This window comes from Tenrec ecaudatus, chromosome 9 (genome assembly GCF_050624435.1).
Source record: "Tenrec ecaudatus isolate mTenEca1 chromosome 9, mTenEca1.hap1, whole genome shotgun sequence".
Lineage (NCBI taxonomy): Eukaryota > Metazoa > Chordata > Mammalia > Afrosoricida > Tenrecidae > Tenrec > Tenrec ecaudatus.
Genome location: NC_134538.1, coordinates 29855112 through 30143469, shown reverse-complemented (window position 1 = coordinate 30143469; position 288358 = coordinate 29855112). Strand labels below are relative to the sequence as shown.

Below are 288358 nucleotides of genomic sequence, written 5' to 3'. Positions count from 1 at the left end.
TTTGTTCACAACTCTAATTTGTTCTCCTATTCACAGACCTATTAGTGACCAAAATCATGACATTTCCATCAAATCCAGAAGTTACTAAAAGTCCTTGTATTACTATCACATTCGATGTCCTTCACCCTGCTAGTGTGACGTGTAAAATGCAATACTTTGATGTGTAGTTTTCTCAGATCCCATAGGACTATGGTAATGTCAGAGCAGGGAGCAAACAGTCGGTTATCAAGAAATCGGATGTTATTTACACAGTCTTCATGAACTTCCGAAAGTGCTTTTCTGTGCTTTGAAGATGGAGGGTTGAAAAATAGAACTTCAGTTTGTTCACAAGCAACTGTCAGCACTGAGCCATTGGGGTAGTATTTGAGGTTGAATATTGCACCGTGGATGCTGGTGCTGAGGTCCAGTGGGTCTGGCGCGTGGATGAAGCCATAGAAGTTCGTCATGGTAAGGAAATTGTCCCGCGCCGGGTCCTCGGACAGTCTGTGGCCCAGGCTGCACTCTCTCAGCCACCAGAACATCCCGGTGCTCTACCTGCCTTGAAGCCTGGCGCTCCCTGGCCCTGGCCCTGCTTCTGGCCAGAGTTGCTGGCTCAGCAGAGAGCGTGGTGAGGCTCCTCTAGGCCAGAGCAGCTGAGGGCTCCGGAACACCCGGTAGCCTGCTGCCTTCTTTAGAGTTTATAACTGTCTTTGGCAGAACAGTGTCAGATAGCTGTATTTCAGATAGTTGAACCGTAACTGATTGAACTTGACTGTGCTGAAATTCTAGGGAAAAGGGAAGTCTTTGTCTAGATTTGAAGCACATCTAGGTGTTTCCAGCTGAATATTAGTCTCCTGGACAAAGACACAGCGCAGCGGCTCCCTAAAGATTCCCTTTACAAATTCAAACCCAGAAACAGTTTACCTATCTTGACTGGAGTAATCTACAGACCCTAATTTTACCCAAACCTTGACATTGTTTCCCTTTTTATTAATAGAGATTCCTTGGTTGAAATTATAGGGAAATGGCATATGGTGCTATATATTTTATTTTCATGAAATACATTTTTCATCTACTTATCCCATAAATACTTATTTAGTTTCTATGGTGGAGTTTATTAGATCCTAGGAATTCATAGGTAAATAAGAGATCATTTCTAGTTTCAGAGAATTCACAATCTGACCAGAAAGGCTGATTTGTAAGTCCAAGATGATCACATGTTTTGAATTATAGTATACACATCTGCACAAAATGCTGTAGTATTTATAGAAGGAAACAAAAAAGCAAACCATCGACTTCCAAGTAAGGTGACTTGGGGTGGTTAAAATGAGCAGCAACAGCTGCAAACACCTATTAATAATCAGAAAGTTTAATAAATAAAGTATAAATCTATGAAAAGTGTAAATTGTCAAGAATGAAATAGAACACTTGAAGATAGATATTCCAGGCATTAGTTAGCTGAAATGGGCTGGTAGTTACAGTTTTTCAGTTATATATTCATATGATCTAGTCTGTCAAGAATGATAAATTGATGAATAACACCATTAAATTCATTGTCAAAAAAAAATCTGAAGATGTTTCTTGAAGTACAATTCTGTTAGCGATCCAAACTTCTACCAGGAAATCCAGTTGATATGTCTATTATTCAAATTTATAAATCAAACACTAATACTGAAAAAGAGACCAAACATTTTTCCAATTTTTGCAGTCTGACATGCAATCAAGAAACATGAGTCATTGACTAGTAAGAAGGTGAATGCTGAAGACAAGGTTCTAAAATGTGTTCTTGGAGATAGAAGCAACATGGGAGATTTCATGACAGAATTTTGCAATATTTATAACCTCCTCATTAGAAATACCTTTTTTCAACAATATGGAAGGGGAACATGTGGAACTCTCCAGATGGAATACACAGTAACCAAATAGATTACCTCTGTGGAAAGAGACCATGGAAAGGCGTATTTGATTAGCTAACACAAGGTCAGGGTAACACTGTGGAGCAGACCATAAATTGGTCACTTTTTGTTCAGATTGAAGCTGAAGGAAATGAAAACAAGTCCACAAGTCAAATGCTGACCTTGCATATATTCCTCTTGAATTCAGAGAACATCTGGAGAATCAATTAACTGAATTAAACGCTAATTCCCAACGACTAGACAAGTTATGGTGTAGCACCAATGCCATTACACATGAAGAAAGGAAGATTATAAAAATAGAACAGACACAAAAATGTATGTTGGTACAGACTATAAATTTTCTCTTGACTGTAGAGAAACTAAAGCAAATGGAAAAATAATAAAGTCAAAGAGCTAACCAGCAGACTTCAGACATCAGCTCAAAGAGACCAATGAAAAGTGCACAGATCTATAGCCAAGAACACAACTGGGAGGAAAATGCTCAGAATTTCTCAAGTTTTAACTGAGAAACAACAAAACAGTGGTAAAAAATGAAAGACTTGAGTTGTAATGTTGAAGAATTCTATAGGTGAATAATATTCAGCAACGAAGGAAGTAGCAAAAGAAAATGGAAGGAATATTATTATACCAAAGAAAATATTTGGACAGTCAACTATTTAAGGTGGTAGTTAATAATAAGAGCAAAAAGTACTAGAGGAAGAAGTCCAAGCTCACCAAAAGCTTTGGTATAAAACTAGCTTCCAGGAATTGATGGAATGTCAATAGAGATACTTTCAATTAAAGTATCCAGTACTGAAAGTGTTCAACTAGTCTTTGCCAAGGTATTTGTTGGAAAAGCAGTCCTGGTCCGGGCCCAAACTGGAGGATATTAATATTTTACACCTCTAAAGAAAGGTAATCCAACAGATTCTATACACTGTTGAATTTATCAATAATATCACATGCTAGTAAGATTTTGTTGATGACAAGTCAAAAGCATTTTTAGAAGTACAGTGATTACCAATATCTAGAGAATTCTACAGCAGCTCAATCAGAAAATAAATGACCCAACTGATAAGTGACAAAAATCATGAACAGACAGATCACCAAAAATGGCACTCAACTGGGTAACAAGCACATGAAAAAATACAAGTGAGCCATTCAGGAGATGCAAATTAAAACTACAATGAAATACCACAATAATAGCCAATTAAAAAAATAGAAAACAACAGATGCCAGAAAGGAAATAGAGAGAATGGAACACTGTTGGTGGGCTTGTAAAACCTAACCACTATGGAAAGTGATCGGTGCTACCTAAAATACCTGGGAATGGAAACCTGTCAGGGGAAGCCAGCCCCTAACACATCATTACGGGTCCGGTAGGCGCAATTGTACAACGATAATAGGTAAAGATCATAGTAAAGTTATAGAGAGCAGGAGAGATAGAAGTATTGAAATAAATGGAGTCATATACAATTCATGGTAGTATGCTCACCTCAGCCCCACTCGATGGTCCACGTGGAGGGAGAGAGTCTCATCTTTAATGTTAGCCCAAGCTTTTTATATTCTCCGGGGACGTGCAAGCCCCCTAATTACAGGTGAGGACATACATCACAGGGAGGGGTTGTGCCATAGGTAATACAGTAATGAGAGGTGGTGGTCTAGGGACATACATGCAATACATGTGATAAGATGGGCGGATAATTTAACTTTGGATGTCACAGAGTCAGTTTGGCCTGTTCCCTGACTCAGTTGATAGAGCTCATTATTGGTAGGGTGAGAACGTTTGGTCACAGGCCTGAAGGAGGAATAGTTTATTGTCCCCAGTAGCAGGGAGTGAGGCCTGCCATATAGTATGGTTGACTAACTGCCCTAGAGGCCTACCCTGTAGTCTGGTGACTAACTACCCTGGGGAGGATGTCTGTAAGTGTTTGACCTCTCCCCACAGAAACCCCATATGATTTAGCTATACCGCCATTGGGCATATACCCCAAAGAAATAAGAGACCAAACATGAGTGGATGTATGCTCTCCTATGTTTATTGCAGCACAGATCACAATAACAAGAAACTGAAAGGAACCAAACTGCGTAACAGTAGAATCATGGATAAAGAAATTATGGCACATTCAGTACATATGGTACACAATGGAATATTATACATTCCTAAAAACAGTGATGAGAACATGAAACACCACATGCCATGAAAGGACCTAGAAACTATTGTGCTGAGTGAAGTTGATCAGTCACAAAAGGAGAACTATAACATGAGCCCTTACTATAAGGAACAAGATCAAATAAATAAATATTAGAGAACAATTCTCAAACAAAAGGGAAGAGTGCCTGGCTACCATACATCAGTTCCTTCTCAAAAGCACACCTTAAGAAGCATGTTGAAAGAAAAGACCTCATATCAGATAGCATCACTCTTTCAAGAAGGGGGGAAAAGGGAGAAGCAAGCTACTTGATCCCAAACAACACAGAGATGAGGTCTCAACAAGTCACCAGACACCCTACAGGACTGCGAAGGCAATCTCACTGGAACATCAGGTCAAGGCCAGGAGGGAAGAGGATCTAGGTCTCAGAGGAGGCGTTCACACTTCGGTGGGGGAGTAAACGAGCAGGAGCAGCCTCCCATCAGGAAGGGACACTCAACAATAATTAGAGAGAACTCAAGGGGAGAATAAGCCTACAAATATGTTCCTGGTTAGACACTTGAACTAATTTCTACCCAGCCCTCGTTTCTACCCACACCATGTTCTGAATACTCCGATGACCTAGTCTCTGTTTTTTCGGGGAACATAGCATTCCTCATTGGCTTGAAGTGGAAACCCCACTACGTGAACTGGGCTGTACCTCGAAATGACTTGTAGCCCTTGGATATAAGACCGAAATCTTCCGTGAGAAGGAACAAATGATGGCAACCCGCAAACCGTGGAATTGGTTGTCCTGGGGCATTGGCTTTTTGGGTGTCCAGTGAAAGGTGGCTCAGTACCATTGCATGCTTGCTATTTTATCCCTCACTGTAATATGATATTTGTTCATCTGATAGACAAGGATCTGCCCTTGTAAATCAATGTTATTGGAAATTTTCCCTTAGCACCAACCCCCATGGTCAATGTAAACAGAGTTCAATTATTTAAGAATTCTAGCTACATAAATCAACAACTCATAGATTGTATTTTACAGTGGATTATACGTGTTTAACCACTTTTTCTCAACAGTATGTTAAAGTCGGTGCCATTCGATATACTAATGACTATCAATGGCCTTATGTCCCAGGGGGATGATTGATAATGTTCTTTGCCATTGAATGGTAATGAAATCTCTAAAGAGAACCAAGTTGTATATAATCCACAGATTCTGGCCTCCCACTTAATTCTAGCCCCAATCCATTTATTTCTTATGAACCTACTCAATACCCACCCTCATGAAGTAATCACTGAAGATATGTGTAGTGAAGAAAGCAGACAGTGCTAGTCTAGCAAAAGGAATAGCATCCGAGGTCTTAAACTCTTGTGTTCAGACAAGCAGCTGTCTCAATGAGGAGTCGACTAAGTCTACATGGAAGAAACAGACCACCAGCCTGACTGAGTCAATGGCGACAACAAAATCCAAATATAAAGGAAGGAAAGATACCTGAATTTAAAATATCAACACCCAATTTGTAGAAGGCTATCGATGACAGTGAAAACCCAGAATCGATCTGCAAGGTACCTCCATGGATTACTCCTCTGACCACAGTAGCAGACATGAATTACCTTGCTATCAGAGTCTATTGTAAGTTTGATCGCGGTGAATGGAACTGTGGTATAATATTATACCTGGTCATTGGATCTCCCTCTTGACCCAGACTGGAGTTATTCTGGTTTAAATATATCTTGTTTTTTTTCTCAACAGAGATTTTTTCCCCTCTAGTTTATTTTAATATTGCCAGTGTCTTTCATATATATATTTACTGTTTTCATTTTTTTATATCCACCAGTTTATGAAGCACAGGGGGCCAGATGTACAGAGACAATAATTGATGTAATGACTTATCAGAGATAGGGTGTGGGGGAGGCTTAAGGGAATTGGGGAACAAATAATAAGTACAGGAGGGTGGGCGATGAACTAAAACTGATTGTGGTGATATATATATACTAGTCCTTTTAAATATGTCTAAACTATGGAAGTGCATGACATGAATTGTATCTCCATTTAATTTTTTTTAATCTTTTTAAAAACATTTTATAAGGGACTCATACAATTCTTATCACAATCCATACATACATAAATTGTATAAAGCATCTGTACATTCTTTGCCTTCATCATTTTCAAAGCATTTGCTCTCCACTTAAGCCCTTTGCATCAAGTCCTCTTTTTTCCCCTCCCTCCCTGCTCCCCACTCCCTCATGAGCTCTTAATAATTTATAAATTATTATTTTGTCCGGCATCTCCCTTCACCCCCTTTTCTGTTGTCTGTCCCCAAGTGAGGAGGTCACATGTAGATCCTTGTAATCAGTTCCCTGTTTCCTACTCACTCACCCTCTACCCTCCCAGTATCACGACTCACACCCCTGGTCCTGAAAGTATCACCCACCCTGGATTCCCTGTGCCTCCAGCTCCTATCTGCACCAGTGTACATCCTCTGCTCTATCCAGACTTGCAAGGTAGAACTCGGATCATGGTAGTTGGTGGGCAGGGGGGAAGCATTTAGGAACTGGAGGAAAGCTGTATTCTTCATTGGTGCTACATTCAGTTATGGAAATAAGGAAATCAGCGTCCAGAGGACTCCTCCTTTCTAAAATTGAGTGATGGGGGCAAGTGCTCACTAAACAGAGTGCTTTGGAGAGAGGAGGATAAAAGATCAAAGGCATAGATCTGACCTGAACAGTTAAAACTATGGCAGTAGATCCCCCCTATGACGGACCCCCCTATGAACTGGCTTCCAAATTTTTCCGTATTTTTGGTTTGTATTATATTCCTCGGTTTTTGTTTGTTCATATTAGAATGTATCTCAGAGGTATTATGTCAATGGAGGTTACCCCCTTGAAGTTGTTTTATATGCTTTTCCATTTGTTTTAGTGTATGAGACCCAGGGCTGAGGGATATGCTGCCTCCAAAATCCAAAGAGGTCCAATTTGAATTGTGTTTCATATTTTCCATGGGAGGGGCCAGATAAAATAATGTATCCTTCATTTTAGTAGGAATATCTTGATATGCCCACACCACACACAGATTTCACTGAAGTGGAAGATGCTAAATTTTTGTCTGGTTGATTTTCCTCCCCATGTGTGCAGATGCTATACCAGTAAGTCCAAAGTCATTGAGATTTCATCCTTACTAGATCCAATCAGCATAATGCCATCAATGTAATGGTCCATAGGTGACATGTTGTGTAAGGCAAAGGCAATCATTGTACCTGTGAACTAAACAATGGCGTACTGCTGAAGAGGTGTTATAATGGAGAGGGAACACAGTGAAAGTATATTGTTTCCTTTCTTCTGACCACAAACTGCGACAGGTGGTCTTTGAAACTGGATCTGAGAAAAGGGCATTGGACAAGTCAATAGCTGCATACCAGGTACCAGAAGTATTCATTTGTCCACACAATGAAACCAAATATGGAAGAACAGTTGTGAATTCACGATCTGGTAAAGTTTGTTATAATTCACTGCCACTTCTCAGATCCATCTCCCGCCGCCTCCATAGGCCAAATAGGCAAGTTAAAGATGGAATCCATCACCTCTCTGTATCCATTAATCTTTAATCCTCTAGACATATGATGTTGCTTGTTTACTATTTTCATAGACAGAGGCAGTTCTAATGGATTCTAATTAGCTTTTCACACCACAGTGTCCCTTATTTCACATGTTGTCACAGTGGGGTTTTTTGGGCCAACATGGCAGCTATAAGAAGATAAATGGCTCTCTGGAGACTGCCCTCCCTGCCCCCCCCTTCACCTTCTTGTTGACGAGCCATGCTGAGACTTGTGTGAGCCTGTGATGCGGCCACTGCCAGTGGATCCACACAACTCTGCCCCCACCAGCCTGTGATCTTCCTGCACTCTGCATCATTGCATGTGGCTGCGTGAGTCTGAAGAGGGACTTATAGACGAGTACCGGAGGTTTGATTTGGCCTAGATTGGGATGTTTGCTTGTTTTGTAATTACTTCTTAATAGAAAGCTCTCGTTTACACATACATGAGTGTCACTGGATTGGTTTTGCTAGTCAACCCAGCCAAGCAGACATGTCAAGCATACAATGTAGAATTTCTGCCAGTTGCTGAGTATGTCTATTTCAATTATGCATTCTGTAACTAGAGCAATAACTTCAATCTTAGCCAGTTTGGGGACCCACTGAATCTACTGTGAGACGAACCTGACCTCTGCTAAAAACTTGACCTCCATATCCCACCACCAAGGCTGGTGGGCCCTCAGAGGTTTGGGGTCTCCTGGACTGTTCAGGTGTCAATTTAATCGGGTGTCAATTTAAAGATTAAGAGTGTTGGGGTGGAGTATAGGCTGTCAATCTGGAGATAGCCAATGAGACTTCTGTGAGCATGGCCTTCTCCTGAGAATTCTAGGAAATCTGGTACTTCCTCCTTGGAGGTGGAAGACATCCCTCTCTCTCTCTCCCTGCTACTCCCTGGGAGTCACTGTAGAAGACAAGCCACGTGGATGCAACCAGACCTTGGAAGCTAGAGAAGCCACAGAGAGACCCCTGCCAGCACTGAGATGTTTCCAATGACACTGGATCCAAAGACTTTCTACCTACCCACTGGCCTGTGATCTTCTGCATTCAGTGTCATTGCATGTGTTTCGTGAGTCTGGAGGGGACTTTATAGATTGATATCAGAGGCTAATATTGGACTTATGGACTTTATCTGGACTGGGCTGGGATGTTTTCTCAATGCTCATTTGCTCTTGTACATAAATCTCTTTCATATACACATATGTGTGTCCATGGATTTGTTTCTGCATTCTACCCAGACTAACATAGTATCTTTTAATGCCCCAAAAGTCTGACTACTTCCTTTTTCTCCAATTAGCAACCACTTTTGGAAAAGGCTGCAGACCCCTTTGGGCAAGGCTGAAGAAAAGCTGACCAGCATAATATGTAGACATAATAGTGGGGCCCTTCCTCAAAGGGATCCACCCTCCTCTTATTCTGGTGATTCAAATTAGACTTTCATTCAACTGATCTGGAATTCTTCCACTTGTACAGGTCATAAATATTTTGTAGTTTTCCTATCTATTTCACTGCTAGGGATCCCCTGCCTCAGTAATCAATACCACAAGTCCAAATGAGTCAGATGGTTATTATTACTTTGACTCTGTTGTCCATTGTGGGAACCACACTCACCTTGTCTTTGGTCATTAAGTATTGCCCCTTAGCCACTACTCCTGTGTGGCAAATCAGCCCTTTGTAGTTATGCATTACAATTCAATTAGTCAAATTACCCTGGTCAAACCTGACGCATATAGCAGCAATCACAGCAGTCTCCAGAGATGTTGGGGCTTCTTTCACAAATTCAATGCTCAATGTTTGGATAAGAAGTGCATCCTCTGTGCAGACCATTGGTGGGTCTATGGGTGTATCCTGATAAATGCACTCTAACATGCCTACTTCCCTAAGCCTTTCCATACCTTCTTCCATAGCATATTAATGTAGGTGTGGCACCGGGAGCACTGTCGCACAGAAATGTAAGACAGCAGTTAGAAAACATGAGCTGCTCCAAGGGGGAAAGAGGAGTCTGTCTGCTACCATAAAGACCTTTCAGAAAACCCACATGGCAGTCATTCTCTACCCCATGGAGGTGTTGTGAGTCAGTATGTCCCTGGCAGCGCGGGATCTTAGGCCATCTCTAAATGCTACAGCAGGTGAACCAAACGAAATATTTGGATCTTTTTAAATTGGCTCCAGCTTTAAAAATACTATTACTTTCTTTTTGTATTGAGGTTTTTCTCTGCTTTATTTGGTCATTGTTGTTGGGTTTTGGTTTTGTTTTTGCTTTTTGTTTCTGTTTTGTATGTTTTCTTGTATGTGAAATCCAGGATAGGTAAATCTTATAGGGACAATAATGGGATTAATAGTTTCCTAGGGGACTGGCAAGGGTGGTTGGGAGGAAACGGAGAACTAACAATGAGAACAAGACAGAAGAAAATGCTCTTTTTTTTAAATCATTTTATTGGGGCTCATACAACTCTTATCTCAATCCACGCATACATCAATTGTATAAAGCACGCTTATATATTCGTTGCCCTCATCATTCTCAAAACCCTCGCTTTCTGCTTGGGCTCCTGGAATCAGCTCCTCATTTCTCTTCCCCCCGTTCCCTCCCCACTTCCCCTCCCTCATGAACCCTTGATAATTTATAAATTATTATTTTATCATATCTTACACTGCCCAACGTCTCCCTTCACCCACTTTTCTGTTGCCCATACCCCATGGAGGAGATTATATGTAGATTCTTGTAATCGTTTCCCTCTTTCTAACCTTCCCTTCCCTCTTCCCTCCCAGTATTGCCACTCTCACCACTGGTCCTGATGGGTTCATCTGTCCTGGATTCCCTGTGTTTCCAGTTCCCATCTGCACCGCTGTGCACCCTCTGGTCTAACCAGGTTTACAAGGTAGAATTGGGATCATGATAGTTAGAGGGAAAGAAGCATTTAAGAACTAGAGGAAGGTTGTGAGTTTCATTAGTGCTACACTGCACCATGAGTGACCCATCTCCTCCCCGCTACTCCTCCACAAGGGATGTCCAGTTGTTTATAGATGGGCATTGGGTCCCCATCACATGCTCCCCTCATTCATGATGATCTGATTCCCGCCCTCCCCCTCCTTTGGTGCTTGATATCTGGTCCCCTAGACTCTTCGTGATCACACAGGCTAGTGTGCTTCTTCCATGTGAACTTTGTTGCTTCTGGGCTAGATGGCCGCTTGTTTACTTTCAAGCCTTTAAGACCCCAGACGCTATATCTCTTGATAGCCAGGCACCATCAGCCTTCTTCAACACACTTACTTATACACATATTCATCTTCAGCATTTATATGGGGAAGGTGATCACACGATGATGGTTTTTGTTCTTTGGTGTCTGCTACCTGATCCCTTCAACTTCTCATGTTAGAAGGAAAGCATAGGAAATAGAAGAAAGGAGTAGGAGGCAAAGGGTCTACAAAGAGGCCTAAATACAGACATGTACATATGTGAATATATTTATGTTTATGGAGGAAATAGACCTATGTGCATATATTTGTAGGTTTAGGAGTAGGGTAGCAGGTGAACATTGGGCCCCCTTTCATGCATTCCCTTAATACAAGAGCACTTTGCTCAGCTAAATGGTTATTCTGTGATACCCACCTTCCCAACATGATCGCTGAAGACAAACGTGTGCATAAGCACACGTGGTGAAGAAAGCTGATGGTGCCTGGCTATCAAAAGAGATAGTGTCTGGGGTCTTAAAGGCTTGAAGGTGAACAAGCGACCATCTAGCTCAGAAGGAACAAAGCCCACAGGGAAGACGCACACCAGCCTGTGCGATCACGAGGCACAACTCCTTTTTTTTAAGCATTTTATTAGGGCTCATACAACTCTTATCACAATCCATACACACATCAGTTGTGTAAAGCCCATCTGTTCATTCTTTGAGGCACAACTCCTTTGAACATGATTGAATTATTTGGTATGTGAATTTTATGTCATGGAAATTGCAAAAAAGTAAATAAATAAGATCCTCTCCTAACCTAGCCTAATCTCTTGAGCTGAAACATTGACTGAAGACTCTGGGTGTAGTGGACCCAGAGCAACATATCAGACTGATCCAAGTTTGTTTCCTTGCCTCATCGCTCCACACCCTTAATAACCATTCCCTTAGCCGTTCTCCAAGTACTTACCGCATATAGTCGAGTATAAGTCGAGTTTTTCAGCACATTTTTATGCAGTTTTTATGGTAAAATTAGGTGCCTCAGCTGATATTCGGGTCGGCATATACTCGAGTATGTATGATATTTGAAAACACTAGTAGTTCTTTAGGAGCATAGTGCCTCTCTTCCTTGATCTACATTTGTACTTGGGTCAGGCACACCTAGAGTATCACTTCTCACCAACGCTTCATCAATTGGTGATAATATTTTGGGTGTTTACACTGCTACCTCATGCAATGGATAAACATCACCCTCTTTACTAACAATAGAAAACTTATCTGTACTAGTGGGCAAGGTGCATGCCTGTGAGTTTGTAATACTGTCATGCTTGTGTGTAGTGATCCTGGAAGATATTTCACTGCTATTTCAAATACCAACAAGGACACCCCATGTGAACAGGTTTTAGCACAGATTTCAACAGTCTATAGAGAACATTTTCACTTCTGAGGACTATGAAGAGCATTAGACTATTATCAGATATGGAAAACTTTATGAATAGTAGTAGAACTTAATCAGATCTAGAACAAGAAAATCAGCCCCTCCAATTAGAAGAGACTGTGAAAGATCTGTTTGCTCAGTATAGAGTGGACCACAATGACATGGATGGAGTAAAGGTTTTGAGACTTTCATTTGCTGATGAAACACGATTCAGAATGAGAAGAAACAGCTGGAAAATCTATTAGTAATTGGATCTTGAATGTACTAAGTATGAATCTAGCAAAATGAAGTTGTAAAAATGTATGTTTGATTTTTTTAGCATTTTATTAGGATAAGAATTATAGGTAAACTGATTGACTGGTACTATTTACAATAGACAATTTGATTTTAAAAAGTAAGAGATGATCTTTGGGCTTCAGAGGCACAGTGTTGCATAAAAGACCTCAAAGTTTACACTTGTGCCATGAGAGAATGCTTTATTTCTTAAAATATTCTATATTAAAGGGCTGATTGCTAAAAAACTAAGCCCAGAATTTTATCACAAAAGTAGCTGAATTACAATGCCAACTGAATTTTCAACTCAGAATGCTGTCTGGTGCTAACGTGAGAACATTTATTGAGAAGAAATATGACCCTGAACCTTGGGGTGGTGATATCCTAGTGAATAATAAGGAATATGAGGCCACGGGGCTCCACATTCCATTGATCCACTTCAACCAACAGCACCACACTTCCCATTTGAAGGGAAGATTCCACCTTTGCTGGCTAATCAGTATAACTATTATGTCCTCCACCCACATTTGAAGAGATTAACATGCATACTGAGGTGGCACTTGGAGCTGTTGACGGAGCATTGCCTGAGGCAGATGCTTTATAAGACCAAACTCATTGCCATCAATTCCATTCCAACTCTTGAGACCCTAGTGGACAGGGTAGAACTACACCTGTGGGTTTCCAAGACAGTGACTCTTTACAGGAGTAGAAAGCCTTGTCTTTCTCCGGAGGAGCAGCTGTGGAGTCAAACTGCTGAATGTGATTAGCAGCCCAATGCATACCTACCATGCCTGGAGAGCTCCTGAAGGTAAGTCCCAGTAAGGTCACAGAATGTAAAGAGGAAACGGTATTTCCAATGAAGAAGTAATTGGTCTCAAAAAAGTCTCTCATGCAATCTCTAGCTTCATTTTTTCTATCACCAAGACAATATTTTCCAACTACTGTTCTTACTTCTTTGTTTCCAAGTTTTGCATTCCAATCACCAATGTTTATCCATGAATCTTGTGTGCATGTTTTATGAATTTCAGATCGAAGACTTGGGTAAAATTCTTTCATTTCTTTAGTGGTTGGTACATAAATCTGAATAATAGTGGTATGAATAATTTATTTGTATGTCCTGTCACAGACAGTGGTGTATTTCAAGATTGATCTTGAAATGTCCTTTTTGACGATGAATGCAATGTGCCCTGCCTCCTGAATTTATCAGCAGTAGCTCAGTAAACCATGCTATTCTGATTCAGCTTACTGATGCCTACAATAACAATCAATTTACATTTAATTTTTGCGTATAAATTGTTGAGTGGAAAACTCGTCTGTAAATCATTGCCTAATTCAAATTTTAAGAGATAAGAAAGAATAATAAAACTAAAAACTCCACCAGCCTCTGCAAATTAATATATTCCAAAACTATTTCCTCACTTTAGGTCTCTTCTAGCACCAAATTCGATCAAATGCTCTTTCAGCATTTTTGCAGCATGCACGCCACTACATGGGGGAAAATGGACAAAAAAGTGGGGACCACAGGCATAGAGGTTGGGATTTATAATACATAGTTTTTGAGGGACATAATTTAATCAATAACACCATAGAAACCCTACTTATGCTGTTTTCTTCTTTCATCTTTTTTTTAGGATGAGAAGAACCAAGTTTTAACCACAAACATTTGGCTACAAATGGTAAGTTAACACAGTGGCAATCCCCTCTCCCTTCTTTCACCATCCAGTCTTGCCCACAGACACTTGTACTTGGTTTGTAAAGAGGACCGAGGGTCCATGACAAGATCAACCTATTACCCCGATTCTACTTATGGCAACAGTGAGATTGAGAGTTCTGCTTTTCAGTGTGAGACTGAATGCTGCAGTGCTGGGCGTAGACTTGTATTTGACAACATAGCGATTTGGCAAAATTCCAAAAATAATTCCTGTAATGCAATGCGAATTGTGCTCCTCAAAAAATATGCGTTATTGTCCTGGTTTCTATATCTGTAGTTGTATTCCTGTTTGGAAATAGCATATTTCTTTGGTTATCTTAATGAGGTTATATAGAGTAGGGCAGATTCTAAACCTAATCCTTTCTAAATTATAGAAATAGCAGAATGGACAGAGACTCAGGGGAAATACTCAGGAGGAAGACACAACAAGGAAGGTCCAGGAATGACAAAAAATTTCAGGGAAAGCTTCAGGCTATTAACAAGGAAGAAGGAAGACCCAAGTCCTGATTTCTTACTTAGAACTGAGAGACAATTAATTCTTGTTTTATAAAGCCAACACACATGGCACAGGACTGCACTAGATCCCCAGTGTTCTGAGTACCAGCCCTCCCCTGTGCTTTCCACAGGAATTCACGAGAATCCGATGGGACTTGCCCAAGCCAGAGCTCTTTATGCTTCCTGTTCTACAAACACCTACATGAATTTTGAAAGGCTATATTACATTCACAGACTTTTATTTGGACATATAAAATTCTAACTTTTTAATTTTAACCTTTAAAAACAGAACATTTACTCTGTATTTTAAGCAGAATTCAATTCCACAATTTAATATCCATAAAATTTATTTTAAAATATATGAACAACCCCTCTCTATCATTGGAAATTTCACGGAGCTCCTTTTCTTCATTGTGCATGTATTTCTATATTGCTTTCTTGCAGAATTTCATATTTGTAGGTAATTAGTCACTCTGATTATCACAAACTCAAACATTTACATAAAGTTATTCCCTCAGATCATAACTTCTTGTTCCTTACAACTCCAAATGAGAGAAAAGTGCCGAAGTCACATGGGAACAGGTTAACAGCACACTTGATCCCTAGGAAGTGGGTTATAAATGGCAAGTGTGGTGGGGTTCACTAAGTTGCATGGGATTCCTAGTGTCTGGACATTTTCAATATCCAATAAGAAGAGGCTGTTGGAAGGTGTTAGGCATCTGGGATCCTCTGGCAATTGGGTATCTGTGATATAGCCCAGGGCTATTAGAGCCTGATAAAAGAAGTAGTTGGAATATGGCTAAGCAAACTGCTTATGATTTGGAATTGAACATTTTTTATCAAGAATTCAAAACTGGATATATATAAATTATATATCCCATCTCCAACTGAGAAATATGCACCAGGAGTGCAGAACTCTGGTAGGATTTGCTCTCACTGTCTAGCCACTTTCTCACCACTGTTGTGCTTTGGTGCCATGGGGTTGGTTCTGGTCAACTCTGTACAACAAAAGGGACACTGCCCACTTCTGCACCACCCTCACAATTGTTCCTATGCTCGATCGAGCCCATTACTGCAGCCACTGCAGCAGTCCATCTTGTTGACTGGCTATCTCTTTTTCACTAGCAAACACTGAAGGGGGGAAAAAAGCATTTGTGAGATAAATGAATAAAACAAGCACTCAAGGTGAATCTAGGAAGGACTAAGATATATGATACAAAATGAAGCCAATTTCCAAGTAACATAGGAACACTAGTGTCAGGTACAAGTCTGGGAACTTGGGAGTAATGGAAAAGATTATTATTATTATTATTATTATTATTATTTAACTTAAAACTGGCTATTTCCCATGCTCCTTATGTTTGGAGGTATTGTTGATATATTTTCCTACAGAAAGAGAAAAATGTCAGTTAACTCTGTATCCCTGTTGCCCAGATTCCCTAGCCCTCTGTGAAGGATTGGTCCTCAGCAATGTTTGGCCATGCTGAGTTTAAAAGGTCATTGGCGTCTATGTAATACATATTAGATCATTGAGTTTGTATGGTCTATAAGTAAAAGTCCTTGCTCTGGAGGATGTTACCAGAGACCTCCGAAGTTCTTTCAAATGCAACTTAATTCTAATTAAAACTTTCATTTTCAGAATTATCAGCAACTTTGTTTTAAAGCTCACATATTATCTCTTTAACTTTTTATTTTGAGCACCTAACATGGGGACAATGTGGAACTAGAACCTGTAAGAGACCACAAGGAGTACGGTTCTACTTTTCAGCCGTTTACAGTCACTGTGTCATTAACACACCAAGAAAAAAATTAAAATAGTATGGGCAAGTAACTCAAGTGGAGATGGGTGGAGGCAGACTGGTGGAACCCATAAGTGGTGCAATGTCTGCATTTGGAATCTAGCACATGCCTTTGTCAAGGACAGCCACGCATTTATCTGGGAAGTAGCATCTGTAGTTCATAAAATTAATAACTCTATCTCCCAACTGAATTTTTAAGGAATCACAAAAACTTGGGTTTAGACATACCATATATCCTTGAGTATAAGCCAACCTGAATAACAGCCAAGGCACCTAATTTTACCACAGAAACTGCATTAAAAATGTGCCGAAAAACTCGGCATTTATACAAGTGTATACGGTACCTTAAAAGTTAAGGTGATGACCCGGAGCTCCAAGAAGTGAATGCAACATGCTGGCATAAAGCTGGGAACCAACAGAGAGCTCTGAGGAGCCGGCCCCAATCCCAGGTATGTGGATAGCCCCCCTCCCTGCAGAAGAATTCACTTCAGAGGACAGCACTGAAGCTACAGCTCAGGGAGAAGGACATGTCTGATCAGAGCACACAGGAGCAAATGAAGGGAGAGGAAGAGAGAGTGTAACACATTCTGGCCCACCAAGCCCTGAGATGATAGTCCCACTCAGAGCAGCCAAAGTACAGAGAGGACCAGAAGGCCGGCCCCACTATGAGACACAACATCTTTCACTGACCCATAGCCCTAGGGGGGACAACACTGGAGACAGTGGGGGAATTGTGCCCTATCTGACCCCACCACACTGAAGTGAAACACTAGGAGTGTGCAACAGAACAACAGCAAGGGGAACAGAGCAACGAAATTTCCAGGGAATACCAAAAATAGACTTTGGGGTCAGGGCGTGGCACCCCATCAGACTCAACTGGAAAACACTCCTAAAGGTCAACAAACAGAACTTGAGCGATTTACAGGCTTTTCTTTCTTTGTTGTTGTTTTCTTTCATTGCTTTGTTTTGCTCTGTCTTGTTTTTTGTGGATATTATTGTCTCTGAAAGTCTATCTAGATAAGATAGGTGGGATAAACAATCTGGAGGAGAAAATAACAGGACTAACAGTTCCAGGGGAACACAGGAGAGGGGGAGGTTGGGGGGAAAGAAGTGGGTGTTAACAAACCCAGGAACAGGGGAACAAGTAATCTCTAATCAATGGTGAGGAGGGTATAGGAGACCTGGTAGGGCTTGATCAATGGCAATGTAACTGAGAGGAATTACTGAAACCCAAATGAAGGCTAAGCATGATAGTTGGGACAAGAGGAAAGTAAAAGGAAATAGAGGAAAGAGCTAGGAGGCCAAGGGTATTTATAGAGATCTAAATGCAGACATGTACATATGTAAATATATTTATATATGAAGATGGAGAAACAGATCTATGTGCATATGTTTATAGGTTTCGTATTAAGTTAGCAGATGGACATTAGGCCTCCACTTAAGTACTCCCTCAATGCAAGTACACTTTGTTCTATTAAACTGGAATTCCATGATGCTCACCTTCCCAAAATGATTGCTGAAGACAAGGCAGGTGCATGGACAGGTGTGATGAGGAGGGCTGGTTGTGCCTGGCTATCAAAAGATAAAGCATCTGGGGTCTTAAAGGTTTAAAGATAAACAAGTGGCCATCTATCTGAGAAGCACACCAGCCTGTGTGATCATGAGGTGTTGATAGGATCAGGTATAAGTCATCAAAGAACAAAAAATCATATTGTGAATGAGGAGAGGTGCAGAGTGGAGACCCAAAGCCCATCTGTAGGCAACTGGACATCCCCTTACAGAAGGGCCGTGGGGAGTTGATGAGCCAGTCAGGGTATATAGTGTAACACCGATGAAACATATAACTTTCCTCTAGTTCTTTAATGCATCCTTCTCCCCCCCCCCCCAACCACTATCATGATCCCAATTCTACCTTACAAATCTGGCTAGACCAGAAGATGTACACTGGTACAGATAGGAACTGGAAACACAGGGAATCTAGGACAGATGATCCCCTCAGGACCAATAATGAGAGTAGAGATACCAGGAGGATAGGGGGAAAGTAGGGGAGGAATGGGAAACCGGTCACAATGATCTACATATAACCCCCTCCGTGGGGGATGGACAACAGAAAAGTGGGTGAAGGGAGACATCGGCCAGTGTAAGACATGAAATAATAATAATAATTTATAAATTATCAAGGGTTCATGAAGGAAGGAGGTTTGGGGAAGGAGGGGGGAAAATGAGGAGCCAATACAAAGGGTTCAAATAGAAAGCAAGTGTTTTGAAAATGATGAGGGCAACAAATGTACAAATGTGCCTGACACAATGGATGGATGTATGGATTGTGAAAAGAGTTGTATGAGCCCCCAATAAAATGATTTCTAAAACAACAAATTAAGGTGATGGAAATTCTGGCAACAGATGATGGTGATGGTTGCATACCAGGATTGGGATCCTTGGGGAATGGTCCATGTGCACAATGTTAATTTGAAAAATATGGACTGATCTGTATTTTTTTCAACAACAAAAAGTTATCTAATCAAAATTTGTGCACTCTGGTGGACAAGATGTTACCATTAACAGGTCTGGAGAGCTTTCCTAGGCCATTGATAAACTTGCATTTCACTGACTAGTACTTTCTGTGTGTTGGCTCATGACCAGCTGGCCTAACCCTAGCCTGCATGATGGACACACCAACAAAATGCAGCCCAATGTTGTGGGCTACTAGCCATAGTTAAGAGAGCAAACAAATATGTGGACAGGAATTTGAGAGAGAGCTAAGAAAATTACTCTCAAAGTTGTTTTCTTCTTTCTCCTAGAGTTTTGTGTTGCTAAATTCTTGTTGTGAAAAACCTATAAATCTATGTGATTTTTTTCTTCAGGGTCATATTCACTGAACAGGATAGGTTTGTCGTGCATTCCAGGCATGTGCAAGTATAGAAACGCCTGCTCGTAGAAGCAGGAGTCACGAGATCCAACAACACATTGCATTGGGTAGATTGCTGCACAAGCTCTCATCAAAATATTGCAAAGCAGGGTATTTTCAGTTCCTATGCATATGAAAGTTAGACATTGTATAAGGAAGATGGAAGAAGAATCAGTGTGTTTGAATTATGATGCTGGTGGATACTATGGAAAGTACCATGTACTAACAGAAGAACAAACCAATCCGTCTTGGAAGAAGTGTAGCCCTCAGAGGCCAGGGTGGCAAGACTTGGTCTCACATGTAATCAGGAGAGACCAGACCCTGGAAGACACTGTGCTTGGTAAATTGAAAGGGCAGAGAAAAAAAGAAGGCTCTTGATAACCTGGATGGAAACAGTAACCGCAACAGAGGGCTCCAACCTAAGAACAATTGGGAGGATGGTGCAGGAGCAGGCGGGGCTCCATTCTGTTTTACATATGGTCACTGAGTCAGAACTGACCTTACAGCACGATCCACAACATGTAATTCTTTCTTCAGAGTCAAATGCACTGCACAGTGTAGATTTTCCATGCATTTAGAACAGTGGTTCTCAACCCGTGGGTCGCGACCCCTTTGGCAGTCAACTGATCCTTTCACAGGAGTTGCCCAATTCATAGCAGTAACAAAATTAGTTATGAAGTAGCAACGAAAATAATTTCATGGTTGGGGGGTCACCACATGAGGAACTGTATTAAAGGGTGGTGGCATTAGGAAGGTTGAGAACCACTGATTTAGAATAAAAAGAAAGAGGAATAAAAATATTAATAATAAAAATTTCCCTTGACATACAATTTGTTGAATTTGCTTTCCTTTTTCTCTTCTTGCTTTGGCTTTATAGGACTTTACAGATAAACTGGATAAGGGAAACAGGCATATCTTATCTTATTGTGCTTCAGTTTATCGTATGTACTGTGTTTTTCACAAATAGTAGGCTTGTGGCAAACTTCCCAGCATGTGTTCACCTTATGTCTCATATTGTGGTAATTGGCTTATCTCTTTGTCTTCCTCTTCATATTCTTAGGAGAAACAGTCGATGTGTTTTCTCTTTAGCTTCTGTGTTAGACAGGGTTCTCTAGAGAGACAAAACCAAATTGTGAATAATTTCATACAGATAGATATATAACACAAGAAATGAACAGTTAAATTATAAAGCACTACAAATGGCTCAGTGCAACTCACTCCCATGAGAGAGTTGTGAGACACTGGCAGGCTGGCACAATAAACTAACTACCTCAGCTTCCCTTTATATTTGGGCAGGCCTATCAGACATATTCTGATTGAATCCATAAAGAAGCAATGACAGAAGCCATTTCATTTTCTAAAGAGAAAATTGAGCTATCCAAAGACTAATGTATGTTTTGAAAACAGCTCTGTGCTTTTCATTAGAATCTTGACCATTTGTCTCATTTTAAATTTTCCAACCTTCCTCTGCATATTTTCTAATTTGTGTGCCCTGATGTTAATTATGGGGTGCTCGGCTAAGGCGGGCCCCTGTTTTGGCAGTGGCTGTGAATTGGGTTGCTAAGGACAAGGTCACAGGTAACACCCACCGATGGCTGCAAGTGGAAGACGGGCCTTCTGCTTCTGTAGAGGTGCTGACTGATGGCCTCTGGCCTCCAACACCTAGTGGGGCGACTCTGCCTGTCCTTTCCGGTTGCTCTGAGTCAGCATTTACTCATTGCAGCGTGGCTGGTTGCTTTTGCCTGGTGAAGCAGATCATGCACTCAGTGGCCAGCTGTAAAGGTCAGAGTTGGAGTCCACTGAGAAGCCCCTCAGATGGCGATCCACTTCTGAAAAGTCATCAGGTGAAAACCCTGCAGAGCACGCTCTTTTTTCTTCTTCTTTTTAATTTTAATTTTTTAAAAATTTTTATTGAGAGAGTAAGAAAGTGACTGAGTGAGTTAGTGAGTAACTGAGTGACTGAGTGAGTGAAAGAGTGAATGAGTGAGTGAGTGTGTGAGAGTGAGTGAGTGAGAGAGTAAGAGAGTGAGTGAGTGAGTGAGTGAAAGTGAGTGAATGAGTGAGTGAGTGAATGAGTGAGTAAATGAGTGAGTGAGTGAGAGTGAGTGAGACAGTGAGTGAGTGAGTGAGTGAGTGAGTGAGAGTGAGTGAGAGTGAGTGAGTGAGTGAGTGAGAAAGTGAGTGAGTGAGAGAGAGTGAGTGAGTGAAAGTGAGTGAATGAGTGAGTGAGTGAATGAGTGAGTAAATGAGTGAGTGAGTGAGAGTGAGTGAGTGAGTGAGTGAGACAGTGAGTGAGTGAGTGAGTGAGTGAGTGAGTGAGTGAGTGAGTGAGAGAGAGTGAGTGAGAGTGAGTGAGTGAGTGAGTGAGTGAGAGAGTGAGTGAGAAAGTGAGTGAGTGAGAGAGTGAGTGAGAGAGAGTAAGTGAGTGAGAGAGTGAGTGAGAGAGAAGGAGAGTGAGTGAGAGAGTGAGTGAGAAAGTGAGTGGGTGAGAGAGTAAGCGAATGAGAGAGTAAGCGAGTAAGTGAGAGAGTGAGTGAGAGAGTGAGTGAGAGAGTGAGTGAGTCTCTTTTATTTTTTAAGAAAACACTTCATAGGACAGTATGAATCTCAAGGCAGTGGTGTGTACAACACAACAGACTGGTTAATGCTCTTTACCCTCATCCTCTCCATCTGCACTATCTGCTCCAGCCTCCTCATAATTCTTATCCAGGGCAGCCATGTCCTCACAGGCCTCAGAGAACTCTCCTTCCTCCATCCCCGCACACCACAGGCTTCATGTACGTCAGTTCATACTCATGGTCCAGGTGGACCTGGGCCTCAGCCACGGCTGTAGTGTTGCTCAGGATGCACACCACTCGCTGCATCTTGACCAGGTCTCTACCAGGGACCCAGTGGGAGGTTGGTAATTAATGCCAACCTTGAAACCAATAAAACACCAATCCACAGACTGGATGCTGAACTTGGTCTTGATGGCGGCAGTGGGAGCATTGACATCTTTGGGAACCATATCACCACTGTACAACAGGCAACAAGGGCAACAGACCCTGTATTTACCATGTGAGGGCCACATTCCACCAGCTGGTTCGATGGCTCAAAGCAAGCATTGGTGATCTCTGCTGTAGTAAGCTGTTCATGGTAAGCTTTCTCAGCAGAGATGACAGGGAGTGGATGTGGGGGTAGGGCTCCAAATTGGTTTGGAAATCTGTCAGATCTATATTCAGGGCACCTTATTTGAGGGAAACAGTGAGGGAGGACGCAATCTGGCTAATTAGGCGGTTAAGGTTGATACAGGTTGGGCACTCAATATCGAGGTTCCTGCGACAGATGTCATAGATGGTCTCATTGTCTACCATGAAGGCATTAGCCAAGTGGTCCAGGGTGGTGTGAGTGGTGAGGATGGGGTGTCCGGGCTCAACTACAGCTGTGGGCAGCTGAGGGGCGGGGTAGATGGAGAACTCCAGCTCGGACTTCTTGCCATAATCAACAAAGCCATAATCACCAGCAGGAATGTGAACCGGGAACCGGAGCCCCCGCGGAAGCTGTGGAAAACCAAGAAGCCCTGGAGGCCTGTGCACTGGTCGACCAGCTTTTGGATTCTGTCCAGGACGAGGTCCATGATCCCCGTGCCCATGGTGTAGTGCCCACGGTCATAGTTCTTGGCAGCATCCGCCTTGCCCGTGATGAGCTGCTCAGGGTGGAAGAGCTGGCAGTAGGTGCTATTGCAAACTTCATCAATGACCGGGGGTTCCAGGTCTACAAACACTGCCCTGGGCACATGCTTGCCAGTGCCTGTCTCACTGAAGAAGGTGTTGAAGGAGTCATTACCCTCCCCCACTGGCCATGGGGCAGGTTGCCACGTTCCAGACCGCAGAGCTCCCAGCAGGCATTGCCAATCTGACACCGGCCTGGCTGACGTGGATGGAGATACGCGCATGCACATTGAGGCTCACTAGGGCTTTGTGGGGCTAAAGAAAAAGAAAAGATGGCGACAGGAACCTCCCGCTGACAGACTACGGAGGAGTGTGGGGGAGAACAGTCCACAGTAGTTCTTTGGCACACATGGTTGGAGTCTAATTGACTGCAACTAATTCTTGAAAGTTTCAACAATGGAAGTAGTAGTATTCGCATCACAATTATTGGAATACAAACCACACGGAATTTTTTAGTATGGATTAGCCAGGAGGTTTGCATTTCAGACTACCAACTCGACAAATGGTACTTTGGTTAGTGAATGACTCCAAGCTCAAAGTTTCTACTAGAACAGCAAAATTCAAAAAAAAAAAATCCTGTTTGGTGTTCACAACATCGCTCAGCAATCAAATCAAAAATCGGACTTGAAAAAATGTGTACAGGCCAAGAGTCCCTCTCATGTCATGTCTGGTGGCGACACAAAGAGGTGGTGCCTCAGTTTAAGCTCCCCTCTCGCTAACACAACATACAGTGCTGTCTTAGTGCCTTAAAATACTCGTCATTGTGATTCTTATGCCTCCTTTGTGTAAAATAGCATAACCACGGCCCCAAAGAAAGTTCATGATACCCTGTCATCAAGTAAAGGATGACTCATAGAAGCCCCCGCGGGGTTTGGAGACTGTTTACTGGAGTAGAAAGCCTAGTCTTTCTCCTGTGGAGCTGCTGGGGGATTCAAACTGCCAACCATGCGATCACAGCCCAGTGGATGATCAATACACCAACAGGACTCCTGGGAGGAAAGCTAAGAGGAAAACTGTGAGAACCACAAGAGAGTTAAAGAAATCCTCATGAAATCTGAATCTGATTGCTGCTTGTCTGATTTGGCAGCCAAACACAGCACAGCAAGGTCGACGTGACAGAGCCCTGGTGGTGGAGCTGTGGGGGCTGGACTGCCTTCGGCATGGTAGGCAGGTCCAAACCACTAGCAGGTCGGTGAGGGAAAGACTGGGCCTTCTACAGGTACCCTATGACGTGTTAACATTACCTGTTAACAGGTAAAATCTCAAACCCGTTACCATTGAGTCGATTCGGACTCATAGCAACCACAAAGACAGTAGAACTGGTCTGTAGCCTTTCCTAGGCTGCCAGTCTTTAAATGGGTAGACTGCCTAGTTTTTCTCCACACAGCAACCAGTTGGTTTGAACGTCTGAAATTTAGGCTGGCAGCCCAACATGTAACCTGATGTGCTTTCTAGGAAAGGTATGTGGGTGCGCATGCCAGCATATGCACGCACGCTGATATTAAGTTGATCCTGACTCACAGTGACCCTACATAGAGTTTCCAAGGCTTTAAATCTTTATGGGGACAGCCTTACTTTTCTCCTGAGGGCTGGCTGGTGAGGTTGGAGCCTACGACCTTATGGTTCACACTCAATGCTTATCCAACAGTGTAAGCAGGAAAAGGTGCAGAGGGTGATCGCGAAGCGCTGGCACTTCTCTGTACCTGAACATAAATGCGCATGGGTTCAGGTGCCTGAACACACTAAGTTCTCTCTGTGCAGAGTCTGCCCGGTGCCTCGGTGCAAGGGGCCTGTGGTCACACAGAGAAGCAAGTTCTCTGAGAGGATAGTCCATTGTTCCTAGTCCTTGATTTTTTTATGGATAATTTTCCTTAGTTGCTTTTAGGAAACCTTGCTGAATCCTGTGCAGAGGGTGGGGGGGTGGGGGTGGGGCAGGGAGCTCTATGAGATCTTTGCTTCAGAGAGCCTTGCCCAGGTTCAGGCCACACACCCAGCCCACTCAGCAGTGCGAGATTCCGCCATCTGCCCTGGCTTCCCCACTGTGTGTGGCTCTCTCCACCTTGGGCTTTTATAAAATGGAGGATCCCTGTTTCACAGACAACCATCATTCTCCGAATACCTCGAAAGATCGTGTTTATTTGAGCAACCGCTAACACATGATTTCATTTCATTCCTACAACAGTGGTTTTCTTTCCACTCCCCCCCCCCTTTTTTTTAAGGTTGAGGGTCTCTTTTTTAATCATCTTATTAGGGGCTCATAAAACTCTTCTCACAATCCATACATCCATCAATTGTGTAAAGCACATTTGTACATTTGTTGCCATCATCATTCTCAAAACATTTGTTTTCTACTTGAGCCCCTGCCATCAGCTCCTCATTTTCCCCTCCCTCCCTGCTCCCCCTCCCACATGAACTCTTGATAATTATAAATTATTATTTTGTCATATCTTACACTGTCTGACATCTCCCTTCACACACTTTTCTATTGTACTTCCCCCAGGGAGGAGGTAATATGTAGATCCCTGTAATCAGTTCCCCCACCCTCCCTCCCATTATCGCCACTCTTACCATTGGTCCTGAAGGGATCATCCACCCTGGATTCCCTGTGTTTCCAGTTCCTATCTGTACCAGTGTACGTTTGCTGTTCTAGCCAGATTTGTAAGCTAGAATTGGGATCATGATGGGGGGGGGGGGAGTAGAGGGGAGGAAGCATTTAGGAACTAGAGGAAAGTTGTATGTTTCACCGTTACTACACTGCACCCTGACTGGCTCACCTTCTCCTGCGACCCTTCCCTAGGGGATGTTCAATTGCCTGCAGATGGGCTTTGAGTCTCCACTTCGCACTCCCCCTCATTCATAATGATATGATTTTTTTGTTCTGATGATGCCTGATACCTGATCCCTTCGACACCTCATGATCACACAGTGCTTCTGCCATGTGGGCTTTGTTGCTTCTGAGTTAGATGTCTGCTTGTTTACCTTCAAGCCTTTAAGATCCTAGATGCTATATCTTTTGATAGCCGGGTACCATCAGCTTTTTCTGCCACACTTGCTTATTCATCCATTTGTCTTCAGTGATCATATCAGAGAGGTGAGCACACAATGATAAGGTTTTTTGTTCTTTGATGCCTGATAAATGATCCCTTCAGCACCTCATGATCACACAGGCTGGTGTGCTTCCTCCTTATGGACTTCGTTGCTTCTGAGTTAGATGTCCACTTGTTTACCTTCCATCCTTTAAGACCCCAGATGCTTTATCTTTTGATAGCTGTGCTCCATCAGCTTTCATCCCCACATTTGTTTATCTTCAGCAATTGTGTCAGGAAGGTGAGCATCATGGAATGCCAGTTTAATAGAACAAAGTATTCTTGCATTACTTGAGGGAATACTTGAGTGGGGGCCCAATGCCCATCTGCTACCTTAATACTAAACCTATAAATATATGCACATAGACCTATGTCTCCATCCTCATATATAAATATATTTACATATGTACATGCTTTTATTTCGACCTCTATAAATGCCCTTTGCCTCCTAGCTCTTTCCTCTATTTCCTTTGACTTTCCTCTTGTCTCACTACCATGCTCAGCCTTCATTTGTGTTTCAGTAATTCCTCTTGGTTACATTACCTTTGATCATGCCCTACCAGGCCTCCTACACCCTCCTCACCTCCGATTTGGATCACTTGTTCCCTTGTCCCAGGCTTTGTTAACACTACTTCCTTTCCCCCCACCTCCCCCTCTCCCATGTCCCCCAAGAACTGTCAGTCCTGTTATTTTCCTCTCCAGATTGTTCATACAGCCTATTTTATTTAGACAGACCTGCAGAATAATAACATGCACAAAAACAAGATAGCATAAAACCAAACAGCGAAAGAAAAGAAAATAACAACAACAACAAAAGCCAATGACAAAAAAACAAAACAAAACCAACAACAACAAAAAAGAAAAGCCCGTAGTTAGTTCAAGGACTGTTTGTTGGCCTTTAGGAGTGTTTTCCGGTCAAGTCTAATGGGGTGCCAAGACCCGGCCCCAGAGTCTATTTTTGGTATTCCCTGGGGACTTCATTGCTCTGTTCCCCTTACTGTTCTATTGCACGCCCTTAGTGTTTTGCCTCGGTGTGGTAGCATCAGATCGAGCCCAATTCCCACATTGTGTCTCCAGTATTGTCCCCTGTAGGGGTATGGGTCAGTGAGGGGTGTCGTGTCTCATAATGGGGCTGGCCATATGGCCTTCTCTGTGAATTGGCTGCTCTGCATGGGAATATCGTCCTCAAGGTGATGTGCTCCATTCTTTTTCCCTCCCGCTTCATTTTCTCCAGTGTGCTCTAATCAGACATGTCCCTCTCCCTGAGCTACAGCTTCCATGCTGTCCTCGGAAATAAACTCTTCTAGGGGGAGGGGCAGGTGTCCATGTGGTTGGGATTGGGGTTGGCCCCTTAGACCTCTCCACTGGCTCCCTACTCCATGCTGATATGCTGGCATGTTGCATTTACATCTTGGAGCCCTGGGGTGAAGTCTGGTTCCTCGTTCCCTGTGGAGATATAAACAATACCCTCCCCTTGGGTGGGTTAATGCCCTGTTCCCCCTCTACACATTTCTTTCCCACCCCCTCCTTTTTAGTTGTCTACATATGTATCACTGGATTTGGTCTGGCCCCTGCCATACTACCTGGTCCTCACCCCAGGAATGTTTGTATACAGTAGCTTTTTCCTTAGGCCCCTTTTGCATTTTTTTAAGCTTACCTCAGAGGACCCACTTGTCCTTTTGTGCTTGCCTTACTTCACTTAGCATGATTTCCTCCAGTTCTTCTCATGCAGTGATGTGCTTCATACGTTCATCACTGATTTTTTGTGATGCGTAGTACTCCATTGTATGTATGTACCACAGTTTTTTAATCCACTCATCAGTTGATGGAAATTTGGGTTGTTTCCAACTCCTTGCAATTGTGAACTGTGCTGCAATGAACATTGGAGCACAGATGTCTGGTTTTGGTTTGTTTCTTGCCTCTTCTGGGTATGTGCCCAGTAAAGGGACCACTGGGTCGTATGGTGACTCAATTTCCATCTGTTTTAGATATCGCCAGATCGATTTCCATAGTGACTGTACATACCTACAGGTTCACCAGCAGTGGATGAGAATTCCTGTCTCCCCACAGCCCCTCCAACACTTGTTGCTTTCTGATTTTTTTTGAATCTTTGAGGGTGTTCGGTGGTATCTCGTTGTTTTAATTTGCATTTCTCTTATGGCTAAAGATTGGGAACATTTTCTCATATGTTTACTGGCCATTCAGATTTCTGCCCCTGTGAAACTTCTGTTTGGGTCCTTTGCCCACCTCCTCAGTGGGCAATTAGTTTTTTTTTTCTTTTTGGAAGCTAGCTGAGTATTGTAGATTTTAGTAATCAGACCATTGTCTGATGTGTCATTGCTAAAAGTGTTTTCTCAGTGCGTGGACTCTCTTATTATTCTCTTGGTGAATTCTTTTGATGTACACAGGTGTTTTATCTTCAGTATATCCCACTTGTCAATTTGTGCCTCCTCTGTGCTTGTGTCCTGGAAGGTCCATTTTGATTACATTGAGTTCCCTTTGCATGGTATCTTTACCTCAAGATCCTTAACTTAACCACATCTACAAAGTTCCTATTTTCAAACAAGAGCATGTTTACAAATATCAGGGCTTAGGGTTTCAGCACAGCTTCGTAGGGGTTAGGGATAATTTTACATATAACACTGAACTTATTCAATGCCTGTAGTACTTGCCACATGGCTCCCACAGCTGAGGATAAGCATGAATCATAAAACAGAATGAGATGCAATTTTACTGGGGAAGCATCACACAGTTCTGCTCAACCACGGCCCTGCTGGTGCCTTCTCTCTTTCCTCCCTGTCATCTCAGCAGGCAGAGGGAGGCAGCTTTTGCTGCCATGCCCACCTTCATGGGCAGTTCTGAATGATAGCAAAGGGGGAATTGACAGGCTCAGCTACTTGAACCAGAGAAATAGCCAGGGTGATTTAAGATCCTGTTCAAGTTGGCATGGAAGGGCATTCTAGCCAGCACTCAGGAGTGATGGGGCAGGGAGACTAGCAAACCATGCACAGCGAGTAGGCTGAACCAAACACATCTGGCTGGTCCCATGCCTTCCTTGACAACAGACTTTGAGTTAGACTGATTTTTCCTTGGTGCTGTCACCCAATGCCCTGGCCTCACCAGGTAAGAACTCAATTCCAGATGCCCAGCGATAGTTCACCACATTATATATTAACACTCTCTCACTATTAGAGGACTATGGCCTTAAAATTATGTTAATCACCCAAAGAGCCTTCTTGTCGATGTCAGATATTCCCAGGACAGCCTCTTTGAAAGGTACTCGTTTGCCTAAGAGAACTGTTATGTGGGATCCAGCCCCACAGCCGGATGGGTCCTAAGGGATGCTTGTGTAATTGAAGGGAAAAAATTAAAAAGACAGACAAGAGTTTTGGGTGCTACCTCTGAAGTGGCATCAGGGGAACCAGGTCTGAGCAGAGTGAAAGAATGTATTCTTACATCAACTTTTACAATCTCGGGCATGCAAGCCATGGTAGGCAAATACACAATAGGAAGGGGTTGGATTAGAGGCATGCATGTAACAGGAGGGGGATGCAAGAGGGTTATGGGCCCAATAGAAAGGGGAGGTACATGTGACAGAAAGATACATACACAAGGTGGGCGGGCTCTAGAGTTAAGATGGCTACCTAACCTTAGTCATCTCTGAGCTGCCTTGACCTTGAGTGTCTCAAGGGGAATAATCTATGATCCTTTATCAGAAGGGGGTGGGCCCAACTAAGGATGAGACAGGCAATAGGGTGTGATTGCTCTCAACCTTCAGGCAAGTATCCTTCAAGCAGTTGACCTTCAAGAGTACATAGTAGCAACCATGTGCTTACAAGCACCTTAAGATTGGCATTAGTGGAGGGGGGGAGGGCGGGTACAAAAAATTGGCATTAGTATGGGGGACATAATGGGGAATAACTTTTACTTAGGCGAATGTGACTGGAACGCATCTCCAACCTAGAAACACGAAGGTCTCCCTCTCCAGGGGGCTTGGACTCACACAGACTTTACCATATGAGTGTAGAGAATTTGTCTGCATCCACTCTCTCCCCGGTCTATTTCCCACACTACTACATGCCAGTGACATGTCCTTTGACCTCTGGTTTCCAGTTTCACTAGCCCTAGGCCCATTACCAGAAAGCTACAATTCTTAAATCTATAGATCTCTGAAAATTAAAGTTTTTGTCTTTTTCTAATCACCTTTATTGTTGCCTCTGTACTTTTATCTCAAACTTCTTCGATGTAATGTCACACTGTTATTGGTGTGTAATGGGTATTTGAGGCATACATTTGTCTCAGTTAGCATACATATGCATGTTCTCCTGCAGAGACTCACAAAACCCATAGCAGTTGTTCCACCCTGTCAAATAGGGTCATTTCGAGTCGGAATCAACTGGATGGTAGAATGTGGCTTCTTGAGTTTGGCCTGTGGACCAGTGGAAATGGTGCATTACACACCTTTCCACAGCTGAGAAATGTTTAGTTCCAGTGCACAGGTGAAACCTGGGGAGACAGAATGCATGTCCCTGAGTCGTGCATGCCTTTGGTGCACTGACTTATTAACAAGTAATCACCAAGTGAATACTGACTCCTGGTGATCCCTGTGCGTCAGAGTAGGACTGTACTTCAGTGTTTTCAATGGATCACTTTTGGGAAGTAGACCACTGGGCCTTTCTTTTCAGGCCCCTCTTGGTAGATGCATATACTCAGCCTTTGGTTTAGAAGCTGAGTGCTTTAGCTAGTTCCTTTACCTCTTCCATTCACGCTGAATTGTAGGAGCTATGAAGTGCAAGCCTCAAAACCCGGAGGACGTTGCTGGGCAATACCAGTAATACACAGCTGAGAGTCCGGTTGCCTTCTGAACTGTCTCAGCAGATATGTCAGCCAGGCAAAGGCTAGTGAGCGTGGTCCTGTGAGGGAGGACTGGAGCATGAGTATTTAGCTGATACGGTTTGTTCCAAAGAGATGCATTTGCACTTGTGGTTCTATGCTTATGTGATTGTTAATGTTACTCACAAGCATAGATGTATTATAACTCCCAGTTTCCTTCTGTTTTATAGAAAACAGCTCAAGTATGTAAATAAATGTCTGAAATTCTTTGGAGTTTGGATTTAACTAATAATATCTTTAAATAAATATTAAAGGCAAGGAAATAAAGCTCCACTAACACTTTTGTCCGTATGTGTCAGTCTTGGACAGATTACTATTTGCAATGGAATATGTCAGAGTATCCAGGTGTGAAGACTGTCCGTTTCCCAGATGGTCAAATTTGGAAACCAGATATTCTTCTCTATAATAGGTAAGCACATTGAACAAAAAGAAAAGTAATTTCAGATGTGTGTGTGTTTAGCAATCAAGAGCATTTGAGTGTTTTCCTGACATGTTAGGTAAGTTATCCATTAATTGACACTATTGTTCCTGTGAGGTTTTCTAAATAGTCAGGTCTTTGAGAAGCAGTGAAATAGAGCTTATTCTACAGCAGTGGTTCTCAACCCCCCTAATGCTGCGACCCTTTAATACGGGTCTTCATGTTGTGGTGACCCTCAACCATAAAATTATTTTTGCTGCTGTTCATAACTGTAATTTTGCTATTGTTATGAATCAGATGACCCCTCTGAAAGGGTCATTTGACCCCCAAGGGGTTGGGATCCACAGGTTGAGAACCGCTGCTCTACAGTGTTTTCCATCCCAGATGTGGGCTTTTCCCACCTGCTTTGCTGCCTGCGACTGCCACATCTGCAATGTGTGTACTGAGTGCATGTCGCTATTTCTACTTACATTGACACTGGAACTGTACCTGAATGGGGCAGGGGTGCACACCCTGAATGTAAGCTAGTAAGATCAACAGCAGGAGTAGTTGCTGGCCATTGAGGTGTTCTGCTGGAGTCTTCTGTGGGGCCAGTGACTCATTTGATTCAGAGCCTTGTGTCTGGGTAGAGTTCTGCAGTGAAGACAGACGAGTGAGGATTGCCTTCCTCAGCTGCACGTGCAAGTTTGTAATGCAGATTGTCTACTTGACAGAAGGAAGGTAGATATTCGGACAATTCTTCTTTTGAAGTAAAAGAATAAGATATTAATCATGAGGCCAAGGCAATCTAATATGCAGGCAAGAGACCTAAAAGGCAGTTAGCCAGGCAAAGTAGGTTTCTAAAAACGGTGAGTATCTTTAGTAAACTCTGTGTGTCAAATATGGGAATTCAGAACATCTCCTCTCAATGAGGTCTAAAATATAATAAACCAGTCGCTGGCGAGTCAACTCTAACTCAGGAATTTCCTGTGTGCTTATATCAAAGTAGAAACATGCTCCATTGTTTTTAATGGCTGATTATCTCAGTATTTTGTAGATACCAACTTGCCAGAAACTTCTTCTGCGTTGCCTCTGGGTACACTAATCTTTTGACTAAGAGTCAGTGAATTAATTATTGACACAACCCAAGAACTCCATGAAATATAATAATGAACATACAAAAGAAAGTTATTTTCTAATGGTGATTGTCTTTGGCTCACCCAGAGGAGAGAAATACGCCTTCCTGGTTCATGAAACAGTGTTATAGGCCTTACAGTGGTTACCGCTGGACGACTCGATACCTTTGCCCTACACTGGCTAATTCCAGAAGGCTGGGTAATTTAATTTCTTGTACTGACTCCTAGCTCTTTGCTCCTGGTGGTCATATTTCTCTTGAATAATTTGTCCTCTCTCCAGAAGGATTTTATTTTTAAAATTTTTGCCACTCATCCTTAAATTACATCACACAACCAACTTTTGAGAAATGATGGCTAAACTGAAAGTGAGAGGTTTCAGAGTGGGCATGAAGAGGAGTTGGTGTAATGAGTCATCGAGTTTGTTCTGACTATGAGACATCTTCTATACGTCAGAGCAAAACCCTGTCTGGTACTGTGCCAGCCTCCCAGTTGATATGGTGGTAGACCCCATTTGTTACAAGCACTGAGCCAGTCCATCATGCCTTCTGCTTCATTTGCTGCCCTTCTACTTTACCAAGCACGATGTTCTTTTTCGGGAATTGGTCTCTCTTGATAACATGCTCAAAATACATAACACAAAGTCTCGCCGTTCTTGCTTCTAAGAAACATTTTGGCTGTACTTCTCCCAAGACAATACTATCTTGAAGTACAATACTGGCTGTGATAGAATAGTATCTATATGAATATGAGAAAATTTTGTTAATATAAGTATTATTCAAATTTATGCACAAACCACTAACGTTAGTGTTGCAGAAATTGAAGAATTTTATCAACATCTTCAGTCTTATATTGATCAAATGTGCAATCAAGATGCATCTAAATATGTTTCTTCTTTTGACATCCCATGGTATTTTCGATATTCTTCTCCAGCACCAAAATTCAAATGCATTGATTCTTCTTCTGTTTTCCTTATTCAATATCCAATTTTCACATGCATATGAGGTGACTGACTGAAAATCCCCTGGTTTGGGTCAGGTCCACCGTAACCCTCAAAGTCACATCCTTGCTTTCACCACTGTAAAGAAGCCCCATGCAACAGACTTACCCACTGTGATGAGTCATTCGACTTCTTGACTGCTGCTTCCACCGGCATTGATTGCAGACCCAAGCAAGATAAAAGCCTTGACCACTTTGATATTTTCTGTTTATCGTGATGTTACCTATTGGTCCAGTTGTGAGGACTTTTGTTTGATTTACATTGAGTTTCAATTCAGACTGAAGGCTATGATCCTTGATCGTTATCAGTAAGGGCATCCAGTAGTCTTCGCTTTCTGTAAGCAAGATTGTGTAAGCAATGTTGCGTATGGAACATTGTTAAAAAACCTTCCTCTGATCCTGATGTCATGTTCATCACAGATACTGACAGAGATGGAATAAGTCACATAGTAATCATTCATCAGCCACTCGGTTGTGGTTGTGGTGGTTACATGTCATTTCAACTTGAAGATAAATAAAAGCGTAGGGGTGGTATTCCACCTGTCAGTCAGGTCACAGCCTGGGTGTGGCCTTCTCATAAAGAAAGCCCTGGGGACCTCCCCTCTCTCTCTGCCTTCACTTTCCTGCTGGCTGACCCTGACAGCTGCCAGAGCCCTCTGATGCACCCACCGCCATTGGGCCCAAATGACTGCACCCACCAGCCAGCTTGTGATCTTCCTGCATTCTGCATCATTGCTTATTACTGTGTAAGTCTGAAGAGGGCCTTATGGACTAGTATTGGACTTATGAACTTGAGTTGGACTGGGGTGGGTAGAATACTTGATATATAATTACTTCTTTTTTTAATTACTTCTTGATATCAAGCTTTCTTACACATATATGAGTGTCACTAGATTTGGTTCTCTCGTCACCCTGGCCTAGTACATGGTGACTAGCATTTTGCTGTGATGTTGGAAGGTATGTCACTGATATTTCAAATACCAGCAGAGTCACCAGGATGAGCAGGTTTCAGCAGACCTTGCAGGCTGAGAACAAATTACCATGAAGGAATGGTCTATCCACTTCAGAGGAATTATCCACAGAAAACTTCATTGTCAGACATAGTGCCAGAAGATGAGCTCCTCTATTGGAAGGCACTCAAAAATGAGACTGGGGAAGAACTGCTTCATTGCAATAGAGTTGATCTTAACAAAATAGATGGGGGAATCTTCATTTGTTTACAAAGTACAATTCAAAATAACAAAGAAACAGCTGAAAACATCAATTAATAATTGGAAAACATAGGATGACCCAAACATGGGTATAGAAAAATTGGAGTTGATCACAAATGACCATATAAAGATCAATATCTCATCCATTAGTGAACTGAAATGGGCTTGCATTAGCCATTTTAACTCAGATAATCATATGGCTTACTTTGATGTGAAGGACAAATTTAAGAGAAACATTTGATTATCTCTCTTGAAATACAATGCTGCATGTAATAAGTTAATATTTATAGTTTATAAGGAAGTTCAGTTAATACAACTATTATTCAAATTCACACACCAACCACTAAAGCTATTGATAAAGAAGTTGAAGAATTCTATTAAGTTCTTCACTCTAGAATTGATCAAACAAGCACTCAAGATGAACTGATAATTATTGGTGATTGGAATAAGAAAGTTGGAAACAAGAAGGAACAGATTTGGGGAATACTGTCATAAAAATGAAGCTGGAGATCGCATGATAGAATTTTGCAATACCATCAAGTCTTCATCAAGAGTCCTTTTTTCAACAACATAAAAGGTGACTGTATGTGTGGGCTTTCCAGATACAGCACACATACAGAAATGACATTGACTACAGCATCAGACGAATCACAACTGTGGGAGAGATCGTCAAGTGCCCATAAACAAGTTCAAGTTGAAGCTTAAGAAAATTAAAACGAGTCCTCAGGAGTCCGAATACATACTTTACTATGTCCTACTTATATTTAGAGAACATTTCAAGTACAGATTTGACACACTGAACAGTAGTGACAAAAGACCTGATAAGCTGTGGGACGACATCATGAACATCATACATGAAAAAACAAACACTTATTAGAAAGGCAAGAAATTAAAAAGCCCCGAATGGACATATATTGGAGTTTAAAGTTCTGAGCACTAAGTTTGCAAAAGGTATGGTTCACAGTGGAAGCCCTTAATGAATCTCCACATGAATTCAGCCTCCATTGAATTCCTTCTGACTACTAACCAGCAGAGCGAGTAGCTCTGCCTTCAGACAGAAGGGATCTCTATCGCTCCTCCAGCAGGTCGAGGGAGAGAGAGCATGGCCCTTAATGGGAACTAGGGTGCTGGGGTCACATGATCATAAGTCACACCCTCACTGCCGTGGTTGAGGGTCTTGTACCAATCTTGTAAGCTCTTCTGTCACAGACCCAATCCTGTTCTATAGTCCCACCTATAACTATTGTATTGTACTGATCTGCCTCCTATCATACTTTTGTGACAGTTTTCCTTTGCCTCCAATGGCATTTGTAAGTCTCCAAATCTCCACAGTTTTTTTGGATGCAATCGTGACCCCGTGCTAATGGAGTCCCAGCAACCATACAGGACAGAGTAAGAGCTTCCCCATCGATTTTACAAGGCTGTGGTCTTTATAGAAGCAGATTGCTACATATTTCCCCCAGGTAGCAGTTGGTGGGTTTAAACCACCAAGCTTTCTTTTAACAGTTGTGTGCATAACAATAAATATTGGTATAGTGGTGAAGTAGAGGAAAAAGGCAAATTCAGAAATTATAAAGGATGGGTCAGTGTAGCATAGCTCTTTTTAAAATAATACAAGACATACATTGTATTGGTGACATTGAACGTATCGGTTAATCTGTGATTGTGTAAAAAAATCAACATGGGAAGTAACAAAACTGGGTTTCAATTCAATAAAATGCTGATCTCAAGATTATTGGACATTTTGGGAGATAATGAATTTTCGTAACTTCTGGGTACTCAAAGTACTCAAAATATTTCATTTTAGTAGGTTCACTTGCACATTAATGCAGGGAAGATTTCCCTTTGTTATTGTTAGGGGTCACGAAGTTGATTATGATCAATCGCACAACAGAATGAAGCACTGCCAGGCCCTGTGCCATCCTCACCATTGTTTCTATGCCTGAACCCCTTGTTGCAGCCAATCGATCTCATTGAGGGTCTTCCTCTTTTTCCTGTCTCTCTACTTTACCAAGCAGGATGTCCTCTTCCTTTAAAAGAAAAAATATCGACATTGAATGGAAGTCATGGCTTTAGACCAAGGCTTAGCTTGATTTGGGTAAAGCATCATGAAGGTGTCTACCATCTTTCTTGTTCTGTGCCTGGTTGATATTTTCAGGAGTCCATGTGTGAGTCACTAATGGGTTTTAAGATGTGATGTATTTTTTGTGCTTTGAAAAGGCCAGATCCTTACAAATAGCCATCCCACATCATTTGTGGGATGGATTGCTTTATTTCCTTGATGAATGGTGAGCAAATGATGGTATTGTGGGCCAGCTGGCAGATTTGCTTGGAGGAGAGGATGGGCACTGTGACAGGATCCATGCCATAGTGCTGATACCAGCGGTTTGCCAGCTGCATTGTTCTGCTCTCTCAAAATCTGCTGTTCAACGATTTGTCTGAGCATAACCCTGCTCAAAGTGAGTAACAATTATAGATGGCTTGTCATGATGGTCCCTTTGGGGAGAATTAAAGAACCTGCTGGTATCAGCAGTCTGATCACAAAGGGAGAGTGTAAGCCCTTGCTCTGTAGCTGTTGTCCCTGTGCTGGGTAGGCACAGGCAAGTGTCTTGGCCTCTCTAGACCTCTCCATATTTGATCTATTTCATCAGAAGGCCAGTAGCAATAATAGAATCATTTTTGTCTGAATATATTTGAGAAAGTTTTTACCGGTTTTACATGTGTATAATTGTGTGAGGCGTCAATCAGAAGGTCTCCTTGGAGATATACTGGTTTATAAATGGCTCTGAAAGGGCATTTCTGCACTAGCACAATTACTTTCGCATGTGTTCATTACTTTGTGGTCAGTGGCAGAGTTTGGAGGGATGGGCAATGTATGCATGACATGTTCAGGTGGATTATGATCCTGCTTTCAGGTATCCTGATTGTATTCATCAATGACATGTCAATAAAGTGTCATTTACTCCCTCACTGGCAGCAAGTGAATCAAAACTCGGAGCCACACTCTAGAACAAACTAGAACTGCCCCTTTGGGTTTCCAAGGCTGTAAATCATTATGGGAATATACAGCATCTTATTTCTCCCATAGAGCTGCTGGTGAGCCTAAGCTGCTGACCATGCAGTTAACGAGCCAATGAATGAGTAAGATACTATACCACTCACTGCCATTGAGTTGATTCTGACTTATAGCGACCCTATAGGGCAGAGTAGAAACTGCCCCTGTCAGTTTCTGAGGCTATAAATCTTTAGAGACAGAAAGCTCATCTTCCTCCCACAGAGTGGTTGGTGGGTTTGAACTTGTGTCCCCGCTGTTAGCAGCTCAGTTGGTAATCTACTAAGTCACCTAGTGCATTAGTCCTGGCTGATTAGAGAACCAAATCCAGAAACACTCATTTGTGTGTAAGAGAGAGCTTTCTATCAAAGAAGAATTGTATATTGAGAAAACATTCCAGCCCAATTCAGGTCAAGTCCATAATTCCTATATTAGCCCATATGTCCAATGTTAGTCCAGAAATTCCTCTTTAGACTAAAGCTGCACCTGAAATGATGCCAAATGCAGGAAGATCACAGGCCGGTGGGTGGAAAGTCCTGTAGATCCAATGGTGGTAAAAGGATCTCCAAGGGCTATGGCTGCCATTTGCATGGTTCCATGTGTCTTGTCAACAGGAGGGTGAAACAGAGAGAGAGAGTGGTCCACCTCTTCTGAATGCAGAATCAAGAGAAAGGAAGTTCCCAGAATCCTCACGAGAAGGCCACACCCACAAGGAGGGATCATCAGGCTGTGACCTGATTGACAGACTAGACTCTGCCCCTTCATTCTTTCATCAAGTTGACATGAAATTTTTTAACTACCTCACCTGGTTTATGCAAATAATGAGTCTCCCAGCACATGTCAGAGATGATACTGGGAGATGCCCTTGGGGAAGAGAGGGCAGTTCGTATGGTAGGTGTTCTACTCATAGCGGCTCCGGGTACCACAGAATGAAACGCTGCCCAATGCGGTGCCGCCCTATGATCGTTATGTCTGAACCCATGTTGCAGGCACTGTATCAATCCTTCTAGTTAGGACTTTCCTCTCTTTTGCTGAACTTCTACTTTACCAAGCATAATGTTCTTTTCCAGGGACCAGTCTCTCTTGAGACCATATTCAAAGCATATGAGATAAAGTCTCACCATCCTCGCTTTAAAGGAGTATGCTGACTTCTCCCAAGACAGAGTTGTTTGTACTTCTGGTAGTCTGTGGTACTTTTAATATTTCCTCACCAGCACTGCAATTCACACTGATCAGTATATCTCAGGTCTACCTTATTCAATTCCCAGCTTTCAAAGGCACATTGAAAATATGGCTTGGAGGGATATGTCTTGATATAGCTCAAAGTGACTTCCTATTTCGTCAACAATTAAAGAGGTCTTGCGCAGCAAATTTTCCCAATGCTATAATAGGTCATTTGATTTCTTGATTGCTTCTTCCACAAGCAAGGATTGTAAATCCAAGTAGATTGTCACTTCAATCTTTTCTCTATTTATAGTGGTGCTGTCTTTTGGTTCAGTTTTGAGGATTTTCATATTCTTTACATTTATTTGCCATCCACACTAAAGGCTTCAATATGTGATTTTCATTACCAAGTGCTTTCAGCAGACAAATATGTCATCTGCTATCACAGGTTGTTAATAAGCTGTCCCCCAGTCCTGAAGCCGAGTTCCTTTTCATATAGGGCAGTGTCTCAGATTACTTCCTTGCACACACAATCCTTATGTTTCCCCCTATGTGATTTTAAGCCATGCCATATTCCCTTGTTCTGTTTGTACAACTGCCTCTTAGTTTATGTACAGGTCTTGTATACATGCAATGAAGTTTTCTGGAATTCCCCTTCCGCTCAATGTGATCCAGCTCCCTCACTGCCATCGAGCCAATGCTGACTCACAGTTACACCCCTCCCCACCCCCGTGGGTGTCTGAGACGGTAACTGTTTATGGGAGTAGAAAGCCAAGTCTTTCTCCCGCAGAACCGCTGGTGATTTTAAGCTGCTGCCAAGCAGGTCACATCCAAATGCAAAACCATTACACTGCCAATGCTCCTAGTCGTTAATTATAATCCACACAATTGCATGCATTTTATAGTAAATAAAACATAAACAAACATCTTTGTTGTGTTCTTGGATTTGGGCCAAGATCTATTTGATATTAGCAATGATCTCCTTTGTATGTCTTCGGAACCTGGCTTGGGTTTCTGGCAGTTTTCTGTCAATACACTGCTGCAACTATTTTAAATTATCACAAGCAAATTTTACTTATCTGTGATATTAATTATATTGTTCAATAATTTTTGCATTTTCTTGGGTCAGCTTTCTTTGGAATGGCACAAATGTGTGTCTCTCTGGGAGTCCTTGCTGGTTTGTGTGTGAAATTTTCCATGCCCAGTGTTCCTGACTTGGAAACGCCATTCTCGCAGGCTCAGCTATCCATCAGTACTCATAACAGGGAACACATTCGATATGCAACAGACATTTTTGCTGTGCTTTGCTTTCATTTAACTTGTGGAAAGAAACAGCCCGTGCAAGGAATATTCTGGCATCCTTAAACAAGCCATAGACACAATGCAGATGAATATAAACCAGCTGACCTCAATACCTGCCAATCTCTGCCAGCTTTGTTTGCTGGCAAAGACTTTAAACCTGATCTTCTGCATCATGACGTGAACATGACGGATATCTACAACGAGAATGGAACCTGAGATGCAAAGCACTTCCTATGTTACTATTATTAGGGCAGCATGATATATACTGGGCTGAATAACTTTGAAAGAGTGCTCTGCTTTAAAGAGCAGGCTATAACTACTCCTGCCACGGTAGTCAGTCATATCATGTTGGAGTCGTATAAAAAGTATATTTTAGTTTCTCTAATACTTCTTGGGAAATTTCAAACAGCTACTGAAATATACATCTCAAATTGTGGACAGATTCATTAAATCTTAGCAATGCATACTGTGAATTAGCGTAAGTATATTTAACCAATAATTGTTCAGAACTCAGAACTCTGGTGAACAAGTACAGTGAAACTTTCAATCATGATAAGAACATGGGACTGGTGGCGCAGTGTTTATTGTCACTTTATAAGAAGAATATTCAGAGGCTACATTGTCATTAGAAGATATGGCAAGTCATGTGCATTTATCTGGACCTCAAGCCCTACCCCCCAAAAAATGTTCTACACATGATAGAGAATAGTGAGATTTTTTGCAAGTATTAATCAGTTGTCATGATAACCCTGAAAAATATAATAAACCAGCCGTGCTTCATAACATTGATCAGGAGATACTGAAATGTATAGCTTGATGAGCAGCTGAAAGCCATGTATCAAGAGATTACAGTGAAATCCTCAATTCATGCAAAAGAGTATGGGGTAACAAGACGATTCGGGCAACAAACTATCCAGCTACTCTTGAAACTAGCAACCTTCCAGAATTAAAAAAAACTATCACCATGCCCAGTGGCAAATGTGAAGAAGGACCAGAGAGACTGTTTCACCTGGGCATTAAGATATTAAATTTTGTTTTGAATCTTGAGACCGGTATGCTTTCAGAAAACCATTCTCTCTGCAAAGAAGATGGGGGGGGGGTGAGTGGGAGATGGGTGGGGAGGGGGCAGGGCAGAGATAATATAAAAAAAATTTTTTTGGACAATCTCAAAATTTAAGCCTGTCGTGAATTTATTTATCCTCAGGTTAATGTTGCTATTGCATTAAGTCGACATTTTTGTTCCAATTTAAAAAGAAACAAAAATAATTATTTCAGCATATGACTACTGCCAGAAAACAAGCCTGGGAAGATCTGCTCAGAAACCACCACAGCATTTCTACCAGGAGGGTACCCTGCAGTTCCTCATAGTGAGAAAGTCAATGTAAAACTACATAGACAAGCATTTCTTAGTGTAGGAGAGCAGCAACACCTGTTCGCTGATTTCCCTTAGCCACTGAGTAGAGGCAGGTGCCACTTCTGTGACTTTCCCAGCTAAGCGAATTTTTCTCGAGTCCTCAGGCAACCCAGTTAGCCAAACATCTTACCAAAAATAAACAGTTCAACAATAATAATTGGAGACCTCAACACACAACTCTTAAGAAAAAACATCATCAGGAAAGAAACGTAATAAGGAAACAGAGGGGATAAACACACCAACCAGATAGAATGCAGTTATCCAGATAGACCTTCTAGACATATACAGAACACTTCACCCAACTACGACCCGTATCCATTCTTCTCCAGCCCACACGGGACATCTTGTCGAATATATCACAATAGGCCTCAACACAAACCTCAACAAATTAAAAAAACTTTGAGATTCTACAATCAATGTTCTCAGATCAACAGTAGAAATAACAGGAACATAAAGGCAAACCATGGAGACTGGGAAACATATGACTTTAGAAGGCTGGATAATAGATTAAATAGGGAGGAAATTAAGAATTTTCTTGAAATGGACAACAATGGTAACATAAGATATAAAAACCTTTGGGACACAATATATGCAACTAGTTATTAGAGTTCATTTATAGCAATTAACACAGATGAACAAGAGGATAAATTCAAAATCCATACCTTAACTCAATACCTTCAGAAATTAAAAGAAGAGCAATAACTTAAAGCTCAAGAGACCAAGAAAAGAAATCATAACCTTTAGAGCAGAAACAAACTGGCAAACAGAAAAACAAAGTGTGTAAGTCCTCTCAGACCCACAAACCACATGCAATGATGCCGAATGCAGGACAATCACAGGCCAGTGGGTGGGAAGTCTTGTGAATCCAGTGATGTTGTACACATCTCAGTGCTGGCAGGGGTCTCCACATGGCTTCTCCAACTTCCAGGGCTGCACCAGGGTATGTGCATGTGGCTTCTCCTCCGGGACGTCTCCTCAGAAAGTAAGACGTGTCAGTAGGGTGTCATCCCCCGGGAGTGAAGAGAGAGAGAGAAGTGTCTCCCATCTCCAAGGAGGAAAACACAGCAGTTCCCAGAATTCTCAGGAGAAGGCCATGCCCACACAGAGGCCTCATTGGCTATAATCCGATCAATAGACTAGACTCCACCCCTTCATTCATAATCCTCTCAAATTGACATCAGATTGGGTAATTACCACATAAGGGGAAAAATTAGAAAGACAAGAAGTTGGTTCTTGGGAAGGATGAACAGAATTGAAAACCTGCTGGCAAACTTAACAAAGGAAAAGAAACAGAAGATGCAAGTATATAGGATTTGAGTTGAAAAGAGAAACCTCTGATCACATCTAAATAATAATAAAAAGAATAAAACACCACTGTGAAAAACTATACTCCCAAAAGTTTGTTAATATAGAAAAAATGAAGAAATACCTAGAAATACTACCCAAGTTAATGCAGGTGCATGTACAAAACCTGACTATACCCACAACAAAAGAAGAAATACGGAAGGAGTCCTAAAACTTCCATCCCTTAAGTCACTTTTTAAAAAGTGACATATACATTATCACAGTCAGTTCTAGTACACCCTCCCCCATCATGTATTCATTAGTTGCTCCGCAATTCCCCTCAACCTCCCTCACCCCCAACATCTCCAATGAGCTATTACATCAGTTATTGCCTCTGTACTTCCACCCCGTCTGTGCTTCATAAACAGAAACATATCAAAACACACACACACACCAGGGGGGGGGAGGAAGAAAGATGACCACTGCAATATGAAAATAAGCCACAGAGAAAACTTCTGTCAAGGAAAAAGAGGGAAATATTTAAACCGAGAGCAAATTCAGGATGAATCAAGATCAACTGACGAGGTTTCATATTACACCACAGCTCCATCGCCACAATCAAATTTACAGTAAGCACTGTCTAGTGGTAAGACTATCTGTGTACTTTGTGGCTAGAAGGCATCTGCCAGAGGCTTAACCAAATAGCTACTTTTCATATGGATTTGGGGCTCCCACTGTCCTCATAGCCTTCTACAAATAGGATGTTCACAATTTAAGCTCTGATTGACACCTGTTCCTCCATAGTATTTGGATTTTGTTATTTGTCATCTTTGTATCACACAAGCTGATGTGCATCTTCCATGTAGATGTATTTGACACCTCACTTAGATGGCTGCTTGTTTGAATACAAGCTATTAAGACCCCAGATACTATTCCAATTGATAGCCAGGCACCATCTACTGTATTCACCCACTTTGCTGTGTCACCCTGTATTAGTCTGGGTACTTTAGAGAAACAAATCCACAGAAACTCACGTATAAGAGAGAGTTTTATATAAAGGTTAAGTGCACATCAAGAAAACATCCCAACCCAGTGCTGCCCAAACCCACAAGTCAAACATTAATCCAGATGTCTGACATCAATCTACACAGTCCTCCTCTATCTCATAAAACACACTCTATGACACCGACTGCAGGAGGCAAGCCAAATCAGTGAATGTATAAGCATCTCAGCGCTGGCAGGGGTCTCCACATGGCTGCTCCAGCACCCAGGGCTGCACTGGAGTAGGTCCATGCACCTTCTCCTCGGGGATGTCTTGCAGGAAGTGAGTCTTGCCAACTAGAGCAAGGAACTGGCTAAGGCAACTGCACCCTGGTCTGACCATCACAAAATAAGAGACCCGAGAACTAGAAAGGTAAGGCTCACTTAGTCATTTATCCCTCAGCCCTTCAAGTAACCCCACACGTGTTCATTGGCCAGGTTGGCACAATAAACTAACTCACACCCATATCTTCAGATCACTTCGTGAAGGTCAGTATCTAGCAGTACCAGGTCATAAAAACTAAGTGTTCTTCGACTGGGGCTAGAATTAAATGGGAGACCAGAATCCATCCATTTCTCATGAATCATGTCCAACTCTGGTTTACTTTAGTGGTCATAATATTATTTTATGACCAAGAATATATATACTTTTAATCATTGTATTGGGGGCTCATACAACTATTATCACAATCCATACATACATTAATCCATACATTCAACAAATGTGTACATTCATTGCCCTCACCATTATCAAAACATTTGCTCTCCACCCAAGCCCCTGGCATCAATTCCTCATTTTCCCCTCCCTCCCCTGCCCTCCCACCCTTGTGAATCCTTGATCAATTGTATATTATTATTGTTATTTCATGTCTTTCACTGTCCATTCTCTCCCTTCACCCACCTGTCTGTTGTTCTTCCTCCTGGGGGGGAGGCTATATATCCAATCTTGTGATGGGTTCCCCCTTCCTCCCCTCGCCCCCGCCATTCCCACCATCCCCCTACTCTCATGATATCTCTACTCCATTACTCTTTCTGAGGGCTTTATCTGTTCTGAACTCAATGTATCGAGCGCTCTTATCTATACCAATGTGTGTACTCCAGTCCAGCCAGATTTGTAAAGTAGAATTGAGTCATGGTAGTGGGTGGGAGGAAGCAATTGAGGAACCAGGAGATTGTTGTGTGCTTCATCGGTGCTATACAGCACCCTGATTGAATCACCCCTTCCTTGTAACCCTTCTGCGGAGGGATGTCCAATCGTCTACAGATGGGCTTTGGGTCACCATGGAAAAGCATTTTAGATGTAACATGGTATCTCATTGTAGTTCTCATTTGCATCTCTTGGATGACTTGTGGTCATGTGCATGTTTTCCATGTGTTTGTTAGTCAGTTATATGTTATTTTTGGTGAACTGTCATATCTTTTGCTTACTTTTTTAAAAAATCATTTTGCTGGGGACTCATACAGCTCATCACAATCCATCCATCCATCCATTGTGTCAAGTACATTTGTACATTTGTTACCATCATCATTCTCAAAATATTTGCTTTCTACTTGAGTCCTTGGTATCAGCTCCTCATTTTGCCCCTCCTTCCCTGCTTTCTCCTCACTCATGAATCCTTGATAAGTGATAAATTATTATTATTTTGTCATCTTACACTTCCTACGTCTTACACTGTTGTCCGTCCTCCAGGGAGGAGGTTATATGTAGATCCTTGTAATTGGTTCCCCCTTTCTACCCTACCCTCCTTCAACCCTCCCAGTATTGCCACTCTCAGCCCTGGTCCTGAAGGGATCATCTGTCCTGGATTCCCTATGTTTCCAGTTCCTATATGTACCAGTGTACATCCTCTGGTATAGCCATATTTGTAAGGTAGAATTGGGATCATGATAGTGGGGGGGTGGGAGGGGGAACCATTTAAGAACTAGAGGAAAGTTGTATGATTCATCGTTGCTGCATCACATCTGAACTGGCTTGTCTCCTCCTGGCGACCCTTCTGTAAGGGAATGTCCAGTTGCCTACAGATGGGTTGTGGGTCCACAATCTGCACTCCCCCTCATTCACAATGATTTGATTTTTTGTTCTTTGATGCCTGATACCTGATCCCTTCAACACCTTTTGATCACACAGGCTGGTATGCTTCTTCCATATGGACTTTGTTGCTTCTGAGCTAGATGACCACTTGTTTACCTTCAAGCCTTTAAGACCCCAGATACTGTATCTTTTGATAGCCCAGCTCCATCAGCTTTCTACACCAGTTTTGCTTATGCATGCATTTCTCTTCAGCAATTGTGTGGAGAAGGTGTTTTGCTCACTTCTTAACTGGTTGGTTGCTACTCTCTTATTAAGCTGTTGTAGCTATCAGTGGATTTGGATAATTAGACTCTTGTCCCTTTTGTCTTAGGCAAAAAAATTTTTCTCAATCTGTGGGCTTTCGTTTCACTCTTTTGAAAAAGTATTTTGTTGCGCATAAACGTTTATTTTCAACAGGTCCTGGTTATCTATTTTGTCTTCTGCTGTGTGCACTTCCTTTATTATACTTAGTAGTCTATGCATGTCCTGCATTCAGGCTCTTAAAGTTTGTACGAATTTTCTCTTCGGTGATCCTGATCGTTCTGGGGTCTACATTTAAATCTTTAATCCATCTTCAGCTCATTTTTGTGTATAGAAAGAAATATGAGACTTGCTTCATTCTTCTGCATATGGATATCCAATTTATCCGACACTATTTGTTAAAGAGGCTGTCGTTGCCCATTTGACAGTGTGGGGTTCTTTGTTGAAGATTAGTAGCCTGTAGGTTGATGTATTTACATCTAGTTTTCTGTTCTGTTCCATTGGGCTTTGTATCTCTTATTGTACCAGTACCAAGCTGTTTTGACTATTGTGGCTATGTATGTAGTAGGTTTTTAGGTGAGGCAGTTCAAGGCCTCCCACTTGGTTCTTCTTTTTAAGAGGTTCTTTACATATCCTGGGTATTTGCCTTTCAATATGAAGGTAATTAGTTTTTCCATTTCTTTAAATAATCTTTTTTTGGATTGAGATTGGGATTACATCATATCTTTAGATTGCTTTAGATAATATTGACATTTTCACAATATTGTCTGCCTGTCCATGAACATGGGGTATTCTTCCATTTGTGTAGATCTTTTTTGTTTTCTTGTAGTAATATTCTGTATCTTTCTCTGCTTAAGTCTTCAGTTTCTTTGGTTAGATTTATTCCTAAATATTTCATCTTTGTGGTTATCATGAATGACATTGTTTTCCTAATGTCTTTTGAATAATTCTCTTCCCTGGTATAAAGGCATCCAATTGATTTCTGGCTGTTACTCTTGTATTTCACTACTTTACTGAATCCCTTGACAATTTACAAGCTTTTTGTGGAGACTTTTGGATTCTCTCTCTGTAGGATCATACTGTCTACAAATAGCAAGAGTTTCACTTGTTCGTTGCCTATTTGTATTCCTTTAATTCTTTTTGTTGTCTGATGATAATAAGATTTCTAGTATAATGTTGAATAAGAATAGTGACTGGACCTTGCCACTCCATTCCCTTGTTGTTCCGCTGCACTCCCCCAGTGCTTTGCCTCAATGTGGTGGGATCAGGTCAGGTGCAATTCCCACACTGTGTCTCCGGTGCTGTCCCCTATATCGCCCTTAGCTACTGAGGGGCATCATGTCTCATAGTAGGGCCAGCCATGTTGTTCTCTCTGTGGACTGGCTGCTCTACTCAGGAACATCATCATCACGGCCTGGTGGGCCAGGCTGTGCTCCACTCTCTCCTCCTGCCCCTTCATCTGCTCCCGTGTGCTCTGATCAGATATGTCCATCTCCCGGAGCTGCAGAGTCAATGTCGTCCTTTGGAACACATTCTTTTCGGGGAAGGGCAGGAATCCACTTAATTTATGCTGCTGGGGCCAGCCTCCCAGACCTCTCCACTGGTTCCCTCCTCCACGCCGGGATATTGCATTCACACCTTGCGACACTGGGTTGAAGTCTGGTCCCACTTTCCCTGTGGAGATATAAACAATACCTTCCCATTGGGTGGATTAATGCCCCATGACCCCACTACCCTTTTCTTCCTTGTATTCATCCTTTTGTTTTCCTTTCTCCACCTCCTCCACCATTGTCTACCATGTACATCCCTGGTTTTGGTCTGGTCTCTTCCATACTACACCGTCTTCACCCCTAAAATGTTTGTATACAGTAGCTTTTTTTCCCTATGCCACTTTTGCTTTTTAAAAAAAAGGTCCCCAGGGAATGCTGAAAGTGGACCTTGGGGCCAGGGCGTGGTGCCCCAACAGACTGGACTCGAAAACGCTCCTAAGGGCCAGCAAACAATCCCTGAACTAACTACAAGCTTTTCTCTTGTGAACTGTTTTGTTCTGTTCTTTGTCAGTGGTTTGTTTTTGTTGTTTTGTTGTCTGGTTGTATACTGTTGCTTTGTTTTCCTCTGTCTTGTTTTCGTGCATGTTAGTGACTCCACAGGTCTGTCTGAATAGGACAGGCTGGATGAACTATCTGGAGGAAAAACAACGGGACCGACAGTTCCGGGGGGACTTGGGGTGGGGGGGTAGGGGGGGTAAGGAAGTGGTGTTAACAAACCCAGGGACAAGGGAAAAACATGGGACCCCAAATGGTAGAGAAGGGGGAGTGGCAGGCATGGTGGGAAATGATCAAGGGTAAGGTTGCTTAGAGAAGAGGTATACTCTAGCCCAGGTGACAATGAACCATGGTAGTAGGGCAGGAGGAAAGTCAAGGGAGATGGAGGAAAGAGCTAGGAGTCAAAGGGCATTCATGGAGATCTAGACAAAGACATGTACATGCAAATATATATAGGAAGATGGGGAAATAGATCTATGTGTCTATATTTATAGGTCAAGTATTAAGGTGGCGGAAGGACCTTGGGCCTCTACTCAAACACTCCCTCAATGCATGAATACCTTCTTTTATTAAATTGGAACTCTATGATGCTCACTCTCCCGACACAACGGCTGGAGCCAAAGTGGGTGAACAAGTAAATGTGGTGAAGAAAGCTGATGGTGCCCGGCTATCAAAAGAGATAGTGACTGGGGTCTTAAAGGCTTGAAGATAAACAAGCGGCCATCTAGCTCAGAAGCAACAAAGTCCACATGGAAGAACACACCAGCCTGTGTGATCGAGTGGTCCCAAAGGGATCAGTTACCAGGCATCAAAGAACAAAAAATCATATCATTGACTGTACACCTCCATGATAGGATCGCTGAAGACAAATGGGTGCATAAGCAAATGTGGTGAAGAAAGCTGATGGTGCCCGGCTATCAAAAGAGATAGTGTCTGGGGTCTTAAAGGCTTGAAGGTGAACAAGCGGCCATCTAGCTCAGAAGCAAAAAAGCCCACATGGAAGAAGCACACCGGCCAGTGCAATCACGAGGTGCCAAGGGACCAGGTATAAGGCATCATGCAAAAAAAACAACAACGATATAAGTGTGTGTGTGTATATATGTGTATATGTATATATATACCATATTAAATGAAGGGGGAAGTGCAGAGTGGAGACCCAAGGCCCAAGTGTCGGCCAATGGAGATCCCCTCATAGAGGGGTTTAGGAGAGGAGATGGGTTAATTAGGGTGCGAGGTAGTACCGATGAAGAACACAGCTTTCCCCCAGATCCTGGATGCTTCCTCCCCCCAACTACCATGATCCGAATTCTACCTTGCAGGACTGGATAGGGCAGAGGCTGTACACAGGTACATATGAGGGCTGGTGGTACAGGGAATCCAGGGTGGATGATACCTTCAGGACCAAGGGTGTGAGGGGCGATGCTGGGAGAGTGGAGGGTGAGTAGGTTGGAAGGGGGGAACTGATTACAAGGATCCACATGTGACCTCTTCCCTGGGAGAGGGACAGCAGAGAAGGGGGGAAGGGAGACTCCGGATAGGGCAAGATATGACAAAATAACGAGGTATAAATTACCAAGGGCACATGAGGGAGGGGGGAAAGGAGAGGGAGGGGGGAAAAAAGAGGACCTGATGCAAGGGGCTTAAGTGGAGAGCAAATGCTTTGAGAATGATTGGGGCAGGGAATGTATGGATGTGCTTTATACAATTGATGTATGTATATGTATGGATGGTGATAAGAGTTGTATGGGTCCCTAATAAAATGTAAAAAAAGAAAAAAAAGAGTTCAATCTTAATAGATTGTACAGTGTAGTATATGACAAAATAATAAGTTATGAATGATGAAGGGTTCATGAGGGTACGAGCCCCCAATAAAATGATTTAAAAAAAAAAGAATAGTGACTGGAGACATCTTTGTCCAGTTCCCATTTTCAGGGAAAATGTTTCTAGTTTTTCTTCAATGAGCATAATGTTGCCTGTTGGGTTTTGGGTGGGGTGGCTATGGTTTTTATTATATTGAAGAAATTCTCTTCTGTTCCTTTTTTATTGAGTGGCTTTTTTTAAATTAAAAAATTGATATTAACTGGATATTGTTACGTGCTTTTTCAGCATCTGTTGACATGATCATGTGGCTTTCATCCTTTTTCTTATTTATGTGGTGGATTACATTGATTCTTTTTTAATGCTGAACCATCCCTGCATCCCTAGAATGAATCCCACTTGGTCATGGTGAATTTTTTTAATGATATTGTATTCTATTGGCCAGAATTTTGTTGAGGATTTTAGCATTTGTGATCATGAGGGATGCATTAGTCTGGGTTGACTAGAGAAACAAATCCAGGACACTCGTATACATGGGAAAGAGAGCTTTTATATCAAAGAGTAATTGTATATTGAGAAAACATCCCAGCCCAGTCCAGGTCAAGTCCATAAGTCTGATGCTAGTCCCTTTGTCTGATACTAATCTATAAATTCCTCTTCAGATTCACATAACACATACAATGACACTGAATGCAGGAAGCTCACAGGCCAATGGGTGGAAAGTATTGTGACGCCAGTGACTAGGGAAGCAACTCATTTCAGCACTGTTGTAGGTTTCCACATGACTCCTTCAGCTCCAAGGCTCTGGCTCCATCAGGGTAGTTCCATGTGTTTTGTCAACAGCAATGTCTCACTCAGAGACTGTGTGTCCCACCACCAGAGAGCTATTTATCTCTATAGCACCTCCAGGTGAGGTCATCAGGCTGCAACCTGATTGACAGATTGAACTCCATCCCTTCACTCTTAGTAATCCCAAATTGACACCCGATTATATAACTACCACAAGGGATATTGGTCTATGATTTTCTATTTGTGTGGGGTCTTTGTTTGGGTAACAGGGCTATGCTACTTTCATAGAATGAGTTTGGGAGTTTGCTGTCTTTTTCAATATTCTTTACCAGTTGGTGTAGTATTGGTGACAGGTGTTCCCTGAATACAAGATGAAATTCTTCTGGGCTTTTCTTGGTTAGAAGTTTCTCAATGACCATCTATTTCTTCTTTTGTTATAGGTCTATTGAGTTTTTCAACATCTGTCTGCATTAATTTGAGTGGATGATGTAGTTCTAGGTACCTGGTTATTTCTTTTAGAGTATCAAATTTCTTTGAATACTGTTTTTCATAGTACTGTATTATTATTTTTTATTTTATTTGAATCTGTTATGATGTCACCCTTTTCATCCCTTATTCCATGTTTTTCTATCTTTTCTTTTGTTAAAGTTTCCAGAGGTCTATCTACTTTGCTAATCCTTTTAAAGACCAACTTCTTGTCTTATTGATTTTTTTCCATCTTTTCCCTCAGATAATTTCTTTCAGCAACTGATCCTTATGGTTTCTTTTTTCTTTTATTGTTGGGTTTATGTTTTTGTCCTTATTCCAGGTCTTGAAGATGTTGTTTCATGGTGTTAATTTTGTACTTCTTTTTTCATTGTACATTGATACTGATAAATTGACCTCTACTGCTTTTATTGTGTCCCAAAGGTTTTGTTATGTTGTTATTCTTGTTCATTGCAAATAATTATTTTTATTTTATCCCTTATTTGCTTTATTATGCAATTATATTTTAGTATTATGGTGTTCGATTTCCATGTGTTTGTCTTTATGTTTCTGTTCATTTTATTGATTTCTAGTTTTATAGCATTGAGAAGATAGGTTGTAGAATCTCAATTTGTTAAGGTTATTTTTGTCAAGGTGCCTATATTCTTTTTCAGTTCTGGGAGAATTTGATTGGTGTATTTCAAGGGTCTTCTGTTGTGTGCATATATGTTCAGTATGGTCATGTCTTTTTAGACTATGGTTCCCTTGATCATTATGGAGTGTCTGTTCTTGTATTACATTTCTTGCCTTGAAGTCTATTTTTTCAGAGATTTATATTGCTACACCTGTTTTCTTTGAGTTGTCATTTGCTTGGTATACTTTTATGTAACCTTTAATTTTTAGTCTGTCTGTGTTTCTGATGTTTGTTTCCTGTATGAAGCATATTGATGGATTTGGATTTCATATCCATTCTGTTATGCTCTGTTTCTCTAATGATATTGTTAGCATCTCCAGTGCTGGCAGGCATCTCCACCTGGCTTCTCTATCACTGGCCTGTGATCTTCCTGCATTTGGCATCATTGCATGTGTTTCATGAATCTAAATAGGACTTTATAGTTTGGTATTAGACATATGAGCTAATATCAGACTTATGAACTTGATATAAACTGGGCTGGGATGTATTCTCGATGTTCAATTGCTTTTGGTTATAAAGATCTTTCTTTTTTTAAAACATTTTATTAGGGGCTTATACAACTCTTATCACAATCCATAGATATACATACATCAATTGTATAAAGCACATCTGTACATTCTTTTCCCTAATCATTTTCTTTTTTTTACATTTTATTAGGGGCTCATACAACTCTTATCACAATCCATACATATACATACATCAATTTTATAAAGCACATCCGTACATTCTTTGCCCTCATCATTTTCAAAGCATTTGCTCTCCACTTAAGCCCTTTGCATCAGGTATAAAGCTCTTTCTTATACACATATGAGGGTCTATGAATTTGTTTCTCTAGGGAACCCAGACTAACACAGCAGGGATCAATACTTTTAATTGGTAAGTTATAAGAAAGAAAATTAGAGAATTTTTTGTAATGATGGAGGAAAAGTTAATAATAATTGAAAAAACAGGAAAAAACAGTAGTGTCAGCTTTTGTTTTTATGGGGATGAAAAGGAAAGAAAAATATTGAGAAGAAATAAGAAAGATAGGTAAAGAAAACTATAAGATAGTAACGAAAGCTATGAAATAAGTTTAAACATTAAAATTAAAGAAGGACATTGAAAGAGATAAAATAGAAAGCAATGCTACTAGAGTAAGAATGTAAAGAATCTTGCTTTCGTGAAGGGTAGCATATCCCTCTCTGTGTCCCTCTTGCTATGGTTTCTGTGGAGCCACTCCCTTGGTTGCTATTTGGCAGCCATCTTCTTCACCCTTTCAACATTAAGCAATTTTCAACCAAGAAACATGCAGAACCAGATAACTTCATATGTCAATTCTACCAAATATTCAAGCAATAGCTGTCACTAATTCTACACAGACTATTCCATAGTATAGAAAAAGAAAGTAAACTCCCACACTAATTCTATGAAGCATATATAATCCTGACACCAAAACCAGACAAAGACACCAAACTACAGACCAGTATCCCTCATGAATTTAGATGCAGAAATTCTCAACAAAAAATTCTGGCCAATGGAATCCAACAACCTATCAAAAACAATAGTTCATTATGACCAAGTGGGATTCATAACAGGGATATAAAGATGATTCAGTGTTCTAAAAGGAATCTGTATTATCTACCAGGAAAACAAGACAAAGAATAAGAACCACATAATCATATTAATAGATGCATAGAAAGCACTGTACAATATCCAACTGTCATTTCTGATAAAATCACTCCATGAAATAGAAATAGAAGGGACATTTTCCAACATTATAAAGGTCATATACAAAAATCCAATGACTAATATCACATTCAATGGGGGAAAATCTAAAACATTTCCCTTGAGCACCAGAGGTAGGCAAGGATATCTCTTTTCGCCATTCTTATTCAACATCATGCTGGAAATCTTGGCCAGAACCATTAGACAACAGAAAGAAATCAAGGGAATACAATTGGGCAAAGAAGAAGTGAAGTGCTCACTATTTGCAGACAGTATGATTTTAGAGAGAGGACTCCACAAAATATTGTTAGGGGAAAAAATTGAGGGATATGGTAAAGTAGCAGTAACAAGCAGAAATGAATTGGATTCCTACATACCAGGGAAGAGAGCTCTGAAAAAGACATCAAGAAAGCAACCCATTTAAAATAGCAACTGAGAAGATGAAATACTTAGGAATAATCTTAACTAAAGAAACAAGACTAGAAAAACAACAAAAACAAACTACAGAACACTATTCTAAGAAACCAAAAGAGACCTACACAACCACAAGAATATCCAGTGCTCATGGATAGGAAGACAATATTGAGATCATGTAAATTTCTATCCAAATCCCAACCTCATGCTTTAAAGTAATGGAAAAACAAATTACTAACTTGTGTGTTAGTCTGGGTAGACTAGAGAAACAAATCCACAGAAACTCATCTGTATATAAGAGAGAGTTTTATTTAAAGGGTGAGTGTACATTAAGAAAGCATCCCAACCCAGTGCTGTCCAAGCCCATAAGTCTAACACCAATCTACAAAGTCCACCTCCATCTCACAAAACATACACAATGATACCTACTTCAGGAGGAAAGCCTAATCAGTGAGCATGTAAGCGTGTCAGCACTGGCAGGGGTCTCCACACAGCTGCTCCAGCACCCAGGGCTGCCTCAGGGTAGGTCCATGTGGCTTCTCCTCAGGAATGTCTCACAGGAAGTAAGCAGCCTTGCCAGCTGAATCAGGGAACTGGCTAAGGCAGCCACACCGTGGTTCAACCATCAGAGAACAAGAGACCTGAGAACTAGAAAAGCAAGGCTTACTGAGTCACTTATCTCTCCACCCCTCAATTAATCCCACATGTGTTTATTGGCCAAGTTGGCACAATAAACCTTAACTATCTCACTTTGTATAGAGAGGAAATAGGCCCAGGATAAGTAAAGAACTTCTCAACTAAAAGAACTAACCAAGCTCAAAACTTATTACACAGCCAATGGAACAAGACTTAAAAAATCCATTAAAAAAAACCATCCACTTAGAAGAAACTAATGTTTTACAAAGGACCAAAAAAAATTAAATAAGAAGAAAACAGCCTTTCAACAAATGGTGCTTTGAAAATTGGATCTCCATTTGTGGACTAAAACAGGACCCATACCTCTCTTCATGTACAACAATGAACTAAAAAGGGATTAACACCCAGAGCTAAAAGGATCATCAATGAGAAAATTGGGACAAAATTAAGGCCCATATTGCAGGGCATATACAGATTACCAAACATAATAAAGAATCCAGACACTATGAGAGACAAAAACTGATAACTGGAACCTAATAAAAACCCAAAATCTTATGCATATTAAATGACAAATGAGACCCCACTTACTGGAGAAACATCTTTAGCAATGACACAATGAACAAGGAACTATATGTTAGGCCAGGTTGACTAGAGAAACAAATCCAGTGACACTCATATGTATAAGGAAGAGTTTTATATCAAGAAGTAATTGTATAACAGAAAAACATCCCAGCCTAGTCCAACTCAAGTGCATAGGTTTGGTACAAGTTCATAAATCTATCTTCAGACTCACGAATTCACATACAATGATACAGAATATAGAAATACCAACCATAGACTGATGGGCGCAAAGTTGTGTGGATACAATGACAATGACTCTGGCAGCTCTCTGAGTGACTCAACAGCAGGTAGGTGAAGGCAGAGATAGAAAGCGGGTGGTTGCCAGGGCCCTCCTTATGAGAAGGCCAGGCCCACAGGGAGGTATCAGGCCGTGCCCTGATTGACAGGCTAGACTCCACCCCTACACTTTATAGATCAAATTGACATGAAACTATGTAACTACCAAAAGCTAATTACTAAAATCCATAGAACTCTGCAACACCTCGTTAAGAAAAAACAAATAATCAAATGAAAAGGTGATCAAAAGACACAAATACATAATTCACCAGTGATCCAATGACTATAAATAATAAAATCCAAATCTGAAGTAGGGAAGGGTATCAGAGCTTAAACTCTGAATACCCAATTTTTAGATGGCTATAAATGACAGTGAAATCCCAAAATCCAATTATAGGTTCCTCATATGGAGCAAGGCTCCAGCAAATCTCCTCCGACTATGGACCTGGTATGTCAGTGACTTTGTTGTCAGAGTGTACTGTAGGGTCAATTACTGCAGAAAGTTAACTTAAAACATGATGTCTTACCATTTGATGTCCCCTTTGAACCGTTTTAAAGTTGTTTCCTTTTTTTTCATGTAATCTATTCACTTTGTGCCTTTATTATCCCATTTTATTTTATTTTTTCAGCAGTTTTATTGGCACCTAATCCACATATCATACAATTCAGTAGTTCAATGGTTCGTTCATATCAAAAAGAATTATACAATCATTACAATCAATTTTTGAACATTCCCCTTCTCCCCCTGGTTAAGCCACCTTTAAAATGAGTTGTGTAATCACAATCAGTTCTAGTATTTCCTCCCATATCCCGCCTTCATTGTTTACTCCTGAAATCACCTTACTCTCCCTACCACCTACCCCCAGCCATAAATTCCCTATAAACCTTTACATCAGTTATTACCACTATGCATACACTCCTTCTTTGCTTCACACATTGGGAACTAAACTAAACCAGCCAAATGGTGGTATTGCTGGATTATATGAGACTTCAATTTCCAATTGCTTTAAGTATCATTCCAATTGCCATATCATTTTCCACAGTGGCTGTACATATTTATAAGTCCAACAGCAGTGGATACGAGTTCCAATCCTCTCCATCATTTGATGTTCTGAACTGACCTAGCATTGTGTGTTTAAAGTGGTATCTCATTGTGGTTTTAATTTGTATCCCCCTAATGACTAGTGATCATCAGCATTTTTTCATGTTTGTTAGCCTTTTGTACTTCGTTTTTGGTGAAATGTATTTTCATATCTTTTTCCCATTTCTTAATTGGGGTTTTGCTATTTTATTATTGAGCTGTTGTAAATTCTATATATTTTGGTAGTTAGCCCTTTGTCCAATGTGTCATTGGTGGGGAAAAAGCAACATTTCCAAATCTGTGGGTTCTCACTTTACTCCTTTGATGAAGTCTTTTTATGTGCACAGGTGATGTAATTTCAGCATGTCCCCGTCATCTCTTTTGTCTTCTGCTGTGTGTGCTTCCTTCATTATACTTGGAAGTCTATCTATCCCCTGCAATAGGGCCCGAAAACTTGTTCCAGTTTTCTCATTGGTGGTCCTGATAGCTTTGGGGTTTACATTTAGGTTTTTATCCACTTTGAGTTTACTTTTGTGCATGAGGTGAGATATGGGTCTTGTTTCATTCTTCTGCAAATGGAAATGCAGTTTGTCCAACACCATTTATTGACAAGGCCATCTTTCTATCATTGGATATGTCCAGATCCTTTGTCAAAGATTAGATGCATTTATGTTTGGGTTTCCTGTTCAAATTCATTGGTCTATGTAGTTCTTATTGTACCAGTACCAGGCTGTTTTGCCTACTGTGACTATGAAGTAGGTTTTTAGGTCAGGCAGTGCTAGGCCTCCTACTTGGTTCTTTTAAGGAAGTTCTTTGCTTATCCTGGGTCTTTTGCCTGCCCATATGAAATTGGTAATTAGTCTTTCCATTTCTTTAAAAAATTTATTTGAGATTTGAATTAGAATTACATTGTATCTGTAGGTTGTTTTAGGTAGTATTGTCCTTTTAACAATATTAAATCTGCTTTCCATGAAAATGAGATTTTCATCTATTTATGTAGGTCTTTTTTAGTTTCTTGTAGTAATGTTCTGTAGTTTTCCCTGTATAGTTCATTTGGTACTTTATTAGGTTCATTCAGTAGTATTTCATCTTTTGGGTGGTTGTTGTAAATGGACTGCTATCTAAATGTCTTTTTTCACAGGAATCCAATTGACTTCTTGTGATTAACTTTGTATCCTGCTACCTTGCCAAATTCCTTGATTGTTTAAGGAGACTTTGGGGTTTCTGTATGTAGGATCATATCATCTGCAGATAAGGAGAGTTTCACTTCTTTGCCTATTTGTATTCCTTTGATTTCTTTTTATTGTCTGATGGCTGTAGCTAAAACTTCCAGCACAATGTTGAGTAAGAGTCATGATAGGAGTCATCCTTGCCTGGCTCAGTTCTTAATATTTTCTGCTTTCTTTTCAATTGAGGTTTTACTCTGTTTTGTTCTGCCATTGTTACCGGTTGTTCTTTGTTTTAACAAACATACAAACACACCTTCTAAACAAAAAGCAAACCTTTGTGTTTTGTATGATTTTTACATATGAAATCCAGAATAGGGACCCCCACTTACTTCTAGTCCAATCCAAGAACAGTTAATTCTTATAACATGTCCCTGCTTGACATTCACCTTCATGAAGAGAACACTGAGGGTAAGAGTGCTACAGCAAAATGTAGTGAAGAAAATAGATGGTACCCAGCTATCAACTGGAATAGTGCCTGAGGCCTTAAAAGCTTGTAATCAAACAAGCAGCCATCTAACTGAGGCATCAACTAGGTCCACACAGAAGAAGCACACAAGCCTGTGTGATCCAAAGATGACAATAACAAAATCCAAATATGAAGAGAAGGGTAGCAGAACTTAAATTGTGAACCCCCAATTTATAGAAGGCTAAGGGGGACAGTGGGGACCCAAAATATATCTGCAGAGTATCTAGTCTTATCAGCCTCTAGCAAATCCCATCTGTAAACTTGATTATGGGAATCGAATCATGGTTTAATATGATACTTGGCCAGTTGACCTCCCACTTGACCTAACCTAAATTTGCTTTCGGCTTAAATATTTCCCACTTGTTCCCCAACAGAATTTTCTTTTCTGGCTTTTAAAATATTGTCAATGGTCTTTAATTTCTTACCCTTTGTTTTTTATTTATATTATCATTTTCTTTTTTCTGTTTTATTTATATCGTTTCTATTGGGTTTCTCGGTTTATGAAACACAGTAGGAGTGAATGCATAGAGAGACTAACCAATATAATGCTTCATTGAGGACACAGACACAGGAAAGTGAGGGGAATTGGGGAGCCAACAACGAGTGCAGGAGGGGAAGGGAGCACTAGAACTAATTGTGATGCTGTATTTACAAACCCTTTTTAAAAGTGACCTAATAAAGGAAGTGTATGATATGTGAAGTTTATAGCAAGAAAAGCACTTTAAAAAAAAGAAACCTAGGTTGATCTATGGTTACTATGGGTGAAAGAGGAAGAGTTTTTGCTTAGGGGACATTGAGTTTATGTTAATGATGGTGGAATAATTTGGAAAAAGAAATCAATAATGGTTGCATAACAGGATAACAATGGCACTTTAGAAATATAGAAGCTGTTGAATTGGAGAATGTTTTGTTGTGTTTATTTTTGCCACAGTTAAAAAAATAATTACACTAACAATGAGTACAAGGAAGAAGAAAATGTTCAAAGACTGATTTTTGGTAATGACTTCACAACTCTTCTTGATGTGACTGAGCTATTAAATTGTATGATATGTGGAAGAAGTGCCAATAAAACTGGGAAAAAAACCCAGAAAATTATCTTGAACAGAGCATAGTAGCTATTCAATAAACACAATAAATAGTTAATAAATCCTTTTTTTTGAAGCACCCGCTTCTAATAAATCCTTTTTAATAAAAAATTAATACTAGAAAAACAAATCCAAGATAGATAAACCTATAAAGACAGTAATGAGATTAATAACTACGTAGGGGCACGGCAAGGGAGACTGGGGTGAAATGGGTCCCTAACAACAATAAGCATAAGAGGGAAATGTTCTGAAATCGTTTGTGATAATGATTGCATCTCTCTTCTTACTGTTATCGAATGACTAAATTGAATGTGGATTGCTTTTAATCATTTATTGAGAGCTCTTCCAGCTCTTATGCAATCCATACATCAGTTGGATCAGTCACATTTGTGCATATGTTGTCATCATCATTTTCAAGGCATTTTAAATTGAATGTGAATTATATGCCAATAAAAACATTTTTAAAGAAACAAGTCAATGAATACAAAAGCACGATTTGTTTGTTGTGATAGGCAGGGTTCTCTAGAGAAGCAAGATTGGAACACTTATGGTTGTATGTATGTAAGAGGATAAGTTTATATAGCAGCTCAGAGAGCTCAGTCCAACTCACTTTCGTGGGACAGCTAACACACTGAAGGCCCTTCCAACTCACGCAGCCAAGGAAGCGGACAGTGGGAAGATGAAGTGGTGAGGTGTGGCAGAGGCCAGTAGCACAGTGGAGCGAAGCAGGTCACAGCAGAGCCTCACGAGGTAGCAGTGCAAAGTGGCTGATGGGCGGTGCAGCATCTGCAGTGGTGGCAAGAGGAGGGAAGTCTGCCCACAGACAGGCAAGGTGGGCTGGCACCCCAGCATGGCCCAGCAACAGTCTACCGTGATCCATGGGTTGGGTCAGCCCACAGGTATCACAGCACACATGCTGAAGCAGGGCAGCTAACTCAGGCAGCTTGCTGGTCCAACCACCGGGGAGAGAGAGAAGGGGACCGGCCTCCGGTGAGCCATTTATCTGTCACACCTCCAGAGGAAGGATTCAAGCTGCTACCTGATTGCCAGGCTAACTCCATTCATATCTCCTTATGGGTGCCATGTCTGCAAAAAAACCAACAATTCACATCCATATAGGAAGGAATTCAAATAATCGCTAAATTATAGTTCAGCACAAGTTCAGCAGTTCAAAACCACCAGCTCAACAGTTTGAAATCAGCAGCTGCCCCTCGAAAGAAAGATGAGACTGTCTACTCCAATTAAGATGTAGCGTCTCAGACACCGACAGGGGCAGTTCTACTCTGTTCTTGTGAGTCAAACTTGGCTCAAGAGTAGTGAGTTGAGTATTAACTACCTACACCTTACTAGAATTTCAAAATAGTTCAAAAATAAGCAATCAGGCTAGAAGAAGAACTCTCAAACAGCACACTCGTGGGAAGTGAGATTACTTATGACTCACTCATGTTTTTGAAATTTCCACCAAATGAGGGAATAAGACCAAGCCAGTAAGATGTGAGAATCCCCAAAGAGGTGACTGATCAGTTTCTACATTCCTTTGGGAATAAGAAAGACATTGCCAAAGCAGGAACAGAAAATCTTACAATCATAAAGAACGAAGAGTCACCAATGGAGTATGTGTGATCTCCCTGTCTGAAGGCTCTTGAAGCCCCAGAAGCTGCACAGCACTGAGACTATGAAACAGAGCAGAGAAGCAGTACCAATCTCTGGCCCATGGACCAAGATAGAAGCCAAGGGATCACATGGCTTTGGGCAAAAGATTGTATCCTGAATGTTTCCTTATCCTAACTTGTAGCAACCTGTTAACTTCCCTAACAAACCCCCATAACTGTGAGCATTGTCTGTCAATTCTGTGTAGCAATTGCAGATCATTATTGATCCCATCAGAGAAGGAGAGTGCTGTGTGGGGGACAGTTGGTGTCAGAGTCGGGTAAAAAAGAATGTCTGACGTCTGCCTTGTGACAATCAGTCTGGGAGTTGAATTCTCCTTTTCCAGACTGAAGCTAGAGGAGGCCAGATGGGAGCTTTAGGCCACTTTTCAGCTCTATACAGGATACATAGGTTTCCTTACAAACATTCTCCACACCCTTACAGATACCATATTCCCAAAGAATAGCTGAGATTTTAATAATGTTGGTCATAAGTACAAATTATCTGATTCAAGAGCTACAACACATTTTATGAGTAAATAGCAAGGAAAGGAAAAAGGTTACTAACAAAGTTAGGACAATTCAATTGTCTTTTGACTCTTTAAAGGCAACAATCGAAGCCAGAAACAACATAGTAATAATTTCTAAATATTTAAAGAAAGTAATTGTTAGCCTAGAAATCCGTCCTCAATTAAACTACAGTTTACATGGGAGTGAAATGACAACATTTTCAGGAAAATAAGACTAAAAGTGTTTACCATAAACATGTACAAGTTACACTGCTAATAACTAATATAGGTTTTTTTAGGAACACGGTACAAGGGGGAATAGAAAGCAAAAGAACTGGTAAATAAATTTCAGGGAAATATAAACAGGTTTTAAATGCTTAGTTTTTGGAATAATAAAAACAAGGTTGAATTGAAATACTGGAGCATAAAGCTTGAAACATGATGCCTGGGTTTAAAACTTTAAATTGTACATTGCTCTAGGAAAGCGTAAAGAGACTGGCTTTTTGTATGGAGTACATGATTTAAAAATGTAGGAGTAACCACGAGAAGCATAAACCTTAACTTAAAAGTAGGTAATGGAGTGAGTGGATAGGGGATATGGGAAGCCTAGAGAAAAGGCATTGCTGTCAGATGAGGACATGATCAAAGGCAAAAAATAGTTAGTAAAAATAAAACCCAAAATTTCACTAAAGAAGAGAAAAGTAAATAAATTAAACAGATAGTTTAGATAAAGGTTTCTCAAATATTATATTTTTAATCTAGCTATTGGTTGTTTAGATGCAACTAAACCTACACACAAATGATGAAAGATGAGGGAGAGAAGGAACCTGAGAGACAAGAACTAAAGTCAATGGAGAGTGGCTGTGCTTCCAAGAAACAAGCACTGTCCCCCGCCTTGCTCTTTCTCTATCTGTGTACCACATCTATCTCTGTACGTACACACACACACACACATCTACCTAATTTATATCGGCCTAATCCCTATCTATCTATCTATCTATTGATCTATCTATCTATCATCTTATATCTGTCTATAGAGAGCCCAGATTTCATAGAAATTAAGCTTGCTGTCCCCTAGGTCGATGATTCAAGCCCACCCACCACTTCAAGGGAGAAAGATGAGGCTGTCTGCTCTCATAAAGGTTTACAACTTCAGCAGCCCAAGGGAGCGCTTTCACTCTGCCCTATAGGTCACTGTGAATTTCAGTTGACTCAATGTTAGTGAAATTAGTTTTGTGTAAAGGTAAATTAAAAACACAACAAAAGAATTCATTACCATAGAGTCAATTCTGACTCAGCAATCCTGTAGGACGCGGTCAAACTGCCCAGGTGAGTTTATGAGACTATTCAGGAGAATGCAAAGCCCCGTCTTTCTCCTGCGGAATGGTTGGTGGTTTTGAACTGAGGGCCTTGCTGATGGCACCCAATGCATAACCACTACACAGCAAGGGCCCATAGAGAGATAAGAGACATATATGGGCCCATATAGAGACATATATGGAAAGTAAAGTTGAGATAGATTTTGAGGCATTGACTCACAAGATTGTGGGTAGTAGCAAGTCCAACATCCATAAATCAGGAAACCGTTTCTGAATTACATGGGTCCTCCACTTTCCTTTAGTAATTTTAGTCTTTCCTCTTCAAGTCCCTCAAGAATATGTAAGCAGAGAAGAAAGAGAACAGCTCTCACATGAAACCTTATTAATTAATATTTGTTAATTTGTCATGTTTAGTTGGTTGATCCCGCCTCTTGGGGCTGGAGTTGCCGGGCTCTGGTGATAGTAGTCTTTTCTCTCAGGGCGCTCACAGAGGAGTTGCTTAGTCAGGTGATTTATCTCTAAATGACACAATTATTTCCCACTTTCCTGGCTGAGAATTAAATTCCTTATACTCAGCAGTGGGCATCAGCACCATAAAGGGAGCTGAGTCGGGAAGCAGTAGAGTGTAAGGCTGGGATTAGAGCTCCAGTCCTAAGACCAGGAGCGCTTTCAGGGAGGAGCTAGGCATTGTGTGGGACCCTGAGGAATACTGAGGGTGAAGTCTCAACCCAAACCCACGGGGTCACATGGTCGACAGAGCTTTCTCAGTTCCACCGCTGATGTCTGAAAACAGTTTAGAATGGAGCACCTCATCCTACTGCCTCATTAGCAAGGATGGAATGCCTAAACTTACATGCACTTCTTCCCCACAATTTGCTCCTAGGTTCCATTTATACTTACTGCTTGGTACAACATAACACTCGCCACATGGTCCAGGCAAAATGAGCCATTCCTGAAACCTTCAGTCCACCTCCAAGTGTGTACACCAACCGTGCCCTCTTTGTTCCTCCCTGCAGCACTTTGCTCACCTTTAGATCCTGACAACATGCTCGGTCCTCTGCTTCCACTAAGGAACCCAGGACCTACTCTCCGTCCACAGTCAATCTGTAGTGGCCATGGCCCTAGACCAGGGTCAGAAGCTTCAGTTTGTGAGCATCTGTGGCTCTGAAGTAAAACGGAAAAAATTTAAAGAACATTATTCAGATGATGGTGATTTCTTTTCTTTGTAAAAAATATGTATTTGTGGCTCTGAAATAACTTTTAGATTGTGTTGAGGAGCAGGATTGGCTCTTCCATCTGTAAAGTGTATCTTCCTCTGCCCTAGACCTTTACCTTTGTCACCTGTCTGCGATAAGGCGGGGCAAGCCTCTTCCAAAGCTCTTTTCACACAGTCATCCCTGATCATCCCACTTATCCTTAGAAGCCCGAGGGAATCCTTGGCTAGAGGAAAAGAGAAGAAACCAGGCGCTCTTAAAGGGAAAAGGCCTCACATAGTAGGATCATTCTGAGGATGTACTTTACCACCACCACCACAACTCATATCATGCTGGATGAAATTAGCCAGTGAAAAAAGGACAAATATCATATGAGACTACTAATATAAGGGGGAGAAATAAAACAAGAAAAAGACTTTGATACCAAAGGAAACAGACTTTGGAGACTTCCAAGGGGGGGTGGGGGGGGAGGGAAGTTAAAGCAATGGATTGGACTGTTAATATGTGTTCCTGGGTAAAAGTAATATAGACGTCCACAAGAGGGAGGAGAGAAATCAAGGAATGAATAGAGGGTAAACTATTGAGGCCTTTGATTTGTAGTTTAAACTATTGGATACAAAGTTGATGATCTGAAATGCAAATCCTCACCTAATATAAAATTAAATATTGATTGAAGAAAGTTACATGACCAAAAAATGCTTGAAGGCATTATTCTAGACCTACCTTTAATAAACAAATACCTAAGATACAGTTGGTAGTATTCCCCTAAAAACACTCTCAAGACACTACATAATTTTTAACATTTAATAATCAATTTCTAAATTTATATTTTGATAGAAGTTACAGTGTTAAAATCCCAACTAGTTCAATATTTATTTTTGTTGAAAATGTCACACAGGTAGTCAGTTGCTATTGGTAACATTTAAAATTTTATTTTTATCCATTTGCTTTGCAGTACCAAGAGTCTATTCAATCAGTTAAATTGTTCCAAATACTAAGAGAAAGAGGTCAGGTGTCTTTTGTTTTGTTTCCAGAGATGAATCACTGATTTAACAGATATTCATAAAGTCACTATTATAAATGTGAAACAGACAAGAAGGAACCCAAACTTAAACAAAATTATATATCTTATAACTTGCCTCTGGTCAGGTGGTCAGTTTCTTCTAATGCTGGCGCCATAATGATGGGCACACGTTCAGAGTCTGGGGTAGACCCTCTGTGCTGTAATTGTAGGGGGAAACTTGAGTTTTAAAAGAGAATGCAAAAGATAGTCTTATTTGGTGACTCATTTACAAGAGGTTCAAATGCATGTACATAAATGTCAAGAGGAGTCTTAATTTAACTTCTGCCCTAAAAAGAATTAATCAGGGCACATAAATTAATACGTTGCCTGCAGGACAGTGCAGTGTTCCCTTCCACTGTAAATGGAGCCAACATGAATTAGGGTCCGTCCACTGGTTGGCAGCAAACAGCCACAACAGTCTCTGTGGAGTTAAAATTTTGTAAACAGACATTTGAATGTGGTTTTGACTTTGTGACCGCTTCAAAATAAAGAAGTACTTTGGAATCAAACACTTTCAGAAATGCTGAAGTCCCTCCATAGACTATTAGGACGCCACAGAAACTTGTTTGAAAATCAAGGGAATATGTTTAGTGAACTTGAAAGGAAAGGTCTTTTTTTTTTAAGCTATTTTGAACTGATCATAGAATGGGACTCATTAGAACAAGCAGATAGAGAGTGCAGTTAATCAGAGAATATTTACTCTCGCTTTCCCTGTATGTGGTTGGAAGTAAAAGTCATGGTTATGCCCCTTTTAACCCAAATGACTGCTCTTAACTGCTCCCTTCGCTGTACTCCTCCCTCCTGCCATGTCTTTCTTCCGCCCTCTTTCTTCCCTTCCTCCCCCTCCCTCCCTTCTTTTCTCCTGTTCTTCCTTCTTCCATTCCAGTTTCATCACAATATATTTGAACATTACATTTCATCTATGACTTTCTTGAACCCAGGATCCCCCAATTACAGTTCTCCTTATTATTAATACAGATTTTTAAATGTTTTCTTCGTATAATTTTTTAAATACTTGCTATTTTTCCTCTCTGTTGCTCTGAATCAATAGAATTCTCTTCCCAGAGACTACTAAGATCATGTTCTAATTTGGACTCTTTGTTTCTACACTCACTGCCTATTTCTTATCTTGGACATCTCACTTATTGGACCAGAAAAATTAGGAAAAAACAAAGAAATAAAATATAAATTATTGAACTAAACCCATTTTGTATTAAATACTTTTATTCATTGCTCATACAGCTCTTATCACAATCCATACACCATCCATTGTGTCAGCACATTTGTATATACGTTGCAATCATCATTTTCATGAACCCTTGATAGGTTGTAGATGATTATTTTCATATCTTACATCATCCTCTGTCACCCTTCACCGACTTTTCTATTGTTCGTCCCCCTGAGAGGGGGTGGTGTGTAGATCATTATGATTGATTCCCCCTTTTCCCACCACACCAACCTTCCTCTATTCTCTTTTTTAAAAAATCATTTTATTAGGGGTTCGCACTACTCTTATCACAATCCATACGTACATCAATTGTGTAAAGCACATCTGTACATTCATTGCCCTCATCATTCTCAAAACATTTGCTCCCCACTTAAGTCCTTGGCATCAAGTCCTCATTTTTCCCCTGCCTCCCCGCTCCCCCCTCTCTAATGAGCCCTTTATAATTTATAAATTATTATTTTGTCATATCTTACCCTGTCTGACGTCTCCCTTCACCCACTTTTCTGTTGTCCGTCCCCCAGGGAGGAAGGTCATATGTAGATCCTTGTAATCGGTTCCCTCTTTCCAACCCACTCTCCCTCCACCCTGCCAGTATCGCCACTCATACCGCTGGTCCTGAAGGGATCATCTGCCCTGGATTCCTTGTGTTTCCAGTTTCTATCTGTACCAGTGTACATCCTCTGGTCTAGACAGACTTTCAAGGTAGAATTCGTATCATGATAGTGGGAGGGTGGGGGGAGAGGGCAGAGGAAGAAGCATTTAGGAACTAGAGGAAGGTTGTATTTTTCCTTGATGCTACATCACACCTTGATTGGCTCATGTCCTCCCTTATGCCCCTCTGCAAGGGGATCTCCAGTGGCCAAGAAATGGTCTTTGGTCCTCCACTCTGCATTCCCTTCCCCCCCATTCACTATGGTAAGATTTTTTTTGTTTTGATGATGCCTTATACCTGATCCATTCGACACCTCGTGATCACACAGGTTGGTGTGCTTCTTCCATGTAGACTTCGTTACTTCTGAGCTAGATGGCCGCTTGTTTACCTTCAAGCCTTGAAGACCCCAGATGCTATACCTTTTGATAGCCAGGCACCATAAGCTTTCTTCACCACATTTGCTTATGCAACCATTTTGTCTTCAGCAATCATGTCGGGAAGGTGAGCATCACAGAGTACCGGATTATTAAAACAAAGTGTTCTTGTGTTGAGGAAGTACTTGAGTCGAGGCCCAATGTCCATCTGCTACCTTAATTCTTAACATACAGCTATAAGTACGTAGATCTACTTCCCTCTGGTTATATATAAATAAATTTACATATGTACATGCCTGTATTCAGATCTCTATAATTGCCCTTTGCCTCTTGGTTCTTTCCTCTATTTCCTTTTACTTTCCTCTTGTTCCACCATCATGTTCCACCTTCATTCAGGGTTTAGTAATTCCTCACTGTTAAATTGCCCTTGATTAAGCCCCACTAGGCATCCTACACCCTTCTCTCCATCAATTTTAGCTCATTTGTTCCCTTGTCCCTGAAACTCATTTCTTCTTTTTTTTGTTTTAGACCTCTACAAGTCCGTGCTTATGAAAATGTATATGGGGAACAAACTATCTGACACCTGATCCTAAGATTCTGGTGCCTTGTATTCTTTGCCATCATTTTCCAGTGGTTCTTATTAGCTCTTGAACCTTATTTATTTGGTGATTTTCTCCCTATCAATATTGTTTATTGATATAAATTCTTTTAGCTGAGATCTGTTAGCCTTGTCTTCTCTCTTACATGTCATTTCAATACTCTGGATTAAACCATTCATTTTTATCAGCCATACCTCCCACGTATTAAAAAATGTCTTCTACAAGTAATTTTCCTATGTTCATGATGCTGTTGATGTTCTTCTGAGACTATTAGAGATAAATTTTCAAAACATATTTAGTCATACTTTTGTGCTTTTTGGATACTTATTTTGTATCTACTCTTAATTGTGTCCTTCATTCTGCATGTTGTTCTCAAGCATCTCTAGATTTTGTGTTTTCTTATAGGGGACCTCAGGAATAGAAACCACCTATCAGTTTGTCGTACTGTGGAGGATTGTGTGTTGCTGTGATGCTGGAACCTATACCACTGGTATCTCGGATACAAAAAGGATCAGTTATGTGGACCAGTTTAAATGGAGTTCTTATACTAAGGTAGACTAGGAAAGACCTAGAGATCTACTCCCTTAAATCAGTCAATATAAACTCTATAGATCACAACAGAATAAATACTAGAAGATAAACCCCATAGGTTATAAGGCATTCAAAGTTTATAATACTAGATTAAACCATGCTCAAAGATAAATGATGTTTTGTTATGCTGTGTGTGGAGACAACTATGAGTCAAAGGAGACTTAATAACAACTAACAGCAACAGAAATAGGAATGATTATGGAAGTGTGGAAATGAGCAGAAATGCTAGTTTAGGGTAAGTGGGACTCAGGTAAACCTTACAAAGGGGTCCCAGAGTTACCAGAATAAGAAACAATTTATTCTAGGTTGTAGTGCCTTGATTTATTGCCTGTTTTCTTGAGACCATTTAGTTTTATGTAAATGTAGGACTATTTGTTTCGCTCCTTGTGTTGTTTCATTTTTTCTATCTTTCCTTCTCCGGGGTAGAGTAGGTTCTGTAGATGAGAAGGGACTAGGTGAGAGGGAGAGGGGCTTAGGTGCACTTGTCTGAAATGTTTACTTCTTCTCTTCAACAAGCCTTTGTCATATCCTCCAAACATGGCCCTGGACCTCTGTGCTCTGCTTCACTCAGATCCCTCCTGCACTGTGCACCTTCCATTTTTCAAGCTGGACTCAGTCCCACCCTGGGACTAGAGCCAGGAACTGAGGGTGTTAAAAGCTATGCTCTGTATAACTAGTTAGATGACCATGTCCGACTTTTCTACACTGGTTGTTGTTAACTACGTTGAGTCCATCTAGTCAGGATTGGTTACAGGTTGTGCCACTGTGACCTACAGGGTTTTCATGGACTGATTTCTGAAGTAGATGGCCAAGACTGTCAATCCAGATGACCTAACTCTGAAAGTTCTACTGAAACCCACTCACCATCACAGTGTTTTAGAATGTAAAGGATAGCCCACAACTCAGATATAATTTAAAGAGAACATTTATGACGTCTTTAATAAGAAAAGACAAAGAATATCATCTGCATGAAGGAGAACATTAGCAGGGGGGTCTTAATGGTGCCCAACAATTTACAGAGATTCAGAAGCTTAGAAAGAACCTGAGAGGGTGAAGGGAACATTCATAGAAGCATGGTAGGTGGCAGATCAATATATCACAGTTACAGCTGTGCAGATGCGGAAATGGGACCACGACTGGGACACATACATTATTTTAGAGGGAAAATTACGCAAGATTGACTGAGTGCCCTCCTACCAAGGCAGTCAGGATGTGCCTCAAATTCCATTCAGGCACACCCGGGAAAATCCCTAAGGGCTATACTGCTTCTCTCTGGATGACAGTAATCCACTCTCTAATGCATTCTCCCTGAAGGCAAAACTATTCCCTGCTGCTGGTTGAATAGAAAGAATTCAGTGGAGGGTGAATTTATGTGGAGACCTATAAATGGATTTAGAGCTTCCACTGTGAAATGTAGCCCTTTGAAAGAGATTTAAACTCTAATACAATACAGCACACATACCTGCTGTGGTAGTTACATAATTTTCATGTCAACTTGAAGTGTAATGGTGGAGTCTAGACTGTCAATCAGTTCACAGACTGATGGTGCCTCCTAGTGGGGTGACTTCCTCATAAGGAGGGTCCTGGGAACCTTCCCCCCTCTCTGCTTCAACTTTTGCTATTGAGTTACTCAGAGAGCTGTCAGAAACACCACCTGTCTGCACCCACCAGCCTGGGCTCTCCCTGCATTCGGCATCATTGCATGTGGCTGCATGAGTCCAAAGTGGGATTTATGGACTAGTATCGGATTTGTGGACTTGTTCTGGACTGGGCTGGGATGTTTGCTTGATATATAATTACCTCTTGATATAAAGCTCTCTCTTGCACATTATATGAGTGTCACTGAATTTGTTCCTCTAGTCAACCCAGCCTAACACACGTGCCCTAATATATTGGCTGTAATCAAACCAGTGTTTTTCTGATGGAAGGCAAGAATTCTACCAATAGAATCACCTCTTCCCTTAATCTGCCATTTCTTATCTCCCCAAATACATTGACATTTCTTATCTTCTTAATTCCTAATGCATTTGTTAGCATTATTTTGTTAGCATTATTTTTATATGCACATTTTCTTTTTCTCTTTTTATATTTTATTAGGGGCTCATACAACTCTTATCACAATCCATACATATACATACATCAATTGTATAAATCACATCCGTACATTCTTTGCCCTAATCATTTTCAAAGCATTTGCTCTCCACTTAAGCCCTTTGCATCAGGTCCTCTTTTTTTTTCCCCTCCCTCCCCGCTACCCCCTCCCTCATGAGCCCTTGATAATTTATAGATTGTTATCTTGTCTTATCTTGCCCTATCTGGTGTCTCCCTTCACCGCCTTCTCTGCTGTCTATCTCCCAGGGAGGAGGTCACATGTGGATCCTTGTAACCGGTTCCCCCTTTCCAACCCACCCTCCCTCTACTCTCCCAGTATCACCCCTCACACTCCTGGTCCTGAAGGTATCATCCACCCTGGATTCCCTGTGCCTCCAGCTCCTATATGCACCAGTGTATGACCTCTTCCCTATCCAGTCCTGCAAGGTAGAATTTGGATCATGGTAGTTGGGGGGAGGAAGCATCCAGGATCTGGGGGAAAGCTGTGTTCTTCATCGGTACTACATCACACCCTGACTGACCCATCTCCTCTCCTAAACCCCTCTGTGAGGTGATCTCCAGTGGCTGGCAAATGGACTTTGGGCCTCCACTCTGCACTTACCCCTTCATTCACTATGATATATACATATATATATACATATATATATTATTTTTTTGGATGATGCCTTATACCTGGTCCCTTTGGCACCTTGTGATCGCACAGGCTGGTGTGCTTCTTCCATGTGGGCTTTGTTGCTTCTGAGCTAGATGGTCACTTGTTCATCTTCAAGCCTTTAAGACCCCAGACACTATCTCTTTTGATAGCCAGGCACCATCAGCTTTTTTTTGCCACATTTGCTTATGCACCCATTTGTCTTTGGCGATCATATCATGGAGGTGTGCAGCCAATGATATGATTTTTTTGCTCTTTGATGCCTGATAACTGATCCCTTCGGGACCACGTGATCACACAGGCTGGTGTGTTCTTCCATATGGGCTTTGTTGCTTCTGAGCTAGATGGCCGCTTGTTTATCTTCAAGCCTTTAAGACCCCAAACACTATCTCTTTTGATAACTGGGCACCATCAGCTTTCTTCATCACATTTACTTGTTCACCCACTTTGGCTTCAGCAGTTGTGTCAGCAGTTGTATCTACATTTTCAAAAGCACAATTTATATGAATAGGAAGTGTGCATGTATAGGAAATTAGTCCCTTCCAAGATGTTCTTTAAGAAACTCTCCCTATATATGAATATGGAGAAATAGATATATGGGCATTTATTTATAGGTTTAGTATCAAGGTAGCAGATGGACATTGGGCCTCCACTCAAGCACTTCCTCAATTCAAGAATACTTTGTTCTATTATCTGGCATTCTATGATGCTCACCTTCCCGACACAATCACTTAAGACAAAGCAGGTGAACATGCAAATATGGTGAAGAAAGGTCATGGTGCCCGGCTATCAAAAGATATAGCATCTGGGGGCTTAAAGACTTGAAGGTAAACAAGTAGCCATCTAGCTCAGAAGCAACAAATCCCACATGGAAGAAGCACACCAGCCTGTATGACCACAAGGTGTCAGAGGCATTAGATAACAAGCATCATCAGAACAAGAAAGCATATCATAGTGAATGAGGGGGGAGTGCAGGGTGGAAACCCAAAGTCCATTTGTAGGCCACTGGAGATCCCCTTACTGAAGGGTCTCAGGGAGGAGACAGCCAGTCAGGGTGCAATGTAGCAACAATGAAACATACAACTTTCCTCTAGTTCCTAAATGCTTCCCCACTCCCTACTATCATGATCCCAATTCTACCTTACAAATCTGACTAGACCAGAGGATGTACACTGGTACAGATAGGAACTGGAAACACAAGGAATCCAGGGCGGATAATCCTTTCAGGACCAGTGGTGTGAGTGGCGATACTGGGAGAGTAGAGGGAGGGTGGGTTGGAAAATGGGAACTGATTACAAGGATCTACATGTAACCTCCTCCATGGGTGACGGACAACAGAAAAGTGAGTGAAGGGAGACATCCAACAGTGCAAAATATGACAATAATAATTTATAAATTACCAAGGGTTCATGAGGAAGTGGGGAGCCAGGGGGGGGAACGAGGAGCTGATGCCAAGGGCTTAAGTGGAGAGCAAATGTTTTGAGAGTGTTGAGGGCAGCAAATGTATAAATGTGCTTGACACAATTGGTGTATGTATGGATTGTGATAAGAGTTGTATGAGCCCTAAATGATAAAGAAAGAAAGAAAGAAAGAAAGAAAGAAAGAAAGAAAGAAAGAAAGAAAGAAAGAAACTCTCCCACAGCCAGACAGGAGCCCTTATGGGCACATAGGCTGCTTGTCTCATATGAACAAGAGTCCCTGCCAGAGCTGCTCCTTTTGCCATGACTGCTCAGTCATAACCAAGCACTCAGAAACCTTCTGCTTGGTAATATTGTCTCATTAAATGCTTTTACCGTTTCTAGTGCTGATGAACGATTTGATGCCACGTTCCACACCAACATCTTAGTTAATTCCTCTGGGCATTGTCAATACCTCCCTCCAGGTAAGACTGTTTCCTCTTGTCCTGCCTCCATTAATAATGTGTGAGTTTAGGTGTCAGCTCTAGTGTGAACGAGCTCTGTGCACTTTCTGCCTTTCTCACTCTCACTGCTGTGGAGTGGATGCCGACTCACAGCCGCCCTATGGGACAGGGTAGAACCGTCCCGGTGGGTTTCTGAAGCTGTAACTCTTTACTAGACTGGGGAGTCTCATCTCCCCCTGAAACCAAGCAGCTGACTCATGGTTAGTCACCCAACGCATAACCCACTACACCAGCAGGGTCTTGCTCAATCCCCATTTTTCCTCTGTCCTTCTTCTTCCCCTCCATTCTTCCCTCATATATTGCCCAACTGGTTTGTCTTACAATTATTGCTCAAGCCATCTTTGGCAACAAGTATCATGTATTTTTATTAGCTTTGGTGTGTTCTTTAAAGAATTTAAGGGAGTTTTCCTTGTTCAATAATTCTTAATTGTCCTTACAACCTGTCAGCCTAAGACACGTGTTATTTTTCTATTTCAGAATTTGTGTTTTTTCTCAATTCAAGGACTGTAGTGATGCTGTTGAGAAAGTGTTGGAATGGTCTCTTACTGAGAATTCTTAATGACCATTTAGGATATTGGATCCAACATCAAATTCTTCCAGAAGAGAACTGATTGATTATTTGTTCCTGAATGAGTTTTTTTCTCGTTTTATTTTTCTACACAAACTATTGTTGCCCTGTTTTCAAGGATTGATTCTTTTTCCAGGATTTTTTTGGTCAGATTCACTGGGATAAAAAAAAAAAATCAACCATTAGATGGAAAGGTCACTGGGATTTTATAGCTTTGAGGTACCTTTATAATAAGCTTTTACATGTGTATATTCATAAGGTTCTCCTTCACAGGATAGGTTTTTCCCAGGTTATCTACCCTGCTATACTACCCTGATTTATGAATGAGGCCTGATTAACTGTTTGCTTTAATTCCCTGAATCCTTTCTTACACACACACACACACACACACACACACACACACACACACAGGTGTACACATTCCCTAACCCATTAGCCCACTTCGCAGTGGTTTTACCTGCTAATTCACCTCACCCCCCCACCCCAAAAAAAAACAAAAGCAAAAATCATGAATGATGCATTGTCATAAGATTTGTAAGAGCCCCCAATAAATGGTTAATTTTTTTTTAAATCACTGCCGTGGAGTTGATTCTGACTCATGGAAGAGGATAGAACTGCCCTGGGGGTCTGAAGCAGTAACTCTTTCAGAAGTATAAAGCCCCCTTTCCCCAAGATTCACCTCACAACATACAACAGAGCTGTCTTTGCATTCAGATTTATGGGGCGGGGGGCAAACTCTCCCTCTTTGGCAAAGAATCTGGTTTTCTCACCTCAGGATGCACCACTTTGAAAACCTGAGAATTATCCGGGATGGATGCTCCATAATCAATATATGAATGTGTGATTAACTCAGTGAGTGGTAGATAACCAAGAACCAAAGCCAGACTGCCCAGTGGAACTGCTCTGTGGGGTTTCCATGTCTCAGAATCTTATGGAAGCAGATTGCCTCATCATTCTCCCTCAGTATGGCTGGTAGGTTCAAACCACCAACCTTTCAGTCAATAGACCAATGCTTACTCCATGACACTGCCATAGCTCCTCAATGGCAGATAGCTCGCACTTGAATATTTATATGGAAGCCCTTCAGCTCCCCAGTGCTCTCCCAAACACATATTGCAGACTGAAGCTGTGGACTGAGTCTTTCATACGCTTTGTATTCCGTTTCCCAGACCTGTGTATTGCAGCTTCTGTTATGAGAGTTCTTTTAGAAAACGAGGCCGGGTAGTCATCGATGTAGAGGAATAGTGTGCTCAAGATGGTTCTGAGGTCTTAGGCCATTTCCAACCATCTGCAGCCATGACACATTTTTAAATGTAAATTAAGAGCCCTGGTGGTATAGTGGTTCCACATTGGACTGTGATCCACTTTGTCGGCAGTTCGAAACCACCAGCCACTCTGAGGGAGGAAGACTGGGCTTTCTGCTCCCGTAAACCATTACAGACTCGGAAAGCCACAGGAGGTCGCTGTGAGTCCACATGGACTCGATGGCAGTGAGTAAACAATATGGTTTCAGGGTAAACGTATTAGTTCTTGTTCTGCTCGTGATCAGAATATACGTAGGTAGTTAAAATTACTTCCAGGTGTATTTCTAAAGAGCCATGTATTTTGTCTATTTTTAACCTAAAGAACTGCTAGGCCACCTTGACAAATATACACACATATATAGCCCCTCCATTGTTTTATTTTCTGCTTTGAAATTTCCTATAGTTTTTAGTTTTGCCCCATCATTTAGCATTCAATTATGCACATAATAATCAGAAAATTACACGGAAAACCCCTAAAACAGTCTTCTTCCATGGAGCGTGTCAGTACTGTGCTTGGATTTTGAGAGAGTGAAGCTTTAACTGAGCTGTTTCTCTAGAGAGTTTCAAGAAGGGTCAAATTTGTTTATTCTCTAGAGGCTTCGCTGCAGTTTGGAGACAAAAAAATTGGCCTGAAACCCCGTGGGTGGCATCAGACCAGAGGTGCCTCTAACAGGGCGTCCACTTAAGCCGCATCCACGGGGCAACTATCCTGGGGCACTCACCCAAGCACACTTCATGTAAAAAGAGTTTCACAATGGCTGTGACCTGTAGGTAGTTCTGCAGCCTCCTTAGCAACCTAAGTCATGCAGAAGAGGCATTACATTGCATGTAACGGGCAGTGTGTGATTATGGAGGCCGGGAATGTCCTACATTTCAGACAGCATCTCCATCGGCTTGTGGTGGGTTTTACCATCTTCATTGCCCTCTCAGGCATATTCAAGAGCTCCTGCTACATCGATGTGCGCTGGTTCCCCTTCGACCTGCAGCAGTGCAAGCTCAAGTTTGGATCCTGGTCCTACGGAGGGTGGTCCCTGGATTTGCAGATGCAGGAGGCAGACATCAGTGGCTACATTCCCAATGGAGAGTGGGATCTTGTGGGTAAGTGCCTTGGGCACAAATCAAGAGAAGGCTTGCGAACAAACACACACACTGGCAAATAGCTTGGGAGGAAGTTGCCTTAGACTTGTTTTCTCCTTAAAAGTTTGGAATTTGCCCCTTTACTTTTCAGTGTGACTGCTTATTGAGCCCTGTAGTATACTCCATCATTTGCTGAGAATGGTGAGATAGAAAATGTGAAGTAGGTAGACAGCCCGATGATACTTTCTGTGAGGAACAGGCAGTTACGGTGAGGACTGCATTTAAACAAGCCATTGTCGGTATAAAACATAGTAGGAAAACATTGGTCATAAAGTAGACTCTGATTCTTGAGACTATGAACTCAGGTGTGTCATAGTACAACGATGCTGGAGCAGACATCAGTGCTCAAAAAAGTGTTTAATAGCTGATTTTCCCACGGAGTCTCTGGGAGGACTCTACACGCCAGCCTTTTCGTTGGCAGCCAAGCTGGTTGCCCACCTGTACTGCCCGGGGACTCCAGTACTCGTTTTGAAACTGCCATGGAGTAGATACCGACTCAGAGGGGCCCAGGGCTTCTAAGATGGTAAGTCTCTATGGAGCACACCACCTCCTTTTTCGTCCGAGTTGGAAGTGCCCATCTTTTGGTTTGCAGCCCAAAGCCTAACCCTCAACACTACCAGGGCTCCTGTGTTAGTATAAACCAAAGCAAGCAAACTCACTTCCGTCAAGTCAAGGCCGAATTACAGAGACCCGACAGGATAGGGCTGAACTTCCCCCTGTGAGTTGCTGAGTCTAAAAAAACCCTTCTTTCACCTGCAGAGCGGCTAGTGGTTTTGAACTGCTGATCCATCAGTTAGTAGCTGACCGAGTAATCACGATGCCCCCGGGGCTCCTGTAAGAATCTCTGTATTATTCCAATCCTCCTATATTCCTAAGATCAGATGGGATAACAAACGTCCCTTTGTGAGTTATATTTAGTATTGACAACAGAAAAAAAATTAAATTCGTAAGGATGTAACATTTATACATGTATAATAAAATCTTTCATTTTAATAATATATTTCAACCCATCAAAAATATTTATCACTTTTCTCTAACGTCATCTTAAATAACTCATATTACAGGGAAGGTCTGCTAAGCACTAACTAGATACCCTTTTAGTCCTTAACGAGCTACGCGAGTGTGTTTGTGTTTGACGTGTGGTTGTATTCAAGTGCCGACTCCTTCTGCTCCTCTCCGTGAAGGAATCCCAGGCAGAAGGAGCGAGAAGTTCTATGAGTGCTGCAAGGAGCCCTACCCAGATGTCACGTTCACGGTCACCATGCGGCGCAGGACCCTCTATTACGGCCTCAACCTGCTCATCCCCTGTGTGCTCATCTCTGCTCTGGCCCTGTTGGTGTTCCTGCTGCCCGCAGACTCTGGCGAGAAAATCTCCCTGGGTAAGTGCTTAGGGCTTGGCAGGCCTCACGCAGGAAGGAGTTTCCATGAGACTGAGTCACGGGATTGGCTCAGTGGGGCTCTCTATGGACATTGGTTCAGATGACCCAACGGCCCATTTGGATCATCTGACAGTAGCATCCTGGCCTCAAGTGTGTGTGTAGAGACTGTCTCCTTGACAGTGGTGGGCACCCCCTCTGGCAGCTGCCTGTAGGTACCAGTTGTGGGAAGTAGGGAGACCCAGGGAGGGAATAATTTGATTCAACTGCGAGCAGTCTTTAATTGGCTACAGTGATTGTGGACATCAAGCAGTTTAATCTAGTATCAGTGTCATATACAATGTAATTGCATATGGCATTGTCAATACGGAGAAAAAAATTTTCTGCTATAGAAACTACCTCTTAATAATAATGTCACAGAGAAAATGGGCTATGTGTGCTCAATTAAACTATTTTGGGGGGATTGATTCTTCTAACGTCTGGCTCCAGCAGGGGCCACTGTGCTCCTCCAGGGAAGGGCATGGGCTGTCCCCAGAAAGAGCCATGTGCCATCAGCACAGGTGCCATGCCTAGAGTGTCAGGAATTTCCCTGCCTCCAGCTCCTGCCTCCTGTGATTCTCAGCTTGAGAGCCTTGTCATCAGTTACCTAAGGAACCTTTCTGTGCCTCTCCTAGGGATCACAGTCTTACTGTCTCTCACCGTCTTCATGCTGCTTGTGGCTGAGATCATGCCTGCGACATCTGATTCTGTGCCACTGATCGGTGAGGCGCGCCCTAAAGCCCCGGGGCAAAAGTGTGCTGGGGTTTCCTAGCAGGTGGACAGAGAAGTACACTGCCTGTGTTCGTTTTCTGCTTGGGGGAAATGGCTTCTTCATCCAGGCAGAACGACCCAGACTCTGCTGCCCTGCCATGGGTCGTGTCATAGAAGCTCTCCCTCTGGGTCTCACCCTCTGTCTGTTCTCTCTGCAGCCCAGTATTTTGCCAGCACCATGATCATCGTCGGTCTTTCTGTTGTTGTGACAGTGATCGTGCTGCAGTACCATCACCATGACCCTGATGGGGGCAAGATGCCTAAGTGGGTATGTCCCTGTCCTACCCACAGGCTGCATCAGAATCGACTCCCAGGCTCTGCAGACTGGACCACTGCCAAACCTTTGAACAGTGCAGACTGTAGGCAGATGAAAATGGGATTGTAGTCACAGGATGTTAGCTTGTTTCCATTGTGGATTTTAAAAAGAGGGCATGATAAATGAATGGCATGAATAATCTGGTTTAAAGATCACCTCTAAAACTGCCATTTCTAAATAATAGCTTTATTTTTATGTGAATCCATCAATCTTTGAAGGGAGTACATATTTAGGAAGCATGTGCCTTAGGATCGAAAATTAAGCATACTGAGGCACATTTGTTTATTTTTATCTACTATCACAGAGACAGTTTCTCACACTGACTGCTTTATACATTATGCTAGCAAGTAAATTATTTTCAGCTGTTCTGTGAACCACACCACAGACTGCTGGCAACATGGTTGCATCTTCAAAACATAAAAATCAGAGATAGTAAGTTATAGGATGACTAATCAAAACAGTCTGTAGAATAAATGTCACTGAAGGGGGGATGGAATGGGAGAAAAGGAAGTGAATGGGTGAATACCTAGCAATGAATATTTTACAAATTGAATCTACTTATGACCGTCAAGTCTGTCAATGTCCTTCAACCTTCTAAGCACCTTTGGAGCTGTCTAGTGACCCTTAGCTAGCTACATGATGTGTACCTCGGAGGTCTCTACCCGAGCTCGCCTTACCACAGTGTCCTCTTGAACGGCCAGAAGATGCTGATTCAAGCCTAGCTAATGGCTACACTTCCTCACCTTCCTTGACAAAGCATGCTGCCAGGGGAAAGTGGATCCACACAGACAGTGGTTGTTGTTGGTGTTAAGTGCCATGGAGTCAGTTCCGTAGCGGCCCCGTGCCCAACAGTATGAAACACTACCCGGTCCCCTGCCAGCCTCACAGTTGATCTTGTGTTTCAGCCTAGTGTCGCAGCCCTTGTGTCATCCGTCTTCCTGAGGGGCTTCCACTTTGTTGCTGCCCCTCTGCTTTACCAAGCAGGATGTCCTTCTCCAGAGACTGGTCTCTCCTGACATGTCCAACATATGTAAGATAACGTCTAGCCGACCTTGCCGCTAAGGAGCATTCAGGTTGTACTTTTTCCAAGACAGACTTGTTTGTCCTTTGGGAAGTCCCTGGTACTTTCAATGTTCTTCCCTAGCAACTCAATTCAAATGCATCGATTCTTCTTCCGTTGTACTTATTCAGTGTCCAACTCCACATGCATATGAAGCAATTGAAAATACCCTGGCCCGAGTCAGGCGCACCTTAGTCTGCAGAGTCAGATCCTTGCTCTTCAACACTGTGACACGGTGGATGGTTGTATGGATGGTGATAAGAGCTGTAAGAGCCCCCAATAAAATGATTTTTTTAAAGTTTTTGTACAACAGATTTACCTAATGTACTGAACCTTTTGATTGCTTCGATGAGTTTTTACTGTGGATCCAAACAAGACAAAATCCTTGAAAACTTCTCTCTTTTCTCCACTTATCATGATGTTGCCTCTTGCTTCATTCATCTTCATTTTGGTCTTCCTGACATGGATTTGTGATCCTTATTTAAAGCTGACGTTCTTGATCATCAATTGCAAGGTCTAAAATCCTCTTCTCTTTCCGAAGCAAGGTTGTGATGGCTGCGTATTGCAGGTTAATAAATGGGCATCCTGATGCCAATTCTTCTTCCTATAATCCAACTTCTCTGATGATTGGCTCAGCACACAGATTGGATAAGTATCATGAGAGAATACAACCCTGACGTGCCCTTTCCTGATTTTAAACCATGCAGTTTAAATCTTGCCCTGTTCACACAACTGCCTCGTGATCCATGTACAAGTTCTGCAAGTCCACAGTAAAGCGCTCTGAATTTCCCATGTCTCAGGACTATCTTCACACAACCAAATGTTTGGAACAGTCAGTAAAACACACGTAAACATCCTTCTAGAATTCTCTGCTTCAGTCAAGATCCAGCTGACATCAGCAGTCATATTCCTTGTTTCGGGTCCTCTTCTGCATCTGGCTGGAACTTCTGGCAGCTACCAAAATACTGCCGCAACTATTGGATGATCTACATCAAAATCTTACTTCGTGTACTATCAATGACCTCATTCTATAATTTTAGCGTTCTCAAATTGGTTACTCTTCTTTTGAGTGGATACAAATATGGACCTCTTCTGGACAGTTGACCAGGCGCCTGGCTTCCAAATTTCCTAGCATAGATGAGTAAGTGTTTCCAGTGCTTCATCAGCTTGTCGAAACATCTCGACTGGTTCAGTCAATTCCTGAAGCCTTGCTTTGGGCTAATACTTTCAATGCAGCTTCTACTTGTTCCTTCAGTACCATTGAGTCTCGCTCATATGTTCCCTCCTGAAATGTTGGGATGTATACTACTCCTTTTTGGTACAGGGACTCAATGTATTCTTTCGATCTTCTTTTGAGAATTCCCTTATCTATCAATATTTTGCCCATAGAATCATTCAATATTGTAAATCTCGGGGGGGGGGTATTTTTTTCTGGAATTCTTTCCGTTTAAGATACGCTGAGCGTGTTCCTTTTTGGTTTTCTAACTGTAGATCATGGCATATTTCATTATATTTTACTGACGTCATTGGTAGAATTTCTTCATCACTAGCTTTCCGGATAGGTGCATAAGTTTGGATGATAGTCATGGGTTTAGATTTCCCTGATGGCAGACAGCTATAACCCTATCACAGCCAGCAAGATGAAGTGCCAGAGTCTCTTCTGACATCCACACTGATCTTTTCTCTCTTTCCCTAATTCTGAAGGAAATGTCCCTTTCTCCATGAATGATGTTCCTGGCCTTCCGCCACTAGTGTTCAATGCAGCCATTCGTTTCTTAAGCTTTTGTTTCTTAAGCTATTCTCAAAACACAGGTCAAACAGACTCACGATAGAATGTTGGCTCTTGTGGATTTATTTGCATTTTCTTCAGCTTTAATCTGAACTTACCTCTGAGCAATTAGTCTGACCCACAATGGGCCCCTGGCCTGGTTGTCGGTGCTAATACTGAGATTCTCTGTGGTCTTTTCCCACAGATGTAGTCCATTTACTTTCTGTGTATTCCGTCTGGAGAAGTCGAAGTGTAGAGTTCCCATCCGTGTTGTTGAAAAAAGGTATTTGCAGCCTACACTTCTTCAAGCTCCTTTTCTTTTCCCAATTGTTTTTTAAATGCGTTGCCATTGGTTAAATCAATGACTAAGTCCGGATTGGAGGAAGGCTTATTTACAGCCTGCCGTTTGCAGATGACACAACTTTACTTGCTGAAAGTGAGGAGGAATTGAAGCGCTTGCCGATAAAAATCAAGGATTGTGGCCTTCAGTGTGGGTTATAACTCAATGTAAGAAAACCAAAATTCTTACAACTTAACCAATCGGTAACATCATGATAAATGGAGGAAAGTTTAAAGTTGCCGAGCACTTTGTCTTGCTTTAATCTGTGATCTTTGCTCATGCGTGAAGAGATGAAAAGGCGTATTGCATTAAGGAACTCTGCTGCGCAAGACTTCTTTAGGGAATTGAAGGGTAAGGGTGCGACTTTGAGGACTAAGGTGCGCCTGACCTGAGCCATGGCGTTCCCCCTTACCTCGTATACAGGTGAAAGTCAGACACTGAATAAAGAAGACCAAAGGAGAATCGATGCATTTGGATGGTGGCGCTGGAGAAGAATGTTGAAAGTCCCACGGACTGCTCAAAGGACACACCAGTCTGCGCTGGAAGAAGTGAGCCCAGCGTGCTCCTTAGAGGCGAGGATGGCCAGACTCGGTCTTACGTACTTTGGATGCTTTGTCAGGAGATATGAGTCCCTGGAGAAGAACATCATGTTTGGTAAAATGGCAGGGCAGCAAAAAAGAGGAAGGCCGACAATGTGATGGACGGACACAGTGGCTGCATCAATGGGCTCAGGCAGTGGAACAATGTGCAGATGGCACAGGACTGTGCAGAGTTTCCGTGTACTGTGCATAAAGTTGCACATGTCAAATGTCTTCCATCTCAAGGGGCCTATCTTTGGCACTAGCTCTGACAATGTTCTACTTCCATCCATTATCTGACAATGTTTCCGTGCTGTGCCGAAGGTTTTCTTTGGCTCCTTCCTTCCTCATTGCCTGTTCTTAATTTGGGAGTTCCACTGAATCTTGGTCACTTTGGGTGATCCTGCTGGCATTTGAAATACCAGTTACATAGCTTCCTGCATCGCAGCAACACACAAGCCACCACAGAAAGCAAACTGACAGACAAGTGGTAGACACACCCTTACAAATCTTCCCAATTCTATCCAGAGTATATGATTTAAAGATGGCTGTGAACTTAAAAAAAAAGCCTCATGTACCGTAAAACAATTTTTACACCTGCATTCAAGTTCATAAGAATATTAGGAATTGCTCAATACAGCTGTGAGATACATTTATTACATCCAAATCCAGGGAATTTCAGGACCGCTAAGATATTTACCTTGGAACAAAGTAAAGTACCTAAAAAATTAAATAAGGAAAAGTGATTTTTTTCCTTTTTTAAAAATCATTTTACTGGGGCTCATACAACTCTTTTTTTTTAATTTTAACAATTTATTAAGGGCTCATACAATTCTTATCACAGTTCATACATATACATACATCAATTGTATAAAGCACATCTGTACAGTCTTTGCCCTAATCATTTTTTCTCCTCTTTTCTTTTTTTACATTTTATTAGGGACCTATACTACTCTTATCACCATCCATACTTATACATACATCAATTGTATAAAGCACATCCATACATTCCCTGCCCCAATCATTCTCAAGGCATTTGCTCTCCACTTAAGCCCCTTGCATCAGGTCCTCTTTTTTTTTCCCCTTCCTCCCCTTTCCCCCCTCCCTCATGTGCCCTTGGTAATTTATACATCGTTATTTTGTCATATCTTGCCCTATCCGGAGTCTCCCTTCCCCCCTTCTCTGCTGTCCCTCTCCCAGAGAAGAGGTCACATGTGGATCCTTGTAATCAGTTCCCCCTTTCCAACCCACTCACCCTCCACTCTCCCAGCATCGTCCCTCACACCCTTGGTCCTGAAGGTATCATCTACCCTGAATTCCCTGTACCTCCAGCCCTCATATGTACCAGTGTACAGCCTCTGTGCTATCCAGGCCTGCAAGGTAGAATTCGGATCATGGTAGTTGGGGGGGAGGAAGCATCCAGGATCTGGGGGAAAGCTGTGTTCTTCATTGGTACTACCTCGCACCCTAATTAACCCATCTCCTCTCCTAAACGCCTCTATGAGGGGATCTCCATTGGCCGACACTTGGGCCTTGGGTCTCCACTCTGCACTTCCCCCTTCATTTAATATGGTATATATATACATATACATATACACATATATACACACACTTATACGTTGTTGTTTTTTTTTGCATGATGCCTTATACCTGGTCCCTTGGCACCTCGTGATCGCACTGGCCGGTGTGCTTCTTCCATGTGGGCTTTTTTGCTTCTGAGCTAGATGGCCGCTTGTTCACCTTCAAGCCTTTAAGACCCCAGACACTATCTCTTTTGATAGCCGGGCACCATCAGCTTTCTTCACCACATTTGCTTATGCACCCATTTGTCTTCAGCGATCCTATCATGGAGGTGTGCAGTCAATGATATGATTTTTTGTTCTTTGATGCCTGGTAACTGATCCCTTTGGGACCACTCAATCACACAGGCTGGTGTGTTCTTCCATGTGGACTTTGTTGCTTCTGAGCTAGATGGCCGCTTGTTTATCTTCAAGCCTTTAAGACTCCAGTCACTGTCTCTTTTGCTCATACAACTCTTATCACAATCCATACATACATCAGTTGTATAAAGCACATTTGTACAGTCGCTACCCTCAACACTCTCAAAGCATTTGTTTTCCACTTAAGCCCTTGGCACCAGCTCCTCATTTATCCCCCTCCTTCCCCCCACTCTCCCCTTCCTCATGAACCCTTGATATTTTATCAATTATTTGTCATATCTTACACTGTCTGACGTCTCCCTTCACCCACTTTTCTGTTGCCCGTCCCCCAGGGAGGAGGTTATATGTAGATCCTTGTAATCAGTTCCCCCTTTCTCTCCCACCCTCCCTCTACCCTCCTGGTATTGCCACTCTCACCACTGGTCCTGAGGGGTTCATCTGTCCTGGATTCCCAGTGTTTCCAGTTCCTATCTGTACCAGTGTACATCTTCTGGACTAGCCAGATTTGTAAGGTAGAATTGGGATCTTGATAATGGTGGGGGGAAGAGAGAAGCATTTAGGGAAAAGTGATTTTATACAAATCTTGTTTTCAAAAATGGTCATTTAGTCCCTTCTTGGCAGCTTCCACTCAAGGTGACTGTGGCCCTGTTTATTGGTGTGTCTTTTGGTCTATGAGGAGCCACGAGGGTTACCAGCTGGGCTGGTAGGCAAACAGTCAGCCACTGGAGACCGCCGGCCGCTCTGGGAGCAAGGCGAGGCTTTGTAGGCTGGTCAAGGGGTGACCGCCTCCAAAACCTTCCGAGTTCTTCCTGCCCTGTCAAATGTTCATGAGTCACAATTGACTCGATGGCAGGGAGTTTTTGTTTTATCACCAGGGCATGGATTAGTCTCCTATGGTGTGTACCAGAAATTATATTTCTTAATTATAGTTTATATTACTTAAATGTGTTGTCTTGCTGTTCTGGAGTACAAATTCAGAGTGTCTGGTTGGATTCTTCTAGAGCCAGGGAACTGTGTTCTATGCTTCTATCTTAGCTGGTGACCATTGTCTTGTAGATGCATTTTCACATGGTTTTCTATGTCTATGGCTCTCCTCCTGTTCTTTTTGTTTTGTTTTGATTCCAACTCATAGCAACCTTATTGGACAGAGTAGAACTGTCCCATGTGTTTCCAGCCTACTCTAATATATTAATATAATCAATCAATTCTGGAAAGACCCTATTTCCAAACAAGATCACCTTCACAGGTACAGGGGTTGGGATCTCAATAATCTTTAGAAGGACACAATTGAATCCACAACACTATCCATCTATCTGTTTAAATCTGTTTTCAGATTTTAATTATGCAAATACAAAAATATATAAACAAATATGCTTATTTCTGCTAAATACTTTGGCTGATTTAATGATAATGCAAATAAGACATGAAGACTCAAAACTATTTTTAAATCGGCAAACCTGGTAAGCTTTACCAATCCAGAAAACTCTGAATGAAGAACATATGCTAATTAGTCACCTCAACATAAGAGATTGAAATTGATGGCTGTAAGTGAAATAAGAACTTGTATATCTTCTTTATTGTAAATATCACGGTTGGTTTTTTTTTCTTTCCATGTGTACTTGAAGCATAAACAGCTTCCAAGGGACTTTTATTATGATCTATTGTTGTGAAGAAGGTATTGTTAGATGTAATGTTGTTATATGACATTTGTACAAACTATCACCTAACGGAAGAGGTCATGAACAGAGAGGATAATTTCAAGATGTATGTTCTAGCCTTGAATGCTACAAATCCAGGCCATTGGATTCAAAATAGTCTTGATAGTATATTTCATGTTAACTTGTGACACGTTCCATATAGACTCCACGTGGAAGCATCAAGTCCTTCCTTGGCTTGCTTCGGCTCAACTTTTCTGTGTTCCCTCCCACTCGGTGCTGGGGTGTGCTCCCTCAGTGACCCTCATGTGCAAATCAAGGTTCTCCCGAGCCATCTGAATGGGTTGTTAGGTGCCATCAAGTCAGTGTGGCTCCATAGCGACCATAAGCACAGCAGAATGGAGCATAGCCCAATCCTATGGCATCCTCCCAACTGCCCTGTGCTTCAGCTCTTTGTTGCAACCCCTGAGTCAATTCAACTTGTTAAAGCTTTTACCTATTTGATGTGCCCTTCTACTCTTCCAAGCAGGATGGCCCTCTCGGGGACTGGTCTCTCCCGACAACATGTCCAAAGCATGTGAAACAAAGTTTCCCCATCCTTGCTCTAAGGAGCAATTTGGATGTACTTCTTCCAAGACGAATTTGTCTCTCCTTTGGCAGCCCATAGTAATTTCAATACTCTTGGCCTGCCCCCAGTTCTAATGCATTGATTCTTCTTCAGTCATGGTTATTTAATGTCTAACTTTCATATGCATATGAGGCAACTGAAAATTCCCTACTTCAGTCAGGTGCACTTTACTGCTCAAACAAACATCCTTACTTTTCAACACTCTACAAAATCTTGTGTAACAGAAGTATCCAATGCAAGGCATCTTTGATCTCTGCACTGCTGCTTCTGTGAGTAAATGACCAAATCATTGACAATTCAATGACCAAATCATTGACAATTCAATATGTTCTCCACTTATCATGATGTTACCCATTTGTTCCACTATGAGGATGTTGGTCTTCTTTACATGGATTTGTAATTCGTACTGAAAGCTAAAATCCTTTATCCACAACTACCAAGGTTCCTGTCCTTACTTTCAGCAGCAAGGCTGTCATCTGCATATTGCAAGTTGTTCATAAGCCTTCCTCCAATCCTGATGCCACGTTCTTCTTCATCTAATCCAGCTTCTCTGATGACTTGCTCAGCATACAGATTGAGCGGGTATAGTGAAGACTTACAATCCTGATGCACACCTTTCCTAATTTAAAACCATTCAGTATTTCCTTATTCTGATGACACACTGCCTTCTGACTCATGTACACATTCTGCATGAGCACGATGAAGTATTCTGGAATTCCCATTCTTCTTGGAGTCATCCGTGGTCTGTTATGATCCACACAACCAAATATTTGGAATAGTCAATAAAACCCAAGTAAACATCTTTCTAGTATTCTCTGCTTTCAGCCAAGATCCATCTGTCATCAGTCATGATAGCCCTTGTTCCACATCCTCTTCTGAATCTGTCCTGAACCTCTGGCAGTTCCCTGTCCAATGTACTGGTACAGCCATAGTTGGATGATCTTCATCAAAAATTTGATTTGCATGTGATATCAATGATGTTTGAGAATACATATCTTCCTCAGTCACATGTTGAGTGTTTTCTGACCCAAGGGGCCCATCCTGAAGCTCTGTGTCCTCCAGGGTTCTGCTCCCACTCATTAGGCATTTGCTGTCTGACAATATTTCCATGCTATACCTAAGGTTGTCAGTGGCCATTTCCTCCAAAGTGAAGAGCTGGTTCCTGCTTCGTAGTCTGTTCTTAGTCTGGACATTCAGCTGAAACTTGTTCACTTTAGATGACTCTCCTGACATTTGAAACACCAGTGACATAGCTTCCCACATCACGCCAACACACAGCTACCGCAGGATGACAAACTGACAATCAAGTGGTTGAATGATCGAATTGGGTCTCCCAAATATGTGTTGAAATCCTGGCCACTGTGTCTGTGAATGTGGTTCTGTTTGGTAGCTTAGACTCACCTTCACTGCTCATGGAAGCAGCAGTCAAGAGACCAAAAGATGCATTTCGTTGGGTAAATCTTTTACACAAGAGCTCTTTAGAGTGTTGAAAATCAAGGATGCTACTTTGAGGACTAAAACGAGCTTGATTCAAGCCCTGGTATTTTTCAGTTACCTCATATACATGTGAAAGTTGTACATTGACTAAAGAAGACTGAAGAAGAATTGACGCTTTTGAATTAGGGTGCTGGTGAGGTACCTTGAACTGAAAGTACCTTGGACTGCCAAAAGGACAAGCATTTCTGGAGAAGGACATCATGCTTGGTAAACTAGAAGGGCAGCCACAGAGAGGAAGGTCTTCTGAAGGATGGATTGCCAAGGTGGCTGCAGCGATGCGCTCAGGCATAAGATCAGTTGTGAGCATGGATCAGTGAGTATCTCTTCTGTTGTACACAAGGTCGCTGTGGGTCGGAACTGACTTGACAGCACCTAACAACAACCACAGCAATTCAGTCCTTTACCTTTAACCTCTTTGAGCCTCTTTGTCTACAAAATGAGAAAATGACATGCTCTTCACAGAGCTTTTATGAATGGGCTGCAGGGCCCTATCACATGGCCAAGGTGTGTGAGAAAAAGTCTCATCATCCTTATCTCTAAACATCCTATGGCTGTACTTCCGCTAGGACAGTTTTGGTTCTTCTTCCTTTTGCAGTCCAGGGTCCTTTCAATATTCTTCAACACCACCACAAATCAACTGCATCAACGCTTCACAGATCTTCCTTATTCATTGCCCAACTTTTGCATGCATATGACGTCACTGAAAATACCAAGGCCGGGTCTTACTCCTCAAAGTGACATCTGTGCTTTTAATACTTTATAAAACATGTGCAGCAGATTCGTCTAATATAGTACACCATCTGATTTGGTTTACTCCTGCTAAGCACTGATTATAAAGCCAAGCAAACTTAAACCCTTTCCTATATCCACAATGCAAATTAAATTCATTTCTGTATAATTTCAAAGAAAGGGCCAATTTTCAAGTCCATGTCTATAGGTTATAGAGTACAAGAATATTTTTCACTTAGCTTACTGCCTAAGATTTCTACTTCTTTCCATTAGAGGCAGGTTTCTTCCATGCATGCTGGCATTTTGTGTTTAAATAACCCAGCAGACAACAATTTATAGTTCTTTGGTCAAATGCAGGCTACTAATTAATTTCATAATTAAGGTGTCATTGGAACACAATGCCACCTGTGTGGCTGCTTTAGCACTGCAACCGCAGTGCCGAGTAGTCGCACCTGCTTAGGACCCACAACGCGCTTACTGTCTTACTGTCTAATCTTTTGCAAGACGACCTACCCCTATTTCAGACATGTCAGCATAGTTCCCTGGACAGCATTTATTCAATGTTAAGTCACAACTTCATGATTCAGGTCCTATAATATCTTGGGTTAGGGCACTGCTAGGGTTGTAGGGATTTTTCTTCAAGAACTCCTAGGTCCAAAGGAAAAAAAAAACATGTATTAAGAAGGTCAAAGAAACATAATAAGTTGCTAACTACTTATTGACTTCTGGGCACAGCACAGCCTCTCAAATTTTGAAATATATTTTAAGAACCTACACCTGTGGACTTTTTTTGTTCCACATGCATTTTCTTATTTCTCTCTATAAGGACTATTATAAAAACCGGCTTTGCAAAGATTGGAGGGTGCAATCTGGAATTGAATGGACGTAGTGTCCAATGGATGTCACAAGATTCCTTGGAAATTCAAACTACCTCAGAGTTCCCTCACATGGGAACCAGGAGCTAGGTAGTATCAGACACTCAGCACTCGGGACAGGAAGAATCGAACAGGGAAAGGGCCTTCCTTGTTCACACAGTACTCGTTCGAGAGCGACTTCTCTGAGATTACAGGTGCCTGTTGCTACTGACTGCGATCATAGAGAAACGTTCCATTCACTTCCAGGGTGATTTTTTTTCACTGCATTTATTTTCAGTTCATATTTGAATCAAAGTTTCGGTCGGTTGGCATTGCTTGCTATGTGCTATTGCTCAGGGACTGTGCTAAATGAAATCGATGATGCAGTTCCTTATGTTGATCTCCTAGTGCTGCTGTAACAGAAATCCCAGAAGTTGTTATTAGGTGCCAGCAAGTCAGTTCCGACTTGCCATGGCCCAACACACAACAGGACGAAACATCGCCCAGCTGTACGCCATCCTCACAATTGTCATAGCTGAGCCCATTTTTACAACCCCTGTGTCAGTCTGTCTCATCGAGGGTCCTCTTCTGTTTAGCTGTGCGTCTGCTTTACGAAGCCTGATGTCTTCCAGGGCCTGCTCTCTCCTGATACATGTCCAAGGACGAGAGAAGGAGGCTGACCAGTCTTGCTTTCAAGGAGCAGCCCGGGTGTACTTCTGGATGCCAGAAGTGGGGGGTTTTAAAGAATTAACATGTATTTATACCTAGGTCTAGAGGCTAGAAGTCCAAATCAGGCTCTCAGTCGATTCCTTCATTTGTTTGCTTGGTTGTCTGTAGATGCTCCTCATTGGGCATTAATTGGTCTTCACTGTTTGGGCCCCAAACTATGTTCAACCTGCATGTTTTTAGAACTTAGAATCAATTGGGCTTAGGACACACTGTAAACTAACATGACCACATGAACATAATAAAGCTAGCCCTGTTTCTAAACGGGGTCCCGTCTAAGATGTATGGGTTAAGATTCCAGCACATGCTGTGGGGCACGCACATCAATCCCTCACATCCCTACTGGAAGTGTGCTTCCCTTACGTGACTATTGGGATCACTAATGCCCACTTCTGTCCCTAACTGTTGGTTGTTTCTGCAGACCAGAGTCATCCTCCTGAACTGGTGTGCCTGGTTCTTACGCATGAAAAGGCCAGGGGAGGACAAGGTGCGTCCCGCTTGCCAGCATAAGCAGCGCCGCTGCAGCCTGGCCAGTGTGGAAATGAATGCCATGGCAGCGGCGGCACCCACCAGCAATGGGAATCTGCTCTACCTTGGATTCCGAGGTCTGGATGCCATGCACTGCGCACCAACACCTGACTCTGGCGTTGTGTGTGGCCGCATGGCTTGCTCACCCATGCATGATGAGCATCTCCTGCACAGTGACCAACCTTCTGAAAGTGACTCCGACCTGGCCAAAATTTTAGAGGAAGTCCGTTACATTGCCAACCGCTTCCGCTGCCAGGATGAGAATGATGCCATCTGCAGTGAGTGGAAGTTCGCAGCCTGCGTGGTCGACCGCCTGTGTCTCATGGCCTTTTCTGTCTTCACTATCATCTGCACCATCGGCATCCTGATGTCTGCCCCCAACTTTGTCGAGGCCGTGTCCAAAGATTTTGCTTAGCTGGCTCTGTATACAGACAGGAATTTTGTTGGGTTTCAAGGAATATAGGATGGTGTCATACTGGATCACTAAAATGTACCTTTTTTTTTAACTTGTAATCTACATTTATTTCAGGAGTTTCTCAGTCATGTTAGTTACATTTTGTTGTTATGGTTAGTAATCTCAGAAAAGTTTTCTTCTGTCTTCTCAGACTAATGATTCCCTTGAAGCCACCTGGGACCACTGAAAGGTCTTTTGTCCATTCCCTAACTTTGGGTGGGCCTTTCAGAGGGTCCCTTTGAGGGAGGCCTGAAACTTGGTTTTGCATGCCTGCATGTCACTTGTCACAGAAGCCTATATGGGAATTCAACATATGCTTTTACCTATGTACAAAGCTAGAGAAGAAACAATAATAACAACAAGCAACAAAAACTCATTAAATCCATTCATGTAATTGGTGAAAGAAAAACAAATTACAACATAAAACCCTAAAACTAAACATCTATCTTCTGCTTTTTTCTGAAATTTCACATTTTCCTCCTACCCAAAATAATTTGTAGGGAGAAATAGTTTTACACTGTTTATACATTAAACACTAACCAAAATTCATAGCTCAATTTGTCTTATAAGCAATGTTTTTACCAAGTTGACTCATTTCTGAAAACCTACCCATCAAGGGGAGGGATACAGGTTCGTGCTGATTTCCCTGAATCAGCTTCTGTGGGTCCCAGATGAATCTGTGTTTTTCTTTGTGTGTGTGTTGTTCTAGGATACTGGGCAGTAGAATAAATTCTGCAAAACTCAAAGCAGAAGTAAATAAAAAGTATTTATCCAACAACAGCCAAAGCTTGTGTGTGTGTGTGTGTGTGTGTTTAATAAAACAGTAAGAAAATGCTTCAAATGTGTTGGTGTTGATTAGTCTTAGAAATACAAATACACATCAGAAAGTAAGAGTATTCTTTACCATTTTCTCCCTGTAGCAAAACAGAATGTGCATGTACTTCTCTGGCTTCCTTTATGGCATTAACTGGGACACCGCCGGATGGACAGCCCGTGGCTTTCCCAAATAATGATCCGTAGAACGGTCAGCAAGCTCCCACTGGCTGCCCAGCCAGGTACCTGGGGTTCTGTCTTTGGGGCTATGCCTCCACATACAGCCCACCCAAGGTCATTCAGTGAGTGTAGGGTAATTGGGAAGGAGTGTTTTAAAACAAAGGGAATATTCATTATGAACTTCAGTGAGAATACAATCATTAGCCTAGGTCATCTTGCTGACAATAGTTATTCTGCCTCTTTCTGTTCTTTAAGAAGTACAGAGTAATTCATCAAGGAAAGCTCTTCTGTTCTATTGTTTCATCAGCAGCTGCTCAGAGCTCAAAGTAGCAGAAAGCTTCTGAATGCCTAAGGATCTTTCATTTGTTTTAACACCTGAGGTGAGTACATCAGGAGAGATTTGACTCAGAACAGGTGGGGGACCAACCTCCACAACCAACTGGGTCCAAGGGGGCAGTTGCCTAATTGAGGGGTAAATTAAAGACACTTGAGATAAGGCATGCAAGGGCCCCCCTCCATAATGGCTTCAGGAACCAGGCCTGAGCAGAGAGCGCATGTAATGTAGTCTCGCGAGTGTATAGAGTCTCGGGCATGCAAACTAAGTAAGCACATGTCTAACAGGAAGGGGTTGGACTAGCGCCATACACTTCACATGAGGGGACGACCTAGGGGTACGTGTGCAGTCGGAAGGGGAGGCACTAGAGGTGCGCACTTGTGACAGGAAGGTACATGTGTAACCAGAGGGGTGGGCTCGAGAGTCAAGGTGGCAGCCTAACCTTGGTCATTCCTGAGCTGGCTTGACCTTAGATGTCTTTGAGCTCTTCTCCGCAAGAACAATCTATGATCCTTATCAGAAGGGAGTGGGCCCTACTTCGGGTGGGACAGACAATAGGGTCTTACTGCTTTTGATGGCAGACACCCTTCAGGCTTTCAAGCAATTGACCTTCAAGCCTATAGTAAGCAACCATATGTTTAAGCAAATAGCACCTTAAACTTGGCATTGCTATGGGGGACTCTGGGGGGAATAACTTACTTAAGAGAATGTGAGTGGGATGCATCTCCAACCCACAAACGGAAAGGATCCCCCCACGGGAGCCCCAGCCTCCCTGATTCTTTTACATACAAATGTCGTTTGTCCACATCTACGTATGCTCTTCTCAGTCCAGTTTCCCACAAGATCAGAAGAAATCGTGTATTTCTGTAATTCCACATGAATTTATTGTTAGTGGTATGTATATGTGTGTATGTGAGACATAAAATAGAAGACTCTGGAAAAGTTTATTTACAAGGTTGATAAAATCAGAACATTTCAACCACCAAGCCTTTTGGTTCAGGTCAGCCTAATAGGTCACTCAATCTACATGATTTGGAGGATGGATGCACAATATTTTCGTGTGTTTTCTATTATAATATCTTTAGAATACAAGTAGAACTATTTTAATGTATAAAGAAAATGCTTATTATTATCTAAAAGATGATCCCTAATAGTGAAAGCATTGTTCTGCCTTCCCAACTTGCTTCCTTCCTTACCCTTTTCACTTGACCAGGTAGAGCAGTGGTTCTCAACCTTAATGCCGCGATCACTGTTATGAATCGGGTAATCCCTGTGAAAGGGTCATGACCCACAGGTTGAGAACTGCTGAGATAGAGCTAAGCAAGAGGTGGCTAATCTTCTGATTAACTGTAATTCTCTGGAAGATCTTTATTTAGTTTACTATATGATATTTAAAGTGTTTTACCATGAATTTTCACTGTCTTTGTATTTGCACATACTTAATTTTTTATAATATTATTGAGTAATTCTTTTGAAGTTTATATTAGATATGCCCTTGCATTTTCAACATAATTGCCATATGTAATTCATTATTTTCTTAAATAATAATTCCATAATTAACATTCCTCTTGTATCCTACATTGTTAGTTTCTTTGTCTTCATTTTTATGAACAATTCCTTTTGTGTGAAAACTTTATTTTTGTGTATGCCTTAATTATGTAAGTAATTTGATGTAATATAATTGTACTTGTGTTTCATAATTTATCAGCCTGGCAGAATCTATCAATTCTCAAATTTTCATCTTAAGCCACAAAATGTTTTTAGTTATATTTTTATTTTTACTCCCCTGCTAAATTTCTAATATAGCTTTAAACAATACGCTTTCCTACTTATTCATTTATAAATTCCTAATAGTGCCTGTTGACCATGATTGAGGCAAATTGAGCAATGCTGAGAAATATAGTAAAATTAACTTATTTCGCATGTAATCTCTGTGTCTTTATTTTATATAGTTGCTTTGATAACTCTGAGAGTTTAACTTAACTTGGGTAGCTCTTTCTAGACCTTCTATTTCTTGTGAAAGTAAACACTTTTGACCTTCTGCCCCCCAAATCTGCTTATTCTCCCCTTAAATCACCAATGGATGTGAGATACGCTCACTCCTGAAGCTGGGAAGAGTGGAGCTCTTGGATGGAGGAATGGGCACTCATATTATTCTCCTCCTGCTACTGCTGCTGGTCCATTAAGTACTCTATACCATCTGTGGTGTTGGCCCTGGGAAGAGATAGGCATTGTTACATATTTCTCAAATTCAGCATGAAATCAGAGAGGTTCGCATTTCGTTACTTAGATCTCCATTTTAGCCATAACTCTAGCGCCTTATTTCCCAACCTCTCTTCAGAAACTCATTAGTCAAAAGACAGAAAAGGTCAAAATATCCATGAATCTGGCTTCTCCAGGTTACGGTTTGTGGGATGGGGCACCTGACGTTGGGCTCTCACTGTTCCTTGCTGCGGTTATGATCACACCCCCCTGCTGTCTGCCGATCGCTGAAAGTTGCTATGAAGAGTCCTGGGCCTCTCTGTCTCAGGGACATCCTCTGGTGACAGGTAGGGACTGCTCAGGACATTTCTAAAATTTTGTCCTCTCCCAGTGACAACTTCTTCATCAGTGCCACCCCTCAATCAATGCCACCCTACCTTGGTGGCAGTGGAGTGAGGAGAGAGTGGGTCCCACTGAAGGAGGGCGTCTTCTCTTGGCTGGAACATTTAGAGAATTGTTGCCCAAGTCTGGTAGGATTCTTTCTCTTCTCTCACTGCGGCTGTGGAGTATGTCACCGTTTGGAACTGAGGGCCTCTCCGGCCGGGCCCGCTTCACTCGCAGCCTTTCTTAAATGTCTTGAGTGTATGCCGAGAAAACGACCAACGATGGAAAGAAAGCATTACAGACCAGTGGTGATTTATGTTCTCAATAACTTAGAATCATTAAGCAGACATTTTAAATTTTATGTTGAAACTATTGATTCTTATGTTGACCTTTGTATTCAAGGATTTTATGTCATTATGGAATGTAGTAGTTATATTAAACCCCAATATTTGCCCTATTCTTGCTTTTGTGTTGAATGAAAGTTGTCTGTATCTTGATATAGAATTTCTTTTTTAAAAATATTGGTTGCATATTTGTTTTTAAGACATGCTACCCTGAATTGTCCTCTAAGATCAGAATAACCCTTGCAAACTAAATGCTTTAGAACTGAAACTAGTGTCATGTTTGACCTTGTATATTTTCCTAACTACTATAAAATATACTTTTTAAGTAATAAGGCTCAAAAGATTAGCATCCACTTACAATGGCAGATTACTGTAGTCCTGCACAGGCTCCCGATGTGCTGGCCACCCTTGGCTTCCTGGTTCCTATGTCCTGGAGTCCTTTGGCTAAATTCTTTGATCTACTAAGTATTTTGTATGATTTGCCAAAGAAAATATGGTTCTGCATGTGACAAAGCCATATTGCCACAGATGTTTTGTGGGAGGAAATGAGTTCAATATATTTATTTACACTCCAAATCTCCACAATCTGCATAAATTTAGAGCTCATCTTTTCAAACGGTCTTTAAACTTAAAACAACAAACAAGCAAACAGAAACTTTTAGTCAAGCAGGGGTGTTAAATATATCTATCACAGAGTGGATTGCAAAAGAATACTGTCAGATCTGGTCTCGGAAGATGAATCCCTTGGTGGGAGGGCACTGAAAATACACGATGCACGTAACAATGGACTTAGTGCTGTCTTAAACGGTGTTGTTGTTGTCATTGTTAGGTGCCAGCAAGTTCACTGTTCTGATGCAAACATCATAACCTCTGTTCAGCAGAACTGCACCCTCTCCAGGCCTGCTCCACCCTCATGATTGTTACGTTTGATCCCTTGGTTACACTCACCTTGCTAATTCCTGTCTTTTTCAATGCCCTTCGACTTTAACAAATATGGTATCTTCTTCCAGGGATTGGTCTCTTGATAACACATCCAAAATACCGGAGAGGAAATCTCACCATCCTGGATTCTAAGGAATAGTTCCCTGTACTTCTTCTAAGACAGATTTGTTTGGCCTTCTGGCAGTTTATGGTCCTTTCAGCATTCTTCATCAGCACAACAATTCAAATGCATCAGCTCTTCTCTCTTCCTTATTCATTGTCCAGTTTTCACATGTATGTGAGGCAACTGAAAATACCGTGGCTTGGCTCAGTCAAACCTTAATCCTAAAAGAGACGCCCTTGCTTTTCCACACTTTAAAGAGGTCTTGTGCAGAAGATTTGCCCAATGTAATACATATGATTGTAAAATTAATTTTGCTTTTTATTCTTTTTATCCCAACAGTTTCATTTGCACAGAATGTACGTATCATATGATTGAATCGTTCTTTTTTTCAATACAATCACTACCACATCTATTTTAGAGCATGCCCACCCCCATCCCAATGGTTCAATCGTCTTTAAAATGAGTTGTACCATCAGGATCAGTTCTAGCGCTCCCTCCCTCCCGCCTTCCCCCTTCATTATTTTCTCCTGAAATCCCCTCTCCCTCCCCACCACCACCCCTGCATTCCCTTTAATACTTTGTATCATCGCTCCTCCTGTGCTTCACATCCGGGAAACCCGACAGAAAACAATGAAAGACCAATCGCAGTAAGGTGGTCAGGATAAGATCATATTAATATAAAGACAAAAATACAAATAATGTGTCAGAGGGAGAAGATCCCTAGCAACATTCAAAAAGCCAGGGAAGGAATTTCTGTCATGGAACACCTAAGAGACACTTGCACCCAGTACAAATTAAGGTCATGTCTATAGGGGGGTCAACTGACCAAGTAATGAATTTGATGCAGCATAATCCAGATTACAATGATCTTTGCCTGATAGTAAGGCTGTTCATGACTCTTGCTACTTAAGTGAGATCATGCAGTATGTTTTCAAGGTTCGTCCATGCTGTGGCATGAGCCAGGATTTAATTTTCATCGTGGCTGAGTAATATTTTATTGTATGTATGCATCAAATTTTGTTTACTTATTCAACTGTTGGTGGACATTTCAAGAATGTTACACTTTGACTCACTAAAAGAAATGCATTTTATCTAATGATTCAATACATACACACACACACACACACACACACAAAATCATATATGCCAGTAAAGGATTTGCAGTTGAGTTGACTCCAAGAGAGAATTGTAGAAGTTCCATAGAGGTCGTTTTTGGTTTTTGTCGTTTTAGTTTTTATTGTTAGATAATTCACGCACCATACAACTCAGTGGTTTAACTATATTAAAAGAGGTTGAGGAATCACTACACTCGATTTTAGAACATTTTCTTAATTCTTCTACCCAGTTATTAGCTCCCCACCCCCAATATGCCCTGCCATAGCACTAAGGAACAATTGATCCATTTACTGTCTCGATGGCTCACCTATCCTGGATTTAGTATGTTAAAAAAAGCAAACAAACAGAAACAAAATAAAACACAGAAAGCCCTCAAACCAAATAAAGCAGAAGAAAATAGAAACAAGAACAAATTTTAAATAGTCCAAAAGGGAAAACAGATGGCATTGTGATTACATATTGGGTGGCAAGCTACAAAGTCAGTAGTTCAAAACCACCAGCCGTTCTTCCAAGGGAGAAAGACAGGAATTTCCACTTCCATCAAGAGACACGTGTCTCGGAGACTACCCTGTCTTATAGGGTTGCTATGATTCAATATCGACTCCATGGCAGTGGGTTTGTTTTATTTTATTTTACTTCTGTGTGGGTGTGTCTGCATTCATCCACTTTCCAATACACTCTGCCTGACAGCAAGGTTATTCACAGCCCCAGGCAGTGGTCGAAGGGAGTCCAATGGAGACCCTGCAAAAGGGCATTTGCTGTCATCATAGCCTTCTGCAAACTGGGTATTTAGTATTTAAGCTCTAATACAATATAATTTCCTCCGCTGGTCTTGGAATTTATTCTTTACAATCTTTGAGTCACATGGCCAGGTGTGCTCCTTCTATGTAAACTCAATTGACACCTCACTTAGATGGCTGCTTGTTTGAAGACAAACCTCAAAGACCCAGATGCTATTTTTTCCATTACCCAAGCACTATCCGATTTCTTCATTACACTTTGCAATAGCACCCATATCAGCTATCACTTCATGAGAGCAAGTATTGAGCAGAGCCAGATATTAAGATTGAATTATTCTTACATTATGGCTTACAGTTAAGTGAGAGCTCAAAATCTATTTGTGAAAACATGAAAGGAGACAGCAAATGGTATAAAATAGGAAAATAAAAATAATTTATAAATTATCAAGGGTTCATGAGGGTGGGAGGGTAAAGAGGTAGGGGGGAAGAGAAGCTGATACCAAGGGCTCAAGTAGAAAGAAAATGGTTTGGAAATGATGATGGCAACATATGTATAAATGTGCTTGATACAATTGATATATGGATTGTTATAAGAGTTGTAAGAACCCCCAGTAAAATTGTTTATTAAAATTTTAAAATCCATTTGTAAATTATATATATGGTCCACTTTGGGGAAAAGACAGGCATTTCTACTCTTATAATGAGTTACAGTCTTAGAAACCCACAGGGGCCTTTCTACCCTGTCCTATAGGGTCACTCAGAGTTGTCATTGACTCAATACCAGAGAGTTTGGTATTTTGGTTTGGTCCACATCAGAGGCAGCATTATCAGCCTGAGAAATACTTGAAATAATCTTTATGAGATATTTGGTCATTCTAATAATAGTATCATTATTCTAGCCAGTGGTTTAGATTTTAAAGTTCAATTGAGAAAAGAAAAACCTAAAGGAACACTTTTTAAACTAAAATACGTAGGATGTTCACTTACACAGGATAAACATTTTTAAATGTTTAAGAACGCCATGAAGGTTAATCATACTCATTGACTATGGCAAAACTATATCTACAGTATTAAGACATGTAAAATATTTAAAGAAAGTATGAAAACAGCAAATATAAGATGTCAATTATTGGGCAACCTCAAAATCAAGAGATTGAAACCAAAGTCCACTCGCTTCAGCTTTTTAAGTCCAAAGGAATATTTCAATTCTTTAATCCGTGTGTTAGTCTGGGTATTTTAGAGAAACAAATCCACAGAAACTCATGTATAAAAGAGAGTTTTATATAAAGGTTAAGTTCACATCAGGAAAATACCCAACCCAGTACTGCCCAAGCCCACAGTCCAACATTAACCCATATGTCTGACACCAATCCACAAAATCCTCCTCTATCTCAGAAAACATACGCTATGAGGCCAACTGCAGGAGCAAAGTCGAATCAGTGAGTATGTAAGTATCTCAGAGCTGGTAGGGGTCTCCACACGGCTGCTCCAGTACCCAGGGCAGCATCAGGGCAGGTCCATGTGGCTTCTCCCTGGGGATGTCTTGCAGGAAGTGAGCCTTGCCAGCGGAAGCAGGAAACTGGCTAAGGCAGCTGCACCCTGGTCCGACCATCACAAAGCAAGAGACTGGAGAACTAGAAAGGTAAGGCTCACCAAGCCATTTATCTCTCTGCCCTTCAATGAACCCCACATGTGTTTATTGGCCAGGTTGACATAATGAACTTTAACTACAATCTGCAATGGGTTTATTTAAGATAAAATCTGGTCCCCTTAAGAGGTTTCCAAATCACACAATTCTTAGGAGGTTTATGAAGTGTGCTATCTATATACTTCAAAAAGACATAATCAAAAACTCAAGTGAATCGTAAAAGAAACTTGGTCAAAATGCATGATTAGCACAATAATGCTGAGTGGATTCTCTCGTATCAAGCATTTTTCCCAAGGACAGGATGCCTCCCTGGTTTATCAGCTAACACAATGAGATCACCTTCTCAAAGACAGACATATCCTCTCTCTCTGCAGGTCATGAATTTCCATTGAAATTCATTGGCTACTATTACATAAGCTTCTATTAACTTGAGATGACCATGGGACAATGCCATTCAGCAGCATCTATTTGGTCCTAGTCTCTCCACCCTAAATTAAAAACTAGCCCCACTTGAGGTGAGGCCTTCTCAGAAGAAGTGATTTTTAATATGTATAAGTAACTGATGAAGGGATCATAAGCATTAGACAGACACACAACCACATTGTTTTGAGAGATCAGATTTAAAGATTACATGACCTGGGAACAAAGTCTGTGTTTGGCTTGGTATTTGTACTTACAGTAATGGTCTTTGTGTTAGTCTGGGTAGACTAGAGAAACAAATCCATAAAAACACATATGTGTATAAGAGAAACTTTTATATACAAGGGCAATTGAACATTGAGAAACATCCCAGCCCAGTCCAGATCAAGTTCATAAGTCCGATGTTAGCCCGTACATCTGATAGTAATCTATAAAGTCCTCTTCAGATTTATGAAACACATGCAATGATGCTGAATGCAGGAAGATCACAGGCCAGTGGGTTGGAAATCTTACAGGTCCAGTGACAGTAGAGGCATCTCAGCACTAGCAGGGCATTCCACGTGGCTTCTCCAGCTCCAGAGGTCTGGCTCCATCAGCCTTGTACCATGTGTCTTCTCCACAGGGATGTCTCACAGGGAGTCAGTATTGTCAGTAGAGAGTTTCAAAGGGAGTGAGCTGAGAGAGAAAGAGTGGGGGGGCGGACATTAAAGAATTAGAGGAAAGTTGCATTTCGTCAGCCCTGGCCCATCTCTTTCTTGTGACCCTTCTGTAGGAGGATATCCAATTGTCTACAGATAAGCTTTGGGGCTCCACTCCACCTCCCCCCTCATTCACATCAATATGAATTTTTTTTTTGTTTTGGGTCTTTGATGCCTGATACCTGATCCCATTGACACCTCATGATCACACAGGCTGATGTGCTTCTTCCATGTGGACTTTGTTGCTTCTCAGATAGATAACCGCTTGTTTATCTTCAAGCCTTTAAGACCCCAGACGCTGTATCTTTTGATAGCCGGGCACCATCAGCTTTCTTCCCCACACTTGCTTATGCACCCACTTTGTCTTCAGCGATCCTGTCAGGGAAAGTGAGCATCACAGAATGCCAGGTTATTAGAACAAAGTGTTCTTGTGTTGAGGGAGTACTTGAGTGATGGCCCAATGCCCATCTGCTGCCTTACTACTTAACAAATATATGTTGATATATCTATGTCCCTATCATTATATATAAATGTATTCACATATGTATGTATTTAGACCTCTATAACTGTCCTTTGTCTCTTAGTTCTTCGCTCTATTTCCTTTCACTTTCTTCTTGTTCCACTATCATATTCGGCCTTCATTCATGTTTTGGTAATTCTTCTAGGCTACTTTGCCCTTGATCAAGCCCCACCAGGCATCCTATGCCCTCTTTGCCACTGATTTTAAATCACTTGTTGTTCCCTTGTCCCTGGGTTGGTTGGCATCACTCTTCCTTTCCCCCCAAAAAAGCTTTTTTTTCTATTAAATGTTTTTTTGGCCTGTTGTTAAAAATCAGTTTAAGTGGATGCTTGCATTTGTTTGGGGCATTTCTATTCTGTCCCACTGGTCTCTGTATCTCTCATTCAACCAGTACCAGGCTGTTTTGCCTGCTGTGGCTGTGTTTTGAGGTTGGATAATGTTCTAGGTTTTGTATTCTCTAGATCTCTTCCCTCTCCAGATGAAGTTAGTAATTAATTTGTCCATTTCTTTAAACAAAAAAGGTGGAGTTAGGCTTCAAATTGCATTTGATTTATTATTGCTTTGGGTAGTAATATTTTCATAATATTATGCCTTTCTACCATAAACATTGAGAATATTCTTCCATTTGTATAAGTCTCTTCTGGCTTCTTGTAATAGTGTTCTGTTGTATCTTTGGACATGTGTTTTGTTTTCAGTTAGGTTTCTTCCAAAGTATTTCATCTTTTGTGTGGTTATTGTAAATAGTATTGTTTTTCATGTATTTTTCTGGGTTCTCTTTATCAGTCTACAGGAATCGGATTGCTATGATGTCTAAAGCCTTCTTTGCTTTAGACGTGGCCTTCCCTGTCAGATTACTGCATGGCTGGGGCCTTCTTTCCCTTCCATCTTTTTTGCATGCTTCCTGAGTTGTTCAATATGTTGCTCATTGAATCTTTCAATATTGCAACTCTGAATTTTTCTTCAGTTATTTCTGCATAAGATATGTCTTAAATAGCTAGTAGTTAAAGTTTGGGGCAGTAACCATTTTACTTTCAATGGTAATTCTTCAATATCATGAATCTTTAGACATCTGTGATCCCTAAAACTGCTTTTAGTTGAGCATGGGGGTAGAATCAGCTGAGGACAAATGTTCTAGGGCCACACAGATAAAGTTTCTTATGATGTGTTGTGGGACCATGCTAAGGCACAATAGAAATAACTGGGTGGTTGGTGCTCAGTAAGTTCTCGTCCAGGTATTTTATGGGTTCTACTAACTCTCTCATTCTCCTTCTCTCCTTAGCACTCTGTCCAGAGTATCTGGTGCAGTGTTTAAAGACTGCCGGCTCAAGTCAACCGGCCTCGTCCCAAAATCCAACTCTACCCCTGCTGTCTGGCCTCAAACACCCAGTCAACTCTTCATTTCATCTTCCAAGAGGGAAAGGTGAATAACAACACCTGCTGAACAAGACCAGCGTCCAGGATGAAATGCAGAAGCCCTCAGAAAATGCACACCATGTTTATTTTTAGCAGGATAAAATCGCACTCTTTCTACACAAAGATAATATATTCTTGGTTTAAAGGCTTTGTAATGAATACGTTTCCCAGTGTTGTTAGGAATCCATGAACTCTTCCTACCACCATTGACAATGACATTAGCGACATCTTTCATGAGAAAAGAAAAGTTAAGAGAAGCCTTTTCAGTTGTCTCTTCCTCAGTAATATTTTCTGGGTCCCAAATACTAAAAAGCACATGTTAATGAAAATTAAGTTATAAATCACAGAAGAGCTTAGGCAATGAAGTGCCTTAAAGCAGGGAGGGCATGTCACACATGAAAAGCACTAAAAACCAACCATTAAATGAATACTTGCTGTCTGCTACATGTTAGGAACATTCAGAGATGAAAAGTGGAAAAATATACCCAGTGGATCTTGGTGTTTTGTTTTTTTTACATTTTATTAGGGGTTCATACAACTCTTATCACAATCCATACATATACATACACCAATTGCATAAAGCACATCCGTGCATTCTTTGTCCTAATCATTTTCAAAGCATTTGCTCCCCACTTAAGCCCCTGGTATCAGCTCCTCATTTTTCCCCTCCCTCTCCGCTCCCCCCTCCCTCATGAGCCCTTGATAATTTATAGATTGTTATTTTGTCATATCTTGCCCTGTCCGGAGTGGAGCTTGGTTTTCATAGATAAACTGGTAGACTGGTAGATAAATGAAGATTCAGTGGTGGGCGTATCTTAGTTTCCTAGGACTTTATAATAAATGACTGCAAATTGGAAAGCTTATAAGAAGATAAATTTATTGCTTCATGGTTCTAGAGGATAGGTGTCAAAATTTATCAGTTTGCCTAGACTGTGCACCCTCTGAAGACTCTAGAGAGAGATGCTTTCTTGTCTCTCAGCTTCTGGTTAATCTTGGCTGCAGCATAATTCCATTAGCACGAGGCTGTTTTTCCTTCATCTGTTTCATTGTGGCTTCTTCTTTTTCTGAAATTATGTCATTCACGTTGGATTAGGAGCCACCCTATTCTAGTATGATCTCATGTGAACTTAACTAATACTATCTTCAAAGATCCTAACATCACATTCATAGGCACCAGGTGAAAGGAAAATATTGGGGGTACAATTCAATCCATAATACAGGGTGAGACTGGCAAGAGATGTGAAACATTGGAGCAGAGATACCAGGGTTAGGGAAATCATCTAGAAATATCTACAGCCGGCAGAGGTTGGGAAGGAGCTAACCAATCTGCGCAGGAACTAATCAGAGAAGGGAGCTGGAATAGCAAGCAATAACAGGGAAAATAATGCGAGGCACTGTCCATAGAGGTCACCACAGCACACAGAAATGGTGTGGGAGATGACCCTTAAAAAATCATGACTTCAAGATCCTAAGTTGTTTCTCATAAGAGTAATGGAAGTAATTGAAGTTCTTAAGCAGATTAGTAGCATAATCCTTTGTTATCTTTAGTTTCTTGAAAAGAAATAATAGTGTAGAATATTCTTTATTCCACAGAGCATGTGCTCTAGAGGGAATTTATTGAAGAGTTTGTGGGAAGATTGAACAAGGAGAAAGGGAATTTCCTATATTTAAAGGTGCTATACAGGGTAAAAGTTGGAATTGGTAATACAAAGAGTGAGAGTGGGAAGTAAGATGTGGAGGCAATTTTGGTCTGCTTGGTTTATCAGGTGATGCTGGGCTCCCACTGATTTTAAACCATGCAATATCTCCTTGTACTGTCTAAATGACAATCAGTTGGCCTATGTACACAATAAAGCATTCTGGAATTCCCAATCTTTCTAAAATTACCTATAGTTACCTATGATCCACAGAGTCGAATACTTTTCCACAGTCAAGAAAACATGTTTCTGCTATTGTTTACTTTCAGTCGTGATCATCTGATACAAACAATGACATCCTTCATTCCCTACCTTCTTCCCTCTTCTGAATCCAGCTTGAATTTCTGGCATCTAGCTGTCCATGCACTACTGCAACTATTTTTTAATTTACTTCAGCAAAATTTTTCTTGAATGTGATATTGTCTCATAAGGTCTGCATTCTGTTGGGACACCTTTCTTTACAAACTCACATCAAGCTTGGATCTTCTTCAGCCAGGTGGCCGTCTTCCCAAGTGTCTTGCATACCCTAATGCGTGCTCCCAGTGCTGCATCAGTTGGTTGATACATTTCGATTGTTATTTTGACAATTTCTGCGCTCGTCTCCTTGCCCCACTATTTGCTTGCCACACTGCTGTCTATTTGAGCTTGCTGTGTCCAGATGATACAGAAATACTTTATTTAATTGCAATTTACTTTAGAGCATTTTGCAAATATTGCAACTTCTATGAATGGAAAGTTTTGGCAGCTCTGCTGCAGTTAAGTCTATCAGTGACAGTTTTCCCACAGGATGTGCTTATTTTATGCCTCTGTGTTATATTGTGGCCATATCTAAAACTGTTCATAATACTCTTGCACACTTAATAAACTACAGAATTGTCAACATAAGTTTTACCTGTACTGGTAAACAAATAATTCATGTGACTCATTTTATGAGATTTTCTTTATTAGGGTTATCTGAAACTGAACCTGGACTATCTCAGAGGAGTGGCTGCCTTTGGGGGGTTTTGTGTAGGCCAGTGATGTTGCTTTTAGCACAAGAGTCCTGGTGTCGATGCAAAAGTATTAAGTCATCCAATTCACATCTTAGGGGCTTTGGTGTTGAACGGGCTGCCTTGGTTTTAGTTTTAGCATGGAACCAACCTTTTCGACAGGCAGGCAGGATGGTTCTGGGTGATGGAGCAAGAAGAATAGTACCAACAAGACCAAAACTGAAAAGTTGGCACATCCGCTGGAGAAAATGGTAAGGTGAAGGAGAAACAATCCTGCTTTTTCCTCTGAGGTTTCCTGGCCTGGGGCAGACCTGAAAGTTTAAGGTCACTGGGTAATTCCGAGAACATTATATTGAGAAGGGTGTAGTGAAGCAGATTCTAGGGGGACTGAGACATCCTCTGATGAATTCATGATCTACATTTATCCATAGCCTGAAGTTTAAGGAGGACTTATACTTTTCTACAGACACACTTCTGTTGGAACAAAGGGCTCAAGGTAACTTTGTAGGATATGTTGGGACTTTGCTCTGCACGGTACCAAGTACATCCCAGGGCCCTGTGTTCGAGTGGGAAAAGATATTTGGGTACAAATTACCAAAAAAAAAAAAACCTCAGATAAGTTCACTATGTAAAGTATTAAAATATTTTATCTACTTTATTATAAGCAGTTTTTCATTTTCTTTTTAAGTCCTCCTTTGTTAGTTCCCTGTGGCATAGAGCCATGCAGGTGTATGATCAGACAGTTCTACAGCTTAGAAGCTAACAGCAGCCAAAAAAGTCCAGGAGTGGTAATATTAACACCTGATAAAGGAAGCTTTAAGACAAAATCCAGCTAAGAGGTTTATAAAATGATGGCAGGGTCAATTGAAAAGAGCACAACCATGATATCTATGCACTCGATGAAGGGACCTGCAAACGCTTCCATCGAACTGGGAAGAAGAACAGCTAGCACTTTTATAATAATAATAATAAAATCTTTCAGAGAAGGGAAGAACAACCAGAAGGAAACTCAACTAAGACACAGGCGAACTGAAAAGACACCCAGTCCACATGCCAGTGTAGATCGATACAGAGAACTCCACCCGCCGGGAGCGCATCAGACATGATTTTCTAGCATATGCAGAAAAGTCTCCAGAAAACAATATATGATAGGCCACAGGCAAACAAATAAAAAATACTCAACTTTAAAAGCATCAAAATACGACAAAGCCGCTTCTCATGTCACACCACCATAAATGAGAAACCAAAAATAGGACGCTCAAGGTGGGGGGGAAATCAAATATATGAAAGTTGAAACACATTCAGCTCTAAAATTAGAAGGGAGCAAAGAAATAAAATTAGTTTTAAAATTTTTGAATCAAATCAGAATAAAAACAAAATACACCAAAACTGTTGGGACCCAGCAAAAGCAGCACAGAGAATGCAATATATTGCAATGAACACACATATCATAGATGAAAAAAAGAACTAAAATCAAGACCTTAGCCCACTATCTCCAACAATGAGAAAAAGCAGCAAAATAGCCCTATAATCACCAGAAGAAAAGAAATAATAAAGATCAGAGAAGAAATAAAAGAAGCAGAAAAACAATAAAGAGAATACATTAGACAAGAAGTTGATTCTATGAAAAAAATGTTTAATAATTTTATTAGGGGTGCTTACAGCTCTTATCACAGTTCATACAGACATACATTGTGTCAAGCACCTTTGTACATATGTTGCCATCATCATTTTCAAAACTTTTTCTTTCTACTTGAGCCTTTGGTATCAGATCATTTTCCCCTTCCCCCTCCCTTCCTCCTTCATGAACCCTGGATAATTTATAAATTATTTTTTTTCATGTCTTACACAAACCATTGTCTCCATTTACCCTCTTTTCTGTTTTCTGTACCCCTGGGAGGGTGTTATATACTGATCATTGTGATCAGTTCCCCCTTTGTTCCCCCACCTTCCCCTTCCCCTCTTGGTATTGCTACTCTCATTCTCTCATTATTGGTCCTTAGGAGTTTATCTGTCCAGGAGTCCCTGTGTTTCCAGCTTTTATCTGTACCAGTGTACATCCCCTTGTCTAGCTGGGTTTGTAAAGTAGAATTGGGATCATAGTGGGGGGAGGGAGCATTAAAGAACTAAAGGAAAGTTGTATGTTTGGCGGTGCTGTACTGCACCCTGACTGGCTCATCTCTTCTTTGTGACCTTTCTGTAAGGGGATGGCCAATTGTCTACAAATGGGCTTTGAGTCTCCACTCTGCACTCTCCCCCCCCATTCATATCAATATGATTTTTTGTTCTGGGTCTTTGATGCCTGATATCTGATCCCATTAACACCTCATGATCACACAGGCCAGTATGCTTCTTCCATGTGGATTTTGCTGCTTCTCAGATGGCCGCTTGTTTATCTTCAAGCCTTTAAGAACCCAGATGGTGTATCGTTTGATAGCTGGGCACCATTAGCTTTCTTCACCACACCACATTTGCTTATGCACCCAATTTGTCTTCAGGGATTGTGTCGGGAAGGTGAGCACCATGGAATGCCAGTTTAATAGAACAAAGTGTTCTTGCATTGAGGGAGTACTTGAGTGGAGGCCCAATGTCCTTCTGCTACCTTAATACTAAACCTATAAATATATGCACATAGATCTATTTCCCCATTGTCATATATAAATATATTTACATATGTACATACCTTTATTTAGACCTCCATAAATGCCCTTTGCCTCCTAGTTCTTTCCTCTATTTCCTTTTACTTTCCTCTTGTCCCACTATCATGTTCAGCCTTTATTTGGATTTCAGTAATTCTTCTCGGTTACATTGCCCTTGATCAAGCCCTATTAGGCCTCCTACAGGCTCCTATTTCTTTATTTTTTTGTTATTCTAATGGTTTTATTGACTTATCTTACACAGATCAATATATCCATCCACATACAATTCTGTTGTTCAATCCCATGGAGTGGGGTTACACAATCACCAATGCTATCAGCTCCCCATTCCCCCACCCCTCTGAGAACCATTACCCCTGTTATGATTTCTGCTGGGTTAGCTATCTTGACTTTCTTGTATGGAACAATCTTAAATATACAAATAAACATATGCAAATCGAACATGATTAATGAGGTAAAAAATTACAACCTTAATAGTATAGGAAGGAAATATTAAAGAACTATCAGACATTATGTGGTTCATCAGTGTCATACCAGACCCTGGATTTATCATCCTTTCCATGTGGCCCTGAGAGAGACTGTCCAATTACCTTACAGAGTCTCTATTGCATCTTTGCCCCTTCACATAGTTAATTGCATATTTTTGAACTTCTGATAACTCTTCCCGTCGACACCTCATGATTGCATAGGCTCCATGTGGACTTTGTTGCTTCCCTGATAGATGGCCACTTGTTTAAATACAAGCCTTAAGAACCCAGACACTATATCATTTGATAGCCAGACACCATCAGCTTTCTTCACCACATTTACTTATGCACCCATTTTGTCTTCAGCATTCATGTCAAGAATGCTACATTATTAGAACAAACTGTTCTAATAATGCCACATTATTAGAACAAACATACAATGCCACATTACTAGAACAAACTGTTCTTGTACCAAGGCAGAATTTAATAGAAGCCCAAAGTCCATCTGCCTCTTTGTTACGTGTGTGTGTTTTTTTTGTTGTAGTTTTTCCCCCTTTCTACCCCACAGTTATATTTAGTCATCATTCACATTTCAGTAACTCCTCTCAGATACAATTAAATTGTTCATATACATCAAGAAAAGCTACTCATTCCTCACCGTCAATTTTAGAACCCTTACTATTCTCTTGTACCAGTCATTATTGGTCTCCTGCTCTTTTCCACCCCTGTCCCCAACCATAGCCCCCAGGAACCATTGTTTCAGTTAATATCTCCATTAAGGTTGCCTATTCAGGATTACTTGTATAGATAAACACCAAAAAAGCATACATAGTGTATGTGTCAGTCTGGGTAGACTAGAGAAACAAATTGATAAACACACATATGTGTATGAGAAAGAAATTTATATACAAGAGCAATTGAACATAGAAACATCCCAGCCCAATCCAGATCAAATCCATAAGTCTGATATTAGACCATATTTCTGATATCAATCTATGAAGTCCTCTACAGACTAACAAACCACGTGCAATGACGCTTAATGTAGATCACAGGCCAGTGGGTAGAAAGTCTTTGGATCCAGTGGCATTGGAAACATCTCAGCGCTAACAGGGGTCTCTGCATTAGGGTGGGTCCATGTGTCTTGTCAGTTGCTATGTCTCCCAGAGTATGAGCAGAGAAGTCTCCCACCTCCAAGGAAGAAATACCAGATTTCCCAGAATTCTTAGGAGAAAGCCATGCCCACACAGAAGCCTCATTGGCTATGATCTGATTGACAAGCTAGACTCCACCCCTTCACTCTTAATCCTCAATTGTCAAACGATTATATATCTACCACATCCAACAAGAATGACATAGGGCAGACAAATACCTCTATGTTTAAAGAAAGAAAACAGCATGCTAAAAACCATCATTCCAGTCCCCATTTCTTTCAGGATTACCTATCCCAGGTCCCACTTAACCTATCCTTGCATGCATCCTTTCAGTCTTCAGTGATCATGTCAGAAAGGCGAGCATCTTATACATCTGCATTTCTATTCCAGCAATCAGGGATGGTACAGTCTAGCGCCCCACCCCACCCCCAGTTGCACGTTTAGTTTTTCAGTGTGGCCCCCTAGTGAGCAATCCACATCAAGTTCAGATGGGGTGCCAAGGGTTGCCCCAAGTCGGATGTCTACAATTGGGATTCTTCAAGAACTTCGTGGTTTCGTGCACATCACTGGTCTGCTGCACACCCATCTTGGTTTGGCCCTTGGTGGGCGGGTCAAACCAGCCGCTCTCCCCAGCCTGTATCTTCAGAGCTGCCCTCTGCGACACCGTCATCAAGGGATAGGACATCGAGTCTGGATCTGAGATCGGCCTTGCAAATCATCTCTGGGAATGAGCTGCTTCATGCAGCAACATTGCCCTCCTGAACTGGCACACTGGAATGAGGTCCACTCTCACTCTCCTTTTCCTATGGAAATGTATAAGACATCCCTCCCCCCTTGGGTGGATTAGTGCCCTGACCCGCACCCCCCCCCCCATTGTTATTCTTCCCACACACCTCTCTAGGCCTTAAAAGTATATGGGTGTTGGGGGAAAGATGTTCTTCAGCACAGATGTTTGTCACATCTGAATCTGATGTTGATGAAGTATGGATCATTGGCTCTGGTCTGGCTCTTGCCAGAATAGCTGGTCCTCCACAGGGGATTGTGTGTTGTGCATGTTTTACCTTGTACCTGTTCTGCTGTTTTAATTTACCTCTGTGGACTCACGTTGCTTAGCTAACTTCACTCAGTACAATATTCTTCAAATCTTTCCACTGTTTTTTAGGGATCCATAGTATTCCATGATGTGTAAGTACCAGAGTTTCTTTATCCATTCATCTATTGATGGAAACTTAGGTTGTTTCCAATTCTTTGCAATTGTGAAATGTGCAGCAACAAACATTGGAGAGTAGATGTCTGGTCGTGGTCTGTTGCTTATTTCTTCTGGGTATTCACCCAGTAGTGGAATTGCTGGGTCATATGGTAACTCAAGTTCTGTTTTAGGTAACACCAAATCGTTTTCCACAGCAGCTGTACATAGCTACCAGACCACCAGCAGCAAATAAGAGTTCTTGTCTCGCCACACCCCCTCCAGCATTGGTTGCTTTCTGTCTTTTGGGGGTTTCTTTCTGGGTGTTAGGTGGTATCTCCTAGTTGTTTTGATTTGTATTTCCCAGATGGCTAATGATCAGGAACATATTCTCATATGTTCATCGGCCATTCAGGTTTTCTTCATTGTAAAACTTCTTTGCAAGGCTTTTGCCCACCTCCTCAATGGACTATTCATTTTTTTTCTTATAAACTTGCAAGATTCTGTAGATTTTAGTAATAAGCCTTTTGTCTGTTATGTCATTACTAAATATCTTTTCCTAGTCTGTGGGCTCTCTTATTCTCCTGATAAAATCTTCCAGTGTACATATGTTTTATCCTTAGTAGGTCCAACTTGTCTATTTTATCTTCCTGTGGGTGTGTATCCTTCCATATTTCTGATAACCCATGCATTCCCTGTGCTAAGGTTCATAGGTTTGTCCCTACTTTCTGATCGATGATCCTGATAGTTTGGGGTTTTAGCTCAAGGTCTGTAATCTACCTTGAATTTGTTCTTGTGCATGGTGTGAGGTAAGGGACTTGTTTCATTCTTCTGCAGGTTGAGATCCATTTTTCCAGCACCAGTTGTTGAAAGGGGCATCTGCTTCCCATTTGATTTTTTTTTTGGGGGGGGGCTTTGTCAAAGATCAGTTGTCTATATGCTACTGTTTTTACTTCTGGATTTTCCATTCTTATCCATTGGTCCAAGGATCTATCACTTTATCAGTATTATGCTGTTTTGACAACTGTGGCTGTATAATAAGTTTCAAAGTCAGGCAAGCCCCACCCACTTTTTTTTTCTTCTTGAGGAGTTCTTTGCCAGTTCTGGGCTTCTTCCCTTTCCCTATGAAGGTGGTTTTTCCATTTCTTTTGAAAATGGTGCTGTAATTTGTATCGGGATTGCATTGAATTTATATAGTGCGTTAGGCAAGATTGTCATCTTTACAATATTCAGTGCTCTGTTCATGAGGGTGGGATGCTCTTCCATTCATATAAGTTCCTTTGGTTTTTTTATAATGATGCTCTGTAGTTTTCCTCATACCAACCTTTTGGTGGGTGGTTTGATTAGGAATATCCCTAGATATTTCAATTTATACTTAGCTATTATAAAAGGTACTACTAAAATGATTTTTAAAAATAATAAAAAATAAAAGATACTGCCTCCTTGATCTCCATCACAGGTATGTAGCAACCCAATTGACTTCTGCTGACTGCCCTTATATCCTGCCATATTCCATATGCCACTCTACCATATTCCTCTATTATTTCAAGCACTCCTATTGTGAACCCTTTGGGGTTCTCAAGATATAAAATCATATCATTTGCAAAGAGTGATAATTTCCTGTCTTCTTTGCCCAGTTGTATAGCTTTGATATCCTCCTTCTGTCTTATATTATTAGCTAGAATAAGCTGAATAAGAGTGGGGACAAAGGTATTCCTATCAGCTTCTCTTTTTCAGTAGGAATGTTTTCTCCATTCATTGTAACATTGGCTGTTGGTTTTTCATATATAGCTTTTATTATATTGAGATAATTTCCTTCCAATCCTATTTTCTTGAGTGTCTTAATTATGAATGGGTGTTAAATGTTGTCGAATGCTTTTCCCGCATCTATTGATATCATCATGTGGTTCTTGTCCTTTTTCTTGTTGGTGTGATGAATAATGTTAACGACTTTTCAGATGTTGAACCTGCATCCCTGGTATGAATCCCACTTGGTCATGATGAATTATTTTTTCATATACTTTTGTATTCTATTAGCCAAGATTTTGTTGAGGATTTTGCATCTGTACTCATTAGAGATATTGGTCTGTAGTTAACTATTGTTGGGGGATCCTTGATACCGGTTTTGGTATAAATGTTATACTAGCTTCATAGAATGTATTTGGGCGTTTATCATCCTTTCTATGTTCCAGAAGAGTTTGTGTAGAATTGGTGTCAGTTGTTTTCTGAATACTTGGTAGAATTCTCCTGTGAAACCATGTAGGCCGGAGCTTTTTTAGTTGGAAGTTCCTTAGTGGGAATTCCCTGGGAACCTCGCTGCTCCATTCTCTTGCTGTTCTGTTGCACCTCCTTAGTGTTTTGCCTTGGTGTGGCAGAATCAGATCGGGTGCAATTCCAACACTGTGTCTCCAATGTTGTCCCCTGTAGGGCTATGGGTCAGTGAGGGACGTCGTGTCTCATAGTGGAGCTGGACATGTGGTCCTCTCTGGACTGGCTGCTCTGAGCAGGAACATCGTCCTCCAGGCCTGGTGGGCGAGGAGGTGCTCCACTCTTTTCTCCTCCCCCTTCATCTATTCCCGTGTGCTCTGATCAGATATGTCCCTCTCCTGAATCTGCAGATTCAATGCTGTCCTCTGAAATAAATTCTTCTGGGAGGAGGGGCAGGTGTCCATGTAGTCGGGATTGGGGCCAGCCCCTCAGATGCATTGCATTTTTGACAACTTCCAATTTACCTAGATACATACTTTGTACTTTCCAAGTTCTTATTACTTGATGTTTGCTGCTTCTTCATTTTGACTTATGGTCCATCCGCAGATGAAGAACCTGAATACTTTATTCCAGCCACGTCATTATGATCTACTTGGGAAAGGCAGCTCCTCCTCAGTCATATTGTGAGTGCCTTCCAGCCAAGGGGCCCAACCTCTAGAACCTTTCTTTGAAACAATATTCTGCTTCCATTTATTAAGCCTTCAGTATCTGACAACGTTTCAATTCTATGCATAAAGTTTTCAGCACCTACTTTTTCTGAAGGGGACTGACAATTCCTCCTTTGTAGTCTGTTCTTCGTCTAGAAGCTTTGTTGAAACCCGTTCACGTTGACTGACCCTGCTGGCATTTGAAATGTTCGTGGCATAGCTTCCACCATCACAGCCACACACCAGCCACCACAGTGCACACACTGCTAGAAGGTGATGGGGTGAAGTAGAGCAGCTGCAACAAAAGAGGAAGACCCCCCCACACACACACACACACACACAAGATGGATCGACACAGGAGCTGCGGCAATGGGCTCAGACATTAGAACAGTCGTGAGCATGGTGCATACATGGAAGTGTTTCCTTGAGTTGTGCTGAAGGCGGCGGCCAACTGCAAGGCATCCCTTCTTCCCTTCCGGTGCCTGAATGTTTGATTTGCTGCTATTGCTCTAATTGTTGGAGCTGTTGGGCTAAGGTGTTAGCTTTTTTATTTCTTTCTTTTTGATATATGCGTTTATTGCTATATAAATTGCCCTCTGAGAACAACTTTTGCCCTTTGAGTACAACTTTTGCTGTGTTCCAAATGTATGGGATAATGTATTTTTAGTCTCGTTTGTTTCAAGGAATTACATTTTTCCCCTCAATTTTCCTATTTTTGACTTCTAACTTTACAGCAGTTGGATCTGAGAAGATCGTTTGTGATATCTTGATGTCCTTAAACTCACTAAGGCTTGCTTTCTGGTCTAACACAAGGTGCATGTCTGCTCGAGAGTGTTCTGTGTGTACTGCAGAAAATGAATATCATGCTGCGAGGTGGAATGGTCTATAAATGTCTATCAACGTGGTTCTGTTACTTAGTTCTCCTATGTCATTATTGACTTCCACGTTAGTAGTTCTGCCCTTCCTTGAAAGTGGCATATTGATGTTTCCTATTGCTGTCTTTGTAACTCTGTAAGAGCTTAGCTAATAGAGTTTAAGGTTCTTCATTAAGTCTTCTTAACCAGTTGCTGCTTTAATAATTATATAATGCCCTTCATTATCACTCATGGAAAATGAATCCATGAAGTGTATTTTATCAGATATTAATGCATTTTGGGGTTACCATTAGCTTGAGATGTTGTTGGTTCCCCCCCCGCCCCGTCCTTTATTTGTAGTTTATTATGTCTTTGTGTCTAATGTGTGTTTGTTGTAAGCAACATATTGATGGGACCCATTTCCTTAACTGTTGTGCTGTTTTCTGTCTCTTAATCCATTTACATTCAGTGTTGTTATTAGTAAGTATGAATTTATCATCATTATTATGTGTTTGTGTGTATGTGTGCATTTTTCCCTTCCAGTTTTCTGGCTGAGTTCACTTTGTAAAGAAAAGTGAACCATAAATTATATGGCATGTGGATGAAGTGGTAATAAAATTATTTATAAAAAAGAAAAGTGATTCATAAGAATGTGTACAATTTTGAATACATTAATATTAAATGCAATTAAATTTTTGCTAAATATAATTTTTTAACTATTGCAACAGGGAACTCCTGGATATTCAGATCTGATTCAGAAAGGACATGGAATAAAAGTTATTACTAATGATATCAGATGGATATTGGCTGAAACAGAAAATACCAGAAATATATTTACCTGTGTTTTATTATCTGGGCAAATGAATTTGACTGGATAACATTGCTAAGAATGGACATTTCAGAACATGTGATTGTGTTCTTGTTGGACCGGTATATAGATCAAGAGGCAGTACGTTGAAAAGAACAAAGGGATATAAGCAAAGGTATTTTCTCAGAGTTTCATCCTTTCACCATACATTTTCAATCTGCGCCAATTCCTGGGGAGGCTAGACTACATGAAGGAGAACAAAACGTGACGGAAGGAAGACTCAGTACCAGTCTCTAATATGCAGGTGGCATACCCCTACTTGCTAAAAGCAAAGGAAACTTGAACACTTACTGCTTCTCAACCAAAAGTACTCACAATGGGACCAACAAGTATTTTCATAATAAACTGATAAAATGTTGAAGTTGTCAAGAATTTCATTATACTTCGATCTGGAATCAATGCTCATGGAAGCAACATCGAAAAACAATAAGGGAAATTTTCATTGGGCACATCTTCTACAAAAGAGTTCTTTAGCAGTGTTTTTTATTTTTAAAAAAAAGTTTTTTTTATTATAAAAAAGGTTTCTTTGAAGACTAAGAAGCACGGGACCCAGGTCATGGTGTTTTTCATGGTTTTATATGAATGTGAAACCTGGACAATGATCAAGGAAGACCAAAGAAGGACTGATGCATTGGGATGCTTGTGCAGGTGTAGAATATTGTGAATACTATGGACTGTCAGCGCATTCTCTTGGAACAAGCATCCTGACTCCATGTCTTCAGAGAGAGATTTAGTTGCACAATTAAAATGCACCTTTGAAGTAAGAATAGTGAAACTTTGGCTCATGTACTATTAGGACATGCTATTAGGAGTTGCCAGTCCTAGAGAAAGACTTTGTCTTAGTCATCTAGTGCTGCTATTACAGAAATATCACCAGTAGGTGGCTTTAACAAATAGAAATTTGTTCTCTCACCATTTAGGAAAATATAAGCCCAAATTCAGGTGTCAGCTCTAGGCTTCCATGATGTTGGCTCACAGTTTATAAAGGAGCCACTTGTCTCCTTTCAACATCATGGCCCCCATGCTCCCTCAATATAACTGTGTCTTGACATAGTATTCCCCTGGGTCTAGCAGGTTCTCCATGCACAGACCCCTGATCTGAATGATGTGCACTATTCCCAGCTCTTTATGGTCATGAGGTCCCTCGACCTCTGCTTATTTCATTTCTTTATGAGATACTTACTGAAGAGACATAATAATTCTATAAATTGTATCCTTTCTTATTATCATAACTGGCTCTAATCTTGCCTTATGTTGCTGTGAACTATCATTCAGTCCATTCTTACTCATAGTGGCCCGATGCACAACTGAATTAAACGCTGCCCCGTCTTGCACCATTACCACAATCTGGGTTACATTTGATTCTATTGTGGCAGCCACTGCTCCAATCCACATTCGTCATGGTCTTCCTCTTTTTTACTGACCTTCCCCTTTACCGAGGATTATGTCCTTTTGGGAAGGGGGGAATGACCTCATCTGATAACAAATCCAAAGTACAAGAAACAATTTCATGATGCACACGTCTAAGGAACATTCTGGTTGCATGTCAAAGACAGGTTTGTTTGTTCTTCTGAAAGTTTCCCAAGCACACGAACAAAACATTGAACAATGCAGGAAGCATCAGAAGGATATGGAAAGAACTGATTTACATTCAGTCATTAAAAGAGGTAGCATATAATCAAGAACCTTGGTACTGGAGTTAGAAGCCCCAGCTGAACTGAAGGCATTTAGGAAAAACAAAGCTGCAGGAAGTGACAACGTACAACTTGAAATGTTTAAACAAGTTTCTGATGTTCTGGACACACTGACTTACCTATGCAAAGAAAACTGGAAGACTGCTGACAGGCCAATTGATGGGAAGAGATCCACATCTGCCTATTCTAAAGAAAGATGTGAGGATGGTGAGGGCAACAAATGTACATATGTTCTTGACACAGTGGATGTATGTATGGATTGTGATAAGAATTCTATGAACCCCCAATAAAATGATTTAAAAAAAGTGAATCACAACAAAATGTGGAAATTATAGAACAGTACCATTGATATAGTTGCTCTCTCAAGAAAGTTTCTTCTCTTGGCCCTTAGCTATTTGGCCTCCCCTTTGCTCTGCTTGTGCAATGTCACAAAGTTCTCTAAGGGTGGTGAATAAATCCCTAAAGCAGGGGTTCTCAACCTGTGGGACACAACCCCCTTGGGGGTCAAATGTCCTTTTCACAGGCGTTGCCCGATTCATAACGGTAGCAAAATTACAGTTATGAAGTAGCAACGAAAATAATTTTATGGTTGGGGTCACCACAACATAAGGAACTGTATGAAAGGTTCATGGCCTCAGGAAGATTGAGAACCACTCCTCTGTAAACACTCAGCTGTACTTGCTCTATGGACTGGGAAGTCCACTTACGTGTCTCATGCTCTGGTGACTGCTTCTGTGGTTGCAGCTCCTCTAGCATTCCTCTGTTGTCACAGCTGTCTAGCAGATTAAAGAGGGTCAAGCGGCAAGGACATGCAGCTGTACAGGACAGGCTCCAGTCCTGGCTCTTTTGTTAGTCGTGAGATGCCCTCTTCTGCTTCAGAGCTGGCTAATTGATATCCAGCAGGATGGCAAGCACATGAACTCGGTTAACGACGACTCACTGCTGAGTCATAATCCAATCAGAATTTCCCTCTCCCTTCTTCCCCCTTAATTTCCCATCAGGAAAATGGAAGTCATTTCATGAGAGTTACAAAGGTCACGGCTAGAAGAGTCAAGGGTGGCCAGCAATGTAGCGATGTTCCCATACAGCTCCTCTAGCCACTGTCTACTTTACACTCAAAGGATTGACCCCCGCTCTTTTAATCATGCACATTGTGTTTATTTTTTAAAATAATTTTATTGGGGACTCGTACAACTCTTATCACAATCTATACATCCATCCATTGTGTCAAGCACATCTATACATCTGTTGCCATCATCATTCTCAAAACATTTTCTTTCTACTTGAGCCCTTGGCATCAGCTCTTCATTTTTCCCCTCCCTCCCCACTCCCTCCTCCCTTATGAACCCTTGATAATTTATAAATTATTATTTTGTCATATCATATACTGTCCAATGTCCCCCTTCACCAACTTTTCTGTTGTCCATCCCCCAGGGAAGAGGTTATATGTAGATCCTTATAATCGGTTCCCCCTTTCTACCCCATCTTCCCTCCACCCACCCGGTATCATCACTCTCACCACTGGTCCTGAAGGGATCATCTTTCCTGGATTCCCTGTATTTCCCGTTCCTATCTGTACCAGTATACATCCTCTTGTCTAGCCAGATTTGTAAGGTGGAACTGGGACCATGATAGTGGAGGGGAAAAAGCATTTAGGAACTAGAGGAAAAGTTACATGTTTAATTGTTTCTACACTGCCCCCTGACTGGCTCATCTCCTCTCTGAAACCCTTCTGTAAAGGGATGTCCAGTTGCCTACAGATGGGTCTTGGGTCCCCAATCTGCACTTGCCCTCATTCATTTTTAGTTCTTTGTGCCTGATACCTCATCCATTCAACACCTGGTGATCACACAGGCTGGTGTGCTTCTTCCATGTGGGCTTTGTTGCTTCTGAGTTAGATGGCCACTTGTTTACCTTCAAGCCTTTAAGACCCAGATGCTATATCTTTTGATAGCCAGGCACCATCAGTTTCTTCACCACATTCGCTTATGCACCCACGTGTCTTCAGCGATAGTGTTGTTAAGGTGAGCATCATGGGATGCCAGTTTAATAGAACAAAGTATTCTTGCATTGAGCGAGTACTTGAGTGGAGGCCCAGTGTCAATCTGCTAACTTAATACTAAACTCATAAATATATACACATAGATCTATTTCCCCATCATCATCATATATATTTACATATAAATATATTTACATATGTACGTGCCTGTATTTAAACCTCTATAAATGCCTTTGCCTCCTAGTTCTTTCCTCTACTCCCTTTTACTTTCCTCTTGTCCCACTATCATGCTCAGCCTTCATTTGGGTTTCAGTAATTCCTTTCAGTTACATTGTCCTTGATCAAGCCCTACCAGGCCTCTTACGCCCTCCTCGTCACTGATTTTGGATCACTTGCTGTTCCCTTGTCCCTGGATTGGTTAACACCACTTCCTTTCCCCCAACCCCTCCTCTCCCATGTCCTCCCAGAACCATCGGTCCCATTGTTTTCTCCTAGACTCTTCATCCAACCTATCCTATTTAGATAGACCTGCAGAGATAATAGTATGCACATAAATACAAGAAAGAGCAAAACAAAGCGACATAAGGAAACAAACGACAACAGAAAAAAAAAGACAATAAATAAATAAATAGAGAAAAGAGAAAAGCCTGTAATAGTTCAAGGACTGCTTGTTGGCCTTTAGGAGTGTTTTCCAGTGGAGTCTGATGGGGTCCGTGCCCTGGCCCCAAAATCTATTTTTGGTACTCCCTCCAGACTTCCTTGCTCTGCTCCCCTTGCTGTTTTATTGCACACCCTTAGTGTTTTGCCTCAATGTGGCGGGATCAGATCGGGTGCAATTCCCACACTATGTCTCTAGTGTTGTCCCCTGTAGGGCTATGGGTCAGTGAGGGACATCGTGTCTCATAGTGGGGCCGGCCATGTGGTCCTCACTGTGGATTGGCTGCTCTGAGCGAGAATATCGTCCTCGGGGCTTGGTGGGCCAGGAGATGCTCCACTCCCTTCCTCCCCCTTCATTTACTCCTGCTTCCATCTGCATATGTTAAGTCGGTTCCTTTCCTCCACCAGAAGGTCTAGTTCTCTGCGGCACTCACTTCCAGGGTAGGGCAGGCTGGTTCTGGTTGGGACGGCCCTGTTATCCAGTCTTTTCATGGGTTCCTCCATGGTATGTTGCCCTCCTAATGGGGACTGCATACACACTCCAGTTCTGTGGGGACACAACCACTAATCTCCCCCTGGGTGAGTTAGTGCCCTGTTCCCCCTTTGTCATCATCTCAGTTTCTCCCCACCCCCATTTTCCCTCCTCCTTCCCCCTTCTTTTTTTTAAAAAAATTATTTTATTAGGGGCTCATACAACTCCTATCACAACCCATACATACATCAATTGTGTAAAGCACATTTGTACATCCGTTGCCCTCATCATTTTCAAAACATTTGCTCTCCACCAAAGCCCCTGGCATCAGGTCCTCATTTTTTCCCTTTCCTCCCCACTCCTCCCTCCCTCATGAACCCTTGATAATTTATAAATTATTATTTTGCCATATCTTGCTCTGTCCCACGTCTCCCTTCACCCACCTTCTGTTGTCTGTTCCCCAGGGAGGAGGTCACATGTAGATCCTTGAAATTGGTTCCCCCTTTCCAACCCACCCTCCCTATTCCTTCCCAGTATCACCACTCACACCACTGGTCCTGAGGGGATCATCCGCCCTGAATTCCCTATGTTTCGAGTTCCCATCTGTACCAGTGTACATCTTCTTTCTAGTCAGACTTGCAAGGTAGAATTCGGGTCATGACAGTGGAGGTGGGGGGAGGAGGAAACATTTAGGAACTAGAGGAATGTTGTCTTTTTCATCGTTGCTACATCGCACCCTGATTGGCTTGTCTTCTCCCCAAGACCCTTCTGTAAGGGGATGTACAGTGACCTACAAATGGGTTTTGGGTCTCCACTCCACACTCCCTGGCTCATTCACTATGGTAAGATTTTTTGTTCTCATAATGCTTGATACCTGATCCCTTCGATACCTCTTGATTGTACAGGCTCGTGTGCTTCTTCCATGTGGGCTTTGTTGCTTCTGAGCTAGATGATCGCGTGTTTACCCTCAAGGCTTTAAGACCCCAGACGCTATATCTTTGATAGCCGGCCACCAACAGCTTTCTTTGTCACATTTGCTTATGCCCATTTGTCTTCAGCGATCATATCAGGGAGATGAGCACAAAATGATACCATTTTTTTTTTTTTGTTCTTTGATGCCTGATAACTGATCCCTTCAGTACCTCGTGGTCACACAGGCTGGTGTGTTCTTCCATGTGGGCTTTGCTGCTTCTGAGCTAGATAGTCACTTGTTTACCTTCAAAACTTTAAGACCCCAGATGCTATCTCTTTGATAGCCGGCCACCATCAGCTTTCTTCGCCACATTTGCTTATGCACCACCTTTCCCCTTATTTATCTTGGACTCACATGTCCCTCCCTGGTGTGGTCAGCCCTCCCCCAAACTACCTATGCTCCCACCCCTGTGTTGTGAGATACGTGTCTTTTCTTGTATTCCTGCTATAATCATACACATTTTGTACATGTTGTCAGGAGATACCAGTCCCTGGAGAAGGAACCATGTTTAGAAGAGGGACCATGAAAAAGAAGACCCTCAGAAAGATGGTCTGACACCATGGCTGCAACCATGGGCCTAAGCAGAACAATTGTGAGAATAGCTCAGGACCCCGGAGTGTTTCTTTTGTTGTGCATATGATCCCTATGAATCAGAACCAACTTTATGGGATGTAACAACAACAGCAATCATATTGCTGGCAACACACTCATGAAATCTTCTAAGGCTGCCACTTTGTGCGTTTATCTAATCCATTTTAGATAACCAATTTCTAGATTTCCCATCTATTACAATGCAGCACTCTGAGGCAGTAAGAATGTTACTTAAATTGGAAGAGGTAGTCTTCATAGTTTTAAATAGTATAAATAACATTCCTAACCCATAGAAAAAATGTAAAGTTTGCTAATAATAAACCAATCGCTCTTGAAAGAAAAGAGTGTTGCTTGATTTGAAGACTCCGGTTGGAACTTTGCCCATCTGCATCTGTAAACAAAGTGCAGTTCAGGGTCCTTGAGCTCACAGTGTGTGTCAGGCTGGGCTGACTACAGCAACAAAGCCAGAGGCATTCATGGGTGTAAAAGAGCTTTCTTTCAAAGAGCAATTGGATATGGAGAAATCATCCCAGCCCGGTCCAGATCAAGTCCATAAGTCTGATATTAGCCCATATGTCTGATACTAGTCCATAAATTCCTCTTCAGACTCACACAGCATATGCAATGTTGCTGAGTGCAGGAAGAACACATACTGGTGGGTGAATCCAATGCTGGTGGAAGCATCTCAGCATCTCATGGGTCTCCATGTGGCTCCTCCAGCTCTCTGAGTGCAGCTCTCCAGCAGGAGGGTGAAGCAGGGAGAGCGAGCTCTAGCAGGGCTCATATGGCTCGTCAACAGGAAGATGAAGGCAGAGAGAGAGACAGAGAGAGAGAGAGAGAGAGAGAGAGAGAGTTCCCATAATCCTTTTTGTTTAGTCTATTTTTAAAAAATCATTTATTGGGGACTTACAGATATTCTAACAATCCATAAATCAATTATATCAAGAAAATTTGTACATATGTTGCCATCATCATTTTCAAAACTTTATCTTTCTGCTTGAGACCTAGGAGATTGTTAGTGCTTGCTTATAAAGCTATAGTTTCTCCCTCACATATTTCTTTTTAAAAATAGCAAACATTTTATTGGGAATTAATAGAAGGTCATACCTACAAGGAGGCATCATCAGGTTGTGGCCTGATTGACACCCTCAAGTTGACATGAAATTATGTAACTCCCACACAGTGTGAAACATTTTCCTTTTCTCACTTCATCTGGTTCAGATGAACTCAGTCCTAGCTATCCACGCATGCGGGTGCAAGATAGAGCTATCGTCGTTTCTCTCTCTCTCGCTCGCTCTCTCTCTCTCTCTCTCTCCCACACACACACACACACCCCTCCTTGCACTTCACTGGAGCTAGATATTACCGATAGAATCAGGATCCATACACTTCTTGAAACACCAGAAAAGCCTGTCCTACCTCTCTCACTCTGTGGACCAGGGCAACAAGGGCCAAAGGAGCATGTCCAAAGTCAACCTGGACCTTCACTCCTGATTTGCCCCTCACTTCTGATCAATAAGTGGACCCAGTTGCTTACAAATATATCTGGCTGGCTGCTCCTGGGCTCCCTGTAGCATTCAGTCTTAAGAGGGGCTTTCTTGATGGGCACAGATGCATGCAATGGCAAACTCTTGCTCAAAATTTTTTAATCTAGTTCTTATTCTATGCAGATCTTCCCTTCGATTATAAATCCCTTCTTTCAGCAGTTCCTGGTGAAGCTCAGGTTTCTACCTAAACCTCCAACTCTCCATCGGCTAAAAATGAATCTCATTCCTTCCAAGCAATTCTAAACACCTCTTTAGCACATCAAATAAAATACAGGCTACATGAAGGCATATAAGCTTTCTGTAATCGTGATTGAGGCCTATTTGACAATACCAGATAAGAGAAACAGTCAATATCTAAACACAGTACAATAAATTAAAAGATTACGTATGCCCTTTTAATAATATTCAAATTTAACAGCTTCTCCACTCCTGAGTTGTGTCTCCATTTGTGTTCCTATATTCCTGGGCCCTATGTTTGGATCTAGTAGGCCCTCGCTCCTCATCAATTAGCCATTGCTAAATCAGTCTCGATTTTACCCCAGGGTACTTTAGAAACAGATATTCTCTCCTCAGCTGCAACATATAATTTCTTACATTACTTCAGCCCTAACAGAGAACAACTGAAACGACCATCTAAGAATCAAGTTTTCACCTCCCATTTTCCTTCTTCCTTTAAGATTCTCTGCATCCCCATTACTTCCTGTGCTGTTAATACCATTCATTTCTCCAATTCACAGCAACCGTACGTTTCACAGAATAACATTTTGCCCAGTACTGCGTCCTATGCTCCTAACTTGAAAATATGTAAAGGGGGAGGCCCAGACAACAATCAATAGTCAAGAAAAGGTTTGTATATGTATGATGTTTCTATAACTCTGGAACACATCTGACAATTGTAGAAAGTCCCAAATGTCCCACTTCTCCAAACTGCTGTCATCTCTGATATCAACCCCCACTTTCTCCTTTAATATTGTCTCTTATGGCCAAGGGTTCTGTGATTCACTGTAATGGCCACCTAAAACTCACAATGTGAAGGAAAATGGTTTACATATTGGGAACTGAAAATCCAAAATTCTGACATACATCTGGGAGATTTTCCTAATCCTCAAGGTCAAGGGATGAGGCACAACTCGAGTCCCAAGGTCAAGCAGAGAAAGGCAAACCAGGTGCAGAGTCCAAAGGACACGCTCCACTCCAGGGTCTTCTGTTTAGGGTAACAAAATCCACCCTTCTTATTCTGAGATGTTTGGAGGGGAGAGGTTATACTTAACAATATATCAATCATAATGAACTCTGCTAAAAATCAATCACAGCTGAATCACAACCCTATCAGTAGCTTCTCTCCTTTCTTGCTTAGACCAACTGGAAAACATACCACATATACTCGTGTAAAAGCCGAGTTTTTCAGCACATTCTTAATGCCATTTTTTTTGTGGTAAAATTAGGTGCTTCGGGCAGCTTATATTTGAGTATATACGGTAGGTCATTTGGTGGGAGTGGAAAAAGCTATAGCTAGAGTAATTCTATTACTCTAAGTATAAGTAATTCATTTTACTGCAGCCAGTGACTTGGAAACTAAAAGATAAGGTATTTGCCCAACACCAAATAGCTAATGGGTGAAAGAGAAATAATTATAATAAAAACTATCCCAAGTCACTAATCAATAAGAAAATTGGGATTCTACTGGTACTTGCTGATTTGCCTATTAGACAAAAGGGGATCAGATACTACACTTGATCTTAGCCAAAAGGCCGAGAAGCGATTGACAAAAGGGGATCCGGACTGGTTATGTCTGTAGTATTGGTATTATTGAGATTTTCACAATTGTAAGTCTTCCTATGAATGAATGTGAACTATTCTTACATATGTGTAGATTTCTCTTCATTTCTTGTCATACTGTTTTGTAGTTTTGCTTGTCTAAGTCTTTTATTCTCATTTTATGTATTCTTAAGTGTTGTAAATTTTATTATTTTTTGAATTTTCTTTCAGAGCTCTGTTAAATTCACTGCCATCAAGTCAATTTCCAACGTAGAACTGCCTCTGTGGGTTTCTGAGATTGCATGCTTGATGGGAGCTGAATTAGTCTTTCTCCTGGAAAGTGACCGCTGGTTTCAAATTGTTGACCTTGTAGTTAGCAGTCCAATGGGTAGGGGTTTTGGGGAACAGGTGCTGATTTTTTTTCCTCAAATATCTTTTATGTGCTGGTCAATACGATATGAAGTTCTTATCCTTTGTTTTATTTATGTGATGGAATATACTGATTGCTTTTCTGATGTTGAACCTTCCTTGAACACCTAGTGTAAAACCCAGTTGGTCACAATGGATTGTTGTTTCAATATTTGGTGGATTATATTGGCTAGGATTTTGTTGAGAATTTTTGCATCTGTTTATGGCCTATATTTTATTAGTGGTGCATTTGCTTGGTTTTGTTAATAAATCTATGTGGGCTTCATAAAATGAATTTGGGAGTATTCCATTCTTTTTATACTCTAAAAATATTTTAATAGAATTGGTGTCAGCTCTTCCCTGATTTTTGATAGAATTCGCCAATTTTTGTTGCTGGGAGTTTTTTGATCATATATGTATTATTTAGTGATGTATCTATTTAAAACTTCTAGTTATATTTGTATAGATTGAGGTAGATAATGTATTTCTGGAATATCTCCCCATTTTTCTAGGTATTCAAACTTCCTGGAGTGCAGTTCTATCCTTTTTATGTCAATGTGGTCTGTTGTGACGTCACCATGTCACTTCTTACTGCTGTTACTTGCATAGTCTCCTTTTTCTTTGATAAGTTTGCTAATATTAATCCTTCCCAAGATAAACTTCAAATATTTCAACGATTTGTTTTTCTTGTCCATTTAATAACGGATGTCTCTTTTGTTATTTCTTCAAAAGCTTGCAGGCTACATTGCTGCTTTTCCCCTAGTTTGGGGAGTTGTGGAGCTAAGGGTCTTCGTTTTGGGTGTCCGTCTTTATTGTTACAAGTTGCCCTGTTTGAACTGCTTTTGCCATGTCCTAGACTTTTTGGTTTGTTCCCATTTGATTCAATGATTTCATTACCATGTGACTCAAGGATTTAAACACTTGTTCTAGAATGTAGTAGTTTTACATGGGTTGTCATTCAATTTCTATGTATTTGATATTTTTGCTTGATATTTCTATTGCTGATTTCTGTTTTTATAAAGTTGTGCTATAAGAGGGGGCTTTGTGGAATTTCAGTGTTTTAAAATTGATTTAAGCCTAACATGACCTATTCTGCAGACCCGTGCGTCTTGAAGAAGCACGCACATTGTGCTGCTGCTAGGTGCACTGTTCTCTTTGTCTCTGGTCAGGATGGCTGATTGTGTTGTTTAGTTCATTTGTGACTTTGTGTGCTTTGCATTTCTTTCTAGTTATTCTTTCCGTCATTGAAAGGGGTGTAATAAAGTCTCCCAATATTATTGTAGATCTGTCTATTTCACGCTTTGATTCTGTGAGAGTGTGATTTATGAATTGTTAAACTCTTTTATATAGGCATATAGGTATTGATTATGGTTACAATGGCCCCTTGTTAAATTGACCCTTTTTCTGAATCAAAGTATTAATTGTCTGGATTTTTATTTGCTGTTTTTACTTTTAATTTACTTTGTCCGTATTTTTTTAACTTTTAATTGTGCAATAGGTCAGGGTTTACATATCTGATTATTATTTTTGTCTTCCACATCTTTATCAATTTATCAACTTTTCCATTGGCTTGCCCTGCACTCCCTGCTTGCTTTTTCCTCTCCTTTTGGTTGGTTACTTTCTTCCGCATAACAAGTCGACATCTATAAATCCTAGTACCTCCTCCCATCCCTTCCTCTCTCAGCCCTGATAGCTAAGAGTTTTTTTCTTTTAGTTTGGTTACATTTATCTTAATTAAACTTTTTTAAAAAACATTTTATTAGGGGCTCATAAAACTCTTATCACCATCCATACATATACATACATGAATTGTATAAAGCACATCTGTACATTCTTTGCCCTAATCATTTTCAAAGCATTTGTTCTCCACTTAAGCCCTTTGCATCAGGTCCTCTTTTTTTTCCCCTCCCTCCCTGCTCCCCCCTCCCTCATGAGCCCTTGATAATTTATATATTATTATTTTGTTATGTCTTGCCCTGTCCGGAATCTCCCTTCACCCCCTTTTCTGTTGTCCGTCCCCCAGGGAGGAGGTCACATGTAGATCCTTGTAATCAGTTCCCCCTTTCCAACCCACTCACCCTCTACTCTCCCAGTATCGCCCCTCACACCCCTGGTCCTGAAGGTATCATCCACCCTGGATTCCCTGTGCCTCCAGCTCCTATATGCACCAATGTACAACCTCTGTTCTATCCAGACTTGCAAGGTAGAATTTGGATCATGGTAGTTGGGTGGAGGAAGCATCCAGGATCTGGGAGAAAGCTGTATTCTTCATCAGTGCTACATCGCACCCTGACTGACTCATCTCCTCCCCTAGACCCCTCTGTGAGGGGATCTCCAGTGGCCGACAAATGGGCTTTGGGTCTCCACTCTGCACTTCCCCCTTCATTCACTATGGTAAGATTTTTTTTTTATCATGCCTTATCCCTGATCCCTTTGGCACCTCATGATTGCACAGGCTAGTGTGCTTCTTCCATGTGGGCTTTGTTGCTTCTGAGCTAGATGGCCGCTTGTTCACCTTCAAGTCTTTAAGACCCCAGACACTATCTCTTTTGAGGTAAGGGAAAACTGTGGCTGTGCTGAGACCAAGCCCCGCTACAGGCTCCAGATGGTCCTGGCTCCGGCAGATACAGCGGCTGGGCTAAGGTCAAGCCCCAGCCGGCTTCCACTGAGGTAAGCCAAAAGCCCCCAGCCCCTCAAAACCCCGTGGGTCTGTGCCTACTTATCTTTATGATGCGCCTCCTGCGATCCAGCGGCGTTGAATTTCCCTCTGAGCAACTCTCCTGGGCTGGATTCTGCCGAGTCTCCCTGGTATGTGTCACTCAGTTGTCATCTTCCCCAAGGATCTTAATTAAACTTTTTATAACAATGGTCTCATACAGTATTTGTCCTTTTGTGTTTAACCAACTTCACTTAATCATAATGTCTTCGAAATCCATCATGTCATAATGTGTTTCATCACTGTTGCTTTAGCAATGCAGAGTATTCCAATGTGTTTATGGACCAAAATATTTTTATGCTTTCTTGCCACTGATGGGCATTTAGTTGGTTTCCATCTCTCTGTTACTGTTAATAACGCTGCAGTCCACATGGTTGAGCATGTATCTACTTGTGCTTTGTTCTTCGTTGTGTTTGCTTGTTTAGGATTGCTTTCATATTATATTTCTAGTGTCACTATTTTGAGTTAGGACAACACTGCCTTGCACAGCACTTGTGGAGTTTTGCAGTACTAGCAGCAAAGCATGAGGGTTCCAATCGCACTGCTCCCTTACAGAATTAGTTTGTTTTCGCTTTTTTGAGTTGGTTTGTTTGTTTACTATTAATGGTTGTGTGAGGTAGTTTTTTTTTATCATTGTTTTGCTTTACATCTCTCTAATGGCTTCATATATTTATTGACTTCTTGAATGTCTTTTTGGTGAATTTTCTATTCATGTCCTCTGCCTATTTTAAAAATTAGATTATTGATCTTTATCTTGTTTGGGAATTGCAATTTTCTTTAAATTGTAAAGTCCTTTGTCCAATAAGTCATTGACACAAAATTATTTCTTAGGCTATGGGTTCTCTTTTTGTATTTTGGTAAAATCTTTCAGTAAATGTGTCTAATTTTTAGGAGACTCCAGTAATCTATTTTATCTTTTGCTTTGTGTGTGCTTTTCATTGTATCTTATAGTGTCTTGGTGCCCTTAATTTTGTCACTTTTTAATATGATATTTAGAATTCTTGGGTTTAGATTTAGAGTATATGTCAGGGAGGTACAATTAGTAAATTGGGAGTGGGGAGGTTCATGTATCTTTACTCAGTTTCTTTCCTGATGATCTTTCTTTATGGAATAACTGATGAATCTTTCTGTCATCCCTGCACAAGAGTCGGGCTAATCTTCTCTGTATTGTCCTACTTTTTGTATATGTGCTACCAAAATGAATATATATATTTTCCTCTTTAACACTCTAAAGAGGCTTTTTGCAGCAAATGTACCCAAGGTAGTACATTATTTGATGTATGGACTACTGCTTCCATGGGAGGCTTAGTCTTTTGTATAAAAAGAAACAGTTCTATCGATATTTGTCCTCATGTAGGAAACACAGAATGTATGGGTGCAAAGTGTGGTGAAGAAATTAGATGGTACGTGGCTATGAGACAGGATAGCATCTGGAGTCAAAGGTTTGTTTCCAAACAAACACCATCTAAGTAAGATGTCAAGTAAGTCCACCTGAAGGAAGTACATCTATATCCATGACCCAAGGATTGTGGATGATATAATCCAAATCTGAAGAAGGGAATGACATCGGAGCTTAAACTGTGAGATTCTCATGAGCAGAAGTCTATGAATGACAGTGGAAGCCCAAAATACATTTGCAGGGTCCACACAGGGAATGCACATCTGGTGACTTCCCTGCAACCACAGTGGAGGGAGGGGAATAAACTGGTCCGCAGAGAGAGGATTGGGGAGACGACTATAGCAGATTCCAATGATAAATCTGACCCGATCTTCCCTCTCATTCACTTTGCGCTTGATCTGTTTTTTTGGATGTTCTGCTTTTGTGTTTGCTTTTTCATATTGGGGGTTATCGCTATTGTACTTCGTCATTGTAGGTAGCCATACAGAATTTTGCTATGTGTTGTGTATGTTTTTCAGTATATGAAACCAAGGAGTGATGAGCCTATAGTGACAACAACTAGAGTAAGAGTTCCAGGGGAGTATCGTGGAGGGGACGCACTGGTATCAAGGGGTTCAAGAAAGAAGAAAATGTTTGGAAGCTGACTTTGGTGGCAATTGTTTAATACTGCTTGATGTGATTGAACTATGAGGTATGATGTCTGGGTTAGCTCTTAATAAAAGGGGTTGGGGGAGGGAGAGAAGCAGTTTTAAAACCCAATACTTAAAAGTTTGGGGATCTGGAGCAATATAATATTCGTGTTAGAGATCCCTCCATGGATCCATAATGGAGTCCATCAAGAGATTTGGGAGATCGAAAATGCTTGCACCCAGAAAGACATTGTTTAATCCCTAAGTTTAGATTGGTTCTCAGTTTGCTTTCCTACAGATTTTCTCTGGAGAAGCCAGAACAATTATCCTAACAAATCCAATTATTTTCTGTGCCAATAAAAGTTTCTGGCTTAGAAACAACATAAAACAAGCATTAGAACCTTTCCATTTTATTGTCTGAGTTTTCCATACAGAAGAGAGGAATCCTTTGAACCAGCCGGGGACACTTGCCCTCCTTTGTGAGCTCACTGCTAGGCGTTATTAGCACCCCTCTCACAGCTCCCATAATTCGTGTGTTAAGGAAGGTGGATTGGGAAGAGGAACAACTTATTCTGAGTAAAATTGAGAACCATTTGTGTTAGTTTGGGTAGTCTAGAGAAACTAATTCGTAGACACACACACACATATATAGATAGATATAGATATATATAGATATGAAAGGCTTTATATACAAGAACAATTGAATATTAAGAGAATATCCCAGCCCAGTCCAGATCAAGTCCATAAGTCCAGTATTAGCCTATATGTCCGATACCAATCTGCAAATTCCTCATCAGACTCATGAAACACATGCAATGATGCCAAATGTAGGATGATCACAGACCAATGTGAGGAAAGTCTTGTGGATCCAGTGACGGTGGAAGTATCACAGCACTGGCAGGAGTCTCCATGGGGCTTCTCCTGCTCCAAGGCTCTAGCTACCATCAGCCTGTCTCCATGTGGCTTGTCAACAAGAATGTCTCGCCTCCAATGAGCTATTTATCTCCTTACCATCTCCAAATGAGGTCATCAAGCTGTGACCTGATGGCAGGCCAAACTCCACCCTTCACTCGTAAGTCTCAAATTGACAATAGACTCTGTAACTAGCACACCACTTAGACAGTTGAAGCATGATGAGGTTTGCACTGTTGTAAAACTATGGTAGAGACCATGGGAACCACTAGCCTGGAAGTCTGATTAAGAAGGGAGAGACCACTCTTTTCGAGTTGCAAGCTGGCGGGCTGTGTGGTCATCCTGCATGGAAATGGCCAGCACAGCCCTGCGGTCCCCTGCTGACCAGGACAGGGTCATTTGCATCTACCCTGCGTATCTGAATAACTAGAAGTCCATCACGGAGGGCACGGAGGGGCGGTGCATCCCCTCAACAAGGCTGTTGAAAATCCTACAGCTTCAGAGATTCAAGATGCATGCTTAGCAGTTGGACTTAATGTATCTGAAACTGTAGCTGAAACTGTTTGGTACAGTTTCCATCACGGCAGTCGATAATGTTGTATGCAGTCGAAATGATACCTTAGCTAAAAACAAGGACACACAAAAAGGTGGGACAGACCAGAGTCTTCAGCAAGGAGAAGGACGTAAAAAAGGAAAGGCAAAAAGAAGAAATGATCTGGGATGAGAATCCAGTCTATGGCACTCCGGTAAGACACATGGATGGAGGCCTCCGTTGTCTGCCCGAGAGAAACGGAAGACACTGTTTGCATCTGGAAGGAACTGTGACTTTTTGTGCCTCCCAGCTACTGCATCCAAGTTGACAGTGAAATAAATACACTTGAACATTTTCATCTAGCTTTTATGCAATATAAAAGAATTGCCCTTCAGTGCATTTTGTGGATGAAATAATTTTTTTAACGTTTTATTAGGCGCTCATATAACTAAGAAGAATATTTTTTGAATGGAACAATGAACTGTACCCTAAGTTACTTGAAATTCTATGTTTATCCTCTGTGCAGACATGTTTGAGATAAATTTAGTGATATTTGAACCATATAATTTGTTCATCTTTTAAGTTAATGAAATAAAGTTTGACACTATTTAAAAAAAAGAAAAAAAAGGGAGAGACCACTGTAAAGGTAACTTCCAAGTCTTGGTAGGAAGCACTGGCAGCAGGAATGGAGAGAGGAGAGCACGCTGACGCTCTGTCATAAAATGGCATGACACCGTAGCTGAACACAAGAATCTGATTCGCAGAATTTTGGATTCGGTAAATAAGTGGAGGAGTATATGGAATAACTATTATTTCAAATATGTGACAGTAGATAAGGTTTTCTATGTGCCTAAAGCTCTGATGATCAACTAGTAGCATGTGAGCTACATGCCCAGGGGAACAGATCTCACTGAGGCTACAGAGATCCAGCACCTGGTACCATTGTTTTAAATACCAACTTATATTGTGTGGCTTTAGCTAGTTATTTGGCCTATTCTTTGTTGTGCTCAGAAGGAATGACTTAGAGTAAAACTGTATGTTCCAATAATCTTTTTAAGATAAATATTATAAAATGTTTATAACAGCAGATACTGGGTTCCGTTTTTGTTGCTTTTTTTTTTTAGCAATATTTTACAATTTACCTTCACTGGCAAACTAGACAGGGTAGCAAGAGAGCATTCATTATGATAGTTCTATAGCCTTGGTTTTGAGTTTGGCAGCATCCAATTAAAACTTCCAGGCTCAGATTCATTTTTCTTCTCTACAGCATCTATTCTTGTATGCTCAGTATCAGTAAACTGTGAATTATTTCCTATGGAAACCTTTGGTCTTGTCAGCAGAAACTCCATTGGAAGAGTTAGATAGGAAGGTAAGAGTATAGGAAGATAGAAGGTAGCATAGGAAGGTATTTGGAAGCGTTAGATAGGAAGGGAGAGTATACCTATACTTATTCACTGTCTCTTACTTTCAAAAGAAGTATACTTTGTGAAGAAGTTTCTTCGCCTCCATTACAAAACATTTCCACTAACTATTCCCATATGCACAGTTTCTAGGTAAAATAGTATTAATATTTTTAAATCTCTTCTACCTGAAATTTATGGATCTTATTCCAGGAAAGTTAGACTAATTTATATTTCTATCAGCAGTGTACAAGAGTGTATGCTTCATAAAAATTATATGTACTTTAGATGTTCTACAAAGTCTACTGTCAGTTTCCAATGAAGTAAACTGGAATACTGGTCTATTTTTGAATATGAACTCTTTTAGTACTTTTGGATGACTCCTTGTTAGTTCTATTTCTTTTGATATTGCGATTTTATATTTCTTGCCCATTTATTTGGAGGTCTTAATTTTTTCCCCCATTTTCCATTAAAACGGTCTATTCAACAGTTGTCTACAGTTTGGTTCTTTCAAATGCATTTCTTCGTACTACATTTTTACTCTGTATCTATCCCCAGTGTTTGCTTTCTGCCTCTGCCTTCATAGTGTTAGCTGTTCTTTCTGAATATTTTGCACTGGATATTTGATTTCTTTATTTTCTTTATTAGTAATAAAACATTTAAATTTTCATTTATTAAAATTTGGTCAAATTCACACTTTCAGCACTGGAATGACTTAAATTAGGTTATCAGGTTTATATATGTGAGTTACAGATATGAGATAGAGGTTATGAATTGGAAGTTGCTTTATCTTGGGATTAGAACCACATACGAAATGAGTCACTAAAGTTACATGATAGTATTTTCCATATTTTTCCATAGGAAAAACAGATCATTCAAGCACCTATGAGTACTTTAGAAACTTAGAGAAATAACAAACAATAGTAACACAAGAAATATCAGACCCATATTTCTAGCTAAGCATCTTTTTTTGGAAGTTTTTTTTTGCTAGAGTAGGGATAGTCACTTAAACTAGTGTTTTTGTGATTTAAACGATGTGATACGCTTTTATTGTTGTTTTTGCCTTTCAACTGATAAAAGTTTGATTGTGGGCAGATATAAGAGAACATTCAAATCCAGAGTTTACAGGAAATTCTCTCCAAGTTTCTGGATTATCTGAACACTTGCTATCCTGAAACAAAGAATGTTCTGGGGATAGGGAAAGCATGGAGAGACTCTCAGAAAACTCAGCTGCCTCTGTGCCTAGAGGGGATTCTATCCTGTGTGTTCTGCTAGTCAGAATGTCAGCTTTCCTGACGGCAGTGGGGGCAGGGTCAAAGGTAAAAATCATTACACCATGCTTATAGGGGACTTGGAAAACAGGTTTCATTGTTGCCTGTAAAAGAAAGGGATTTTGGTCTTGTTTTCGTGCATGTTATTGTCTCCACAGGTCTGTCTAAATAAGACAGGCTGGATGAACTATCTGGAGGAAAAACAACAGAACCGACAGTTCCGGGGGGACTTGGGATAGGGGGAGGTAGGCGGGTAAGGAAGTGGTGTTAACGAGCACAGGGACAAGGGAACAACATGGGATCCAAATTGGTGGTGAGGGGAGAGTGGCAGGCCTGGTAGGGAATGATCAAGGGTAAGGTTACGTAAAAGTATAGCTGTAACCCAGGTGGGAATAGAGCATGATAGTGGGGCAGGAGGAAAGTCAAGGGAAATAGAGGAAAAAGCTAGGAGTCAAAGGGCATTTATAGAGGTTTAGAAAAAGACATGTACATGCAAATATATATATGAGGATGGGGAAATAGATCTATGTGTCTGTATTTATAGGTTTAGTATTAAGGTGGTGGAAGGACCTTGGGCCTCTACTCAAGCACTCCCTCAATGCATGAATACTTTCTTTTTATTAAATTGGCACTCTACGATGCTCACCCTCCCGACACAAGTGCTGCAGCCAAAGCGGGAGAACAAGTAAATGTGGTGAAGAAAGCTGATGGTGCCCGGCTATCATAAGAGATAGTGTCTGGGGTCTTAAAGGCTTGAAGATAAACAAGCAGCCATCTAGCTCAGAAGCAACAAAGCCCACATGGAAGAAGCACACCAGTCTGTGTGATCATGACGTGCCAAAGAGATCAGGTATAAGGCATCATGCAAAAAATATATATATATCCCATAGTGAATGAAGGGGGAAGTGCAGAGTGGAGACCCAAAACCCATTTGTCGGCCACTGGAGATCCCCTCACAGAGGGGTTCAGGATAGGAGATGGGTAAGTCAGGGTGCGATATAGTACCGATGAAGACCACAGCTTTCCCCCAGATCCTGGATGCTTCCTCCCCCCAACTACCATGATCTGAATTCTACTTTGCAGGACTGGATAGGGCAGAGGTCATACGCTGGTGCATATAGGAACTGGAGGCACAGGGAATCCAGGGTGGATGATACCTTCAGGACCAGGGGTGTGAGGGGCGATACTGAGAGAGTAGAGGGTGAGTGGGTTGGAAAGGGGGAACCGATTACAAGAATCCACATGTGACCTCCTCCCTGGCAGATGGACGGCAGAGAAGGGGGTGAAGGGAGACGCTGGATAGGGCAAGATATGACAAAATAACAATCTATAAATTATCAAGGACTTATGAGGGAGGGGGTATCGGGGAGGGAGGGGAAAAAAAAGAGGACCTGATGCAAAGGGCTTAAGTGGAGAGCAAATGTTTTGAAAATGATTAGGGCAAAGAGTGTACGGATGTGCTTTATACAATTGATGTATGTATATGTATGGATTGTGATGAGTTGTATGAGCCCTAATAAAATGTTTTTTAAAAAAGAAAGGAATTTTGAGCAAAGAGATAGGTAAAAATCGAGGCTAGACTTGAAGCAAGTCTGAGGGTAGTATCTGAGGTCAACGAAGCCCTTCACCTGCTGAGTAAAATGTCAGCACGGGCAGAAACAATATTCTGACGCTAGGTGGCAGAAGTGTTCCACCATTGCCATTTCCTGGATTAGGAACTATTAGAACTCTAATACTAGGACTATTCACTGCCCACCGCCCACCCCTCTCTAGCCCAGGGACTTCTGAGCAAAAGGACTTTATGTAACTATAAATCCACCCGCTATAATTAGCTGGTTATTAAGGCCTGATTTCCCCACGGCTCCATGCAAAATGCCCAGTCTTATCAGTATAATAATAAAAAACGTAACTCCAAATTTCAACTCTGGTTCTCCTTTGAAACCCCAAATTTCTCAGCTGCTGGACACGCAGGTGGACACCCAAGTGCTTCATCCATCATTTTCCTCATTAGAGTGGCATGCCTGGTAAAACCACTGCTTCCTTTTATAAAAAGGTGCTCTGGTGACGGGGCGAGTTACAAGTTGAACTGATAGCTACAAGGTCAGCCAGTTCGAAGCCATCAGCCACTCTGCAAAGATGAGGCTTTCTTCTCCCCTTAAAATTTAGAAAGCCTCAGAAATCCATGCAGTTCGACTCTGTCCTATAGACTCATTATCAGTTGGGATCAACTTAATGAGAGTGAATTGGGAGTCTTGTTGGATACATGCAAAAAATTTTCAACATCTTGATCCTTGGATCCTCATCTAAATATTGAAATAATAATACTTATTCAGAGAGCTTATTAAAATAATTTATGAAGTATTTAACACTTTCTTGATACAGCCTCACCAACTTATAAGATGTTGCCTGAGTTATATAACCCGTTAACCACTAGCTTTTCTTGTTTCATCACCCATCGTTATAAGTGCAGTCATCTCCTTGGAAAGTAGTTTCATCCCTGTGATTATTACTATCATTCATAGTCAGAATGTCATTCGTGTCTACTGTGTGGTTCCCATCATCTAGAATACAATTTACAATAAAGACGAGGAATATCAGTTTTAAGCTGAAAGTACATATGTGTGTACATATGTATAGATAGATATAGACATTTCTTTTCTGTAGACAAATTTTACTGGTGAACCACATTAACTTCCAGAGAAAAGTCTATTTCAATACAACATATTCTGTACCTGCCTGAGATGGATAGCTTCTCAATTCATACTAACATACAGTTCTGATAACAAAACAATGATTTTAACATGAAACAAGAACCCACTGATCTCACTTAAAAATGTAAATGCAAGACTGCCTAGTAGAAGAGTAGCCAATTGAAACCAATCCTGCACTAAAGAGCACAAAGCTTTGGGAGTTGCAAAACCAATGTAAAAACCCAAACGTAAACAAGTGAAACAAACACCAGGAAGAAAATGTCCCCACCACTTAGCAGTGGGTTCCAGTAAAGGGTCAAAATGAGTATCAGCTATGCCTCACTAGTGGGCAGGGGCACTGCTATTGTGATCACTGGCATTAGCACTGGTTTAAGCTGGTTGATAACAGAAGAGTGTTTTTGTTTTGTGTTCACCAATTTCCTTCCATTTCCAGCCAAGGGCACACTTTAGCTTATAATTGGGTCGGTTGATGATATCCAAGAGTTCCTTTTTATATTATCAGATGATTTTCACTATCTCTGAGAACTTGATGGGCACCTTGGTGTGGACCTTGACCAAGAGGAACTTCCTCAAAGCATGGACTCTTTCATCCAAGGGAGACAATGTCTGAGTCTCCAACCTGGTCTCATCCTGTGTGGTACCAAGTCCCTGAGAGATACCTGGGACCTAGTATAAGATCACAGACCAGAATTTGCCAGAGCCTCCCCAGAGATTCATGACCGTCAAGGTTTGGGGGCACTTCGACTCTTCCCAGCTACTCAAGATTCTGGAGGTATGAGGACCTTCCCAGCCATTCTGGCCATGGGAGGTGCTTGGGACCTCCCAGTCTCTCAAGTTCAAATTGTCCCAGGGACTTGGGGCAACATGTGACCACTAGTCTTCTTGGACATTCAAATGTTTCTTTTGCCAGGCATGTTTGCCTGAGCAGAGCTGTTGATGGTTCTACAAGGCCACATCACTGGTCACTGTTGCCTGGGGTGAGCTCCTGGCATCACCAAAAAGATTTCTGCTCCCTTTTAAGCAATGGAGTTAGGTTGAGGGTAAAAAAACAGGAAACAGTAGTCAGGCTTCTGCATAGGCATTGATTCCTGTAAAGCAAGTGACTGTGCTTTCAGGGTCTGACACAGCAGATGAATCTTTAAAGGCAATTGGAGAGGCAAAGTGGATCTGGGGCATCACTAAAAAGACCCTTGAGGTGGCAGTAGAGGTCTCTAATGTGGCAAGCAAGGTTTCCCTAGTTGGCAGGTGTGCCCTGACAGTTGAAATTGCCTGTAGGGTAAAAAAAGTGGTAGCAAAGATCATGTGGTCCTTTAAAGGACCCCTGCATTCCTTCATAGAGATTCTGCATTCCTTTGAGGGGTCCCTAGGTTCCCAGGATGGATGTGTCAGCAGGGGTTTAGCCAAGCCCATGTTAGGCTGTGTGCTGTGCCTGATGGCTCCAGGCTGGGGCTTGCCAAGTGGGCTGGAGCTGTAGGGGTAGCAGCTCTACTTGCTGGCCCAAAGGCTAGGCCTGCTGGGTAGGAAGTTGTATTTGTGGAACCTTCAGGTAGGATGGGGCCCCCTGAAATGGCAGCTCCACTTGAACCTCTGGTAATATCTGACAGAGTGCCAGAAGTTAGCTGGTGTCTGTGAGGCCTCCTAGGCCAGGACTTGGGCCTGCTGCATGTCCTGGAACTCCATAGAAGTTGGCAATCCCTGCGGCAATGGGGGTGGGGCCTTGGGGAACCTGCCAGATGTTTGGCAGGCAGTGTGAGATGCCTGGGTGGCCTGCAGACGTGTGGACAGCACTGACAGGATCTGTGCTGGCCGCAGTCGCCTGCCCCTTTCAGGTCTGTAGCCTGCCTGGTCAGTGACGGAGGTGGCAGGGACTGCCAGAGAAGCCTGGATCTGAGGGGCTGGCCAGGTGTGGGTGGTGGGCTTGGAAGATTGGGAGTGGGGCCTGGCACGAAGGCTTGTGGGCTCAGCCAGATGGATGTCTTGAAAGCTTTGCTCCGCCCACGTCATAATTTCCACTCCCTTGAGGAAGCAGCTCTTGCCCAGTCAGTCTTGAGTGGCTTCCAGCCAAAGGGAACTCTCTCCAATAGTTTCATTGCTATTCATAAGGTTTTTAGTGGCTAATTTCTCAGAAATATTCGATTCCTTCTTTCTAGTCTGTCTTATTCTGGAAGCTCTCCTAAAACCTGTACTCTTACTGGCATATGAAACAGTAATGCCATAGCTCACAGTATCACACCAACATGCAAGCTACCAGAGTACAGCACACACACAGAGGAGGCATGGTGCACTTCAAAATGTCTCCCAACGATGTCCCGGAAGGAAAAGTATGTTTGGGGAGTGATTACAGAAGGAAATGTACAATTCTGCTCGATATGATTGAAATATGAAATGATATGACACATGTATTAACTCCCAAGTAGCAATAAATTAAAAGAAAAAAGGCATAGATTCAGAAATGGGCTTTGGGGTATACTAAATACCAACTCCAAGTTAGAACAACAATTAGTTTTACACTACGGCCCTGCTCAATACTCACCCTCAGGAAGGGAACACAGAAGATATGGGTGCTATAGCAAAATATGGCAAAGAATTTAGATGGGGCCTGCCTATCAGATCTATATAGCATCTAGGGTTTTAAAAGCTTGTGTCCAAGCAATAGCCATCAAAGTGAGATATCAACTAAGTCCACATGGAAGAAGCACACCATCATCAGTCACTGAAATAGTGTAATCCATATATCCAAAATCAAAGGAGGGATTATCATCAGAGCCTAAATTGTGAGAATCCAATGTCCAGAAGTCAATGAGTGAGAGTGGGAGGCAAAGATTCATTTACAGAAAAATAAGAAATCAGCCTCCGGAGAACTCCCCTATCTAAAATTGAGGGATGGGAGGAAGGTGATCACTAAACAGAGTGCTTGGAAGAGTGATGATAGAAGACCAAAGGCAGAAACCTGACTTGAACAGTTACAATTTTGTCAGTAGGAAAAATGCCAGCGAACAATAAGTGAACCAAAACCAGTGGCAGGGAGGGTGTGAGAGGCCTAGTAGGGCGTAACCTAGGGCAATGTAACTGAGAGCAATTACTGAACTCAAATGAAGGCTGAGCATGATAGTGGGATGAGTAAATTAAAAAGAAAGAGGAAAGAACTAGGAGGCAAAGCGCATTTATAGAGGTCTAAATACAGGCATGTGCATATGGAAATATATTTATATATGATGATGGGGAAATAGATCTACATGCATATATTTATAGGTTTAGTATTAAGGCAGCAGGAAGACATTGGGCCTCCACTCAAGTACTTCCTCAATGCAAGAACAATTTGTTCTATTAAACTGGCATTCCGTGATGCTCACCTTTCTGACACAATCGCTGAAGACAAATGGGTGCATAAACAAATATGGTGAAGAAAGCTGATGGTGCCTGACTACCAAAAGATAATAGCATCTGAGGTCGAAAAGACTTGAAGATAAACAAGTGACCATCTAGCTCAGAACCAACAAAGCCCACATAGAAGTACACCAGGCTATATGACCACAAGGTGTCGAAGGGATCGGTTATCAGGCATCAAAGAACAAAAAATCATATTGGAGACCCAAAGCCCATCTGTGGGCACTGGACATCCCCTTACAGTAGGGTCTCAGGGAGGATACAAGCCAGTCAGGGTGAAGTGAAGCAATGATAAAACATACAACTTTCCTTTAATTCCTAAATGCTTCCTCCCACCCCACCCATACTATCATGATCCCAATTCTACCTTGCAAATCCAGCTAGACCAGAGGATGTACACTGGTACAGATAGGAACTGGAAACACAGGGAATCCAGGACAGATGATCCCTTCAGGGCCAGTGGTGAGAGTGGTAACACCAGGAGGGTAGAGGGAGGTTGGGGTAGAAAGAGGAAACCGATGACAAGGATCTACATAAAACCTACTCCCTGGGGGATGGACAACAGAAAAGTGGGTGAAGGGTGATGTCGGACAGTGTAAGGTATGACAAAATAATAAATTATCAAGGTTTAATGTAGAAAAGGGGTATGACAAATTCATAGCTTTTATGATAAACACTCTAATATCACAATTAATGGTGAATGGCTAAATGCAAATGGTGAACAATATCACAACTAATGGTGAGCGGCTAAGACCAATGACATCTGGTCTTGCACTATTTAATGTTGCACTACAAGTTCTAGCCAAGGAAAGCAGGGGGCGGGAAGGGGCCTGTAATTCAGATGGGAAAGAAAAAAGTGAAAATTAGTTCTGCTCCAAGATTATATCATCTTGAAGATAGCAAGTCCTAAGGGGGAAATTATGAGCACTAATAGAGTTGAACAAAGTTGCAGGATACAAAATTAATACTTTTCAAAAACAGTATTTTGTTGCAACCTTTCAGAGATGAAATGGTGTAAAGATGTAATTACATGGGAAAATCCTATCAAAAATAAAACCTGAAATAACAGTTAACATCTACCAAAAGCAGGAATCACATGATATATAACTTATGTGAAGTAGAAGTAATGTACGGACAGTGTAGTTCCCAGTGAAGGAGCTTGGCGACAGCTTTTTGGTGCAAAATAAATGTTGAAGGCTCTTTTGATTTTTTCCATTCTTTTCATAAATGCAAAACTCCTCTTGGGAATTCTTTTGTTGAGTTAAAACAAGTAGTAACGTGGGTCTTTTGTACAAGCTAAGTGGGAAAAGCAGAATTTCAAAAAGTGGAGAATATATTTAAAAATAAATTATTGAAAGTTTTGCCCTATCACCGAACCCCCCCTTGTTCCTGTAGTATCCAATCACCTGAGTTTAATTTGTACAATTCACGTTTTGTGATCTGAACCTGGCCCATATTTGTATAATCTCCTTTTCTCAACAGCGTTTTAAATTCTCTACCATTGACTAAATTAATGACACTACTGATCAACCTTATGACCCTGGGGAATGTGATCAACAACTACCTTATGACCCTGGGGAATGATCTTTTTCATAAACTGTTTCTAAAGTGAGAGACATACATAAACCAGAGATATCTGAAGTAGTTGGGGCTCTGTGGTAGATAACTAAGTTCGCTTGAATTTATTTTTAATTCCTATTTAAGTATAGGGGTGGAATGTAAACTGTCAGACTGCAGTTTAATGCTACCTTTAGGGAGTGTGGCCTTTTTACAAGGGAGAAACTGGTAACTTGTCCCTCTGCCCCTCTACTTTCTGCTTAAGGTGACCAGACATCCCAATTTTTAAAAATTTTTCCTGCGTCCCACGGCGTTTTAAAAATGTCCCGATCTTTGGAAAGAATGCACAAGCTAGGGTATACGGTTTTCCGCTGCCATTTGGCTATTTCACCAGGATATGAGTTTTATCAATCTATGTTTGATTTGGAGTGTTTCAATTAACTTACACCTTCATATAAAGAACTCCATAATATACAGATAACCCAAATTTTAAAACAGAATAGTGATCTGACATTTCTCAAGAAACACAAATGAAATTAAAAAAGAAACACCAAATGGCTGATAAGCAAGTGCATATTCCCCCACTATCATTAGCATTTGTCATTATTATATGCCATCAAGAAGGTTGTTAGATGTCTTCCATGTACAACAGAATGTAACACCGACCCTCACAGTCAGCATTAGGGAAATACAAATCAAAATGATAATGAGGCACCTCTTTACACTTAACAGTGGGATGTACTGGGCAAGTCAGGAAGGTCCTCAAACTACCATTAAATGCAGACAGATAATCCCACTCCCAGGATAGAGGAAAACTTATATTCATACAAAATTCATAATAACCAAAAAGCAGACACTCAAGTCTTCAGTTGAATGGAAATAGTATATAAATATTATCCAGACATCAAAATACATAAAAAGCAAATACGATGGGGTACCCCCCGCAAAAAAAACAAACTCCCAGGCCCCCCAAGCTATGTATTTATTTTTACAAAACAAGCTTCAAAGTACCCTCCATTATACTTAATACATTTGTTGAATCTATGATTCCACTCTTGGAAACATTTTACAAGCTCATCTGTTTGGATGGCTGACAGCAACTCCCTTGATTTTTCTTCATCTCTTCTGTCATGTCCCTCTTCATTTGCAAAAAAAAAAAAAAAGTTGTACATAGCGAGGTCAAGTGAGTAAAGTTCATGGGGCAAGAGAGGCATGCTGTTTTTTGCCCAAAACTGGCACACTGAGATGGCTGCATGAGCAGGTACATTGTCGTGGTGGCAAAGTCCGTGTCTGCCACAAATCAGGCCTTTTTGTTGCAGTTATGTCTTCTTTTCAGAACCTCTAAATAGAAAGCTTGATTAACAGTCTGACCTGTTGGAATGAACTACTCTAAATGCACTAGTTGTCCTTTCAGGAAGCTGATAATCAGAAAAAGGTTTGCCATCAATCGACATTTCACCTTTTTTGAAATGAGAAAACCACTCGTAAACACTGAGTTTTCCCCGTAGCGCTCTGTAAGCTGTGTTCAACATCACAACAGTTTATGCAGCATTCTTAAGCAGGAAATAAAATTTCAGAGCGGCACGCTTCTCTCTTAAATAGATTACCCCAAAAAGGTGGTTTAAGTGAAACTGCTTTTATGAAAAAAATAAACTGTGACCAGAAAGAGAACTTTCCCAGGCAATGCCACTGGGTGCACTAACTCAGTGTTCACCTAGCAGGAGAAAATGCATACTACGAAAGCTCTGCTTTGTCCAGTGCAATTGTTTTTTTTGGAGGGGGATAAGGGTGGGAGATACCCCCTCATATATTGTGCTCTGTGGGTAAGACTTATATGAACTGTCCATAACAGGCAAATCCATAGACAGAAAGTAAATCAGTAATTGCCAAGGGCTTACAGATAGGAGTATTTTAGGGGAATGACTTTCAATGGATATAGAATTCTTAGGATGAACACTGATTCTTGGTCAGTAACTGGAAATAGTGGGAGGAAACAAAGTACTAGCTCTTCCCGACCTGGGGAGAAAGGGAAAGAGAATCCATAAAGGAACGGGCTGTCTAGGATCCTGACTGCTAGAGCACAAAGGTGGGGCAGGGCAGTGTAGTCAAAAATGAATCTTGCTCTCAAGAGCTTGTTCTTTTATTACCTTCGCTTGGATGGTTCGCATTGGGGGTTGCAATAACAGAGCAAGTGATTCTAGGAAGTTTCTTTATGAGGAACCAAGTTTCTTCAGCTATCAGACATTCAAATATATATATTTTTACTGGACTGGCAGCAGAGAGTGGGAAGAGTGTTCAAGGAGGCAGAGGGCCTATAATGAAAAAACTTTACTATCATCCTATTGCATGATGGCTGTTTTTATTCAAGTGCTGACATGGTAAATGCAAGAATGCACCTACAGAATCAGGGGTCCTCAAACTACAGCCCGCAGGCCACATGTGGCTTGCTGAGGATATTTATCCAGGCCACCATGTGTTTTTGCCCGGTTTTGTTTTTTACTTCAAAATAAGATAATGTACAGTGTGTATAGGAATTTGTTCAGTTTTGGTTTTTTTTGAAAACTATAGTCCAGCCCTCCAACGGGTCTGAGGGAGTGAACTGGCCCTCTGTTTAAAACGTTTGAGGGAAAGCTGTGTTCTTCATCTGTACTACCTCGCACCCTAATTAACCCATCTCCTCTCCTAAACGCCTCTATGAGGGGATCTCCATTGGCCGACACTTGGGCCTTGGGTCTCCACTCTGCACTTCCCCCTTCATTTATTATGGTATATTCCCCCAGATCCTGGATGCTTCCTCCCCCCCAACTACCATGATCCGAATTCTACCTTGCAGGCCTGGATAGCACAGAGGCTGTACACTGGTACATATGAGGGCTGGAGGTACAGGGAATCCAGGGTGGATGATACCTTCAGGACCAAGGGTGTGAGGGACGATGCTGGGAGAGTGGAGGGTGAGTGGGTTGGAAAGGGGGAACTGATTACAAGGATCCACATGTGACCTCTTCCCTGGGAGAGGGACAGCAGAGAAGGGGGGAAGGGAGACTCCGGATAGGGCAAGATATGACAAAATAACGAGGTATAAATTACCAAGGACACATGAGGGAGGGGGGAAAGGGGAGGGAGGGGAAAAAAAAAAGAGGACCTGATGCAAGGGGCTTAAGTGGAGAGCAAATGCCTTGAGAATGATTGGGGCAGGGAATGTATGGATGTGCTTTATACAATTGATGTATGTATATGTATGGATGGTGATAAGAGTTGTATGAGTCCCTAATAAAATGTAAAAGAAGAAAAGAGGAGAAAAAAATGATTAGGGCAAAGACTGTACAGATGTGCTTTATACAATTGATGTATGTATATGTATGAACTGTGATAAGAATTGTATGAGCCCCAATAAATTGTTAAAATTAAAAAAAATAAATAAAATAAAATGTAAAAAAAAGATAAGCCATTGGGAAAAAAATAATAATAAAATAAAATTAAAAAAAAAAGTTTGAGGAACCCTGGATTAGACAGTATATAGGATTTGCTTGCCCTCCATGTAATGTTTTTCAAACTTTAAGTTTTGACATATTTTAAGCAGAAGGGCCATAAACAAAGCACTGAAAGGGGGATGGAATCTTGAGGGTGGCTCCTATAACTCCATAAAAGAACCTGTGGCTCCTTACTTCTGAAGTATGCACTACCATGCTGCGCCACCACTGAAATGGGGGTTTCCAAGGGGTTACAGAGGACCTTTGGGTGACAAAGCAGTCTTTATGAAAGGGATGGCTTAAAAATTGGTCTTGAGAAATTTAAGGTGCTGGGTGGAGACACAGAAGAGGGTGACCCAAAGGGGAAAAGGGACCTTCTTACTTCTATGGAGTAAGACCTTTGTGTGTCACTAGACTCACTTAAGGGAGTACAAGTTTTTAAATAGTTGCTAAAAGTAGCAAGACCATGTTTCAACAAAATAAGATAATTAAAAAGTAGAGAAAAATCAGAAAATAAAGGTCTTAATAATTTTTTCAAGAATATTAAGTAATAGGTAGTTGCCCAGCAAATTTGGACAAGCAGAGAAAAAACTGTAAGTGAAATGATTATAAAACATCCCAAGTCTAGATATGGAAGGCACAATTAAGATAAAAACAAAACCCTCAGCAATCAGAGAAGTACAACTCAACTTCAGAGTGCTATCAAGGTTAAAGACAAGAGCTCCGGATTATGGCAATTTTGTTATCAGTACTTTTGTGAAGTTTCAGTGGCAGCAGTGATTAGCAGTCATTTCTCAGAAACCGACCAGATAACCCCATCATCATGCAAGTACAGGGAAGACTTGTTAACATCCTCCCCCATACACAGAGGAGGAGAGATAAAAGAGGGAACTGTTATACTTCAGGTTCTCAGTTGGCTAAGGAAAAGGCTGAGGAGGATATCATCCCTATAGGACAGTGGAAGCTTGGAACATATTTTTAAGGTAAACAGATCCCAGATAGAGTAGCCTTGGATAAACATTTGTTCCTCTGACAATGTGAGATTCTTGAGTAAAATCTCCATAAAGAACCTGAAGTTCCAGCATGCCTGCAAGGAGAGCTATTCACAGATTACTGCATGCAGCAGGGATACATAACATCATGGTGTCCCATCTGGGATGTTAAAGTTTTTTTCCCCCAATGTATTTATGGAAAAACTTAAAACTAAAATTGGCACTGGATTTTATCCATAGCCCAGGAAAGTAGCATACAACAGGACACTCAAGTGATGTGTTAAGAGTTGATAGACTCCAGAAAAATGTGGCAGCTAGCTGTGCTTTTGTGCTGTATGTTTAAAACTTTTACATAATCATAAAATGTAAAATCAAGTTTTAAATTTTATTTGAAAACCAATTACTTTAGTTTATGTACTCCCACACCCACCTAGAGACTGTGGACTGATGCAGAGAAAAACAAAGTAAGTAAAAGAACATATGGGCAAAAAGACATTTTAAAAATATGACAACTTGGAATAGAGGGAGTAATCATCACGGTCAAAATTTCTAATGTTTTAAGATACTATGCAGTGACATTTTTGTTAAAACTAGTAAAGAAAAAAATAAAACTAATAAAGAAGTTGTAATGATACAGAAAAGGAGTAATATTCCCCAGATAAGCAACTGTAAACAGCTAGTCTGGCACACTGAAGTCTTGTTCTATTAAAATAAATTTAAGGGTAGATTTAATTTGTAACTATTTCAATGAAATATAATTTCAACACTTTGTGATGTGAATAATAACTTATACTTACCACCCAAAAATTTTCATATGTATTTTCAGCAATATAGTAAGCAAACTTGAGAAAAGAACTAGAGTATCAATTTCTTCACAAATTTATTATATAAAATATCCCCAGAGTACTTGTTTATGCTGTCCTTTCATTACACATTAAGAGGCATAATGGATGAGGGTCCCTGGCATCAAGGGGATGGTACATACCTTAATAGTGCTCTAAGACTGGTCTACGAGAAACCATATTACTTTAGCAAAGAAAGCAGTCTTCTTTTCCCACTAAATTATGGTGAAAATGTCAGTTTTATTTAGCACTAAGGTACACAACATTCTGTCTCAATTACTAAAATAATTTATTAAAATAATCCTGAAAAACATTTTTTTCTACTCCATTCATTTGAAAGCTATATTTTCCATGCTAATCTCAAAGAAATCATCAGGTTGATCTGCAAGTTAAAACAATCAACAAGGCATAAGCTTGCTCAGCACTTTGGCTGTTGCTTGTAACAAAAAAGATATATCACTATGTCTTTCCTTAGTTAAAAATACATAATCCTTTTATTTTAGATTGCAATAAAAGAAATTAACATCACAGATACATAAGACTAGGAAAGGGGAAACTACTTAATTCTGAACGTCCAGTAATTTAAACCTATTTTTGGTACTTTTCAATAGTACACGAAAGTTATCTTTTAACATGTTTTGAAATTTATCTTTGGGTGTATACAATGTAAATAGATTTGAAGAGTAATAGCTCCATTTTTTCCACGTTTGTGTGTTGTATGACTAAGTAAAACGAAGGCACAGTAGCTATCCTTTCCATTATGTTGCAACACTGATTCACGTGCCTTGTAAAACGCTGACAGAGGAGATGATGGCAACAAGAAGGGAAGACTTTGGATTGTCTATTTAAAATCCAGGTAACAAATCATTTGAAAAGTTAGTTAAGTGCACTTTCACATGCTTTTTGTTTATAATGAAAAGAACAAACAGCCTAACTTTCTTCAACAGGCAAATGCACTTTCCCCAGTAAACTTAAAACAACAATAACAAAAATAATCCCTGTCCTTTCATATACTAGGTAAGAGGGTTAGTTACAGAAACTGTTCACTGCAAGACACATGAAGACAACACACTGTGGCATGAGCTTTTAATTTGTTGTGCTGTTGTTAAGTAAAGTTCAGAGGGCTGCAGTTAAACATTCCAAGTTCTCCCTTCCGTCTTTATTGATTCTCAAGAATTTGCACAGAAAGCTCTTTGGGGGCTAGAACAGCAGCAAATGCATCACACTGTTTCCAAGACTTCAAGTTTCAAAAGCAAATTGTTTTCTTTTTTTAATACAATTCCTGATTTGAATTAGACAAAGGGACAAAAAATAGCACATACTTGAAGGTTACAGTCTACAAATGATGGCAATATTTTCCTTGGGAGAGTAGTTTTGTTGGTATAATTATTTTTTAAATACTCAAAAAAGGCTCAACTTCAAGCAGTAATAAACACAAGCAAAAGTGATTTCATCCTTAAAATAAATATTCAGAAAAACCTCTCTGTACACACAAGTGAAAGAGTATGTAATACTTTCACACACACACACGCACGCACGCACGCACACACACACACACACAATTTGTTCACACAAACAGCTTACATCTGCTGTTCCAGCCCCTATGTCCCCAGTACAGAAGGGAGGCACAGACACAGATGACTACTGTGGTTCCCTCTCATATAGCCTTTTTGTACTGGGACACCATCACCACAAATTTTATCCCTCATTATGTTTATTAAAATTACCTTTTCTTCCCCCCCTTTCTTCTTATTTTTTTTTAAATTTGCTTTGCTTTTGCTTTCTTTCTTTCTTTTTTACAGCATGCCAAATCCTTTGGCATATGTGATGGCCTTCAGCAGTCTCTCTTTAAGTTTTTCTTTGCTTGAGTATTCCGGAAGTAAAAGGACATTAAAGCAAGTATGAGATGTAGGTAACCTAAATTGATAAAACAAAACGAAAAGGGGGTGGGGAGGGAGAAACAGGAAAATAAGTCACAGGACATAAGACAGCGTTAAAATAACCTTATTTTTACATGATATGTATAGCTGAAACATCCTGCAGGTACAGAAAAATGCAGAATCAACATAAATTTAAAAAAAACACTGTTTTTTAACACATAAACTGTTATTACTCCATACTAGATAATGTTTTAGGTACTTAAACTGTGTAGCTCATTTAGCTAAATATACTTAAATCTACAGAGTAGAATCAGTATCTTTTTCCTTTTTTCAATTAAAGCATCATTTTATTGGGGGCTCTCACAACTCTTATTACAATCCATACCTAGTATCTTCATTTTATAGTTAAAATTCATTGAAAGGTTAAGTAACTTAGTTATGGCAAAGATAATATTTAAACCCATATTTTCAAGATTTCAAAGTCTGCATTCTTTAATGTTTATTAAAAATATTAAGAGCAGTATGATCATGTACATGATTTGACAGTAATATACTTAAATTTGTACTATTATGTATAAAATAACATAGAAAATTAGTGGAAATATACATTTTAGCCATTAAATATGCTATTGTGCATGGCTGGCCCCTACTCATCAAAAATATTAGGTTATATTAGTAGAGAGAGAATGCAAATGGCAAGAATACACAATTGGAGAGTGTTTCATCATGTAACATTACAATACATAACCACTACATCCCCATACATTACTGAGTAATGTGGCTTTCAGTGAACAATTCTGAATTCCAAGTTGAATAAACCAGACTAAAAGTCCAAACCATTATGAATATCATAATATTTTAAACTATACCTCCTCAAACCCTGGAGGTATAGTGGCTACGTATTGGACTGTGATCCGCATGGTTGGCAGTTGTTTTCTCCTCCCATAAACACTGACAGTCTGGCAGTGAGTATGGTTTTTTGAAACAATATTAACAAAAATATTCTTTGAACTAATGTTTCACACAATTTCCAAATTTCCACCAAAAAGTACAAGGGCATTTTTCACACTGCTGTTAAGTTTTCATATGTTATCATAATTACCTTTCTGTGTCAGGGCCGTTTTTTGCTATGATCATCTTTAATTTGCCGAGTCCTCCCACTGGGGCTCTGTCTGTGCCAGTTGTAAACTGTAAGAACAGTCTTTTCTGCTCATCTGTAAATGAATGAACGATTTCCCAGAACTCCCTAATGAGGAAAGATATAATAGTGATTTGACTTTTATTTTAACTAGCATTGTTAATTCAAGATTTTTATTAAAACCATAAAACCTCAATGTCTTAACAATGGGAATTATGTGAACTATAGTATGGTGCAGTATAGGAACACGACAAAATCCAGAACCAAAATACAAATTTTAAAAGGCTGAAAAGGAAGTACACTTTGAAAAATGAACTCTGGATGTCATCAGATAATTTTATTTAATCCTCTCTCATTTCCTTATTTCCTTATGCTCTACTTACTCATCTTTTTGGTGAAAGGGCAGCCAAAAAGAGTAACAAATGAACCATAAACCAAATGTGAGCAATACAAAGTATGAAAATGTAACATAAACAAGAACTAAGTAAGTGTATGCGATGTATAGGGATATAAGTATTCTGATATTTCTGTCACATGTGGCATTTTATATTAAGAAAATTATTTAACTCTTGTCCTTCCTAAAGCCCATCTAAGAAGTCATGCCATGATACAATGTTACTCTTAATCCTATCCAACAAAATGAAAGCTCATTAAGAGCCATCTTGACATGCGTCTATAAATCTACATATCTAATGTATATAATAATTTTCAGCCAAAACATTTCAAGGTTTTTGAAAGCTTAAAAGTACTTTTTGTTGGTTATACTTATAAATAAATAAATAAAATAATCAAACACCCTGACATTGAATCAATCCGGCCTCATAGAGACCCTAGAGGGGTGAATAGAAAAGCCACTCTGGGTTTCAAATGCTGTAAATCTTAATGGGCGCAGAAAGTCTCATCTTTCTCCCAGGGAGTGGCTGGTGAGTTCACACTGCTGACCTTGGAATAAGCAGTTCAACACATAATTCACTAGTTGGTTTATGGAACACATTTTAAAATTTATTTAAGAAGTTCTTTCTAGAATCTTGGCAAAAAATCTTATAACACTTCTCCAAACAGTATTTATAATTCCAGTTTTTTATCTTATAGAATTCCAATAAATTAATATTACCAAAATCCTGGTATTTTTCTTAGTCTAATACTACTGACACTGGTTAGTAAGCATTACTACACTTAAAAAAATCATTTTATTGGGGGCTCATACAATTCTTATCACAATCCATACATACATCCATTGTGTCAAGAACATATGTACATTTGTTGCCATCATCATTCTCAAAACATTTGCCTTCTACTTGAGCCCTTGATATCTACTGCTCATTTTCCCTCCCTCCCCACTCCCCCGTACCTTATGAACCCTTCATCATTCATAAATTATTATTTTGACATATATTACACTGTCTGACGCCTCCCCCTGCCTTCTTATCTGCTGTCCTTGCCCCAGGGAGGAGGCTATTCGTAGATTCTTGTAATCAGTTACCCCTTTCAACCCCACATTCCCTCCACCCTCCAGGCCTCGTCACTCTCACCACTGGTCCTGAAGGAGTCATCTGTCCTGGATTCCCTGTGTTTCCAGTTGCTATCTGTGCCTATGTACATCCTCTGGTCTAGCCAGATTTGTAAGGTAGAATTGGGATCATGATAGTATGGGGGCAGGGGGTATTTAAGAACTAGAGTAAAGTTATGTTTCATTGTTGCTGCCCTGCACCCTGCCTGGTTCATCTCCTCCCACAACCCTTCAGTAAGGGGTGTCCGGTTGGCTACCAATGGGCTTTGAGTCTCCACTCTGCACTCCCTTTTCAACTCAATCTTCCGTCTTGCTACTTCTGTTCCCTGACCCTGAAACACCCTCCTCTCAGTGCCTGCATAATTACCTAGCGCAAGCAATAAGCAAAAATAGTAAAGTGAACAAGGAATTTCCAGGAACATCTCTATGTAAGGCAAAGAGGAATTAGACCATATCATAAGTCATTCTTCTTAAGGTAGTGGACGAGAGAAATAAAATAATCTATGCCCAGAGCCCTCTGCCATAGCGAAACACTGCCCTATAGTGAGGAGATCCCGTCCTTCCATAGCTCAAGTGTTCTGAATTAAGATAGAACCAACTACAACAGGAAAGCAGATCTAGGGCACTTGAGAGGAGATCAAACCCTAATCATGTGCAAAATTCCTTTCCTAGCAGCATACTGTGATATAATAGAAGTTGTAGCTATATGGATTCAATCCTATTCATATCCCCTAAAATTCATCCAGATCAGAAGCAGCAATCAAATAAAAACACCCAGGACCAAAAAGTAGTGACAGAGCAGCAACCCTGACACATAAGTAGGAAATAAATGGGTACAACCAGTAGAGGTAGCATCTGAGTCCACACTACCAGGGCCCAGAAGGAGTTATGTGAAAGAACAGGGTATAGCGATAGCACTGACCAGGGTCACCCCAGATTGCAGAGCCCAATCCCAAGAATGAACTATATTGAGCTCATTCAAGTTCCAATACTGGCAACAGAATGGTTTAAAAGAAAGGTCTTGAAAAAAAAAAAAAGAAAGGTCTTGGAAAGTACCTGAGAACAAGAAATAGCATTCTTCAGAAGGCTAGGAGAGATGGAACACCTTATAAAGAAGAGGTGTTCCCTGAAAGTAGCCTTGGACTAAAGAGGGATGTTTATGATGTTAGTTGTGCTTGATTTGACCCCATGTAGAGAACTCTTCCTCCATAAGATCTTCAAGGTTGTTATCTTTCAAAGTAGGCTGCCACACAGGTCTTACGAGGTGCCTCTGGGTAAGTTCAAATGGCAAACCATTTAACTAGTAACTGAGGACCACCCAGGGTCTCCATATAAAGAAATGGAAATAGCTAATGAATAAATTCTCAACTAAACAAGATGGAACCTTTTCTATTGTTATACTAAAGAAGCTGCCTTTAGAGGAATAACAGAAGGGGGAATCCCTACAACCAAGAGTGCACTAAAGACACCCAAACTCGTCCCAATCCATGGAATCTAAAAGCAGGTCCAAAGAAATCTAATTTATTAAAAACAAAAAGGAATAATTCCAAAATTCAAATAAAGAAAAGAAATTTCAGCAGGAAGAAAAACTACAACAGAGAGTGTAACAACAGGCAGAAAAGAAAATCATTAGTCAGAAATATAAAATAGAGAAAGATGGCAAAATATGAAATATAACAGAATATTCAGAAATAAACATGACAACAATTTCTATTAGGGACATAATCTACCAAGCAAACTCACTGCTGTTGAGTGAATTCCTACTCCTAGTGAGCCGATAGGGTGGATAACTGCTCATAGGGTTCCCAAGGTTGTAAATATGTATTGCTTTATCTTATTCTTGTGGAGGGAGTGGCTGGTGGGTTAGCAGCCAGTGCTTAATGCACTGCACCATTAGTGTATCTTTTATCAACAGAGACCAGAATGAGCATAGCAAGATTAGACAATAAATGAACTCAAATATTTATAGCAATAGGACTGAAAAAATTTCAATGTTTAGCTACATAAGTTTTCATGTGGCAAATATAAACCTGTAAGTTAGAACAAAAGGCAAATGACAAACTAAGAATAAAGAACAGTTATAAATGTATCAGAATTAAAGGGAAATTTTCCCTAGCATAATTTCATTGTTAAAAAAATAGAGACCAACAACAAATCAGTAAAATAACTATAAAAATGACACATGAAAAGATGCTCACTCTCATCCATGAAGAGAACGTAAATTACAACTACAGTGAAATACCACTCTTTACCAGGTAGACAGACAACATATTTAGTTAAGCGAACTGCATGTAAAGGGATTACTCCTGGCAATTTTTCTTAATGCTATACTTACATATGTATAGAATAATACATTAAAAAGTCGGGGGGGGGGGGGACAATAATCTGTGTTCCAGGTCTTCTTTCTGTAATGGCCTGAGGTGATGTGCCAAAATGGTTCACTACTCACTTGCTTGACCAAGAGAACCCCACAAAATTATGCAAATCAAGAGCCCCAGTGAAACTACCCAGGCCATCAAGGGTATTCATATCCAGAAAACCATCAAATATTTGAAAGATGTTAGTTTGCAGAAGCAGTGAGTACACTTCCAATGTTACAATGGTGGAGTTGGTAAGGTGTGCCCAGGCCAACAGTGGGGTTAGTGGTCAAAAAACTGCTGAAATTTTGTTGCACATGCTTAAAAATTCAGAGAGGAATGGTGAATTTAAGGATTTACATGTGGTTTCTCTGGTCATTGAGTACATCCAGGTGAACAAAGTCCCCAAGACACACCACCAGACTTACAGAGCTCATGGCTAGATCAGTCCATACTTGAGCTACACTGCAACATTGGAATGACCCTGACTGAAAAGAACACATTGTTCCTAAACCAGAAAAAGAGGTTGCACAGAAGAAAAAGTTCCCCGAAGAAACTGAAGATCATAAAAGTTGAATTGGAAAAAAAAAAATCTGTGCTCCGCACAATGTGGTAGTATGCAGCCACATAAAAGAAGATGGAAAGTATTTCTGTATTAATATGGGGTGATGTCTAGCTATATTAGGGAAAATATTTCCCTGGCTTTTCTGCTGAAAAGTCCTAAAAACAAAAGCCCAAGAGTAGATATTATATACCATGACTGAAAAATCAGATTTCTAAATGCTATTCCCAATTAATGATAGCAAGACTCCTTGTTTTTAAAAAGGGGGGACTTCCGGGAAGATGGTGATGGAGTGACACATACCAGAGGGAATCCACAGAATCCAGCCCAGGAGTGTTGCTTAGAGGGAAATTCAACACTGCTAGAACACAGGAGGAGTATTATAAAGATGAGTAGGCACAGACCCACAGGGTTTTGAGGGGCTGGCAGCTTTTGGTTTACCTCAGTGGAAGCCAGCTGGGGCTTGACCTTGGCCCCGCCATTTGGAGCCTGTAGTGGGGCTTGGTCTCAACACAGTTACAGTCTCCCTCCTCCCCCACCTCAGGGCAAAGACAGGACCCCTGCAGCTCCACCAGCAAGGATCAGGGTTCAGCTACATTGTTGCTTCTGCTTACATGTCTGTTCTCTGTGGCCCCACCGACTTTAAGGGGTGCTCAGCAGCTTTCTCCTGGCTCAACTGCAGCTTGCCTCTGCGACATGCCACTCTGCCTCTGGGCAGGGACTAAACCCTTGAAGGTCCACAGGCCAGGAGTGGGACTCAGCTACATAGTTGCTTTTGTGTCCCTCTCTTCCCTATATTCCTGCACAGCCCAAACGGTCTTACTTTTTAATTTCTCTCACACTCCACTGCTGATCTCCAGAACACTCCCTTTGCCCGAGGGCATTTACAACTGTACCATACCCAACTAGGTGAGTTCCACCAGCGAAGGTAGCCCAAGGCTAGAGAAAGGCCCAATTTCCCACAAAGGGATACTCTGCCCAACTTCTCACCAGGGAATTCTTGTCTATATACCTGGGGACATAAGGCAGCTCACACAACATTCATCAACTTTCCAAGCTGTTGCAGGAACCTTTGCCTAACCTCTGCAACACCAAAGCAGGCAGCCCAGCAGCTCTGGGGCACTCCCCTGATAGGGAAGCCTCAGGAGGATACAGAGGTAGGGGTTAATCCCATAGTAAAATTAGCTGTAGGCAGTTCCAAGAAGCATTCCTATAAATCTCCCAGAGACCCAGTGCTCTTCGACTCCCTGGAAAATGGCACCTGGTCTCTCTCGAACAATGCAAAGCAAACAGCCATCAGACCTAATGACTTCAATGAAAGAACAAGAAAAACAAAAGGCAATGCAGAAGATGTCCTAAACAGAACAACATACATAGAAGAAGCAGACACTGAGCTGCCACAGAAAGAAACTTTCAAAATGCTGCTTGGAGTCATAGAAGATATGAGGGAAACTGAGGAAAAAGGATGAAATAATAAGAGAAGATAAAGGCCATACACCAAAAGGAAATACAGGAGCTTAGTGGGGAGATAACAAAAACCAGTAGCAGAATCACGGTCCTTGAAAATCGATTGGAGGAATCAGAGAACCGCATCAGTGACGACTGTAACAAACGTGAACAAAACTCTACTAAGATCAACAGAGAAGCTGAAGAAAACCTAAGAGCTATGTCTGATGCTATGAAGCGGAACAACATTAGAATTATTGGCTTACCGGAGGAAGACATAACAAAGAAGTCATCTGCAACAATAGTGAGAGAATTCTTGTAGGAAAGCTTCCCCAGTTTTTCCAGAATGAAAACCAGGCAACCATTCAGGAGGCTGAAAGAATACCAGCAAGACTGAACCCCAAGAAGTCATCAAGGGACATAATAGTTAAACTATCCAACTTTGAGGAAAAGGATCCTCGGTGGACGTAACGAATGCCAACAGACCCACAGCAATAGAAGAAATAGACAAGGTAATCAAGGGATTACCAACAAAAAATCCCCTGGGACAGATAGCTTCACTGGAGAATTCTACCTAGGATTTAGGGAAGAACTAACACGAATCCTACACAAACTCTTCCAGAACATAGAAAAAGATGGCAAACTCCCGAACTCCTTCTATGAAGTTAGTATAACTCTGATACCCAAACCGGGCAAGGATCCCACAAGAATCGAGAACTACAGACTAATATCCCTAATGAACATTGATGCAAAACTCCTTAACAAAATACTAGCCAACAGAATACAAATGTATAGAAAACAAATAATTCACCATGACCAAGTGGGATTCATACCAGGGATGCAGGGATGGTTCCACATATGAAAGACAATTAGCATTGTTTATCACATTAACATGAAAAACTTTAAGAACCAGATGATAATATCGACAGATGCAGAAAAAGCATTCAACAACATCCAACACCAATTCCTATTAAAGACACTTGAGAAGATAGGAATGGAAGGAAAGTTCCTCAAGACAATACAAGCTATATATGAAAAACCAACAGCCAACGTGGCAGTCAATGGAGAAAAGACTAACACAATCCCACTGAGAAAGGGGACCAGACAAGGATACCCCTTGTCCCCACTCCTATTTAATATCATACTGGAGGTTTTAGCTAACAGCATAAGGCAAAGAAGAGACATCAAAGGTATTCGTCTGGGGAAGGAAGAGGTAAAATTAACATTATTTGCAGATGATATGATTTTATATATGGAAAATCCCAAAAGTTCCACAAGGGGAGTACTGGAAGCAATAGAGGAATTTGGCAGAGTGGCAGGATACAAGATCAACAAACAGAAAAGTCCATCGGACTGTTATACACATCAGATAAGACCATAGAAGAAGAGATCAAAAAGGTGGTACCCTTCACAATAGCCAAACACAAATTGAAATATCTAGGTATACACCTGACTGAAAAAACAAAAGATCTATATGGGGTAAACTATAGAACACTATTACAAGAAACCAAGAGTGACCTCAACAAATGGAAGAATATTCCATGCTCGTGGATTGGAAGACTCAATAGAGTTAAGATGTCAGTTCTGCCAAAGGCACTATATAAGTTTAATGCTATCCCGATACAATTACCCTCATCTTTCTTCATAGAAATGGAAAAACTGATCACCAACTTCACATGGAGAGGGAAGAAACCCAGAATTAGCAGAGAACTACTCAAGAAGGACACCGGGGGAGGGCTTGTTTTACCTGACTTTAGCACATACTATACGGCCACAGCTGTCAAAACTGCATGGCATTGGTACAATGACAGATACTCAGATCAATGGAAAAAACTGAAAACCCAGAAATTAAATCATCAGCATACAGACAACTGATCTTTGATAAGGGTACCAAAAATATCAAATGGAATCAGATGCCCTCTCTAACAAGTGGTTCTGGAAAAAATGGATATTTACCTGCAAAAAAATGAAGCAAGACCCTTATCTCACTCCATGCACAAGACCTTGAAGTTAAACCCCAAACTATTAGGGCCATCAATGAGGGAATTGGGACCAACTTGAGAACATTGGCACAGGGAATACATAGGCTATCAGAACTAGGGAAGAACACAAACACTGAGGCGGAACAAATTGACAAATGGGATATAGTGAAGATAAAAAAATCTGTGTACATCGAAAGAATTCACCAAGAGAATAGTAAGAGAGTCCACAGACTGGAAAAACATCATTAGTAATGACACATCCGACAAAGGCCTGATTACTAAAATCTATAATACTTTGCTAGCTTCCAAAAAGAAAAAAACTAATTTCCCAGTAAGGAGGTGGGCAAAAGACTTGAACAGAAGTTTCACATGGGCAGAAACCCGAATGGCCAACAAACATATGAGAAAATGTTCCTGATCTTTAGCCAAAAGAGAAATGCAAATTAAAACAATAATGGGGTATCACCTAACACCTTCATAGGTAGCCCAATAAAAAAAATCAGAAAGCAACAAGTGTTGGAGGCACTGCTGGTGGACTTTTGTAAGTATGAACGACCACTATGGAAATCGATCTGGCGATATCTAAAACAGATGGAAATTGAGTTACCATATGACCCAGCAATCCTCTACTGGGCAAATACCCGGAAGAGGCAAGGAACAAACCAAGGCCAGACATCTGTGCCCCAATGTTCATTGTGGCACAGTTCATAATTACAAGGAGATGGAAGCAACCCAAATTTCCATCAACTGACAATTGGATTAAAAAACTGTGGACTATATATACAATGGAGTACTTACTATGCATCGCTAAAAAGCAGTGATGAACGTATGAAGCACATAGCGGCATGGGAAGAACTGGAGGAAATCATGCTAAGCGAAGTAAGTCAGGCACAAAAGGACAAGTACAACATCAGCCCGTTGAGGTAAGCATTAAAAAAAATGCAAAAAGGGCACATGGAAAAAGCTACTGTATACAAAGATTCTCGGGGTGAGGACAGTATAATATGGCAGGGACCAGATCAAATCCAGGGATCCACATGGTAGACAACTGGTGAGGAGGTGGGGAAAGGTTAAAAAAAAAAGGATTAGTATAAGGAAGAAATGAGGAATGGGGGCATGGGACGATAACCCACCCAAGGGGAGGGTATTGTTTATATCTCCATAGAGAAAGAGGGACCAGACTTCAACCCAGTGCCTCAAAGATGCGAATGCAACATTCCGGCGTGGAGTGGAAAGCTCTGGGGGGCGGGCCCCAGTCCCAAATACTAAGTGGATGCCTGTCCCTGCCCCCAGAAGAATTTATTTCTAAGGACAGCATGGAATCGGCAGCTCCGGGAGAGGGACATCTGATGGGAGCACACAGAAGCAGATGAAGGGGGAGTAGGAGAGAGTGGAGCACAGCCTGGCCCACCAAGCCCTGAGGACGACGACCCTAATTAGAGCAGCCAGTCCACAGGGAGGACCACATGGCCAGCCCCACTATGAGACATGACATCCTCACTGACCCATTGCCTGGCAGGGGACAGCACTGGAGACACAGTGTGGGAATTGCTACCGACCTGATCCCAGCATACCGGGGAAAAGCACTGGGAGAGTGCAGCAGAACAGCAAGGGAATAGACTGGCAAGGTCCCCAGGAATGATGAAGGTAGTCTTTGGGGCCGGGGCTTGGTGCCCCAAAAGACTGGACTGGAAAACACTCCTAAAGGCCAACAAACGATCATTGAACTAAGTACAAGCTTTTCTTTCTTGTTGTGTTTTGATCTTTGTCAGTGGTTTGTTGCTGTTGCTTTGTTGTATATTGTTGCGTGGTTTTGCTCTTTCTTGTTTTTGTGCATGTTATTATCTCCGCAGGTCTATCTAAATAAGATAGGCAGGATGAACAATCTGGAGGAGAAACAACGGGACTGGCAGTTACAGGCCGATATAGGATAAAGAGAGGTGGGGGGTAAGGAAGTGGTGTAAAAAAACCCAGGGACAAAGGAACAACAAGTGATACAAATTGGTGGTGAGACTGGTGCGGCAGGCCTGGTAGGGCATGATCAAGGGTAATGTAACGAAGAGGTATAGCTGAAACCCAGGTGGGGACGAGCATGACAGTGGGACAGGAGGAAAGTCAAGGGAAATAGAGGAAAGAGCTGAGAGCCAAAAGGCATTTATAGGGGTCTAGACAAAGACATGTACATATGCAAATATATATATACATATATATGATGGGGAAATAGATCTATGTGCCTATATTTATACGTTTAGCGTTGAGGTGACAGGACATTGGGCCCCTACTCAAGTACTCACTCCCTCAATGCAAGAATACTTTCTTCTATTAAATTGGCATTCTATGATGCTCACCCTCCTGACACAACCACTGAAGACAAAGTGGTGAGCAAGCAAATGTGGTAAAGAAAGCTGATGGTGCCTGACTATCAAAAGATATAGCGTCTGGGGTATTAAAGGCTTGAAGATAAACAAGCGGCCATCTAGCTCAGAAGCAACAAAGTCCATATGGAAGAACACACCAGCCTGTGTGATCACATGGTTTTGAAGGGATCAGTTATCAGTCATCAAAGAACCAAAAAATCCTATCATTGGGTGCACAAGCAAATGTAGCGAAGGAAGCTGATGGTGCCCGGCTATCAAAAGGTATAGTGTCTGGGGTCTTAAAAGGCTTGAAGGTGAACAAGCGGCCATCTAGCTCAGAAGCAACAAAGCCCACATGGAAAAAGCACACCAGACTGTGCGATCACAACGTGTCGAAGGGATCAGGTATAAGGCCATCATCAAAAAAAAAAATCTTACCATGGTAAATGAAGGGGGAAGTGCAGAGTGGAGACCCAAAGCCCATTTGTTGGCCACTGGAGATCCCCTTGCAGAAGGGTCTAGGGGAGGAGATGAGTCAGTCAGGGTGCGATGTAGCACCGATGAAGAACACAGCTCTCCTCCAGTTCCTAAATGTTCCCCCACCCCACCTCCAGCTATCATGATCCGAATTCTACCTTGCAAGTCTGGATAGAGCAGAGGATATACACTGGTGCTGATAGGAGCTGGAGACACAGGGAATCCAGGGCAGATGATATCTTCAGGACCAGGGGTGTGAGTGGCGATACTGGGAGGGTGGAAGCAGAGGGGGTTGGAAAGAGGGAACCGATTATAAGGATCTACATGTGACGTCCTCCCTAGGGGATAGACAACAGAAAAGTGGGTGAAGGGAGCCGTCCGACAGTGCAAGATATGACAAAATAATAATTTATAAATTATCAAGGGCTCATGAGGGCGGGGGAGCAGGGAGTGAGGGGGAAAAAAAGAGGACCTGATGCAAAGGGCTTAGAGCAAATGCTTTGGAAATGATTAGGGCAAAGAATGTACAGATGTGCTTTACACAATTGATGTATGTATGGATTGTAATAAGAGTTGTATGATCCCCTAATAAAGTGTTTTAAAAAAATAAAATACAATAAAAATAAATTAATTAAAAAAAGGAAGGGGCATTATTGGTATGAGGTTGAGAATGTACCGTATGAGTCAAAATCTTCAAAATTTAAGGAGATCATGTAAAAAAGCTGGTAGAGAAAGCCCCTGTGGTGAAGATTTCACTCGCCCCGTATCAAAGAGAATCAAATTATATATATAAATCTACACATTCAGAATCACATTTAAAAAATGAAGGGGACAAAACACATCAAATCAATTGGCACTATTAAAACTACACATTAACTCCACACTCTGAAAGTTTTCATTACATTTTATTGTTTCTTTGCAGTAGAAACTGTTTTTAAGGTATTAAGAGCCACACTGATTAAAAAAAGTAATGGCAGATAATACATGAAAGAACTAGATATTACTTTTCCAAATCATCAGTTATGACTCCTAGTGAAATACTGGATTCAGGTAAGGATCACGAAAATAAAGCCAGATGAAAAAGCAAATGAAAGATAATTTTCCCACAAATTTTTTAAAGTCCCATCATACATATGTGCATAACTATAATATCCCAATAGCAGTGGTTCTCAACCTTCCTAATGCTGCTAGCCTTTCATACAGTTCCTCATGTTATGGTGATCCCCAAACATAAAATTATTTTCTTTGCTACTTCATAACTGTTGTGACCCAGATTGAGAACTGCTGCCCTATAGAGAAAAAAGTACACCAAAAGTATACCAACAAGACAGATAAAAACTAAACTAATTTCAAACTGAGCTACAGAAATGTAAAAATAAGAGGTCCATGAAAGGACAACTAAATCAGAAACAGAAAACCTCAGGACACAGGTAACTAACGGCATAGATGATATAACAGAATGAAATGGGAAAAAAGAAAATAATTTTTATCATGTCAAATTCAAACACTAAACTAAAACACACAAGGGTGCACAAGAAAATGATTATATAGTAGAAACTGAAGACAGAAAGATGAAAAGTCCTAACCGCAACCCAAAAGGGATCTTGCTCCAGTAAGGCAGGAACACAACTTGAACCCACAGCGGGCTCCAAGAGTTTATTACATTTGTTCCCATTTTCTTTTGAGAAAGAAAACCACAAAACTTCTTCCTGCCAGAGGCGCTAGTACCTAGCATTCCAGGGTTTCTTGGCAGCTTCTCCCTCCCCTATCTAGGCAACTGGCGGACACTGGTACTCACTCTCCTTAGCAGGACCACCCCTTGATTGGAAGTCCCTCCTCCCCCTCCACCTTGGGCCTCCACTCTAATAGCATGTTTCCATCCTGGGATGACATGCAAGGAGTGGATATTATTGATTTGTGCAGAAATCCATAATAAAAAGGCCTCTGTATAAACACAATAACAGAAGAGCTGCACTCTCCCTGTGTAATATACAGGGTTGAATGAAAATTGAAACAGCGAATTTGAAGACAACCCAGCAGAATTCAGCAAATGAGAGGATAAACAGAAAAGCAAAAGAATCTGAAGAAAGTCTTTGAGGATGATGTGTTATACCATGAAGCAAAATAATTATTTGAATTATGGGGGTGCCTGCGCAGGAAGAAACAAGTAAGAATACAGTTAAAATAGTAAGGGATTCTTGGGAGAAAATTTCCCCAATATTGCAAAGGAGGATATGATAACCATCCAGGAAGCAGAGAGAACTACTAAGTAGATTAACCACCACCCACAGCATCATGGAAAAACTGGTTACCAACTTCATACAGAGAGGGAACCAGGATAAGGCAAAACAACCCTCAAAAATAAGAACAAAGTCGGTGGTATTACAAAACCTGACTTGAAAACTTACTATCCAGCCACAGTTGTCAAAACAGTCTGGTACTAATATAATGATATTGGTCCATGGACAGAAAACCCAGAAATAAAATCCTCTGTATAGAGACAACTGGTTTTTGACAAAGGGCCAAAAATCATTAAACGAGAGGCAGATGCCATCTTCAATAAATGGTGATAGAAAACCTGGTTATCCACCTGCAGAAGAATGAGACAAGACCCATATCTCACCCAATGCACAAAATAAACTCAAGGTAGATCAAAGACTTAATAAACCCCAAGTTATCATGATCATCAAGGAGAAAATTGGGATAAGTGCCCTAGTGCAGGGGAAATACATGGGCTCAACGATAACAAAGGAAACACACTCTGTGGAAGACAAAGTAGCTGAAGGGGACCTATTATAAATAAAACACCTGTGAACATTGAGACATTTCACTAAAGAGCAAAAAGAGAACCCACAGACTGGGAAAAGACAGTAATGACAACAGATAAAGCACTAACTAAAATATACAGTATTTTACAAGCCTACAAGAAAAAAAACCCAATGACTTTCTGAAAAGGGAGACAAAGGATGGCACTGGAATAGCTAATAAACATATATGGAAATGCTCCAGTGCAGTAGCTATCCAGGAAACGTAAGTAAAAACTACCATAAGACACCATATAATACCCGTAACTGTAGCCCAATTAAAAATAAACAGACTAATGAATGTTGGTGAGGGTGTGCTGAGATCAGAACTCTTATCCACAGCTGGTGGGCTTATGAATATGTACAGCCACTTTAGAAGGCAATATTTGGTGATACCTAAAATAGATGGCAATTGAAATACCATATGATCCAGCAATACCATTACTGGGCATATACCCAAAAGAAGAAACAGATCACAGACATTTGCTCCCCCATATTCATTGCAGCACAGTTTATAAGAGCAAGAAGATGAAAAACAGCCTAAAATCCCATCAGAGGATTGGACAAAAAAAAAAAACTCTGGTACAATGGAATACCACACATCCCAAAAAACCAGCAACATAATTAAGAAACACCTCAAGACAAAGCGGGATCTAGAAGATATTATGCTGAATAAAGTCAGTCAACCATAAAAGGACAAATCCTGTCAAAGGTCACTGTCACCGAAATAGGCAGCAGAACGGGCACAAGCTCAGTCTGCTGAGGGGTCGGACAGCCTGGTGGAGAGCCTGCCGGCATAAATGAAGCACACACCAGCCACTCTTAAGTATTTTGAAGATCACTTGGCTGGAGGGCGCCTCACTATACCTGGGATCAAATGGTCAAGGGGAGGGAGTGGGATGTTGTCTACAGAGTTTTGCCATGTAAATCTATGATAGCGTACCCCTGGACAGGTAGACAGCTCTATCAGAGGCATGAAGGATACTGACAGGGGGAAAAAAAAGATGACAGGACTGGGGAAAGGGTCTAAACATGTCATAGAACAGGGAGGATCGACTTCCAGTTGGGATGACTGAAAATACTTTTGGGGACAATATGGAAGCAGTCTTTGGGGATATGCAATGAATAGGCCACATTAACCAGGGCTTCTGGGTGTATCCTAGGGACCCAGTCCAGGTGCCTTGAAATGTTAGGACACAGAATCTTGGACATTCAAGGATCACAGTATGTTCCAGAGGCTCCAGTGAGATCCAATTCAGAAACTCCACTGGGTGAACTGAACTCTTCCTCAGGTACTCTATTAAGTCGGAAATACATGGTGTCTGAGGAAGCGTAAGATTGCTGAACTGTTAGTAGGCTACATTGATGCCCTATATGCTGGATTAAGATATGTATTATTCTGACAAACCCGGGACGTTCAGTTTTATTTTTTCATATTAGGGTGTATCTCAGAGGTGTTATGTCATTGGAGGTAAGCCTCATAAAGTTGTATTATACGTTTATCTGTGTTTTGGAATATGAAACCCAGGATTGAGGAAACTATAGGCACAGCAAGTACAATAACGTTGTTTCTTGTTTTATTTTTTTTGTGGGGAGGGGTGTGGTACAGTAGTGGTGGTGGGGTAAAGGGAGCCGATGTCAAAGAGATTCCAGGAAGAAAAAGAATGTTTGGAAACGGATTGATGATCCGTAGTAATGATACAATACTGCTTGACCTGATTGATCTACATAATGATATATGCATTAAATCTCAATTTAATAATAAATTTTAATAATAAATTTTTCAAAAAGATGACTTATAACCCCCAACTGTTTTTTTAAATAGAATTCAAAATCTCCTAACACAACAGTCAAAATATCTATGACGCAAAACCAAAAAGAACTGGGAAATTCACAGCTTGAAGAAAATAAATCTAATGATGCCACAATTGATAAATCAGTTGATAAGGCTTTTAAAAGAATCACGGAAAAATATCCTATATAAGCTACGTGGTTCTCTTGAAACAAACGTAGCAATAGAAATGAAAAGGTTTCAAAAAACAAAAAAAGACCAAAGAAAGAAGTGAACAGTCTCAGGAACATGTGAAAAATAATGAAAGATTCCATAGTTGAGTTCAGATGAGAGAAGAGCATGGTTTTAAAAGATCACATGAAGACAGAAAAGTTTCTATGTTGGGTAAAGGACAAAAGTCCATAAATTGAAGCTGAGGAAAACTTCAGAAAGCACAAACCAAAACAAACCCATGGATAGTCACATCATGATTCACTTTCCGAAACCTAAAGAAAAAGATGGACGTATTTGGTTCGGGCCACCCAGGGACGGACACACACACACACACACACACACACACACACACACACACACAAATCTTGCAAGAGGTAGAGATATGACATGTGAGGAGGCTTCAAAAAGTTTACCCCTTACAACAAAAAATGAATTAAAATAGTAAGTAAATTAATAGATTAGCTATAGAATACCAATTAGAATCCCAGATATTTTTCATTTGAGTCAATGGAGATCAAAAAGAAAATTGTCACATATTTCAAGGTAACTGATTCAAATCCACTCGATGTTTCTTCCCAATTTTTTGTTTGTTTTTTTCATCAAAAGGCATCTTTTAATGTTTGTGGACGTTATGTGTTTTCAGAGCAATACAGAAGTTTCTAGAGCTGGAAAGTTCCATAAGGATCGCCTGGTTCATAGAGAAACAAGCCCGTGTGTGACAGGTTTGGTGGTCCAGAAGAAAAACTCCAGGATGGTACCAATCCACCCTCCAGTTAGGCCTTTTCTAACTAAGGACAGCAAGTTCTCTTAAATTTAAAAAGAAAAATTTTCTACAGTAGTATAAAGAATCGCTACAAAGTCACAGAAACCTTTATTAAACCAAAAATATGAAGCAACTGTCTCTTCACAATTCTTCTAGGTACATACGCTTCTGAAAGTGGCATTTCCATCTCTAACCCATCCTCAAAGATTACTCTTGAAGTGATACCCTAATCAAATGGCAGTTCGGATTTTCGAGAGACTCAAATGATGCGTGTGCCTTTCCAGTGTTCTTTTGGTATACTGGTTACACTTTGGGGAGCTGCACATCTGCAAAGTCTGTAGTTCAGAAACACCAGCTGCTTCACGGGAGAAAGATGGGGCTTTCTACGCTCGGAAACCGTTACATCCAGGCTCGGAAACTCATAAGGGCATTTCTGCCCTGTTCTATGGGGTCGCTATGAGTCAGCATCCAGTCAATGGCAGGCAGTTTTGAGAGTAAAAAACAGTATGGGGGCAAAATCAAGACTGTAGGATGGATGCGGTAGGGTATCCCAATTGAATTCTCAGAGAAAAGGCCCCTCTAGTTTTGAAGAGTGAGTATGTGCATTGTGCATTGTTATGATGGAAAACAACTCCTTGGCAGAGCTTTTCTGACCTCTGCCTCTTAGTTTTCCATTTTCTTAAAACCTTTCCTATTAATAAGTCCATATGTCCTTTGAGAAAATCTATCAAGAGTACCCCCTGGGAATCCCTTAGGAAACAGTTATCATAAACATCTGAGCTGACATCTCTGTCAAGAATTGGAGCTGACTGAGGACATTTTCTCGTATGCCACTGTAAAGAGTCTTAGACAAGTGTTTTTTGAAGAACATGTCTGCAACCATCCACTGATGAAGCACATTTTGTTTGGAATAAACCTATACATGTATGAACTGAAAAAAGAGCAACACTGAAAGATTTGGAGTTAGCCGATCTACTTTTGAAGTTTGTCTAAAAGGCATAAATAAAAGATGGAATCTTAAAGGATCAGGAAAGTGGTTCTAGAAACAAGAAAGCCACCTGTGAACATGCACATGAGGATTTCTTCTTAAAAAAAAAAAAAAAAGGAAAAATCAGTGTGAGGAAAAACATAGGCTTCCTGGAAACTTGAATTTTAAAGCAAAATAGACCCCAAAGACTGTAGGAACAAGCAGAACAAAAGGAGGAAGGAGAACAACTTCAATTGAGGGTAAAGACAGTCTCTCACGGATGCCACTAAGCACTATCTGTCTAACTGCTATGTTCCTTCCTGCAGACGGTTTCTGACAACTACTGCTGGCCATAACAGACCACCTCCTTCACTGTACTCTTCCAGTTTTCCCAGCAACTGCTGCCACCATTGTCACCACTTGAGCTATGCTACAAATGGCAGGCCCACAGCACCTTACACTCACCGATGCTCTACCCACCCATTATAATCATAGCTGCTCACGCCAATCCCCAGATCAGTTGCCATAAGTGACACAGTGAACAGCCTACTTGCTAAGCATCCATTTATTACACCAACTCACCCTAAGTGCCTCAGTCTTCTCATCTTTATTTAAGACCCACCTGAATGTGCACTGAATTTACTAATACACCCCACCATTCTCAAGCCCTAAAGACTAAGACTCCTGGATGAGAGACAATCCCAAATAAAATGGCATTTTCTTATTTTTTCTTTGCCTTCCCACTGTTTTTTTCCCCTTTCAATATTTTTATCAATCCTATTTTTATTCATCTTTTTAAAAATCATTTTACTAGGGGCTCATACAGCTTACCACGATCCATACATACATCAATTGTGTAAAGCCCATTTGTACATTCATTGCCTTCACCATTCTCAAAATATCTACTCTCCATCCAAGCCCCTGATATCAGCTCATTTTTCCCTCCCTTGCCGCTCCCCCACCCTCATGAACCCTTGATAATTTACAAATTATTATTTTGTCATATTGTGCACTGTCTGACGTCTCCCTTCACCCACTTTTCTGTTGTCCGTCCCCCAGGGAGGTCACATGCAGATCCTTGTAATCGGTTCCCCCTTTCCAATCCACCCTCCCGCCACCCTTCCAGTATTGCCATTCACACCACTGGTCCTGAAGGGATCATCCTCCCTAGATTCCCTGTGTTTCCAGTTCCTATCTGTACCAGTGCACATCCTCTGGTCTAGCCAGATTTGTAAGGTAGAATTGGGATCATAATAGTGGGGGGAGAGAAAGCATTTAGGAACTAAAGTTGTTATGTTTCATTGTTGCTACATCGCACCCTGACTGGCTCATCTCCTCTACGAGACTTCTGTAAGGGGATGTCCAGTGGCCTACAAATGGGCTTTGGGTCTGCACTCCGCACTCTACCCCTCATTCACTATGATATGATTTTTTGTTCTCATGATACCTGTTAACTGATCCCCTCGGCACCACGTGATCACACAGACTTATGTGCTTCTTCCATGTGGGCTTTGTTGCTTCTGAGATAGATGGCTGCTTGTTTACCTTTAAGCCTTTAAGATCCCAGACGCTATATCTTTTTATAGTTGGACACCATCAGCTTTCTTCACCACATTTGTTTATTCACCCGCTGTCTTCAGTGGTTGTATTGAGAAGGTGAGCATCATAGAATGCCAATTGAAAAGAAGGAAGTATTCTTGCATTGAGGGAGTACTTGAGTGGAGGCCCAATGCCCATCTGCTTCCTTAATACTAAATGTATAAATACATGCACATAGATCTATTTCCGCATCCTCATATATAAATATATTTACATATGTACATGCCTTTATTTAGACCTCTATAAATGCCCTTTGCCTCCTAGCTCTTTCCTCTATTTCCTTTGACTTTCCTCTTGTCCCACTATCATGCTCAGTCTTCATTTGGGTTTCAGTAATTCCTCTTGGTTACATTACCCTTCATCACATCCTACCAGGCTTCCTACACCCTCCTCACCACCAATTTGGATCATTTGTTGTTCCCTTGTCCCTGGGTTTGTTAACACACTACCTTTCCCCCCATAATTTTTATTCTTAAAAAATATTTATTTAAAATTTTAAATCCCTTTCATCCCCTTTTTACTGTTTTCTCCGTCTTCTTTTTCCTTTTCTTTTATACTTCCTATAAAGGCTCTCCTGCACAACTTGAAATAGTGAACTATACCCACACAAATCAGCCTCCTTCAACCCTAATAGCTACATCAGCATGTTACAGAGATAGGAAATATTAGTGTACATCGGAAAAATAACAACAAAACTACAAACAGATACAAACAAGTGGATACCACTAAAACAAAAAAGGAATTTTTTGACCAAGAACAGGTGATAGAATTACCAGAAAATTTCAAAAGAATGATGTTAAGGTACCTTGAATAGATGGAGGACTAAGGAGGAAAATTCAAAACAAAACAAAAACTAGATAACAAACACGAAACAGAAATGCAGGCTATAATGAAAAGGTAACAGAAGTAGATAACACTTTAAAAGACCAGAAAAATAAAATTGAGGAAATGCAAGGTCAAATTAGTGAGCCTGAAGAAAAATCTTGGCTTCAATACACAAGAACAATCAACAAAAAGTGCAAACATGTCTGAAAAAAATCTTAACAAGTATGTGGGGCATTATAAAGAGGAAAAAGGTATGGCTTATTGATATTTTAAAATAGTACAGGATATCTTGATAGAAAATTACCCTCACCGAAGAAAAGAGAAAGTAATTATCCAGTGAGCTGAGACAACCCCAAACAATGTAGACCCTGAAAGAAAAACATCATATGGTGTAGTCACACTTTTAAATATCTACGACAAGGAGAATCCTAAGAGCAGTTAGAGGAAAATAAACAGTCACTTACGAAGGAAACCCATAAAAAAATTTTTTTAAAAACCTAAGTGTTCAACAGAAACCATGCAGGAAGGACAATAGAATGACATGAATGAAACCTTGGAAGAAACAAAAACAAAAAACTTACCAACAAAGAATCTAGCAAAATTATCCCTCACATGAGGGAAAAGTAAAGGTATTTTCCAGACAAGGATAAATTAAAAGAATTAATTTTTTTTTAAAAGGCAGGAATCGAAAAAAATTGTTAAGGGAGCACTCTGCGCAAATATTCATAAAAACAGTAGACAAATGTAAAATCAACACAGATTACACCACCCAGAAATAAATGCTCTGAAAACCATATGCAAAACAGCACAGAAAAATACAAGGAAACCAGTAATAAAACACACGCACAAAATAGTCACTGAATGTAATTGGAGTGAACACACTAGTTAAAAGACAAAAGAGCACACTGGGTAAGAAAGCAAGACCCATCAGTATGCTGTCCACAAGAACACACATTAGTCGCAAAGACAAATAAAGGATAAAAGTAAAAGGGATAGAAATACATATCAATCTAATGGCAACCAGGGGAAAAAAAGGGTAGTAATGGCAATATTAATGACCGATAAAATGAACTTGAAGGCTAAATCCATCATGAGAGCCAAATATGGACATTTAAAAAGTGATTAAACTAAATAAAACATATCCATAATAAACATATATAACCAATGCAATACCCTCTAAATAAATAAAACTATTACAAAGCTGAAGAGAGCAATAGAAAATGCAACAATTATGAGACTTCAATAGACCATTCACAAGGAAAGGCAGATCACCAGGACCACCTCAATCTCCTTGAAATATAACAGCAGAAGTACACATTCTTTTGCAGAACACATGGAACATTCTCTAGAAATCAATCAGATTTGGACAGAAAACAAGTCTTTATGTGGAAATATGAGCATGAGTAATATATAATGAAAAAAGTACAAGATATTTTCTCAGATAGTGATGTTAGGAAATTAGAAGTCAACCGTTTAAAGACCTGGGGTAAAAATTCAGAGGCATGCAAACTGAACAACACAATCCTTTAAAAACTAATGAGTAAATGATAAAATAAGGTAGAAAACTGAAAAACTCGAAACAAATGAGTGACAGCACACATACATAACAAAAGCAGTATTTAGTGGGTGATGTATTGCAATAAATGCATATATGAAAACAACAAAGAACTGAAATCAAGACCTTAACCTAGCATCTTCAACAACCAGAAGAGAAATTAAACTTTGAAGAGAAAAAATATTAAAGAAAGCATAATAATAGAAAAAATATCAACAAGACATTGGTTCTTTGAGAGAATTAAGAAAATTGAAAGCTACTGGAAAGATAAAGAAAGAAGATTCAGTTATAAAGAATAAAAAGGGTGACGTTACAACAGATCCAAATGAAATTTTAAAAATCCTAACATATTACAAGACAATAATCAACAAAATAGAAAACTTAGAAAAAAATGAACAAATCTCAAGAACTGCAAGATCTGTTTAAGTTAAATGATGATGTATAAAACCTCTAAAGATTCATAACAAAAGAAGAAATAGACTAGGTCATAAAAAACTTTCAGCCAAAAAAACCCCAAAAAACAAACTCAGAATCATATGGCTTCACCATTCATTCAGAGACGGGCTAACCAAATTTACACAGGATACTACAGAATATAGAAAAGAACAGAATACAGGAAAGCCAGAAGGGAATACGGTCACCAGATAGCAAGCATGGGATAATCACCACAGCAACTAAGAGAGAAGTTCAACTGCACTTCCTGGCAGCAAGAAATCCAATTTAAAGCTAAGTAGACTCAAATTTCTTAAAGCAGGAGAGCAGCAATGCCTGCTCAAGACGACCAAGTAAAATACTAGAATGAAATGTGCAAAAGCTAAGAATTAAAAATACAAAAAGAACTTATTCTACATATCTGAAACTAAAAGAACTCAAGAACTTGAATTGTCATATTGAAAACTTCTCTAGCTAAATACTGAATGATGTAGAAAACATTAAAAGAAGATGGAAAGAATGGAGTCACTACACCAAAAAGAACTAGTAAACATTCCACCATTTCAGGAGGTAGAATACAAAGGAGTACCAAAAACCCCGAACTGCCCTGGGCAGAGCAGGGTCTTCATATTACACATTTTCCCCACTAGGCGAACATTGAGCAACTCTCTCAAGTTAATGCACTCAGTGACATCTCCTGGAAAGGTTCTCTATGGTCACAGCATTTTTTCATAATAGCAGTTTTGCTAAAACCTCCTTTTTTGTGATGGCTGATTTAAGAGAACAGCATGCAGCTGTGAAATTTTGTTTTCCGGCTAGGGAAAAATACCGCAGAAACTGTTGTGATGTTGAACACAGCTTACAAAGACAGTGTGTATAGTGGGGGGAGTATACGAGTGGTTTTCTAATTACAAAAAGGTGAAACGTTGATTGTTGACAAATCTCATTCTGGGCATCTGTCAACTTCCCTAATGGACAGAAAATGTCAACTCAGTGCACGAGTAGTTCGTCCTACCAGGTCAAGTGTTAATCAAGCTTTCTATTTAGAGGTCTGAAAAGATATGGTTAACAGTATGTGATAAAACAGGGCTGATTTGTGGCAGACAGGGGGAATGGTTTTGCCATCACCACAATGCATCTGTTCACATAGCCATGTCAGTGCACCAGTTTTGGGCATAAAACAGCATGGCTCTCTTACCCCTACATACCTGACTCCATGACCTCGTTTCTGCAAATTAAAACATGAAAGGACAGTGATTTGACAACATTGAAGAGATGAAGAAAAAAATGAGGGAGGTGCTGTCAGCCATCCAAACAGATGAGTTTGAAAAGTGTTTCCAAGAATAAAGTTGTAGATTTGACAAATGTATTAAGTGTAATGGAGAATACTTTGAAGGTGATAAAGTTCTTTTGTAAAAAAATTTAAATACATAGCTTTGAAAAAAATTTCATTTTTTCGTGGGGGTATCTGCTTGTGTAAGCAAAAACAATGGTTCTACAATGGTACTGAAGTTAGAAGTTAAAGCTGCACTGAAAGGACTAGCCAAAAACCAGGGTCCGGGAATTCATGGAATACCAATCTATTTGTTTCAACAACCTGATGAAGCACTGGAAGTTTAGACTAACTCATCTATACCAGGAAATTGAAAAGACGGCTAGTTGGCCAACTGACTGGCAGAGATCCGTATTTGTACCTAGTCCAAAGAAAAGTGACCCAACATAAAGAATGTTCAGAATGTACAACATTATCATTAAAATAAATAACAAGAAAGTAAAATTTTGCTGAAGATCATCCAACACTGGTTGTAGCAGCACGCTGACAGGGAATTGCCAGATGTTCAGGCTAGATTCAGAAGACATAGAACAAGGAATAAATTGTTGGTGTCAGATAGATCTTAGCTGAAAACAGTCTAAAAGAAAATGGTTAATAGTGTATAATTGATTGTGCAACAAACAATAGATGGCCTTGAGAAGAATGGGAAACATTACACTGTGCTCATGCAAAACCCCAACTGGATCAAGAGGCAGTTGGGGAAACAAAACTAGGGCATGCTGTATGGTTTAGAGTCAGGAAAAGTGTGTCAGGGCTGTCTCCTCTCGTCATACTTATTCAGTCTGTACGCAGAGCAAATATTCAGAGAAACTAGATAAGAAGAAAAATGTGGCATCAGGATTAGAGGAAGGCTTCTTAACCTTTGATATGTATATGGCACAAGCTTTGTTTGCTGAAAACATGGAGGACTTATCTCAGCAGAGGACAATTTTCAAAAATGGGGGAGAGAGAAAAGGCCACTCAGTAGCTGCCATACAAAACTATGCTAAGATCACTCTAAATCAATGGCCAACCCTTTAGCAAACCTTACAGGAAATTCAAGATGAGGGGAGGGAGGCATATATGCCTCAGAGGTGGTAATTACTTTTCTTTGGTAGGTGAACTGGGAAGAGCAACCTCCTATCAGAAAAAAAAACCACAAAACGCTTTAATACTGACAGAAAACATAAGGGGAGAATAAATCTAGTACTGTGTTCCTAATTGGATACTTTTGAGCTACTTTCTCTGTCCTTGGTGGCACAGGTCATGCGCTACACAGATTGGGACTTTAGACTTCGTTCTTTTTAGGTGTGCAGCTACATAGGCCACACCAAAAGGACTCAATGTGAATTGGGCTTTATCTCAACTCACCTTCGGCCCTTGGCCATAAGGGTGAAATTTCCTAGTGTCAGAGGAAGCAAGTGCCTGCTATTTCAAGGTCATAGTCATGGGACCTCTTGCTTTGAGGGTGGTCCAACGAATAGAGCCCAGGACTACGATATATTTACTATTGTAACGCCCTCCTTGCTTTGTAATGACATGCATTAATCTGGTAGGTATGAGTCTGCCAATGTGAATGAATATTATTGAAAGTTTTGCCCTATTACCAACCCCCACTATTTGTATTAAAAGTGTCCAGTAACTTAAGAATTTAATCTGTACAAGTCAACAAGGCATGTATGGCAGTTCATAGTTCACCTATACTTGTATAATTCCTTTTCCATAGTATTTTAAATTCTTTATCACTGGACAAATTAGACACTATCAGAATTACCTTATGCCCCAAGGGTATGTATGATTAATAATATTCTCTAATATAAAGTGATAATAGTGTCTCTAATGTAAGGTGACCAGATTTTAACATGGTAAAGTGGGACACCATTGATAAAACTCATATCCTGGCCAAATAGCCACATGGCAGCCGAAAACTGTATACCCTAGCTTGTTGTGCACTTTCCAAAAATCGGGACTTTTTTAAAATGCTGTGGGACACGCAAAATTGTTTAAAATCGGGACTGTCCCGCCAAAAGCGGTATGTCTGGTCACCTTACTCTAAAGTGAACCAGAGACATATATAAACCATACATAATTGGATTTTGCACCCACACTTAATTCTTAATTGTAGCCCCCATCTAACAACAATCAGATCTTACGATGTGGTCCTGATTGATGCTAACCTTCATGAAGACATCAATGAAAACATAGGTACTACAGCAAAGTGCGGTGAAGAAACCAGATGGTGCCTGGCTATCATAAAGAATAGTATCTGTGTCTGGGGTCTTGAAGGCTTGTTTCAAAATAAGTAGCCATTTAAGTGATGTGTCAACGAACTCCACATGGAAGAGGCACAGTAGTCTGTGTGATCAAAGGATTGTAAATAATAAAATCCAAATTCAAAAGATGGTAGGGTCTAAGAGCTTAAATTGTGGACACCTGGCTTACAGAAGGATCTGGCTGAAAGTGGAAGCTCAACCTTCATTTGCAGGGTCCATACAGAGATGAAGCTTCCAGTGAATGCCCTCATTTCAGGCAGAAGACACTGTAAAGTAGACTGTGGCAGATAAAGTATATCATGGCAAATATTGTTAAGTTAAAATGTAACATCAGGTCACGTGATCTTCCTGGTTTTTTTAAAAAGTTGAGGAGAATTACAAGTGGATTAAGCCTCCAGCGAATTCCCTCAGAATAGGACTGTGAAGCAGCGTGCATTGGAAAGCAGAATACTTAAGACGCTGTTAGGTTAAAATTTAACACCTTACCATTCATTTGACCTCCCTTTTGACATACTTTAAATTTGTTCTAGTTTTAATGTTTTTTTGCTTTCTTTTCTATTGAGGTTTTTGTTTTACTTTGTTATAATTTTTAAGAATGAATATTAGTTTAATAATGTAGGTAGGTTGATGCTGAAAACCCTCATGACCTTTGCCCTTTACATTTCTTCATTTATCTGTACATTTATATTCTTTTCTGCCAAACTAAACTTAACACAGACATAATGTTTTCATGAATTTTGTGGACATTGAGACAAATTAACAGACCTATTTAAATGAGCGTGCCATGGAATGGATGGTATAAAAATTTGGGGCAGTTGGAACCTGTTTTGTCCTGATCCTTACTGGTAAACCTAGTTTATCAAGTTATTCATGAGGTTCCTTGGCTTAATGGAACACTACTCTGCAAAAAAGACCCATATTAAATGAAAAACAAAACAACATATATTAACAATGCAGTACATGGATGAATCTTCAAAATAATGCTTACCTAAAGCATTTATACAGGAAAAAGTACCATATATACTCTAGTATAAACCGAGTTTTCCAGCACATTTTTAATGTAGTTTTTGTGAAAAAATTAGGTGCCTCAGTGGATATTCGGGTTGGCTTATACTCAAGTCTATATGGGATATACTCTCTGGTTCCAGTTACCGTATATACTCAAGTTTAAACTGACCCGAATATTAGCCGAGGCACCTAATTTTACACCAAAATGGCATTAGTAACTCAGCTTACACACAGTATATGAAATTCAAGAGAAAATAAACTAATCAAGAGTGACAACTATCAGTAGAGTGGTTATGTATATGGGATGAGCACTGACTGGAAAGGCCCACCCCACCCCCCCAAAAAAACTTTTTTGGATAATGAACACATTCTTTATTTTAAATGGGGTATGGTAAAATGGGCGTAATTTACCAACTCTCCAATTGTCCATTTCATACATGCATTTCATTGTATTATCACTTTATCTCACTCAACAATATCACCACTGCTTTGGTAGCACTGGGGAAATAGAAAAGCACATAATTTTGATAACTAGTGAGCAAGAATGAATTAAACATTCAATTTACCTTAAACACACAAACAGACATCCATGTATACACACCATGTGTACCTACCACTTCGTTGAGTTGAATCTGATTCATAGAAACCCTACAGAATACAGTAAAAGACTGGGGCTTTGCATTTCCAAATACATAAATTTTTACAAGACTCAGCAGCCTTATCTTTCACCCATGGAATAGTTGATGGATTTGAACTGCTGATCTTGCTGTTAGCAGGCCAATACTTAACCCACCAAGGCTCCTTAATCTATGTGTACAGAGGTAATTCTTAAAAGTTATAGGAATAGATGGAGGAATATAGAATGAAAATATCTCCATTTGGCAACCTTTAATGAATCAATAAGTCTAGGCAATGATTATCAACACTAACAAAAATTAATCAAAGCATCAAGATAACCAGACTTTAAATATCTCTAGAAAGAAGAGTAAACCAATATCTATAAAGTAGTCTGGAAGGGAATAGACTAGGAATCAAATGTGTATCTTATCAATTTTTGGAAAAAGAAATATTATAAACTCAAAAAGTCACTGCCATCAAAGACTTTGAAAGCTATGTCTAAAAAATTAAATCAGAGAGTTCTTTAAGCAACTGAAAAAATATCCATTAAAAACTTGCTTGTGACTTAACACTTCCACACTTTGTTTAATGCTGCACCTAAAGAAACTGATAGTTTAGTGCAGGGTTATGCTTTACATAATAGTCGTTATGCATTCACAGAGAATCCTAAGATGTTTAACTTTGAGATTCACTCAGGAGTTCTTGTACTGGATCCTAGGAGCAATAATACTTAGAAAGCCTCCAAGGAAATTACTTGTTTATATGCTTTCTCACCTCACCACACCAACTAGTAGGTGCGAAAAAGTCTTCTTTGACTACTTTTACTAATCTCTTCAGCATGAGAAGGGGACACCTATTTCTTCCAGGACTGGAATGTCTAGGACAAAGAAGCAGGACAGTAAAATGCATTTGCTGAGACGCAAATAGAACTGGTAAACCGGTTTCTGCTCTATGAGAATTTGGGGCTCAATTTCTTCAAGTATAAAATGGAAAATGCATCTTGTATGTCATCATAGTGGTTAAAACAATGCACCATTTTACATAAAAGGTATTCAATACAAGGGAGCAATGAAACAGTTCACATATTTAGAGTTCAGAAAAAGGGTAAGAAATACTCAGAAATGGTCATTCTATTTTCATCACCATTTAGGCAGTAGTAAGCCATGAATGTTGTACACAAATCATACTCAAATGTAGAAAAGTTGACACACTTCATCCATGACACATATTAACAAGAAAGTGATTATTATATTAAAGATATACTTCTAATTTAAAGATTGAGAATTGTAGGTTTTCTTATTAGGAAAATACATAGAGGAAAAGGTCTAAAGTATAAATCATACCCTTTAAGTGAAATTAATTTTTTCTTTTAATAATTAAATTCCTCACCTAATCAGAACAGAATCTCTAGTATAGCCACCATCGTACTCTGTAGTTTCTTCTAGTGCTTGGAAATCCAGATTCTGTAAACACAAGTAAATATTTTTAACTTCTATACCACAGTATTACAAACAGTAAATCCCATCCCACCCCTTTTTGGTAGACATCTATTTTCTTACCCGGCTTCCACAAATAAGCAATTCAATTTCTTCTGGTCTGAACAGGTACTTTAAGGGAGATTCATTGGTCACCATATGAAATCCTCTCCGAAAGGCCTTGAACTGTTTTTCTACTGATTTATTGAGAATGTAGTCAGAATAGAGACCAACAAATTCCTGCAGAAAACATTAACCACAAGAACGTCTTATAATATGCTATGCAAGCAGAACCTAAACAAGCTACTAAGCTGTACAGCGTAATACTTTTTACTTTCCGTAATGGAAAACGTTCAAGGATTATTTTTTAATTAAAAAAATGTATATGACATACAAAAAACAAAACCACAGACTGACTGCCGCTGAGTCCGTTCTACCTCATAGCATCCCTATAGGACAAGGCGGAACTGTCTCTGTGGGTTTTCAAGGGTCTCCGTCTTTAAGAACAGGAAGCCTCATCTTTCTCTCTCAGAGAAGCTGGTGGTTTGGAACTGCTGACCACGTTGTTAACAACTGAATTTGTAACGCACTATGCTACCAGAGCTCCTAAAAAATTATATATATACACACACACAAAGGAAAATTTATTTTATAATTCATAGCTCCCAGTAATATCCTGCATTAAGTTGTAAAAGCTATACATATAAACTGGTTATAAACTGGGACTTCAATGCAATTTTTAGGTTCCCTCAGCTAGGTGTGCAAAATAAAGATTTAGGCCAGGCACATATCTTTTTTTTCCATTCATATTATAGTATTTTTTAATTAATCATTTTTTTAAACAATTTATTAGGGGCTCATACAACTCTTATCACAGTTCATACATATACATACATCAATTGTATAAAGCACATCTGTACATTATTTGCCCTAATCATTTTTTTCTCTTTTCTTTTTTTACATTTTATTAGGGACTCATACAACTCTTATCACAATCCATACACATACATACATCAATTGTATAAAGCACATCCATACATTCCCTGCCCCAATCATTCTCAAAGCATTTGCTCACCACTTAAGCCCTTTGCATCAGGTCCTCTTTTTTTCCCCCCTCCCTCCCCTCTCCCCCTTCCCTCATGTGCCCTTGGTAATTTATACATTGTTATTTTGTCATATCTTGCCCTATCCGGAGTCTCCCTTCCCCCACTTCTCTGCTGTCCCTCTCCCAGGGAAGAGGTCACCTGTGGATCCTTGTAATCAGTTCCCCCTTTCCAATCCACTCACCCTCCACTCTCCCAGCATCGCCCCTCACACCCTTGGTCCTGAAGGTATCATCCACCCTGGATTCCCTGATCTTTTCTGACATTTAAACAAGTTTATCTATTTCTAAAAGGCCAGCGTCTGTACAGTGAAATGTACAGGACTTAGGCAAACCAGGAAATCTCATGTTTTCTATTAGAGAATATTTGGGGAGGTACCCACAAAATTCATAGGGTAACAAATTTTCATTTTGTTTGACATATAAACTACTCTTCCAAATCATTAAAAGAATATTTACTTTGTATCTTAATTTAGTAATAATATTTAAAATGTTAATTATGTCTACCTTTTAAAGTTTTGCTACAGATTTAGTATAATTTGCTATATTCTAGGCTGTTACCTTGTTTCTTTAGACAATAGGTAATAAGTTTGATTGAAAGAATGATACCAGAAGTATATTTGGGTCACAAATGTGAAATAAATGTTTCATGAAACATTCAAGCCGATAATCCTAAGGCCCCATTTATCTCTACAACCTGAAATCAGAGATATCCCGCTTCTTGATTTCCACTCCAACAACAGTGATCTGTCTTTTCTACTCTTTATCTTCCTTTTCTGAAAGAGGCCTAGTGCTTGATCATGCAATTTCACACCAACAGCACTCTTAGTTAAGAGTATTGAACTGAAAACTGAAAACTCAACAGTTCAAATCCACCAGCCACCCCTCAGGAAAAACATCATACTTCCAGCTCCCATAGAAACTAAAAGCTTCATTAACTCAAAGCAGTAATTCTATTCTGCCCTATAGGGCTATAATTGACTTGGTGACAGTGGATTTGGTTTGATTTGCTTTATTTGACATCCTCTCACTAAAAGGGTCTAGTGTTTGATTATGTGCTCTCATATCAACTGATATCAGCAATAAATAGTCAATATCCTACTAAAAACTCTGCCTTTAAGGGAGATTCAATGGTCACATATGAAATCCTCTCTGAAAGGCCTTAAACTGTTTTTCTACTGATTTATTGAGAATGTAGTCAGAATAGAGACTTCCAAATTCCTGGAGAAAATATTAACCGAAAGAATGTTTACATTATGCTATGCAAGCAAAACCCAACAAGTTTTGCTTGGGAGCTCTTTATCGTCAGTGACTACACAGCATGGTGCCTGGTCCATGCCAATTTTGATATATTCATGAAATGATTTAATAAGGAGCTCTTTTGGGAATACCATGCCATATTAAGTTGACATTAAAGCGACAATAAAAATGTGAACATCTTCCAAAATTGAGCAAAGAGAAGCTAATATAAAAATACATAGTTGTAGGTGTATCTTACATCACACACTTATTCCTGAAAATTCTAGTTCAATTCATGCTAAGACATACGTAGTTTTTCTAGACATTATCTATAAATTCTTCATGTTACACTCTCCCTTCTATCAAAAATTTCTAGGTGTACATAACTTATTAAAATCACATTTTATATAATGTGTAAAGCAGTGGTTCTCAATGGGAAGAAAACAGGGGCAGAATCCTGCCATAAAGGGATATTTAGCAATGTCTGATGCTATTGGGTACTTCAAGACCAGTGATACAAATATACAAGCTGCCCTGTGGAAAAATAAGATTATCTCCTCCCATAAAAATTCACCAGCCTTAAGAGAGCCTGATAGGATTACTGTGACTTGGAACAAACTCCATGGCAGTGGATTTAATATTTTGGGTGTTTGTTTGTTTGTTGAGTTTCCAGACATTTTTGATTGCCATGAGTTGGGAAAGTACTACTGGAATCTAGAGTGCAGAGGCCATGGGTGGTCCTAAACTTATCTTATAATGTGTACAAGAGCTCCCCAAATCAAAAAGCATCAAATGTAAGCAATGCTAAGATTAAGTACTCTTATTCTAACTTAATCTACTTAATCAATTTCTTAGAATATAACCATACCTATGTCTCCTGTATCATTTAAATCTGGTTACAGAATTTCTGGCAATAAAGCCTATAGGGGCAGATATACTAGTCCTACAGAAAACACTATGGTTTTTTATATAATGGCAGAAGAATGAAATTGTTCTGCACATTAGTATAATTCAACTCTAATGGTAATTATATAATGGCCCTACGTAAGACTGGCATCATCATTCAAACCACGTTACATGAGCTACAAAAAAAGACTATGAAGAAATAAAGTTGGAAATCTTTATTAGGTTCTAGACCTAGTTTCTTACATTTTTATTACCAAGACAATTTAGAGGGGAAAAAAAGACAATTTAGAGATTTCATTTCCCAAATTTCCAAGATTGAAAAAGGACAGATGAAAAGTAAAGAAAAAATATGTGTATTAGATTCATTAGAACTATAAACATAAACAGCAAAACCAGTGTAGTTATGGAAGATGATGGGAATTACTTTTTGGTACCCTTTTCTCAGTTTTTTCCTTAAGGGAAAAAATGTGTTCTTTAAAATTTTTTTACATAAAATACTATAAAATTGGACTTCTGGGAAGATGGCAACGGAGTGCCACATACCAGAGGGACTCTACAGAAATGAAGCCCTGGAGAGTTGCTTAGAGGAAACTTCAATGCTGCTGGGACGCAGGAGGAGCATCATAAAGTTAAGTAGGTACAGACCCATTGGGTTTTTTGAGGGGCTGAGAGCTTTTGGCTTAACTCAGTGGAAGCCAGCTGCGGCTTGACCGGCTTGACCTTGGGCCCGCCACTGTCTCTGCCGGAACCCGGACCATTTGGAGCCTGTAGTGGGGCTTGATCTCAACACAGCCACAGTTTGCCCCCACCTGCTTCAGGGCAGGGAATGGGGTTCAGCTAAGTTGCTACTTTTGTTTCCATCTCTGCTCTCTATCACCTGCCCCCAGTTTTGCAGGTTTTCCCAGAAGCTTTTTCTCAACACAGCCACAGCTTGCTGCCACTGTCTCCTGGGGGCAGGGAATAAAACCCTTGCAGCTCCACGGGAGGGGATCAGGACTAAGCTACATTGGTGCTTTTATTTCCCTCTCTTTTCTACATCCCTGCAGTCTTAGCTAGTTTACTTTTATTATTTATTTATTTTTCCTCTCTATCTCTCCTGTTCTCTCACATTCCACTGACAACCTCAAGAGCATTCCCCTTAGCCTAGGGCATTTACGCCTGCACCACACACAGATACATGAGCTCTACCCTATGTAGCTAGCCTAAGGCTGGAGAAACATCTGGCGACTTTCACCAGGGGATAAGCTGCCCAACTTCTTACCAGGGAATACCTGTGTGACTGGGGGCCTAAGACCGCTCAGTCAACACTCGTCAACATTCCAAGCTGCTGCAAGAACCTCTGCCCAAGCTTCAGAACACCAAAGTAGGCAACCCACCAACATTCTGGGGCACTCCCCTGAGAGGGAAGGCACAGAAGGATAAAGTGGTAGGTTAATTCCATAGTGAAATTAGCTGTAGGCAGTTCGAAGAAGCATTCCCACAAATCTCCCAGAGAGAGCCAGTGCTCTTTGACTCCTTGTAAAATGGCACCTGGCTCCTCTAAAACAAAACAACGCAAACAGCCCATCAGTTACAACAACCCCAACAAAAAAAACAGGAGAAACAAAAGGCAATGGCAGAAGATGTCCCGAACATAATGACATGCATAGAAGAAGCAGATAATGAACTGCCACAGAAAGAAATTTTCAGAATGCTGCTTGGATTCATACAGGATATGAGGGAAACAATATAGAAAAAAGATTAAATGATGGAGGCAATAAAAGCAATACACCAAAGGGAAATACAGGAGCTTAGAGAGGAGATAACAAAAACCAGTAGCAGACACACTTGAGAATCAACTGGAGGAAGAGAACCACATCAGTGATTTGGAGGACAGCCAAGGAGACTTTAGTAAACGCCAACGAAAATCTAAGATCATCAGAGAAGCTGAAGAAAACCTAAGAGCTATGTCTGATGCTATGAAGCAGAATAACATTAGTATTATTGGCTTACCGGAAGACGAAAGAAAAAAGTCATCTACAACAACAGTGAGAAAATTCTTGGAGGAAAGCTTCCCAGCTTTCCCAGAATGAAAACCAGGCAACCATTCAAGAGGCTGAAAGAACCCCAGAAGACTGCTTCCCAAGAGTAAGTAATGAAGGTACATAATAGCTAAACTATCCAACTTTGAGGAAAAGGAGAAAATCATGAGAGCAGTTAGGGAAAAACAAGCAATCACATATAAAGGTTCCCAAATAAGAATATGTTAAGACCTATCAGCAGAAACTATGAAGAGGAAAGAGAGGAGTAATATATTCCAAAAATTGAAGGAAAACAATGCAAACCCAAGAATACTCTACCAAGCCAAATTATCCATCAAGATAGATGGAGAAGAGTCTTCCCAGACAAGGAAAAACTCAAAGAATACATGAGAAGAAAACCAGTCCTACGAAAGATCCTTGCAGACCCAGTATGGGCAGAAAACCAACACTCACCAAGCATAAATAAGAGAAGGTCCCATAGAACAATCTTACCCAGAGGGCAACAAGAAAACACAGACACCAAGATATTACTGGCTTAAGGATAGAAAGATGTGAAGGATGATATACACACACATGCACAACACCCTAATGAGAAAGGAAAGCAGGAAAACACAGTCATCACAGAGTCTGCATATGGTAATAATAATGCTGAATATCAATACCCTGAACTCAGGCATTAAAAGACTGAGACTAGCAGACTGGCTTAGAAAACACAACCCATCAATCTACTGCCTACAAGAGAAACATGTCAAGTCTACAGGCAAACACAGGCTTAGAATCAAAGGCTGGAGAAAGGCATACCAAGCAAACAATTCAAAAAAGGCAAGGGTTGCAAATCCTTATCTAGGATAAAATTGACCTCAAAGTGCAAACCTTAAAATGAAATGAGGGACACTATATATTGCTCAAGTGAATAGAAGACAAAGAAACACTAAGCATTGAAAAGCTATACTCCCCGAATGAGAGATCCGTTGAATTGTCAACCAAACACTCCAAAAGATGAAAAAAGAAATCACAGCCTCAACAATTATAGTGGGTGACTTCAATATATCGCTCTTTGAGAAAGATAGATCACAGGTAAAGAAACTCAACAAGGAGACTAGAGACCTAAACACTCCAATAAGACAATTTGAAGTGATATTTACAGAGCTTTTCATCCAAATGCAAAAAAACTCACACTCTTCTGAAGCTCACAGGGCACATATTCGAAGACAGACCACATACTGGGGCACAAGGCGAATCTACATAAATTAAAGCACCTTGGCAAACCTAACCAAAGAAAGGAGGCGACAAATTTCAAAAGCAAGAATGAGGGAAGAAAGAGGGGACATTACAACAGACCCTAATAAAACACTTGGAATACATGGACAAATTCTTGGGAAAAGTCCCTAGACTGACCCCAAAGGATTTCAAGAATTTCAATAGACCCCTAACAATAGAAGAAATAGACAAGGTTATCAAGGGATTACCAACAAAATATCCCCTGGATCAGATAGCTTCACTGGAGAATTCAACCCAGGATTTCGGGAAGAACATCAATCCTACACAAACTCTTCCAGAACATAGAAAAAGATGGCAAAACTCTCAAACTCCTATGAAACTAGTATAACTTTGATACCCAAACCGGGCAAGGACCCCATAAGAATCGATAACTACAGACCAATATCCCTACTGAACATCTATGCAAAACTCCTTAACAAAATACTAGACATCGGAATACGAAAGTATATAAAACAAATAATTCACCATGGCCAAATGGGATTCATACCAGGGATGCAGGGATGGTTCAACATACGAAAGACCATTAGTATTATTCTTTACATTAACATGAAAAACTTTAAGAACCACATGATAATATCGACAGATGCAGAAAAAGCATTTGACAACATCCAACACAAATTCCTGTTTAAGACACTTGAGAAGACAGGAATGGGAGGAAATTTCTTCAAGACAATATAAGCAATATATGAAAAACCAACAGCCAACATGGTAGTCAATGGAGTGAAGACTAACACAATCGCACTAAAAAAGGGGACCAGGCAAGAATGCCCCTTGTAGCCACTCTTACTCAATATCATGCTGGAGGTTTAAGCTAAAAGCATAAGACAAGGAAGAAGTAAAACTATCGTTATTTGCAGATGATATAATTTTATATATGGAAAATCCCAAAAGCTCCGCAAGAGGAGTTTGGCAGAGTGGCAGGATACAAGATCGACAAGCAAAAGTGCATAGGAGTGCTAAACATATTGAATAAGACCACAGTAGAGGAGATCAAAAAGGTGGCACTCTTCACAACAGCCAAACATAAATTGAAGTATCTAGGGATATACCTGACTAAAAGAATTTCAAAAGATCTATATGGGGAAAGCGACAGAACATTATTACAAGAAACTAAGCAACCTTAACAAATGGAAGAATATCCCATGCTCGTGGATAGGAAGATAGATTCAACATAGTCAAGATGTCAGTTCTGCCCAAGGCACTATATAAATTTAATGCAATCCCAATACAATTACCCACATCTTTCTTTAAAAACTGATTACCAACGTCATATGGAGAGGGAAGAAGTCCAGAATTAGCAGAGAACTTCTCAAGAAGGACACAGTGGGAGATGAGCCAGTCAAGATGCGAAGTAGCACCGAGGAAAAATACAACTTTCCTCGAGTTACTAAATGCTTCCTTCTCCCCCGCCGACTATCATGATCAGAATTCTACCGTGCAATTCTGGCTAGACCAGAGGATGTACACTAGTACAGATAGGAACTGGAAACATAGCAAATCCAAGACAGTTGATCCATTCAAGACCAGTGGTGTGAGTGGCGATACTGGGAGGGTAGAGAGAAAGTGGGTTGTAAACAGGGAATCGATTATAAGGATCTACATGTGACCTCCTCACTGGGGGGCGGACAACAGAAAAGTGGACAAAGGGAGATATCATTTCAGCAGACAACAGAAAAGTGGGTGAAGGGAGATGTCAGACAGGACAAGATATGACAAAACAATAATGTATAAATTATCAAGGGCTCATGAAGGAGAGGGGAGCAGGGAGAGAAGGGAAAATAAGGACCTGATGCCAAGGGCTTAAGTGGAGAGCAAATGTTTTGAAAATGATGAGGGCAATGAATGTACAGATGTGCTTTACACAACTGATGTATACATGGATTGTGTTAAGATTGTATGATCCCCAAATAAAACGATTGAAAAAAAAAGAATTTATCTCAATGGATGGCACTGCATCTGCAGCTCGGAGAGAGGAGGAGAGAATGGAGCACATTGTGGCCTACCAGACTGTGAGGACAATGTTCCTGATTAGAGCAGCCAGTCCACAGCGAGGACCACATAGGTGGCCCCACTATGAGACATGACGTCCCTACAAGGGACAACATCAGGGACACAGTGTGGGAATTACACCAGATCTGATCCCGCCACACTGAGGCAAAACAGTAAGGGGGCACAACAGAACAGAAAGTGAATGGAATGGTGATATCTCCCAGGGAATACTGAAGATGGACTTTGGGGCCAGGGTGTGGTGCCCAACAGACTAGACTAGAAAACACTCCTAAAGGCCAACAAACAATCCTTGAAATAACTACAAGCTTTTCTTTCTTGTTGTGTTTTGTCATTGGTTTGTTGTTGTCTTGTTGTATATTGTTGTTTGGTTTTGCTCAGTCTTGTTTTTGTGCATGTTTTTATCTCCAGGTCTGTCTAAATAAGACAGGCTGGATGAACAATCTGGAGAAGAAACCAACGGGACCAACAGTTCCAGGAGGACATGGGAGAGGGGAAGATGGGGGGGAAAGGTAGTGGTGTTAAACCCAGGGACAAGGGAACAACAAGTGATTCAAATCGGTGGTGAGGTCTGGTAGGGCATGATCAAGGATAATGCCACCAATAGGAATTGCTGAAACCCTGGTGGGGACTGACCATGATAGTGGGACAGGAGGAAAGTCAAAGGAAATAGAAGAAAAGAGCTGGGAAGCAAAGGGCATTTATAGAGGTCTAGACAGAGACATGTACATATGCAAATATATATGAGGATGGGGAAATAGATCTATGTGCATATATTTTTAGGCTGAGTATTAAGGTAACAGAAGGACATTGGGCCTCCACTCAAGTACTCCCTCAATGTAGGATTACTTTCTTCTATTAAATTGACATTCTATGATGCTCACCTTCCCAACACATCCAGTTAAGACAAAGTGGGTGAATAAGCAAATGTGGTGAAGAAAGCTGATGGTGCCCAGCTATCAAAAGATATCGCATCTGGAGTCTCAAAGGCTTAAAGGTAAACAAGTGGCCATCTAGCTCAGAAGCACACCAGCCTTTGTGATCACGAGATGCCAAAGAGACCAGTTATCAGGCATCAAAGAACAAAAAAATCATCACTGTGTGCTCACCTCCATGATAAGACGCCTGAAGACAAATGGGTGCATAAGCAAATGTGGCAAAGAAAGCCAATGGTGCCCCGCTATCTAAATTTATAGCATCTGGGGTTTTAAACGGCCACCTAGCTCAGAAGCAACAAAGCCCACATGGAAGAATCACACCAGACTGTTCGATCACTAGGTGTAGCAGGGATCTGGTATCAGGCATCATCAGAACAAAAAATCTTATCATAGTGACTGAGGGGGCAGAGGGAGAGTTCAGAGTGGAGATCCAAAGCCCATTTGTAGGCCACTGGACATCCCTTACAGAAGGGTCTCCGGAAAGAGATGAGCCAGTCAGGGTGCGATGTAGCAATGATGAAAAATACATTTCTCTCATTCCTAAGTGCTTTCTCCACACTATCATGATCCCAATTCTACCTTGCAAATCTGGCTAGACCGGAGGATGTACACTGGTACAGACAGGAAATGGAAACACAGGGAGGATGATCCCTTCGGAACCAGTGGTGTGAGTGGCGATACTGGGAGGGTACAGGGAAGGTGGTTTTGAAAGGGGGAACCGATTACAAGGATCTACATGCAACGACGGACAACAGAAAAGTGGGTGAAGGGAGACGTCAGACAGGACAAGATATGACAAAATAATTTATAAATTATCAAGGGCTCATGAGGGAGGGGGGAGTGTGGAGGGAGGGGAAAAATAAGGACCTGATGCTAGGGGCGTAAGTGGAGAGCAAATATTTTGAGAATGATGAGGGCAATGAATGTACCAATGTGCTTTATACAACTGATGTCCATATGAATTGTGATAAATGTTGTATGAGCCCCTAATAAAACGATTAAAAAGAGTGAAAAAAATACTATAAATCTTTTCCCGCAAAGAACATTAACAAGAGCTCTATGAATAAATTCTGAAATATTATTACTAACACACGAAATGAAATTTACTTTAAAAATACAATCAGAAAACAAGTATGCTTATTACCAATTTAAGGTTTTAAAACCTTTGATTTTATCATTTATATTAATTTGGTCACTTAATTCCTTGGCTCTTGGTATAGTCTATTAGATTATTTTCTTTGAAATTTTTTCTTTGAAAATTACAGGCCTATAGTTTGCAATTCTGTTAAGACAGAAAAGAACAATGAAGAAATAAAAACATTATTACCTTCCTGTTTTCATTTGTAATTGGAATTTTATCACCATTTTCCTTTAGGTCATACATCATTGGATTACCAAAAAGATCTGTTTGAGATATCTGGAAAGTGATCATCATATCATCTTCCACATTTCCTTCATACTCCAATAAATCTTTTAAACTCTGATAGAGAACCTAACAAGTAAAAATAGAAACTTTAAGCTACGAGAAAAAGATAAAGTATACTCTGAATCACTTCATGGAAAATAATAAACTGTCCATTAGAATTAAAACATTGATTTGATCCCTCTTGTTCCACAAGATTTTACACCAAATAAATTACACAATGATTATCACTCATTGATAAGCTCTCATTCTCTGCTTAAACAATGGATTTCACCCTGTGTTCTATGAAAACCTCAGAAGTGTCTCTGGTTAGGAGAGAGGTGAGAAGCAACAGCAGAGGGATAAGCACAGCAGCTACCAAGCTCCCCAATCAAGGCAGCTCTGATTTCCTTTGGCAATCTTATATAATATCATTAAGAATCAAAGTACCTAAAAGCTCTACAGAATGTTTTAGAAAAGTAGTTGTTGAAAACACTATGTAAAATAATTTCCCCTTTGAATTTTTGTTTATTGTGTATCATCAGATTACAACAACTTTTTGTACTGGTTGTGTGAACAAAACTCTGCCAACCAAAAAACCTTAAAAATTACATTATATTTTTAACATTTTAGGAAATGAAGAGATTATAAAACACAAAGAACTTACTGGATGAGAGTCTCCCAGGTCACGAAATGTTCCTTTTTTCCCCATTAACTTCCTGTAGACAACCATGGGAAAATGTACATCCAGTATACAGTTATTGTAAATAGCCAGACCCAGTACTATGCCAATCAGAGTAAACTGACCCTCAGTTTCAAAAGAAGACGGATTAAACCAAAACAATTTTGTAGATTCGTCATATGTGAACATACCTATAAGAAATGATTTAAAACAATATATTACTTTTAAAGTTTAACAATGAAATACAAGTAAAATGTACTCTAGACATTACATTTAACACTTATATGTAATAGTTGTGTGTAATTTCAAAAAAGCCACACACAAAAAAAGTAACTAATTGGCAATTTGGGTGCATCTTAAAGGAAGTAGGAAAATGCTCACTAAACTTAAGATCTCCAATCTTTCACTAGCATATATGGAAATTTGTCGTTGATTTCTTTCAGTTTCACAAAGTCTTCATCATTATAAATCCAAGCTTGGATACAGTTTTTCAATTATTTGGTATTGTTAGCTGCCATGTAGTCGGCTTCACAGCCCAGATTTGAAACCAGCAGCAGCTCCATGGGAGAAAGACTGAACGTTCTACTCAACAGTTACAGTCTCCGAAAGCCACAGAGGGTCACTATAAGGCACCATTGACTCAATGACAGTGAGTTTTCTTGGCTATAGTTTTGACAGAAATAGTTCACCAGAACTTTCTCCTGCAAGGCCTTGGGTATGTTTAAACTGTCAACCTTTAGTTTAGTAGTTAATTACAGACCACTTGTGATACCCAGAGTCTTCAGTCATTAGACAGGACTGTTTGGTTTTAATTATCTGAATGAGAGTCATTATTAAGACAATACTACCTTCAATTTAAATGAAGTCGTAAGAAAAATTAAAATATTTTAATGGAAGTTATTTTCCCATTTTATTAAAGTGTTTTCAGGTGCTACTGCAAAACTAATAAAATATCGCTGAGATTTAAGTTGCACAACAAAACAAAAAACTTGCAACTGTGAGTGGAAATCAAATAATGCAAAATATAACATTGAACCCTTTGGGGCCATGGAAAACAAGTAAGTCAACACGTTTGCTACTAAGGTTCAATTCATGAGTGCATGGGGCTACTCCGAACAAAATGTGTTTTAACATAGCTCTGTAATCAGTGGATAATCAGAGACAGGTCTCTCAGTAGTACACTTGTAGTAGCAGTAGGTCTTAATCTTGTTGGGGCATCTTCAAGAAAAACAAAAAAGGTTCAATCAAAACAGTGGCTCTGAAAGGGATCTGCTGAGCTAGCTAACATCAAAGCAGAGCCACCAGCTCAGAATTTTATTCAACTCTTTTGGGATTCCAAAAGCATAATCTTGAAAGATTTTCTCAAAGGTCACAAAGGGTCACAAGGGATTATTACTAAGAAACTGTAAGATAAAAGGAAAACTGTATTGGTGACAAAGGGGTCCAGTAAATTGTCCTGAGGAAATTTTTTCCATCATGACAATCCACCTGCAGAATTATTTAGGCAAGGATTAGAGAGACGGAAATACAACATTTGTAAGTATAAAGAACCAGATGGCAGCACCAGAAATTTCACATTTTGATACATTTTGTTTAATAAAGGTTTTTATAAAATTTGTGTAGGAATACTTTTGGACATAAATTGGTCTATCACCTACAAACTTTTACCAGCCACTCAATGTTTTTGGAGAATTTTAGTACAAGTACTACTGGATGGGGCCTTCTACAACTGCTTGAATCTGAAGAAATGGGCCTCACTTTACCAACCCTAGCAGCAGAGCCCAATTGGGATGTATGTGCCCCATAACTGTACCCAAACCCATACGTAGCACCTTAGAGAAAAAGTTTTTTCCTCCCTTGATTTCAGAATGTCTTACTATAAACAGATGATATCAACAAAATATTTTAAGAAAAAAAAAATTTGGAACCCAAATTTCCATCAACTAACTGATGAGTGGATTAAAAAACAGTGGTACATATACCATGGAGTACTACACATCGCCTAAGAAACACATCGCCACATGGGAAGAACTAGAGGAAATCATGCTAAGTGAAGTAAGCGAAGCATAAACGAACAAGCACAACATGAGTCCCCTGAGGTAAGTCTAAAAAAACAAAAAACAAAGGGGCAAAGGGAAAAAGCTATTGCATACAAACATTCCAAGGGCGAGGACAAAGTAGTATGGTAGGGGGCAGACCAAATCCAGGGATACATATGGTAGTCAACTAAAAAGGAGGGGCGGGGGAGTTAGGGAAAAAAAAGAAAGTAATGGGTAGGGGGGCGGGAGGTTATTGTTTATCTCTCCACAGGGAAAGAGGAACCAGACTTTAACCCAGTGCTCAAAGATGTGAATCAACATACGAGCATGGAGTAGGGAACCAGTGGAGAGGTCTGAGGGGCAGGCCCCAATCCCAACTATATGGACAGCTGCCCCTCCCCCAGAAGAGTTTATTTCAGAAGACAGCACTGAAGCTGCAGCTCAGGGAGAGGCACATGTCTGATCAGAGCACACGGGAGTAAATGAAGGGTGAGGAAGAGAGAGTAGAGCACATCTGTCCCACCAAGCCTTGAGTACAATATTCCCGCTCAGAGCAGCCAATCCAGAGAGGACCATATGGCCAACAGGGGACAACACTGGAGACAGTGTGGGAACTGCGCCCAACCAGATCCCATCACACTGAAGCAAAAACACCAAGGCGTTTTGAACAGAACAGGAAGGGAAACAGGGCAACGAAGTCCCCATAGAATAGTAAAAATAGACTTTGGGGCCAGGTCTTGGCACCCCATCAGACTAGACTGGAAAACACTCCTAAAGGACAACAAACAGTCCTTGAACTAACTACGAGCTTTTCTTTTTTGTTGTTGATGTGTTTTTGTTTTTTGTCAGTGGCTTTTTGTTGTTTTGTTTTCTTTTGTTGCTTGGTTTTGCTCTGTCTTGTTTTTGTGCATATTATTATCTCCGCAGGCCTGTCTAAATAAGACAGGCTGGATGAACAACCTGGAGGTGAAAATAACTGGACCGCCAGTTCAGGGGGGACATGGAAGAAGGGGAGATAGGGGGAAAGGAAGTGTTGCTAACAAACCTAGGGACAAGGAAACAAAAAGTGTTCCAAACCGGTGGTGAGGAAGACTGGTAAGGTGTGATCAAGGGTAATGTAACCAAGAGGAATTACTGAAACACAAATGAAGGCTGAGCATGGTAGTGGGACAAAAGGAAAGCCAAAGGAAATAAGAGTAAAGAGCTAGGAGACAAAGGGCATTTATAGAGGTCTAATATGTGAGGATGGGGAAATAGATTTATGTGCATATATTTATAGGTTTAATATTAAGGTAGATGCACATTAGGCCTCTACTCAAGTACTCCCTCAATGCAAGATTTGTTCTATTTAACTGGCATTCCATGATGCTAACCTTCCAGACACAATTGCTGCAGACAAAGCAGGTGCATAAGCAGATGTGGTGAAGAAAGCTGATGGAGCCCAGCTATCAAAAGATATAGCATCTAGGGTCTTAAAGACTTCAAGGCAAACAAGTGGCCATCTAGCTCAGAAGCAGCAAAGCCCACATGGAAGAAGCACACCAGTCTGTGCGATCACGAGGTGTCGAAGGAATCAGGTATCAAAGAACAAAATATCTTATCATTATGAATGAGGGGGAGTGCAGAGTGGGGACCCAAAGCCCACCTGTAGGAAACTGGATATCCCCTACAGAAGGGTGGTCACAGGAAGGAGATGAGGCAGTCAGGGGGCAGTGTAGCAACAATGAAACATACAACGTTCTAGTTCCTAAATGCTTCCTCCCCACCATCATGATCCCAATTCTACCTTACAAATAAATCTGGCTAATCCAGGGGATGTACACTGGTACAGATAGGAACTGGGAACACAGGGAATCTAACACGGATGATCCTTCAGGACCAAGCGTGAGAGTGGCGAAACTGGGAGGGTGGGGTAGAGAGGGGGAACCAATTATAAGGATCTACATAAAACCTCTTCCCTGGGGGACGGACAACAGAAAAGAGGGTGAAGGGAGACATTGAACAATGTAAGGTATGACAAAATAATAATTTATAAATTATCAAGGGTTCATGATGGAAGGGGGAGCGGGAGGGAGGGGGAAAAGAGTAGCTGATGCCAGGGGCTTACATGGAGAGCAAATGTTTTGAGAATGATGAGGGTAACAAATGTGCTTTATACAATGGATGTATTTGTGGATTGTGATAAGAGTTATATGAGGCCCAAATAAAGTGATTTAAAAAAGAATTTGGTTACGAAAGGATTAAAAGCAGTTTATCAAGAAATTTAAAGTTTTAAAATGTTCATTGTAACATTTATTTTAAGTTAAAAATATAAGAAATCTTTGAGATCTAGAATACTAGGAATTTTTTCCTGAAAGTAAACCAGGAAATAAATGTGGAAATCATGTCATTTTACTTGACTTTCCACTTTCAAAGTTTAAGTATAAATCAATTTTTTGGAGGGGGGATGATTGGGGAGTCAAGTTACAACATGAATATAATTATAAGTTATATGGATGACCTTAAAAAGTTAATTTAGTTATAAATATGGTAATAGGAAGGTTGATAACATCTAAAACTCGATAAAATCTCACAATATCCTTAGTCTCAAGAGTAATAAAATAAATTAAATATTTCTCTCATATTTGTAGATACAAAAAAATTAATCTTTGAGTACAGAAAAATTCCATTTTATCTTCCCTGTCCTTCTTTTCCTACTTAGTATATAACAAACAAAATGATGAAACATTTCAGAATGAAATCTGTAAGTCAACTTTTCAAAACTGTGTTCAATAAAAATTCCTTAGGAAACAGTCATAATTTATGTTTAAAGAATATGCACAAAATGTTACAATTATAGCCACAAATAAACCCAATTAATTTGATACCAGAGAGTAGTTCCAAACTTTGAGCATGATACAATTCTGAGAGTCTCAACACTCTTCAGAATATTGTTCTATGAAACCTTTTTTTTTTTTTTTTGGCAAATTCACAAATTTTATAAATGTTTTAGATTATAAGAAAAAGCATAACAGTCCCTCCTTCTAATGTACCATTCTCAAATTTATTAAACTATTTGGTAAATTTATCTAAAGAAGAATGTGAATGAATGAAACAAATCAATTCCTAAAACTTCAACATTTAGTAATTATGTTATTCTAGGTAATCCATACCAAAATTTTATTTTACCATTCATAACTGAGAATGTTTATAAACTAGGGTAAATAAAATCCTAATTTAAAAGGATGATTTGACATCATTACCACATTACTAAAATATTTACCAATATCTGGATTGAAGATTTCCTCTACAACCAGTTGAAAAAATTCTTTGGAAACACCACCCTCATCAACTCCTTGTTCTCCTTCAAATTCCACATACAACTGTTTCTTCAAGTCTGCAGGATTTTCCATAGCAATCATCTCTAGCTGGTAAGTGAAAAAGATAAGTGTGAAAAGGATGAGGATGAAAGAAAAATAAGCAGCAAAACCACGACAGTATAACAGGGAATAAAATAGGAGATTTTACCATAATTATTTTTAATGGAAACAAAGTATACTGATAAAACATCAATAAAAACAATGGTTCTCTAAAACTCATACTTTACAATAAAAAATTAGAACAATGTCCAATGCAAAAAACTACGCCAAAAGTAACCGCATGTAGTAATTTTTCCTAATAGTGCTGAAAATGTTCACTGGTAAATCCTGTTATGTTTATTAGAATACAAAGTCAGAAGTCTTAAATAGATTAATATAAATTATTTATTAACAGATTATAACCCATTTTTCCTTGAAGGCATTTAAGACAGTCTGTTGGTCATAGGCACATTCTAATTTCTTAAAATTAATCCTCTTAAAAAACCAAACTCACAGTCACTGAGTCAGAGCTGACTCAGAGCAACCCCACAGGACAGGGTGGCAACTGCCTATTCGTTCCTTAGGCTAACTCTTTACGGGAGTAGAAAGCCATCGGTCTCCTGAGAAGCAACTGGTGATTGCTAATTGCTGACCTTGCATTTAGCCGCATGGCTCATAACCATTACGCCAACAGTATTCTTTGGTTTCCGATAATTTTTTCATCTATAAATCTTTTACCCAATATTTTTTATCTATAGAATTATAGAGATCAATCTCATTCACTATGAGATCCTGAAGTACTTTTTCATTCATGAAATTGACACCACTCTACTGTGAAATGTGAATACTGCAAATTGTTACTGCTGTTTTGTATTTGAAATGTACTATTACAGAAATGCCGACAGATAGCACAAATTACTTGCTAAATAGGCACCAAATGCCTTTATCTGTTTCAAATTTAAAAATTAATATTTAAGGATGAAAATTTGCCAAGTTAGAATATTTAAGGGTATGCAGATTACTACAATACCAACTGTAATTTTTAAAATGGTTTTGTTCAATGCAACCCTTACTTGGTAAACATAGTCCTAAAGTAATCTAGGTAACAGTACTTGTTTAGATATCCTATTATATTTACAATAAAATTTAACATAGTCATAATCAGGTTGCCTCAGATCAGTATTTTGCAAAACACAAATCATTACTGGTTAGTTTAATCCATTTAGTGGATTGCAACTAATAGGAAAAAATATCAGAATGTAGTCCACAATAATGGCACTTAATCCTTAGTAAAATTTTATTTCAATTATAGGGACATAGATATGTGTATGTACTAGTATGCTATGTAAAAGCTTACAAGGGGCTATCTTCAAAACTAGTTTGATTAACATAGGCCTAAATGATTTTCTGGCTACCTTCAACTCCTGGATTTTATGGATCTATAAATTCAGTCAATTTTGGTGATGAAATTATTAGTTATCACTTTTGTTTTCTCAAAAAAAATGTGTTTTCCTTCCTGAACAATGGTCTCTAAGATTTACAAAATAATTTTCATGTTGAATTGTATTACTAGGTTAAAAAAAGTTTCTAAGTCATAATACTATGTACTAGTCCCCAATTATCACTTAGCTTTTCGCACTTAACCAATTAAGACTGTTTTTTCATCTGCAAAGTTTGTGAAGGGGATAGTGCAACAGGCTGGACTACTGATTGGTGTTGATAATGCATGAAACGAAAAGGAAAATGGTGACTGTCCCTGAGGAGAAAGGAAGATTCCAGAGGATGTGATTAGTTTGGACTAATGATGTGAAATGTAAATCCTCATTTAAATTATTATAAGAAATTATTTTTTTCACACACACACACCCTTACCCCCGAGTCAAGTGGGGATACCAAAAAAAAGTAAAAAACCAAACCAAATGCTACTGAGTTCATTCTGACTCATAATGGCCTTATATAGGGTAGCTGAGGCTGTGATTCTTTATGGGAGTAGATTGCTTCATTTTTCTCCTATGGAGTAAAGAGTAGATTTAAACCCATTAACCTTGAGGTAACAATCCAATGCTATCTGACAACACCAACAACAAATGTACATTTGAAAACACCCTTAGAGAAAAATAATTCTTTGGAAATCTATTTCAAAGTACAGAATATACAGAATTTGGGGAACTAAATGAAACTTATCACATTAGCTCACGTGCAATATTTCATCAGGCAAATTTCTCATATTATAATATCAGGCATTTCTAATTTTTTTCTTCCAAATGACTAAGTGTTAAAGAAATGTAACTCAACATTTATATTTGCCTTTGTAGCATGAAGGCAAACCTACTCATCAATTATAAATTCCAAAAGGGGTAAAAAAACAACTATGATTATCTGATATTTAGATTATGAATCCTTTATTCCTTTCACCATTAATGTTTACAAATGGAAGCTAACTCCATATGAATCGATACCTATTAAGCATTTGATGGGAGAGTTTCTACAGGATTCTGAGGCTCCAAATTCTAGACTTGGATCCATCTTAAACATTTCATATATAAAAAGAAAATTATCTTCAATTTTAATAAGTTATTGTATGTCTGTTCATTTCTACCAATCTCCACTGTTCATTTGGTCTCTTCAGTAAAACGCTAAGGAACTCTATATACAATATGCTCTATTATTATGTTAATTGAAAATTACCATTTATCCATCTTTGCTTTAGTTTCTTCATCTGAAAGATGTGTACAATATATATTTGATGTATGTGAAGCACTTAAATTTCCTGTACAAAGTAAGTGCCTTATAACTTCTAGCTATTGTTTATGGTGTGTGTGTGTGTATAAATTATATATATATACACATATATATATAAATTGTATTGGCTCTAAACATTTTTATGGACTTGCCTGAAAACCTAGTGATCCTGTTATGAGAGAAAAAACTTATCAATAATAGCAGTATGCCATAGCATTTATGTACCAGGAAACTTTACATACATAAATTAATCCATTAATCTTCTCAACAACTCCATGAAGTAGGGAATAGGATTAGACTTATCTTAAAGCTGAGGATATGGACGTAATGAGGGTTAAATAGCTTGCACAAGTTATAGTGAGTGGTAGAACCAGGTCTTTGCCATAAAGTGTAATGGAATGCCATTAAGGTACCATTCCAACCCAACAGGACAGAGTAGAACTGCCTGAGTAGCTCACAGTTAATTGTACACTAATGCCCACTTCCAAAAAATCAAATTAACTGCCAAGAAGTCCATTCTGATTCATAATGAACCTACAGGACAAACTACCCCTATGAATTTCCAAGTCTTGAACCCACTGCAGCAGTAGAAAGGTGGCTTGAAATGCTGCCCTTGCAAATCGCCACCAGGGCTCCCAATGTTTGCTTAGGAAGCTAATAAACAGTTGTTTCCATTCATCGTAGAAGATAATTTTACAAAATACATCAAAGCAAGTATCTATATTTTGTTGGTTTATGCCTTGCTTTACTAAGAGGAGGAGAAAAGAGTAAGTGAGTGACTGGTAAACTTCTGAGTTGCAGGCAGATAAGTAAAGTGCCTTTTTCTTTAAAACTAAATAGAATTTTATAGAGATTAATCACTTTGTTTTTGAAAGTCCAGTCAGCTGTTGTCAAAACCAGTTGAAGTAGTTCCAACTCAAGAAGCTAAACATCAAATGTGTAGTTTTGGCACTCACATTTCCACTTGAGCAATCAATCAATAGATATTTACTGATGACTTCAACATGCTTTTCATAAAACATCACTCACATTCTTAAATATACTACCACTCTGTCAACCCATGTAAATTGTTAGTTCCTGAGTATCAGATTAGGTGTAAGAATTCGTGTTGTTCACAACTATATAAATTAATCAAAAGACACCAGATAAAAAGCATGGGTAATTATTTCAGGCAGTTAATTTCTGTCTCAAAAATATGCCTAAGCTTTTCAAAATATGTTGACTTTTTCCTCAACACTATAATAGTAAACATTTTGAGAATTTCAAAAAAATAAAAGGAGAAAACAGAACCTCTGTAACTTTTTCAATTTTAAGATCTCAAGCAACATTTCTCACTAGCTTAGTTTTAGGAACACTCAAGATTTCGACAAATCCTTCCAATCTAAAATATATTTTGAAATATACATGTCACTCTTCTGTTGTCTGTATCAAAGATTCCTATTGTTAATATACAGTATATATTAATTGGCATTCAATTTATTTGGAGTTGATGAAATAGAATTAGCAATGACGGGTATTGCTATGAAAATGATACACAATAATATGTGACTGGCAATCTGTTTCTGTCTCTAGCTGATCCCATACTTTTTCTTTTTAAAACATTTTATTAGGGGCTCATACAACTCTTATCACAATCCATACATATACATACATCAATTGTATAAAGCACATCCGTACATTCTTTGCCCTAATCATTTTCAAAGCATTTGCCCTCCACTGAAGCCCTTTACATCAGGTCCTTTTCTTTCCCCCTCCCTCCCCGCTCCCCCTTCCCTCATGAGCCCTTGATAATTTATAATTATTTTGTCATATATTGCCCTATCCGGCGTCTCCCTTCACCCCCTTTTCTGTTGTCCGTTCCCCAGGGAGGAGGTCACATGTAGATCCTTGTAATCGGTTCCCCCTTTTCAACCCACTCACCCTCTACTCTCCCAGCATCGCCCCTCACACCCCTGGTTCTGAAGGTATCATCTGCCCTGGATTCCCTGTGACTCCAGCTCCTATATGCACCAGTGTACAACCTCTGTTCTATCCAGACTTGCAAGGTAGAATTTGGATCATAGTAGTTGGGGAGGAGGAAGCATTTAGGATCTGGGGGAAAGCTGTATTCTTCAGATTCCACACTCTTTAATGGGGGCGCAAAATTCTCAGTCACTGAGGGATAGAGGAAGGAATAAGAACAATTCCTTTCTGAGAAATTAAGAAGGTAAAATAGGGTACCCAACGTCCCAGTATTTTTCCAACTCAAGCTCCCTGCATTGGTTTGACAATACAGACACAATTAACTGCAACATTCCTAAGGTAGTTGATGTTTCCTCAAAAGACCAAAGCAAGTGTTTTACAGATAATGAGAAAGAAACTGCCATAAGCAGAGCGGTTATGCACAGAAATATTTAGAGTGGTCCAGCAGGAATGCATATTCTCGGAGCCAGTTTGTACCAAACCATTAGTCACTTAATCAAACTCACAAGAATGCAAGTCTAAATTTTAAGTTACTGAATTTCCTGACAGGACCTATTGCTTTAGACCCTAGTCCAACTGTGCTATATAGCACTCAATTGGACTATACAGCTACATTCCTTCTTCTATCTTCTAAAAAAGGAGATCATTGGCTAATTGTTAAGATTTAGAAAATGTATTCTTTCTCTAAGGGAGTGAACATTATACAGGCATACCTCAGAAACAGTGGCCACTAGTTCTAGACTACAATAAAGCAGAGAACAGAAATGAATATTTTGGTTTCTCAGTGTACACAAAAATTGTGCTTATACTACACATAGTCTATTAGATGAGCAATGGCATTATGAAGAAGTCTGAAATATTAGGAAAATTAACAAAATGTTGATACAGTGTCTGCAGGAAAATCAAGCCAATACTTGCATCATGCAGTATTGTCATAAACCCTCAATTTGTAAAATAAGGCAGTATCTGCAAAGCACAATAAAACTATCTGTGTCTGTATAAGGCAACAGTATTTCATGGAACACATTTTTCAATAGAAAAAAGGCACAAAAGCACTGTAGATCAAGATTAGAAATATCCACAAGTGCCTATGGTTAAAAAATACTCTGCGCCTCCCTCCCCACCATTTTTTTTCTCATGAAGTGACCTATAAATATAACTCACCGACCTTCACTAGCCCTCATGCCACCAATCTCCCCATCATTAATATAGAATTAATTTAAATAATGGTCCAACTTACCCGGACAAGTGCATCATCTATGATATGATCACGTCTGACTTTGAGTCTCAAATACGGATTCAACTGCTGTCCTTGAACTAAGCTGTAGAGAACAGTAATTCTTCGTTCACTGTACATGCGAATTCTATTGTCATAATATAACCCCAAATTCTTCGTGACAGCATTCAATATAAAGGGACAGGTCATAAAAGAGAATTTGTTTTCTGTTTCTACTTTGAAAAAAGTATAATCTTTATCCATTTCTAGAACATCATTCAGTGGTTCATTAATAAACTCTTCAAAAGGGATAAGTGGTTTTCGACAATCTAGAGTTTTAACACCAATTTCAGTTTCCAATGGGTCCACTCGAGGACCTTTCTTATTTCTTCTTTCCTCTCCCAACAGCTCCTGAAGGGTCAATTCACTGGATTCTGGGATGGGTTCTTCATCATCTTCTTCATTGTGATTTGTGTCCACTTCCCCTCCCACTACATTTGCATAGTAAACCATTTTCAAGCACTTTGAAGCAGCAACAATGGCGTCATCATCATTCACTAGATTCCGATTGTTAAATTCATTGCTTATGACTTTATAAGTAATAAGTTGCTGAAATGTTTCCATCATTCTCCTAATCTGGTCTGCATTGTATTTGGACCATAGTCTAACTAGTTTGCTTTGGGCTGCAAGGGGCAGCTTGCTCATTGCTTTGCAAAACAATGGCAAAGCCATTTCCAGATATTCAGGACTATGGAGATTTCCATTTTCCATTATAATAATAAACAAATTCAGATAATTAGGATCGCGAGAGTATACATTGTGGTAGGTTAAGTCACATTCCACATTAGGTGACAAGTATACAAGTGCATTAAGAAAAGCGGTTTCTATTTTTTCATTAGCGAGCAATCTGGTGTAGACCCTTCTGATAGCGTCAATATCCACAGACACATCATCGGGGCCCAATTTTTGCAAGTTGTTATCCCCTTGTGAGCTATCACTTATTCTTGAGGAGGATGCTTCCGAATCTTCTTCCATAGCAGCTGCAGAACATGCAGCCTTTTCCTTTTCATCTTCATCTTTGTCTTCGTCTTTTCCTTGAAGTGATTTCAGTTCTTCCTTGGTGTGTTGTTTGACCTTCCGAAAGCTCTGAACCAATGCTTCAGCACTAGAAAATATTCTTCCAATAACACGGATTAAGGGTGAATAATCCTCTTTTGCTCTACACAATTCAAGAATTTCATATACTTTCTCTTCTGTTAGGTAGGTCACATCTAGAAAATCGAAGGAAAAATAAACTTATTTTCAGAATACATGTACTTTGAAACTATATTTTATAGTGAAAAGCAAAACATTTTCCAGTAATAAAAATTTATACCCAAACCCACTGCTGTTGAGTTGATTCAGACTCACTGCAAACCCATAGACTCCTATAGTTGTAGCCCAAGGCTACAATTTTTACAAAAGCTGATCAGTCACATTTTTTCCTGCAGAGCAGTCAATTAGTTTGAACTGCTGACGGAGCAACAAACCCCAGCACCACCAGGGCTCCTTTGTACTCAGTATTTGTGATTTATACTTCTTACTATCACTTTCTGATTCGTCACAATACAACTCATAACTTTGTTAGAACAAAAGCTACTACTCCAGGGCATTTCTTCCTATTTCCTGTTATCAAATAAAAAAGCAAAAAAAATTTTTTTTTAATTCGTTTTGAACAGCTCTTCACCTACTTTTGTATTAAAATAGTTGTGTTTTTGTTTGCTTTTGTTTTATTGGGGAGTAGGGGTCGGGGTAGGTTTGGGCAGCAGTCACTCCTGTTTTTTCCAGTATGGTCATTCTGTTGATGACTGAGGAGAATTAATACACCATGTCTCACAAGCCTTAAGGTTCAAACTGCCAAATATCCGGTACAGAGAAGGATCCAATTGGAATAAAGCTTACAGAATGTCCGGAGATAAGTCATGAGCAACAAACAAACAAACAAAACAGAAGAAGGCAACTATAAAGGAGGTAAGCAAATCAGAGACTACTACGTAGCTACTAAAGTTGGAAATGGGTTCCAGGAAACTTTGCTCTCAAGGTTCAAAAATAGCAGACATCACTGACCCATATTTAGAATCAAGTTTCACAAAGTTTAATAAAACAATTAAGTCTTATTATCAGATATATAAAATCAGGTAAGGCTGTATCTTCATATTACTAAAACAAAGATTATGCACATTTCTACAAAATTTCCTTCAAATGTTAAAACTTGCTATTAATATTTTAAAAGCATTTTTCATAAGGTGCTATGCAGTTAAGTGAAAATACTAATTATGGAAGAAATATAAGTGAAGAACCCCAAGTTGTTATATCACTACATATTTCTGATTTAGTGTCACATTTGAAGCAATTTTTATGGCAGTTAAATAATCTCCTGCTAACTTAAGTCAAGGAGTGGATAGTTTAGCCTATCAATCAGGTCATAGCCAGTGAGGCCTCTGTGTAGGCATGGCCTTCTCATGAGGATTCTGGGAACTTCCTCTTTCTTTCCCTGGAGGAGGGGACAAGCCACATGAAGCTATGCTGATGGCAGCCAGAGCCCTGGAGGGGAAGAGCCACAGGGAGAGAGACGTGCCAATGCTGAGATGCTTCCACCACCACTGGATCCACAAGACTTTCCACCCATTGGCCTGCAAACTTCCTGCATTCAGCATCATTGCATGCGTTGTATGAGTCTGAAGAGGAATTTATGGACTGGTATCGGACATATACACTTGATCTGGATTGGGTTTGGATGTTTTCTCAATATATAATTGCTCTTTGAAATAAAGCTCTCCCTTACACACATGTGAGTGTTTCTGGATTTGTTTCTGTAGTCAACCCAGACTGGCACAATTAATAATAACTACAACTGCCAAAGCAATAATACACAGATTATTTTATTATGAAAATTATTCCTCATAATAAATTAAGTAAAGTGAAAATAATGGAATACGTATCATTTTCAATAAACAATTCAAATATCTTACACAAAAGAGAAATTGCTGAATGACATGATATTGCGAATAGTCTTAATTTTTCCTGTCATCAGGAAAGGTTTGATTTGTCCTACCCAGATACAATTTTTAACCAGAAGAGTAATTTTACCGTCACATTGACAATCCTACTTTCACTCTGCCAAATATACTGTGTAGTATACTAAACGACATGTAAAGTTCAATAAAATTTTTACCTGTTTTAATGTATTTGTTTTAAAAGAAAGAACATTAAATGCAACTGACCGTTGGATGCATGGTTTTCAAAAGTTGGACCACCAAAATACCAAATTTTATCATGTCATAAACAATGTTTGTGGTTCCTGTTACGAGTTGTAATACTAGCTGTTTCTTTTTTTTATTTAACTAGCTGTTTCTTTATTGAAATCCAAGCTTTAAGAAACAATTCTCTGTGGTTGATGGAAAGTTATGATACATATAAGAGCTCCCAATAAAATATTTTTAAAAAGAAACAATTCTCTGATTTATTCTATTAAAGACATATAGAAATTTTCTGCTAAACTTTAGCAATCTTTCTAAATCATGTAAAACTGCTAACTGGGACCCAATTATAATAGCTTGCAAAAAAAATCCAGAACACCTGCTTACTTTCTTAAGCTGTAACTATTAATTATTCAATATTTATTATAAATGTTTATCCTCATAGGAAATATTGTTTTCTAATCATATCATTAGCACTGTTCATAAAGAGTTGCTTTGTGTGCAGTACGTTGATCTGTCTTGGGAAAGCTGTATCTAAGATCCACGTATCTCCAAGTGAGTCTGGTATTCTATTAATTTTATCTAAATCATTCCAAGAATACACAATATTTTCTTTAAAATTTAAAACTGAGTTTCTCAAAGATACAATATAAAAATTGAAATTATATAAAAATATGCATAAAGTTGGAATAACAAGAAAAGTATCCTATTGGTTTAAGAATCAAATATTGCAAATATGTTTTGTATACTTGTCTATTTTATGTTAGGTTCCAAAATTAGCTATAAAATTGTGCACTAAAAGATAATTGTGCACTTAAGAGAACTATTACAAAAAACAGAGGTTGGGGTTAGCAATCCAATATTTATAAAAATTTTAACTTGAGCTAACCAAAATAATTATTAAAATAAAATAACAGTGTGGTCCTAATAGAATCATACACACTTGACTCAAAAGTATTGCTAGAAAATGATGGAAACTTTTATTGAAAATATCAAAATGTGAAGCTATTGTTTCTTGATTTATGTTTTATCTAGGTTGAAACATTTCTGACTGTAGTGTTTCCATCTCTTAACCTTTCCTTGAAAAATTCTTTGCTCTTCTATCTTCAACAATTCAAATAGCAGTTTTAGTATCACCATGAGACTGGAAAGATGTTTCTTGGAAATGTGCCTTAGTTTTCAAAACAAAAGGGAATCTGAAAGCATTGATATTGTATAGAGTAGATGAGATTAGGTTTTCCAATAAAAGTCTAGATTAGCCCCTGCTGCTCTCAAAATCATGAGCATGCACATTATTAAAAGAGGTGGGGTAGGGGGGAAATCCTCATAGCCGTTAACCTGGCTTTTATTCACCCATGCAATTTTCTTGAAACTATTCATAATAAGCTACCATCATTGCCATATGTACTTTAAGAAAATCTAGACTTTTTAAATCCCCCAAAAGTTGTCCTCTCTGCCTCAAATTTAACTGCTTCAGTAGACCCCTCTTTCATAAAACAAAACCAAACCAAGAGGAGCCCTGGTAGCATAGTAGGTTATCCATTGGCTTGATAACTGCAGGTTAGCCAATATGAAACCACCAACTGGTCTGACGGGCAAAGATGCAGTTTCTTAATACTCCCTAAGACTGATAGTCTTGGAAACACATGGGGGCAGTAATAGTCTGTCCTACAGAATCACTACAAGTCAGAATTGACTTGACACTAGTGAGTTTGGAGTGTGGAGTCAAAAGACAATTGTGTGATCGTAGATATATGACTTTATTGATGGCCTCTCGATTCTATTACAATGGTCTAAGTTCTGTTCTTATACCTGTACCACAACAGTTTTTGGATGCTTGTAGTATTTTTTGTTGACTTTCTGGCGCTTCCCTACCCCTGCACCAAAAAAGTATTATCTACTTAATCTGAGAAATCTAACCAAAGCTGTACAGAAAAATGCCCAGGTAGTTTCATCAGAAAGACTTTGTTCACAAAAATATTCCTACTGATTTCTTTCATGAAACAAGGGCAATTTCTCCCAGAGTTTCTATGGGGTATCACTGAGCATACACATTACAGTCTTGTTTGGCTAATTCTGACTTCTTGTTCTTTGCTAATCTTAAAAATCGTTAAAGTGTACCCATTTTTCTATAACTCATAATGTAAAAAGATAGCACTGATATGGTTAAATTCACAGCTCTGATGCTGTTGTGGTTAAGCATTGGGCTGGAATTCTCATGGTTAGCAGTTCGAAACTAACAGCAACTCCATTAGGAAAAGGCTGGACTTTCTACTCCTGTAAACAGGTAAAATTAGATGCCTCGGCTGATTTTCGGGTTGGCTTATACTTGAGTATATATGGTACTCTGAGTCAGCATTGACTCAATGGCAGTGAGTTTTGAGTCAGACCTTTAGGGTGGACTAAATGGGTAATATTGCTTACAAAAGTGCGCTAGTCTTCATCTTGATGGAGCTTATTATGGTAAGAAACTTTCAGTTTTTTACTTTTAATTCCATTTTCCCACCATCGTATTGAAGACCATACAGTATTTTACAACAAAAGACAGTGAGGTGTAGCAACATGTAGGAAAAAAAGCATTAGGTAAAGTTGAAATACTTCCATTATGGAGACAGGCAAAACATTGCAGACTGGATAGTGTAACTTTAGAACCAAACACATGTCCAAGAAGATGGGTGGAAAGGACACAGCTAAGATGAGCTGCATTCTACTGGCTCAGCATATTCTCTTTTCAACTGCTGTTATTCTGTGGTGTATGCTTGCTGAGGAAACGCAAATAATAGAGTCAAAGCAAGGTCCATAGCATATATTCTGACAAAATCAACCAACTGATCCACCGGGTGAGTTACTTTAAGTAATAGAAGTATACATTTCGTGGCAACAAAGTTGGGTACAATTATGAAAAAAAAAAAAAAAAGCTTTCTTGGGGAGATGAGCAGAAGCTGTAACAAAATTCCATTTCTCTAATTCATTCTAACCTGACTCAAATGATGGGATAATCAGCTCTAATTCGTATGTGTTTTAAAAAAATATTTTGTCTAACAAAGCTATGCCCTGCAAATAATTCAGAAATCTGATTACTTTCACTGGGGAAAAGAGAGCTTTCACAGAGCACTTAGAAAAAAAGAGTAAGATTAACTAACACACTGATCTTTGGCAGTATAAGTAGCCCAGAAGGTTGGAAGAGGAATGAGTAGGATATGGGAAGAATATATGAAAAGGAAAACTTTAATTATTTCTAAAGCAAATAGTCCGAGAATTACAGAACTAATTTCAGATATTTAATTTTATGGGTCCTACAATATAATCTGACTATGTGGTGCGGTTTAGGATATTAGCCACCAATGTAACGTTTTCCCAAATGCTAAATAACAAAGTTCTGCTAAACTAATGAATAAGTGAAAATTTGGAACCCGCCTCTAATTAGAGATTAAAAGTTCGAAACAGTGCGTATAGTTTTTAACTCAGTAATTAGCTGTCCATTATCACAATATTCGTTTGAAACAAGAATAAAGCCAACATAAACCTTCCAATTAACTAGAAACAAATGGGACCACACAAGGATGCCCATTACCACTCTTATTCAACATATTGAAAGTCTTAGTAAGAACCAGCAGACAATAGAAAGAAATCAAGCGGATACAGATAGGCAAAGTAAAAGTGAAACTCTATTTCAGACAGTAAGATTATATATAGAGAGGACCCAAAAGTCTCCATAAAAACCTGCTGGAAAAAAATCAAGATTCAGCAAAGTAGCAGGACACATAACTGACAACCAGAAATCAATTGGATTCCTGTATACCAGCAAAGAGAACTATGAAGGAGACATTAAGACTGTGAGTCTAGCCATTTATCTTAAAGAAACTGGATAGCATATGACGATGTGGCGTTGCCTGAGAAAGTATGTGAAGAACTTGGTTCCAGTCTCACTTCCAATCTGCAAATGAATGGACCCAGAGAGATATACCAGACTCTTTGATTGAAATTAATTGGGAAATGAGAAAACATTTTTTTAAAATCATTTTATTGGGGGCTCATATAATTCTTATCACAATCCATACACCTATCCATTATGTCAAGCACTTTGTACATTTGTTGCCATCATCATTCTCAAAACATTTGCTTTCTACTTGAGCCCTTGGTATCAGCTCCTCCTCCTCCCCCTCCACTCCCTCCTCCTTGAGAATTTATAAATTATTTCTTCATGTCTTACACTCTCCGTTGTCTCCTTTCACCCACTATTCTGTTGTCCACACCGCAAGGAGGGGGTTATATGTAAATCATTGTGATCAGTTCCCCCTTTCTCCCTGAGTTCTCCTTAACTTCCTGGTACCCTACTCTCATTATTGGTCCTGAACAGTTTATCTGTCCTGGGGTCCCTGTGTTTCCAGCTCTTATCTGTACCAGTGTATATCCTCTGGTCTAAGGATTTGTTAGGTAGAACTGGGATCATGAAGAGGGAGGAAGCTTGTATGTTTCATCGGTATTATAGTGCACCCTGTTTTGTCTTCTCCCCATGACCCTTCTTCTGTAAGGAGATGTCCAATTGCCTAGAGATGGACTTTGGGTCTCCACTCCACACTCCCCCTCATTCACAATGATTGATATGATTTTTTGTTCTTTGATGCCTGATCCTATTGACACCTCATGATCACACAGGTAGGTGTTCTTCCATGAAGGCTTTATTGTTTCTCAGCTAGATGGTCGCTTGTTTACCTTCAACCCTTTAAGACCACAGATGCTATATCTTTTGATAGCTGGGCACCATCAGCTTTCTTCAAATTTGCTTATGCACCCGCTTTGTCTTTAGCAATCATGTCATCAAGGTGAGCATCATAGAATGCCAGTTTAATAGAACAAAGTCTTCTTGCATTGAAGGAGTACTTGAGTAGGGGCCCAATGTCCATCTGCTGCTACCTATAAATATATGCACATAGATCTATTTCCCTATCGCCACATATAAATATATTTACATATGTACATGCCTGTATTTAGACCTCTATAAATGCCCTTTGCCTCCTAGTTCCTTTATTTCCTTTTATTTTCCTCTTGTCCCTCTATCATTTTGTGAAAGCATTTCTTGTGGTGATAGTGCATCCTTCTGCCTCTGTTACTAGGCCTCCATGAATGTTGATATAATTATAGTACTGTCAAATATAACACTGTAATTTTCCAGCAAATATTCATCACAAGAGTCTGCAATAGCTCTGTCTTGACCGTCATGTCTGTGGACCTTTTCTTTCTGTCCAGAATGTAGTTGTGAAGAGTCCGCGACAGTTACATTTTGTGGTAGTCAGCACAAAACCACAATGATATTTGAGCATAGAGCTATTAATCTATATTTTAATAAATGTATCAATCCGTGTGAAAAAAAAGAGGAAAAGACATTAAGAAAACAGTATCATTTACAATACCTATACAAAGGATAAAATACTTAGGAATACACATAAAGAAACAAAAGACTTGTACAGAAAGCACAACACACCATTATTAAAAGAAACCAAAAATGATCTCCACAAATGGAAAAACATCCCGTGTTCATGTACAGGCAGACTGAATATTGTGAAAATGTCAATACTGCATAAAGCAATCAGCAGATACTCATAATTCTAATCCAAATTCCAAAAATAGTACTTACAAAAATGGAAAATCTATTTACCAGTTTCATATGGAGAAGGAAAAGGCCCAGGATAAGTAAAGAACTTCTTTAAAAAAAAATGTAGGAGGCCAAGAACTACCTGACCTAAAAACCTAATACACAGCCACAGTAGTCAAAACAGCTTAGTACTGGTAAAACAAGAGATAAACAAACCAATGGAATGAAACAGAAAACCCAGAAGCAAATGCATCCACCTATAAGCAACTGATCGTCAACAAAGAACCCAAAACTATCAAATGCAATAAAGACATCAAGAAATGGAGTTGAATAAATTGGATCTCTACATTCAGACAAATGAAACAAGACCCATCTTTCTGCCATGTGAAAAAAAATTAACTCAAGATGGATTCAAGACCTAAACATAAAGCCCAGAGATGTAGGGATCATCGATGAGAAAATGGGAACAAACTGAAGGGCCCTATTGCAGGCCTACATAGACTACCAAGTGTAATAAAAGAAGGATATGCAGATGAAGTGGGGGGGGGGATTGGGACCTGCTAAAAATAAAGGATTTATGCACATCATAAAACTTCACCAAAAAAGTAAAATGAGAGCCCACAACCAGATATTCACCTCAAATTCACAAAAAATGTAGATTGTCCAATGATGGCTAAAAATCTAACAAGCAAACAGGAATAGTAGTATTAATCTCCAAGAAAATAAACATAATATGTGGCCAATGAAAGACTCTTAAAATATATCAATTAAATCCTCAAACAGATGAAAAGAGCAATCACCAAAACAGCAATAAAAAATTCAATACACTACTCTCAGGGAAAGATAGATCAACAAAAAAGAAACTTAAGAAATGGAAAAGCTGAACAACATAATCAGCTTGGCCACCTATTTAGTTTTCCAACCAACAGCAAAATATGCACGATCTTCTACAATGCACGTGGCACATATTCTAAAATAGACCACATGCTAGGCCATAAGGCAAACCTTAACAAATTCAAGCACAGAGACAATTCAAATCATCTTCTGAGACCACAGTGCCATAAAACTGGAAATTAACAATTGAAAGAATAACATAAAGACAAATGCATGATGATTCAACAACACACTACTCAAAAAAGACTATTAACCCAAATAAGAGAAGAAATTAGGAGGTTTCCAGAAACAAATGAAAATGACAACACAATATACCAAAACCTATGGGGCACAAGCAAAGTCCATTTATTAGTGGGCAAATTATAGCAATTAGTGAACACATAAAAACAGAAAATAATTTTCCATACTTTTAACACAACACCTCCAACAATTAGAACAGAATCAACAGCATAAACCTTCTAACAACAGAAGAAAAGATATAAGAATTAGAGCAGAAATAAATGAGCTGGAAAACAGTAAAAACCATGGGAGAAAAAAAAAATCAACAAAACAAGAAGTTATTTCTTTGAAAGAATCAGCAAAATTGGAAAACTAGCAAACTTAACAAAGGAAAAGAGATGAAACTATCTAGAATTAGAGATGAAGCAGGTAGCATCACAACAGATCCAAATGATATAAAAATAGGAACACAGTATCACGAAAGATTGTATTCCAACAAATATGATCATTTAGATGACATGAACAAATACCTACACCCTTCATCTTAGCCAAAAGGCCAAGAAGCGATGAACAAATACCTAGAAATACCACCTAGTCACAAATTAGCATAAATTAAGAACTTGAATAGATACTTAGCAAAAGAAGAAATGGGCAAGGTCATTAACAAACTCCTAGCCAAACAAAGTCCAGGACCAGATGGCTTCACACAAAAATTCTACCAAGTATTAAGGGAAGAGCTAACACCAATCATACACAAACAATTCCAGGACAGACAGGGACAGCAAACTCCAAATTCATTCTATGAAACCAGCATAACCCTGATACCCAAACCAGGAAAGTAACTCACAATGATAGAAAAAAGCTGAAAACACTCCCACCACCATTCTTTTTGCTGAAGCCCTAGACAGATCATAAGATAACAGCAAGAAATTAAGGGAGCACAAATTAAGGGGACAAAGAAGTGATATACTTGCTGTTCGCAGGCAATATGATTTTTATATATAATGAATCCCAAGGTCTCCATAATAGGATTGTTGGAAACAACTGAGGAATTCAGTACAGTAGCATTCGGTAGCTAGACGCAGAACTAAGGGTTGTCCCTCAACAAGCCAACGCCTCCCTGCCCCATTACAGGAAGTTGAAAGCTGCTTAAAGCTGGAGGGCAAGCACACATTAAGGTCTTTGAGACAGAAAGTCAGTAAACCTGAGTTGGACCCCATCTAGGCTTAATTTTCAGTCAATGTGGTCAAACAGTATCGTGGACCATGCCTCCAACAGTGGCCTGAAAAGCCACAAGTTTTTCTGCCTCTTTCCCAGCAGCTCTGACAAACAGTGCAGCATGACCGGGCTGCAATCCCGTGCATTTGTGCTGCTTCTATCCTCTATAAACTCACTTGGATCACAAACCAGGCTTCGGTGTCATCTGTCCCACAAGAGAGACCCAACAGTAGCAGGATAACAGATTAATAAGCAAAAATTAATTGGACTCCTATATACTAGTGATGAGAGATCTGAAAAAGACATCAAAAACCAACACCCACACAAAAGTTGAAATATCTACAAATAAACCCAACCAAAGAAACTAAAGATCTTTGCAAAGAAAACTACAGAAAATACAAAAAATTAATACAAGAAACCAAAAGAGATCCATCATGGAAGATTATATTGTGTTCATGGACAGGAAAGCTCAACATATCAATACTACCTAAAGCAATCTACAAATTCCATTCAATCCTGGCCAAAATCCAACATCATGCCTAAAAGAAATGGAAAAAATAATTACCAACTTCATGTAGGGAAAAAGCCCAAGATGAGCAAAGAACTCAAAAAGAACAAAGTAGGTGGTCATGTACTACATTACCTGACCTCAAAACCCACTACATAAGACAGTTGTCAAAACAACCTGGTACTGATAGAATCATTATAGACCAATGAACAGGACAGAAAAGCCAGAAATAAAAACATCTGCCTACAAACAATTGATTTTTAACAAATGTTCAATAAATATTAAATAGAAAGAGGATGCCCTCTTTAATTAATGGTGCTGAAAAAACTGGGTATCCATCTGCAAAAAAAAACAGAAAACAAACAAACGAAACAGGACATACTCTGTGCACAAAAACAAACTCAAGGTGGATCAAAGATCTAAATGTAAAACCCAGAGCTATCAGGATCATCAATGAGAAAACTGGGACAAATCTAAGAGCCCTAGTGCAGGGCATAGTCGAGCTACCAGATATACCAAAGGAAGTACACACAGTGAAAGACAAAATAGATGAATGAGGCATATTACAAATAAAACACTTGTGTACATCAAAAGATGTCATCAAAAGAGGTGGGTCCTAGCAGCTTGGACAGTGGCCAGAGCTACAGCAGCTAGGCAAGGCAACTTCCAGAAAGCCCTTAGTGCCCTGTGGTCCACAGGTATTGGCAAGTGTCCTCCTGATTACCACGATGCCAAAAAAGGCCAGCCATAGAGGAAGTTAAGGGGAACCCAAGAGGAGATCAAGGAGGTTGTCGGTGCAACCTGTGCTGGCAAAAGTGGAGACAAACCTAAAAAGGCAGCAGGAAAAGATAACCAAAAAAGTAAGCAAAAGGGAAAAGGAGAGCAAAGGGAAAACAGGTTAGTTAACCAAAAACTAAAGACTTATTTGTAGAAAAGGGAAAAATGAAAAACAAGGAGTCCAGCCTCTGATTAAGCAGGAGAAAAAGAAACCAGGTTTGATTGTTTATCTACCATGCCTTATCAGTGGGCCCTGTTCAAAATAGTTTTTAACCAACTATTTTGTAAATACAAGTTTTTTAGTAGTTCTAGAAACATTTTTAAGAAGGAGGAAATCCCACTTCATCTCATTTTTTAAGTGTAAATGCTTTTTTTTAATAGACATGAAATCATTTAGTGGTTGTTTATTTTTTGGTACAATAGCAACTTTTGAGTTGTGGGAAGATTTGACCACCTTGGGTGTCAAGGTAACATTCCATGAATTGTGGGAGTGTTTGAATCCCTATTTACAAATAGACAATTTATAATTTACAACTGAACAGTTAGCAAGCACATGAGGAAGTGCTCTCATTCACATGTCATCCATGACATGTAAGTCAAAACACTGAAAGGATATCATCTAACACCCACAGCCAGTAGTGTTGTCATAAAATGACAAATAAATAAACCAGGGAGCCTTTGTGGAGTAGTGGTTGCAAGTTGGGAGGTGATCCCTTAGGTTGGTAGTTATAAATTAGCACTTCCTCAGAAGGAAAACACAGCTTTCTAATCCCACACATAAAGTCTCAAATAGCTACAAGGACAGTTCTACTTTGTCCTACACAGTCGCTGAGAGTCAGTATTGACTTGGGGGCAGTGAGTTTTTCGATTTTTAAGTAAACCAGAGACATACATAATCCAGAGATAAATAAATGGATTCAGGGCTTGCATTTAATTATAGCCCCAATCCAAGAACCATTAGTCCTTAAAACACGATCCTGTTTGATACTTGCCCTCATGCAGATATCACTAAGGATAGAGCAAAATGTAGTGGTGCATAGCTTTGCAAAAGAATAGCCTCTTTGGGGGTCTTAAAGCCTTGTCTTCAATCAAGCAGCCTTCTAAGTGAGGGATCAACTAAATCCACATGACAGAAGCAAACCAGCCTATGTGATCCAAAGATAATAAGGAACAAAAATCCAAATATGACCGAGGGAAAGGTATCAGAGCTTAAATTCTGCCCGCCCAACTTGCAAAAGGCTTATGGATGACACTGGGAACCCAAAATCCATCTGCATAATCCCTACATTGATTAAGGCTCAGGTGGAATCCCTCTGATCACAGTTGAAGGACTTGAATAAGCTTACTATCACACTGAGACTACTGATTCTCACAGAAGGAATTAGGCTAAAATGTTGTAACTGGTCATTTGATCTCCTTGACTCCATTTTGGATTTGTTCTAGCTTTCAATATTTTCTGATTTTTTTCTCCACAGAGGACTTACCCTCTAGTTTATTTTAATATGGTCATTGGTCTTTTCTTTCTTCCTAAAATATATTGCGGTTTTCTTTTTTTTTTTTGGCATGTTTTCCAAAATGTGAGGCACAAGATGGGTGGATATATAAAGACGATAGCTTATATAAGGGATTATCAGGGGTGGGGGTGAGGGTAAGGGTGGGGGTAGTTGATTAGAGGGAAATGAAGATCGAATAATGAATACAGGAGGGGGAGAATGTTCTAGAACATTATGGAGACATACAATTTTTTAAAAATATGACTGAACTAAGTGAATTATGTATCAATAAAACTACTGAGATGGAGAGAAAATGCCTTGAGAATGATTGGGGCAGGGAATGTGTGGATGTGCTTTATACAATTGATGTATGTATATGTATGCATTGTGATAAGAGTTGTATGAGCCCCTAATAAAATGTAAAAAAAGAAAAGGAAAAAGAAAATGATTAGGGCAAAGAATGTACAGATGTGCTTTATACAACTGATGTATGTATATGTATGGATTGTGATAAGAGTTGTATGAGCCCCTAATAAAATGTTTAAAATTTAAAAAAAAAAAACTACTGAGAAAGAAAATCTGTTTAACTATCTTACTGTCTCTTATTGTCACACAATTAGATAAAACACATTCACAATTTAAATTTCAATCAACAATTTTCAATTAAAGTTACATCTTACCTTTAAAATCATCTCTAGGTCCATGTCCTTCTTTCTTATTGAGTTTTATGTCGGTGTAGGAGTTATCATGAGCACCTTTTGAGTTGTTCTCCAGGTAAGCTGAACTTGCTCCTTTCTTGGAAGGATGAGGATCACAGAGTTTTGCATTAATCTTATACAGCTCAAGTGCTTTAATAGCTGCTGCATTGTTGTCCATACGAAGAAAAGTTGGACAGGAAGCACAAAACTCATTCGTGCAGACCTCATTTCCACAGCCCTCAGTTAACTGGTGGTAGTAGCGTTCTATTAAATGCTTTGCAGCTGCTCGCTTCCTGTACCAAACATTCAAATAAATAATAAGCACAGTGATTGATTAGTGCAAGTTAGTCAAGTACGAGCGTGATGAACTTAACATATTAAGATGGGCTCTATAAAATGGAGATCCATTTGCCTAAAACTTTTGACTAATGAAAATCATTATTTCCTGATAATATGTAAAATTATGTAAATCCCTATAGAACACATTTTGCTTTCATACGATATGTTTTCAATAGATAAAAAAGCTTATTTGACAGTATTATGTGCTTAATTGCTTAGCACAATGGCTACCCAAAAAATGCTATTTTTATTATTTCAGAGCTTCACTACATATGTGTGTATATATATACATATATATTTCTTTGGTTTCTCTTTGTATATTCATTTTAATTCCATAGTTATAAATGTCTGATTTGCCATAAGTACAGAACCCCATCAAGAACAAGAACTTATTTTTCCCATTACCTACCTATCCTATGGGAAATGCTTTAACAAATTACAAATGACATATCCAAAACCAGAGCTATGCTCTAAATAAACAAATTCCAAAACATACAATATTAAGCCCAACGTATACAATTAATTTTTCTAATTGATTCTATTATCACATAAACGTTAGCAGAGTAAAACAACCAAACACATTGCCATCAAGTTGGTTCTGATTCACAGTGACCCAATACAGCGAAATAAAACTGCTTTGCAGGACTGTTGAGACTATAAAACTTTATGGAAGCATACAAGCTGCTCATAGGTCTCAGGAGGAACAGCAGCTGGGTTTGAACCACAGACCTTATGGTTTGTACACCAACATCTCTCTATTCCATCAAGGCTCTTTCCATGTAAGTGCAAAAGTTTAATGTTAAACTTACATTGTAAACTAAAGTTCAATTTCATGTTCAACTGCAAACTTAAATATAATGCTCAATAATTGCTATTCTACGAGCACCCCGAAGGATACTGAGGAATTAATTCTTTAAAGAAGTTTAACTACAATTTCTTTCTAGATGGTGTCTTCAACTCTAAGATTCAATGTATCCACTCTCTGATAGTATGAGATTATTAATAATTGAAGCAGAATCATATGTTGGAACCAAAGAAACACATTCCAATTAATCCCTTTGGCCCATATTCACAAAAATGGAAACTAAAAAACTAAAAGAATCAAGAGTAAGAAAAAATAATTTTAAAAAATTAATGTACTTAATTTAATTTTCAAAATATTCACACAACTAGTATCTTAATATCACATTGGATTAAGCAGCAACTGTACTAGAGTCTATGTCCATCTTACTAATCAAGACAAACTCAACAATTAAGATAAATGGGCCTAATTTTATTTCAAAAGTAGAACTTTGTTTCTAAGCTATCAAGGTAAAGTAACAAGAATGATAACAAACACATTCCATTCATTCTTGTAAGTCAATTTTTAAGTTTCATGCAGAAAGGTTTTTCGCAAGATATTTGAAAACTGAATGACAATTAAATAATACCTTTTCTAGTTACTATAAACAACCCCCGCTTTTGAAAATGGAAATTCTTCACTCCAGATGTCACTATGTAAAATATTAACCAAACTGATAAGTACTATGTAAAGAATTTAAAAATTGAAATATTTATGACATAAAGGGGCTTCAAAAAGTTCAGAGAAAGACGAAACTAAAAGATGAGATATTTTTCCCCACAAACTTGAAAGTTCATAATATATTGCTCATTTTCAGCACAGAATGGACCATTAAGAATGCAATTTTTTCTGGAGGGAAAATTTGAATATATCAAAAGTCTTAAACACATGAGTCATTTGTAGGAAATAACTACACATTTTGGAACGATGTTTTGTATCTCTAAAATCTGGGAACAATAAAAGTGTTACCTAAATGAACTGAATATAGTGCATGCAATGGAATAATTAAGACTGACAAAGATCTGAATTTTGCAAGGAACAGTCCTGATACAGTACAGATGTCACTCACAAAGCAGTCAGTATATAAAATTAACCAAATTTTGGACCCAAAGTGTTAACAAACATTATCCAGAGATATGACTTAAAATAATTATTTAAAATGATGTATCTTTTTTGCATTAAATCTATTTTCATCATCTACATGCTATAATTCTTTAAAATGATGTATCTTTTTTGCTTTTAATCTATTTTGCATCATCTACATGCTATATATGTGTGTATATATTACATATTATATATAATTAAATACTAATGGGAAAATGTTAGGTTTAAAACTCCATATACATGATTTAAATGGTCTCAGGTTTATATACTATATTGTCTATGTGACTTTATTATAAGCTGATTATCTTAATGGATGTACATACAGACTATGATTAGTTGTATGAGCCCCCAATAAAATAATTTTAAAAAAAACTAAAGCCTTAAACAAATAAAGGTTGATTATCAAAATAAAAATATCAAATAAAATATCCTAAAGAATATTGAGTCTTCAAAAAGTTCACAGAAAAATAGAACTGAAAGGTAATGGAAATTTTCCAAAATTGTTTTGAAACTCCCTTGTATAATCATAGGATTCCTGGTGGCACAGTTGGTTGTGTTGGGTTGTGAACAACAAGATCAGCAGTTTGAAACCAACAGCCAGCCCTGTGGGAGAAAGACAAGTCTTTCTACTCCTGTAAAGTGTTACAGTCTAAGAAACTCACAGAAGCCGTTCTACCCTGTCTTATAGAGTTGCTATGAATTGGCACCACCTGGATGGCAGTGAGTTTGGTTTTGTATAATGCATAGGAGTATGACTAATAAAATGAATTTAAGGCTGGGAGTCTAAAGGGCTGAATTCAGTGCCCCTTCCTTTTGCCTCTAAGAAGCACGAGCAAATACTTATTGAAAATCCTGTTACCTAACATTCACATGTATGACAATGATGCAAAATTAGTATTTGAATATTTTATGCATTCACTAGATACTTCTAGCACTACAGGTCACCATAAGCTGTGATGGTTAAAGTTATGCGGCACTTTGGCTGGGTCATGATTCCAAGGGCTTGGCAAGTTGCAAGGATACACTCTGGTAGTCTTCTAGTGATGGACTTTGGCAGTTACATAATGATGGAAGTAGTAGTTATGCAACAATGCAGTGTTCCTCCATTTTGTGATTTGATGAAATCATTATCTATTTTCCTATACCAATTTTTGCATAACAAACTGATCTTTGGAACTTTACCATGCCAATAGGTGGAGTAGTGGAATTTAATTTTTATTTTACCATTTTATTTCTTTCAGCTTTAATTTCTAAGTTATTCTATGTGAGCAAAAAACTAGAACTTTTTTATTGCTTGAAAACATATTAAAAACACTGCAAGATGTTTTGACATAGGTTATCTCATTTTCATCACATGGCCTGGGGTACTATGCTCAGTTATCAACCAAAGTGGGACACACAATTGAAGTCATCAAATCAGGTAGCAAACAACACACGAAGTAAACAGTAAACTATACATACAGATGCATTCAGAAGTCCAGAAGCATTCTAATTCCAGAGACTGTCGCTTGCATTATATTATCTTTTCCCCCGAAAAATTCACCTCAAAATAACTTCATTCTCAAAATAAGTGGTCTGGAAACCTTTTTAAAAATAGTATTATAATCAATAAGTGATTGAAAAAATGGAGAAAAAACCTTAAAAAATAATTATTTGAATCACCCAGTATGCATGATACCTGATGCATGATACATTCAGGTAGGCAAACTAAGTTTTAACCAGGTCCCATTATTATTAAGGATTGAATTGTACCTCCCAAAGTAAGTGCTGTAAATTCTAACCTCTGTATCTATTGCTACAGTTCTATTTTGAACTGGATTTTCTTTGTTAAATGTCCTTATCAGTGTACGGTATGTTTTCAAAAGGTCATCTTTAAAATATAAAAATAGCAGATTAGGATAGAGAACCAAGCTGAAATGCGAGAAAATAGTTGCCACACATGAAGCTCACTCCGGAAACATTAAAAAAAAGGAAAAGACCTTCAAAAAAGTGAGGATTAGAGCTAGAGCATTCAATTCAGACTTGTAGACTCCTAAATAATGAGAAATTAGATTCTATTATAGCAACACTAGATAACTAAGATCCACCACTCATCTGTCAGTTTGTCCTACTCTGATACCTTGTCTGTTACTGTAATGCTGAAAGCTAATGAATGTCACTGGTATTTCAAATACCAGCATGGCCACCGATAAGAACAGGTTACAAAGAATGAATGGACTGTCCCTTTCTGAGGAATTAGCCACTAAAAATTTATGAAAAGCAAACTGTCAGATACTGAAAGCCTCAAGAAGAGCAGCAAAATTTTGTCCAAAATATTGCCAAAATATGAGCCCCTCACGTCAGAAGATACTAAAAAATATGACTGATGAAGAACTACCTTCTCAAAGTAGTGACATGGATACACTAAAGCCTTCAAGAACAGCGTTTGCTGATGGGGTACAACTCAAAATGTGTTGCCAACTGCAAACATCTATCAATAACTGGAATTTGGAATGTAGAAAGTATGAATATAATCAGATTGGAAGTAATCAAAAATAAAAAAGAACACATAAGATTGATATACTAAGCATTAGTAAGCTGAAATGCACTGATAAGTTATTTTGAATTAGGCAGTCATAAGGTTTACTATGGTGGGAATGATAAATTCAAGAGGCAAAGGTGTCACACTCATGATCCAAAAGGATGTTTTAAGATCTAGATGTGCAATCCTGTCTGTGATAGGATAGTATCTATTCACATTCAAGGAAATACAGTCAATACAACTTCTATTCAAATTTATGTACCAACCACTACAGCTAGTGATGAATAAATTGAAGAATTTGAACAATGTTTAGTCTGAAGCTGATCAAACATGCAATCAAGATGCATTGATAATTATTGGCAATAAAGATAAGAAAATTAAAAACAAAGAGGAAGAGCAGTTGAAAACAAAGCTAGAGATTGCATGATAGAATTTTGCGTGATCGACAATTCTATTCCAAATACCTTTTAGTAACACAAATGGTGACTGTAATACACATGGATTTCTCCAAATGGACTATAGATCAACCAAATTAATGACATGTGGGAAGATAAGCTCAATATCAGCAGCTAAAATGAGGCCGAGGGCTGACTATGGAAAAGATAATCAATTGCTTTTATGTAAGTTGAGGTTGAAGCTGAACTTCAGTTCAGATTTAAGAAAATGAAAACAAGTCCATAGGAACCAAAATACAACCTTATGTCTATCCCACCTGAATTTGGAGAACATCTCAAGAACGGATTTGCTGCACTGAACACTAATAAGACAGAAGACCAAATGAGCTGTGGGAGAACATCATCCATGAAGAATGCAAAAGTTAATTTAAATGACATGAGAGAGAGAAAAGATCGAAGTAGATGTCAAAAGACACCCTGAAACCTGGCTTTTAACTGTACAGTATCTAAAGCAAATGGAAGAATTACTGATGGCAAAGAGCTGAACAAAAAATTTCAAAGGGCAGCTTGAGAAGACAAAGTATTTTAATGAAATGTGCAAAGGCTTAGAGTTAGGAAACCAGAAAGAAAGAACATGCTCAGCTTATAAACTGAAAGAATTAAGAAAAATTCAAACCAAGTTGCAATACTGAAAGATCCATGAGTAAAAAATTGAGGGATGCAGGAAAGTATCATAAGAATATGGAAAGAATGGACAATCACTGTACAAAAAAAGAACTAGTTGACAATCTACCATTTCAGGAGGTAGACTATGTGCAAGAACCAATGGTACTGAAGGAAGAAGTCCAAGCAGTTAAAAATAGGCTCCAGGAATTGATGGAACACTGATCGAAATGTTTCAACAAGCTAATGAAGCACTGGAAGTGCTCATTCACCTATGCCAAGAAATTTGGAAGCATTCTTCCATACTTGATGCTGTGATTTTCCTCATATAATCAGCTTCTCTTATTATTTGCTCAAGTATGGTAAGAAGACAAAACTGTGACACATACTTTTCCTTATTTTAAATTACAGTGTCCCCTTGTTCTGTTTGTTTCTTGGGTCTGTGAACAAGTTTCATGTGAGCACAATATCTCATTCTACTCGTTATCCACACTTTGTTATGATCCACATAGTTGAATGACTCCACATCACCAATATAAACACTTTACTGCTGTTGTTTTCAGCCACTATTCATATTAACTCCAGTCACAATATCCCTTGTGACACCATCCTATTCTGAATCTGGCTTGAATTTCTGACAGCTCCCTCTTCCTGCATTGCTATAACCATATGCTCAATAAAAACTTACTTGTGATATTAGTATATCATTAGGTAATTTTTACATTCTATTGGGTCTTTTTTTTTTATGGGCACAATTATGGATTTCTTTCAGGTGGCTGACCTAATAGTTCTCTCTCAAATTTCTGGCACAGAGATTAAGTACATTCAGCATTGCATCATTTTTTGACTCTTGTTTTGTACTAATGCCTTCAGTGCAATTTCCACTTCTTCAGCACCATTGGTTCATGATCATAAGCTACTCTTAAAATGGTCAAATGTAAACCAATTCTTGGTAAAGTAGCTATTCCTTCCATCTTGTTTTGATGATTCCTGCATCGTCAAATATTTTACCCTTAGACTTAATTGAGGCTTACATTTTTTCTTACTTTAGGTTGAGGCATACTCCAGGTTTCTCAACACTTCATTGTAATTCCTTGAGGGTTTAGGGGTGTTTTTTGCTTTGACATTTCTGTTCAGCTCCTTTCCTTCATCATAGCTTTCATTTTCTATAGCTACTCTATGTTCAAGAGCAATTTTTAGATTTTGACATTCCCTAGGTCTTGTCTTTCTTTCTTGTATTAATGACCTTTTTTTGGTATATTCTTGATATCACCCAATAACTCATCTGGTTTTTGGTTCACTGCTTCAAATCTGTTCTTGAAATGTTCTCTAAATTCAGTTGGGATGTGTTCGAGGCTGTATTTTGGGTTCTCTCGGACTTATATTTTCATTTTCTTCCACTATCACCCTGAACTTGCATATAATCAATTGATGGCATGCTCCACAGGTATGGCCCCTGCCATTGTTTTGGCTGATGACACTAAGCTTCTCCACTCTCGTCTGCCATATGTACTAAATTTGTTTTCTGTGTATGTTATCTGATAAAGAACACATGTATAGTCACTACATATGTTGTTGAAAAAGGTATTTGCACGTAAGTTGATCTTGCAAAAACTTATCATCTGATCACTTTTTTTCTATCACCAAAGCCTTTATTTTCCAAGCACTGATGTTTTTCATCATTGTTTCCAACTTTTGCATTCCAATCATCAACATTCAGGCTGAAGTTGTTAAATTCTTCAATTCCTTCATCACCAGCTTAGTAGTTGAGCCATAAATTTGAATAAATATTATTAACTGGCATCCCTTGTAGGCAGATATTATACAATCACAGACAGCATTGTACTTCAAGATCACCCTTGAAATATTCTTTTTATGAATGTGATGCCATTTCTCTTTAACTTGCTATTCTTGGCACAGTAAATCATGATTGTCTGATACAAAATGGCCAATTCCCGAACATTTCAGTTCATTAATTATTGGAATATTGCTTTTTATATACTTTTGGTTATGACTTTCAATTTTCCTATATTCATTCTCTATATACTAATGTTCAAATTATTAATGGGTATTAGAGCTATTTATTATTATTTTAATTAGTGCCCTTTCAGCGGGTCAAAATCCCAAAAGGTTTGCTCTATCGTCATTAAGGTGGACTCAATTGTGAGAAAATAGCTCTTCTCATTGGGCTAACCACAAGGTCAACAGTTAGAAACCATCAGCCATTCCACAGGAGAAAGATGAGGTTTGCTACTCCCATAGAGAGTTACAGTCTCAGAGAGTTCAATCGCAAGTTTTGAAGATATGCCAAAAGGAAAATGTGGTACAAGGAAAAGTGGAAAATAGGAAGGGCAGCTCTTAGAGTGACAGTGTTGACCAGAAGGATCAGGGTCCCAAAGATGGTAGCAATGCAATAAAGGTCAGATACATTCTATGCAAACAATACAGAAGAATTTTAGAAGCCATGGGAAAGTTGAAGTCTAGAATGAGATTCAATGAAATAGCTATACAATATAGTGAAGATAAAGCCAGGCAAGAGGGTGGCTTGGGTTGGATGACCAGAGACTTCACGGTCAGACCATTTCAAGAAACAGCATTTGCCTTGTGCTTAAGTATACTGGATAAACCTGTATATTCAAACCTTCCTATACAGCCAAAATTTGGTTATTAAATTATTATGATTAAAGGGAAAAATAAAATCATGAAAAATGCAAAGAAAGAAAAAAAAAGTTATGGTCTCAGAAACCCAAAAGGGCAGTTCTACCTGTCCTGTAAATCGCTATGTGTCAAAATTGATGCAATGGCTGTGAGTTTGGTTTAATTTCCACCTGGGACTAATCTTCTGGTAGCATATCAGACAATGTTTTGCTGACATTTGCTAGTTTTCATTATTGCTATAATTGTTATTATCACCCTCATAAGTCTTTAAATTACCTGCATTAGACCCCATTTTTGCTGCAGTCAGAGCAGTTACAAAACAAGTCGTATATTTAGAAAGAGATCTAAACCCAGGTTTGACTCTGAACTTTCAATATCACTGTGAGAGATTTCATCTGCTTCTCTGCTCCCAATAGCCCCAAAGAGTAGCTGCACTGACATGACAGGACAAAAAGGAGGCCTTGTCAGAAGCACCATTATAGAATCAGTCACATTAAGCACTCTTCCATTGACATGTTGAAAAATCTCTAAGTGGTCCCTGGGTGGCACAAATGGTTTAGTACTCAACTAATAGTTGGAAGTTTGGTGGTTAGAATCCACCAAGAAGCATCCCAGAAAACAAGTCTGGTAATCCACTTCCCAGAAGAAGTAAGTCTGCAAAACATTGTGGGTGGTGATCTAGTCTGCATACAATGCACCATTATGAGTCAGATTCAGTTCCACAGGAACTAACATCAACAATAATGACAAAAAGTCTCCTAAGTGAGGGATATATTAACTTTTTGGTAAATTTCTTGACCACCATTAATTTCTATACAGAAGGAATCATCAAATCACAGCTCATGGGGCAAATCAAGCCCTTGTTTTTCATAGCCAATGAACTAAGAATATTTCCAATATATTTTTCTTTTTACCCTAACCTTAACCCTCCAAATTTTTTAAATGGTTACGAAAAAATCAGAAAATACTATTTTGTGATGTGTGAAAAGCATATGAACTTTAAATATAGTATCAATACACAAAGATCTATTGGAACACAGTCATTGTCATTCATTTATATATTGTTTATGGCTGATTTCAAGCTAAAATAGCAAGGGTTCAGTTTTAGAGAAACATGGCCTATAAGGCCTAAATTAACTATCACCTGGCCCTTTATAGAAAGTTTCCCAATCCTTCATTTGGAATCTGTTCTCCAATTCATTCAAAACTCCTAACACTCCTCAGCAAATAAATGCATAATACCTTTTTCTAAGTATTAAAACACTCAATAAAACCAAATTCTGACTCATGAGGCAAAGTAGAACTGCCCCCTGTGGGTCTCCCAGACTAACAATTTAAGGGAATAGGGAGCCCACTCTTCCTCCCAAAGAAACATATTGCTATTAGAGTTCCAGTTTATATATGCACAGGTTTATTCCAAACAAAGGGTGTTTAACCATATCTCTGCAAGTAATGTAAAATCTAGGTGCCAGTGGAAAATTTTTCAGTTTTTATGCAAAGGGAAAAATTTCAGTCACCAGTGGCAGAAAAAGATAAACCAATTAGGGTGTCATCAATACGGCAATAAACAGCAATGGAAAGACACATCCGACTTCCTCTGGCTTCCCTATAGTCAAGAGGCAAGATTCAGACATGCCTCTACACTCCATCTTTCTTTACCTACTCAAATAGGACAAATAGACATTTTAATAGGGTATAACACAAACAGAGGGGGGCGGGGTGAGCCGTTTTTGATAAGCCATCTTTGAAGCACTGTATAGTAGTGGATTTAAATTAAAATAAAATATACTCGTATACCTCCTTCAAATGAAGACCCTAAAAGAAACAAGCAATACAGGTTGGTATTAGTGTAAGTAAATCTGTTTATCCTCCTAGTCATAACTATGAGGTATTCATGTTAATATCTTTTCCGATTCAATCATTTAAAACAGTAATCTTATTTTTTCACTACATATTTGTCTACCATGGAAAGAGAGGACCTTGGGAGAACACATTCAAGATCTTTGTCTGAACCAGCGGAGGCCAGTGAATTCAAATGCACCAGGAGACGTTAGCACCTTCTCCTCCATTTTATATATCCAATTGCTAAATTGCCCCATTCAAAGAATCCAGTGCTCTGAAGAGACTAATGAAATCTTTATCTGAATAATCTAATAATCTTAATTCCACTAGGACTTTTGAGCATCTGTAACCATAAGCAAGGTTCATGGAATTCCATCAGAATACAGCAATTTAGACCAATTCACAGGATTAATGTATTCCCCTTCATCTAGTAGGGTCCTTTCAGCCTTAGTCATCATCTCTAAGTCAAATCAGCACCAAACAGTCTGGTCTGTTCATATACTTTAATCACAGTTCTAACCCCTTGTGGCTAGCTCATGCCCATGGGTTCCATGTATATACAACTCTTTAAATTTCAGACCAGCCAGCCTTTCCTCTTTTCTTCTTTCTGGTCCCTGTGAAGCAGGGCAACAGGCATCAATGGAATATGTCCAAACCCAGTCCGCCTCATTGCTGCCTTTCCTGACCTCCACTACACAAGTTGATCCAGTTGGTCACAAAGTGAGCATACTAGTTTCCTGTGCTAGCTCCCTTTACCTTTCAGTCCTAGAAAGGGGTCTTCTCTGATGGGGAAAACGTGTCAAAGTGATCAGGTTTTCAGGCATCAAAGAACAAAAAGTCTTATCACTGAGAATGAAGGGAAGTACGGGGTGGGGACCCAAAGCCCATGTGTAGGCAACTGGACATCCCCTTACAGAACAGTCACAGGGAGGAGACGAGCCAGTCAGGGTGCAGTAATATTTCCTCCCCCCCCCCTCCCCGCAATAATGATCCCAATTCTACATCACAAATCCGGCTAGACCAGAGGAGGTACACTGGTACAGATAGGAACTGGAAACACAGGGAATCCAGGACAGATGAACCCCTCAGGACCAGTGGTGAGAGTGGTGATACCGGGAGGGTGGAGAGAAAGTGCATTAGAAAGGTGTGTTAGAAAAAAAAAAAAAAAGAAAGAAAGGTGTGTTAGGGTTCTCTAGAGACAAAACCCTATTGCGAGTAATTATATATATAAAGATAGATACATAACACAAGAAATGAACTGTTAAGTTATATACAGATAGATATATAATACAAGAAAAGAACAGTTAAATTATAAAGCAGTACAAATGACTCAGTGCAACTCACTCCCCTGAGAGAGTTGTGAGACACTAGCAGTCCTTTATAAGTCTCGAGGGCTGCCAGTCCCTTCTCTGTAGAGAGCTGGACTATAATATACACACAGGCAGCAAACAGCAAGGCAGGTCACCAACTGTCGGTTCCCAGCTCCAGAGATGTACATTTCAATCGTGAGGGCTTAAAGGGACATCAAATTACAGCGACACAGTCCACAGGCTAGGTGTCCCACAAATAGTGTACCCTTTGAGGCACAGACTAAGCAAGGCAGCTGCACGCTGATCCAATGATTAAAGAGCGAGAGACAAGAAAGGCGCCCTTCAATTAATCACACTTGTGTTTATCGGCCAGGCTGGCACAATAAACTATTGCAAAGGGGGAAAATGATAACAAGATCTACATGTAACCCCCTCCATGAGGGACCGACAACAGAAAAGTGGGTGAAAGGAGACGTCAGACTGTGCAAGACATAACAAAATAATAATCTATAAATTATCAAGGGTTCGTGAGGGAGGAGGGTGGGGAGGGAGGCGGAAAATGAGGAGCTGATACCAAGGGCTGATAGAAGGCAAATGCTTTGAGAATAATGAGGACAACAAATGTACATATGTGCTTGACATTAATGGATGGATGTATGGATTGTGATATGAGTTGTAAGAGCCAGGAATAAAATGACCCAAAAAAATTAATGCTTAACGTCTTTTACATATACTGTTGCAAAGCATCCAGGGGTTCTTTCAATGGTAGAATGGAAGAAATTTTATAACTACGATCTCTGATTTTAATCAACGTATAATTCAAATAATTTGTGGAAAAATCCTATTTTTCCATTTTCCATGAACTTTTTGAAGCCCACCCCTATTATCAAAGGCACTTTTGGATGAGTGCTAAATAAATTTGTCTTTCTTATTTTTTACATTTTATTAGGGGCTCATACAACTCTTATCACAATCCATACATATACAAACATCAATTGTATAAAGCACATCCATACATTCTTTGCCCTAATCATTTTCAAAGCATTTGCTCTCCACTTAAGCCCTTTGCATCAGGTCCTCTTTTTTCCCCTCCCTCCCTGCTCCCCCCACCCTCATAAGCCCTTGATAATCCACAGATTGTTATTTTGTCATATCTTGCCCTATCCGGAGTCTCCCTCCCCCCCTCCCTCTCTGCCGTCCATCTCCCAGGAAGGAGGTCACATGTGGATCCTTGTAATCAGTTCCCCCTTTCCAACCCACTCTCCCAGCATTGCCCCTCACAACCCTGGTCCTGAAGGTATCGTCAACCCTGGATTCCCTGTGCCTCCAGCTCCCATATGCACCAGTGTATGACCTCTGCCCTATCCAGTCCTGCAAGGTAGAATTCAGATCATGGTAGTTGGGGGGAGGAAGCATCCAGGATCTGGGGGAAAGCTGTGTTCTTCATCGATACTACATCGTAGCCTGACTGACCCATCTCCTCTCCTAAACCCCTCTATGAGGGGATCTCCAATGTGATGACCTGTTTTAAGGAACACTTTTTATTGTTATCAGATAGAAGTAAATGTGATCAGTGGGCTTTGGCTGTGTGCCTTGCTTCCTGGCTGGAGCAATCCTGGAAATAGCTCAGGCTACGAGTGAGCTCACAAAGCCCTGGCTCCTGCTTCTGCTCCCACTGTCAGCTATGCAGGCCGAGGGTCCCTGTGCATGGCAGGGAGAAAAGGAGGGCTGGCTTCCCTTGGGCACCACATGGGCCCACGCATGGAAGACGCCCTGGCTTCTCCAGGGGCTGCCCAAGGAGCTGGGTAGCATGAGCTGCACCTGTGGGGCAGTTAGCAAGCCAACAGGAGAGACAAAGGCACCAGCAAGTGACATCGTTCCCGGTGGCCATTCTGGATATGTTCCAAGTCAAAGCTTCCAGTGGCCGACAAATGGGCTTTGGGTCTCCACTCTGCATTTTGCCCTTCATTCACTATGATATATATATATATATATTTTGCATGATGCCTTATACCTGGTCCCTTTGGTACCTCGTGATCGCACAGGCTGGTGTGCTTCTTCCATGTGGGCTTTGTTGCTTCTCAGCTAGGTGGCCGCTTGTTCTCCTTCAAGCTTTTAAGACCCCAGATACTATCTCTTTTGATAGTCAGGTACCATCAGCTTTCTTCGCCACATTTGCTTATGCACCCGTTTATCTTTGGCGATCGTATCATGGAGGTGTGCAGCCAATGATATGATTTTTTGTTCCTTGATGCCTGATAACTGATCCCTTCAGGACCACGTGATCACACAGGCTGGTGTGTTCTTCCATGTGGACTTTGTTGCTTCTGAGCTAGATGGCCGCTTGTTTATCTTCAAGCCTTTAAGACCCCAGACACTATCTCTTATGATAGCCGGGCACCATCAGCTTTCTTCACCACATTTACTTGTTCACCCGCTTTGGCTGCAGCAGTTGTGTCAGGAGGGTGAGAATCGTAGAGTGCCAATTTAATAAAAGAAAGTATTCATGCATTGAGGGAGTCCTTGAGTAGAGGCCCAAGGTCCTTCTGCCACCTTAATACTAAACCTATAAATATAGACACATAGATCTATTTCCCCATCCTCATATATATATTTGCATGTACATGTCTTTGTCTAGACCTCTATAAATGCCCTTTGACTCCTAGCTCTTTCCATCTCCCTTAACTTTCCTCCTGCCCTACTACCATGCTCCGTTCTCACCTGGGTTACAGCTATACCTCTTCTTCTTTACGTAACCTTACCCTTGATCATTCCCTACTAGGCCTGCCACTCCCCCCTCACTACCATTTTGGGGTCATGTTGTTCCCTTGTCCCTGTGTTTGTTAACACCACTTCCTTACTCCCCCCCACCTCCCCCTATCCCAAGTCCCCCCGGAACTGCCGGTCCTGTTGTTTTTCCTCCAGATAGTTCATCCAGCCTGTCTTATTTAGACAGACCTGTGGAGATAATAACATGCACAAAAACAAGACAGAGGAAAACAAAGCAATAGACCTTCACCTGAGGCTAGAGGGGATAGGCCAGCAGCTTAATCTCACCAAATACTCTACAGATGGGGTTTGGGCTCTCCTACATCACATTTGAATTTTATTATTGTCATCTTTTATTATTGTCCTATTATTGTCACACAAGATGGTGTGCTGCTTCTATGCGGACTTAGTTGACTTCTCGCTTAAATGGTTGTATATTTGAATACAAACTTTTAAGGCCCCAGACATTACTCAGATTCATAGCTTGGCCACTGCTTTATTCATGAGAGAACAATAATAAACTGCATATAGGAAATGAAAAGGTTGATGGTGTTCTAACTAATGCATTTAGTAAGGAGTTCCTGGGTGGTGAAAATGGTTAATGTGCTAACCAAAACTTTGGAGGTTCAGTTGACCCAGAGGTGCCATGAAAACACAGTCCGGCAATGTTCTTCTGAAAAAAATCAGCCATTAAAATCTCTGTTGAGTATATAGTTCTACTCTGGCATGATCAGCTCAAGAGGAACATGTTACAGAAAGGTAAGAGTTTAAACCACCAACCTTGAGGTTACCAAGCCAACAATTAACCTATTGTGACACTAGGGCTCCATTATCATTAAGTCAACACTTTACTTGACCTTGCTAAGAAAGAAACACCTTTTGCAGCTTACTTACTTTCAGGGCATATTTCCTGGTTTCCTCCTCCTCCTATGGATATTTTCCAGGGTCTTTCCTTCCTAGTCTTGAAATGTTCATGATCCTTAAGGATTAACCATTAGACTCTTTCTCGTTTAAATTTATTGTTGGACAGTTTTATCTTCTTTAAAAGCTCTAGCAATAAATTACTTCCAAATTCCTCTTCTCATATAAATCATATTCTACTTGAGAATCAGTATTATTTCAGGTCCTTAAGCTATATAAAATGAGCTCATTTTTCAAAGATCTTACTGTTTAAAAGAGGAGACAGGCAAGTGAGCTTAATAGCCTAAGAATAATTTAAAAGCTGTAGCAATAAAAGGAGAAGTACCTCCTCCAAGATAAATCTCAAAAGATGATTAAAGACTAATGGCAAAATGTGAAACAAATGTTTCAGATAGAATGGATAGACATTGGACACGTGGTATAAGTATACCTCATTTTATCGCACATGACACAAATACTGACTTACTATTAAGTGCACTATAGGTCTGTGGCAAGACTGTATCTAACAAAGCTACCGTTACCATTTCCCAAGAGTATATAGCATGTACTCACATGTCTGTCATTTTAATAATTTTCACATTATTTCAAACTTTTTCAATTGCACATAATAGACTACAAAGAGTGAAGTGTAAATATACTTTCATATGCAATGGGAAACAAAAAAATTTGTTTTATTGTAATGATCTGGAACCAAACCGACAATAGCTCTGTACTATGCCTGTACATAGGATAACTCCAAGCAGTTCAGAAGCATAAAATCCAAGAAAAAATATTAAAAAACTGGAGAGGCAGGGTGGAACCAGATCGTGGGAGGTCTTATTTATTATGATAAGGGATTCTAATTTTAGGCAGCAAAGGGTAGTTCTTTTCTTTTTTTTCATCATTTATCACAATCCATACATTGTGTCAAGCACATTTGTACATTTGTTGCCATCATCATTTTCTGAACATTTTCTTTTGACTTGAGCCCTTGGTATCAGATTCTCATTTTTAGCCTCCCTTCTCCCAAAAAGGGTAGTTCTTAAACTTTTCACATTTACGGGCCCAAAAGAATATAATAAAAGATGACTTTTCACTCATAAAATGCACATTAAATCTTTTAAGAAATTTCATGAGATTCATAAACCAATAACAACCAAGTAAGAATCCCTGGAGTAGGACTCAATAAAGGGTTTTTAACAGACCAGTTACTAAGTCAAGTATGTCTTTATGATAATTGCATTTTCTAAACTGGTCAAAACAGAAGTAAGCAAACCAGTAAGATAAATATCTTAATAGTCCAGACAAAGGATATGTCTTGGTTGGAAACTGAAAGTAGAGTTTATCACAGGAGCGATGGTAAATTATCTCTAGTACTTATAAAAAAGAGTTTAAGGCTGAACCCTCAGGAAATTCCAACATTTAGGAAAATTAAACATTAGTGTTGTTGAACAATTACTTGTTTTATTTATTATCTTACTTACAAACAGGAAAACAGTATAAATATTAAAATAGGGCTTGGGAATACAGTCACTAAACATAAAAATCTGAAATTATTGAAAAATTACTTCAAATTAAGAAAGTTCAAGAGACTAAACTAATATGAATTAAAAAACTAAGCTACCATGGAATATATATATGTATATATATATTTAGATAACACCAAATATAAGACTGACTAAAAAGATTTAGGTTAATTTGTTAGCACTATTTCTAAGCCAAATTATAATATTCGTAATAGCTATTAATAATTTTTACTAGACAAACCAGAGTGTAGTATAGCACCAATGAAACATACAACTTTTCTCTAGTTCAGTGGTTCTCAACCTTCTTAATGTCACAACCATTTAATACAGTTCCTCATGTTGTGGTGACCCCCCCAACCATAAAATTATTTTCATTGCTACTTCATAACTGAAATTTTGCTACCATTATGAATCAGGAGACCCCTGTGAAAGGGTCATTCAACCCCCAAAGGGATCAAGACCCACAGGTTGAGAACCGCTGCTCTGGTCCTTTAATGCTTCGTCCCCCACTATCACGACCCCAATTCTACCTCACTAATCCAGCTAGACCAGAGCATGTACATTGGTACACATAAGAGCTGGAAACACACGGAATCCAGGACAGATAAACCTCAATAATGAGAGTAGCAATACCTGGAGGGAAGAGGAAGGTGGGGAGAGAAAGGGGGAACCGATCACAATGATCTACATATAAACCCCTCCCAGGGGGGTGGACAACAAAAAACTGGGTAAAGGGGAGACACTGGTCAGTGCAAAGACATGGAAAAAAAGTAATTTATAAATTATCACGGATTCATGAGGGAGCAAGGATAAGGAGGCGAGGGGTAAAAATGAGGAGCAGATACCAAGGGCTCAAGTAGAAAGAAAATGATGATGGCAACATATGTACAAATGTGGTTGACGCAATGGATGGATGGATGGTGATAGCTATTCAAGCCCCCAATAAAATTATAAAAAAATAAAAGATTTTATACTATACTATGCCATAACCTAAGTGATAACAACACTCGAAGTCCTAATAATCAAGCAGACATGTTCTCTAAGGGTGCCTTATTTTCACTCAAAGAATGCATGCATCATACAATGCACATTCTACACGGAATCCTTATTTTCACTCAAAGAATGCATGCATCATACAATGCACATTCTACACGGAATTGCCAACAGTACTACTCCCCCACCAGGTAAGCACTAAAGAACTATGAAACACACACGATAGATACCACATATGTATGTAATTATGTGTGTGTGTGTATATATATATATTTACATGTTTTTATTAAAAAGTTAGCATAGTACACACCTGGGGGAAATACCTAGAGAATAGGGAAGGGAGGCATAGACAGGGACAGGGATGGGACTCCCTTATGTAAACTACCCTGTGAAATTTATGTAAAAATACCATGTTTAAATTACTATTTAAAATGCATTCAAAAAGAATAAAATAAAACACATTCAAGTTTTTGCCCTAGTTATTGTTGTGTACCATAGAGTAGACTCATAAAACTAAAAATCCAAAATCAAAGCCACGGTCATTGAGTCAATTCTGAATCATATCAACCCAAGAGAACAGAGTAGAACCGCCCTTAAGGATTTTCAAGGCTGCAAATCTGTACGGAAGCAAAGTGGCACATCTTTCTCAGGTGGAATATCTGGTAGGTGAAAAATACCAACTTTTCAGTTAGCATTTCACCAGATCTTTTTTTCTGGAGAATTTGAACCTCCTGATCTTTTGATTATCAGCCCAGTGCTTAACCTTTGCCCTCTCTAAGGCAACATTTATAACAGTTTTTCCAAAAGTGGGCAATATCCATCTACCCTTCATGGGAGATGGGGCAGAGGTGGCACTGGAATGATAGAGAGGAGCTACAAAAACAGATAGCTACATTTTACAATGAATTAAGGGCTATACTACAAAAGTTTTTAATTGCCATAGGGGCGCTGAGCAATCTTTTCTGAAAAGGGTCAGTAGGCAAAATTAATTTGGGAGCCTATGGTTTAAAGGAGTGCCACATGCAGATGAAAAGCAACACACCCCTCCCATGTTACCATACAAAGCTTGAATGAAAGTTTGTCATTATTAATAAAACATCTGTATTGGTTCTTAAGTAAAACCAAGATTTTTTAATTACCTGTTTAGTAAATTAAGCCTTACAAGAGTATGTGCTCCTTACTTTACTCATCTGTTGCTTAGTTATGGTTTCTACTGGTACAGGAATTGACAAAATGGTTGCAAACAGGTAGACTTAGAGCTGTATTTCCAGAGCAATTATGACTAGAACCTTAGATATTTCTGTATGGACATTATATTATACTAAAGATAAACAGTATCCAAGTCACCTAGCACCAGAGTTTCACCAGGTATCTTATCATGCCTCACAGTATAGTCATGTATGGTTTTTCCTACATAATTAAGGCTCCATCTACTCTTTCCTATTTTTTAAAATTCTGACTCATCCACCAAATGCTCCAGAGAACCTCTTAGGTTATAAGTTATGTCCCTATCATCAGCTGCTTTATATATGGTCCCTTTATCTCTGAGCTTTAACTGAAGCTCAGCTTCCTCCAAGGGTACTGCTTATCCTAGAACCTTTTAATGTGAAGCTTTCAGATTCCTAAAACCCCTAAGCACAACTTACTCTTCTAATTCCTTGTACTTAATTGTCTTGATGTTTGGTAGGTTTTTCTGCATAGGAAGTCCAAGATAGGCAAATCTATAGTGACAGTAACTGGATTAATGATTTCCTAAGGGCATGGAAGGGAAGCTGGGGGGATATGGTGAGTCAAATAACCATGAGTATGGCGAGGTGCTCACCTACAACTAAAAGTTTCCTGCTGAGGACGTCACGAACAAGCTGCCCTGCAACTGTGGTGCTGCTGGCGCTTCCTCTACCGAGGCTGTGGGGACACCTCCCCCTGCTGCCATCTCCCTAGCCTGAGGGAGATGAGACCCCTTTGTCATCCCCCACCTCAGGCCACATGTATCACACCCCCATGCACATGCTCAGGGTGGATATGTGACTACAGGTGATGGGAGTCTCCCTTATCCCCTCCAGCGCACCTAGTCATTGCCCCTTTTCCTGTCCTGTGGGTCAAGGATATAGATATTATATAAAATGGTTTTTTGGGGAGTTGTTTTTTGGGGAGGGAGGTAATAATATTCTAAGTTGTTTGTTGTGCTGAATGTATAACTCTTCTTAATAAGGCTGAATTACTGAATTATATACTGAATTGTATGTGAATTACATATCAATAAAACTATTTTTAAGGATACAGACCTAGCTGGAGAATATATCAAAAAACAATCTCTCACATTTTAATATTTTTGTTCAATAACGTTTCTATGATTTTGTAACAATTGAAACAAACCAAGAATTTTTACTCTGTTGCTTATGTTACCTAGCTGAACATCTTCTGACTATCTTCACTACTCAGGAAATTAGGCCCATGTACTCTAACCCCTGGTTACATCATCAGCTGATGTCACTGCATACATCATCTAGTCAACACCTTACCCCCTAGGACAGGCGTCCTCAAACTGCGGCCCGCCAAGGACATTTATCCGGCCCACTGGGTGTTTTGTCCCATTTTTTTATACTTCAAAATAAGATATGTACAGTGTGCATAGGAATTTGTTCAGTTTTTTTAACTATAGTCCAACAGGTCTGAGGGACAGTGAACTGGCCCCCTTTTTTAAAAGTTTGAGGATCCCTGCCCTAGGATAATTAAAAGTTTCTCAATATGAGTCATTTTCACACACTACTTCAGCCACTCACTCCTTAGGCATATTAAATATCCAACCTCCGTTCATCCTATTCATGTATACTGGATTGTATCTTAATGTTGTGGTTACATGGTGGGCTGGGATCTGCAAGGTCAGCAGTTCAAAACCACCAGCTGGCTCCACAGATGGGGTTTTCTACTAGCATAAAGAGTTATAGTCTCAGAAACTCACAGGAGCATTGTTACCCTCTCCTGTAAGGTTGCTATGAGTTGGCATCAACTCGATGACAGTGAGATTTTATTTTTGTTTTGTTTTTTATCTTGATGTAGTAGACCTAATTTACTGAGGGAGATGACGATGCAGCCATGAGTGACTTCTCTCTGTACCTACACGTTTAGTTTCATATATTCATTGTCTTTCTAGTCTCAGGATAAACACACACATAATTTATTCAGTCAAAATACACACATAGTTTCATTTCAATCCTTAACTTCAAAAACCTGATTTTGAAAACTACCACCTCTCCTCTTATGTTAAATATAAGCCCCTCACAACTAATCACTAAAGTCTTATGTCTAAATATTTGTCTTAAATCCAGAAAACTTTACCTTGCATTCCTACTATAATACCATTGCACTAAAGAACCTTCCTGACAGATCTTCTAAAGTCAATGCACATGTTCCTCTTCAATCCAGATTCCCCAAAAACATAGTTAATAAAAATGTCTGAAAGATTACTAATCTAAATTACCAAATTCTTTACTGGATCCCAAATACCATCAATATATAGATCTTGACTTTTCAAAGGGCATGTAAGGCCTCTCATTATTCCCTCCTTCACTTTATTACCATTCAGCGAATGATCCCCAAATCCTAAACTACCTATAGATCTCTGACTCACTTTGCTCAAGTTTCCACCTAGAAAGTCTACCCATTCTTCCAGCTACACAATTCACATTTAGAGTTCAAGATTTAATTTAGCCTTTGCTATTCATCACAATTTCCCTGCCATTTTGGATTATAGTTCTACTTATAGATCTGAGTATAACCAGAATACTCCTTGGGGGTGATACTTTGTTTCATCCACAATGAGCATGTTATCAGCCAAACTAGTCCTGGATGGAAGAAGGTCATCATGCTCGGTAAAGAAGGTAAGTGAAAATAAGGAAGACTGTCAAGAATGCGATTGACACAGTGCCTGTAATATTGGATTCCAACGTGACAATGATTGAGGATAGCTCATAGATAGAGTATTTCATCCTCTTGTGTTTAATAGAGTCTCTGTGAGTCAGAATTGACTAAACAGTGCAGAAAAACAGTAACATAGACCTGATTATCCTGGTGCTTTATGTTCCCATAGCCTATTGGGTATTGTCCTTGTCTTTCACGTGAAGAGAATTCAAAACGGCTTAAAGGTAAAATTTAGCATAAAACTTTATATCCATAACATTACCTAACGGATTGCATATATCAGGCACTTATTAAGTAACAGTTGAAGTGAATTCTTATCTCCCTATTTCCCTACAACTGCTATAGAAAGAATAATATAAAGATCCAAGTGTAAGCAATTTTCTAAGTAGAAATCCAAGAATCTGAAGTATTTGGTAAAAGGGAAAATATACATCTATGATAGAATTTTTCTCCCAATTCATTTTTTTAAACACTGAATTTCTTAAAAAAAAAACAAAACCAAATGTAAACAATGTGATACCATTTAAGTATCTAGGGCAGCTTAAAAGACATAACAGCCTCAACTAAGCAACACTTACATTCGGCTAGCTTCAATATCGTCAGACTGACGTTCTCCGGGTGATCTGTAAAATGTAATTGAGGAAAGTTAAGCAAAACAAGCCATAGTCCATAAAGAGTAGGTATGTTATTTTGGAAGGCAAACATAAAAACAGTATTTAAGCACTAAATAAGAATTTTTTTAAGAATTAAAAGATTGTAGTGCAAGAAAAAAAGTAGTCAGGTAAGATTGCTATACACATATTACAAAAAATACTTAACTAAGGAAAACCTCAGTGCTTTCTTTTTTAAAGAAAAAAGGAAAGTGTAAACAGAGACTTTTGTGCTGTAAGAATAGTTGTAACAGAGACCATTATGGACTATTAAACCTAAAATGTTTACTATTTGATCCATTGTGAGAACATTGATCAACCTCTGCTCTAAACTCAAACTCAAATCTAATTGTCTTTGTGAATTTTGAGACACTTCAAGATTTGCTATTGTGATCATGATTACCATGGTCCTACAGAGAAACTCACTTTCCCTCAAAACATACAGTCAGGCTATAACCCTGGGGTAATTGACTTCAATTATAAATAATTATTATTTGTTTTATATTATCTCTTAACATACTACTGCTATCTTATGTAGATGTACTTAAAATTTTAAGACACTAAGAAACGTTCAGTCACTATATATTAAGGTGTATCAACATAATGCCTATTGCTAACAACTTCAAATTTCCAAAATACATAAAATTTTTTCTAGTCAAAAGCTAAATTTCCAAAACGGTATTACAAGAATTTGATCTGTAACTTTAATAGAGACTTTAAACTTCAAATTCTGAACAACTTTAATGAAAGAATCTTAAAATCAGAGTCACTTACGTTCCTTAGCTATTAAAAATCAAAAACAACAAAGAAGTCACTTCTTTATCAAGCTTTCAAAATTGCCCCTTACTGCGAGTTTAAAATTCTAGGGACAAGAATAGGGATGGGAGGTATGGAGGTTTCCAGTTCAATTATTTATTTTAGATCTTTGTATTGCAATTTTTCATAAAGTTATATAATAATTAAAATTGAGGCATGCTGGAGGTGGCAGTGACATAGCAGTGACATAAATGCAAAAATTTCACTCCACCCTCTCCCCCAGGGAGCAAGCAAATCACCTTTGTGACACACCTGGTCTCCACCAGCCTTGTGGATAAGTACCCCAAGATTGCTTCCAAACTTGTGTCTCCCAGACAGAAGAGCTAAAATTTGATGATAACCCCATGTACCAGCTGACTCATTTTTGAAAGTGCGACCCTCCAGCATCAGATGTCATATTGTAAGGAGGCAGAGCTGGCTTGCAAAACAAAAAATAAACCTGCTGGCACTAAGGGAAGAGAGGCAGATTAGACGCTTTCAAATATGAAGGCAGCAAAACTTTCAAATAGGAAGAGAAAAGTCGAGTGAGGGAAAAAGATAAGACCACAACAACAGAAAAATAAAAATATTACTGCAAAAGGTAAGACACAAGCATGAAGGAAAGCAAGTCTAAGCCTTAGAAGCACAATATGTAAACTACTGCAAAGTTGAGATTCTGAAACGGGAGAGTGGGTAGATACATCACCAAGTGATAACTACATTCTGTTTTTCCAAGTTCTAGTACACCTAAGCAAGGGAACATGTCAATAGGAATATCAATATATCAACAAAATGTAAATGTGCTAAACTGTTACTAGTAGTAACATATATTAGACTTAGCTAATAAACATTTATAAATCAAATCAAGTAATTTATGCTAATTCAGTCTGGGGGAAGGAAAAATAAATGATTAAAGATTACTACCCTAAAACAGATCCGTCCTGGGTCTCTTAAACATAATTAGCACAGGTGACTTTCCGTTTAAATTAGATGCTGACTGTATTCTTAATCTATATATTGACTCTTTTTTAATCAAAAGAAAAGTGAACATACACAGAGCAAAGAGAAACAATTTGCTTTCAGTGAGTAACTTGTAAGAGTGCATGCCTGGTGCATTTCTGTAAAATTAATATTCTTAAAGAGCTACCCCAAAATACCTCAAGTAAAGACTCAAACATTAATTGAAATATCAACATCCAGTAAATAGTCTCCAAAGTTTATTCTGGCTCCTAAATCTCAACCTCACTGTCATCAAGTAATTTCTGATTGATAGTGTCCCTATAGAACAGAGTAGAACTGCCCCTTCTAGGTTTCCAAGGCTGTACATTTTTATGGACCCAAAAAACCTCAGCTTCCTCCTATGGTTAGCAGCACAATGAGAAACCCATTATGCTACCAGATCTTGAAAGGGGGCATTTATTCTTTACTGTCAAGTGTTTGGAATTTTAAAAGTGTGTGCTTGCACTTTTAACAAATTCTAAACATATAATCAAAGAAAAAAATAATCAAAAATTACAGAGGCAACCTAACCTGAAGTTTTTAAGAATAACAAATCACACGGACACAAAAAATCTTTTAATTGGAAAACAAAAATAGAAAATAAGAAATGTTAATATTGTCTCAATTTTAGGTCTTTAGATTAAAGAAATATGATCACCACACACCAGCTAATAATTTGAATCCTGCAGTATGAGCTAGCATATTCAAATTGTGTCTCATTTCCAATACTACTAGCTGCATCTTCTCAATCCTGCAAACTATTTATTTTACCTCATTGTAATTCTCCAGGAGAAAAACATTTAGTTTTATTAAAGATGTAAAAATTTCTAGGAAAAAGTTTATAGTTATAATTTTCACCAAATTAAAGGCACACTTTATTTTAAAATGCCCATGCCTCTGAAATATTTTCTGACGATTTTTCTGCTTTGTTCAAAGGAGCCAGGGTAGCAAAGTACGTCATGTATTGGCTGTTAACCATAAGGTCAGCAGTTCAAAACCAACAGTTGCTCTGGGTGAAAGATGAGGCTTTGTGCTTCTGTAAAGATTTATAAAACCAGTAACCTAAAGGTGCAGTTCTGTGGCCCTGCAAGGTCAGACCTTATAACTTGATAGCAGTGGGTTTGATGGGTTTTGTTTTGTTCTTTTAATTCATACAGGTCTTCTGACTTGACAGTTTGAGGAATCCTTGGACGGAATAAATAGCTAAGTGCTCAACTGTTAACTGAAGGAAGCCACCTAGATTCATCTTGAAAGAAGGTCTGGTGATCTGCTTCCGAAAGATCACATCCCTAAAAAGTCCCTTAGAGTGTTATTCTGCACACATGGAATCAACTTTTCAGCAAATGCCTTTTGGTTTGGTAGTGAAATTTTCAATTGAGCAAAAAACACTAAATTATTTTAATTTGAAGGTAAAACGAAGAAGTAGTTCTAATGGTTCACTTTTCTTATTGCAGTATGCCTACCAATTATTCATTTTTAGAGCATGCACATACTTTATAATGACAGCCTTTTAAAAGGGTGTACAATACATCCAGCATTACCTTTTACAAGCTGTGGCCATTCGGTGACATCAGGGTGATCACAGCTTTGAGTCACTGATTAAAAACAGGTTGCCACACCAGTCTAGCTGATAAACTTGATCTGAGCGTAGGCTTAGTAATTCTAATAAATTAAATAAACCTTTAGTTAGAACACTTAAATACAATACCAATCACTGTTGAAAAAGTAATCTTCAAAGTTTCAAACAAAGTATCAATGTATCATCAGAATAATAATTATATTATATATGCTTTTAAGAAAGGTTTTCTAGAAAATCCCCCACCTCCCCTCAATGATCTATTTGCTTTAAAACATGTGGTAATAATCCCTTGAACTTTTATGGAGTGTTTCAATTATCAAAGCACTTTGGTCAGTATCTTGTTTAGAGTCTCATGACAACTACAGGTCTATCAAATCAGAGTAGACACTATAGCAATAATTTAAAAGACAAACAATACTCTATACAGTCTCAGAGTGATTAACTGACTTGCCCAAGATTTTAGATTTATTGCTGGAACTTGAACTAAAACCCAGATGTACTGACCTCCTAGCTAGGATTGGATTTTCCTGGTCTGGTTTAGTTTTGTTACAGTTTCATGGTTGCGCTTCATCATTTAAATATATTTAAATATGCAAAGAGATTTAGAACATAGCATGAAACTCCAAAATAAGGGAAGTGGTTTAAGAGAACTAATTTAGGAATAGGGTTTTTGTTTTAACTGAAAGAGAAATCAGTCCCAAAGTAGGCAAATGCTTAATGGAACAGTTATATAATTATATATATCTCTACCAAAGTTATGTCCATACTTATTCTAAATTTAAGTAGGGTGGGCTAGCATTGGCCAAAATCCCTTTAGTACTACAGAATTCATGTTCTATTCTTTCTCAGCTATAAACTCAACAAGATTCAGTTTTCTCAAAGAACATGGCAAAATAATTTCTCATTCATTAATCTAGTATCTCTCTATTCCTTTACTTGACCTTAACAGAACTTTCCTGATTATCATGGTTCAAATTTACCAGGCTTCCTAATCATACTGTAGTACTGGCAGAGACACCATTCATCAGAAATATCCCAGTATCAAAAGCATGCAACTAGTTTTTCCTTTCATGATTCTCTCATCAAGATATATATATTCAGGCCAAATCTGAAAAGGGAACTAAAAAATAAGAAAATTAGGAATGGGAGAAAAATCATTCATAGTTAACAGCTTCAAACTAACCACCGATAAGTACAGAAGGTGAATGATTATCAGTAAGGGTATAGAACCCAGTATAAAGAAGTATAGTATCTGAAAACCTCAAGAGAAGAATCAAAACCTTAATGCTCAAGTCCACATCCCAGCAGTCCAAAAACAGTCTTCAAATTTAGATAAGGGTGAAGGTTGTTCTGAGTATATTTAAGTAATTTTACTGAGGATTCCAATAAATAGCATTTAAAAATCTATGAAAACAGTAATCTAAATTCCAGATATTTCTATCAGAGCTACATGCTCGAATAAGAACCTAAAATATTCCTGAATGAAATGAACAAGTAGGTATCATGGTTCCTTCTTGGATTTCCATGAAATAGTACATATTTAGAAAATCCAAATATTATACAAGTTCAACTTCCAATTATAAGTACAAAAATAAACAAATTAATTAAGAAGTCAACTGATACTAAATAGTTATATGGTTGGTTGGTTGGTTGGTTTTTAATTAATAAGGCAATGCCCTCTCCTCTTATATTTTCTACTTTCATAAAAGTCTGCAGTACACAAGAACACTATTAATTAGAATGCAGGAATTCAAGCCCCGGTCTAATCACTGATAAATTGAAAAATCTTGGGCAAGTTACTTAATTTTTCTGAGCCTCAGTTTCCCCCTTAATAGAACTAAGATAATGTCTACTGCCAAAGAGTTGATTTCAACTCATAGCAACCCGACAGAACAGATTAAAACCGTCCCCTTGGGTTTCCAAAACTTTACAAGAGCAGGCAGCGTCATCATTCTTGCATGGCGTGACTGGTAGCTTTGAACTGCTGATTATAACTCAATGTGCAACCAACTAAGTCACCAGATAGCCTTGAACTAACATTAATACTCATTTTAGAGGATTGGTAGGATGAATATCAGCACAACACAAAAGCTCATCAAGTAAAATTGATTATTAATATTCATAGCCTAAAAGCCAAATCCGTACTTCCATCTTCTTAGGCATCCTATTTTACTTAGTGCACGCAGCTGTTGTCAGGTGCAGCTGAGTCGATTCAAACTCCTAGCGACCCTACGCAGAACAAAGTGAAGCGCTGCTCAGTCTTGGGCCGTCCTCATTATTTTCTTATGTATGAGCCCACTGTTGCAGCCACTGTGTGAATCCAGCTTGTCATGGGCTTTCCTCTTTTTCACTGCCCCTCTACTTTCTCAAGCATGATGGCCTTCTCTAGGGACTGGTCTCTCCAGAGGAAGTCTCACCATCCTTGCCTCTAAGGAGCATTCTGGCTACACTTTTTCCAAGACAGATTTGTTTAGTTTCTTGAAAGTCCATGGTACTTTCAGTATTTTTCTCTCCAGCACTATAATTCAAACACATTGATTATTCTTTGGTCTTAATCTTGCAATAATCTCATCTAAATTTTTTCAGCAACTCACTTAGGTCCCTCATGCAATCTAACTGGTCACATAATTATTTTTTGTAGCTCTCTGTTCTTAAGAAGCTCTGGTGGTTCAGTGGTTAACTATTGAACCACAACTGCAAGGTTGGTTTTTCAAACCCACTGGAGAAAAATGAAGTTATCTGCTCCCATAAGAATTTACAGTTCTACTCCATCCTATATGAGCACTCTAATTAGGAACTAGCTCAATGGTAGTGAGCTTTTGTTCCTTTAATGTTGTTTATGAAGCCTTAAGTTCCTGAAAGTAAGCATTACAAAATATTCCTTATTAACACTTAACACAATGTCTTAAAAACAGAAATCAACTAAAAACATGTCATTATTCTAACATTCAAATCAAGTAAGATTAAGCCAAGACAGTAAGTTATGTATGCAGCATGCATTAAGTAAAACAAAAACATACCATATTTCACGAAACTTATGATGAGCTGGTGAATTCTGATGTCAGGTTCTTATAGATTTTCAACCTAAAATATAAAACACCTCACTCAATTCTTTTTATAACCGCTGGATATACTTTCAACATAAATACTTTTAATTAAAACCCAACATAAATTTTATTTTTTATAATATTTATGAGTACCTAAAAAGTAATCAAGAGAAAAATTACCCTACTGCGTTGTCAGGATGGGTGGAAAGGTAGTAAGGCAGGGCCTGTCACTTAAGTGCTTTCAGCTGGCACAGCTATGGTTCCCATTTTCATTCAGTTTAGAGTGCTTTCCATTTCTTTACTCTTTCCTCCCTCGAAAAGGGCTGAAAATATGAAACTTTATGAAAACTGTTTAGCTACATCCCTCTATGCCCTTCAGACATCAAAAGCAATTTACCTTTTTATTTCATACTATATTCCCAGAAGCTGCTAAATTAAGTACAAATATGGGCATGTTTATTCTCTACTCCTGGGTAACAATGATGGCAAATCCCTTGACTTGCATAATTTTCAGGTATCTAATTTGTGAAACTGAGGTAATACTTAAGATTTTGCAAGTTTTAGGGGAAATGTATCAAAAATATGTTAAACAATGCTTGACAAACTATATAGCCTCATTATATTAAAGATTATTTTATACCAATCATTCCATACATCTATCAAATCGTAATTCTTACCTAAAACCAAGTTCTTTCCATACATCTATCAAATCGTAATTCTTACCTAAAACCAAGTTCCAAAGCTTAAAACCATCTCCAAATAATCGCTGTAATTCTTTACTCATTTTTATTCTGTCAGAATATTCCTCAACAGAATTATTTGGGTTCAAATAAACTGCACTTTAATATCTAAAGAAATCAAACTCCAGAGAATAAGAAATTCACCCAGTATCCTATAAAAGTTGAAGGCAGATTATGAACACACTGCACCTGGCTTTCCTTGCCCTACTCCATTCTGCAGTTATATAATGTTCTTTAAAAAAATGCTTTCATCTAGTACTCTCAAAACTTCACTCTATTACTTTTATTCCTTTCTTTGCCTAGCTCCTTAGTTTACTTCCTGTAACTGTCAAGAAGTCCTGAAAATCATTCATTCAGTTACTGATATACAAAACCTTCCAAAGAACTAAACATTTTCTTATAAGCTATAATTCCTGTATTTTCCAATCTTGTAGGTCTTTAATCCAATTTAATTTTTGCAGCATTAACATATCTTCCTTTCCCTGATGCTGTACCTACCACTTGGACAGCAACCATGTCTTCTACATCCTTTAGCCCTTACTCCTGTGTTATAACCTGCAACTCCCAGTAATCAACTGTATAAATCTACTTTGAATGTCTGATTAGCTTCTGAATTCAGTGTATTTTAAGCAACTATTTCCAAACCACCAACTTCACCCTTTTATGTGTCACTTATGCGCCAACTAAAACTTTTGATATCTTTGTCTCCTCTCTCAACTTTATTTAGCCTAATCACTACATTGAACTTCCTAGCTTTCAAGGGTTTTATTTGTTTGTTTTGTTTTTTAATGTCTACTAGGTTTTGAGTTTCTAAGTAGATGAAGGCGTGATAGGGAAATGTGAAACATCAAGAATAAAAATCATATTTATATAGTTATAATGTATTGCTTGTTATGAAGGAGAATCAGAGAGGAAAAATACACAGTTAAGCTACTTGACTTACTACTCTGGAGACAGAAAGTTATTTTTTATGCAGTGGCATGTAAAGTGACCTTTAAGGGGTGAGCAAGGTTCACCAGATACATTAACTAAAATCTTGTGACAACATAATGGTAGCACCATCTGTTCGGTCACCCAAATGGGTGCCAGAAGAAAAGACCTTTTCAAAAATAAAAGGCCTTCTCTCTCTCCAAGGACATCATCAAATAATCTCTTTTTTTTAAATATTAAGAGCAATTTTACCTCAGAAAGCCCCACCCCTAACACTACTCCTATACTTCCTTTGCTGGTTTTTAGATGGTTTGAAAATAAAGTCAAAATTCCTCAACTTGCAGATGAAGACTATTAATTTGACCAAAACCTGTCAGTCAAGCCTCTTTTCCTGGACTATATTGAGTAAGAGAACATGTATAGCATTCACTTTTATTATTTTGGTACATAAAAATAACTGCAGAATCTTTTTTAAAAAAGGAAAACTTTTCTTCTATATAACTTGCTTGATTTGATTATGAGTCACAGCCTCCCCACCAACCTTCTGGTTAATAGCAACTGAGTTAACACTTTGTACCACCCAGGTGGTGCATAATCAAACACTAAAGCATAGCATATAATTAAATAATTATAGTTAAAGTCAGTATAATCCTCTTTGAAAAACTGATACATCTACTAGAACTGAATATATTATGAATTAAAATTTCCACTATTAAATATACATAAAACAGAGATGCATACATCTGCCTGTGCAAAGACACTCATTGGAATGTTTGGAGCAACATTATTGTTAGTAAGTCGCAAATAAATTACGTAGATATATCCAAAAATGGATTGTAATATAGTCAAAAAATTAAATAAACAATAAGCCACTGTAATTAACAATATGGATCAATGTCACAAATGTTTAAAGATGGTAGGCCCAATAAAAGGTAACAACTTCCAGTAGTTATTAAGAGCGACCTTATAAGATAGAACTGTAAATCTTTAAAAGAACAGTTTCATCTTTCTCTAGTGAGTTTGAACAGCCAACTTTGTAGTTAGAAACCCAGCACTTAAGCCACTGCACCACCAGAGTTCCTTTAGAGGAAAAGAGAGCTATAAAAATTAACTGCGCTGCCAGTTAGTTTGCATGAAGGACCCACGTGGGCTGCTGAAAGAATTTAGATGATTATTGCATAAGGAAAATAGAACACCTAAGGTGACTGAAGGGCAAAGTTGGCTTTCGGGATGAGTATTAATTATAAATTTATGCTGCCGTCACTGTGTCTCCAAACTCACTATTATTAAGTTGATTCTGATGCACACCTACCCTACAGGAAAGAGAATTGCCTCTTTGGATTTCTGAGGCTATAAATCTTTACAGTGGGTTTGAAATGCTGGCTTTGCTATTAGCAGCTTGAGGTAGTTCATTGTGCCAACCTGGTCGATAAACACATGTGTGGTTACTTGAAAGGCGGAGGGATAAATGGCTCGGTGAGCCTCGCCTTTCGAGTTCTCAGGTCTCTTGCTTTCTGATAGCCGGGCCAGGGAGCAGCTGCCTTAGCCAGTTCTTTGCTTCAGCTGGCAAAGCTCACTTTCTGCAAGACATCCCTGAGAAGTCACATGGACCCACCCCAATGCAGCCCTGTCTGGCTGCTGGAGCAGCTGTGTGGAGACCCCTGCCAGCACTGCTTGCACATTCACTGATTAGGCTTTCCTCCTGCAGTTGGCATCATAGTGTGTATTTTGTGAGTTGAAAGAGGATTTTGTGGATTGGTGTGGAACATACGGGTTAATGGGTTATTGTTGGACTTGTGGGCTTGGGCAGCACTGGGTTGGAATGTTTTCTTGATGTGCATTTACCTTTTTATAAAACTAACTCTCATACATGAGTTTCTGTGGATTTGTTTCTCTAAAGTACCTATACTAATACACAGCTCAATCATAATCCATTATGCCACCAGCAAAATGATATATTCCGGAATTTTTGTGCTTCATAATGTTATCCATAGTTTATCATTAGCTATAGTTCAATGCCTTTGCATAGCTAATAAAATCATTATAAAAACAATCAGCAAACTAATAATAGAATTAAAATTTCTTAAAACAACAAAGGGCATTCTTTATGAAAACCCTACAACCAACATCATCTTCCAGGTTGAAAAAGAAAAGCTTTCTATTTAAGTTCAAGAACAAGACAAGAATAACTGCTCCCAACACTGCTATTCTACACTACACTGAAAGTTTTAGTCAAGAGCAACTAGGCAAGGAATAAAATGCATCTAAATAAAAAACATACCCATCTACAGACAGACATGACATGATCCTATACGTAGAAAGTCGAGATTAATCCCCAAGAAAGCTACTAAGGCTAATAAATGAATTTAAAAACTTGCAGTGTAAAAGATCACCACACAAAAATCAGTTCATTTCTAATCACAAGCAATGGACCATATGAAAATGCAATAGAGAAGCTAATTTACAACAGCATCTCAAAGTATAAAATATTGAAGAATATATTTAACCAGGGAGGTAAAAGACCTACACAACACAAAATTTGTAAAACTATACAACTGTTTTTAAAAATTGACGATTGCTGTAAATGGAAAGACATAGGTGTTAATGGATCGGAAAATATTTTTAGAAGGTCAAGGCTTCCAAAGTAATCCACAGATTCAACACAATCTATATAAAAATTCCAACAGTCTTTTATTTTCGTAAACAAGAAAAAATCAAATTTTAAAGGGACTGCAAAAAATTCTGAACTGTTAAAACAATCTTGGAGAACAATGTTGAAGAACTCATTTCCCAATTTTAAAACAAAATGTAAAACTTCCACAATAAAGAGTACAGAAAAAAGGACAAGTAAAATTTAGAATAAGCATCACCATAGATAAAAAAAGTCATTTCATAATTATCAAGCTTCTGAATGCATGAAGCAAAAAATGAACTGAAAGGTAAAATAGCTAATACAAAATTATAACTGTCAATTCAAACATTCCCAAATAATTATGCAAAAAATAGTAATGATAAATATCCCAACACACATACCACTTACTTATCAACTATCTTCTTATCCGGCAGGTCTTATTTACAATAGTAAAAAACATTACAAGGATGTAACAAAAAAAATTGCGCTGGGCAGGGCACCCCCACACCCACCCCCAGGCAAGCATCAAGCAACTTGCTCTGCGTTGGTGCACCCAGTGGCGTCCCCTGGGGAGGTTCTCTCTGGTCACAGTGAATTTTTTTTTAATATATAAAAGCAGTTTCATTTGAACCTCGTTTTTAGGGGCGGCCGATTTAAGAAAACAGCATGTGAATGTGAAATTTTGTTTCCTACTTGGGAAAAATGCCACGGGAAACTTGTGATATTGAACACAGCTTACAAAGACAGCACAATGGAAAAATACAAGTCTACAAGCGGTTTTCTTGTTTGAAACAAAGTGAAATGTTGATTGATGACAAAATTCTTTCTGAACATTCCATTAACTTCCCGAACGGGCAAAAATTTCAACTCAGTGCATTTGGAGTTTGTTCCATCAGGTCAGACTGTTAATCAGGCTTTCTATTTAGAGGTTCTAAAAAGACAGAATAACAGTTTGGGACAACCTCACTCCATGACCCTGTTTCTGCAAATGAAGAGGGACATTAAAGGACAGGGATTTGACAACACAGATGAGATGATGAAAAACACAGGGACTCGCTGTCAACCATCCAAACAGATGAGTTGGAAAATGTTTCCAAGAATGGAATCGCATGAAAAAGCTACTGTATACCAACATTCTTGGGGTGAGGACCATGTAGTATGGCAGGGACCAGATCAAATGCAGGGATGCACATGGTAGACAACAGGGGAGGAGGTGGAAAAAGGAAAAATAAATGATGAAATTAAGGAAGAAATGGGTAGTGAGGTCACAGGGTGCTAACCCACCCAAGGGGAGGGTATTGTTTATATCTCTATAGGGAAAGAGGGACCACACTTCAACCCAGTGCCTCAAGGTGTGAATGCAACATTCCGGCAGCATGGAGTAGGGAACCAGTGCAAAGCACTGGGGGGCTGGCCCCAGTCCCAAATACTAAGTGGGCACCTGCCCCTCTCCCCGGAAGAATTTATTTCAAAGGACAGCATTGAATCTGTAGCTCCAGGAGAGGGACATATCTGATCAGAGCACACAGGAGCAGATGGAGGCGGAGGAAGAGTGTGGAGCACATCCTGGCACACCAGGCCTTGAGGACGCTGACCCCAATTAGAGAAGCCAGTCCACAGAGAGGACCACATCGCCAGCCCCACTATGAGACATGACGCCCCTCACTGACCCATGGCCCTGCAGGGGGCAGCACTGGAGACACAGTATGGGAACTGCGCCCGATCTGATCCCACCACACAGAGGAAAACCACTGGGGAAGTACAGCAGAACAGCAAGGGAATGGAACAGCAAGGTCCCCAGGGAATGCAGAAGGTGGATTTTGGGGCCAGGACGTGGTACACCCAACAGACTGGACTGGAAAACACTCCTAAAAGCCAACAAACAATCCTTGACTAACTAGCTTTTCTTTTTTGTTGTTTTGTTGTTGTTGTTTTTTGTCATTTTGTTGTATATTGTTGCTAGGTTTTGCTGTCTTGGTTTTGTGCATGTTATTATCTCTGAAGGTCTGTCTAAATAAGACAGGCTGGATGAACAATCTGGAGGAGAAAACATTGGGACCGACAGTTCTGGGGGGGCATGGTAGAGGGGGAAGTGGGGGGAAAGGTAGTGGTGTTAACAAACCCAGGGACAAGGTAACAACAAGTGGTTCAAATCGGTGGTTAGGAGGGTGTGGAGGTCTGGTAGGGCATGATCAAGGGTAATGTAACCAAGAGGAATTGCTGAAACCCTGGTAGGGACTGAGCACAATGGTTGGGACAGGAGAAAAGTCAAATGAAATAGAGAAAAGAGCTGAAAGGCAAAGGGCATTTACAGAGGTCTAGATAAAAACATGTACATATGCAAACATTTATATATGAGGAAGGGGAAATAGATCTATGTGCATGTATTTATCGGTTGATTATTAAGGTAGAAGAAGGACATTGGGCCTCCACTCAAGTACTCCCTCAATGCAAGAATACTTTCTTCTATTAAATTGGCATTATGCTGCTTACCTTCCCGACACAAATGCTGAAGACAAATGGGTGAATAAGCAAATGTGGGGAAGAAAGCTGATGGTGCCAGGCTATCAAAAGAGATAGTGTCTGGGGTCTTAAAGGCTTGAAGATAAACAAGCAGCCATCTAGCTCAGAAGCAACAAAGCCCACATGGAAGAAGCACACCAGCCTGTGTGATCACGAGGTGTCGAAGGAATCAGGTATAAGGCATCATCAGAACAAAAAATCTTACCATAGTGAATGAAGGGGGAAGAGCAGAGTGGAAATCCAAAGCCCACTTGTCAACCACTGGAGATCCCCTTGCAGAGGGGTCTAGGGGGGGAGACGAGCCAGTCAAGGTGTGATGTAGCACCGAGGAAAAATACAACTTTCCTATAGTTACTAAATGCTCCCCTTCTCCCCCCGCCCCATTATCATGATCCGAATTCTCTCTTGCAAGTCTGGCTAGACCAGAGGTTGTACACTGGTACAGATAGGAACTGGAAACACAGGGAATTCAGGGTGGACGATCCCTTCAGAACCAGTGGTGTGAGTGGTGATACTGGGAGGGGAGCGGGAAAGTGGGTTGGAAAGAGGGAACCGATTACAAGGATCTACATGTGACCTCCTCCCTGGGGGATGGACAACAGAAAAGTGTGTGAAGGGAAACGTCGAACAGGGCAAGATATGACAAAATAATTTATAAATTATCAAGGGTGCATGAGGGAAGGGGAAGCGGGGAGGCAGGGGAAAAATGAGGACCTGACCAGGGGCTTGAGTGGAGAGCAAATGTTTTGAGAATGATGAGGGCAATGAGTGTACAGATGTGCGTTACACAACTGATGTATGTATGGATTGTGATAAGTTGTATGAGCCCCTAATAAAATGATTTTAAAAAGTGAAAAAAAAATAAGAATGGAATCGCAGTTTTGACAAATGTATTAAGTGTAATGGAGAACACTTTGAAGGTGATATGGTTGTTTTGTACAAATTTTAAGTACATAGCTTTGAACAAAAATTCCAGGGGATATTTTTGGGGGGCGGGGTACCCCCTCATACAGCAGGCAGTAACATGATAAAAACTAGCAGTTATGTAATAATGAGCTCAACCTCTATTGTCACACAATGACCTGGTCTTTGTAACCTTTCTGGTATTCTCTTTCAGCCTCGATCCATCAGGCATCAGCAAAGATATCCCCTTGTTTCACATCCTCTCTGAATCGGACCTGAACCCTGCTGCAACCATTGTTGGATGCTCTTCAGCAAAATTTTACCTGTATGTGGTATTAATGATATTGTTCCATAATTTGAGCATTCTATTGGATCAGCTTTCTTTGGAATGGGTACAAATGTGGGTTTCTTCCTGTCAGTTGGCCAAGTAGCTGTCTTCCAAATTACCTGGCACAGCCAAGTGAGTGCTTCCAGTGTTTCATCAGCTTGTTGAAACATTTCCATTGGTATTCCCAACAATTCCTCAAGCCTTATTTTTGGTTGTTTTCAGCGCAGCTTGAAATTCTTCCTGAAGCACCATTGGTTCTTGTTCACATGCTACCTCTTGAAAGGGTGGAATGTTGACTAGTTCTTTTTTATAGTGACTCTGTATTCTTTCCATCTTCTTTTGATGCATCCTGCATCATGTTTTTGACCAAAGAGTCTTTCAATACTGAAACTAAAGGCTTTACTTTTTTTCATGAGTTCTTTCAGTTTAAAGCATGATGAGAGTCTTTCCTGCCCTCTCTGCCTGTGCTATGCGTGGACCTGGCTGGTAAGATCATGGCCATTCAAGAGGACATCACGAGGGCCTTGGCCAGAAACAGAGACTCTCCTGCCCTCTCTGCCTGTGCTGTGTGCAGACCTGGCTGGTGAGACCATGGCTGTCCAGGAGATGCACAGAACATTCCAAAAAGATGCCAAGGGTCCCTGAAGGATTTCACTTGGTCAAAATCAGAGCTTGCAGAATTCTTAGGGGAAGAGTTAGATCAATGAAAACACCACCTTCAGAAAGATGTCTAAGGCTAGCTGGAGAGCTCCAGAAGCAGAAGGCAGTTCTGCCAAGTAACAGAGGCTCATCAGCCACGAAGCATGTGCTCAACCTCTACTTGCTGGGGGCGGCGATGACCCTGTTTTCCATCTTCTTTGGAATGATGAAGTCACTGGAGGGCTTACTAGAAGGTCCATTGCCTGTGAGCGCCTGGACCAAAGCCAACTAGCCGGCACAGAGGGCCCTAAGGGCCTTGCCTCGGTAGGCAGACTGAGCAACAGGGCCCTCTGAGAAGATGTGACTGTCCCTTAAAGGAGTTTTTCCTCTGAGTGCTGCCCGACCCCATGAGAAGAGCCTTGTTTAGGCCACAGTGGGAGTGGGGGCCCGTGGCTGTGGAGCAGCAGACTCAGCCTACAGGATCTGCTGCATGGTCTGTGGTCCCCAACAGGGTGCTTCCAACACCTCCCAGATAAGATGGCTTCAGTTGTTGAGAAGTGGTGCTATCTTCCCCGGCTCCATATGCGTCTTCCAGGCGCTGCTCTGGTTGGGACTTGGGGTCATTTGATTTGGTGTTCGGCTTCTCTGCTAAGAGATCACAACCACCACGGGGATGGGCTTTGAGAAGGTGGAGGATAAAACAGTGTCATGCTTTACATTTATAAGTCCTTCATCCAACATGTTATATGTATGTGTTGGTCTGAAAAGGGCGTGGGGTGACATGAAGCCTGCTCAGAACACAGGCGCAATGGCCTGTAGCTGAGATGACTTTTTCCAATGTAGTAAAAGTTGAGTATGTTTTCGCTTTGTGGAAAAAGAAAAAATATATAAGTATGTTCTTCCTTTTTAGTTCTCTAACTCTAGGTCTTTGCACATTTCATTATTTTATTTTGTCTTCATCATTTCTTCCATTTGCTTCAGCTACTCTACAATTAAAAGCAAGTTTCAAATCTCTTCTGACATCCACTTTGATCTATTCTTTGTTATTTAAATGATATGCTTTCTTTGTGAACAATATCTTGACCTCTCACACTCATCAAGACTTCTGTCATTAGTGTTCAATGTATCAAACCTGTTCTTGAGATGTCCTCAAAAATTCAGATGTGATAGAATCATGGTCCTATTTTCGCTCTCTGGACTTGTTTGGATTTCTTCAGCTTCAACCTAAACTTATATATGGGCAATTAGTGGTTTGCTCCAGTCAGACACTGTTTTCGCTGCTAACATTAAGGTTGTCCATCGTTTCTTTCCTCGGATGTAGTAATCGGATGTAGTAAATTTATTTCTGTGCATTCTACCTGGAGAAGTTCACATGTAGAATCGCAGTTTGTTGCTAAAAAAGTATCTGCTCTGAACCAGGTGTTAGTCTTGTAAAATTCTATCATGCAATCTCCAGCTTCATTTCTATCACCCAGTATAAATTCCAACTATTCTTCCTTCCTCTTTATTTCCAACGTTTACATTCCAATCACCTATAATTATAAATGCAGCTTGATTACATGTTTAATCTGTTTCAAACGAAGACACTGGTAAATCCTTCAATTTCTTTATCACTAGGCTTTGGTGGTCAGCACATAAATTTGAATAATAATTATATTGATTGGATTTCTTTGAAGGCTAATAAATATAATCCTATCAAACACAGTACTGTACTTCAAGCTGGATCTTGACAATAAGTACAAAGCCATTCCTCTTTATTGTGTCATTCTCAGCACAGTAAAATCTTACAATTTTCTGATTCAAAATGGCCAATACTAGTCCATTTCTGTGTAGGATATTTATCTTTATGAGCTTTGCTTCATTTTTGACCGCTTCCAGTTTTCCTAGATTCCAACTTCATACACCCCAAGTTCTGGTTAGATTTTTGCAGCTGTTTCTTCTCATTTTGAATTTGCCCCATCAGCAAAAGAGACGCCAAAGGCTTTTTACTTCCATCGTCTTTACCCCATGTCATTATAGTCAACACTACTTTGAGAAGGTAGCTCCTCCTCAGTCACATTTCAAGTGCCTTGTGACCCAAAGGACCTATCCTCTGGTACTCTCTCTGACAATGCTCTAATTAATTAAGCGTTCAATTTCTGATGTTTCCCTGCTATGTACAAGGTTTTCAACAGCTTTTTCCTCAGAAGTAGGCATAATCTGTTTTCAGTCTGGAAGCTCTGATGAAACCTGTTGAGTGATTCTGCTGGCATCTGAAATACCAGTGACATAGCTTCCAACATCATAACAACACACAAGCAACCATAGTATGACAAACTGACAAGACAACTGGGGGAAATCTTCGTGTATTTATTAATAAATATGCTAAATGTATTACTGATCTGAATGTATTACTGAATATCAACTTAAATGTTTCAATAAACTGATGCAGCACTGAAAGTATTCATAACTCTATGACAAGAAACTTGGAAGACTTGGCCAGCCAACTGGAAGAGTGAGTCAATAGAACATAAAAATATTTGAAGAATATCATTAATATCACTTGCAAGTAAAATTTTGCTGAAGATAATTCTAAACATTTGCAGGAGTACATTGACAGGGATCTGCCAGAAATCAAAGCCAAATTCAGAAAAAGACATGGTATCAGATAAATCTTGGCTGAAAACAGAGAAAACCAATGTTTGCTTGTGCTTTATGACTTTACAGCGGCATTCAACTGTGTGGATAACAACAAACAATGGATAATATTTTGAAGAATGAGAATTTCAGAACACTTAATGTTGCTCATTTAGAACCTATAGACAGACTAAGAGGACACTGAATGTTTAAAATCAAAAAAGTTAAATATTAGGGTTGTATCCTTTCATCATATCTATTCCATTTGTATGCTAAGCACAAAGTCCAAAAAACTGGACTGACTATATGAGGAACAATTAAGCATTAGGATTGGAAAACAAATTGTGAACAACCTGTGACACACAGATGATACAATCTTGCTTGTTGAAAACCAAGAGGACTTGAAGCACTTATGGACAAAGATTAAGGATTGTAACAGCCACGGTATGGATTACAACTCAATGTAAAGAAAAAAATATCCTCACAATGCACCAATAAGCAACATATGATAAAAAAGGAAAGAGCAATGCTGTTAAAGAGTTCAATTGGCTTGGTCTAATAATCACCATTCATGGAAGCAACACTCAAGAAAACCAACTACTTATTGCATTTGGTAAATCTGCTGCCCAAGACCTCCTTTAAGTGTTAAAGAGCAAGGAGTCACTCTGAGGACTAAGGTGCACCTCACTCATGTCAGTGCCAACTCATAGCCGCCCTACTAGGGTCTCTGAGGTTTTAAATATAGAAGCAGATTGCCTCATTTTTCACCCAAGGTGCGCCTCATGGTTTTGAACAACCAATCTTGCATTCAGCAGTCCAACACTTATTCGACAACACCTAAGGTACTGAGCACATTAGAGTTTTGGTCACCCATCTCAAGTTCACTCTAGGACAAGTGTTCATTAAACCTAATTCCCCATACATTTTTACCCCCTCCTGCATTTTTACTTTTTCTCTTTTGGTGTAAAATATTTAGTTCTGTCTTGCCTTCTTTCAATCTATACTCACCAAAGGACTCAACATGATCTTGGCTATAAGACAGATCATTTTACTCCTCTACTCAAAAACCTGCAATAATTTTCCATTTCATTCCAGAATAATAAAAGTCAAAACCCTTACTGTGACCAAATGATCGGTTAGGGATACAGGTGCTTCTGCCTGCCTGCAAAGGGTATGAACAAACGGCATTCTGAGAACAAGTTATGAACAAAGGACCTTGTGAGAACAGGCATGTAAACACTTTAACCTTGAAGCCAGGTCCTGGTGAATATCCTGACATAGGATTATAGTCAGAGACAATTTTGAAACACACTTACCCAGAGCTATGGCCGAGATAAATTTGAAAGAACAATGGATGAAACCCAAGGACTAACTGAGCAACTAATCAGAAATTTGCTTGGCAATCTGCAGAGTGGCAACTCCTTTCCCCTTGAGAGTGCCATTTAAAAACTAGAAGTGTTCCTTTTAGACAATGTTCCCCTCTTGAGAGGGGCACCTTCTTACGCGAGAGGTATCTCCAGAGAGAAGCTATCTTATTTATGCTTCTCACCTCGAGAGGACTCAATTTCTTTTTAAGTGATCCTAAATTTTAATAAAAGTATGGCTCAATCCTTTACTGCTGTGTCCCTGCACCCTCAACTTATCTCTGGACCCTAACAAACCACAGGGATCTAGAGCTTGTTATGTCCTCATAATGACAACCTAGGCAATAAACTTTACACTTGGGAGCTCTTCCAGCATCAAGATAAAATTCTTCAGAGATATTATCTGTATCTGTCATCAGGCTGTGCATGAAGCCAGAGGAAAGCCATCAGGGAGTTACACTGTTCCCTCAACATCTGTCTTTAGATTTTGTTTTGATATGTGCTCTCTTTCTCTCACTCTGAGCTGTTTATGCGGTCGGTAAGGGGCAAGTCTGAAGATTAGGGCATTACCACATACTCGTGATCCAAATACAGTTAAGATCCCTCTGGGGGCCGAATCAGTTGGTCACTGTTGGCCTGTGCCATTCCCCATCAAGAGAGAGTGAATTCTGAGACATGTAATTCGGGTGAGGCTCAATCTAAGAGTAACATCCAGGGAAGCTTTCTTACCAAATTTCAGCACACTCACTAACATGGATCGCCTGAGAGCAGATGAGAGATTTCTCCCTTTTTACATTTCTTCTGGAGATAAAACCTCTCCCCAATTTGTCAGTTTCTTCATCAATTTCTGTCTGCAATTACCCTACAGTCCGTCAGGTGGCTAGGTTACTAAAGCAGCCAGAGGGGAGTGCTGATTGCTCTGTGGGTTTTACCAAAGGCTTCTATCGTCATTACTAAAGGAGACTCTATTAAAAGCATTCAGAGCGTATTAGTTCATCTGGGATACTGCAAAGGATTGGAGTCACTAGCCTAAGAATATTATTTTCAAACTGTTGTGGCCTTAAAGAAAGCTCACATTGAGGGGCTTGATACTCAACAAATTTTGGCTTTTACTAAAATTTTGGAAAAATTAGCACATCGTCGGGCCTGGAAAATGCTTAAGTCTGCTCTTCTGTAACTAAGGGTTTAGGCCTTCGACCGATCAACTGCGAAGTTATGATAATAGGCAATCAGTTCTGGAAATCCAGGAGAAGGGGAACTCTCAGTTAGGAGCTTGTTACACCTATCAGGCTGGTCGGCAATTAGCTAGATTTAACATTTTCCACTTACAAGTGCGCTGAAGCTAAGAAATTCAATTACATCCAACCACAGGTCTCACCCTAATTAGCTGTGGAGAAGGGGTAAAGGGTACAAGGAGTGTGCTGGTCTGTACCCAGCAGCTCCCACCTGGGACTGGGTGGTGGGGGGGGCATCAGAAGAGTACAGCACTTCCCAGAGAGAAATGGGGGAGTTACTAAGGGAGGTGGGAGGGGGAGGCGCTCTAGATACCTCCAAAAGTTATAGATTTTTGGTTTTGGTTTGGTTTTTTCCAAGTCGTAGCTTGTATTGGAATACGTTGCTAGGACGCTGCACCTGTATTTTAAAACACTCATATTTCCTCTTTATATAATTTAACAGCAATTGTATAGAACATATCAGTGCCTAACCACAGCCCTTTGGGACGCCTGCTGTAACACTGGGAAAAAATAGAAGTATCTTTAGATACCCTGAAATACAAGAAAATTATTTTCTAACACAATCTAGCTTTTATATCAACTTAAGAAATTCTGAGGCCTGGACAGCCACCCAATGGATCTCTGAACTACAAAACCATCTTTTAATTTGATTGGTTTTATCAAGAGGAGGGCAAATAAAGTGAAGTACCTTAAGTACAAGCCTTCTTGTTCCTTAGGGGAGGTAAAGAAAACTTGTTGCAGCTAGACCATAGCATGTACACTGGTACAGATAAGAGCTCTCGACACAGGGAATCCAAGACAGATAACCCCTCAGGAACAATAATGGGAGTAGCAATACCATGAGGGCAGAGGGAAGGTGTGAGGAAAAAGGGGGTAACCGATCTTAATGCTGGACGTACAACACGCCACCGCCCGCCCCCCCCCACGCACCTGTGGTGAAACAACAGAAACATGGGTGATGGGAGACAACACAGTGTAAGATATAATAATTTATACTTTATCAAGTGTACATAAGGGTGGAAGGATAGGGGAGGGAGTGAAAAAATGAGGAACTGATACCAAGGGTTTAAGAAACAAAATGTTTTGAATAGTACAAATGTGCTTGACACAATGGATATATGAACTGTTACAAGAGCTGTAAGAACCAATAAAATGATTTATTAAAAATTACAAAAAAATAAACTTGTTGCACAGGTCTCTAATAGTTAAATCTCCAGAGAAACATCTTCCCCCCTGAATACCCTTCCCTTTTAAGGTGCAGTGCCAGAGCTCACCACCAAGAACACCTTATTATCAGGGCTGTTTCTAAGCAGCAGCCATGGGGTGGCCCATAGGGTGGCCTTGGAGAAGCAAGCTACAGGTACTGGCTACTTCTTTTTGTGTACAGTCTGTTTAACAGAAAAAAAAATTCAAGTGATATTATAGCTAAGGGAAGGACGACTCAAAATTATATGTAGATCTACCTTATAGAGGGAATGAAAAACATTCAGATTAAAACTGTGAATTATTCAAAATTAGCCTAGGTATTTAAAACAACTTTCCCATTAGGGCCAAGATCAGAGCCCTGCAGTTTTGAGAAACAATGCAGTAAAGGGAATTCAGAGATTTACCAATTTAGATCCAAAATCACCTGATGGGAAAGATGTTCCATATGCCGATTAATCAGTCTACTGGAGATATCCACAGGTCCCAGTGTAAAGCTGTGGAAACCCAAAGTGACTCAAATGAGCTCCTAACAGCAGTAACTGTAGTGTAAACAACCAGGACTTATAGGAAAGGAAAGAACATAAAAAGCTAAAATTATTGGAACAGCTATTTCAGCCAATGTTAGCTTTTAAGTCTCCACCGCGTGAGAATTCAGCCAGTCCCAAACACCCCTGATCCGTTAGTATGTTATGGTTGTGGGAAGCCAGGCTGTGTCCATAGTGTCTTAGATGAGGTCCTCCCTGAAACATGAGAAACATGAGGATGGAAGGGAAGCTATCCTCCAATGGTTTCCAGAATGGGATGTCAGGACAACAAACTTGTGAGTGCCACAAGTTGAGTCTTGGCGGCAACAGATTTTGTCAACTGATGAGGCCATGGCTCCCCAGCTCCTCTCCAGCAACACTGTTGACATCAAACTCAAGGAGCCATGGATATGTGTGCATGTTGCAGATAAGTCCATTTGCTTTTTGTTGAAGACTGGAGCTGTGTTTCCAAGACTAACAGTTTACGAGAGTAGGAAGCCCGGTCTTCTCCCTCCTCAGAACTGGTGGTGGTTTGGAACTTAGCCCAACGTTTACCTACTTACATCACACCACAAGGGGGTTGCTATGAGTCAGTACTGACTCAATGGCACTGGTTTGAAGTTTGGTTTGCAGGTATATATTCAGCAGAAACATCTTTCGGTGGCCTTTTGACTTCCTCCTAGCTCCATATTAATGGCATTAACACACTGCCCTGCACCTAAGAACAGCTCTTTATTTTCACATCAGTTTTTAATTATTCCTGAATCCCCTGCTGCAATTTTAGGAGAGCTTTTTTGTTTGTTTGTTTGTTTGTTTGTTTGTTTGATTATGAGCTCAGATGACTTTCACACGCTCTTGGGAGAAGTACAGCCTCCTTTCGTTTGGTCTCAAAAAAGTAGCACTATTTGAGTTCATGTATAACAGGTCTGTTTTCCATACAATCAATAAGAGACAACTAAGACAAGTAATTATAAATCTTACTAGATTATGACCAGTTATCTACTCCACAGCACTGAAAGTCCAAAGAACTAAATTGTGTGTGCATGTATCCCAAGTAAGGCCAATTCAAGCTCCAGACGATGTCAATACTAGACAGATAAATACTTTCCAGTGTGAATTTAATACCTAAAGCAAAGACCTCAGCAGAAAAGCTGAATGGATTTAACCGCTGTAGTTGGAGGAGACATCTGCTCTTCCCTTTCCCTAATTAACCCTAATGCTTGTGTGAAACAGAGAAGACATAAAAAACGCCTCTGAAATAATTTAACTCTGTGCTGATGTTAAAAGTTACAAAATGTTCACATTCTGTGATTGCTTACCTTATAATGTAAAAGCTAGCAAAAGAAAAGAATGGGTGGATATAAAAAGTTAAGAGTAGGTTACAGTCAGAAAAGGAGCTGGATTTAAAAAAATCGTTGAATCATTAAAATCCTCGAAGTTTTTCTCTTAGAAACAGAAGGAAGTCAATCTATCTGAACCTTAAAGATGTCACCTGAATTCCAGTGAATGTGATTAGCAGAAAGAATAAACATGAAGACCTTCAAGTCCTTCAGAGAGCAACTCAACTCTGCTCCGGCACCAAAGGTGACCTTGGCCCCACTCATTTCCACTCCCTTCTCTCTTCTATAGTTGGCAGCTTGAGAAAAGCTGCTAAGGTGGTTTATGAAAGTCTTCCCTACTACGTTCTCAAATCACTGACACCTAAGCAAAAGTATTTAGGATAAATCTATCTCTGCTCTTTAGATTAATGGAAACAGGCTGAATGAACCCATACATTCTAGTTTCATTTCCTAAGTTAGCTCTTACCCTTTTAGAGTCCTTGCTATTGATAAATCCTGCTACATACATACTCGAGTATAAGCCGAGTTTTTCAGCACATTGTTAATGCCGTTTTTGTGGTAAAATTAGGTGCCTCGGCTGATATTCAGGTCAGCTTATACTCGAGTATATGCGGTACTAATTTTTGGCCAGTGCCTAGCAAAACTTGTGTCTTCCATAGGGTTCAGCAGTTTCATATAAAGATGATGGGGGGGGGATGATTATGAGCAGGTATCAGCCAATTCCTTTACAAGGCACTGATCAGGTTGCAGCCACCTTCTAAGAAAGAGACCAGTCCACTATTTGATGGTTCACTGTCCCCAGCAGGCCAGAGAGACAAAGAATAAGGTTCTTTATCTTTGTAAGAGAGCAGAGTCATAGGACCACGACACCCTCATCAGCTGAAAGTAGCCAGCTCGATCTTCATCTCGTTCCTAAAAGAATTCAGGGTCCTGCTCTAATCGGAGGGCAATGTTAGGGACAGAACAGGAGCTTCTGCTCTGCCTGTTAAGGGAAGGAATAACCTGTGAGAACAGGTTTGGTATACACTTTAACCTGGAAACCAGGCCCCGATGAATAGCCTAACACAGAACTGTACTCAAGAGATACAGCTCTGGTAAAATCTGAAAGAATGAATGATGCATGAGACCCAAGGATGAACTGAGCAACTAACTAGAAAGTTGCTTGACCATCTGGAGAGCAGCAACCCTCTACTTTTCAAGTGCAATTTAAAAACTTAAGTGTTCTCCTAGACAATATCCTTTCTTAACTAGAGAGGGAATGTACCCATTTCACCTCTGGAGCAAAGCGTATCTTTGTCACCAGATTTACAGAAATTTCTTATATACCTCTCTCTATAGGCATATGTCAAATTGACTAGTCAACAAAACCGCCATTTTCTTTAAAAATCAACTTATTTTACTTATAAACAGCATAATTATACTCTATTAACTTATAAATGAAATTATGTGATACTATGTATCAGTAGGTACCACACACACCCTCCAAACAAACAAATGGAAAAAGCTCTGCTGGACAGAACTTTTGTAGTACACATTTTTCCTGCTCGGTGAGCATTGAGCAACTCAGAGTTAGTATGCCCAGTGGTTGCCTGGGAAGGTTCTCTCTGGTCAAAGTGAATTTTTCCTAAGAGCAGTTTCAGTTGAACCTCATTTTTTAAACTGTTGTGATGTTGAACACAAGGACTGTGCTATGGGAAAAACTCAAAGTGTACAAATGGTTTTTTTTCCATTTCAAAAAAGGTGAAATATCATTCTGATGACAAATCTCATTCTGGACGTCCAATAAACTTCCCAGACGAAAATTTTGACAAAATTCGTGCACTTGTGCTCAAAGACCAACGACGGACCATCGAAAAGACGAGGAAGTGATCTGGACTATATCTTGGAGCTTGGTCCAGTAACTTTAACAGAAGATTTGAGAAATTTGTGCCTCAGGTTATGACTGACCAGGAAAAAGAGCATCCAGTGAAAACATGCTGTGCTTTGAAAGAACAGCTCCAAAGTGACCTAGACTTTGTTCCAATGTCATTACTGGTGACAAGGCATGGTGCTATTCCTACAACCCTGAAAGCAAACATCAATCAAACCAGTGGAAGGCGCCATTGTCACCTCATCCAAAAGGAGTTTGTCAAGTAAAATCAAAGATCAAGACATTTTGGTTTTTTGATGAGTGGAATAGTGCATTTGGAGTTCGTTACACCAGGTCAGACCAATAATCAAGCTTTCTATTTAGAGGTTCTGAAAGATCGCATAACAGTGTACGACAAAAAAGGCCTGATTCGTGGCAGGTGGGGAACTGGTTTCGCCACAACAATGCACCAGCTCACGCAGCCACCTCAGTGCACCAATATTTAGCAAAAAAAAAAAAACAGCATGCTTCTTCTACCCCATGCACCTTACTCACCTGACCTCACACTCCATGAGACTTCTTTTTGTTTCTACGGATAAAGAGAGACACGAAAGGACAGCAATTTGATGACAGAGGTGAAGAATAAAAATACGGAGGTACTGTCAGCCATCCAAACAGATGCATTTGAAAAATGTTAAGAATGAAATCACAGATTTGACAAATGTATTAAGTGTATTGGAGAGTGCTTTGAAGAAGATAAGGTTGTTTTGTAAAAAAATTTTAAATATATGGCTTTGGAAAAAATTCCAGTTTGGGGAGTGTACCCCCTCATATTTATATAAAATGTATCATATTTAACATTTGAGATATTGAGTTCAACGTATCATCAGAGTTGCTTGAGTTGATCAGTATGACAATCTCTGCTGCACTGTTTTACATTTGATGTTTACTTTCTGATAAGTTTATTATTACATTCACATTTACTGCTGAAATAATACTTCCATGAGTGAAATGGCTTTATTGAGATATAAAACTTATGTCTCCATCAAACTGACATGCATCTGTAGTTAGTTAAACCACACAAAGAATTCTGAGATTAGAAGGCTAAAGAAAAGGAATTTAGATATGTGTTTATCTCATTAAATGGACAAAAGTCAGCATTAATGGTTGTAACTCTCATTGAGGTTGTACTCTCATTGAGGAAATCCAAATGCATCAAAATGACATGTCCAGTAATACCTAATGTTAAGGTGTCCTCAACTCATGAGAAGGATTCACTTCAGGGTTTTTTTAAGGGATCCTATATGCTTTTATAAAATTGTGGTTTAATTCTTTGCTATTGTGTACATATGAGTTCCAAGAAGGAAGGTGTCCTGGTTGATACTGAAAACTGCTATCTACACCAACAATTAAAACAAAGCCTACTATACATTAAGATACAGGCAAGCCGGGCCCCAAAATTGCAGTAACCTCATGCACAAAGTAATGAAAGAAAGACTCAATCTGGAGCTATTCCCATGATTAGTTGGATTCAAACCACTGTGATCCACAAGATTCTGAGCTGATTTGGGGGAGTAGATCACTAGATTTATCTTTCTAGTTTGTCTTAGGTCATATAGGTGGTGGCTGTCATATAGGTGGTGGCTGAACATGAGATTCATTGATCAGGGATTTAATCTGGGTCTAAGGCAAGAATTCTACCAATGAGTCACCACTGCCTCCACAATACAAAGGGCCTTCAAAAGATTTGTGGAAAAATAGAATTGAAAGATAGAGAAAACTGTTCACAAACTTTTGAATGGCACCTTGAACAAGGTACAAACCAAACCCACTGCCATCAAGCTGATTTCAATTTAGAGTAACCCTACAAGTCTAGTATATCCGAGACTGAACATCGTTACAAGAGTATACATCTCATCGTTTTTCCTGTAGAGCAGTTATTAAGTTTCAAGCACTGACTATGGGGTTAGCAGCCCATCTCTTAACTTGGTGACATAGTGGTTCAACGTTGGGCTGATTCACATGGTGTGCAGTTTGAAACGCCAATATCTCAGAGAGAAAGACGAAGCTTTCCACTCCTGTAAAGAGTTACAGTCTTGGAAATCCACAGTTTTACCCTGTCCTACCATTGGGTATCCACTCAATGGTAGGCAGTGAATAAGTGAATACGGTTTTGGTTTAATGAGGTAGCTGTGCGCATAGTCAATTACTGTAATAAAAAAATTCCATAATGTATCATAAAGACAAAAACAAGTTGTAAAAAATACAAGTCAATATTTAAAAATAGGTAATATTTAAATGAAACTTAAAAATAGATTCTATTGCAATTGCACCAAAAAAATTTCACAAAAGTACAAGGCTTATATACTGAAAACTACAGAACATGAAAAAAATTAAATGCTCCCATAAATGGAAAGACAACCTATGCTCACGGACCAAGGCATGCATTAAGACAGCAATATTCCCTAAATTAATCTACAGATTCAACACAATCTCATCAAAACCTCAGCTGTCATTTTTGAAAAACTGACAAGCTGATTCAAAATTCACATAAAATTGCAAGGAAACCTGCCAAACTGACCTTGAAAAAAGAAAGGAATGGGAGTAACTGACATGTACCAACTTCACACTTTACTACAAATTAAACAAGACAGTATGATAATGGCATGAGGACAGATATATACAATAGAATTAGAATTGAAAATGCAGAAATAAATTCTTACGGCAAACTAATTTTCAAAATGTGTGCCAACACAAGTCCATGTAGAACAAAGGGAGCACAACAGAGCAGGAAAAGGAGCAGAGCAACAAAGTCCCCAAGATATTCTGAAAATAGACATCAGACTTGGAGGCAGGGCTTGGCACTGCATCAGACCCGAACAGAAAACATTCATAAGGGTCAGCAGACAGACCAGGAACTATTCATTAGCTATTTTTTTCTTATTTATTTTCCTTTTTTCCCCCCTATCTATTTATATAAGATAGCCAGGATAGACAATCCTAAGGAGAAAACAATGGGACCTATGGTTCTGGGGAGAAAAGGGAACCAAAAAAATGGGGGGAGAAAAGGGGAGAGCCAACAAACCCAGGGTCAAGGGAACAAGAGATCTAAAATCAATGGCAAAGTGGGCATTGACTATCTGGTGTGGTTAGATCACATGCAATATAGCTGAGAGGAAGTACAGAGAGCCAAATGAAGGTCGAACATGATAGTGGGGCAGAAATACAGGAAAGCAGCAGCAAAAGACATTTATAGAGGTATAAGCATAGGCATGTACATTTGTAAATATATTAATATAAATGATAGACATGGGTCTATGTACATATATAGAGAGAGGTTAAGTATTAAGGTAGCGATGGACAGTGGGCCTCTACTCAGGTTCTCCCTCAACGCAAGATGACTTTGTTGTAATAATCTGGCATTCTGTGAAGCTCATTTTCCCAACACAATCACTGAAGACAAAATGGGAACATAAACTAATGTGGTGAAGAAGACTGATGGTGTCCAGCTTCAAAAGATAGAGTGTCTGGGCTCTTAAAGGCTTGAAATTAAACAAGCAACCAACCATCTAGCAGGGAAGCAATAAAGCCCACATGGAAGTAGCACACCAACCCTTGTGACCATGAGGTGTCAATGGGATCACGTATCAAGGCATCAGAAGACCCAAAACAACCAACCATTTCAATTCGAACAAGGAGGATCAGAGTGGAGAACCAGACTCCATCTGTAGACAATTGGATATCCCTTCACAGAAGGATCACAAAGAAGGGACGAGCCAGTCAGGGTGCAATATAGCACCGACAAAACACACAACTTTTCTCTAGTTCTTTAGTGCTTCCTCCCCGCCCCCACTTCTCCCGGCCCAGCCCCACTATCAGTTCTATCTTACAAATCTGGTTAGACCAGAGCATGTACACTGGTAAGATAAGAGCTCTTGACACACACAATCCAGGACAGATAAACCCCTCAGGGATAACAATGAGTGGTGATACCATGAGAGTAGGGGAAATGTAGGGGGAGAAAGGAGGAACCCATCAACATACAACCCATCCACCCCCAGGAGGACAAACAATGGTAACATGGGTAAAGGGAAACAGCAGACGGTATATAATATGAAAACAAAAATAATTTATAAATTATCAAGGGTTCATGAGGGTGGGAGAGGAAGGGGGAAAATGAGCTGATACCAAGAGCTCAAATAGAAAATGTTTTGGAAATGATGATGATAACATGTACAAATAAATGTGCTTGATACAATTGATATATAGATTATTAAAAGAGTTGTAAGAGCCCCCAATAATGATTAATTTAAAATGTTTTAAATCCATGTGGAAGAAAATCTTTTTAACAAATGGTGCTGGGACAACTGGATTTCTATAAGAAAAAGAATAAAATTCAACCTCTATCTCACACCATGCACAAAAATGAACTAAAAATGGATTGTATGTCTAAATTTAACCCTGAAACTGAAAATTTTTAGAAAAAAATACAGGCATAAATCTTAGTGCTGCTGAATTAAGCAGTATTAACTACCAAATGTACAAGTGACAAAAGAAGAGATGAACAAATAAACTTTGATAAAACAAAATATATGAGCTTCAAGAGATTCCTTGAAGAGGTGAAAAGACAACCCAAAGAATGGTATAAAACATTTATAAATCCAGTTTTTGATAAGAGACTTGTATCTAGAATTTATAAAGAAATCTTACAGGCAAATATCCCAAAGAAAAGCAACCCAATTTGAATAATGCCGCAATGAACACTGCTGTTCAAGTATCTGAGTCTCTACATAACTAGGAGTGAAAATTTTGGATTAAATAGTATTTTTATATTTGTTTAAAGACGTGCCAAACTATTTTCTACAATGGCTACTCAATTTTACATTCCTACCAGCAATGCACTAAGTTTCCAATTTCTTCACATGCATGCCAACACTTGTTCCTCTACAATTATTTGTATTTGAATGTTCACACCAACAGTACTTAATAGCAAAAAGATGGAAAGAACCCAAACATCCATCAATAAAAGAATAAACAGTGGTACATACAGTAAGCACTTCATATGTGTGAGTTCTACAATGCGAGATTCAGCTAACCTCTGATCAAAACTATCTCATGGGGGCTACAATTTTTTTAAACATTTGGTTTCATTGTTTTATTTTTCTTAAATTTTAATAAATCATTTTATTCGAGGCTCTTACAACTCTTATAGCAATCCACAAATCAATTGTAACAAGCACATTTGTACATATGTTGCCATCATTTCCAAAACATTTTCTTTCTGCTTGAGCCCTAGGTATCAGCTCCTCTTTTTTCCCCCCTTCCCACTCTCATGAACCCTTGATAATTTTTTTAAATACTTTTATTGGGGGCTCTTACATCTCTTATCACAATCCATACATTCCTCCAGTAAGTCAAGTACATCTGCACACATGCTGCCATCATCATTTTCAAAGCATTCTCTTCCCACTTGAGCCTCTGCTACCTGCTCCCCATTTCTTCCCCAACCCTCACCGGGGGCTGCAATTTTAAGTGGTCAAAGCAATCTCTCAAGGGCTAAGAGGGAAGCATTAAGTGCTATTTACAAAGTACTTGCATTGTATTTATTAGGTATGAGACAACTTCAAAAGGGTTACAGAAAAACTCCATTAAATACCATTATCTTATATTTTCATTTTCCCTCATATAAGTAATCTTCAGGTGACTTAAAACATATAGGAAGACATGCTTGGCTTATATGCAAATACTACACCATATTTGAGTAGCAGGATTTGGGTATTTGATAATAGAACCATACCCTGACAGACACTGAGCAATGACTGTTGATGGGGCCACCATGCTTGGCTACTAACCAGTTGGTGGTAACAAACCCCAAGATTGGTACTCGGTATCTTAAAAGTTAAGCCAATGAAAACCCTATGGTACACAGTTCTCCTGCAAAACAAATGGTGTCACCACAAGCCATAATCCATGCAAGGGTAACTGGTTTTTTTGTTTGGGGTTGTTTGTTGTTCTTGTTTTGAGGGGAGGGAGTGGTAAAAATAATTTTCTCTTTGGTGGTACAAACTGTGAGCACATTTAGCTGATAAAAAGGTAAAGTAACACCCCAATGAATGTGGTGCTGTCGTGCTCTCCTGAGCCGGAAAAAAAATTTTTTTTTAATAAAATAAAAATTTTTAAAAAGGTAAAGTTTGAGTTCACCCAGAAGAGCCTCAGAAGAGTTACTAGACAGAAACAGCCTACTGAAAAAAATCAGCCACTGAAAACTACAAAACACTGACACACACATGGGCTTATTGTCACTGAGCATTCACACAGAAACTTTAAGAGAAACTATGGTCTAATACATACTGTGATATAGATGAACCTTGAAGACATTACATTGAGTGAAATACATCAAATTATTTATTATCCCACTGATATGTAACATCTACAATAGACACATGCATACATATAAAAAAGATTGCTGGAGGTAGGCAATTACTTCTGAACTATTGCCACTAAAAACCAATGGAAACTGACACATGAAGTTACTATCAGAATTAAACTTAAAAGCAATTTTTTTTTAAACCTGGGACTGATGCAGAAGAGCCACAGCTGAAGGAGTACAAAGTTTCTCTTCCAAGTAATAAAAAACTTCTGTTAAGTGGATACTAGATTATAGTACAGTGGTTAAAATTTTTTTATATAATTTAGCATAATGTTTAATAGGCAAGGGGTTTGAGCAAAAATTCTAAGACATACAAATACCAATCAATACATAACTTCATCAGTTATTAAAAGAACTGAATATCGGAACAAGATACTTCATACTCTTTAAAGTGAATAAAAAAATAACAACTTAAGATGATTATTAAATGATAGAGCTCTTTGGAAAGGTGTTTGAGAGTTCCTAATGTTAAACACAGAATTATCATACGATCCACCAATTCTGGGTTCCAGTTTATACATGCTGGTGTCTAAAAACAAAACAAAAAACAATGGCACCAAGTAGATTATGACTCAGGCTGACTGTGTTACAAAACAGAAGTAGAGGAGGAGAGAAGGGGGAAAAAAGAACCTGACACCAAGGGTTCAAGTAGAAAGAAACTGTTTTGGAAATGTCAATGGCAAAATATGTACAAGTGTGCTTATTACAATTGAATAATGGATTGTTATAAGACGTGTAAGATTCCCCCAATACTTTTTTTAAAAGCAAAAGCAGATTGCTAACACTAGTGGGTTTGAATTGACAGCTTTTAGATTAGTAGATGTAGTGAAAAAAGCCAGACAGTACTCTCAATGGTTTCAAGGACATGAAAAAGGAAAATGGGAAAAACTGTTAATAGGTATGAGGTTTTGCTTTGTTTTGTTTTATTGGGGGTATTGGGGGTAGGGCGCGTGAAGATAATATTCTAAAAGGTGATGCTTGTGGTGAATATACAAAAAAAGAAGTTTATGATGTGTAAAGAATCAGTAACAAAAAAGTTGTAGAATACTTCTTTCTGGTGTGATTTTTTTAAATACATGAGGGAAATATGCTCCATGTGTTTGTAGAAGCAGTCGCCCAGGTTATAAATAATCCTTTCTAATTAAGTCTTTAAGTCTAAAAGAAGTCTTTACCCTTTTGACTAGTTTTAAATGTTTTAGTCATAAAAAAAATTTAAGTGGAAATACATATGGATTAAGCCCCTCTCACCATGGAAGAATAATGCGAGTAACTTTGCTGACATGCAGAATGCACTGAAATGTGGATGGTTACGGGTACACAGTTAGGTGAAAATTTAGCGCCTATCATTTGAACTGTACTTTCTTTTCGATTGAGGGTCTTATGTTTTAGTTTGTTATTCTTGTCAATTTTTGATTGATTGTTTTTTTAATGTTTTTCTGTATAAGAAATCCAGGATAGGTAAATCTATAGAGACAGTAACTGGCTCCTTGGGGGGATGGCAGGAGAGGTTGGGGGAAACGGGGAGCTAACAACGAGTACAAGAATGAAGAAAATGTTTTAAACTGATTGTAGTGATGATTGTACAACTCTGCTTGATATGACTGAACACTTGAACTGTATGTAAATTATATGCCAATAAAGGTGTTAAAAATAAAAAACGTTCTACTGGTCTTAAGAGTTGAGTCTCAGGTACAGTCAATTTAATGGCAGTGGGTTTGACTTGACTAGGTTGTCTGAAACTGCACGTGCAACACGTGTAGTTGATTATGGTGGAGAATTAGTTATAAATAGTAATTAGATCAATCCTTCCAGAGTGAGGGCAAGTACAAATAACAGTATGAGTTGAATTCCCGGGGACTGCCTATAGCTCAACAGACAACTAAGTCAAAAAGAACTGTTACTGGGGTTCCAGTTCATACATGCTCAAGTTTCTTGTGAATAAATCTTGCAGTTCAGTGGATGGCAGCAAACAAGTGATCTTAGTAATATACTTGTCTTACCTTCTGTCTTAGCTATCTAGTACTACTATAAACAGTACTACTATAAACACCACAAGTAGGAGACTTTAACAATTAAGTGAATTTGAAGTCTAGAAGTCAAATTCAGGGTACAGTGTCTAGGGGAGGCTTTCTTTTTAGTGGCTCTGGGGTAAGGTCCTTAGTCTCTTCCCACCTGCTACCCTTAGTTCCATGATGATTTTCATGTGGTATCACATTTCTCTTCCCCCATCTCTGCTTGCTTATTTTTTATTCACATTGCACACCAATAGTGCCTCACTAATAATATAACAAAGAAAATCCATCCCCAAGTGAGATTATAGCCATAGAAGTAAGGATTTACAACACATATTTTGAGGGGACACAATTCAAAAGTCTTAAATCATTTTCCATTCCAAAATCTAATTTCTGAATCATCTCAAACAAATATGCTGAGACATCGGGCATATTCCTCCAGCCTAGGGTAAAATGTACCTTCATCTGGAAACCTAAGAAACCTAGAATACAAGTTGTCTGCTTCCTAAGTGCAATGGTAGAACTGACACAAAGTAGATATCATATATACTAAAGTATAAGCTGACCCAAATATCAGCTGAGGCACCTAATTTTACCCAAAAAAATGCATTAAAATTGTGCTGAAAACTCGGTTTATACACAAGTATATATGGTATTTCTATTACAATTGGAAAGAACTAGAAGTAAAGAAGGAATAATGGTACTAAGCAAGTCCAAAATCTAGCAGAACAAATCGCATTAGCTCTGAAGTTTTGAAAATAATCTTCACTTCTCTGAGGCCATCTAGCAATTACCCTAATGGGTATCAGTCACTCTCCTACTTCTAGTTGGAGAACCCTCAGCTCTAACCCCACCTTCCAGACCCACTAGAACTACTCTGCTCCCTTGACTCTGGGAAACGCCATTCTCCTAATCTAGATGTTAACCTCACACACCAAACCACTACACTCTTAGTTGGGTTTAAATTTCCAACCTCTGTTAGCCAAGAATGTTAGTTAACTGCACCACACAGGATATAAAAGAGACAACATACCCAGGAATCTCAGGATAATTGTTATCTTGGGTAAGAAGAAAAGGTAATGGGGTTTGGAGGTAGAATGGCCAGACACCAAAATAGATCAAATGCTATATAATATTTATATATCTGAATGGTGGGTAAATGGGTATTTGCTATATTATTTTCTGTATGTTTTAAATATTTTATGATACATATTTTTAATCTACTAGCATTAATCTTCAAGACAAAAAAAGAGCTTAAAATATCTGGTCCAGCCTACTTAAATTTTTTATAAAAGAATTAAGGGGCTTCAAAAAGTTTGTAGAGAGATCATTTAAAAGATAAAGACATTTTCCCATGAGCATTGTGAAGCCCCAAGTACTAGAGTAGTCACAGGAATTTCGAATTCACTTAAGTGAATTGTATTTTAATCAAGAGGAAGAACTATAGTGATCAACTACAATTTCACATTGTCAGCTAGACACAGCGACCCATACGCACACAAGATCCCTTGTAAAAAATATATATAGGGTTTTTAAGTCTTTATAGAAGCAGATAGCCACACCTTATACCTGAAGATCCAGTATTAAGTTTGAACCACCAACCTTGGTGGTTAGCAGTCCACAGCTTACATGATAACACCATCAGGCATCAACATAAACTTAGTTCCTTCTAAACAAAGACTTCGTCTTTGCCCTACAACAGTGGTCTCAACCTTCCTAATACCGCCATCCTTTCATACAGTTGCTCATGTTGTGGTGACCCCGCCAGCATAAAATGATTTTCGTTGCTACTTCATAATTGTATTTTGCTACTGTCATGAATTGGGGGATCCCTGTGAAAGGGTGGTTCAACCCCCAAAGGGGCCAAGACTCACGGGTTGAGAACCGCTGCTCTAGAAGGTAGTTTATTCATCCAGCACATAAATGCCTGAAAATAAGCACAGGTGAAAATAAGGCAACACTGACTGTTCTCATAGAATCTTTAAGCTAGCAGTAAAGAAATTATTTAAGCCACATGAGCCCCATTCACTAACTGAATGAAGATGCCTTCTTGACTTTTCTGTTCACCACTGGCTATCTTTTATCTAGTCCAGTTTCCTACAGTAGGCAATACTGCCCACTTGGGGAGCAATGGAATAATCCAGGGGAAATTGCCTTATTCTGTATATCCTGGATTATGGGCTAGAGTATAAAAGTTGTTTGAGAACCTATGATCTTGTCCATAAGATAGGAGGCATGGAATGAGTAGAGGAAAAGGATCAACTTCTACAGTGTATGGGTCCACAATCACAACTTAATGTAAAGAAAACACAAACCTCACAATTGGACCAATAAATAAGTACTATCATGGAAAATGGAGAAAAGGTTGAGGTGGTCAAGGATTTTTGTCTTGCTTGGACCCACAATCAAAGGCCATGGAAGAAGCAGTCAAGAGATCAAAAGATGCACAGCATTGGGTAAATCTGCTGTACAAGACCTCTTTAGAGTCTTGAAATGCAAGGATGTTACTTTGAGGACTAAGGTGTGCCTGACTCCAAGCTATGGTATTTTCAATTGCTTCATATGCAGTGAAAGTTGGGCACTAAAGGAAGACATGAATATAACAATAATTTATAATTTATCAGAGGGTCACCAGGGTGGGAATGTGGGGTAGGGAGAGAAAAAAGAGGAGCTGATACCAAGTGTTCAAGTAGAAAGAAAATATTTTGAAAATAATGATAACAACATATGTCCTTGATACTGATGTATGGATTGTTGTAAGAGCCCCCAATAAAATGACTTTTTAATAATAAAAAAGGAAGACCAAAGAAAAATTTAAAAAGGTATTGAAGAACACTAAAAGTACCATGGGCTGCCAAAAGAATAAGCAGGTCTATCTTGGAAGAAGTACAACCAGAGTGTTCCTTAAAGACAAGAATGGTGAGACTTTGTCCCACATACTTTGGACATGAGGAGAGACCAGTTCATGAAGTGAAAGAGCACCAAAAAGGAGGAAGGCCCTCAGGAGTTAGATTGACACAATGGCTGCAATAATGAAGTCAAACAATTGTGAGATGCAGGATCTGCCAGTGTTTTGCTCTGTTGTACACAGGGTTGCGATGAGTCAGAGCCAACCGGACAGCATGTAACCACAAAACATTCCATTAGCTGCATACCATATCTGGTTATGGGCTCTTAGGTTTTTCTGACCAACTGGCACTTGTGAATAATCTTTTTTGAGTCCTTGTTTTCAAGCCTTCTGAGTATATAATTAGAATGAAATTATTATATAGTAATTATATGTTTAACTTTTTAAGGAACTACCAAACTGGTTTCCATAGTGGCTACACCATTTTTCACTCCCAATAGCAATGCATAAGGGTTCCAATTTCTCATACCCTCATCATTTTCATTATATGAGGAAGCTTGTGTCATCAGGATTTGAGGAAGGCTTATTAACAACCTGTACCACGCAGATGACACAATCATGCTTGTGAAAGTGAGGAAGAACTGAACACTTGCTGATGAATATCAAGGATCACAGCCTTCAGTATGGATCACAACTCAATGTAAGGAAGACCAGTTTGAAACCACCAGGCATTCCACAGGAAAACTAAGAAGCTTTCTACTCCCAAAATGAGTTAGTCTCCCAAACCCACACTGGCAGTTCTACCTTGCCCTACTGCATCATCAGCAGTCAAAATCGATGGCATCAGAATCTATGGCATTTTGTTTGAGTGAGCTGAAATGGACTAGAATTGGCCATTTTGAAACAATCAGTCTATGGTTTACTATGACAAGAATGAGAAATTCAAGAAGAGTGGCATAACATTAATCATTTAAAAAGACATCTTTAATATCATTAAGAGATCTTGGGGAGGTGGGGAAAGATCTTGAGATAGCGTCTGTGATAGGATAATATTTATACACCTACAAGTAAGTAAATAAAGCTATTATTCAAATTTATGAACAATTAATGCTAGTTTTGAAGAAATTGATGAATTCTACCAACTTCTTCAGTCTGAAATTAAACATACAATCAAGATACATTTACACTTATTGGAGATGTGAATGCAAACTTGAAAACAAAGAGGAACAAACAGTAGTTGGAAAATACAACCTTGGTGATAGAAACAAAACTAGAGATCGCATGACAGAATTTTGCAAGATCAATGAACACTTCATTGTAAATACCATTGTTCAACAACAGTGTGTATATACATAGACCTCACTAGATGTAATTCACAAGAATCAAATCAGCTACATCTTCAAAAAGAGACAATGGAGAAGTTCATTATTAGCAGCCAAAAGAAAAGCAGAGACCAACCATTGGACAAACCATCAACTACTCATACGTAAGTTCAGGTTAAAGCTCAAAAAAATAAGTCCTCGAGACCCAACATATAATCTTGAGTACATCCTATCTAAATTTTTGAGAACTCAGAAATAGATTTGAAACATTGAACACTAATGAGAACCTGAAGAGCTGTGGGATGTCATCAAGAAAACTGAAGGCTATAAGGATAAGAGAAAGATCAAGGTGGATGTCAGAAGAGACAAAAACAGATATAGCTAAAGCAAGTGGAAGGGTGAAAAGTACTGAAGAGGAAATTGTCAAAGGGCAGCTCGAAAGACAAAATACAGTATACTAATGAAATAATCAAAGACCTGGAGTTAGAAAGCTAAAAAAGGAAGAACATGATCAGCATATCTCAAACTAAAAGAACTGGGAGAAAAAAAATTAAAGTCCCAAGTTGCAATATTGAAGGGTTCTGTGGACAAACTATTGAATGATGCAGGAAGTATCAATCGTCTTTGAAATACAGTCACTGTACCAAGAATTGGTTGAAAATTAATCACTTCAAGAAATAAAATATGTTCCTGGAAAGAAAAGGATAAAATGCCCAATTGTGTTTTATGTGTAATGCTACTGGGTCATTAGGACTTATTTCCACCTTATTATCTTAGCACATTTTTCTAAGGAATTTATTATTATGCACCTATATTGATACGCTTGCCAAAAAAAAATAAAATCAGAACTTAAGCAGTTGCCATTAAATCAATTCTGATTCACAGCAACCGTGAATGTGCAAAGTAGGACTGTGTGTGCTTCACTGGCCTGTCGTAGCTTATTACCTTCCGGAAGTAGATCCCTGGTCTTTCATCCGAGGTGCGTCTGGGTGGTACTGCTGAACTGGCAAACTTTTAGCTCATAGCCAAACCACTAATCATTTGTGCCTCCCAATATATATTTTAACTTTTTGTTCAGTTAAAACAATAAATATAACCCATTTGAGCATCTATTTTATATGACATGTATAAAAAACTCAAAACTCGCTGCCTCTGGGTTGATTTCTACTCATAGAGACCTTACTAAAGGTGTAGAATTGCCCTATGTGTTTCCAAGCCTGAGCCCTAGTGGTTACACATTGGACTACATTCCACAAGGTCAGTAGTACAAAACCACCATCGATCTGAGTGAGAAAGATGGGGTTTTCTACTAACATACAGAGCTACAGTCTTAGAAACTCACAGGGGATAATTCTACCCTGTCCTATAGGATTACTATGAATAATGTTTGGCTTGGTTTTTGGTTTTTGGCTTATGTCTTTTTAAGTCAGAAAAATGTATTTGATGGCATGGCACTGTGGAGAAAAAATTTCCTGCAGTTAGTACAGTCTTCAGTGATAGATATCTTTGAAGGGGTCTTGGGGAGGGTAATAAAGAACATCCATTTCAGAGGGGATAAAGAAAGCACACAAAAGACAAAAATGTTAAGTTTGTCTGGATAATACACACAACTGTGTTACATTGTCTGGCTTTCCTGTACATTTGATTTGAAGGGAAATGAAAATTATTTTAATCACTAAGATTATATAAATTAGTTAGTGTCTACAGTCCACAAGGGCAATTCTAAGACAACCTTTATACATTCAAGAAAGTTACTAAAGTAGAATTCTTTTAAAAGACTGGAATTGGTTAAGTCATCCCAGATAGACCTACTACTTAATAACCTTTTACATTCCTAGTTATTTACTTGTTAAAGGTCTGTACCTGATATGGCATTTCTGAAATGAAAACTGCCAAAGATATATATATATATACATATTGCTGGAAAAGATATTCATTGCACATTTATTACTGTCATTTCATTAAAAAGAATTCATTTATATAGTTTCTTTAAGTATTTTCAAACATCTCAATGGAAATTCAGGGTTACCTGGCCCACCAGGCCTTGAGGACCATGACCCCAATTAGAGCAGCCAGTCCACAGAGAGGACCACATCGCCAGCCCCACTATGAGAAATGATGCCCCTCAGTGACCCATGGCGACACAGGGAACAGCACCAGAGACACAGTGTGGGAATTGCACCTGACCTGATCCCACCACACCAAGGCAAAGCATTAGGGGAGTGCAGCGGAACAGCAAGGGAATGGAGCAGCAAGGTCTCCAGGGAATGCTGAAGGTGGATTTTGGGGCCAGGACATGGCGCCCCCAACAGACTGGACTGGAAAACACTCATAAAGGCCAACAAACGATCCCTGAACTAACTACAAGCTTTTCTTTCTTGTTGTGTTTTGTTTTTTGTTTTGTTCTTTGTCATTGGTTTGCTGTTGTTTTGTTGCATACTGTTGCTTTGTTTTGCTGTCTTGTTTGTGTGCGTGTTATTATTTCTGCAGGTCTGTCTAAATAAGATAGGCTGGATGAACAATCTGGAGGAAAAACAATGGACCAGGGGGACATGGGATAGGGGGAGGTGGGAGAGTAAGGAAGTGGTGTTAACAAACCCAGGGACAAGGGAACAAGTGATCCAAATTGGTGGTGAGGTGGGTATGGCAGGCCTGGTAGGGAATGATCAAGGGTAATGTAATGAAGAGGTATAGCTGAAACCCAGGTGGGGTTGGAAAATTATAGTGGGACAGGAGGAAAGTCAAGGGAAATAGAGGAAAGAGCTGGGAGGGAAAGGGCATTTACAGAGGTCTAGACAAAGACATGTACATATGAAAATATGTATATATGAGGATAGGGAAATAGATCTATGTGCATATATGTATGTGTGTGTGTGTGTGTGTGTTTAGTATTAAGGTGGCAGAAGGGCATTTGGGCCTCCACTCAAGTACTCCCTCAATGCAAGAATACTTCTTTTAAACTGGCATTCTATGATGCTCACCCTCCCGACACAACCGCTGAAGACAAAGCGGGTGAGTTAGCAAATGTGGTGAAGAAAGCTGATGGTGCCCAGCTATCAAAAGATATAGCGTCTGGGGTCTTAAAGGCTTGAAGATAAACAAGCGGCCATCTAGCTCAGAAGCAACAAAGTCCACACGGAAGAACACACCAGCCTGTGTGATCACGTGATTCTGAAGGGATCAGTTATCAGGCATCAAAGAATAAAAAATTATATCATTGGTTGCACACCTCCATGATACGATCGCTGAGGACAAACGGGTGCATAAGCAAATGTGGCAAAGGAAGCTGATGGTGCCCGGCTATCAAAAGGTATAGCGTCTGGGGTCTTAAAGGCTTGAAGGTAAGCTAGCGGCCGCCATCAAGCTCAGAAGCAACAAGTCCACGTGGAAGAAGCACACCCGCTTGTGCGATCACGAGGTGTCAAAGGGATCAGGTATAAGGCATCATCAGAAAAAAATCTTACCAAAAAGTGCAGAGTAGAGACCCAAAGCCCATTTGTCGGCCACTGGAGATCCCCTTGCAGAGGGGTCTAGAGGAGATGAGTCAGTCAGGGTGTGATGTAGTACCGATGAAGAATACAACTTTCCCCTAGTTTCCCTCCCCGCCCCCCCAAACACACATACACTATCATGATCCAAATTCTACCTTACAAGTCTGGCTAGACCAGAGGATATACACTGGTGCAGATAGGAGCTAGAGGCACAGGGAATCCAGGGCGGATGATACCTTCAGGACCAGGGGGGTGAGGGACGATACTGGGAGGGTAGAGGGTGAGTGGGTTGGAAAGAAGGAACCGATTACAAGGATCTATATGTGACCTCCTCCCTGGGGGACAGACAACAGAAAAGTGGGTGAAGGGAGCCGTCGGACAGGGCAAGATATGACAAAATAATAATTTATAAATTATCAAGGGTTCATTGGGGGGTGGGAAGGTGGGGGGGGAAGAGGACCTGATGCCAAGGGCTTAAATGGAGAGAAAATGCTTTGAAAATGAGGGCAAAGAATGTATAGATGTGCTTTACACAATTGATGTATTTATGGATTATGATTAGAGTTGTATGAGTCCCTAGTGATAAGAGGAGTTATATGAGCCCCTAATAAAACTTTAAAAAAAAAAGAAAAGAAAATTCAGGGTTAAAAATTGTTGTGGCCCTCAATAGTGCTTAAAATAGGTGAGCTACATTAGAATACATTCTAGATTACTATATTAAGTACCATCTATATTTAATATAATTATACTTTATTAGAAGAAAAAGCTCCCTTTCCTGAACTAACTGCTAGGGTCATTAAAAGTTGATGGCATCTTGTTACCCTTTCTTAAAAGCATGGAAAATGTTCATGTTATCTCCAAAATGATGAGTGGTAATGAAAATACATGTATAACGACTACATCCAAAAGGTAGGATAGAATATGTCCCAATGTGGACTGAGCCCTAAACTGGGAATCTGAGATTGGAATGCTGGTTCTGGCTCTGCCATCTGGGTGACTCTAAGAAAACTACTTTAAAGCTTTTGTATTTAATTTCTTGTGTAAAATGAGGAGACTGGAGTAGCTGACTTCATGGATGATCAAGTTCAGTTTTAAGATGAATATGAATCTAATCTATAACAAGATAATCATCCCAGAAAAATACTTCATAAGTGGCAATGTAAACTATTTTAAAATTATGTATTTCATACTTACACACACCCACACAAGTAGCAGGCACTGAAATATGCCAGACAGTTGTATAAAATGGTAAAACAATACTCTTAAATTAGCAGTTAGGAGGTGGGTGATGCTGAGTTCACAAAACTGCCCTAAGATTGGAAAAGCATTGGCAATGAAGTTCCCCTATGTGTTATTTTCATAAAAGTGGGTTCATCATTTCAAGTTTCTAAAATGAAAAATTTTGATATGATTTAGTTCTGGATTATTTCACTGCCTTCAATATTGAGAAAAGCAGTTTGTGTGTGAGAGAGAAAGAGGTGAGGAAAGACTTAAAAACAAGTGACCTTAAGTTTTTAGGAAAAGTTACTTAAAATGTTACATTATCAAAATCACTGTACTCACCCAATAAATCTTGTGCAAACTGAACAAGTAGAATGAAAACCGTTTTCTCTTATGTCTAACATGGAAATACCCTTATTTATGAAATTATTCTTTTAGCTATGATTTTTAAAACTTAGGAACAATGAAAGCAGTTTGCTAAACCACTAAAAGGAATCAAAACATTATATTTTCTCCCTCTCTCTATATATATAAAAATAAACTGTTCAAGAGACAATTCCAGAAGACAGTGAACATACTAGTGTGCACACTGATGTTATTTTCAGATGAGGCATAACTCAGTGACTATGTACCTGATGATTAAAAAAATATCGACACACAAAAAAAATTTTTTTTAAATAAAATAATAAAAAAAAATATATTGACACAATTAAAACTTGCAGACTCTAATTTTATAGTCATTAATTCTTGGTTTGCTTTTTTTCCTGCAATACTTTTTAGTATTTCTAGAGTTTCCCTGTCATTCTTAAACCCTATCAGCAACACCACTGATATTGTATTGCTACAAAATCAAATAAATGTTTGCTAAACAATATGTAGCTATTGTTTCTCAACATATCTCACATTTAAGTCTACGTACTTCTGAAGTTCCCCTTCTCTAAACCTCCCCCCCAAAGAATCCTGCACTTTGATATACATGTGGAAAAAGTAGTCTGGTCATCCCTGGCTCAAATCCTGCTCCTTTGAAATGTCCTTTGAGTTCTAGAAGCAGAAGATGTTTGAAGAGGAAAGAATTGGGCTGTAAGAATTAGTTAAGGTTTCCTGACTGAGGACTATTTAAGATAGGGAAAAAATAATCTATAACTTATCAAGGCTTCATGAGGGTAGGTGTGCAAGGGAGGGAGGGGAAAGAAATGGGGAGCTGATATCAGGGGCTCAAGTGGGAGGAGAATGCTTTGAAAATGATGATTCCGGCATATGTGCAAATGTGCTTGACACTGGAGGAATGTATGGATTATGATAAGAGATGTTAAGAGCCCCCTACAAAAGTATTTTTAAAAAAAGAATTGGTTAAGGTTTCCCAGTTAAATTCTCATAGGATAGCCCTTGCCAACTTCAAAAAGAGAAGGTATATTGTTGAGGTGGAAATAATTCCTTCGTACAACTTTCCTGATCTTTTCCACACCATCGAAAATTTTAATTTTCTTAAAACTTCTTTATAATCGAATTTCTGTGTCCTTAGAGAACAATCAAGTTTACCCACCCCACCCCGAATCCCAAAAATGGCACCATAGCTTTCTGTGCCCACTTCTCTACCTTGAATTTAATTGGTCCAGCAAATCTACTCAGAAGCTGTTTTGATGGGATTTTTTTCTCACAACAGTAGCACATCTAAGACAAGTACACTATTGCGAGAACTTGTCTGCAGCCATCCACTGATGGCAAAGGCATTTTTAACATGTGTTGTTTGGAATAAATCTATGCACAGATGAGCTGAAATCCAAGTTGCTACGTATTTTGACCTATTTCATTAAAAATGTGGTTAAGTAGCTTAGACTTAAAACAAACTTCATCTAGTCAAGTCTGACTCACAGCAACCCTCTGGGGCAGAGTCCAACAGCTCCATAATTTCTGAGGCTGTAAAACCTTTATGGGAGCAGAAAGTCACCGCACTGGTGGGTAGCAAGCAGCCCAATGCTTAACACCACAGTTGCTTAAGACTTAGACCAAAACCAAGCGCACTGCGATTGACTGATTCCAACTCACAGCGACTCTGCAGGACAGGGTAGAATTGCCCCTGTGGGTTTCAAGGCTGTAACTGTTACCAGGAATACAAAGTCTCATGGTCTTATTCTATCTAAAGCTATTTTTCACTCGACATACTACGACAAATCTTTATTTCTCTTAAATTCTAAATTGTTATGACTTAAAAAGATACTCAGCTAAGTAAGAGTACTTAAGAGGTCAGAAATTTTGAGAAAAACATTTCTCTCACCTACTTGGTTCAGTCCACTAAGCAAGATGTATTGACAAATAATATTTTAATACTTCTAAGCTTCAGGTCGTTTCTTTTCTACTTCAAGCCCCACTCAGTCCCCTACAAATATTTGCTGTTTCTCTCAATGCTGCGGCCAACACAACGATCCCAAAGTCTAGTCGGGTTTTTATTCTGAAGAAAACTTTGCATTGTTAACTACAAGACAGTTTACATTTTTTCACAGCACCCCAGCCACTTAACGCGTAAGCGTCAATTATAAGTTCACCAAAGCACCTCTAATAAAACTTGTTTTTAAAGCTTTATGGACTAAACAACTCGGCACATTCGCTTTGGATTTTACCAAACACATCTCCGTACCAAGCCGAGGAAACTTTACTTTGCATTTTCTCAACAGAAAGGGGACGGGGGAAGCAACGTCAACTGATTAACTGCTTGCAGACTTGCATTTAACACAGACCCTGGAAAGGCCAGCTCACGATGAACTCCAGAATCCATGGACTCGAGACACACACACACAGTCAGTGAACAGACACCACGGCGTTTAGTCGGTCCATCTGCTGCTTCCATCGGCGTTTCCCACCGGTCCAACCCAGAGCCCAACCCTCCAAGCACGAGCCTAGAGACTTCTCGAAAACGAAAACACCGAGAAGGGGCTGCCCCTTCGAGGCAAAGAGCCTACGGCTCTGGCGGGCCGGTTCTCCAGCGCAGGCCCGACCCGGCCCCGCCCCGGCCCATGCCGGCCCCTGGCCGCCTGCGCTCCGCCAGAACTGACAGTTAGGCGGGGCCGGCGCAGCCACCAGTGGCCCTACTACTGGCACGGTCCCCTCCAGACCCCCCGCCAAAAAACCAACACTCCCAGAGGGGGAGGGGCCCGGCCCCGGCCCGGAAAGTGCGCTGCGAGGAGGCCGGGCCGCGGCTCCGCGCCGCCCGGCCTCCCCGGCAGGCCCCTCCGGAAACACTGACCTGCCGTCGCCCCCGCGGCCGAGCCGCGGCCCTCGCAGCGGTAGCCGCCTCGCTGGTCGTGGTCGCTCTAGCCCGCCGCCTCCGCCCGCCACCGCCTCTTTCCCCGTCGAAGCTGCCGCCACCGCCGTGGCTCATGCGGGACCCAGGCTTCTTTCTCCAAAGCCCGCGGCCGGCCGAGGAAACGCCAGCGCCGCCACAGACCCCGCGCTCGTCCCCAGGCGCCGCCCCGCCGCCGCGGGTCCAAGCCGCGCTGCAGAGGCCGCCGGGCCGGCGCTAGGCCGAGCGGCTCCGAGGAGGTGCTCTGGGAAGGCCGCCGCCTGGGGCCGACGGCGCGAGGTCGGCCGAGGGGAAGCACAGAACGGCAGCGAAGGCGGGCGGCGGGCGTCCCGGCCGGCAGCTGACTCCGCGGAGGCCGAGGAGGCGAGCGAACGGAGGGCGGAGCGTGGGGAGCCTGGCGAGAGGCAGAAGGGCCCGGTCGTCTCCTGTAGTCACCCTGAACCCTGCGCCACCATCTTGGGAGAAACGCGGCTCTCGCGGCTGCGGCGCTGGCTGAGAGAACTTGCTGGGCGGGCCAAGTATCCCGACAGGCAGCGCGCGCGCCGGGCCGGGCTAGGGCTCCGGGAGGGGGCGCCAAGCGGCGACGCACGCCTAGCCGCCCTCGCTCGCCGGTCCGCCCCCTTCCCGCCAGCCGTCCTCGCAGGCGCTGGGGCGGTTGGAAAGGGGAGGTGGCCCGCCTCTCGGTGGCTTTCCAAGGGGTGCCGTCGCCATCTTGGGACTGCCTGGGTACGAATCCTTCTATTGAGTCACTACGGTTTACGGCCTGACAGTGGGAAGGAAACCCGGAAGGGTTGGCCCTGGTCTGCTCAGCTGGGCACACGTTCTTGGGACTTAGAGTCCTGGCTTTGTTGGGGGGCCAGTCAGCTTGGAAGGGCAACAGTGGAGAGCCCCATCTCCGAGCAAGAAAGGAAGCCTCCTGGTATTAGGTTATTGACCCCAACCCGTTTCTTCCTCCAAACTGCCTTTGTAAGCTGGGAGGCCCGAGAAGGCCAGCGTTTCGCACAACAAGATCATCCGCTTAATCCTTTTGTCATTTTAGGGAATATGCCACTAATTTCCAGCCGAGGAAAAGATAAGCGTGTTTGCTGCAGTATCCATATTTACTAGATGCCCTTACCTTAAAACTGGCCTCTTGGTCGATACCCTAGAGTAGATTAGAAGCTAATTTTGATTCTTAGGACAACTGAACCATGTGTCTCCATTAAAAATTACTGTAATACCAGGATCATTTTATTTAAAGAGAATTATTTATTGCTTTTCAATGCTTGCTAGCAGAGTTAAAAAGGAGCTCCACAGTTCTATGACTTGCAATTAGACTGATAGGCCTTAAAATACTGTGGATGAGAGGCCCCTTTCATCTAGTGTGGATATTTTATAACAGAAACTCCACGACGTAGCAGTGTATTTTGTAAAGTAGCATAGTAAAAGCTTCCTTCTTTATATAATAAGCCACAGCAAAATAGATACTTATTTAGCCAGAGATAGTATAAACTGATAAAAATATAGAGGAGCTCTGGGCACACAGTTGTACACTTGGCTGCTAACCAAAAGGACAGCAGATTGCACCCATCAGCTGAGTAGAAAATACCTGGAATCTGCTCCCATAAAGATTAAAACAAACAAAAACAGTTTTGTTGAGTCTGTCTCATAGTGACCTTAATAAAACAGATTAGAACGGCCTCATAAATTTTTCAAGGAAGTAGATTCCTGAACCAAATCTCTGGAGAAGTAGAAGAACAAGTGGTGGGTTCAAACCACTAACCTTTTAATTCATAGCATAGTACTTAATCAGGGCTTCTATTCATTCAGATACAACCTCTTTTTGTGCTTCTTCCAATTATGTTTGGGAACTTTGTTACAGTTAATCTTTTACAATATGTAAGGAACTTTGAAAGATTTATATTTACTTTAGCCATGTAAAAACCAAAAAACATTATAGACTTTTTAGATAGTTAAATGTAAAATGTTACTATTATATCTAATTTATATTAAAAAACAAAATAATGAAATTTAATTTTATAATTTAGTATATGAAGATGAAATCCCCGAGTTCCAAAGAGGTTAAAGACTAAAGAGAAATAAATTTACTTTTAGTTGGATGTCAAAATGACTGTCCAGTTCTTTACAAAGATATATTGATGCTAACAGAGCCACCTTGGACCAAGAGAAACCACCTGTACCATGTTTTGTTAATGTTAACTGTGTATGCTATGTGCAACCTGTGTCAGAACCTATTCAAGAACTCGGTGGATTGTTTATCCATTTTCAGAGTTATAAATGTTTACTGGTAGGACTCCTGTTAACATAGTAGGCTGACCACTGAACTACTAACCACAAGTTCAGTGGTTCGAACCCACAGAATAAAGATGAAGTATTCTACTTTTGTAAAGATTTAAAGTCTTAGAAACCCACAGGTGCAGTTCTACCCTGTCTTAAGGGTCACTATGAGTCAGGATTTACACATGGCAGTGACAAATGTTTGCTAGTGAAAAATTGCTGGCACAAATATTATTAAGAATCCTTAAGATAATGATATTCGACCTCCATGCACATCACTTTTTATGAAGAATAAAAAAACTTGCATACTGTTCTCCTCCAGGAACTAGTCTCCATCCTTGCTTCTAAGGAACATTCTGGCTGAATATGAGCCCAAGACCTATGTTAATAGGTTTTGTGAAACACTAAGAATAAGATTGGTCCGTTTCAGTTGCCTCTTCCCTGGCTGTAAGAATGAGCCAT

General features: G+C 39.7%; 2 protein-coding genes and 4 pseudogenes across 5 annotated transcripts in view; 4 read left to right on the top strand and 2 right to left on the bottom strand.

Annotated features, from left to right (window-relative positions):
• Window positions 1-95113, top strand: part of LOC142456729 (neuronal acetylcholine receptor subunit alpha-7) — a 106237-nt gene extending 11124 nt beyond the window's left edge. The window contains exons 3-11 of one of the 3 annotated variants that reach the window (XM_075557961.1): window positions 13916-14023; window positions 14123-14167; window positions 31393-31502; window positions 73510-73589; window positions 76431-76598; window positions 77822-78016; window positions 78688-78774; window positions 78982-79091; window positions 91336-95113. In XM_075557961.1, the coding sequence (XP_075414076.1) occupies window positions 13916-14023; window positions 14123-14167; window positions 31393-31502; window positions 73510-73589; window positions 76431-76598; window positions 77822-78016; window positions 78688-78774; window positions 78982-79091; window positions 91336-91857 (1425 nt within the window). In that variant the 3' untranslated portion in view covers window positions 91858-95113. Of the gene's footprint in view, window positions 1-13194; window positions 13300-13915; window positions 14024-14122; window positions 14168-31392; window positions 31503-73509; window positions 73590-76430; window positions 76599-77821; window positions 78017-78687; window positions 78775-78981; window positions 79092-91335 lie in introns of all 3 variants that reach the window. The other 2 variants (XM_075557963.1, XM_075557962.1) reach the window with 2 other exon arrangements.
• Window positions 40247-41278, top strand: LOC142456730 (COP9 signalosome complex subunit 3 pseudogene; annotated as a pseudogene).
• Window positions 95114-126054: 30941 nt separating the features above from the next.
• LOC142457446 (U2 spliceosomal RNA) lies at window positions 126055-126233 on the bottom strand (annotated as a pseudogene).
• A 6405-nt stretch (window positions 126234-132638) lies between these two features.
• LOC142457178 (signal recognition particle 19 kDa protein pseudogene) lies at window positions 132639-133016 on the top strand (annotated as a pseudogene).
• Window positions 133017-148475: 15459 nt separating this feature from the next.
• Window positions 148476-286113, bottom strand: UBE3A (ubiquitin protein ligase E3A). Of its 2 annotated transcripts, XM_075557959.1 has the most exons (13): window positions 285563-286113; window positions 246142-246205; window positions 243084-243204; window positions 239677-239721; window positions 217299-217609; window positions 202699-203945; window positions 196679-196823; window positions 191363-191568; window positions 190621-190785; window positions 179884-180039; window positions 179714-179787; window positions 151437-151580; window positions 148476-150371 (listed from the first exon to the last, which is right to left on the bottom strand). In XM_075557959.1, the coding sequence occupies exons 3-13, from the start codon at window positions 243101-243103 to the stop codon at window positions 150251-150253; spliced, it is 2634 nt and encodes an 877-aa protein (XP_075414074.1). In that variant the 5' UTR covers window positions 243104-243204; window positions 246142-246205; window positions 285563-286113; the 3' UTR covers window positions 148476-150250. The 2 variants fall into 2 exon arrangements, with proteins under 2 accessions (XP_075414074.1, XP_075414075.1); XM_075557960.1 differs by lacking the exon at window positions 243084-243204.
• On the top strand, window positions 225484-226000 carry LOC142456961 (peptidyl-prolyl cis-trans isomerase NIMA-interacting 4-like; annotated as a pseudogene).
• Window positions 286114-288358: the final 2245 nt, after the last annotated feature.

Excerpts from the sequence above, each read along its gene's own strand:
- UBE3A (XM_075557959.1), bottom strand. The coding sequence starts at position 243,103 with ATGGCCACAGCTTGTAAAAG. Across the intron at positions 239,722-243,083 it reads ATGGCCACAGCTTGTAAAAG|ATCACCCGGAGAACGTCAGT; the intron begins GTAATGCTGGAT and ends TACATTTTACAG. Across the intron at positions 150,372-151,436 it reads AACGGCCCTGACACAGAAAG|GTTACCTACATCTCATACTT; the intron begins GTAATTATGATA and ends TTATCAATTTAG.